At 39.3% G+C, this 237,618-nt stretch overlaps 5 protein-coding genes and 1 pseudogene across 28 annotated transcripts; 3 read left to right on the top strand and 3 right to left on the bottom strand.

Annotated features, from left to right (window-relative positions):
- Positions 1–5,280: 5,280 nt before the first annotated feature.
- LOC134736571 (uncharacterized) lies at positions 5,281–12,329 on the top strand. Its single transcript, XM_063638510.1, has 3 exons — positions 5,281–5,362; positions 8,184–8,520; positions 8,632–12,329. Exons 1-3 carry the CDS (start codon positions 5,281–5,283, stop codon positions 9,035–9,037), a joined length of 825 nt encoding a protein of 274 aa, XP_063494580.1. The 3' UTR covers positions 9,038–12,329.
- Positions 12,330–14,975: 2,646 nt separating this feature from the next.
- Positions 14,976–54,674, bottom strand: MRPL39 (mitochondrial ribosomal protein L39). Of its 7 annotated transcripts, none has more exons than XM_055279365.2 (10): positions 51,044–54,524; positions 50,113–50,319; positions 47,463–47,602; positions 45,048–45,147; positions 43,461–43,528; positions 40,985–41,097; positions 37,584–37,649; positions 36,507–36,660; positions 32,515–32,562; positions 14,976–19,812 (listed from the first exon to the last, which is right to left on the bottom strand). In XM_055279365.2, the coding sequence occupies exons 1-10, from the start codon at positions 51,114–51,116 to the stop codon at positions 19,804–19,806; spliced, it is 978 nt and encodes a 325-aa protein (XP_055135340.2). In that variant the 5' UTR covers positions 51,117–54,524; the 3' UTR covers positions 14,976–19,803. The 7 variants fall into 7 exon arrangements, with proteins under 7 accessions (XP_055135340.2, XP_055135339.2, XP_063495439.1 ...); XM_055279364.2 differs by lacking the exon at positions 14,976–19,812 and adding an exon at positions 29,321–29,419; XM_055279362.2 differs by lacking the exon at positions 14,976–19,812 and adding an exon at positions 29,743–31,974 and having other exon boundaries at positions 51,044–54,674.
- Positions 54,675–89,140: 34,466 nt separating this feature from the next.
- On the top strand, positions 89,141–169,985 carry JAM2 (junctional adhesion molecule 2). Of its 6 annotated transcripts, none has more exons than XM_055279366.2 (10): positions 89,141–89,768; positions 133,617–133,682; positions 139,912–140,019; positions 146,827–146,979; positions 150,211–150,413; positions 153,826–153,925; positions 157,622–157,729; positions 161,089–161,104; positions 164,258–164,300; positions 166,146–166,490. In XM_055279366.2, exons 1-10 carry the CDS (start codon positions 89,702–89,704, stop codon positions 166,218–166,220), a joined length of 939 nt encoding a protein of 312 aa, XP_055135341.1. In that variant the 5' UTR covers positions 89,141–89,701; the 3' UTR covers positions 166,221–166,490. The 6 variants fall into 6 exon arrangements, 5 of the variants coding, with proteins under 5 accessions (XP_055135341.1, XP_055135342.1, XP_055135343.1 ...); XR_008657835.2 differs by lacking the exons at positions 161,089–161,104; positions 166,146–166,490 and adding exons at positions 163,611–163,692; positions 166,552–166,652 and having other exon boundaries at positions 89,145–89,768; XM_055279367.2 differs by lacking the exon at positions 166,146–166,490 and adding an exon at positions 166,552–169,985 and having other exon boundaries at positions 89,146–89,768.
- A 6,716-nt stretch (positions 169,986–176,701) lies between these two features.
- On the bottom strand, positions 176,702–187,602 carry ATP5PF (ATP synthase peripheral stalk subunit F6). 5 transcript variants are annotated; one of them, XM_055279380.2, is made up of 4 exons: positions 187,412–187,548; positions 181,831–181,998; positions 177,428–177,552; positions 176,702–176,879 (listed from the first exon to the last, which is right to left on the bottom strand). In XM_055279380.2, exons 1-4 carry the CDS (start codon positions 187,426–187,428, stop codon positions 176,842–176,844), a joined length of 348 nt encoding a protein of 115 aa, XP_055135355.1. In that variant the 5' UTR covers positions 187,429–187,548; the 3' UTR covers positions 176,702–176,841. The 5 variants fall into 5 exon arrangements, with proteins under 5 accessions (XP_055135355.1, XP_055135356.1, XP_063495453.1 ...); XM_055279381.2 differs by lacking the exon at positions 187,412–187,548 and adding an exon at positions 187,320–187,398; XM_063639383.1 differs by having other exon boundaries at positions 176,702–177,552; positions 187,462–187,602.
- GABPA (GA binding protein transcription factor subunit alpha) lies at positions 187,432–225,414 on the top strand. 9 transcript variants are annotated; one of them, XM_063639363.1, is made up of 12 exons: positions 187,642–187,857; positions 192,316–192,436; positions 192,561–192,712; positions 194,259–194,361; positions 197,907–198,051; positions 201,732–201,816; positions 204,655–204,900; positions 210,803–210,997; positions 215,258–215,311; positions 217,167–217,307; positions 217,552–217,744; positions 221,949–225,414. In XM_063639363.1, exons 4-12 carry the CDS (start codon positions 194,285–194,287, stop codon positions 222,175–222,177), a joined length of 1,365 nt encoding a protein of 454 aa, XP_063495433.1. In that variant the 5' UTR covers positions 187,642–187,857; positions 192,316–192,436; positions 192,561–192,712; positions 194,259–194,284; the 3' UTR covers positions 222,178–225,414. The 9 variants fall into 9 exon arrangements, with proteins under 9 accessions (XP_055135330.1, XP_063495432.1, XP_055135334.1 ...); XM_063639364.1 differs by lacking the exon at positions 192,316–192,436 and adding an exon at positions 193,847–193,967 and having other exon boundaries at positions 187,653–187,857; XM_063639366.1 differs by lacking the exon at positions 187,642–187,857 and adding an exon at positions 193,847–193,967 and having other exon boundaries at positions 188,709–192,436.
- On the bottom strand, positions 215,744–216,552 carry LOC129481949 (protein LLP homolog; annotated as a pseudogene).
- Positions 225,415–237,618: the final 12,204 nt, after the last annotated feature.

Raw genomic sequence — 237,618 nt, 5'->3', positions numbered from 1 at the left:
GAAAAAGAAGAATACAAAAAGAAAGCCAAACACCATTTTTGTAGTCAGTGAGTGTTGTGGACTGAATTGTGCCTCCCCTCACATAATTCATATGTTGAAGCCCTAACCCCCAGTATGATTGTATTTGGAGATAGGGCTTTTAGAATTAAGGTTAAAATGAGGTCAGAAGGATGGTGTTCTAATCCAATAGGACTGGTGCCCTCATAGGAGGAGGAAGGGAGAGATCTCTCTCTCTCTACATGCACACACTGAGGAAATTCCACATGAGCCCATAATGAGAAGGTGGCCATCTGCAAACCAGGAACAAAGCATTTCCTAGGCATCTAACCAGCTGGCACTTTAGTCTTAGACTTCCCAGCCAACAGAACTGTGAGAAGTAAATTTCTGTCTTTTAACCACTCAATCTATCATATTTTGTTATGGAAACCCTAACAGGTTAATACAGGTTTTTATGCCAAGAAATGGAATGCTGCTATAACAAATACCTAAAAATGTTGAAGCAGCTTTGGAATTGAGTAATGTGTAGGGGCTAGAAGAGTGTTGAGGTCCATGCTAGAAATACAGACATTAAAAGCAATTTCTGGTAGGTTTCATATGGAAATAGAGAGTTGGAAAGAAAGCTTCAATCTTCTCAGTGAAAAGGTAAATACACATAAAGAGAATGTTGGCAGAAATATAGATGTTAATAGATATTCTGGTGAGGTCTCAAATGAAAATGGGGAACATTTTATTGGAAACTGAAGAAAAAGTTACTCTTGTTACATAGTGGCAAGGAACTTGGCTGAATTGTGCTCATGTTCTAGTGTTTTGTGGAAGACAGAACTTGAAAGCAATGAAACTGGATAGTTAACACAGAATATTTCTAAGTAGGGTGTTGAAGAAGTGGCTTTGTTCCTCCTGGCTGGTTTTAGGAATATATGAAAGGAGAGAGATTAATTGAAGAAGAGATTGTTGAGAAAAAAAGAACCAGGACTTGAATATTAGGAAAATTCTCAGCCTACCCATATTGCAAAAAATGAGAAAGCATGCTCTGAAGAGAACATCAAAGTGTAGCTGGATTATTGCCTCATAAAGAGCTAATGAGATTATATGACTAAAAATATTTTCATTTTTAACTGAAGGGAACAGAGATGGAACAAAATGAAGGAAAGCTATTGAACTTCTCAGATCTGACAAGACAATAGAGCTATTTGGCTGCACACATACGCTGTTCTTAAAGAAGAGGGGAAAATGACCCTGCAGGGAATCCAGAGGTCATCAGGGCTGCCACCTTGGTTTCTAAAGGTCAGATGGTCTCCACTTGAAGTCTTGGAGGCGAGACGTCCAACTAGAGCCATTGGGGTGATGCTGCCATCCCATTGGGTCTGAAGGACAGAGCATCAAACCAAAGAGGATTGTTCTTGAGCCTTTGGACCTAATGGAATTTGACTCACTAGATTTTTGGACTTGCTTGGAACCTATCACCTCTTCCTTCTTTTCTATTTCTCTTTTTTGAAATGGAAATGTTTACCCTATTCCTGTCTTACCATTGTATTTTGGAAGCACATAACTTATCTGACTTGCCCAGGTTCACAGCTGGAAAGGAATTTTGCCTCATGATGAATCACAGCTGGAGTCTTATCCATATCGGATTTGTAGGACATTTAGATGAGACTTTGGACTTTATGTTGGACTTTTGTGGGCTATTGAGTTAAAATACATATTTTTTGCATGTGAGAAGGAAGTAAATTTGGGGGGCTAGAGGCAATATGCTATGATCTAAATTGTGTTGCCCCACAACGTTGTTGTTCCTATCATCAACGGTGGATTGGATAAAGAAAATAAGATATATATATATATATACCATGGAATACTATGCAGCTATAAAAAGAAAACAAAATCATATCTATTGCACAACATGGATGCAACTGGAGGCCACTATCTTAAGCAATCACCAATAAAGCCCTAATCACCAATAAAAATTTGGGGATGGGGCTTTTAGGGGTAATTAATGAGGTTACAAGGCTAGGGCCCTAATCTAAACAGGAGTAGTGGCATTATAAAGATAGGGAGAGAGGTGGGTATATCTCTCCACATGCACCCACCAAGGAAAGGTCATATGAGAACATAGCAAGAAGGTGATTGTCTGCAGGAAGAAAGTGCTCACCTAGAACTAAATCAGTTTAGCACCTTGATCTCAGGCTTCCTGCCTCCAGAATTGTGGGCAATAAATTTATGTTAAGTCATAGTATTTTGTGACAGTCCTAGGACTAATTCAATGAGCAATATGAGAGCATCACTGAGTTCTCAGCTTGGTTCCAGGTGCCTGATTTATACATGTTGGTCTTCAGGCAGAAAAAGAACACAAGAATAGACATTGCTGTCTCAAACTGTAAAAATTTTAGAAGTAAACCTAGATATGAAATTGGCAAAGAATTTGTGGCAAAGTCCTCAAAAGCAGTTGCAACAAAAGCAAAAATTGACAAATGGGACATAACTAAATTAAAGAGCTTCTGCACAGCAAAAGAAACTATCAACAGAGTAAACAGATGATAGAATGGGAGAAAATATCTGCAAACTATGCTTCTGACAAAGATCTAATATCCATAATCTATACGGAACTTAAACAAGTCAACAAGCAAAAACAACCCCATTAAAAAGTGTGTAAAGGACATGAACAGACACTTCTCAAAAGAAGTCATACAAGCAGACAACAAACATATGAAAAAATGTTAATCACCACTCATCATCAGAGAATGCAACTCAAAGCCCCAATGAGATACCATATCACACCAGTCAGAATGGCTATTATTATAAAGCCCCAAAATAATAGATGTTGGTGAGGCTGGAGAAAACATGGGATGACTATACACTGTTTATGGGGATGTAAATTAGTTCAGCCACTGTAGAAAGCAGTTTGGATATCTCTTAAAGAACTAAAAATAGAACTATCATTCAACCCAGCAATCCCATTCTGGGTATATACCCAAAGGGAAATAAATTGTTCTACCAAAAAGGCAGATGCACTTGTATGTTCACTCCAGCACTATTCACAATAACAAAGACATGAAATCAATCTAGATGTCCATCAATGGTGGATTGGATAAAGAAAATATGATATATACACACCATGGAATACTATGCAGCTGTTTAAAAAACCAAAATCATATCCTTTGCACAACATGGATGCAGCTGGAGGCCACTATCTTAAGCAAATTAATGCAGAAACAGAAAATCAACTACTACATGTTCTCACTTATAAGTGGGAAATAAACATTAAGTACACAGGGCCGGGCATGGTGGCTTATGCCTGTAATCCTAGCACTTAGAGAGGCCGAGGTGGGTGGGTCACTTGAGGCCAGGAGTTCAAGACCAGCCTGGCCAACATGGAGAAACCCTGCCTCTACTTAAAAATACAAAAATTAGCCTGGCGTGGTGGTGCACACCTGTAGTCTCAGCTACTTGGGAGGCTGAGGCATGAGAATTGCTTGAGCCTGGGAGGCAGAGGTTGCAGTGAGCACTCCAGTCTGGGCAACAGAGCAAGACTTTGTCTCAAAAAAAAGCGGGGGGTACACATGGACATAAAAATGGGAATAATATAGACTGGAGACTACAAGATAGGGGAGGGAGGGAGCACAGCAAGGGATGAAAAATTGCTTAGTAGGTATTATGCTCACTTCCTGGGTGATGGGTTTAATTGTACCCCAAACCTCAGCATCACACAATATACCCTTATAACAAATCTGCACATGTACTCCCTGAATATAAAAGTTGAAAAAAATAATAACAGACACTGTTGGTGCTCAGAGAAGTCACCCAGTTATTTCAGAGAGGAAGGAGGGGGGGAAAAAAAGACAGCGTAGAGTAATTTACTACAGGTGACTCATCAATTCACAAACTGAAGCTTAAGACACTGAGCCAGGCCAGTTGAGATAAGAATATGGTTGAGGTCAGATATTGAGAGAAGTGAGTGCTATGGGGGGGCAGGTGGAGGAATTTTCTATATACGTGATGTGATGATGATGACATCTATATGGAAGCAGAATGGTTCCCTTCCAAGGCTGTTCATGAACCAAAATATTTTGAGAATCTTGGTCCTTTCCCCAGAACCTAACTTTTCCTCCACTATATGAAAATTTTCAAAAGACTGTGAAAACCTGCCTTCTCAAAATGTTCAAATGAAGAAAATGAGCCAAGAGCAAACTCTCTGCCTTACCAAAAACTTTAAACTTTATGAAAAAAGTTATCTATGGAAGGCAGTGTATGTATAGACAAAAGAATTCTTAAGAGGCATTTGATGGGTACAAATGACTAAACAATTAGAGCATAGCTAAAAAGAGTCTGTAACTCACTGCAGAAAACACTAGTCTCCTTTGCAGAGGTTTGACTTTATTCCAGTGTTCCTTATGAAGGGGTGAATGGGAAAGATAAGGTTGAAAGGTTAATTCTCTCTAATTTGTAAATTTCATCTATTTGATGGAGAGAGAGAGAAAAAAAAAAGCCACTCCTTTGCCCTCTGAAGGGAAAGGCATCCCAGCATTTAAGAGTATCACATAACACTCCAAAGCAGCAACCCATTTACAGAGGAAACATGAGTGAAAACAACATAGACCAGAATCGGGCTTCCAAATGTTATAAACAGTGAAAGGAATAAAAATTAAATTATGATAGGAAAAAACTCTCTGATGCTTTGTGAAAAATAAAAACAAACACCATGAAATCTGAACATCTTATGAAGGCTACATTTTTCTAGCCTCAGGCATTTATTATGGTTGCACCACTGATGGAGTCCAAAGGAAGCCAGTTCAACCCGCTTCATCCTGAGGGATGGAGAGCAACCACAAGTTTACAAAATAATTAATTATCTCCATGTTATTGTACAATAGGATAAACAGTGAACTGAAACACTGCACCACAATAAATAAGTTGGTCAAGCCTGAAATGTGGGTCTATTTCTTCAGTCACCATCTCTGTCTTACATTCTTCCAAAGGGCTGAGCTTCAAAATCGTTGAGTACTAAACCTCCAGAAACTATTTTTATTTTTTTCTACCACTTTTTTTTTTTTTTTTAAGGAGAGAGATTGGAGGCTGGTTCCTAACCATTCCCTGTGATTATTGTAGGTTTCTGTAGAATTTCATGAAACTATGATGTTTTTAGCAAGACTTTGTCATTGATCTGCAGCTGTGCCAGTTGTCACAATCTATTCATCGTTATTGATATTAAGTAATATCAAGAAGTACCACTCTTATCTGGAAGGTCATTGATGTGAGCTGCTTGGTCTCTGGAGGGTAAGATGAGGGATGAGAACACCAGCCCCATCAGCCCTGGAGACACATCCGTATTACTTTGCGAGGGCTGCTGTGACAGAGTACCACAAACTGGGTAGTTTAAACAACAGAAATTTATTGTCTTTCAGTTCTGTGAGCTGAAGTCCAAGATCAAGATGTCAGCAGGATTGGTTCCTTCTGAGAGCTGTGAGGGAAGGATCTATTCCAAGCCCCTCTCTTTGGCTGGTAGATGGCCATCTTTTCCCAATGTTTCTTCACACTGTCTTCCTTCTATATGTGTTTCTTTCTCTACACATCATGTTCTTTTTCTAAGGACACCAGTCATATTGGATTAGGAGCCAACTCTATTTTAATAAGACCTCATCTTGATTAATTACATCCACAAAGGCCCTGTTTCCACATAAGGTTATATTCTGAAGTACTGGGTGGTCTACAGCCATACCACCCCACACACACCCGATCTCATCTGAAGTACTGGGTGTTAGGACATCAATATATGAATTTGGGAGGTGGGGGGAGGGGGACACAATTCAGCCCACAACAACATCCATGGGATACTTGTCCCGGCAGGTGGCCAGCTCTTACTTTCTCAAGCTATCCATTTGGAGCAGGTCCTTTTTTTTTTTTTTTTTTTTTTTTTTTCAGACAGTCTCGCTCTGTCGCCCAGGCTGGAATGCAGTGGTGCGATCTTGGCTCACCGCAAACTCTGCCTCCCGGGTTCATGCCATCCTCCTGCCTCAGCCTCCAGAGTAGCTGGGACTACAGGTGCCCGCCATCATGCCCAGCTAATTTTTTTTTTTTTTGTATTGTTAGTAGATTCGGGGTTTCACTGTGTTAGCCAGGATGGTCTTGATCTCCTGACCTCATGATCCAGTCACCTCAGCCTCCCAAAGTGCTGGGATTACAGGCATGAGCCATCGCGCCTGGCCTCGAGCAGGTACTTTTCATCCATTACCTTATTTAATCATCATATCCCTCTTAGTCTGCTAGGGTTGCCATAAGAAAATACCATAGACTGGGTGGCTGATACAACAACTATTTATTTTCTCACATTCTGGAGGCTAGAAAGTTCCAGATCAAGGTCCTGCAGGGTTTGGTTTCTGGTGAGGACTCTCTTCCTGGCTTATAAGAAACCACCATCCCATTGTGTGCTCACATGACCTCTGCTTTGACTGATCTCTGAGAGAAAGGGAATTCTGGTGTCTCTTCCTCTTCTCATAAGGGCACTAGCTCTATGGGATTAGGAATCCACCCTTTTGACCTCGTTTAACCTTTATCACCTCCTCACAGGCCCTATCTCCAAATGGGGATAACATTGGAGGTCAGGGCTTCAACATATAAAGTTGAGGAGAACATGATTCAGTCTATAGTAATCCCTGATGGGAGACATCATTATTGTCATTTATAGGAAGCTGAGACATAAAAAGTTTAACCTTCAGATTCCACAGCTAGAATTAGTGTAAAATGCAGGTGTATTTGACTCCTAAAACCCATTTCTCCATCCACTATTCTGGGTGTCTCAAACTGGGACCTAAAATGCGGAGGTTTGCACATGACCTGAAATTACTTCCATCACTGGGAGAAGGGAGGATTGAGCAATTTCCTGTTTCTATTGAAGTGAATTATACAAACTTGTCATTCTAGGGATGAAAGGTCACCCTAGAATTGCCTATGGGCAATTTCTTATAGTTCAACCTAGAATGAGAAATGGGAAATTCAGAAAGGCATTGCAGGCATCTGTAACCAGCAGCGGGACGTGCCCCACCTGGGTGGGGACCATGCATCCTTGCCACATGCCCCACTGCACAACTTCCCCAGCTCCTCGATGTCACATGCATCTGGAAAGCAGGGAGACTGGACTACAGAGCCAGCCCTCCAGGGTTAGAATTGAGTTTGAATCTCAGCTTGACTACTTACTAGGACCTAAGGTAACATGTTTAATCTCTCTGTGCTCAGTTTCCTCATCTGGAAATATAGATTATAATCCTCCTCCCTCATACGATCGTAGTGAGGACTGAAAGAGTTAATGCACATAAGGAATGTTAGGACAGGATCTGGCACAGGATCTGGTAAATGCGTTATAAGTGGTAGTTGTTATCATCATGATTATTCTTCTTTGAATTATAAGGAAAGAAAAAGTATGTATCTTAAGAATAGAGGGTTTTAAAATGCTCCCAGGTTCCTCAACCAACCTGAGCCATCTGTAAATTAAGTACTATGGGACTTCCAGCTCTGACATGTAACTGACATCGGTTTAATACAAACTATTCTAAAATGTCTTGTGCCCTTGACAGGGAGGTCCAAGTACTGGATACTTGCAATGCAATCCAGCAGTGGCCCCCTCTTGCTTACAAAAAGGCCCCAGTCACATGATGATGAAGCTAGATCTATTCCTGTCCTCCTTCTCTTCCTCATATTTCCTTCTTCTTCTTCAAGGTCTAAACGTTTATTGAACTGAGACCCATGAATGAGTTACTCGACTAGGCTTGTAGGATAAACTTGCCAGGCTTTAGATCTATTTGTTCCTTTCCATCCCCCAAAATCAAATGGCTGCTCCAGGAAAATGTTCCCCTTGTGGCAGGGTCCGGGAGAAAAGAGAGAGGCGACAAAAAACCAAAAATTAAAATGACTGAAGTCCCATATGCTCCAGGAATATGTCCGGGAGATGGGAGTGGAAGGCAGGGGGAGAATGCTGTTGAGGTCAAAATTTTTGAAGTTTTAAGTCCTATATCTTGACATCCCGTGTATAAATGCAGGTACCAGAAACAGTACAAATGTTCTCAAAGCCCAGTTACATATTCCAAACCAAACGCGGGCTCTTGAAGGGTGATGAGGTAGGGATGAAATACAGGATCGCCTGAAGACCATTTCTTCCTCTCTTAGGGACCTGCTTGGCTCCAGTTGATTCGGTCCAGGAGGAAAAACCTCCCACTTGCTCCTCTCGGGCTCCCTGCAAGGAGAGAGTAGAGACACTCCTGCCACCCAGTTGCAAGAAGTCGCCACTTCCCCCTCCAGCCGACTGAAAGTTCGGGCGACGTCTGGGCCGTCATTTGAAGGCGTTTCCTTTTCTTCAAGAACAAAGGTTGGAGCCCGAGCCTTGCGGCGCGGGTGCAGGAAAGTACATGGCGTGTGTCGAGAGAAAAAAATACACACACGCAATGACCCACGAGAAAGGGAAAGGGGAAAACACCAACTACCAGGGCGCTGGGCTTTTTCGACTTTTCCTTTAAAAAGAAAAAAGTTTTTCAAGCTGTAGGTTCCAAGAACAGGCAGGAGGGGGGAGAAGCGGGGTGGGGGTTGCAGAAAAGGCGCCTGGTCGGTTATGAGTCACAAGTGAGTTATAAAAGGGTCGCACGTTCGCAGGCGCGGGCTTCCTGTGCGCGGCCGAGCCCGGGCCCAGCGCCGCCTGCAGCCTCGGGAAGGGAGCGGATCGCGGAGCCCCGAGCCGCCCGCAGAGCAAGCGCGGGGAACCAAGGGACGCTCCTGGCACTGCAGGTACGCCGACTTCAGTCTCGCGCTCCCGCCCGCCTTTCCTCTCTTGAACGTGGCAGGGACGCCGGGGGACCTCGGTGTGAGGGTCACCGCCGGGTTGACTGGCGAGGCAAGGCGGGGGCAGCGCGCACGTGGCCGTGGAGCCCGGCTCGGTCCCGCGCGCGCCTGCGGGTGCCCCCTGGGGACTCAGGGGTGTCGCCTCGCCCGGGACCAGAGATTGCGCTGGATGGATTCCCGCGGGCAGAGGCAGGGGGAAGGAGGGGTGTTCGAAACCTAACACTTGAGCTTCTTTGCAAGTTTCCTTGGATGGTTGGGGAGGTACCTGTATAATGGCCCTGGACCAGCTTCCCTGTTGGAGCGGCCAGAGAAGTGTGTAAAACACACTAAAGGGGCAGGGTGGAAAAACAGACTGCCTTCAAAACTTGTATCTTTTCTATTTCATTTTGAAAAATAACTACAAATCTATTTTAATTTTACAAAGTTAGACTCATAGCATTTTAGATATCAATGCCTTCATTTAACAGAAGTGAAGATGGAGCAAACGCTCAATCAGCGTCTGTATTTATTCGCTCCTGTTGTGCCAGGGTGCGTTTTTGCCGAGCGGTTGCCTTTCTTTACTCTCACAAAACCCCCTTGGTGTCTGTCCTCCACGTTTGACGAGGGAGAGCCGGATCTTTTGAAGTTTGTATCATCTAAAGCAGGTATATTGGGATGACTACAGATAGAATTTAACCTGAAAATACTGAAGTCGACAGCTGACAAAGATATAAGAATCCAAAGTATGTTAAAAATTAAGGAGCCGAGGCCCAGAGAAGTGAAGTTACTTCTCCAGCATCACACAGCAGATCCAGGACCCTGTGTGATTTGAAAAGGCCAAGGTATCTAATGATGCTCATAATTTAGTTTACATTTTGTGTCAAATAGATGAGGTCAAGTGGACATTATGTGTATATTCCAAAGCCAAAATTACTGCTTGTAATATCCATTCATCTCTCCAAAGAAGTAGTGCCTCTTTTATATGGCTTTAACCTAATGTATAATCGAAGTGAATTAGGGCAGCCGAACTTTTAATCACAGGACTGATCTTTTAAAAATGGGTATATGTAAAGTTAATTGCTTATCTATGTGAACAGTAATATATGCTATAAAAAGTTTTCAAGGCAACTTCCTGCCTGTGGTTTAATTTCATAGTCACAATGATAGGAAATTGGCAGGGTTAGGTGGTGGTATCCACATTTTGCCCATGAGGACTTGTGGCTCAGAGAATTTGAGTTTTTTCTAGTAAGGTCACTAGGTCCCTAGTGCACAGCCTGCTTTTAGGTACGGATGTGGGATGGGGGTGTCGGCAGACCACAGGGTTTTGACTCTCAGTTTGGGCTCATTTCCATGACTCCTTGCTGCCTCCCTGATTTCTGTCAAATGACCAAAGCACATTTAGTAATTACTTCTGCTGCAAGGACTACTCCTTATTAGGCTGTGATAAGCAAGTTTCCTCACATAGTGGGTCAGCTCACTCTGGCCACAGGACCCAGCTTCCTAACCACACACATTAAGAAAGAGAAAAATTAGCACTGTCTGAGACCTACAACCACTTCAAGGGAGAACAGTGGTGTCTGCACAAATGTCTACTTTTGCTTTAACCTAGTCATGTGTAAAAAGTGTAATTTACTGGTCTTTACCAAAAAAAAAAAAAAGTCATCATAGTCTGCCTGTGCTGGACGCTATGCTAGACACTGGAGAGACAAAGGTGAGCAGGATAGGCACAACCCTACCCTTACAAACCCAGAAAGTTAGAGGAAAGGCCATCAGGACGTTGCTGTGCAATTTGATATCATTTCAATTTTGGTAACATAGATACTTGAACTAATTAGAATGTGCTACAAATTTTGCCATTCTTTACTTTCCATGTGCCAACATGGAAAATTTGTAACCTTCATCTTTAAATACCTCATCTTACCAGTCCTCTATAAATCAAAAAATCTACCCCAAAAAGCCCTAGGTTTTAACTTTGGAAAGTTTTTTTTTTATCAGCTTTTCATGTCATGACTAAGATCTGCCATTCAATTTAAAGGAATTCTTTCATTTTAGAGTAATAGTTATTAAAATCCTTTATTCCTACCTCCTTGAGAATCTAATGGAAATTTTATATGCTCTTCCCAGAAAATTTTTTTTAATGTGCATCCTCGCACACCATTTTGCATTCGATGTCAGCAGGCTAGAGGCTTCCTTGAAACTCAGCCATGACCCTCTTCGGGGGTCCACTTTCATAATCAGTATTCTAAACCTAGTGGGCATAAATAGCTTGAATAGAGGAAAGTGGTATGTAGACTCTTGCCCTTCACTTGGACTGGGCACCTCTATCCTTAACTAGCTGGTGTCTCCATTTTTGTTAGTCATTGGCTATTGCTTAACTGAAGCTATTGATTTTCACAGCCTTATTGTTTTGATATCAGGCTGTCACTCTGCAGAAGCCTAATACTGGGGAAGGAGCACCAGCCTGAGAACCATGGTTTGTTTCTAGGACCAACTCTGCAGATTTCTGTGCCTCATTTTGCTCATCTCTAAGATGGGTGGTTGATGGGTGGCAGGGACTGAACCATTTCTAAAATCCCTTACACTGATGAAATTTTGTGATTCCAGTGTAACTACCAAGCTCACTTTCATATACCTCCTGAGACACAGCTGGTCTTAGTGAATTTATATCCTCTATGTCCAAAGTAAGTCAAAGTAAGTACCACTATAATTCACTATAGAATGTATTTTTGTCTTTCACTGATCTTACTGGACTCAAAACTGTTAGATGTTTCCTCAAATTAGATAGAATAAAAACATTGTGAAACACTACTTTTCAAGGAAAAATATTACAATCTTAAAAGCCTCTTTTTATCCTACCTCTCAGTAGCTTCAACTTTCATATGAGTTATATATATATATATATATATATATATATGAAAAAATTTTTCTTATCTCAGACTCTTAAAGAAATGCAATGCTTTTAGTATGATCACTGCTGTGTAATTCTCATCTGCCCTGAAACACTTAAGTTCTGTCCATCAATCAATCTATTTGGGCTTACAATATTCACAGCCTCAAGCAAAACCAGCGCAAAAGCACATCTATCCTCAAATAAGCACATCATATGTCTGAGCAGTTCAGCATCCTCACTCACAAGTCCAAGGCTCTCAGCAATGTGGAAGATATGATTCCTAAAATTACCACCCTTACACACAGTGACACACTCACCAGAAAATGAGGCTTAACATAGCTTAAGTGGCCATAGTTTAAAACAGATTGTGAATATCTGTGCTAATTCTGAGAAAAATTAGCAGAGATATTAATCAATTAGCACAGATCACTAATATCTGTGCTAATTGTTAGGACGGATTAGCACAGATATTGCTACCTTGTGTGGGTAGACAGGGTTAAGGCACTGGCAGAAGGAAAGATTAGTGAAGAATATCAAATAGCTGATTTAATGAAATTGTGAGGCCGATGTTCGGATAAGGTGAAACAGTGCCCTACAATGACATTTATGCCAGTTCTCCATAAACAAGAGTGTTCTACACAAATTATAAGTTCCTGGCTGTCTTAACAAAATGCTATGGTCCTTAATATGCTCACACAAATAATGGTTCCAAGCATGGGAAACAGGTGCCAGATTGCCCAGGTAGGCATCCCAGCAGCATGCTCCTTAGCCACTGATTAACCTTGCGCAAGTTACTTCACCTGCCGGTGCCTCAAGGCCCCTGTGTTTCAATGGGGAGAATGTGAATACTCATTCCTAAGGTTGTGAGGAGGAATAACTGAGTTAGTATACATCAAACACTTAGGTGCTTGGCACAGAGGGAGTTCTGTGTAAGTGTTTGCTATTATTTTGTTTCCGTAGATGATCTTGTGTATTATAAGAAATCAGTTTGGAAGGTGAGATACAAATGCAGTCTGAGAAAGTAAAGAAGTTTTAAAGACATTTTACTGTGTCATGAATTTTCAGAGACAACACTGACACGGTAAAAAGTTGTTTGGTTTTTAGAATTTTTGTTTCAGAATGCATACCCTTCTCCTTAACCAAAAGAAAAACTACTAAAATACTTCTGAAAATTATTTCCAAGAAAACATTTTGGTGTACCTTTTAGCAGTTACTTTATGACTTACAGATTAGGATAAGCCAAATAATTATTTTAACTTGGCTTTTACCTGCTTGTAGATAACCTCTAATTTATATAATGGTTCAATTATACAGTGGTAAATGTATCTGGGCTTGTTCTTTTAAAATAGCAAGTGTAACGTGATAGATGTAGGGTACTTACAAAGTACTCACTAAACATTGATGACTGATGTCATTAGTATCACGGCTAACATTCATTGAGCCCTGAGTATGAGGCTAGCACCCAACTAAATGTTTTGCATTGTCACTTCATCTTCACAAAGATTTTTTGAGTAGGTTATATCTTTATCTCCATTTTCAGAGAAGCAACTAAGCCTTAAAGAGGTTTATTAACTTGCCAAATACCACACAGCTAGTAACACTGGTGGGGTCTGGAATGGAACCCAGGCAAGCTGAAAACGACAGAACAATGAACACTCCTACTTTTCCATTAGATTTGCTAATTGTTAATATTTGCCACATTGGCTTATCTCTCTGTATCCCTACCCATCTCTCTCTCTCTCTGTCTATATCTATATGCAAACCTGGCATCTAACTTCTAAATGCTTGAGCACGGATCTCCTAGGAACAAGTACATGGTTCTATGCAATGAAAACACACGATTATGGCATCCAAGAGTGATTTTAAAAATCAAGGATGAAACTTAATTTTTACCCACAAGTCCAGATGATGATTTCTACCAGTATTCTCCAGCTTTACTCTGTTTCTTATACTTGACAGACTGAGATCCAAGCCTGGAATCTTCTAAAAAGGGTCCATTGCCAATCTGCAATGCCAACAAATCTTATTAATATATCTCCACATTTGTAAGCTTCTACTAAATTCTCCAAGAACCTGCATATCAGTTAAGTCCTGAAATGCTCCAGTGCCAAATAAAAGCCCACTGTGCAGACAGAAATGCCTTTGGAGACTCTCAAACATTTATTCAAAAGTATTTAGTGAGTATCTGTCAGCTGTATATCCAGCACTGAGGGAAGACTCAGTCTCTGCCATCACATACACCTCAGCACTAAGAAGAGACACATGAAATAATTACCATCCAGTGTGATAAGTGCTCTGACAGAGGATGGAGAGAGGACTAGCCACCATGGGGAAGACAGAGAAGCAGGGTCCCACCAGGAGATGAGGAGAAACCAGCCCCCAGGAGTGCGCTATCTGAGAGGGCAAGAGAAGGAAGGCAAAGAGGACAGGTCCATACTTGAACAACTTGAAGTAGGTGTATCTAGTGCCTAAGAGTGTGTATGGTGACATCTTGTGGAGCAGCGAACATGATTCTCGTTTGGTTTGTTAAAGCATTGGGTCAAATGCCATGGGAATGTAACAGGTAAATGGTTTTTGCCTTATAACACAGGGTATCCCATCCGTGTAAGACAATGAATTTTTTAAAAGGCAAAACCAAACCTTTTGTTTACCTCATTTGCCTTAAATAGTTCTTAGTACACAAATTCTTCCTTGCTTGGGGCCATTATGGTGTGTGGAAGTAGAAAAAGATAAACTGTAGCTTACAGAAATAGAAAAGCAATTTTTTCCTATGATAGAGACATATGGATACAAAAAACAAACAGGTAACACATAATAAGTTCCAAATGAGGCATTTTGTTGAAATTCAGTGTTGAGCATAAACAGTGAACTCAAATGCACAGAGGAGGCCTCATGGAAGGGTGACAAAACACTCCAGAGCAATAACAGCCACCCTATATTCTGTTCCCTGGGAGTAGGGAGAAAAGACATCAAAATCAAATTATACATTTTAAAAAGTATTAAAATTCTCTTATGGAAATATGATATTAAGAAGTTTGTTAGGCAAATGGAAAACGTTTTGTGAAAACAAGAAATAAGAAAGAACGGCCACCACTTAAAGCAACAGAATGCATCTCTCCCACTAGCTCTCCCCTCCCTATCCACAGCTTTATTCATATTTGTTCTATAACATTTCAGCACAGTTCAGACCTTCCGCTGAGCCAGTGTGAGGTCAGGCTGTTGAGGAAGCGAGTCCCTGCAGTCAGACTCCAGCTGGCTGTCATCCTGCTTCTGCTTATTCCACAGAATGAGTCTGGTGGGGGAGAGGAAATTCCTAACCTGTTTTTTTTTTTACACATCTTCATCAGAAAAGTGAAAGCACTAATTACTGTCCATAATAAAACTATTGGGAAGGTTTCTTAGCTTGTAAGTAAGTTCCACAAAGCCATTTCAGTAAAAGCTTCCTTGTTCTAAAATTGGGAAAAGCAGGATAATCCTCTAAGGCTGACATTCTTTCTCTTTTGTGCATTTACAACTAAACAGCCACAGATACACATTTCCACAGTGACCCTGCAATATCCACATTGGCTTTCTTCTAAGACACTTCAAAAATACATCACACCTTTATGTGTTAAATATCACTATTGGCATATATCTTTAAAAACATTTATTTTCTTAATTCTCAAAATACAGAAAAGAATGTTATCCTATTGTGTGTGCAAACTGCTATTTTCAATAAGGAGCTCTTAATTTAGAAATAGTTGCTATTTTTCAATAAAGAGCTCTCAATTAGAAATATCAAGAAGTGATGTTAAGTTTCTATGGAAGTAAATAAAATATCATGACATGAAAAGTTTATAATTTTTCCCCCACCAATGGCTTACTCAGGGAATTTTTCTTATATCTAAAGTTAATGATCTGAAAAGTGGTAATCTTATCATTCACCAAGATTTCAGGATATAAGTTATTCCTACAGAACAATCCATTTTTACCTTTAAAGATGAGTTTGTGTACTTCAGAAGACGTGACGCCAGTTGGCCACCATCTCAGTCAGTAGTAAGTCACGCCATCAATCCCTTGTTAATGATGGAACTCATGTGAAGTCAAGAGGAAACATAATACTCTTTACCTCATTCCCTGGTAGCAGAAAAGTTGACTCATCTTTAATGTCAGTTATTGAGATGTAACACAGAATCATATTCTACAGAAAATATGTGATAAACTTTACACAAATGAATACACTTTAGAAAGGCAGTCATTTGGATTTTCTTTTTGTCAGAGAACACTGCCAGTCTTCATGAAGAATTTCTGAGAAATTAAACACTTTATATGGCATTTTATAGCATGTAGAGAGGTTGAAACTCAGAGAACTAAAACTCAGATAATAGTCTAAATACTTAATTTGTTGCTACTTTATGCTGGACATGAAAAGTGTGAGCTTAAATTATAAATAAAAAACTACTGAACTACCAAACTATTTGGGGTACATCCTTATCTTTCCTCTAAATTACTCTTTATTCCCATTAAAATCCACCTATCCCGGGTCCTCTCTCCTCAGCCCTTGATCTCTGCTTTCAAAGATGACGAACTAACCTAATAAACACATCTAAGGTGATGTGTCAACTTCAACCCCAACCCTCTTTCCCCAGATAACCTGTCTGCATTTCAAGAACAACCTACCAGAGACCTTACCTGTCACCTTGGCTCTCCCACCCAATGGAGATGGCTCTAATGGTAAGGAATTCTGTCTTAAGTAAAATGGAAGGGAAACACTCTGACAGATGCAGTTTTTATAGAGGCAGGCCGTTGGGGCATCAAGTTGGCAGCCACTTTCAACTTTTGATCCTACCTCAAAAGGTAACCAAGAAATCGTTGTTATTCTAAAGATTATGACAAGTCCAAAGTTTCACAGAATACTGATTTTTATATACTTGCATTAATCACTGCTTACTTCCATGACATAAACCAAAACTGCAGCGGCAGAATATAGAGAACCAGAATAAATTCTGATAGAAAAGCCAGATACTGCTTCCACATATACAAGTATATGCTAATTGCTTTTAGCAAATTGATCCAAATAGGAATCAACATTATTCCATCTTAATGATTATGTTTTTGATTGGTACACATAAATGTTAAAGTGGGAAAATATGCAGAGGAAGTTACCTAAACTAAATCACTTTAATTTTCAACAACATAATTACATTCCATTTCACCTACTAAAATGGCTTTCGACCTAGAATTTGTATTGCTACATCAATATAAGATGACCTTCAGTAAAAATAGATGTACAGTTGATTTGTAACAACAAATTAATAGTTTTAAATTATTTGCATATTTCAGGATAAATAAAATTAGAGCTATCCCACAATCGCTTTGGTTACGAAATTCGACCACTGTAACTTTTTTTAAAGAAAACTTTATGGTGTGCAGTTCCTTTGGTATGCAAATATTAAATGGTTGGTGCTGAGAATAAGCAGCATACAGAAATATATATAATTGTAGAAGAATATAACCTATGATTTAGACATAAAACGAGATCCTTACAAGATAAAGAGTTATGGAGATGGATGATAATGATAGTTGTAGAACATTATGACTAAGTGTTTAATATAGCTGAACTGTACACTTAAAAATGGCTAAGATGTTAAACTTACATTATGTTTACATTACATATTTCACCACAATAAAAAATTTTTGAAGGAAAACCAGAACTTTAATGACAAACTTAGGACATATTATGCTCTGAATATATAGTTTTGATAACGTCTTTCCTGGCAAATCAACAAGGTAAGAATAAAAGGATATTCTGAAATCTTTTTTTTTCTTTGGAGACAGAGTCTCGCTGTGTTGCCCAGGCTGGAGTGCAGTGGCACAATCTCGGCTCACTGCAACCTTCTGCCTCCGGGTTCAAGTGATTCTCCTGCCTCAGCCTCCTGATTAGCTGGGATTATAGGCGCACGCCACCACGCCTAGCTAATTTTTTTGTATTTTTAGTAGAGACGGGGTTTTACCATGTTGGTCAGGCTGGTCTCGAACTCCTGAACTCATGATCCGCCCACCTCGACCTCCCAAAATGCTAGGATTACAGGCATGAGCCACCGCACCCAGCCAGATATTCTTAAATCTTATGCTCACACTCCAGCCCCCCCCCCAAAAAATTGTCCTTCAGGAAAGCATAATTTAAGGAAAAATTTCCCAAAGTGCCACCTTCAGCTTCATTCTTACTACGAGAGGAAGAATTGCCTGTCATATAATGAAAGATACTTGGTGTTATCATTAATCTAGAACACATAGTGCTTCCTCTTGGTAGATTTTTACCCACTGTGAGAAGGAATGATTTTGATAGACAGTGTGTAGTAATTGGTTAAGAACATTTAACTTGGAACCTATGCTACACAGTAAAACTTATACTGACAATGGATATTTCATGTGGTAGGCATAAGGAGTATTGTGGAGTGAGGGGACTGGAAGTATATCTGCAGAACTACCTAGTCAAAGACCCCAATCTAATTTCTAATGTATAATTCATATAAATTCCTCTTGCATTGCTATACATTAAACATCATGCTTGTCACGTTCTTACTTGGTTAGCACTGTCACTATTTATTGTCATGCCTATAATTGTGTATAATTCTTCCCCTGCCACTTTACCAGCTGGTGGCCACACCGATTCCAGAAAGAACTACTTCATTTCTTATTACCTCATGAAAGCACCCTCTGCCCAATGCCTTGGCTAATAGACTGGCCTTTGTTGTCTATGACCACAAATTCCCACTCAGGCATACAGCAATTCTGTTGTTGGTTGCTTAGCCCAGTCAAAAACACTGGAAGTGGACATAGACTCCACACTGATGGATGACCTTCTAGTCATTCTAATGTCCTTAAAAGTCTACTATTTTTAAATTGAAAATATATATATATATATATTCTGGGATATTTTCTCCTTTATTCTGTTCATTAATGTTTTTCATCTATCATTGTGTTTTAAATATGACCTAAGGTTCTATAGTATATTTAGACAAACTTCTCATTTCTCTGCAGTGTTAGGAATTCATCACGCCTGTATGATAAGGTTGTGTTTGAGAACAAAAGGGGACCTGTGTGACATGTTTTATTTCAATATACATCTAGAGTTTGAACAAATAAAAAAAGCTATTAGAATTTTTAATATATATTACACATTATCAAAAACACCGTCACTTTTCTGAGGGCTCTAATCAGGCAATTCATATGTATATTTAAAAAGAGGGAAAAAGCTAATTAGTATACTAAATATATTTATTTTAATACCTGTGCTCATATGTTATCTTTAAAGAACAGGAATAAAATTTATGGGTAGAATAGTATGCCAGCAATTTACCTTCAATACAAATTAAACACATCTTTTAAGAAAAGGGTGAGTTATATTGGCTGGGGTGGCACTAACACTAGATTATTAATATGTATTTATTGAGCATTTACTGTGTCCAGGACCCTGTAAGGGGGAAAAAAAGTCCTCATTTTTAGTCTTTATGGACTGAAATTCTGTAAAATGAATTGAGTTCCTGAAGTGACATCATTTAATCCAAATTTTTTCATCATCAACTAATTCATCTCAGAAAACAGTAAAGTTTAAAAAAAAATACTATCAGTAAGAATGATATATTTCCTTGGTTTGGAAATTTCCAAACCACGATATTCTGCCCCGTCAAAATATATTCACTGGGGAATTTTTTACTTCATACGTTTCTTTTGAACTTAGTCACATTTTTATATCTAGCTGGTTTCATTATTAAATGAAAGGAAAGGTGATTCCCCTCTTGTACTGCAGGAGACCACATACTTGAATGATACTCTAACTTCTAGGTTCTGCTATAGTAACACTGAAATCAGAAACCTGTGGGAGAAATGTCACTTTATCTGAGAGAGTAAAATCAGACTCTAAAAGGAAGTAGCAAATTCGTCTTGTTCTTTTTTTTAATCAACCCTCTGCCTAAGACAAGTAGTTTGAAACACAGAGGACTCTTTAAGTCATACTTCCTTTATGTAGTCAAAACCAAAGCCACTGGGTAGTGCTTTCCGCAAAGGAATCTCTAAATAGTAGACGGGGACATTTTCAGATAGATTCGTTGGTAGGCAAACCTCCATTGCTTGTATCATATTTCCTGAAAGAATAAAGGTAAAACTATGTATTACAGAATGAAAAATTCAGCCTGAACCCTACCTTTATAAAACAGGTTAATTGGGTTTTAATTTTCATAAATCATAAAGGACTATTTTGAACATTTGGGCCTTTAATTGTCTAGCTCCCAGATGAAGTACAAATCAGAAAAAAAAAACAAAACTGTACTGTGTCAGAATGCAAGCTTCTCTCTTTGCATTTTGGCATTTGAAAACTCTGAAGAGTGGTTTTTGTTTTTTTATTTAAGGAAGATGATACATATGTGTACCCGATTCAAAACTAGAGAATAGAATTTAAAACATAATTTTCAAAAAGTCTTCAAATATGCCTAAAGGTAACAATGTCATCTTTTAATTGCCAATTTCTCTACCACTTTCGACAAATTACTTCCAAGGATTTAATGAGCTCCTTCCTTTCAACAGAAAATGGACTATTTTCCTTTCAGATTTACTATATTCTGTCACTCCAGCTTTACAACCACATGTGCATACACAAACATTTCTTTCTCTCTTGCAGGTGGCACAAACCAGGAAGGGGAAATCTGTGGTTTAAATTCTTTATGCCTCCTCCTCTGAGTGCTGAAGGCTTGCTGTAGGCTGTATGCTGTTAATGCTAATCGTGATAGGGGTTTTTACCTCCAACTGACTCCTACATGTTAGCATTAACAGGGTATGATGCCTGTTACTAGCATTCACATGGAACAAATTGCTGCCGTGGGAGGATGACAAAGAAGCATGAGTCACCCTGCTGGATAAACTTAGACTTCAGGCTTTATCATTTTTCAATCTGTTAATCATAATCTGGTCACTGGGATGTTCAACCTTAAACTAAGTTTTAAAAGTAAGGTTATTTAAAAGATTTATCAGTAGTATCCTAAATGCAAACATTTTCATTTAAATGTCAAGCCCATGTTTGTTTTTATCATTAACAGAAAACATATTAATGTCATTCTTAATTGCAGGTTTTGGCTTGTTCATTATAATGTTCATAAACACCTTTGATTCAACTGTTAGAAATGTGGGCTAAACACAAATTTCTATAATATTTTTGTAGTTAAAAAGTAGAAGGACTACTAACCTCCAGTTATATCATGGATTGTCTGGCAACATTTTTTAAAAGATTTAGAAACTGGTACTTTCGCCCAGGTAACGATTTTCTGTTTAGGCAACTTCAGTTTAAAATTAATACTTTAATTTGACTCTTAAAGGGAAATTGAAAGGCTATGAAGCTGAATTTTTTAAATGAAATATTTTTAACAATTAGCAGGGTAAATAACATCTGACAGCTAATGTGATATTTTTCCATACAGATACAAAGATTTAATCAAAAAATGTCATATTTGAAATGAAGTCCCAAATCTAGGTTCAAGTTCAATAGCTTAGCCACATAATACGGTTGCGCGAGCAAAGAATCTACCTTTGCACTTCTAAGCCTGTTTCTTTCTCCATAAAATGGGGATAATACTTTACAAGGTTGTTGTGAGGCTTAGGTGAGATAGAGAATTATTCCATAAGATAATCAAGTGCTACATTAATGTTATAGTTAGATTAATCCAAGAACTAGTCACCCTACTTTATTAGAGAAAAGCTAATGATTTGATTTGCAGAATTTTTAAGGTTTGGATTTCTATGCAGTTTTTCTAAATAACCATCACTTACAAATATGTAACCAAATGTAATTGTTAGTATATTTAATGTATACTTGTTTTAACAACTCTTCTCAACATTTTGTCAAGGTTATTCACTGTAACCAAATAAATCTCATGAGTCTTTAGTTGATTTAAAATAATTTTTATGGCCCATTTTCTTTTGCCAAGTACAAATTATAATTTCAGAAGCTATCTGCCAAAAAAAGACAATGGAAGAAAATTATGAGGATACTAAAGGGAACATTCCTGACTCCTAGGACACAGTATTCTCATGTAAGAATACCCATTTGGCTTTGCCCCACTTTCTGTTCAAGTTGTATGTGCTGCCAAGACAAATTTCTTCTCCTCACTTTCTGTTCAAGTTGTATGTGCTGCCAAGACAAATTTCTTCTCCTAACCCCTGGAATGAGCTTGTGGCTCCACGGAGCTCCCATGTAGGTAGAACACATTCAAGAGTGTTTCTTCAGGCCAGGCACAGTGGCTCATGCCTATAATTCCAACACTTTGGGAGGCCAAGGCGGGTGCATCACTTGAGGTCAGGAGTTCTAGACTACCCTGGCCAACACAGTGAAACCTCATCTCTACTAAAAATACAAAAATTAGCTAGGCATGGTGGTGCGTGCCTGTAATCCCAGATACTCAGGAGGCTGAGGCAGGAGAATCACTTGAACCCAGGAGGTGGAGTTCACAGTGAACGAAGATCGTGCCACTATCCTCCAGCCTGGGTGACAGAGTGAGACTCCCTCTCAAAAAAAAAAAAAAAAAAGTGTTTCTTCAATTCATTTTATCTGCCACTGTATATCTATAAGAGTACTCCTTGCTTTGAGTCCCAGTTCTTCAAAATCCTGCTTGCTGCCTAAAGACACAAAGTCATAGAACATTAGGACTGGAATAAACTATTGTAGTATAACCTTCCTGCTGTTACAACAAAAAGCTATGAAAGTTACAAAGGCACTTAAAGAAAAGCTGTACTGGGAAATGCCTTATTTGAAGAGCATTTGAGTACACTCACATGAAGCTTAGGAAAGTTACTGAATCTTCCTCTAAGCCTCAATTTCTTCATCAATAAAATGATGAATATATTTCATATTTCATAGGATGTAGGCTTCAATGAAATCATGCATGTGAAAAAGCACAATGTCTATTATGCATTAAGTGTTAAACACAAACTTTCAAACTTTTACATTTCAGTCATTTGAATCAAATGATCTACCACAACAGATCTCCCCAAGGACACTCTAGCTCCAAACTAACTATAATCCCGTGGTGACGACCCAAAGAACCAGGGTTCCTGGGTTTTCTCTCACGCCAAGCCCACCTAGGCTTCTGACTGCCTATCTCCTCATCTTAGAGGGATTCCTCCTGACCAGCCATTACAAAAATTCTTGGAGCATGAGTAAGACTGAGTCTGTGTTTGGATTGGAGGAAGGGGTAAGTAACAAGGTACATATATATATATATATATATATATGTGTGTGTGTGTGTGTGTGTGTGTGTGTGTGTGTTTGTGTGTGTAAGTTACAAACTAAGGATGGTTTTTAAAAATTGCAAAATGTTACAAGATTTATCTAGGATCTGACCCACTTCCCCAGAAATTTACGGAATTCAAAACCAAGCCCTTCATATTCACTGTCATCAGTTAGATGGACCCAGTAGCTAAAAAATTAAGGAGAAAAAAAATAGAGGAATATGAGAAAAAAAGTCAAGTCAGAGGACTGAAGAATATATACAGAACAAGAATATCAGAAATTTTCTGAAAATAGATGATAGCAAATACCTCAAGAAAGTGAGGAAACGTGAAGAGAAAAGCGAGCTTAAAGAAAAATAATAGAGTCCATAGATGAGACACAAGCATAAAAAGCTGACTGAGCATGTGGTTCTCTACTAATAATAACTGGAAAACAGTGAAACTAGCAGGAAAGACTTGCACATAAGAGTTTAACTTTCCACTTTGGGTTTCAAATTCTCCCACAGCAATAAGAGTAAGTGAAATAATGTTCACATAAGGATTTTTTTTTCTATTACTGTAGTGTTTTGGTAATTTTTTTTTTTTTTTTTTTTGGTTTTTGGTTTTTTTTTTTTGAGATGAAGTCTTACTCTTGTCCCCCAGTCTGGAGTGCAATGGCACAATCTTGGCTCACTGCAACCTCGGCCACCCGGGTTCAAGTGATTCTCCTGCCTCAGCCTCCCAAGTGGCTGGGATTACAGGTGTGTACCACCACGCCCAGCTGATTTTTTGTATTTTAAGTAGAGATGGGGTTTCACCACGTTGGCCAGGCTGGTCTCGAACTCCTGACCTCAGGTGATCCACCCGTCTCGGCCTCCCAAAGTGCTGGGATTACAGGTGTGAGCCACCACGCCCGGCCTGTTACTGTAGTGTTTTAACAAATCTAAGCATACTAGTATTAGTCTTCATTCATCTAAGACATACGAGTACTGGAATTTTTTAGGTGGGTTCCTCAAATGTCATCACAATGGTGTCTTCTCTATATTCAGTCACTCTTCCGCCCTTCTCTGTAATGCTCAGGGATTTCCCAGTTCACTAACACTTAACGTAGTATATCCTTATTTACTTTGGGGTGTAAATGATTGCGATAGAAGAAGTGATATCCTTGAGGGATGAAACACCATCTTGCATATTCATATCCCTTTCAAATGTTTACTGACTTAATCACACCATTAATTTTCTAAGTCCATGTCTAAAAACAGAAATGAGTTTAAATACAGTGAACATTTCATTTTCACTATACCGCTAAGCTGAAAGAAATGATTTTTGGTAAATAAAAGTTCATCACAGCAGACAATTAAGTGAAAAGTTCTACATATAAGTGAAGATCAAGGGATTCTCACCTGGGAAGCTTGTGAAGATGCATGTTCCCAAGCTCCCAGGCTCCCACTCCCAGAGATTCTAATACTGTAATGGAGCTGAGGACACTACATTTTTACCAGGCTGACCAGGTAGCTCAGATTCAGGTGGTTCCTAAACCAACTCTGAGGAAATAGTGGTTTTATATACGATGCTACTGTTGATGTGGCTACTAGGAATGGTGCTCAGCAGAAATCCTGCAACATATGGATCTGTTTACACACTATTCACCATGTAATGAGAGTCTGCAACATAGGCTAAGTGATAAGAGATGTCTTGTGGTTGACCTCTCTGGAGATAAGCAGCAATGAAATTCCAATGAAGTTTCATCATCTCTCATCACCAAAACCATCCTAACCACCTCAATAAAATACACCTGACTTCCCCCACTCCCCCCATCCACCACCCCGAAACCAGCTGCCCTATGTTCTACCACCAGCTGCAACCAACCAATGACCTGATACTAACTAACCCCAATCTATCAGCTGCTGCCTAGTGCAACAGAGAGGGAAAGTCAGTGAGAAGGAATTGGGTGCCAGTTCTTGCTTTGCAAGGAGTGGGTTGACTAATGAGACAGTCACAAATGTCACTGCCATCCCATCTCACCCTCTCACCTATGCTGCAAGGCTTCAACAATCATACCCAGTCTCCACTTAGGAAAATTCTGTCCTTTCTCAACTGCTAGCAGCTCAGCAATGTGCTCCCTTAACCCAGGCCAAGCACATAGTAAAAGAACTCCAAAAAGGGTTACAGCCAGAAGTGATCTTTCTCCTCCATACTCCCAAAGCAGATTATAGCTCCTCCATAAACGTGCTTCGCATTGTGCCCCACGTTTGGTTTGTTATTTGTGTATACATTATCCTCTCTTCTAGATTGAGCTTCTGTAGGAAAGGAGAATCCTTTTTAATTTTTTGGTATTACACCCAGCTCAGGACCTTGCTCAGTTGCTTAAATTGAATGAGAAAATGTATCCAAGTACCCACTGATGTTGGAAATTCAACTTGTTCTAATATTGAGCACTGTCTATACCTGGCATATGTGTGTCCCAATTTGAGGAACTGTTTTTCAAGTTGACTTGTATGGATTCCTTACAGACGCTCAAGCATCAATTTGGTTTTCCCTAAATCCTGCAAATTAAGAAGGCAGTATCCATGTTTGCTTTAAGAAATTTCATTACAAATATATGAAATATTATATACGAAAATTTCACATATTATAAATATATGAAATATTATATACAAAAATTTCATATATTATAAATATATGAAATTTTGTCTGCGGAATTTTTTTCTCAACAGGCAATCCTGACATAATAACCAATTTTGAGATGCTTCAAAAATAACACTGCAGTAGTAGCCACTCCTAAAACAAAATATTTCCCCTTTCCTTCAATATATGTAATCACATATGACATATAAAATCTGCTTATTGGATAAATTTATCTTTAAAAGATTATCTATATTTTTTAAAAGTTAAAATACATATACTCTTTGACCTGGAATCAGGTACAACAATGTATTTTACAGAGCTACTAGCACATGTGTGGAATCATATATATACAAGGCTACTAATTGAAGTATTAGTATAGTAACAAAAATTAAAAATCAACCATAAATAGGGAATAGATTAAATAATGGTACACCTATGAATGAAATACTAACTTCTAAAACAGAAAGTAAAAAGAAAGGGAAAATAAGGAAAACTGGATTAATCCAACATATGACAGGAAAGGAGAAAAAGTAATGCAAAGAAATGATAATCACAGTAAAGTGAATACAAATTAAAATTTATCTACTAAAAGACAGTAATTCAAAGACTAGATTTAAAAGGAAAATAACAGTTTTATGCTATTTACAAAAGACAGACTTAAAACCTAACAACATAAAAACGTTGAAAGTAATACACCAGGTAAATACTAAAAAAACAAACAAACAAACAAAAAAAAACAAAACAAAAAACTAGTATTAACAATAGAACCTGATTTTCTAAAAAATAGATTAAGAAAACTAGATTAAAGGAGAAAATAAATATTACTGAGATAGAAAGGATCATTACTTAAATGATAAAAAGAAGCAATTTATCAGCACGTTTAAAAATCCCAAACCAGAATACACGGTGCTAACAAAACCATCTTAAAATAAAATAAGGAAATGCTGATTTAGCCATAAGGAGAAACCGCCAAATCCACAATCATTTTAGAATGGGTTTAAGAAAGGAAAAAAAAAAAAAAAAAAGATTTCTGTATGTTCTTGAGAAAATCTAAAAAATAATGACATGAAAAAGTGTACCATTAAAAGGAAACCCGACGTATGAATGTCATTATCAGACAAAACAGATTTTTTTTTTTTTTTTCTGAGACAGTCTCACTCTGTCACCCAGGCTGGACTGCAGTGGAGCGATCTCTCCTCACAGCAAGCTCCGCCTCCCAGGTTCCTGCCATTCTCCTGCCTCAGCCTCCCAAGTAGCTGGGACTACAGGCGCCCACCACCAGGCCAGGCTAATTTTTGTATTTTTAGTAGAGACGGGTTTCATCGTGTTAGCCAGGATGGTCTCGATCTCCTGACCTCGTAATCTGACCACCTCAGCCTCCCAAAGTGTTGGGATTACAGGCATGAGCCACTGCGCCCGGCCAGGCAAAACAGATTTTAAGACAACTAAGAAGTTAACAAGCTGACCCTACAATAAGCATGAAAATTTCGAAAAAGAATAGGAAAGGAGAACCCACCATAAGAGAAACTGAAACTTGTTATAAAGCTATAGTTGTTAAAACGGTGTTACAGTGGTACATGGACAGATAAATGGACCAATGAAGCAGACCCAGGCACTGAAAGGAACCTTTTACATGAAAGCATGGCACAATCAGTAAGAGTAGAGAGGAAATAGGCCAAGCACAGTGGCTCACGCCTATAATCCCAGCACTTTGGGAGGCCAAGGTGAGCGGATCACCTGAGGTCAGGAGTTCGAGACCAGCCTGGCCAACATGGTGAAACCCGTCTCTACTAAAAATACAAAAATTAGCTGGTCGGGTGGCAGGCACCACTACCCCATCTTCAAATACAGAAGGGCCTAAATCCAGGAAGTGCCCCATGCAAAATATCAAAGGGATCTTTTATAAAGTAAGTGAAAGAACAGTCTGGGTAAAACTAGGATAGTCAATTTAGAAATCGGTAGCCAAGACAAGACCTCTTCATTCTAGCATTTTAAAAACCCTCATCCTACCAGCCAGATTTACCTACTCATCCTTGGTGATGCTTACGAGAAGGCAAACCTTGCTCAAACCACAGAGCTGCCACTCAGCCTCCCTACATCCACATCTTCAACTACAAACTGACAGCCAACAAACATAAGACATTTGAAAAAAGCCTGAAACATGTAAATGAAAGACTAAGAAAAAAATCTGTCACCAGAGAAAAGAGATGATTCAGGGACTAGAAAGTGAATGAACAAATGAGTAACAATTATATTGATATCTTCAGAGAGCTTCATGAAAATACATCACATCCAGAAAACATGGAAAGTATTCTATGAAACAGAAGCAAAAGAGAGCTTTCAGACATTAAAATATGCTTGACATAATGTGAGTAAAATATAAATGCAGGAAAAATAATCGAGAAAGGGAAAAAAATACAGAGGACCAATACAGAAGATGCAAATACTGCTGAAAGGTATTAGGGAAACAAAGAACCTCCAGAGAAAAGAAAGAACAAATAAAGTAAAAAAACATAAAAGAGAGATGTCAAAAATTGAAAGGATCGCCTATGTACCAAGCAGAATAACTGACTGAAGACCTAGATACAGGTACAGGATTGTCGAATTTTACAACACCAAGAATAATAAGATCCTAAGTGTCCAGAGTGTTGAGAGAAAGGAATGAAGAGAACAGGTTATATAAAAAGGAACAAGAATCAGACTGGCATCAGACCTTTTATTAGCAAAATCAGATGCCAGAAAATAACTGAGCTGCTTTCAAAGTTCTAAGAGAAAACTACTTTTCAATCTAGAATTCTGTATCTAGCTAAATAGTTCATCAAATATAAGTGCATAACCCACTTTAGACATGCAATGGCTCACCTCTTAGACATTTTTTCCTATAAAGGAGCTTAGAGACAAATGCTAGCAAAATGAGAAAGTTAATCAAGAAACAGGAAGATATGGACTCTAAGAAAAAGTTGACCTCACCCAGAAAAAAAAAAAAATAATACGGCCTTCAGAGGAAGCCTGTGCACAAGACGCAGAAAACTTGCTGACAAAGAAGAAGAAAGTTTTTGGCAAAATATTTTTGTAAGACTGATAACCAAGGCTTACTCAAGGTGTGGGGAAACAGGCACTCTTAGACACTGTTATTGGGAGTAACATTTGGCAAAACCTTTGGGAAGCCAGCATCTGGTAGCACCTGTCAATAATTCCACTGCCAGAAATCTATTTCTACAAAATTATTTATACGTGAGGCAACGTAGAGTAGAACATAAGAGCATGTGAGTGAAACTGCCTCCATTCAAATTCCCGCTTTACCACTTTCAAGCTCTATACTGTTTCCTCATTTAAAAAATAGAAACATCTTCTCAACATGTCACTGTGAGGATTATACAAAAGGTTCCACATGTGATGAGCTTAGCACAAGGCCCAGCACATGATAAATACCCAGTCAATATTATTTATCTACAAACATTTGCCATTTTTGCACAAGGATGTTTACTATGCCACTGTTTGGCAAAAAACGCAAGCAAGTATAGTATGATCCTATTTATGTTTTTTAGAAATTACCTTTATATTTTTATGTATCTGCCTAGATCTGTAGGAAAAAAAAGAGAAAACATGCTAAAGTATTGCATCCATGGAGCAGGAAGGGAGTGACCTGTTTTTGTACAGTTTTTATTTGAGCAACATGAAGTGTTTCATACTTTAGAGAAAAGAAAAAGTAAAGATCACTATCAATCTTGGGGAGAAAGGGTTAATCTGTATAAGCACACACAAACATTCTATTTAAAACATTTATTTTATTATACATATTTAAATTTTAGAAAGTTATTAGGTAGATGTACATTCCTCTGTTCGTTTACTTTGATCTTCAGTTACCTGCAAAAACATGAATAGCTTTACTTTCCTAATAAACACTTTCAGTTTTACCCTTCACCCACCATTTTAAATCATTCCACAGCCCTCTTATAATGACCCTTTATCTTTCCCCTTCAATCGTAATTATTACAGAAAGTTAGGTAAGAAGAAAGATTTAAAGGCCAAGTAACCAATACAAATTATCAGGTAAAGAATAATAATTCCATTCAAAAATATAATCTAAGGCATATTACACCTAGGCTTCTCAAGTTGGCCATTTTACTTTTCAGCCATAAAACAAAATCATTAGTGTAAGAAAAAACACCTGAAGTGCTGTAACAAGCTATTTTAAATCAGTTTATTTTCTTTTGGAATATAATTCCATTTAGAATAGAGCATATTACAGATTTAGTCTAAATAGATATCTCTATGTCCCTATTTCTACTCTATGTCACTCAGACTCATCAAACAGACACAGCTAAATCTGAATTCAACACCCCAAAACCTGTCCTGCCTGCATCATCTATCTTGGTAAAGGGCTCCACCCAGCTACCTAAGGACAGCATTCAAGAATTCACTCTTCTTCCTACCTGCATATTCCATCAACAGTCCTACTAATTCAGCCTAAGTTAACTCTCACAGTCATTCTCCCTATCGTGGCTGAACTTTAGGACCTCTCCTCTTCTATCCCCCTAACAGAACTCTTGGCTTAAGTCACAGCTATATCCCATGCTACCCCTAGAATGAGCTTTTAAACAAGAATAGCTGATCAATAGGTCACTTCCCTACTCAAAATTCTCCAGTTACTCTCTAGCATCTCAGTGGGGTGGAGGAGGAAAGTCAGGTATGCAAGTTCCACAACACGGAACACAAGCCCCTCATATTCTGTTTTTGGACTGACTCTTTACCTACCCTACATGTGATCTGTACTTTCAAATTCATCTTACATTCATCATGTTCTCTATGTAGGCAAGTGACTTCCTCTGAGATAACCTCCAACCCATTCTCCAACAGATTATCTGCATGGTCCACTTTTATTTACCCTTTAAAATCAGCTTAAGAGACTCCAATTCCTGGAAGCCTTCCTTAAGCAACTCCCCAGCTTGGTCTGAGTCCTCTTCTTTATGCCGGAGCCCCACATGTACACCTGAACTGTCTGCTTATAAGCCTAATTATCCAACCAACATTACTTCCCTGAGGCAGCAAGTATATTTTGTTCATTTTTTTGTACCTCCAGACCGTAACAGTACCTGGCACACAATAAACAATCAGTAAGTCTGTGTTGCATCAATGAACCACGTTTAATCTAATCCCTTCAGAAAAGCAAAATGGACAGTAGGAAAAAGCAACTAAACCACAATAAATGTTTGAAAAAATATGTATTGACTAACATCACTAGATATTCTAGGTAAGACACTGTCTCTGCCATTTTTCTACATTTTTCATTCCTTTAAAGTGTTCAGTTACTATTGCTTCTTTAGTTTCCCAAACTATTTCTTTAATATTCTTTAGCTTTTTAAATTTTTTTTAATTTTACTTAACTCCAAGTAAACATGCTGAACATTTTTTCTTTAGTTTCTTAATCTAAAATGATCATTGTGACCAACTAAAAAGAGAAAATTACTCCATCCATTCAAAGGTAATTTCTTCTCATGAGAAAAAAAATTATATAACCCTTACTCAAGAACATTATGGTGAAGTCCCTAAACAATAATTCCTATCTATATAGTCATTAATAAAGACTAGGTTTATATATCATTATGAAAAATTGTCAATAAATATTTCTTGGGTAACCCCTTCATGTGCTAATGTTGTGTTCAAAATTTGGGCTTACACAAATATAACAAATCCTGAAAGGCTTAACAGACAGCAGATAAATGTACTGGCAAAGAAAACAATCAAAAAACAGTATGTGGACATATACAATCAAGCACAAACTTATATGAATGAGTAATTATTTGTTAGAGATTACTCTGAGACTGTTCCATGGAGGAGGTACGACTCAGGCGAGGTAGTGAAGAATGACTGCGTGGTAAATAGAAAGAGAATGGGAAATGGCGTCTAGAAAGAAAAACTATCATGAAGAAATAAGCAAACGTGAAAATAAGTTTAATGTGTGATGCTTAATGTGCTTGCAAGCTTAACCAGTGTTTGTGGCATTGTGGGAAATTAGGATAAGGAGGAAGGCCTAATGAGGCCAGATTACACAGGACAGCTATCAGATAACCTAAGTAAAAGAGGCACACTTAGCCTATGAAACAGGTAACAGGAATAGTTGTGATCAAGAAATACAATCACTTGGGCCAGGCGCGGTGGCTCACGCCTGTAATCCCAGCACTTTGGGAGGCCGAGGGGGGTGGATCACGAGGTCAGGAGATCGAGACCATCCTGGCTAACACGGTAAATCCCTGTCTATACTAAAAATACAAAAAAATTAGTTGGACGTAGTGGTGGGCACCTGTAGTCCCAGCTACTTGGGAGGCTGAGGCATGAGAATCGCTTGAACCTGGGAGGCAGAGGTTGCAGTGAGCCGAGATCACGCCACTGCACTCCAGCCTGGGAGACAGAACAAGACTCTGTCTCAAAAAAAAAAAAAAAAAAAAAAAAAGAAATACTATCATTCCTACTCATTAAGTCTAAATGCTAATGACAAAGAATAAACTACAAAAACACAAACATTCAAATCTGGTTTTTCAGGACATTAGGACATTTGCACATTTACTGTTAATGGCTAAAGGCGGCTTTAAAATACACCTGACAAATCTTAATCCTTTAAATATTCATTAAGTTTACAAAAAAAAATCCTAAGACCTAACTGATACCATTACAACTATTAAGAACTATTACTATTACATAGTAATATTCTTATTTCTCTTCAAGTTCTACAATATCATTTTCATGATATTAACAAATAAAATCAAAAGAGAGCTGCCAAGTTACAACTTTACCCTTACCAACACACTAGTGAACAATCACAACACTGCTTTGACTGTTGAGACAACTTACTTTTTTCCTTTCTCTTTGTTTCTTTCATTTTTCCCGCCTTTGGTTGTTATTGGTTAATTTTGATGAATTTCTTTATAGAAGAGTACTCATTAGCTGTCAAAAACACTTACCATTTTCCAAGATCTTTCCAATAGCTTATCCCATATTGTAAAATGTGCCTTGAAAAGAAAAGATTTGCGATGAACTAAATAAAGCAGTAATGTCAAAGTAAAAGGGACAGAGTCTTTATATAGCTTTTAGAACAAAATAAATAAAAAGCTAGGCAGTACTAATATAGATAAATGGTTATAAAAGTGGATCATAGTAGCGAAAAAAGGTGCTACATGGAGATAGCTGCTTTGTTTTTTGCTTTCTTCAATCACTTGAACCCGGGAGGCAGAGGTTGCAGTGAGCATTTAAGAAAAAAACGCTTAAGGATTGAATGTGCCCTTCTTTCACTTTTGCCCGTCTTAATCATTTCCATCATAGAAACCATTTCTTCTAATAGGAAGCAAAAACCTGCCCTACTTTCCCATAGACTGTGGTTCAATCCTTAAATAGCCAGTTTCAACATTCTAGAAGTTATTCTTCAAATCATAAGCAACCACAAGAAGACAGTCATTAAAAACCAACTGTGACATCTTCACATTGAAATGGCAGAACCAGAGGATTCATCAAGTTACCCTAAAGAGTAAGTAAAACCAACAAAGACAATAGCAAATTTTTTTTTTTTTTTTTTTTTTTTGAAATGGAGTTTCACTCTGTCGCCCGGGCTGGAGTGCAGTGGTATGATCTCGGCTCACTGCAACCTCCGCCTCCCAGGTTCAAGCAATTCTCCTGCCTCAGCCTCCCAAGACAATAGTAAAACTTAAACTCAATTTCCTTAGTCCATAACAACCTCCTGTAGCAGAGGATTATCAGAATGCATTAAAGAAAACTGTGCAAAGTGTATCATGACCACATCAATTCTATTAGGTCAACTAAAAGTGGTAACAAGACATATGGGCAGGCCAGTGACTATTTCACCCTGAATGAGCTCATAAAATCTATACTAAAAGGTAAAATTAATAAATGTCGACATACGAACCCTTCTAGGGAAAGAGCTGACTGGTATGTTTAAAGGGAAAACCATGCCTGACTCAGGCGGAATAAACTGCTGGTGCAGAGACCTTAAGCTGTGGCTGGAATATAGTGAGTGAGGAAAGGAGTGGTGTTAGATAAAGTCAGAGAAGCGGGCAGGGACCAGATAATGCAGGGCTTTGTGAGACAGGGTAGAGAGTTGGGATTTGTTCAAGGGAAGCCATTGGAAAGTTTGGGGCCGAGGAAGTACATAACAGATTGTGTATTAAAAAGATCACTTTGGCTACTAAGTGGAAAATGCACTGTAGAGGGCAAGAGTGAAAGCAAGGAAGGTGAGTGAAAACAAAGAGGAACTTGGATAAGGGAAGTAGTAGCAGATGAGATGCTATAAGGTGCATAGATTCAGAATATGTTTCAGAGTTAAAAGTTGAAAGGACTTGCGGATGGATGGGCTGGGGCATGGCTACGAGGGGAAAAGAGAATCAAGGATTACCTTAAACAACTAAGGAAACCAGGGGTATCCAATCTTTTGGCTTCCCTGGGCCACACTGGAAGAATTGTCTTGGACCACACATAAAATATACTAACACTAATGACAGCTAATGAGCTAAAAAAAAAAAAAAAAAAAAAAAATCGCAAAAAAACCTCATAATGTTTTAAGAAAGTTTACAAATTTGTGTCTCATTCAAAGCCGTCCTGGACCGCATGCAGCCCATGGGCTGTGAGTTGGAAAAACTTGAGTTAAAGGATGATCTCATTTTCTGAAATTGGGAAGGCTAGGAAAGGAAGCAGGTATGTGGAGAAAAGTCAAAGTCAAATGTACAGGAGAGGTGTGCTAAATTTTACAAAATGAGAGAGATGAAAGAAAACATAAATAAGAAGATCCAGTAAGTTCATAGACTGGAAACCTCGACATATTAAAGATGTCATTTCTCCCCAAACTGCTATATAGGTCTAATGGACTTCTTATTAGAATCTCAGGAAGACTCTGTTGACATTGAAAATATTATCCTAACATTAAATGGAAATTCAAAGAAACTAGAAGAGTTAAAACAATTTTGATTAAAAAATAGTAACAAGGGAGGAATTACTCTACCTGATTTCACAGCCTATTTAGAGCTACAGTAATCAAGACTGTGTGGTACCGGTAGAGAGCTAAACATATGTGATCAATGGAACAGAACAGAGGACCCAAAAATAGACCTACATAAATATGCTCAGCTAATTTTTAACAAAGATGCAAAAGTAACTCAGTGGAGGAAGAGTGGCCTTTTCAACGAATGGTGTTGGAGCAATCTGACATCTACAGACCACAAAAAAAAAAAAAACCTAAACCTAAATCTCACACTCATAGAAAAATTAACTCAAAATGGACCACAGATTTAAACAAATGTAAAACTCTAAAACTTTTAGGAAGGAAAAAAAAGGAGAAAATCTTTGGGATCTAGGGCTGGTCAAAGAGTTCTTAGAATTAACCCCAAAAACATAATCTATAAAAACAAAAATTTTATCAAATTTTGACAAACTAGTTTCATCAAAATTAAAAACTTCTTCTCTGCAAAAGGCTGCTCAGAGAATGAGAAAACAAGCCACACATACAAACACAAGGTACAGACAGAAAAAGAGAGAAATCTGAAAACTACATATCTAACAAAAAACTAGTATCTACAACATATAAAGAACTCTCAAAACTCAACTGTTAAAAAGTAAAACAATCTAATTAGAACACTAGCAAAAGACATAAACAGACATTGCACCAATGAAGATACATAGATGGCAAATAAGTACATGAAAAGATGATCAATACCATTGTCAACAGAGAAATTCAAATTAAAACTACAATGAGAAATCACTACAAACATACCAGAATGACTAAAACAAAAAAAAAAGTAGTGACAGCATCAAATGCTAGTGAGGATGTGGAAAAACTGATCACTCACACATTGCCAGTGGGAATGTAAAATGGTACAGTCACTCTGGAACACTTTGGTTGTTTCTTAAAAAACTAAACATACACTTATCATATGACCCAGCAATTGCACTCCTGGGTATTTATCCCAGAGAAATATTCACAAAAACCTGCACGCAATGTCACAGCAGCTTTATTTGTAATAGCCAAAAACTGAAAACAACTCAGATGGCCTTTGATGGATGAATGGTTAAACAAACCGTGATACATCCAGACCAAGTAATGCTACTTAGCAATAAGAATGAATGAACTACTGATACACTCAATGTACTCGGATGAATCTCTGGAGAATTATACTGAGTGAACAGTGCCAATCCCAAAAAAATTACATACTGTTTGATCTCATTCATATAATATTCTTGAAGTGACAAAATTATAGAAAAGGAAAACAGATAAGTAGTTGGCAGGGGTAAGCAGGCAGGGTAACGGGGGCAACAGAGGGAAGTGGCTGTAAATGCGTGTGTCTATAAAAGGCCAACATGAGGGATCCCCGTAGTGAAGGAATTGTTCTGTATCTTCATTGTATCGCTGTCCATACCCTGGTGGTGATACTGTATTTTAGTACTCCAAGATGCTACCATTGAGGAAACCAAGTAAAGGTACATGGGATCTCTCTATGTCTTATAACCGTAATTATCTCAAAATAAAAAATTTAAATAAAAAGATTAGCAAGGGGTAGGAGCAATGTGGAAAATGTCAGGCTTCGGGTCATGAACGGATCATTAAAATTAGAGGGAAGAGCATGCCAAATTTAAGCTTAAAAGGCATTCCAGAAAGTCTTACCAATACGCACTCTAATACCCCCTCTGTCAATGTACCCTCACCTATGCTAACTTGAAATTTTTAAATGCTATATCAATTTGATTTAATTTTTTCAACTACTGTTTCTTTTGTAATTGTATATTTACAGCCTGGGCAACTTTGTTTTTAATCATAAACCTGAGTTTATAAAATATTAGTGTCATATATCTTAAGAAAAATTAAAAGTTTATATTCTTCAAACTGGTATAAAATCAAGTCCGGAATTATATCTATACCCAAATTGGAAGACCTGGAACTTTAAGCTTTACTTACTCTTAAGTGAACAGGTAAAGACACACCCTGGAATCTTCGTATGAGACTTGGCTGGGTGGGTTGAAGATTGTGAACTGCTGACACTTCATACTGGAAACAAATACTTGTTCTTGGAATAAGAGGGCCCTCACTCACATCAATGAAGTCACCTATTCTGATTGATTTAAAAATAAATAAACAAAACTGCAACATCAAATAATTTGTAAGAGCTTGAAAAAGAAATCTCTTCCTTCTCTTTGCTAATATCCCTAATCAAGAACATTATATATGGTTCAATTCAGTTTCTAATGACCCCTGACATAATGATCTCAAGTAAAGAGGCTAAAACTTTGAAAATTAAATCAAATGAACCATTTTCTTAATTAGCATTGATATAAATTTTAAGGTCTTTAAGAGTCACACAACACATCATGCTATCAAGCTGATCCAATTGCCTAAAACCGATCATCTACAACCTTACAATAACCCATGTAACGAAGCTGAGAATTCAGTGTGTAGGACAGATTGTGTTCAGAAACAAAGGGCAGTTTCTAGAGAAAAAAGTGAAGTCCAATTCATAAAAACAGGAGGTTGAGAAAATGGATCCAGGTCATGAAGTCATTTCTGCAGAATACATTGTCTTGGGACTTGCTCCCCATGGGAGAACGTCATCATAAGCAGTGGACCTTTCTCATCCATGCATCAGAAAGCACATTCTGGCTTAACTTACAAGTATCATAAGTAATTACTAGTTAGTCAGTATTCATATGAATTACCATGTTCAACTCATCACAACGACTATCTTGCCCAGTTTCAAAACTCCTAAAAATTACATTCTTAAACAGTGGTTTTCAACTCAAAATTAAATAAAAATAGCAAACAATAAAATGAGGATTATAGAAACCACAAGTGTTCCTGAAGATAATTTCAAGCTTCCATTTACCACCATATCAAAACAATGAATGATGCAACAAAAAATAAGGTAATAAGAACAAAATAAGATACAAATTCATCTTTTTTGGTCATATGCTTCATTCAGATAACAATAAAGCTAAGCCTTACTCTAACATAGCAGCCAGTTTTTAGAATTTTACTTACCTGTGTAGCTTGATTATTCTCCCAGAGTTCTGAGATGCCTTCTCTTCTATGAAATCTATTTTGTACCTGAAAAGCAGCAAAGAAAAAAACATTTTTTTAACTCAAAATATGTAAAAAGGTGTTTAAAGATACCTCCCTTTCTCTTCCTCTTCAGCCACACTTTCTGAGAGTAGGTTACACTTGGAACCTCCCTTTAATCTGGCCACAGCCCCATGACTCTGCCAAACTGTTCTCAACAAAGTCACAGACCTGCTTGGTGTCAACCCAGTGGACATTTTTTGGTCCTCATTTTCTTAATACTAATGCTCACCTCCACTTCTCAAAGTGTTCTTTCTTTCCATTTTTATTTCCTTTCTTTTTTTTTTTTGAGACAGGGTCTTACTCTATCACCCACCCTGGAATGCAGTGGCATAATTATAGCTCACTGCAGCCTCAAACTTCTGGGCTCAAACGACCCTCCTGCCTCAGCCACCCAAGTAGCTGGGACTACAGGTGTGAGCCACCATGCAGGGCTAATTTTTTTTTGGTAAAGATAGGGTCTTGCCATGTTCCTCAGGCTGGTCTCAAACTCCTGGTGTCAAACAATCCTCCTGCCTCAGTCTCCCAAAGTGCTGGGATTATAGCGATGAACCACCACACCCAGCCTCAAAGTGCTCTTTCCATGGGTATCAGTGGCATTCCTTACTGCTTGTTATTTTACATCTCTGGTCACTCTTGTCTTTCTCTACCCTTTGAGAACTCTATCCTACACCCTCTTTTCACTCTAAGCATCCTCCCTAGGTCAGCCCCTTGAGCTACAACTTATGTAGTTATATCTCCTATATCTCTGCTTCTAATCTACCTACCTCTTCTGACCACCAAACTGTATATCCAAGACCCATTTGGACATCCTCTAGAATGTTCCACAAGCACCTTACCCTGAAATTTGCAAACTGCACAAATTACCACCTCTTTCCCCGCCCAAATTTGTTCTTCCTCCTGAATTTCCTGTCTTAGTACGATACCACCAACCACCCAGGTGTCCATGTGAAAAACCTGGGAGATTTCCTTGATTCCTTTCTCCTACCATATCTCCTTTATTCAATTCATTATCAAGTTGTCAATTTGACTGCCCAGTGTCTCTCAAATCTACCCAATTCTGTCAGTATAGCTAAAGGCACAGATGAAACTGCACAGCCCAGGTTCAAATCATGACTTTACCATTTACTATTGAGAGCTTTGTCTGTTTACCTCAGGGTGCTAAACAAGTAATATGTGTATGTGCACCACAGGTGTATGCACAATTATGTAGCAAAGTTAGGGAACACTGGTTTATGCAAAACCACCCACTGACTGCTACAGTCCCCCAGGCACTAATAAGGGTGCCAATTCCCTTGAATACTTGTCCCTCCTGACCCACCTCCAAGAGATGCTCCTGTCCCGAGAGTCAAAGCCACAAAAAGGTCCCACCCTTACTCCTGCAGCAGAAAGACTCAATCACTGACCCACCTTCAATGAACCAACTCTTCTGTCCTATCAAGCTTCCTCCAGAATTATCCCCTTCCTCCTACCACACACTCAACCAAGTTACAAAAGTCCCAGAAGCTGCTACCGGTCCTTGACAGTTAGAGGAATGGGAAATCTCAATGTATACTGAATGGAAGTCAAAAGTACACTGTCCAGTAAAGTACCATGGTGCACTTAAATGTGATTAGTACTAGTTAAAATGTGCCTTCAGTGTAAAACACATACCAGGTTCTGAAGATTTTGTGAAAAAGAATATAAAATAATATCAATATTTTAATATTGATTACATTGAGTAACATTTTAGATGTATCATTTAAATAAAATCATTAAAATTAACTTCAACTTTTGTTTTGACTTTTTTTCAATGTAACTACTAGAAAATTTCAAATTATACAGATGTCTCATATTATATTTCTTTTGGGCAGCATGTGCCTAGACTTTTGGCACAGAGAGTGACTTGACGTGTTCAGATAGTCCAAAGAATTTTCTTGTCAAATTAATGCTATAAATGGTGGTTTGGTTCTACAATACTATCTGTACTCTAGTTAAAACAGCACATTACAACTGGTTTCTAAGTCCACTGGTTCCAGGACATGCTAAAAATGTTTCAAGAAAAAGTATTCCATGGGCAGATATATTTGGGAAATTTTCAATGTCCACTTTGGGAGACCCTTGAGTGCGATGAGTAAAATTTTTTAAGCCACTGTTCTTCAAACTCAGCTTAACACAGTACATGGTTTCACATGTCAATTAACATCCTATAGAAGAATATTATAAGACAGACTGCTTTGAGAAATGCCAAGCTATAAAGTATGTGTCTAAAACACACTCATAACTAAGCCAATATATTTATGATAACCTATCCCTATGAGAATTTGTATTTCAACTTCTATATACCTAAAGAAATTCTAATCTGTAACCTTTAACAATTTGTAGGTGCATATTTTGGCTTCGGCGTCTGTTATTTTTTTTTACAGCACAGGTTTCTCTTTCTAGTTAGTTCTAATATTCTATTAGATTAATGTTAAAATTTAGCTCATGTTCTTATAACTGGTAGTCGAAGGTGAACTGAAAGTTTTCTGAGAACTGAGAAGCCAGGCAGGAATTAAAATGTTAAAGAAAATCCATCAAATGAATAATTCACATGCAGAAGATTAAGACCTGGCTGTGTAAACATTTTACTTCAGCTGTTAGCCCCCTCCCAAACTGCTTGCCTTTTCAATCTTATCAGTGTCATTTTAAGTGTGGAGGGGTAGGAGAGAAACACTGCCAAATACACACAATTATATAGTCGCTTAACGTACGTTATCACTTCACACTAGAAAGAAAAAAAGGAAACACCACTATGTTGATATAATGAGAAAGGCTAGTCCAAGAACAGAGAAGTAAAACAAAGTGAGAAAATTATCAAGGGAGATGGGGAACATTTTCCTCAGCGAAATAAATGAGATCAGAGAGGTCTCAGAGTGGCCGGGCGCGGTGGCTCACGCTTGTAATCCCAGCACTTTGGGAGGCCGAGGCGGGCGGATCACGAGGTCAGGAGATCGAGACCACGGTGAAACCCCGTCTCTACTAAAAATACAAAAAAATAGCCGGGCGTGGTGGCGGGCGCCTGTAGTCCCAGCTACTCGGAAAGGCTGAGGCAGGAGAATGGTGTGAACCCGGGAGGCGGAGCTTGCAGTGAGCCGAGATTGCGCCACTGTACTCCAGCCTGGGCGACAGAGCGAGACTCCGTCTCAAAAAAAAAAAAAAAAAAAAAAAAAGAGAGGTCTCAGAGTGGAAAATAATACACTGTCATATGTATATCAAATATAAAAATTCTTAAGACCTGAATTTTCTTTATTACATATAATACTGGGAGAGTTAGCCTTGATTTAAAGAAAGCCAACACTTACTTGTTGTGTTGAAATATTTCCAATGCTACTTTTGCTTCAACTTCCAGAGTTTCAAATGGAAGATCTTTATAAATTAAAGCATGAGCATCCTTTGTGAAGGAACGTAAGTTCTCCTTAAAAATGAAAGTAATAACCTTTAGTAACAATTTACTGAAAAGTGTTTCTCCATAAGCCAGTTGAGACAAAACTCTATGCTTAGTACTGCAAATCCAACTAAAATAAAAGACAAAATCAAATTTGTTAGAACAGAAAGTTATTAATTTGCAACAACTGAAGTTTTGGACCATAAACTATAAAACTTCTTATTTACCTGTAATTAAGGTGTCAGCCTTCATTAATACTAATTATTAAAGATAAAACTATAAAGAAATTTTATCCAAATTATATTATAATTTCATCCAAATTATACAACCTTAAAATGTTTATTAAGACTATGATGCAGCAAGTAAAAATGCCAATAAATAAATAGCAAGACATAAAAATGTGTTTACAGTATGAATAAAACTGTTTATTAAATGTATGGGGAAAAAGTTATTGTTTTCATAATTAAGAAAGTTTCACTAGAAATGTAGCATCATCACCCACCCTGTACAAAGTATAGCATGTCCAATATTAAAAGTTTCTGCTTAATAAAAATGTCAATTTTACACAATTAAAATGATGAAGAATACACATTAAGAATGTTTTTAAGATTTTTAATAAAAATTCTAATTGAGCTTTCATACAATAAATCATTACTAATAATACAGAAAAGACCAAGCACTATTACACAAGTAATTTTTATAATAAAATTATTTCCATAAAAATCCTATTAGACTTTTTTGCATGAAATGACTTCTCTATAAAGAATAACTTACTATATAAAAAAATCAACATTCATGGTTTTATACAACTATTCCTTCAATGTAACTCTCCCCTATTTTCTTTAAGCTGTCTACTCAACCCAACTCCATACAGTCAGCTCGCATATTTCTTTTGTAAGGTTTTATCTTTTAAAAAAGAAAAATGCAAAAGCCAAGCACAGTGGCATACACCTGCAGTCCCAGCTACTAGAAAGGCTGAGGCAGGAAGATTGCTTGGGCCCAGAAGTTCAAGGCCAGCCTGGGCAACATAGTGAGACCCCTATCTCTTAAAAAAAAAAAAAAAAAAAAAGAAAGAGAAAGAAAGAAAAAAGCAGTTATGTTTCACAGATAATGAAAATTAAATCTTGACCTCAGTTTTTACCTAACTTGCCCCGTAAAGAAAATCTTAAATTTGGAGACATACGTGAAAAGGAAGAAGCTACACTGACAGGAGCCCAGAGGTCATGAAGAAACAGTTCCAATCTCTTCCCTCCCCTCCTTCCATCCTCTTCTCTCTCTCTTCCCTCTCCTTTTTTGTCATTCTTTCTTGATTCCTTCTTCTCTCCCTCTCAATATTATGTAATATGCGCAGGATTATACAAAAAGTAATTTCCAAGGCCAAATTTAAAGCTGGATCTGCCCTTACTCCAAAATCCTTGCTTTTAAGAACCACTACAGTATTTCACTAAATCTAAGATGTATTACTAACGGGAAAAAAAAAAAAAAAACACTACAAATTCTAATTGCAAGATACCATCTAACATAAGGCTTATATATTTTCAGAGATATTAAATATAAAAAGAATGTACACAGTGGAAATGATAAAATGATGTGCTATACTGCTTCCCCTTTTCAGATCTCCAGACTCCCAACACATAGGACATATAGTTTTGTTTAATTAAGAATTAGGTATTTGCCTATTCTCCCCAATCAGAACTACATCTCCAGGCTTGATCTTTGATAACCATCAGCACTCCTTACCTACTGGGAACCTGAGCTAGACTGTCCTTGTTAGGTTCTGTTGCTACCCAAGTCCCAGACCAACAAGGATCATCCTCATTACAAAGGCAAACCATTCACAAAGAGTTTAGTTTGTTAGTATTTCATTTGTTGATGCTTGAGTTAGCTTTGTCAAAGTCTGATTCTTTAATTCACCCAGCTCTCAATGTGACCCTTGTACATACAGGGACCTCACTGTATGCAACAAGTTAAAATGGTTTAGGGGAGTGGTTTTCAAATTGTGCTCCAGCGATCCAAACAGGTATGGCTCCAGGCCCCCTACTACCACATGGGTCAAGATAGTTAAGTTTTTATATTTCATATTCTGGGCCTCTTGAAAACCACTACCTTAAAACCACTTAGAAGGAACATCAAGAAAAGGTCAAGCAGAACATAAAGTTTCAAGACAACTGACCATGTTGATGTAAATACTCTCATTCACATACCTCTAGCTTAAATAGGCTGAAAAAGCAACACCACCAATAGATAGATAGACAGACAGATACATAGATACATAGATAGATTCTTTTAAATGTTCTCAACATGCAGTACCATTCAACAATACTAACATAGGAATCATTCTAACAAAGAAAGGCAGACACTTTAAAATTAATATTCCAGAATAATACACTTACTTTTGTTGGCATCCACTCATCAAGTTTGCTATCCAAAACTACGTCATAACAGAAGGCACCAGAAATTACTGTAAATCCAACCAAAATAAAAAGCAAAGTCAAACCTGCCCCAACAGAAAGTTACTAATTTGCAACAACTGAATATTTAGACCATGAAAAGAAGGATTAGCACTCTCTCCCAACTCTACAAATTATAAAATGGTTGCCATTCTTCCAGCTGCTTGCCAGAACTCTGTCAAATTTCCCTTAGCCAAAAGATTGTTAACCCCAAATCACTAATATTTTTTAAACATTCAAGTTTTCTTCAAAAATGCTATTACTGTACAGATTTCATACAGTTACCAGATGTAAAAATTCTGGGAAGCCGAGGCAGGTGGCTCACCTGAGGTCAAGAATTTGAGACCAGCCTGGCCAACACAGTAAAACTCCATCTCTACCAGAAATACAAAAATTAGCTGGGCTTGGTGGCAGGCACCTGTAATCCCAGCTACTTGGGAGTCTGAGGCAGGAGAATCGCTTGAATCTGGGAGGTGCAGGTTGCAGTGAGCCAAGATTGCACCACTGCACTCCAGCCTTGGCGACACAGCAAGACTCCGTCTTAAAAAAAAAAAAAAAAAAAAAAAAAAAAAAAATCCAAAAGAACAAGATATTTAGTAAGTAGATAAATAACTTAATGGGTACGAAATGCTAAATTTCTTTTATATCCCCTAAATATCTTCTTTTTGGTGTTTTGTTCTTAGAATCATTTCTTGAGCTTCTTTCAAATATTTTAGGTATATCTATTTCTTTAAAAAAAAAAAATTAGACATGTGATCCTACCATATTTACTATTCCAAAATCCTAGTTTTAGCAAAATTACAGTCCACATCTTTTCATTTCACCAAAGTGCTGTCACTCTCCAAAGTAATGGTCATGTCTGGTGAAATATTACCACCTAAGCACAGCTCTTTCCAGTAGTCTACTTATACTCATATTTCCTCCTCCTCTACACATCCAATTTGGAAATATATGCTTAAAGTTGTAAAAAATAAACGCTGAGGGCCGGGCACGGTGGCTCACGCCTGTAATCCCAGCACTTTGGGAGACCGAGGCAGGCGGATCACGAGGTCAGGAGATCGAGACCATCCTAGCTAACATGGTGAAACCCCATCTCTACTAAAAATACAGAAAAATCAGCCAGCCGTGGTGGCGGGCTCCTGTAGACCCAGCTACTAGGGAGGCTGAGGCAGGAGAATGGTGTGAACCCCAGAGACGGAGCTTGCAGTGAGCCAAGATCACGCCACTGCACTCCAGCCTGGGCAACAGAGCGAAACTCCATCTCAAATAAATAAATAAACGCTGAGATAGTGGAATTCCATGAAATTCATATTCAAGACAAACACTTTCCAGTAATTCTATGATGTTAATTATTAACCTGCAAAGACTACTTCATGTTTCATCATAGTAAGAAAGATTTTGTTACCCATGATAAATGAAACATATGTATAATGGTAATTTATATTAGTACTAAACTCTATACGTCATCAAAAATAGGTACCAAAATATTTAAGGATCACAAAAAGACATATATTTATATATATACACTACCAGGAACTTCTGGAGCTCTGACCAAATTGACCACATATTCATCTTTGAATGCCCTCTCTATCACACAGCCCATCATCATAGCACAGGAACGCCAATAAGCCTAGAAAAAAAAAACATATATAAAATATATATAAACACACTGAGATTCACTAAAGTTTTGACAATATTAAATTTTAAGTGAACCTCTGACTTAGAAAATATTTCTCATATATCTCTGTTCACACAATGTAGCAACAGTTACCATCAGGCCATGACATTACCTCGACCAAGCAAAAATCAAAAAAGAATGAAGCATGAACCTCAGGTTCTTAGCAATGTTTCTGTGCAAGATATCAAACACCATAATGGTTATCAACCCCGACAGATAGTTTTATTATCTGAAAGTGTTTATTTTTAACCCACAATAAAGTTAACTTGTTAACAAACTTGTGCTAAAGTAAAATAATCAATTATGTAACTGTTTATACCATTTATAAATACGGAGAAAAACTCAACTTTTATGAATTATTAGTGACTCTTATCCTATACCTAACACCCTAACACATCGTTCAAAGTACTCATATTTATAGCAGAGCAGCAGGAACTGGGCTTTCATCTTACCAGCACATTTTGATTCATGGACATGCTTGAGATGGTATCAGAGCAATGACCTGATCAGAGTCACAAGGAGAAACCTGCACCATACCTGTCCATTGTGTTCCCCTCCTGCTGACACTACTCTGCATACTTTTCAGAAGCTCTTCTTAACATTTGAGGACTAAAAAAGTGGGATCACTTCTCCATTATAAATTCTATGCAACCATATTACACTAAAAATAAGTACAGACCCAGGCCTTGAAGGCAAGTAGCAACATGTACTTCTTCTTCTATCCTACCTAAATGTCTTTAAATCTCTGTTGAACTCCAGTCAGAATACCTAGGTTCAAATCTGGGCTCCACTATTTCCTAAATCAGTAACCTTGGTCAAGCTGCTGAACTTCTCTTTGTCTCAGTTTATTCATCGGGAAAATGGGGAGAATAGCACGAACTCACAGTTTGTATGAAGGTTAAATGAGTTAATACCTGTAAATCACCTAGAACACTGCCTGATACATAATACATACATACTCATTGTTGGCTATTACTTTCATTTCTATCATTTTCTTGTTCAACTATTTCAACAAATATTTATTAAACACCTACTGTATGTATATCAAGAACTAGGTCCAATCAGGGAAATGGTCCCTATCTTCACATTCAACCGTTTATGTTACAAGACAAAATTAAAACATCGTATCTAGAGACTAGCCAAGTTGTGTGAGACCTTAGAGAAAAGAGGATTAATTTTGACAAGGAGAAACTTAGAAGGTTCCACAAAGCAGATGGCCTTTTAACTGAACTGTAAAAAATAAATAGGTTTTAATAGAGAGAAAAGAAAATGCTCACATTTGACGAAAGCATCAACAAAAGCAAGGTGGATAACACAGCATAAACCATTAGTGACTGATATGGTTTAGCTCTGTGTTCCCATCCAAATCTCATCTCGAACGAAGGAGAGACCTGGTAGGAGGTGACTGGATCATGGGGCAGTTTCCCCCAGACTGTTCTCGCAATAGTGAGTGAGTTCTCATGAGATCTAATGGTTTAAAGGTGTTTAGCAGTCCCCCCCCACCCACACTCTCTCTTGCCTCCATGTAAGATGTTCCTGCCTCCCCTTCTACTATGATTGTTTCGTGAAGCCTCTCCAGCTATGAAAAATTGAGTCAATTAAACTTCTTTTCTTTATAAATTACCCAGTCTCAGGGAGTTCTTTATAGCCACGTGAAAACGGACTAATACAGTGACCAAGTACTCTAATGAGGCCAGAGCAAGGAGGAAGTGGAAAGAAGCAGGGGGAGGCCAAGCTGGAAAGGCAGGCTGGGAACAGATTATACAGGGCCTGGAAAGCTATGTGAATGTTAACAGGTAGGCAAGTTCTTTAGGTGTAAGTGACATGATCCTTAGACAAGTCACTTAATAAAGCTGTTATATGCCTGTAAAAGAACAACTTTTAAGTACCGGAAAAAAAAGTGGGGGGATGGGTAAGCAGAAAGAGTTAAAAAGTTATTGAAATTATCTAGATAAGATAGTCAAAGGCTGAATTCAAGCAGTAGCAGTGGAAATGGAATCACCCACAATATAGAGAGTGATTAATGAATGTAAGTTGAACAAAGATACGAATATAAAAGACACAGCATACCAAAAATACCCACAAATGGATGCCACTGATATTTTTTGAACTACAAAAGTGACTAATCTAACAGGTAAAACATTGACTAAAGAGTACAATACAACATTTGAACTTGGCCATATTTTTACGTTACACCCCATAAACAGGTCTTAATAAAAAGGTGAAGATACTGGGGAAATAGAAAAAGAATGTAGAGATAGAAATACCTTATTCACTTCTCCTGGATCACGATCTTTGAAAGTCAGAAATTTAATTTCACAGGACTTTGTTAAAGGCTTATACATGTCCCAAGGCTGTCCATCCACCAGAGCCAGAATGGACTTCCTGCAATACCACTCACTTAAATCTAGAAATTTAAAACAGACTGATTATCTAACAAAATCCAGACTGAAAAGTTACGTGTTTAAGTGCTATATTTAGAAATAAAACAATGGAAAGGCAAGATTCTGCAGACTGTCCTTTTAAGAGAAAAAAAGTATATTACGTCTATAATCAATTAAAAAAAAAAACCCTACAAAAATTAGCCAAGTGTGGGGGCACGTGCCTGTAATCCCAGTTATTTGGGAGGCTGAAACAGGAGAATCGCTTGAACCAAGATGGCAGAGGTTGCAGTGAGCCGAGATCACGCCACTGCACTCCAGCCCGGGTGACAGAGCGAGACTCTGTCTCAAAAATAAATAAATAAATAAAAAATAGCCAATATACTCAAGGTCTTATTGGTTATTAACAAAATTACCCAAACCATTTACAAAATTCATTCAGGCTACATCTAGTTTGAAATTAATTTGCTAATTATTAATGAAAAAAGTTACACTTGAATATTCAGAGAACGGCATCATGGATATATTTGGATAGGTACACACACAACTCAAAAGAAAAGGGAAATATATTAATACACACCTACAAAAATCAGTTCTAGATTGGTTTTGGGTCTTGCTCCCAAACCATCTCTTATTTCTGTGACATAGACGCTTCAAGTTAAATACAGTAGTTACCATTTTTTAATAATTAGTATCAATTCCCAGATAAGCCAATCAGCTGTGGTCTGTTTCATCATCCCAGAATGCAATGCCAACTGTTAATGCCAATTAGATGTTCTGCAATTACACAGCTATTCACAAAAGTAGTCAAACTACAGGGTCTAAATTATCAACCACTATATAAATCCCGTAAAGTCAGGGATCATGTCTACTTTTGCTCACTCATCAGTATATCCAGAGCCTAGCACCAGGCCTGGAATACAGCAGGTATTCAATAACAGTTTACTGATTGACTGCAAGCATGAATGACAAGAACGTCTCAGTGCAGGGGTCATGCTGAGGATGCTTCAGAAGCTTCATCACTACATGTGATGTGTATAAAGCTCCTTAAGGGCCTGAGTTTTGTCTTATCCTCCTCTGTAGTCCTAATGCCTATCATATCGCAGAGGTTCCAGAAATACTTGAAAACCAAATGAGTAAATATTTATAAGTACTAATTCAAATGCCAGAGTGAAGGAAGATTAAGAGTGAGCGTACACTCTCTAGGCCAGTTTAAGCTGATAACTAAAGTTGTTAATTTCTTAAATGGAATCATTACTGAGTTTTCCAAAAGTTTAAGCAATGCAGCTAGTCATGCCTGTATCTGTTCTGGGGCTTCTTTAATTTAAATATTACCAGTTCTATCAAAGGTACTATCAAAACATTTTGATCAAAAATAAAATATAGAAGTTCTCATTCCCTTCATTTCCACACCAAATCACACATGGGGCATGGCTGTCTCCTTTAAGATATAAATAAATACTTTTACCCCAATCACATTCACCCCATGCCCATTCCCACTCACACATTTACCACATGTACGTATAAACGTAAACAAAAATACAACACCGAGAGAGCCAAGTGGAAAGCAGACGATAGATGTAAGTTAGGCTATACAATGAAGAGGAGAGAAAGAAAAAGACGGCAAAAAAAAGCTGATCATCTGCGGCCACAGCAATCCCTTTACACCAAAATCCTTTCTTGAGACCTGCACGGTGACTGCTCCCACCACATCACAGCCCTAGCTAAAAGGAGCAAGCAAATCCCAGCTATTTGGGAGGCTGAAGCAGGAGGAGAGCTTGAGGTCAGAAGTTCAAGACCAACCGGGGCACCACGGCCACCCTATCTCTCAAAAATAAAAATAAATGAGCCAGATGTGGTGGGCGCCTGTAGTCCCAGCTACTTGGTAGGCTGAGGCTAGAAGTTTCAGTGAGCTATGATAGTACCACTACACTCCAGCCTGGGAAAAGAGCCAGACCCTCATCTCTAAAATTAAATTAAATTAAAGGAGAAAGCACACTAGTAACAATGCACTCAGGTCTGGCCACTTTCTGCCAGAAAATTATCTAGTACCGTAAACAAAGCCACATTCAAACAAGCGCCAGGCAGGACAATCTGTGCACTACAGTGCCAACCTTGCAATACTCAGAGTACCCTCCAGAGCTACAGGGACAGTGAATAGACAATAAGGTGCCAGATAAAGAACCTCTGGGAAGTCCAGGGACTTCTGCGCCCACCACATCTGGCTAACTTATTTTTATTTTTATTTTTTGAGAGACAGGGTGGCTATGGTGCCCAGGCTGGTCTTGAACTTCTGGCCTCAAGCTATCCTCCTGCTTCAGCCTCCTAAGTAGCTGGGATTTGCTTGCTCTTTTTAGCTAGGGCTGTGATGTGGTGGGAGCAGTCACCATGCAGGTCTCAAGAAAGGATTTTGGTATAAAGGGATTGCCACGGCCGCAGATGACCAGAAGTAATTACAACATCCTGTCTCCTGCACCAGTTCTTCCACACAGCTTAAGTAAAAGGGTCAAAACTATAACCTGATTCTGTTACTTACGCATGGCACAACTGTAGGGAGTTGAAATGTTTTTATTCATCACGAAGACAGTACCAGGGTCAGTTTTCCCAACATGCTTAACTTCTATCTTCTCAGTTCGGGGAGTTAATGATAACTGCCTGGCTTTCTCTTTATTAAAGAAATCATTCCGCATTTCTGTCAATTCTGTCGGTGACAGCCGAGAAGCTGGCGATGTTGCTATAAATCCTGTGGAGAAGTTACAATAAATATGAAGACTGAAGAAATGACTAACGTACTGCCTGCAAAAGTGCGCTCAGAGGTAAAATTAAACCAATTTGTAATATTAACAAACACCAGCGGAAGAAACAGAGCTGACCTCTACTTTTAAATTTGGCTCTTTCACATCAGATCGCTATTTCCCACCAATTTCCTGTGTCGTGTTTCCAATCAGTGCTTTACAATAAGGGGCAAAAAGTAACCAGGAAACGGAGTCAAAACTGGACTAGAGTCATTGGGAAGGTGAACAAAGTGGTCGGTTTGACAGGGTCTGAAGAAAAACAAGAAAATTTCAGGAAACTAAAGGTCCCACACCAAAACTATCAATATCCAGAATGAGAAATGCTGAGTTTATTTCCCAAAGGCCAAATCAGGGAACCTGCCAAGGCAAGTACGAGTATTCCTTGGGAAGACATGGACAGACGTGCACGGAACGTGCGCTGCTTCCCAGACGCGGCCCAAGCTCCTCCCGCGGCCTGGCTCCGACCCCTGCCCTTGCCTCTGCCCTCAGTCAGCCCCTCGTTCCCATAAATTTGTCCTCCCAAGCTGTGCAAGGGCGACCGCCGCTGAGGGACTAAGAAACCCTCCTCCTTCCTCTGCCCCGCGGGACCTCCCCGGCCCCGCCTCAGGCCCAATCCAGACAGACACCACTTTCTAGGCCTCGCTCCCTGTCCCCACGGCCTCTGAAACTCACTCCAGCTGATCCCGCCACCGGGTGCGACCCTCCAGAGCCGCAGCGCCCGGGCACCCATGGCCAGCGCCTCCATAGCAGCGGTGAGAACCGTCGCGCGCAAGTCCTTCTCCGCCCTCCTCCCCCGGAAACCGAGCGCGCACTCGGAGTTCCGCAAGACAGTTCTGTTCCGGAGCCAGCACTCAGACTGCTCGCCTCCACCGGAAGGCGTCAGGCCTCGCTGGGGATTCAGTGGCTGAGACCCGGGACGCGTTACCTGTGCTCGATACCTGGGCGCGGTCACCTACCCAGAGGTGCAGGGCCCCCAGGGCGGTCGGCCTGCCTGCCACCCACCACGTAGGCTATGCAGGGAAACAGAAACAGTTCCACAGGCGTCGTTGCCCTCCGCCTTCCGCCCTCCGCGGGTTCGATCCCGGCCACCCGGGTGAAGCGCTTGCTTCCCTAAAAGAATATATGGATTTCTTCTTGGGGGTGGGGGCGGGGAATGGGGAAGGCGTCTTCTATTTTGTCAGCGATGACATCTTCTAGCGCGTGGCTTAACTTTCAATTGTGCCTGGTAGGTTCTTAGTTCGGCTGGAGTGGGTCTGCACCCCGGTTCTCCACTTAGCTGTGGTAACAGAGGCCTCGGAACACGTCCCCTTGACTTTGGAGAGGACGTTGTAATTCGTAAGAGCTCTTTACAAATTTTCTAGTTTAGTTTATATAGTACAGGATGTATAGGAGAAGGCATCCCGGGGCAGAATTTTTGTCTCTAGTCCACTGATGTATCCCAAGCGCCCAGAACAGAGCGCAGCGCACAGTCAGCGCTCAACAGGTGTTTCTTGAATGAATGAATGAATGAATGCCCTTGCAGGCAAACCTCAGCTCATTGTCTAATTTTACTGTCCTACCAGGACGTGAGTGTTATTTGAAGTAAGCACTCCGTAGGTACAGGATGGAAATATTTTCATTTACAGTAGTTTAATTCTGTGGCTTAAGAGTGTCGAATTCAGCCTTTCCCCCACTCTGTCCTTTGCCTTGCAATTGGAATGCGCCGCCACCAGGTGGAAGTGCTGCCTAAGGTACAAATATGACCCCGCGCCACGGTAGATTGACCGTCTCCTTGGCCCAAATGTTGCAACCACGGCGCCAGGAAAGTGTAAGTATCTTCACTTTTTAAAATGGCAAACGTAAGTGACGGAGCTTGGATTTACATCCAGTCTACATTTTACCAGGCTACATTTCATTTAAGATCCTAATTCAAACCACGAAATGTACATATATACATATAGTGTTGGAGGGCGGGTGTATCTTTTGCTTCCTCAAATTTGCATACCGTTCCCATGAAAGCTGTCTGTTTCATCGGCCTTTTAGAGCCTGTACCCATTTAACCTTACCTAGAAACACTCTAGTGCCCTTGGAACATCTTAGAGCCACATTTAAGCAAAGCCTGTGAACATAAACTTCAGCACGTTTGATCATAAACCCAAGCAAGTCTGATCATAAAACCCATTGGAGGCAGGTAATTGGAGTTCACCAGCATGAGAAATTAACCTAATTGAAAGGTTGTCACTACTGACAATGGCCAAAAAATACTATGTGCCAATCATAGGGCTGGGTTTATTAATTTTCACAACCTACCTGAGCAATTGGCATAATAATCTTCATTTTCCAGGAAAAGAAATTCAGGTTTTAAGAGCTTGAGAGACATACCCAAGGTAAATCTTTGGCCAAGAATTCCCCCCCAAATATTTTCTTACTCTGAATCCCCTCTCTTGCCTTATCAATCAGCTCCCCAAATCTTAGTCTCTCTGTGTCAATGTCTCTGCCAAATAAAAAGAATTAAGTCTATAAAAGTAAATATCTAAGATAAGCCTGGATCATTACTGTGCCAGAAAGCCTATAACTAACTATAAAATACAGACAAACAGAAACATGTTAAAAAAGGACGGGGGACCAAGCTCAAAGGGGCTCCCGTTGTCCAAATTTGGGAGAGTTTGCATAACAAAAAGAATAATGCTGAAATATTATGACATGTATACTAAAAATTCATGAATCCATAATAATACTCAAGAATAAATGAATGTGGAAAGAGTGAAGGGAATTTTCCATACAAAAGAATGCCAGATAATAAAAGTCGTAGGAATAATAGAATAGGGAAAATCACCATTCTGCATCTACCAATGTAACCGCTGGTATAGGAAGGGATCGTCAATAGATGCTAAAACCAATAGAGAAAGTTTGTTGAGGCTCAATGTATTCACGTAGTCTCTAAGTATCCTCACAAATTACTGACAAAATACAAATGGATAAATGAAACTTTTCAATGGAGAAATCTAGTGGATATCATCGTCAAGTGGTCAAACTTATCATCACCCAAAATGAGACAATCTGACATTATTTGTGCTTCTTGGTTGTGATATAAACAGTATAATCTATGTAGTATTCCTAACATAAATATTTAACCTGAATCTAAAGAATTATGAGGAAATCAGGTATATCCAAAAAGTGATATATTCTACAAAACAACTGACCTAAACTCTTCAAAAATGTAATTTTTATGAAAGATAAACCCCCAAAAAGTTAATAAACTGTCCTAAACTAAAGGAGACTAAAGAGATATACAGTTATTATCAATGCATGATCCTTGCTTGGATTTTGGTTCAGGAAAAAAAAATTTACAAACAATGTTATTGTGACAGAGAAACTTGAACTGTATACTAAATAATATTATATCAATGTCATACATCTTGGATATGATAATAGTGTCATGGTCATATAGTAAATAATCCTTATTCTTAAGATATGTATATTAAAATATTTAGGAACCAAATATCACTATGCCTATAACTCTCAAATGTTTCAGCAAAAACAGGGAGCTCTATATTGAGGGAGGGAACAAGGCAAATTTAGCAAATCTGGCAAAATGTTAACAATTAGAGAATCTAAGTGAGGATTTTAGTTGAACTACTCCTTCAACTTTATTCTGAAATGTTTCAACATCAAAACTTTGGAGAATAACTTCAGTAGTTTTCAACCACGAAAAGTTTATTTTGCTTATGTTGACTGTCAGTGATGGCAGCTACCAGCCAATTGCAGCTCTGCAACTTTATCCCAGAATCCAGGCTGTAGAAGCAGTCCCTTCTTGGTCTTGTGCTTCTTGTGGCAGAGGGAAAAGAAAGCAGTTAACCACCTTGTGCACTGGCTCTTAAAAGCTTCTGTTCAGACTCACCTGTGTCTCAGCCACACAGTCCCCTGGCCCCAGCAAGTTCCCTGGTCAAGACCAATGTCAATCAAGTAGGATGCCTCCTGCAGGGAGCCAGTAAATGAGGTTATATACTTCACATTCAAGGAGGAATACAAATCACTGGAATCAAGATTCAATAACAAGGCCAGGTTTGATGGCTCACTCTTGTAATCCCAGCACTGTGGAGTGGCTGAAGTGAGTGGATCCTTTGAGTTCAGGAGTTGCAGACCAGTCTGGATAACGTGGCAAAATCCTGTCTCTACAAAAAAAAAAAAATACAAAAAATCAGCTGGGTGTGGTGGTACTTGGGAGGCTGAGGCAGGAGAATCACGTGAGCCCGGGAAGTCAAAGCTGTAGTGAGCTGTGATTGCACCACTGCACTCCAGCCTAAATGACAGAATGAGATCCTGTTCCAAAAGAAAAAAAAAATCCAATGACACAGTAATTTTCCCAAGATCGCAAAGATGATCTGAGGCTCAAACTCAAATCTGGCTGTCTCCAAACCCTATACTTTCTTTGTTCTCAAATTTATATGCTTTTTAAATCCAAATATTTGAGTTTACATTTTCAAATCATTATACATTTACTTGTTGGGAAATTTTGTCTTTTAATTTAAAGCTGCCTAATGAAAAGTTTCACTCTCACTTCTTTTCTTGATTCACAAGTTCTTACCAAAACCCCACACAGGATACCACTGTTGAGAGTTCTCGATGCCTCTATCAGCTACCCCATTATATATCCTTTATGTTCCTCCTACTGACCCAACATGCAAGATACCAAACATATGGTTCTATGCCTCGCAAAGCTGTACTTTTTAATCAGTTTGTGTTAGTCCAGATACTCTGAAGAACAGATGCCAAGACAGAGGTAAGTATGCAAGGAATTTGTTAGGAGAAATGTTTGTAAGGGAAAAGGGGAAGGTGGCCAGGTAAGGTTGACTCCATGTGAAGAAGAGAAGGAAGGAGAATTGAATGAACACATTCTTGACCACCAGTGCAGTCTAATGAAGTTTCAGCAAGATCATCAGGTGAATCCCCAAAGCCAAAGTGGGCATGCCTCAGAGTCCACACTGTGCTCAGTCTTTGGCTGGGGGCAGCCCCTGGGAAGTAGGAAGCACCTTTGCCTCAAAGCAAACATGTTATTTCAGAGCCCAGCAGCTGGGGCCCTGGGTCAGTTACACTGCCTGTAATTGAAGGTCTATGAAGCATATAAACTAAGCTGTATTTCGGGAATCAAATAATTGCAGAAGCATTTGACATGCATTTGACATGTCTACATAATAAAAACACATTTGTATCAATTTTATCAGGGCTCAAAACCCTCTACTTCCACCTGAGGACAAATTGCTGTGAAATAAGAAGAGATGAATAGGCAGGTGCAACACATGGCTTTTTTTTTTCTCTTGGTATGTGATGTCATGAGGCTAAATGGTACTTTTATTTCTTTTTTTTAATATATACTTTAAGTTCTGGGGTACATGTGCACAATGTGCAGGTTTGTTACATAGGTATACGTGTGTCATGTTGGTTTGCTGTGCCCATCAACTCGTCATTTACATTAGGTATTTCTCCTAATGCTATCCATCCCCCAGCCCCCTACACCCTAACAGACCCCCGTGTGTGATATTCCCCTCCCTGCGTCCATGTGTTCTCATTGTTCAGCTCCCACTTATGAGTGAGAACATAGTGTTTAGTTTTCTGTCCTTGTGATATTTTGTTGAGAATGATGGTTTCCAGCTTCATCCATGTCCCTGCAAAGGACATGAACTCATCCTTTTTTATGGCTGCATAGTATTCCATGGTGTATACATGCCACATTTTCTTTATCCAGTCTATTATTGATGGACATTTGGGTTGGTTCCAAGTCTTTGCTATAGTGAATAGTCCTGCAATTAACATACGTGTGCATGTGTCTTTATAGTAAAATGATTTATAATCCTTTGGGTATATACCCAGTAATGGGACTGCTGGGTCAAATGGTATTTAAAGTTCTAGATCCTTGAGGAATCGCCACACTGTCTTCCACAATGGTTGAACTAATTTACACTCCCACCAACAGTATAGAAGCGTTCCTATTTCTCCACATCCTCTCCAGCACCTGTTGTTCCCTGACTTTTTAATGATCGCCATTCTAACTGGCATGAGATAGTATCTCATAGTGCTTTTGATTTGCATTTCTCTGATGGCCAGTGATGATGAGCATTTTTTCATATGTCTGTTGGCTGCATAAATGTCTTCTTTTGAGAAGTATCTGTTCATATCATTTGCCCACTTTTTGATGGGGTTTTTTCTTGTAAATTTGTTTAAGTTCTTTGTAGATTCTGGATCTTAGCCTTTTGTCAGATGGGTAGATTGTGAAAATTTCTGCCGTTCTGTAGGTTGCCTGTTCACTCTGATGATAGTTTCTTTTGCTGTGCAGAAGCTCTTTAGTTTAATTGGATCCCATTTGTCAATTTTGGCTTTTGTTGCCATTGCTTTTGGTGTTTTAGTCATGAAGTCTTTGCCATGCCTATGTCCTGAATGTTATTGCCTAGGTTTTCTTCTAGTGTTTTTATGGTTTTAGGTCTTACATTTAAGTCGTTAATCCATCCTGAGTTAATTTTTGTCTAAGGTGTAAGGAAGGGATCCAGTTTCAGCTTCCTACATCCAGTTTTCCCAGCACCATTTATTAAATAGGGAATCATTTCCCCATTGCTTGTTTTTGTCAGGTTTGTCAAAGATGAGATGGTTGTAGAAGTGTAGTGTTATTCTGAGGCCTCCATTCTGTTCCATTGGTCTACATATCTGTTTTGGTAGCAGTACTTTTATTTCAACATTATTCCTTATCAACTCTGTTGTGAGCTGAGGGGGCAATGGAGTGTGTGTGTGTGTGTGTGTGTGTGTGTGTGCGCACGCACGCACGCACATAGGGTGGAGGGGGTGAGAGGGTTCTGGAAAAATGAAAGGCAGATGAATACAAAGATATATACATAGTCCACTCCTTCAGCTATCATTTATCATTTCTCCTCAAACCATCTCTTTCTTATCAAAAATTTCCTAATAGTAAGGGGAGAACCAAGGATACAGATCACAGATAGACTTTCTTGTACAAAATATTTTTGTTTCATTCATAGAAAACTATAATGTGTGTACATATATGTATATATATGAACTGTGTTAATTTTTATGTTTCCAACCCTCATTAATAAGTACTAAATAATGTTTATTTAAAATGTTGATGATATGGTAAGTGTTGAAAATTATAAATATCACAACTCGAAGAGATAGTACAGATCATAATTCCACTCCCTTCTTTTAATAGGTAGAGAAGATGAATCACAGAAAGGCTAGTATTTGGCTCAAGGTCATACAAAATGCTAGTATAGCATCTGGGGTCGTTGGAAACGCCAGAGAATGCAGAAAATGCCAGGACTCCTGAAATTGGCATGTGGTCCTTAAAACGCTCTGAATCGGCCGGGAGCAGTGGCTTACGCCTATAATCCCAGCACTTTGGGAGGCCGAGACGGGTGGATCATGAGGTCAGGAAATCGAGATCATCCTGGCTAACACGGTGAATCCCCATCTCTACTAAAAATACAAAATAAATAAATAACTAAATAAGCCGGGCGTGGTGGCGGGCGCCTGTAGTCCCAGTTACTCTGGGAGGCTGAGGCAGGAGAACGGCGTGAACCCAGGAAGCGGAGCTTGCAGTGAGCCAAGATCACGCCACTGCACTCCAGCCTGGGCAACAGAGTGAGACTCTGTCTAAAAAAAAAAAAAACACACACACACACAAAGAAAAAAAGAAAAAGAAAAAAAAAAACTCTCTGAATCATCCCACCCTGCAGCAGTCATACCAAATCCTTCATTTCATAGCTTTGTGAACACTGCAAGAATTCGGCTCCCATTCTTAGAAAGTCAAAGATGTACTAATCCCTGAAACACATGTTAATATGGATTTTCTTTGATGAAAAGAAACAAATACATTCTTCAAAAGTAAACTTCTCCCTGTTCCCTCATCCTATTTCAGAGCAAGAAAGCCTATTAGATTAACAGCAAGCTCATTCAGAGTCTTTTAGAGGTAGGGGTGCTCATGGTTCCTTGGGAGTAGAGTTAGAGTTGATTAAGGTATCGTCTTTTGGTCAAACAAGATACTTTCCTTCAGAACCCCTTCCCCTTAATTATATGTAATTTTTTTCCTATTCCTTCATTGTTGTTTGAAATTCCCAACCTGGTCTGCCTTATTCCTCGTCTCTTAGCTTTGACACTTGCCTGCCTTCCCTCCCCTCCCCACCATCCAATCTTGACCTATCCTGGGAAGAAGACACAGGTGGGTCCTGATTACCCAAAAGCCACCTGCACCCACTGACTAACTCCTGAAATGTGGTATAGTGAGGGCGAAAAGCCTAGGTTTGATCCCAGCTCCCCCCTTTGTAGCCCTATGACCTAAATCAAGTTGAATTATAATTTACTTAACCATACTCTCTCTCTCTCTCTCTCTCTGATGTAATCAGAGAAATATCTCTTAGGATATTTAAAGTATTTTGCTGCAGTGAGCATCTGTCTATGTAATATCTGTGCACTGGTGTAAGTATTTCTTCAGAAGAGGTTCCTAGCAATGGAACTGCTTGGTCAAGGTTACATGCATATGACATTTTGATAGAGACTGCCAAGTGTCCATCAAAGCCATTATCATACAAGACACCGCAGAAATATGTTTCCTTTAGATAGCAGTTGTGAATATTATCCTGGTGATAAAAGGCGACACCTTCATGCATCTTTGCGTTTGTGACTGAAGTCCAGAGTCACACCCTCTAATCTTCCACCTTTTCTGTTTCATATTCAAGACCTTGTCAAACCTAGCCTGGCACTTATCTACTGGGGTCATCACAGAAAATGCAAACCCAGAGCCCGTAATTTCAACTTCTTGTCAATCTCTCATCCAAAGGGCTGGATTTTTATCTCTAAATCCTGTTAATTACCTTTTCTACCACACAATTGCATATCTTTAATTAGAATGAGTTTATCTAGCTGGACTTTTCTTAGTACTTTCCTCTTGATTCCCTGTCTCCTAATTGTTTTTACATTTTTTTTTGTTGTTTTACATTCCACAAGCAATGTAGTCTCCCTATCAAAATTCAAACTAAGAATATTTAGGGAGTAAAGCATAGAAGTCTTCCTTCTTAATCTTTTTGTACTATCTATATGTCTGTAGCTATATCTCAAATATTATTTTGTAATCCATTATTTAATATCTAACTGTTCCATACTGATGGTATTTGGATTGCTCAAATAAATCCCCAAATAGAAGTGGTAAGGCAATGAAATATAAGGACAAGAAGAATAAAGAAAAAATAACTCCCTGAACAATTCTCTCTGTGACAACTGTGGGAGTATTTTGATAACTGTTGGCAACAGGACACTGCATGTGACGTGGGGAAGGAAACCTTGGCATTCAAACAAGCAAATGGTTTGGCGACAGTTTATTAAATTTCTGCCATGCTTGCAAATGCCAGTAGCAATTTCTCAGACTGCAGAATTGCTACACGTGTCAGGTTTGAGACTGTTTCACAATCGTCATCAAATAATTCATCCTTCAAAATTAAAAATTATATGAACTCTTTGAATAATCGTCACTTCTAAAACAAATGTTCTACTGGAGTTTATGGATTTCACTTGTGCATTTTGAACGCTTCTCTGCCACAGAATGAGGATAAGCAAAGCATCCAGGTAACACTATATGTAATTTAGTCTTGCCAGGAGATTTCTATCAGACTATTAAATCTTCTTCAGACAAAAATAGTCCCCGTTTCTTCTTACATTTATAGCTACAAACGCCCACCTTTTAAAAGACTTCAGCATTACACTTTAAGGAGATAGAATAAGAAGAGCAAACTAAACCCAAAGCTAGTGGAAGGAAGGAAATTATGTAGATTCAAGCACAAACCAATGAAATAGAGACTAGGGGAACAATACAGAAAATCCAAACAAAAAGTTGATTTTTTTGAGAAGTTGAACAAAATTGACAACCCATTAGCTACTGACAAAAGAGAAAAGATAAATTATTAAAAATCAGGAATGAAAGAGGACACATCAGTACTAATCTTACAGAAATAAAAGGATTATAAGGAAAACTATGAACAACTGTATGCCAACAAATTAGATAGCTTAGATGAAATGGGCAAATTCCTAGAAAGATGCAATTACCAAAAATGTAGTGGGAGAAATAGAAAATCTGAATAGGCCTACACGAAATAAAGAGCACAAATTAGTCATTTCAAACTGTTCCATCAGTAAAAGACGGGGCCAGATGGCTTTACTGATAAGTTCTGCAAAACATTCAAAGGAGAATTAATAACAATTCTTTACAAACTCTTTCAAAAGGTAGAATAAGGGGGAACACTTTCTAACTCACTTTATGATGCCAGAATTAGAATTACCCTGACGCCAAAACCAAAGAAATAACAAGAAAACAGAACAAAGTAAAACTACAGACCAGTAGTCCTTAGCAATGTAGAAGCAAAAATTCCTCAACGAAATTCTAGCAAACTTAACCCAGCAACATATAAAAATGTTTTAACATATCAATATAATCAATGTATAATATACCATATAACAGGATAAAGAACAAAACTACATGATCATCTAAATAGATACAAAAAAGGTATTTTACAACATCCAACACTGTTTCATGATTAAAAAAACGCTCAGTAAATTACGAATAGAAGAGAAATTGCTCAACCTAATAAACATTCAACAAACTAGGAAGAGGCATGAAAAGCAGTAAGATGCCCAACATCATTAACCTCAGGAAAATGTACATAAAAGCAAAATGAGATACTACTTTATACCCACTAGAATGGCTATAATTAAAGAGGCCAATATTCACAAGTATTAGTGAGGAGGTAGATATATTGGAGACCTCACACGCTGCCTGTGGGAATGTAAAGTAGTACAGCTGATTTAGAAAACAGGCTGGCATTTCCTCAAAATGTTGAACGTGGAGTTATTGTGTAACCCAGCAATTCAATTTCTACATAAATACCAAGAGAGTCTAGGAAGAGTGGCTCATACCTGTAGTTCCAGCACTTTGGGAGGCTGAGGCAGGAGGATCACTTGAGCCCAGAAGTTTGAGACCAGCCTGGGCAACATGGTGAGACTCCGTCTCTCAAAAAAGAAAAAAAGAAACAGAGAAATGAAAATGTATGTCCATACTAAAAATGGTACATGCATATTCATAGTAGTATTATTCACAGTAGCCAAAAAGTGGAAATCAACCAACTGTCCCTCAACTGATGGATGGGAAACAAAATGTGGTATATCCATACAATGGAATATTACTCACAAAAAGGAATGAAGTACTGATATATGCTACAACATGGATGAATCTAGAAAATATTATGTTAAATGAAAGAAGTCTATCACAAAAAATCATGTGTTGTATAATTTCATTTCCATTAATAGGGAAAGCTACAGAGACAGAAAGTAGATATGTAATTGATTAGGACTGGAGAAGTAGGCTGGGAAATGGGGAGTGACTGCTAGTGGGTGCTAGGTTTCTTCTAGGAGGGACTAAAATGTTCTAAAACTAGATGCAGTGATGGTTGCACATCCCTGTAAATATATTAAACAATATTGAATTTACACTTTAAATGGGTGAATTGTATGGTATGTGAATTATATCTCCATAAAGCTGTTAAGAAAATTTCTGACCTGTCTGGCTGGCCTTCTGAGAGGATGCCTAATTCCTAGTCCGTTAATCATGACGCTTGCCTCTTCCCATCAATCTTGACATGCCTGGGGAGAAGACATAGCTGGGTTCTGACCACCCAAAACTAGCTGAATGCAACCATCATGAACTGCCTCTGAGTGTCTAATATAACATAGGCTGCAGAGCCAGGCTGCCTACATGCAAATCCCTGCTCTCCACTTCTTGGCCTTGTAACTTTGGGCAAGTTTATTTCCACTTCATGCTTCCAATTAATCATATGGAAAACTGCATTAATAATAATATCTGCTTCATAGCATTTGGGGATGACTAAAGCACTTAATGCATAGAAGGCATTTAGCACACTGTCAGGTCGTTAAATAAAGCAGGTTATTGCTACTGAAACTAGCCTCTTCATACCCTGGAGGCTGATTCTAGCCCAGATTTTGGGGTGACTTTTTACTCTCTCTGCTTCACATGGGAATGGCAGAAGTCACCTTCACTAGACTCCCTAATGCAGCAACAGGCACGAGACTTCTTTGCTATGCCATGAATTGGCAGCACAGCCATCTGGGCATGGGAAGCAGGTTAGCACATAACCATAGTTAAATGCAATTATATGTGTTTTTTAATCTTACAATTTTCTGAATCAAGTATGTATCAACTAAAGGGACTGTTATTACCTCCTTCTTAGAAAAACAACTGTATTATGGTTTACCAGAGAAACAAACCAATAGATCATATGGATTTAGATGATATAAATGAAATAAATCTGTAACAGAGAGATTTATTATAAGGAATTGGCTCATGCAAGTATAGAGTCTGAGAAGTCCTATAATCTGCAGTTGGCAAGCTGGAGACCCAGCAAAGGAGTTGGTATAGCTCCAGTCTAAATCTGAAGACTGACAACCAGGGGACTGATGGTGTAAGTCCCCGTCTGAGGGAAGAAAACCAATGTCTGTGCTCAAGCAGTCAGGCAGACAGAGTGACTTGTCCCTTCCTCTAATTTCGTTCTAGTCATGACCTCAATGGATTGGATGATGCCCACCCACACTGGGGAAAGCAATCTGTTTTACTCAGTCAACTGATTCAAATATTCATCTCTTCCAGAAACAGCCTCACAGACACACCCAGAAATAATGTTTAATCAGATATCTGGGCACCCGTGACCCAGTCAAATTGACACATAAAATTAACTATCACAAGTCTACCCCTTGTCAACCTGGCATCCATACACTTCTCCTTAACCCATACTTAATCTTCAAACAAAAACATTAACAAGATTATAATTCCACCTAACATGATTCAACTGTTCTGTGTACAATTGAAAATGCACTAACTCCTTCCACAGAAGAGATGACGTCGTTGAGTGGTGCTTATTCTTCTTGATATCCCAAAACTTAAATACTAAGATGTAGAAGTAACAGTACTTAAGTACTAGGAAGTCAAGTCATTATTCTTATGTTACATGATAAGGGAATGAGAGGAAAGCAAACAATGATATTTGATATGTACATGTACACATACACATATAGATATGGATATGTATGTGTATATATACAACAAAATATTTACAATAAAATAAGGAGGAAATACTCATGATAATCATGGTCCTCATTTCTGTAATGGTCACATAGCCATAGTTGGTATTTATAACTACCTTCCTCCACAACCCCATCTATATTCTCGTGCCTTCAGCAATCACCTCAGCTGGTTCTTTACCTAGTAGAGTGACTCAAAACTTCATTCCTAAAGGGTCTAGGCCAGTAGTTGTCCTGCACGGGTTGGATTATTATCGTTTTCTTTTTTTATAATTTTTATTTTTTCGTAGAGATGGGGTCTAGCTATGTTGCCCAGGCTGGTCTTGAACTCCTGGCCTCCAGTGATCCTCCCACCTTGGCCTCCTAAAGTGCTGGGATTACAGACATGAGTCACTGCTCCTGGCCTGTTGTTGCAGTTTTCCGTTGGCTATAATCACAAGGCATGGTAATACTAAGAGACACTCTGAGGGATCTCCTTTATTCCAGAGATGCTCTTTCTTACCTTCATTGTGGAGTAGTAGTCCAATTTCCCCTTGGTAGTCAGAACCAGTCACCCTGGCCAGCATGGTAGTTCCCTTCTTTGCCTGTTGATTCAGAGTATGAGGAGCCCGAAGTGGCCAAGTGGCAATCTTAACTTCCAATTCAATGGAATTGTGTCTCCTGGTGGAAGCATTCTTCCCTCTGGAACTAAGACCTTTAGGCCAGAAGGCCACGTGGTTGCAGGAACAGGAAGCAAACAATTTGCTAGTGGGTCACTAAGGATAATAGTGAGAGGTGCCAATTCTATTTCCACCCCTTGATTCTTGAACTCATGAATCTTAACTATGGGAGAAGCAGCACAATATATTGGACACCAATTCAGAGGATATACAGCCTTCTAGGAAGCCTTGCCCAAGCCCTGCAAGGTATTATTACCTATCATCACTGATGCTGTAACTGAGTCTTCAAAAGGCACTGTTCTATTTAGCCAGCTACTTCAGGCTAGTAGGGAACGTGGTAAGACCAGCAAGGTCCATATACCTGGGCCCATTGCTGCATGTCTCTTGCTATGAAGTGAGTTCCTTAATCAGAAGCAATGCTGTATGGAATACCATGATGGTGCATAAGGCATTCTATAAATCTATGGATAGTCGTTTTGGCAGAAGCATTGCAAGCACTGAAGGCAAGTCTGTGTCTAAAATAAGTATCTATTCTGGGAAGAAAAAATGGTCCTCCTTCCACGATAGAAGCAGTCCAATGTAATCAATCTGCACCAGGTAGCTGGCTGATCACCCCAGGGAATGGTAGACTCAGTGTTGATCTCTGCTGCAGGCAGATTAAGCAGTCAGTAGTGGCTGTAGCCAGGTTGGCCTTGGTGACTGGAAATCTATGTTTCTGAGCCCCTGCATGACCTCCATCCCTGCCACCATGGCCACTTTATTCATGAGCCTCTTGAGTGATAACATGGGTGGCAGGGAAAAGAGGCCAACCTGATATCCACAGAATAGGTCATTCTATCCCCTTGGTTATTAAAATCCTCTTCTTCTGAAGTCACCCTCTGGTGAGTGTTCACATGAAACACACATATCTTCACAATTTTTGCCCATTCAGAGAGGTCTCTCCATATGCCTCTTTTTCAAATGACCTGGTCACCAATTTTCTAATCACATTGCTTCCAAGTCCCTAACCATCCAGACAAACCATTGGCCACAGACCATGAATCAGTACATAATCCCATGTCTGGCCATTTCTCTTTCCAAGTAAAGTGAACAACCAGTGCACTGTTCAAAGCTATGCCTACTGGGGTTACTGGGATGATTTCTTTTCACCATTGTCCTTGAGGGATGGCCCAGAGAGGGGCTGTGGCGCTGCAGCGCTTTTTTTTTTTTTTTTTTTTTTTTGAGACAGGGTCTTGCTTTGGCACATGGGCTGGAGTGCAGTGGAGCAATCCTACCTCACTGCATCCTCGACCTTCTGAGTTCAAGCAATCCTCCCACCTCAGCCTCCTGAGTAGCTGGGACTACAGGTGTGTGCCATCATGCCAAGATGTAGAGATGGGGTCTTTTTATTTTTGTAGAGATGGGGTCTTGCTATGTTGCCCAGGCTGGTCTCCAACTTCCGGGCTCAAGCAATCCTCACATCTTGGCCTCCTGAAGTGCTGGGCCCCTGCCATTTTTAGGTGGTGCTTGCATATCATGCAGAATCCTTTGTAAACCAGGCCTTAGTTTTCTCTTCCTTCGTCAACTGATCATGGGGGAACTCTCAATGAGACCACAGGTGCAGGCTGGGAGAGAGAAGGCAATGTACCAGGAGTGGGGACCACGCACATTTGGGCCACGTCTTCACGTGACTTGCTTGTACCTTCAAATCCTGCACAGGCCTGATCATGTGTATACCACTTCCATTTAACAACTGAGTGCTGCTCTGCACACCCAACATTATTGCTTTGTGGGTCAGATAACACTCAGCTTATAATGGGCAGCTCAGGTCACAGGGTAACAATGGCCCATGGTTAAGCATTCGGTCTCTACTGAGGGCCAATAGCAGGCCAAAAGCTGTTTCTCAAAAGGAAATTAGTTATCTGTGAAGGATGACAGAGCTTTGCATTAAAATCCTAAGGGCCTTCCCTTTGATTCACCTCTAAGGGTCTGAAAAGGCTCCAAAGAGCATCTCTATCTGCCTCTGACACTTCAAGTACCATTGGATCTGCTGGATCATAGGGTCTATGTGGCAGAGAAGCTTGCAGGGAGCCTGGACCTGCTGCAGAGCCTTTTCTCATTCTAGGCCCCACTCAAAAACCAGCAGCTTTTTGGGGTGGTGGGGTGGGTCCTGAGGAGAATCAGCATTGTCTTACCTGGCAACAGCCTCGGTGGGGATGCGGGGTGGGGCATTCTAGTTTTCTCGGGAAGTGTAGATTTAATGCCCTCAGAAGGGGATATAAAGAAATGCATTTAGAAGGCAGTGAACATTATAAACATTGAAAAAAAAAAGGCAGGGAGTGTGTTTGCAATTCCAGTTTTCAACTTTTCACTTACTTACAATCTGATTGCTGTTTGTGCGATTTGGGTGAATTTCCCTGTTAGTAGAAATCATCTGTGATAACCATGGTGGATTTTATTCTCATCCCTTTCCTCTGCAATCTAAAATATTTTGACACCAGAAGGCCCTGAAGGTACAAGTAAGTTGCATGAAAATCAATCCAGTGTGCTCTTACATGAATAAAAAATTTCCATCATTCTGTCAATGAGAATTTGAGAATCTAGGTGGTGATATATAACACATGGCCCAAATGTTGATAACTGATTATTTAATTTACAAACAGGCCGGCTGGCTAATTTTTACTTGCCTCAGTTTCATGACACTCTGTAATAGTTTAGAGCAGTGGTTCTCAAGCTTTTTTCATTATATCCCCCACCCAAGTAACTTTTTTAGACCTTTTCCTAATTTCCCCCATGACATTTTAATGCAGTTGATCAATGATATATCTGTTTATGTACTGTATGTGTATCTGTGTTTTAAAGATTAAAAGAGTAAGCTTTTTCTTCAACCCTCAACAGAATAATTTTCTTTCCCTTGGGAAAATATTGCCCCCGCTTGAGAATGCATGGCCCAAAATAGGTATTCAGATTTGATACAGTAAGAAAACGTAGGATGAACAATCTTCCTCAAATGTGGCTCTTCTTTGCAGCTTGTTATTTTCAGTAGCAGAAAAGGAGGTAGCTATTTTATTACATTTGAATATTGCCTTGCTGTTCCGTGTGGTCCATGAATCACCAGCACCTGGGAGATTGCTAGAAATGCAGGATCCCAGCCTCACCTTGTCCTGCTGAATCCGAATCTGCATTTTAACAAGACTCTTTGTTGATTCCGATGCATGTTGGAGCCTGAGAAGCACTGGTTGAGAGTTCAGTCCCCTACTCAGTTGGGAAACATTAAGTGTAACTTAGTGTGAATAGAAAAAAATAGGCATAGGCCCTAAAACCAATGTTTAAGTCCCCCCATCCCTTTCTCTCAAGTCCTCACTAATACCCCAAGTTTCTTTCTTAAAAGTCATCAATATTACTTTTCCAACTTAGACCTGAGTGTATTTTGTTTGTGTGTGTGAGAAAGGTTAATTTTACTTACTTCTCCTAAGCAAGCAAGGGAAAGGCCCCATGGAGTTCCACCCTGCTAGCTCCTCTGCTTCTTTCCTTGTGCTCTTCTATTCTAAAAATCAGGGACCTTAGATTCAGTTGGACAGAGTAAGATAAAAACAAGAAAGAACACAAATTTCTGTTTTTCTCCCCAATAAATTGGACTTTCAACTCTCAGTCAAGACCTCTTTAAACTTATTTTAATAGTGATCATTTCTCTTGGATCAAGTGAATAAGTGGACCCAGGAACACAATAAAGAGATTTTCTTTATTTTGCTATTTTGAAGAGCCAGCAAGTTAGTGAAGGGGAGGGGGTATAGAATTAACTCAATATACTTGGGCCCCTTATTTATAAAGATGAGGTTAACTTCTTAATTTTTTTAAGTATGTGAAATTTTGAAATATGTGTAAAATATGTGTGAAACATTTCAACCATACAGAAAAGCAGAAAAAATAGTGTAACAAATTCTAGATACTCATACCTAGTACTATGGTCTGAATATTTGTGTTTCCCCAAAATTCAGATGTTGAAACCTAATCTCCAATGTGCTGGTACCAGGAGATGGGACCTCAGGGAGGTGATTAGGTCATGAGGGTAGAACTCTCATAAATGGGATTAGAGCTCATATAAAAGAGCCAGAGGGCACCCTCTCCCCTTCCACGGTGTAAGGACTCAATGGGAGTCATTATCCATGAATCAGAAAATGGGCCCTCGCCAGACACTGCATCTGCTGGCAACCCTTTGATCTTGCATTTCCCAACCTCTAGAACTGTGAGAAATACATTCCTGTTGTTTATAAGCCACCCAGTTTATGGTATTTCCTTATAGCAACCTGAACAAACTACAGCACATAGGTTAGCAATTTGCCACATTTTGCTGCTTCTTTATTTTTCTGAAGTATTTTGATATAAATTATGGATAGTATGACATTTCACCTCTAATTCTACAGTGTGTATGTTTTTTTTTTAAGTCACTTTTTTAATAAAAGATGAGTTTTAATTAACTAAAACTGTTGAGTTTAAAACTACAGGGATTTCCAGTAGCAAAAAGCTTCCATTATTCTTCCTATTGCTTTTTCTCCTACTAGCAAAGGTCAAGAAAAGAACTTGAACCTGCTAGAATTGTTCCAAGTATCAGCTGAGGCTTTATTCTTTGGTGTTTCCAAAAAAGCCTTGACAGCAGAAAGCTAAATTCTCTTTCATCTTAAACCATTGATAAACTGTGGTCAAGTTGGGCCAAAAGCCAAATCCTTCCTCACTGAAAAAAATGCTGTGGAAAGATTTCGCTAAATAACAGTAGCTCTTTCTTAACTAAGAATCTCAGTTAATATTTTGGTGCTTTTAAATGCAGAAAGAGGGAAGGGAGGGTAGAAAAAAGTGATAAAAGGAGAATCAGAAGAGAGAAGAGAAAAGAAACAGATGATCTTATGAATCCCCAATTTATATCCCCCAATTAAGACATCTCTTTCTTCTGTCTCCCTATATCCCTTTCTATTCTAACATTATTGACCCACTAAAATAAAATTAAGTAACTTTAGGCCGGGCATGGTGGCTCATGCCTGTAATCCCAACACTTTGGGAGGCTGAGGCGGGTGGATCACTTGAGGTCAGGAGTTTGAGACCAGCCTGGGCAACCTGGTGAAACCCCATCTCTACTAAAAATACAAAAAAAGTAGCCAGACATGGTGGTGCACGCCTGTAAACCCAGCTACTCAGGAGGCTGAGGCACGAGAATCGCTTGAACCTGGGAGGCGGAGGCTGCAGTGAGCCAAGATCACGCCACTGCACTCCAGCCTAGGCCACAGAGCAAGACTCTGTCTCAAAATAATAATAATAATTATTATTATACTTTAAACAGAGAGAGAAAATGTGTTTCAGTTCAGTGGCCGGGGGCAGTAGAGAAAAAAATATCTGTAGTAGCTGAGTCCAGGTCGCTTATCATTTTGACATCTTTCCAGCCCTAATATATGGTATTGCTATTAGGAGAATTGCTTAATCTGGCTGGGTGCGGTGACTCATGCCTGTAATCCCAGCACTTTGGGAGGCCAAGATGGGCAAATCACTTAAGGCCAGGAATTCGAGACTAGTCTGGCCAACATGGTGAAACCCCGTCTTTACTAAAAATACAAAAATTAGCTGGGTGTGGTGGCACATGCCTGTAATCCCAGCTATTCAGGAGGCTGAGGCAGAAGAATCACTTGAATCAGAAGGTGGAGGTTGCAGTGAGCCGAGACTGCGCCACTGCACTGCAGCCTGGGAGACAGAGGGAGACTCCATCTCAAAAAAAAAAAAAAAAAAATTGCTTAATCCGACTGGGTGCAGGTGCAGTGACTCATGCTTGTAATACCAGCACTTTGGGAGGCCAAGGTGGGCAGATCACTTAAGGCCAGGAATTTGAGACTAGTCTGGCCAACATAGTGAAACCCTGTCTCTACTAAAAGTACAAAAATTTGTCAGGCATGGTGGTGCACGCCTGTAATCCCAGCTACTCAGGAGGCTGAGGCATGAGAATCGCTTGAACCTGGGAGGTGGAGGTTGCAGTGAGCTGAGATCCTGCCACTGCACTCCAGCCTGGGAGACAGAGTGAGATTCTGTCCCCCCAAAAAAATTTTTTTTAATTGCTTAATCTTTGTTTCTGAATTTGCAGACTCAAACATAAAAGCAGCGTAGTTTTCTATTTGAAAATGCCTTTAAGATCACATATCTCAATCCCATTTTCTGTATACAAGGAACCAAAGTTCCAGAGGTGCTAGGTGGCTTCTCAGAGACTGGATCTGAGGCACAAGCTCTTTGCTTCTGGAATGGCCAGTATATCTCTACCTTTGATTTTTAGTGCTCCAGGATGTTGAGTCCCTATCCTAGGAAGGAATGACAAGGATGGTCACTTCCGCCACAGGCCCTCACCCTGCATCCTGCTTGTTAAACATCATCCACCCCAAGGGGCATTTTCAAAGCCTCTGCTGTTCCTTGCCATTGTGTGCCCTGGCTCCAAGCCAACAGACAAGCATTTGAACTTCTGTCTCTGTGTTGACGTCTAGCTTCAGGGAATCAACAGCCTGGCCTTCTTTATAATGCTAAGCTTCAAGGAAGAAAATATCTTGCAAAACTGGTCCCATTCCCAGGAGCACTCCCATCTATAAGGTGCATGGCCAGCCTTATCATTCTGTGAAACAAGGAAGCATTTTAAGGGCCGTGATAGGAGAAAATATCTCCTTTTTTGACTTCTCCCAAGAAACAGAAATCTTGGCTAGTGGGGTAGACAGAATGTTGTCACTTAACAGAATATCAGTTATGAAACTAAACATTAATCTGCTGCTGTTCCAGTAAGCTACTTTTCATTAGGGCCTAAAAGAGCATTCCAGAAAGACTAAAACCATCCACCTGGCTTAAAGGGGGCAGATCCAAGAACACAGCGGAATTTCTAAATCTTTGGAAGTGAAAATGCATTATTCTGTTTCTTGTACATCCAATTTTCATTGTAGCAAGGGAGATCAAGTTTATCCATGGTCTTTGACATCTTCTCAAAGATTTCTAAAGATGAAAGAATGCAGCTGATGCTGTTATTTTAGGTATAGAATTCCATCATCATTAAGAATTTGATTAACAAATACATATATAAATATTTACAGCTATTCATTAGAGAAAAAATGTGTTCAGGATACATAGTAAACACCAAATAAATCATAAGCAGCCTGTTGTTGCTACACGCACTCTTATTTATCTATCTTAACTTGGAGTACCTAATAAATTCTGTACTTCAAAAGAATGTCCTAAGGTCTAGATCCAAAAAAGGGCTACAATGGATTTAATCTTTTTTTTTTTTTCTGTACTCCAGGACAAATTCACAAAAATGCAAAGGATTATTTTGAAGTTGTGTTTTTCCTTGTTGGCACAGTGGGAGAAATATTCTCTTGGCGAATAGGCAAAGTAACAGAATCAGCTACTAAAAACTCAAGTATTACTGTTGCCAATTTGGCCCCGTGAATGAAACACTTTAAAAACTGCCTGACTTTTTTACTAAGTACCCTGAAGAAATAATTAGACAAGGGTATAAATGTATAAGAATGTGCATCACAGCTTTAAAATGTTTAAAAAAATCAAAATGACCTAAAAGTAAATAAAATACGGTTTGTTCAACAAGTTATTATATCCCTACTGTCAACACAATGGTGCCATCAGGACTGACGTTGCAGTAGATTGGTTAACTTGGAAAGATGGTTGTAAGAATAAAGGTAACATGGCAGAGCTGTAGAGTAAAGCCTTCAGATATAGATAAGACTTGGAATCATCTCCTTGTTCTGCTGTTGGCCAACTGGATGATCTGGAAATTTATCTCACTCTGACCTTCATTTCTTTCATGTGAAGAATCAAAGTTGATAATGAAAATAGAACACTTGGCACTGAGATTGGCATATTGAGATACTGAAGCTTAAAGTTACCCTTGGCTTAAAAAACATATTGTTAAGTTTTAAAAACTTATGTATATTATATAATCATACTCCTGTCAAAATGACATAAGGATTTATATATTCATCCAGTAGCCAAATATTTATTGAGCATTTATTAACAGACAAGCACTTTGTTAGGCAAAGAGACTATATAATAACAATAAGCCAAAAATGACACAGACTTTGCCTTCAAAGAGTCCTGCTCATGACTGATTGTGATCAATTAAGTGTAAAACCCCAGCTATAATGCAAGAGTGGAGTTGGATCCAGTTGGGAAGAGCAGGGAAGTTCCCTAAAGAAATGGCAGCTGAGCAGAGGCAGAAGGATGAGTAGGCTTTGACTAGATGAGATGGATATAAATGAGGAGCAGTGCACATAACAGTTAGGCACATTAAGTCTAGAGTCAGCCAGGTGTGCTTCCAAAGCTTGCTTCACCACTGTCTTGGTTAGTTCAGGCTGCTATAACAGAATACCATAGATTGAGTGGCTTAAACAACAAACATTTATTTCTCACAGGTGTGGGGGCTGGGAAGTCCAAGATGATACCATAGATATAATACAATAGATTGAGTGGCTTAAACAACAAACATTTATTTCTCACAGTTGTGGGACTGGGAAGTCCAAAATTAATGTACTGGCAACTTTGGTGCCTGTGAGGGTCTGTTCTCTGGTTGATAGATAGCCATCTTCTCATTGTATCCTTTTTTTTTCCCCTTGAGATAAGGTCTCGCTCTGTTGGCCAGGCTGGAATGCAGTGGCATACTCACAGCTCACTGCAGCCTCAACCTTCCAGGCTCAACACATCCTCCCACCCCAGCCTCCCTAATAGCTATAACTACAGGCACGCACCACCATGCCTGACTAATTTTTTGTAGAGAGGGCATCTCACCATGTTGCCCAAGCTGGTTTCCAACTCCTGGGCTCAAGCCATCTGCCTTCCTTGGCCTCCCAAAGTATTGGGGTTACAGGCGTGAGCCACGGTGCCTGGCATGTAAGCAGAGACAAGAAGCAAGCTCTGTGTCTCTTCTCATAAGGGCTCTAATCCCATTCATAAATGCTCCACCATCATGACCTAATCACCTTTCAAAGGCCCCACATCTTACTACCATCACTTTGGGGGTTAGGATTTCAACACATCAATTTTGGGGGGACACATTCAGTCGATAACAGCCACCCACAAGCTGTCACAACTCTGGGCCTGTTGCTCAACTTCTCTGTCCCTATGTCCTCACCTGCAAAATAGAAATAATAGTTTCCCCTATTGAATATTATTATATTCAATATGATTATATTCAATATGATTATGAGGATTAAATTCTTAAAAGACACTATGAAAAAAAGCTGAGCCTAGTGCCTAACGCATAGCAATTGTTTAGTGAATGTTAGATAATACTAAAGAAATAAAAGAATGAAGAACCAAATCAACTTCATAGCAGAAGCAGCATATGCCAAGGCTCTGTGGAAGCTCAGTGAGAAAAAAAGATGAAGCCCTGTTGTCTGTTCTGCTTTTATTCTAAACACTGCTGGAAACCATTGAGGATTTTAAGCAGGGACACTCTGTGGGCTCCATCCTCTTCCTCTCAACCTTTATGCTACAGCCACACCTTCTGACTCTCTTTCTCTAGTACCTGTGACAAGGCCTTTGCCCCTGATGTCCCCTTTTCACAGACTCTTCTACCTGCCTTCTCCTACCTCCTTCAGACTCCAGCCTTCAGATTCCCCTGGGAAGTCTTCCATGACCTCCCTGATAGCAAGTTCTTTTTTAATAGCACCCTCAGTGATCGCTTTCCCTGATTTATCTCTCTCTCTCCCACCTACATCTTCACAAGATGAGACACTGTCTGTTATTGCATGCAGTTGTGTCCCCATCCACTAGCAGAGTGGCTGGCCTATTGTAGGCTCTTATTTCACACTGGATAATGGAAGATGGAAAGAATAGAAAAGAAAGAGGGAGGAGGAAAAGTAGAGGAAAATAAGGTGGGGTGGGGAGGCATTGAGGCCAGCTCAATTTCAGACATTGATTTTGAGTGGCACATCTAGGTAGGCATTTCTGAAAACAGATATGGAGGTCAAGAGAGGTAGACTAAGGAGTCCTTAGAACATGGGAACTCACTTAAGCAAGTGAATGAAGAAGAGCAGAGTCTTTGGATACAAGGCTTGGGGTCACTAACTGTCAATATGGACAAGTTACGAAGTCACTGAATTCTCTTTACGAGCCACACAGGGACAGAACTTGATCCCAGCCACACAGACTCCCGACAGCATGCTTCCCATATCCCCAGGCTAGTCACTTGGAGCACCCTGAATATTGATCATACATAAATGGGACACTCCTAATGGTTTGGCTTCTGAAGTTTATTAGGTACTTACTGATATCCGTCAGTTATAGATAGGGTTGTTGAAATATGCATAATCATACCTTTCCCCCAGCTCCCTCTAAGGTGTTGCAGAGATCTAAAGAGAAAATGCACACGAAAATACTTTCCAAATATCAAGTGTCAAACATGTGAAGATGACATTGTCATTACAGAGATCAAGTGACAATATTAAGGATGGTTTTTCTTCCTAGAAGGGAGAAATACATTGCATTAGAGTCCATCTTTTTAGATACTTTCATGGTTGCCTCAGTCTATTCAAGGTTTTTTGTTTTTGTTTTTGTTTTTTTAATTTTTACTACTCAATCTCTTTTAAGAAAATACCTTAGACTGGGTAATGTATAACAAAAACGTATTGTTCACACATCTGGAAGCGAGGAATTCCAAGATCAAAGCACTGACTGAATCAATATCTGCTGAGGGCTCACTCTCTGCTTCAAAAATGGCACCTTATGGCTGTGTGCTCACATAGCTGAAGGGCAAAGTAGGTCCATCAAGCCTCTTTTTCTTTTGTCTTTTTTTTTTTTTTTTTTTTTTTGAGACAGAGTCTCACTCTGTCACCCAGGCTGGAGTGCAGTGGCGCGAACTTGGCTCACTGCAACCTCCACCTCCCAAATTCAAGCAATTCTTATGCCTCAGCCTCCCAAGTAGCTGGGACTACAGGCACACATCACCACACCTAGATAATTTTTCTATTTTTAGTACAGGCAGGGTTTTGCCATGTTGGCTGGGCTGGTCGCGAACTCCTGGCCTCAGGTGACCTGCCCGCTTCAGCCTCACAAAGTGCTGGGATTACAGGTGTGAGCCATGGCGCCCGGCCAAGCCTTTTTTATAAGGGCATTAACCCTACACATGAGGACTTCACCTTCGTGACCTAATCATCTCCCAAAGGTCCTACCTCTTAATATCATTACCTCAGGGGTTAGAGTTCAACATATGAATTTTGAGGGGACACAGTCATTCACACCATAGCAGTGGTTAGAAGCATTGGTCTTGAAGTCAGACACATCTGGTTTAAATCTGGCTCAATTATTCCTAGTTGCCTGGTCCTGAGTTAGGGACTTTTCTAAGCTTTTGTTTCTGCATCTGTAAGATGGAAATAATAATAGTACCTCCTCACAAAGCTGCTTGATGTTGCCTATAAAGTGCTTTGCACAATGCCAACCAAATAGGCCTTAATAAATGTTAACAATTAATATCATCATCTTCTTTTTATTTATTTATTTTTAAGACTGGGTCTCGCTCTATTGCCCAGACTGGAGTGCAGTGGCACGATCTTGGCTCACTGCAACCTCTGCTTTCCGGGTTCAAGCGATTCTCCTGCCTCAGCCTCCTGAGTAGCTGGGATTACGGGCACACACCACCGCGCTCAGCTAACTTTTGTATGTTTAGTAGAGATGGGGTTCACCATATTGGCCAAGCTGGTTTCAAACTCCTGACCTCAAGTGATCCGCCTGCCTCAGCCTCCCGAAGTGCTAGGATTACATGTGTGAGCCACTGTGCCTGGCTATCATCATTGTCTTTAAGAGTGCTCTGGAGAGCAGGGACCAAAGGAAAGAATTACTGAATCTATCTCAATTCCTTTCAGCATCCTCTCATCTGGATTATATTACCCAAGGTACAAGATGTTGCATTAGACTGCATAGCTCCCCGCAACAGAATGGAGAGTTCCTACTGTCCCCACTTGCTGTTTAATTAAGGACATATATTAAGCATAGCTGTCCTAAACAAGGACTCTCGGGGGAAATAAAGTATAACTTAGGTCATGTTATATGCAGAAAGACAAATCTCTTCCCTGCCCATATAGAGGGATCTATGCTGGTTTGGAGACTGCACAGGAAAGACCTAATGTGTTTATTCCAGGTGTGGCTCTTTTCTTATCTTGGAGAATGATCTTGAGTAAACCATTTCACCATTATAGGCCTCATTTTCCTTAACTGTGAAATGAATAAGGGAGAAATGGTGGGGAGTGAAGTTGGAAAGTATCTGTACATTCTCCCCAAAGGTTTTCATTGTTATGGTTTCATGCTTGTAGACTAACGGATGCCTGTCCATCCTTTGTTTGATCCTGGCAAGTGTTTGTTAAATGTTATTTTCTCCCCCAAGAAAATTCCATTAAAAATCATTTTCATATCACCTAATTTCTTATAAAATTGCTAATTAACATTCAGTAAAGCACGAACTACTGAGTTGATAATAAATATGTTTTATAAAAGAAAGATGCACCTGTAATCCCAGCATTTTGGGAGGCCTAGGTGGGCGAATCACTTGAGGTCAGGAGTTCGAGACCAGCCTGGCCAACATGGAGAAACCCCATCTCTACTAAAAATACAAAAGTTAGCCAAGTGTGGTTGTGCATGCCTGTAATCCCAGCTACTCCAGAGGCTGAGACAGGAGAATCGCTTGAACCTGGGAGGCGGAGGTTGCAGTGAGCCGAGATTGTGCCACTGCACTTCAGCCTGGGCAACAGAGCAAGACTCTGTCTCAAAAAAAAAAAAAAAATAGCACTATAAAAGAAAGAACCGGGGGGGTGGAGCCAAGATGGCCGAATAGGAACAGCTCTGGTCTCCTGCTCCCAGCCCCAGCGACACAGAAGACGGGTGATTTCTGCATTTCTGCTTGAGGTACCGGTTTCATCTCACTAGGGAGTGCCTAACAGTGGGTTCAGGACAGTCGGTGAAGCGCACTGTGCGCGAGCCGAAGCAGGGCGAGGCATTGCCTCACTCGGGAAGCGCAAGGGGTCAGGGAGTTCCCTTTCCTAGTCAAAGAAAGGGGAAACAGACGGCACCTGGAATATCGGGTCAGTCCCGTCCTAATACTGCGCTTTTCCAATGGGCCTGGAAAACGGCTCACTAGGAGATTGTGTCCCGCACCTGGCTCGGAGGGTCCTATGCCCACAGAGTCTTGCTGATTGCTAGCACAGCAGTCTGAGATCAAGCTGCAAGGCGGCAACGAGGCTGGGGGAGGGGCGCCCGCCATTGCCCAGGCTTGCTTAGGTAAACAAAGCAGCCAGGAAGCTCGAACTGGGTGGAGCCCACCACAGCTCAAGGAGGCCTGCCTGCCTCTGTAGGCTCCACCTCTGGGGGCAGGGCACAGACAACCAAAAGCTCAGCGAGAACCTCCACAGCCTTAAATGTCCTTGTCTGACTGACAGCTTTGAAGAGAGTAGTGGTTCTCCCAGCACACAGCTGGAGATCTGAGAACGGACAGACTGCCTCCTAAAGTGGGTCCCTCACCCCTGAGCAGCCTAACTGGGAGGCACCCCCACAGTAGGGACAGACTGACACCTCATTCAACCGGGTACTCCCCTGAGACAAAACTTTCAGAGGAACTATCAGACAGCTGAATTTGTGGTCTCACGAAAATCCGCTGTTCTGCAGCCACCGGTGCTGACACCCAGCCAAACAGGGTCTGGAGTGGACCTCTAGCAAACTCCAACAGACCTGCAGCTGAGGGTCTTGTCTGGTAGAAGGAAAATTAACAAACAGAAAGGACATCCACACCAAAAACCCATCTGTACATCACCATCATCGAAGACAAAAAGTAGACAAAACCACAAAGATGGGGAAAAAACAGACCAAAAAAACTGGAAACTCTAAAAAACAGAGCACCTCTCCTCCTCCAAAGGAACGCAGTTCCTCACCAGCAACGGAACAAAGCTGGATGGAGGATGACTTTGATGAGTTGAGAGAAGAAGGCTTCAGACGATCAAACTACTCTGAGCTACGAGAGGAAATTCAAAACAATAGCAAAGAAGTTAAAAACTTTGAAAAAAAATTAGAAGAATGGATAACTAGAATAACCAATGGAGAGAAGGGCTTAAAGGAGATGATGGAGCTGAAAGCCAAGTTTCGAGAACTACGCGAAGAATGCAGAAGCCTCAGTAGCAGATGCGATCAACTGGAAGAAAGGGTATCGCTGATAGAAGATGAAATGAATGAAATGAAGAGAGAAGGGAAGTTTAGAGAAAAAAGAATAAAAAGAAATGAACAAAGCCTCCAAGAAATTTGGGACTATGTGAAAAGACCAAACCTACGTCTGATTGGTGTACCTGAAAATGATGGGGAGAATGGAACCAAGTTGGAAAACACTCTGCAAGATATTATCCAGGAGAACTTCCCCAATCTAGCAAGGCAGGCCAGCATTCAGATTCAGGAAATACAGAGAACGCCACAAAGATACTCCTCGAGAAGGGCAACTCCAAAACACATAATTGTCAGATTCACCAAAGTTGAAATGAAGGAAAAAATGTTAAGGGCAGCCAGAGAGAAAGGTCGGGTTACCCACAAAGGGAAGCCCATCAGACTAACAGCTGATCTCTCGGCAGAAACTCTACAAGCCAGAAGAGAGTGGGGGCCGATATTCAACATTCTTAAAGGGAAGAATTTTCAACCCAGAATTTCCTATCCCGCCAAACTAAGCTTCATAAGTGAAGGAGAAATAAAATACTTTACAGACAAGCAAACGCTGAGTGATTTTGTCACCACCAGGCCTGCCCTAAAAGAGCTCCTGAAGGAAGCACTAAACATGGAAAGGAACAACCGGTACCAGCCCCTGCAAAAACATGCCAAATTGTAAAGACCATCGAGGCTAGGAAGAAACTATAGCAACTAACGAGCAAAATAACCAACTAACATCATAATGACAGGATCAGATTCACACATAACAATATTCACGTTAAATGTAAATGGGCTAAATGCTCCAATCAAAAGACACAGACTGGCAAACTGGATAAGGAGTCAGGACCCATCAGTGTGCTGTATTCAGGAAACCCATCTCACGTGCAGAGACACACATAGACTCAAAATAAAGGGATGGAGGAAGATCTATCAAGCAACTGGAAATCAAAAAAAGGCAGGGGTTGCAATCCTAGTCTCTGATAAAATAGACTTTAAACCAACAAAGATCAAAAGAGACAAAGAAGGCCATTACATAATGGTAAAGGGATCAATTCAACAAGAAGAGCTAACTATCCTAAATATATATGCACCCAACACAGGAGCACCCAGATTCATAAAGCAAGTCCTCAGTGACCTACAAAGGGACTTAAACTCCCACACAATAATAATGGGAGATTTTAACACCCCACTGTCAGCATTAGACAGATCAACGAGACAGAAAGTTAACAAGGATATCCAGGAATTGAACTCAGCTCTACATAAAGTGGACCTAATAGACATCTACAGAACTCTCCACTCCAAATCAACAGAATATACATTTTTTTCAGCACCACACCACACCTATTCCAAAATTGACCACATAGTTGGAAGTAAAGCTCTTCTCAGCAAATGTAAAAGAACAGAGATTATAACAAACTGTCTCTCAGACCACAGTGCAATCAAACTAGAACTCAGGATTAAGAAACTCAGTCAAAACTGCTCAACTACATGGAAACTGAACAACCTGCTCCTGAATGACTATTGGGTACATAATGAAATGAAGGCAGAAATAAAGATGTTCTTTGAAACCAACGAGAACAAAAACACAACATACCAGAATCTCTGGGACACGTTCAAAGCAGTGTGTAGAGGGAAATTTATAGCGCTAAATGCCCACAAGAGAAAGCAGGAAAGATCCAAAATTGACACCCTAACATCACAATTAAAAGAACTAGAAAAGCAAGAGCAAACACATTCAAAAGCTAGCAGAAGGCTAGAAATAACTAAAATCAGAGCAGAACTGAAGGAAATAGAGACACAAAAAACCCTTCAAAAAATTAATGAATCCAGGAGCTGGTTTTTTGAAAAGATCAACAAAATTGATGGACCGCTAGCAAGACTAATAAAGAAGAAAAGAGAGAAGAATCAAATAGATGCAATAAAAAACAAAAAAGGGGATATCACCACCGATCCCACAGAAATACAATCTACCATCAGAGAATACTACAAACACCTCTATGCAAATAAACTAGAAAATCTAGAAGAAATGGATAAATTCCTCGACAAATACACCCTCCCAAGACTAAACCAGGAAGAAGTTGAATCTCTGAATAGACCAATAACAGGTTCTGAAATTGTGGCAACAATCAATAGCTTACCAACCAAAAAGAGTCCAGGACCTGATGGATTCACAGCTGAATTCTACCAGAGGTACAAGGAGGAACTGGTACCATTCCTTCTGAAACTATTCCAATCGATAGAAAAAGAGGGAATCCTCCCTAACACATTTTACGAAGCCAGCATTGTCCTGATACCAAAACTTGGCAGAGACATAACCAAAAAAGAGAATTTCAGACCAATATCCTTGATGAACATTGATGCAAAAATCCTCAATAAAATACTGGCAAACCAAATCCAGCAGCACATCAAAAAGCTTATCCACCATGATCAAGTGGGCTTCATCCCTGGGATGCAAGGCTGGTTCAACATATGCAAATCAATAAATGTAATCCAGCATATAAACAGAACCAAAGACAAAAACCACATGATTATCTCAATAGATGCAGAAAAGGCCTTTGACAAAATTCAACAACCCTTCATGCTAAAAACTCTCAATAAATTAGGTATTGATGGGACGTATCTCAAAATAATAAGAGCTATCTACAACAAACCCACAGCCAATATCATACTGAATGGGCAAAAACTGGAAGCATTCCCTCTGAAAACTGGCACAAGACAGGGATGCCCTCTCTCACCGCTCCTATTCAACATAGTGCTGGAAGTTCTGGCCAGAGCAATCAGGCAGGAGAAGGAAATAAAGGGTATTCAATTAGGAAAAGAGGAAGTCAAATTGTCCCTGTTTGCAGATGACATGATTGTATATCTAGAAAACCCCATTGTCTCAGCCCAAAATCTCCTTAAGCTGATTAGCAACTTCAGCAAAGTCTCAGGATACAAAATTAATGTACAAAAATCACAAGCATTCTTGTATACCAATAACAGACAAACAGAGAGCCAAATCATGAGTGAACTCCCATTCACAATTGCTTCAAAGAGAATAAAATACCTAGGAATCCAACTTACAAGGGATGTGAAGGACCTCTTCAAGGAGAACTATAAACCACTGCTCAATGAAATAAAAGAGGATACAAACAAATGGAAGAACATTCCATGCTCATGGGTTGGAAGAATCAATATCGTGAAAATGGCCATACTGCCCAAGGTAATTTATAGATTCAATGCCATCCCCATCAAGCTACCAATGACTTTCTTCACAGAATTGGAAAAAACTACTTTAAAGTTCATATGGAACCAAAAAAGAGCCCGCATCGCCAAGTCAATCCTAAGCCAAAAGAACAAAGCTGGAGGCATCACGCTACCTGACTTTAAACTCTACTACAAGGCTACAGTAACCAAAACAGCATGGTACTGGTACCACAACAGAGACATAGATCAATGGAACAGAACAGAGCCTTCAGAAATGATGCCGCATAGCTACAACTATCTGATCTTTGACAAACCTGACAAAAACAAGCAATGGGGAAAGGATTCCCTATTTAATAAATGGTGCTGGGAAAACTGGCTAGCCATATGTAGAAAGCTGCAACTGGATCCCTTCCTTACACCTTATACAAAAATTAATTCAAGATGGATTAAAGACTTATATGTTAGACCTAAAACCATTAAAATCCTAGAAGAAAACCTAGGCAATACCATTCAGGACATAGGCGTGGGCAAGGACTTCATGTCTAAAACACCAAAAGCAATGGCAACAAAAGCCAAAATCGACAAATGGGATCTCATTAAACTAAAGAGCTTCTGCACAGCAAAAGAAACTATCATCAGAGTGAACAGGCAGCCTACACAATGGGAGAAAATTTTTGCAACCTACTCATCTGACAAAGGGCTAATATCCAGAATCTACAATGAACTCAAACAAATTTACAAGAAAAAAACAAACAACCCCATCAAAAAGTGGGCAGAGGACATGAACAGACACTTCTCAAAAGAAGACATTTATGCAGCCAAAAAACACATGAAGAAATGCTCCTCATCACTGGCCATCAGAGAAATGCAAATCAAAACCACAGTGAGATTGCATCTCACACCAGTTAGAATGGCCATCATTAAAAAATCAGGAAACAACAGGTGCTGGAGAGGATGTGGAGAAATAGGAACACTTTTACACTGTTGGTGGGACTGTAAACTAGTTCAACCATTGTGGAAGTCAGTGTGGCGATTGCTCAGGGATCTCGAACTAGAAATACCATTTGACCCAGCCATCCCATTACTGGGTATATACCCAAAGGACTATAAATCATGCTGCTATAAAGACACATGCACACGTATGTTTATTGCGGCACTATTCACAATAGCAAAGAGTTGGAACCAACCCAAATGTCCAACAACGATAGACTGGATTAAGAAAATGTGGCACATATACACCATGGAATACTATGCAGCCATAAAAAATGATGAGTTCGTGTCCTTTGTAGGGACATGGATGAAACTGGAAAACATCATTCTCAGTAAACTATCGCAAGGACAAAAAACCAAACACCGCATGTTCTCACTCATAGGTGGGAATTGAACAATGAGAACTCATGGACACAGGAAGGGGAACATCACACTCCGGGGACTGTTGTGGGGTGGGGGGAGGGGGGAGGGACAGCATTAGGAGATACACCTAATGCTAAATGACGAGTTAATGGGTGCAGGAAATCAACATGGCACATGGATACATATGTAACAAACCTGCACATTGTGCACATGTACCCTAAAACCCTAAAGTATAATTAAAAAAAAAAAAAAAAAAAAAAGAAAGAACCACTAATAAGTGCTTCTTTTACTGATTTTAATTGGCAGGTAAAACTAATCTAATGATGTAATTTAGAAGCAGACAATGTGAAAGAGAATGTTCCTGCTTGTAGTAATTAAAACCAGGTGAGGCTAGTGAGTTGTTAATTTTTCTTGAAGGTACGTTTTGAGTACTGTATTGTTATAAAGTACCTGAAGGAAAGTGTCACTTTGGGAGAGTAAGGTAAGCTACATGTTGGAGACACCGTGGGCTTCCCTGAATAGGTTGATTTGGCTAGAAAAGAGGGTGGGAGGGGCACAGCATGAGTGTGCTTGTGGGCTCATCAGGACACAATGTTGAAGTCAGGCTTATTTCAAAAAGTGATCTGGGCCAGGCACGGTGGCTCACACCTGTAATCTCAGCACTTTGGGAGGCCCAGGCAGGTGGATCACTTGAGGTCAGGAGTTCCAGACCAGCCTGGCCAACATGGTGAAACCCTGTGTCTACTGAAAATACAAAAATTAGCTGGCTGCTGTGGCGGCACCTGTAATCTCAGCTACTTAGGAGGCTGAGGCAGGAGAATCATTTGAACCTGGGAGGCGAAGGTTGCAGTGAGCTGAGATTGTGCCACTGCACTCCAGCTTGGGTGACAGAGGGGGACTCTGTCTCAAAAAAAAAAAAAAGTGATCTGAGGAGATAACGGTGAGGGATAAAAAAGTTAGGTAATCGGGAACCCGTTAAAGACCTTACATTCTATCCATAAGAGCTTAAACTTATATGAGAGACACTTGGGAATGTATGTGGTTCTGGAAATAGGAGTATATTTTTCTCTAAATTTCAGAGTGTGGGCACACTTTCCAGCACCTTCTCCACACCCATGGGGAAAAATAAACCATCCAACACAGAAATACCAAATCTGAGATGTGAGAAGTCACTCCATTTAAACCCAGCCCTTTCCTTCATTGCTTGTTTTAGGAAATGTGCCTCAACAGATCAGTGTTACTTTGAACTCAGAATTAGAATGGGTGGAAAGAATGAAAAATGGTAAGCTGTCCCAAAACAGCAAGTCCTCATTTCTATTTACCTGACAAAACTGCTTATAGAGTCAGAGTGAAAGTGATTGTGACAGGTGGGGGCAAGTAGTATAATCATGGAGAAGAGAACAGAACTTAGAGGAACTCTGACAATATTTCCTCCCCATTCCTCCCAACAAGTTGCCCCATGCTCCCTGGTGCAGTGATTCCTACAAGGAGAACCACAACGAAACCAGTTCCCAAACACTTGTTAATGAAGCAGTATTACCTACCGCCATTTCTTTTGCCATCCTGTTGCTGATGTTTTTTAAGTTAGGAATTTATTATTTGTTCTTATGTAAAAAAAAAACACACTCTCCTTTGAACAAAACTTTAGTCAGGGCCCCCTGAGTCCTCTTCTTACTAGACCCAACCTTAGGCTTCCCTCTCTGTCTTTGTAGAATCCAGTTTGAGCAAGAATCCTGCTAAGTCAGTTTATCGAAAATTTCCCCTCCTTGGTATCTGACCTTCAATATCTTGTCACCCTGGCCTGCTTTCAGCAAGAACCCTATCAAGTCAGTTTAGCTAGAAACTCCTTATCCTTGATGTTTCTTCTTAGTACTTTTTCATCCACTGACACTCCCCCCCCTAAACCCTGCTACTGAGTTAGAAGTCCACTTGTCCTTGTTGTTGGAATTGAGTCCAATTTTCCTCCCCCACTGCAAGACCCCACTGCTCCTCCACTGAAAAATTGTGTCCAATTTTTCTCCCCCACTGCTGCAGTGGTTCCCATACCTATCTCCATGGCCTCCCCCTTTGAATAAAGTCTGCCTTACCATCTTTAACAAGCGTCATGAATAGTTTTTTTCTTGGAATGTTCCTGAAACCACCATTGCAAAATTATAACTGAGACAGTGAAAGAGACCTGACCTAACCAGCTCCATCTTCTAACCTCCAAGCTGGTCTTGTTTATTCCTGGGCGTAGGCTGAACTAACTTTGGGAGGAACTTAGTTTATTGTTTATAGTTTGACACAAAGATGGTGACAATGTTTTCCCAAAACAAACCCCCTTCTTGCCTGGGGACTAGACTGCCTTTGTAGGACTAACAAATTAGCCACGAGATTAGAAATTATGGTTTAAGAGTCATTCAAGCGGAGGCTATAAGATTCTGACCCTCCATAAACTGCTCCTAAAATCAGTGCTTGAGATATTTCGCACACCCTGCACTTGATGGATCAGCTGTTGGATGCCACCCAGATGGAGAAACTGGCTCATCTGATCTTGTGGCCCCCACCCAGGAACTGACTCAGCACAAGAGGACAGTTTCAACTTCCTATGATTTCATCTCCAACCCAACCAATCAGCACTCTCAACTCACTGGTCTTTCCCCCACCTACCACAAATTATCCTTAAACACTCTGATCCCTGAATGCAGAGAGACTGATATGAGTAATAATAAAACTCCATCTTCCACACAGCCAGCTCTGTGTGAATGACTCTTTCTCCATTACAATTGCCCTGTCTTGATAAATCAGCTCTATCCGGGCATTGGGCAAGGTGAACCCATTGGGCGGTTATATTCCTAACACAAAGAAATGATAAATGCTTGAGGAGATGGATATTCCAATTACCCTGCTTACTACACTGTATGCTTGTATCAAATCATTACCTGTACCCCATAACGATATAAAATTATTATGTACCCATAATAATTAAAAATTTTAAAAAATATTTTTAATATATCTCATGCATTATTTGCTTTACTAAGTATAAAACACAAATCTGCAAATTTTTTCTACATGTTTTTTGGAGGCTTGCTTTCTCTATTATCCATGTGGGCAATACCCTCATAAACACTAAATACAAGAGACAATTCTCAACCCTCTTTTTAGCATTGGACTGTACAAATGCCTCCACCTTTAGCTCCTGATTCTCTCCCAGTTCCTTTTGTACTTCTTGAACTTGTGTTCTTGAACTTGTACTTCTTGAACTTCTTGTAATTGTGTTCTTTCTCTGGGTTCTTTCTCTTCCTACCTCTTATTGCAGTTATTTCCTTAGATTTATCCATAAACATTCACTTCTTTGTCTGATTGATCTCATTCACTGCTCCTGCCTTCTAGAAAGGTCCTCAAACAATAATCCATAGATTAGTTGCATCAGAATTAATCAAGGTATTTGTTAATAATACAGCTTCCTGGGGCCGCTGAGATTAAAACTTCTGAAACTCAGAATTTTAACATAATTTTAAGGAAAGAATAATGAAGGAGATCTAAAGGATTCTGGGGAGAAGATAGTCCAGTGATCACTGTTCTAGAAGATGCTGCTAATATTTATATTTCTTTCTTTAGTCAATCCTGAGGGTTTCCTGAGCTCTAGAGCACTCATTCTAACAGTTTACTGGTCACCCCAGCTATATTTCCCTCCCTCAACTCATCCCAAACCTGCAGGAATTATGTATGCCCTCTATGTTTCTTATTCCTTTAATGACACTATTTATAACCCCCACATACAGCCACCCATGCTAGAAATCTGATACCTACATGTTCTCTTTCTCACCCCTACATCTAGCTGATAACATAATCCTGCTGACCATGTTTGTGAAATATCATCTGAATCCACCTGGTTTTTCATTTATCACACAGTGACCATTTACTTCACAACTTCGTCTCTTTCTCAGGATATTGTAATAGTTTAGACTTGACTAACACCCTGATTCTCTTATCTGTAATCCATCCTGCACATTTCAATATGAATCATCATTCTAGGGCAGCACTCTCTTGTAGAACTTCCCGCAATGATGGAAATGCATTTTCCAGTATGGTAGCCCCTACCCTCATGTGACTATTGAGAAATTCATATGTGATCAGTGTCAGTGGAGAACTGCATTTTAAATATAATTGAATTCAAATTTATACAGCCAGCCAGGCATGGTGGCTCACACCTGTAATCCCAGCACTTTGGGAGGCCAAGGCAGGCGGATCACCTGAGGTCAGAAGTTCGAGGCCAGCCTGGCCAACATGGTGAAACCCCATCTCTACTAAAAATACAAAAATTAGCCTGCATGGTGGCACATGCCTGTAGTCCCATCTACTGGACTGAGGAGGATGAGGCAGGAGAATCACTTGAACCTGGGAGGCGGAGGGTGCAGTGAGCTGAGATTGCACCACTGAACTCCAGCCTGTGTGACAAAGTGAGACTCTGTCTCAAATTAAAAACAAAACAAAAAATGTATACAGCCACTTGGATCTAGAGGCTACCATATTGGACACCACAGTTCTAAAATATGAGTCTTTTCCTATCTCATTGCTTTCAAAAAGCTCATTAGCTGTAGGATGAGGTCTAGACAGTAGCGTGAATGCTCTTCATACACTAACCTCCCCTTCAGTTTCTACCACCACCACCTACCTCACTATCCAGATCCCACATACACTTTAGTACTGTAGAACCTTGCTTTTTCTAAATAAACCATTTTTCGATTTCCTAGCTCTGGATCCTGCTGTTTCCTCTACGTAGAATGCCTTTCCTTTATGTCCTTCCTTTCAGAATTTGACCCATTTTTCAAGGTTTAATAAAGAAAGCCCTGGCCCCACTCCCAACAAAAGGAACATCCCCTTATCATGGACTTTGGACAAGCCATTTAGTATCTCTCAGCCCAGTTTTCTCATCTGCGAAGTGGGGATGATAACATTTCCTCTTTTATGGAGTTGTTGGGGGATTAGATATTGCGTTATTCAGACTCCATCACTGAGAAAGCATGCAATAAAAATAGCTGTTATTATTTTCTGTCCTCCTGTAACATTTATCATATGGTATCAGGCATCTTTCCAGATAAGACTCTCTCTCCCCTCAAGACTGTGAGCTTGTTAGCAAGAAAGCCTCTATCTTGTTCATGGTTGTCCTTCAGCATCCAGCACATTGTTGCCATTTGACAAATGCCTTGGCTGGGCAGCAAATAAATAACTTAGTTACTCACATAGGATTGCATAGAATTTTTTTAAGTATGACATTTTTGTGTATATTTTTAGAGAGGAGTAAAAGACATATAGTTGTAGCAAGAATTAGAAAGCAGATGCCAACAACTTTTCTTTTCAAGCATCAAATCTTTCTCATTACTGCCCAGAAAAACTGGCATAAGCTGTTGTTAAATCTGTGCCCCTTCTCCTAGCTTGACTGGAGTACGAGTTTTAACGTTTTGCCATTTTGACTTTCCTTTCTGGGCCCCCTCGGTCCTCTCCTCCCACTCCCTCCCTGGGTACTAAGTTTTCATCACTGTCACCACGGCAACAGCAAGGATGCCTCATTCCTCACAGTTCCGCACAGCTAAACTCTGGTCGCCTTTGTCCACTGAGCTAGCTGAATTCTTTATAAATACACCACGAAATCAACTATCTTCTATACATAACTTCATCCATTATTCAACCTTTAAAAAAAACAAAAACACAAAACAAAAAAACTGATGCATACTAATTTCTTCTCCTGGGAATGGCCTTTTTCCAGACCTGCCAATACTGTTGAATACACCATACATTTTTGGTCCCTAGGAACAAATATAAAAATTGCCAGTGTACGTGCGTCCAATGTAAGTGCGGTGCAATTTTAAAGCACGCAACCGAGCATTCATAATGGGTTTCCCTTTTAAAAGCACAGTAGACCAAAAATAAACCTGACAAAGGGCAGCTGTAGAGTTTTAACACGTGGAAAACTCCACAAGCAGCAGTTATGTAACTTGAAAGAAACATGATAAATATTTCACACCATTAGATGAACTTCCAACTCTGACACTGAAAAAAAAGCAAAGAACAATAACACGAAACGAATGCACCTCAAATCTCCAAGGAGCAAAAAGCTTAAACTGAGAAGGGACCAAGGCTATGCTAGAATCTGAGACCTGACTTCCAGCACGAGTCTTGATTGCTTTTTTTATTTTCTCGAGTTCGAGGCGGAGCCCGCGAACCCCATCTCCTCAGAGCGCCACCCCCTCAGCTTCGCCCGTTGGGCAGAAATTTTCCAAATATCTCCACCCCTAGGCTGAAAAGCCAGAAAGAAGTTTTGAGCCAAGGAGGGGAAGAAAGGAGTTGGGGCAAAACAGGAGGCGTTTCCCTACCCGCATACATCCCCGTCCCCGAGACACCCAATCCCCCCACCCCCCAGCCTGCCAGCGCCTCCCGCCCCCGGCTCCTCGCCCTGGGGACAGCTGGCAGCCCCGCGCGGACCAGACACAAAGCCGATCAATCCCGGAGGCGTGGGGGCGGAGGGACGACCCGCCGGGGCTTTCCCGGGCGCTGCTCTAGGACCCGGCGGACGCCTCGCCTGGTTTTCACGCCCTCTAGCCCCCACCCCCACACCCCCAAAAAAGAACAGACCCCCATCCCTGGGCTGGAGGACCCGCCTCTTGGCAGCCAGCTGAGAAGGCGCCCCGGGGAGGGGGAAACTGACATCCCATCTAGAGCCGTCCCTCCTCTTCCTCCCCTCCCGACTCTCTGCTCCTCTCCCGCCCCAGAAGTTCAAGGGCCCCCGGCCTCCTGCGCTCCTGCCGCCGGGACCCTCGACCTCCTCAGAGCAGCCGGCTGCCGCCCCGGGAAGATGGCGAGGAGGAGCCGCCACCGCCTCCTCCTGCTGCTGCTGCGCTACCTGGTGGTCGCCCTGGGCTGTAAGTTGCTCGGGTTCCTCTACCCTTCCTGCCTGGACCAGCCTGCCCCCACCTTCCAGCCCCCCACGGGGCGCTCGCGGACGGTGTCTGGGCGGCTCTGGGCCGAGGTCGCCGCGGGGCGTCTGACCTTGCGCCCAGGCGAGCGGGAAACCCAGGGTGCCCGCGGGCGGACGCTGGGAGCAAGGGAGCGCGACGTCGTGGGTTTCTTGTAAATTGAGTCTGATTTTGTGAGTTCTAGATACAGAAAATTAAAGGTTCCCACTAGCAGGTTCTCATCTGTTTGCAAAGTTGGGGTAAGTTTTCAGACAGAGGGACGTGATTCGAATGCAAAAAACTCACTACCCACTGGTAAGATGCTAAGACCCCAAGAAAGATGGCATCACTGGGAGGCGGGCGCCGGCCACACTTTGAGTCCCCAGGGAGGGGGCAGCGTCCGCGTGGTCTGGGCTCTGTAGCGCCCCAGCTGAGCCGGCGATATGCAGAGCACTTGTGGGGCGGAGGTGGGGGGAATTCGTGGCTGCTGAGCCAGAATTACTTTTATCCTCTCCACCTGCACATCTACATTCACTTAGAGAAGTCTGGTCTGGGGACTCTAGCCAGCTGCTGTGTCCTCAGGGGACATCCAACGGGACGATTGTTAGAAAGATTCAGAAGCCACATGATCCAGTAGCTGGGGAGACGTCCCAAAGCCAATTTCACCGGATGATTTTAAACAGGATTTTCACGGATTCTGGGCTCATGAGATTTAAAATCCTGGGAACGTTGCCGTTATTTTGTTTTCTTCGCGTTAACTTTTTAGGAAAATGGAGGAACTTGCAATAGACTTTAAGCAATGCAATTCTACTTTTGCTTTTGCTTTTTTCTCCCACCTTTTTTGTTTTGCTTTTTTTCCTTCCTTTCTTCCTTCCTTCCTTCCCTCCTTCCTCCCTTCCTTTCTCTTTCTTCTCTCTCTCTCTCTTTCTATCTCTCTTTCTTTCTGTCTCTCTTTCTCTCTTTTGTAAAATGAGTTATTGTTGCTATTCACGTTCTGGTAAAGTAATACTTATAACACTTAACCTGCGGGACAAGTGTCTAATACCACAATACAATGATATTTTCTCACGCCCTCACTGCCCAAGTGATCTTCGCACAGCTCAAGTGATGTGAGCCACGTCCCTTTGTGGAGGAGGAAGGTGCACATTGTCTCAGGGAAGGGACATGTGCTGACCAATATTATATAAAGTCAAACCAGAAAGCCAAAGTTTCACAATGAAACCCTTGTGCAATTCTGAAATATCAATTAGTATCATACGGAACACACAGAAGAAAAAAAATGCACTCATGCTAAAAGGCAACAGAGAGGTAGGCTGGAGAAATTGTAACAGAACAACTGAGAAAGTTACGTATTCTGCTGAAATTCTAAATTTCAAATAGAAAAGAGTGTGCCTTTTAGTGTAGAATTGTCACTAATTAAAAACAGAAAATCGTTCTGCTGTGCTATTCCTATTGAATCACCAACATAGAAACAATACACTCCAAGTCTGAAATTGTAGTGGAGAAACAACCAAGAGGCAAACAAAAGCATAAATGAATGGGGCTGAGTGACTTCTTCAAGCTTTAGGTAAATATAACACATTGGCTCTGCTAAGCTTGATTCCTATAGGGGATGTATTCGGAATGCTGTGGGGACTTTTCTATATTGTTCCTGGGATACTAAAAGATCTGGCATTGCAAGAGTGTTTTCTTTGTATGTGGGTGGTTTTTTTTTATGTTTAAAACAATTTTAGAACAGTTTGGATTTAAATAAAAATTCCAAAGCTAGTGTAGAGAGTTCTCATATACTCCACACCCAGTTTCCCATATTGTTAATATCTAGTACCATACTAATGTATGGTACACTTGATTCAAATTTCCTTCATTCTTACCTAATGCCTTTTCTATCCCAGGATGCCATCCAGGCTACCATATTACATTTAGTTGTCCTGATTCCTTAGGTTCTTCTTGGTTGTAACAGTTTCTCAGGCTTCCCTTGCTTTCTTTTACTATAATGGGTTTGAGGAGTTCTGGTCAAGTATCTGGTAGAATGACCACGAACTGGTGTTTCTCTGACATTTTTCTGATAACTAGACTGGGGTTATAGGTTTTTTGGAGGAAGATCAGAAAGTGGTAAGCAGCCTAGGTAAAGTGACATTTTCATCACATTATCTCCAGGGAACATACTGTACACATGACTTATTGCTGTTGATGGGAACATACTGTACACATGACTTACTGCTGTTGATGGGAACATACTGTACACATGGCTTATTGCTGTTGATGTGAACCTTGATCACCTATAATCATACTCCTAATGTAGAGCATACCAGTTTTCTCCACAGATTACCTACCCTTTTTTCTTCATTTCCATACTAGACTTTTTTGGAAGGAAGTCACTACACGCAACCCACACTTCTTCAGGAAGGAGAGTTATGCTCCATCTCCTTGAAGGCGGAGTATCTTCATAAATTATTTGGAGCTCTTCTGCATGGGAGATATGTCTCTCCCTTCCCTTCATTTATTTATTTAATCATTTATTTTTCTATCAGTATGGGCTGATAAATATTCATTTTATACTTTGGGTTATAATCCAATACTATTTTATTTATTAAAGACTTAGTGGATTTCTTATGCTGTTATTACATATTCATCTTTTTAATATTCTTCCCAGATGTAACTGTGCCACTCTTTTGGCCACTCCTCTCATGTACAATATCATGCTTACTCCCTTCTTTCCTCTTGTTCCTGCTGTGTATCAACATTCTTTATATCTTTCTTAGTAGTCTGGAGGATTGCTTTTTTGTTGTTGTTCTTGTTATTTAAACGATGATGTCAGTATCCCTGTTGATATATGGACATTTTTGTGTGTGTTTAGTTGAATTACATTTTTCTTTCCCACTCCATTAGGAAAGGAATTTCTTGATGTTTGCTCACCACTATATGTCCAGTGCTGAGCAAAGTTCCTGGTTAATAGTAGGTATAAATATATGACTGTTGATTCTATGGTGCCTTAGTCCATTCAGGCTGCTGTAACAAAATACCATAAACTGAGTAGCTTATAAACAACGTTTATTTCTCACAGCTCTGGAGGCTGAGAAGTTCACAATCAAGATACCAGCAAATTCAGTGTCAGGCAAGGGCCCACTTCCTGGTTCATAGATGGAGCCTTCTCAGGGTGACCTCCCATGGTGGAAGAGGCAAGGCAGTTCTAAGGTCTCTTTGTAAGCGCACTGTTCTCATGACCAGATCACAGTCCAAAGCCTTCAACTCCTAATACCATCACATTAGTGATTAGATTTCAACATATGAATGTGGGGGGACATAAACCACAGCAGATGGAATGGGGATGAGGTAGGGTAGGTAAAAGAAGTGTATAGATTGAACTGATTGCAATATAAATCATGAAGCTCTAACTTCATGTTAAGTAGGTGGGGTGTCAGATTTCTCTGAGGCATCATTTAAGCTGATATCTCAAAAAATAATAGGAATGAGTATTCTGTGTTTGGTGGGGTGTTGTCATGCCTTTTGGGGTCTCTCAGAGCCAAGGAGCTGATCATGAATCAGTTCCTGATTCTACCTAGCCAGTAGCAGCTGGTCCTCAGGGCTGGACTGGAACCTGATCCAGGTGCTTAGCCTGAGTCTGATCTCTCATCAACTGATAAAGATTGTGGTAGGGGAGAGAGGTCTGAATCTTTTGTAAAATCACAAGGTTCTGCGTTTTTGCCAGAAGTGACCCAAAACAGCACTCCAGGGAAAAGGTGCTAGGAAAATGCTGCCCTCTCTATCTATTGTTAAGAAGCAACTGTCATAATCAATTTGCTGGAGAGAAGTGGTTCCATGCTGGCATAGTCTCAATTATCTGATGAACAGAAATGTTAAAATGGGCTTGTAGGTGGATTTAACAACCATTTCAAGACTAGGAAAGAAATTATATTAGAAAGAATGAAGTCAAAAACAAAAATTTCAGCCTGAGCACAGTGAGTTCCCTATGACCGAGGACACTCATTTATCCTCCCACGTGAGCAGTTTAATGAGAGGGGCCCGCGGGAGCTTACGGATGTTCACCACCCACGGTTTCCATTGCATTGGTTTCCTCCCGTGGGCCTTCTCCATAGAGAAGATGTATTGGAATATGGAGGTAAGAGCTGCTAGCTTTATTGAAGTCAGAACACCAGGAAGCTATAAAGGCCATTCTTAAAATAATATTTTTTCATCCCATAGCAATATAGTAGTAACACTGCTGAGTCAATACTCCAGTATACCCCTCTTGCTAGATTGATGTTTTGAGGAAGATGATGGTGAGGATGGAAAAGGGGAATCAGAACCTGGGTCAGGTGCTTCCTTTGGCAAAAGCAGCAAAAGAAAACTTAAAACCAGGGATTGTTTTCTTGGACGGTGTTACTGTTAACGAGGCTAGAACTCAGAAAAAATAACCCAACTGTATTACTTTTCTATTTCTGTGAAACACATGACCAAAAACAAAACAATACAAATTTATTGTCTTAAACTTCTAGAAGTCAGAAGGCTGAAACAGGTCTCACTGGGCTAAAATCAAGGTATCAGCATGAAGCATTCCTTCTGGAGGTTCCAGGGCAGAATCTGTTTCCATGGCTTTTCCAGCTTCTGGAGGCTCCCCACTCATGGCCCTGTCCTGCCAGCTTCTAAGCCTGCGACGCCAGGCTGCCGCCTCTCTAGTTCCCTCTCTTCTGCTTCCTTCTTCCACTCATCAGGACCCTTGTCATTACCTTGGGCTCACCTGAGTAACTCTGAATAATTTATCCATTTCAAAGTCAGCTGGTTAGCAACTTTCATCCATCTACAACTTCAATTCCTATTTACCATGTAAAGTAAGATGTTTATAGGCTCTGGGGAGTAGGATGTGGACATCTTTGTGGGGCTATGATTCTGTCTGTCACAGCAGCCAAAATGAGGTTATGCCCAGCCACAGTGTTTTCAGTGCTATAGCCAAGAATATTCCAGATTCCATGAAGCCACCATAACTTTTACCTTTAAAGTATAACTCATGGTGATATAAAGCTTGTTGGTTTTTTGGTTTTGTTTGTTTGTTTGTTTTATTTGAGATGGAATCTCGCTCTGTCACCCAGGCTGGAATGCAGTGGTGCAATCTCAGCTCACCACAACCTCCATCTCCCGGGTTCGAGCAATTCTCCTGCCTCAGCCTCCTGAGTAGCTGGGATTACAGGCTCCCACCACCATGCCCAGCTAACTTTTGTATTTTTAGTAGAGACTGGGTTTTGTCATGTTGGCCAGGCTGGTCTTGATCTCCTGACCTCAGATGATCTGCCTGCCTCGGCCTCCCAAAGTGTTGGGATTACAGGCGTGAGCCACCGCGCCTGGCCTAAAGCTGTATTTTTTATGAGTTGTATTTCAAATTGTATAGTATGGTGGTAAAGAACATGCACTCCAATGCTGCACTCTGTGCTCTTACCAGCTGTGTGATCTTATACATTAACACCTGTGTATATGTCAGTTTACTCATCAGTGTTGGTGATAATCCCAGTAAGAGTGCTTACCTCATAGAGGTTTAGGGAGAATTACATGTATAACACACTTAGTAAACTGAAGAAGCCATTGAAGCATTTTGACACTGAATATCAGTTTGATTTGCATTTTAAAGAGAATGCATTGGATGGAGTATGGTGAATGGAAGGATTGGGGTGGGGGGAGTCAAACTGGGGAGACCAGTTAGAAGTTATTGGAGTAGTCCAGTCAATTGCTTGTATAAGTACTTATTTTATATAGTTTATTGATAAATATACTCACATAATTACACATACACATATAACCACTGACAATTGCTTTTTACACTTGTCACCTAATGATGTGATATGTTCTGAGAAATGTGTTGTTAGGCGATTTTGTTATTGCGTGAATATCATAGAGTGTACTTACAGAAAACTAGATGGTTGAGCCTGCTGCACACCAAGGCTATGTGGTGTAGCCTGTTGCTCCTAGGCTACAAACCTATAGAGCATGTTACAGTACTGGATACCATAGGCAATGGTAAACAGTTGTAAGTATTTGTGTACCTAAACATATCTAAACATGGAAAAGGTACAGTAAAAACAGCACAAAAGATAAATGGTACACCTGTATAGAAATGTATCATGAATGGAGCTTGCAGGACTGGAGGTTGCTCTGAGCGAGTCAGTGAGTGAGTGGTGAGTGAATGTGAACGCCTGGGACATTACTGTATGCTACTGTAGACTTTATCAACACTGTACACTTAGGCTGCACTAAATTTATAAAACAATAAAGTTCTTGTGTTACAGCAGTACAGGCTTTATAGCATCACTAGATGATAAGAATTTTTCAGCTCCATTATAATATGTGGGACCACTGATATGGTTCATTGTTGACCAAAATGTCATTATGCAGTGCATGACTGCATTTGAAATGTAGTTAATTAAATCTGATCAGGAATTTAAGAAAAATGGCTCTTTGGTTTTTAAGGAAAATTTTTTTTAATCACATATGCTGCGTTTTCAATTTTCTGTTCAGTTCCCACCCTATAAACATGAAACAGTAGCTCTTTTGGTTACTATGTATACTTCTTTCAATGTTATTCTCTCTCCCATACGTAAGTTTATTTTCAGTATTTGTTTCCAGTGTTTCCAGAGTTTCCGTGAGTTGTCACCCTTGGAATGGTCATTTTACTTGATCTGATGTTCAGAAAAGTGGCCTTCTATGTTCCAAAGTGTGTGAGTGTATGCATGCATGGGGTGTGGGGGGAAAGAGAGAGAGAGAGAGAGAAGGAGAGAGAGAGAGGATGGATGGATGTGTGCTCAGATAAATGCCTGCTGACAGCAACACAAAACCCTACTCTATGAATCTTCAGGCCAGTGAATGGGTAGGAAATGCTCTCCAGTTTGAATTGTTTCTACATTTTATGAGCAGAGAAGCAAATCCTGTGAAAGTATTTCAAGAGCTGCCCTCTTAGCTGTTCATTGTCTTGGCTCAGAAAGCCCTAAGGAAGAATCCTTGTAAACTTAACAGACAGGAATTTTGGTTTTTACTGGAGAGCTCTGCTTTTCTTTATCGCATGTCATCAGCATCAAATTTTTATTTGTTTTGCTGGGTGTTCTGTTTTGTTGTAGTTGTCGAAATTTTCTACTGGGATAATTTAGGACGGGCTTGTCTTTATATTTGTAAGGAGTAAAAATGCATAATCTGGTCTATCTTCTTTATGCTAGGTTTGTCCAATTTGCTTGCTTTCATTTTGTCAATGCAGTCACCTGCTGTTTTTACTCTTCGCTTTCTTCACATTGTGAAACTTGCTAAATCCATACTATAGACAAAACCAAAGATAAAAATGAATTAATTGTTAAACACATTTTCTTATGTGTCTAACTAAAAATAATATATGCTTAGGGCAAATTCAAACAGAGCAGCAAGTTTACAAAACAAGAAATAAGTCTCCTTTCCAGCCTTCCTGATTCCTGTACCTCTCAGATAGCCCATCCTTAAGTTTCCTGCAAATGGTTTCAGGAAATTAGAAAAGAAATAGTTCCAGCATATATAAGCATACTCTTATAATTTATTTAGAAATAAAGATCACAATTTATTATGCTTACTGCTGTATAGCTTCCAGAAAATCAAATCATATTATATATAGTATTGTGCACCTTGCTCCAAAAGGTTATTTATGTTAGTAATTAAGCTACAACCTAAAGCTCAGTCTACAAGCAGGACTCAAGATAACGTCTTATAGAGGCCTTTAAAATTGTTGTGCCAAAATGCAATGGGAGCTATTTTCTAACTAAAAACACCAAAAATAATGAAACAAAGTGATTAGTAAAACAGAGGGAAATAAACTTCCAAACCAGCAACCAAATATGGAAAGGGAAAAATTCCAAGCAAGATCCATTTAAAAAGTCCAAAGGAGAACATGTGTGCACCCAGAGAGGACAGAGACACTAGCACCAGCTAAGATTCACAGACAAGTGCAAAGGGGTGCTATTTTTAAAGGAGACCAAAGAAGAAATAATGACCACAAATAAAAAGGGAACATGTGAAACTTCTGGGCAAGTGCTAAATTTGAAAAGAGAGAACGGTGTTTATGTTTTTTTTTAAATGCACTAGAGGGCTGGGCGCCGTGGCTCATGCCTGTAATCCCAGCACTTTGGGAGGCCAAGGCAGGTGGATCACCTGAGGTCAGGAGTTTGAAACCAGCCTAGCCAACATGGTGAAACCCTGTCTCTACTAAAAGCACAAAAATTAGCTGGGTGTGGTGGCATGCACCTGTAGTCCCAGCATGAGAATCACTTGAATGTGGGAGGCAGAGGTTGCAATGAGCCGAGATTGCGCCATTGCACTCCAGCCTGGACAACACAGCAAGATTCTGTCTCAAAAAAAAAAATTCACTAGATGTATTTTCAAATAGGAATGGATTTTGATCAGAAGCAGAACTGACACAATGGAATAAACAACAACTCAAGTATCCATTTGTCCAATAACCGAAACATGCAGCCATCTATGTCATAAAACATTAAAACTGTACCTAAGCATATTGGAGACATGAGATTATTGTACGGTCCATATAGTGCTTTTGGATCCAGAACAAGCCAGGTTCTTTTGTGCTGTGTGTGTGTGTGTGTGTGTGTGTGTGTGTGTGTAAACGAGTGAACATCTATGCCATTTTATCTAGATACAGTACTTCTTCCCAACCTCCATTCATCTCTGTTGTTGTTGCTATTGTTCCTCATGTGGCCAAATGCAATTTCTCCCTGAAGGTCTAACTCCAAAATTCCTTGCGCCTTCTCTTAATTCTTTCCAACTCATCAATTCCTCAAAGCTGATGTCTACTGTATATTATACTCTAGTGCTTTTGGTATATTCTTTATTCTCTTATGGCACTTACTGAGCTGTACTGTTATAATTTTTCCATGTATATCTCTCTGTATTGTGAGCTTATTGGGGGCAGAGACAACACATCTTTAGGTCCTTAGAACCTAGAGTACTGCCTGGCACATTTAATACTTGATTAAGTAGAATTACATAAGCTGGAATTTAATATTTATTTGTTTTGTAGCTTCATAAAATTATATAACTTTTTAGTAACAAAAACCTCAAGACATATGTAAAATTAATAGTCTCAAATGAATGCATAATATTTCTGCTCCTAAAACTCCCTCCTTCTCTTTTTAATAGTGGCCTCCCTAAGATACAAGGAAATATAGAGACTGGTCTGCCTTATAGGATTTTAAGAAATTCTCCAGATTTCCTGATGCCTCCTTATATCCTAAAAGCACATAAGTTCCTCTTGAATTAGTAAGCATTGATTAAAAACTCAGATGAGTCAAACAATACACCCCTCAAAAGTTGCTTAATCTAGACTAGAACAAAGCACGTATTAGTGTGTTCTCATGCTGCTATAAAGGACTGCCCAAGACTGGGTAATTTACAAAGGAAAGAGGTTTAATTGACTCACAGTTCCGCATGGCTGGGGAGGCCTCAGGAAACTTACAATCATGGCAAAACGGGAAGCAAACACATCCTTCTTCACTTGATGGCCGGAAGCAGAAGTGCTGAGCAAAAGGGGGAAAAGCCCTTTATAAAATCATCAGATCTCATAAGAGATCATTCACTATCACGAGAAAAGCATGGACGTAACCACCTCCATGATTCAGTTACCTCCCACCAGGTCTCTCCCATAACATGGGATTATGGGAACTACAATTCAAGATGAGATTTGGGTGGGGACACAACCAAACCGTATCAGCATGTTAGTTGTAAAAGTTCTACTCTCTGGAGCAGGGGATCTCCAGACTTTCCCCTCATGGCCTAATCTCTTTGTTACTCAATTGATATAATAGTAATCTATATCCCACAATGAACAAAAGTTTATTAAGAGAGATGAGACAATAGAGACTGTTTTAGTCTATTTCTGTTGCTGTAACAGAACACCTGAGACTGGGTAATTTGTAAACAAAAGAGGTTTACTTGGCTCACGGTTCTGGATCCTGGGAAGTTCAACATTGGGCAGCCACCTCTGGCAAGGGCCTCATGCTACATCAGAGCATAGTGAATGGCATCACATGTGGAAGCACCTGCAGGAGCAGCAAGCAAGCTTGTGCAAAAGAGACAAAACACAAGTGATGGCCTCACTTTTTAACAACCTGCTCTTGCAGTTACTGAGGTAGTCCCATGAGAACAAGAACTCATTCGCTTCTGTGAGAATTAACCCAGTCCTATGAGAATGGGACTAATATCTTCATGAGGGAGGCGGAGTCTTCATGACCCAAACACCTCTTAAAGGTCCTACCACCTCTCAACACCATTACACTGGGAGCTCAATTTCCTATACATGAATTCAAAGGGACACACTTAAACCATTGTAGAGCCTGATAAAGTGATCTTCATTTCCAAATCAAAGATGATTTTCCTAGGCATTCTTGTCCAGTATTTATATAGGTTTGTGAAAAAGTAACTGCAGTTTTAGCCATTACTTTTAATGATTTTGTGGGATCTTGACACCTGCTCATTAGCACTTAAAAAATTACCCCTGGATCCAGGTGAGTCATCATCTCAGCCAAGAGTTTCGTTCAGCATTAGGCAAAGCCAAAATCAGATACACGTAAGACTCTCAGCTCCATTGTGCTACTCCCACCCAGGACAGCTATCTGAAGATATTGGCATGTTCAAAAAACATCAGATCAGTGACCTTCAAACTTTTTTATATTACATATCCTACTTAATTTTTTAAAAGAGCATATGTCCTGACATGTTTTATTTATAAATTATAATATGTGTTTCTGTATCAACATATTAATCATAAAACATATAATACATAGAATAATTATCAACTGAATGAGATAGTTGAGAATTAAACAATAATACACTAACAGGGCAGAAACGAGGTGGTTATAGCCCTATATTATAGTGTTCTATAAAGCTTCTATAAGTAAAATAATGTGAGCTTGGTACATGAATAGACAGACAAACCAAAGGAAGAGTATATAAAGTCCAGAAATTATGCCAACTTCATTTAGAAATTGTGTGTGTATGTGTATGTGTGTGTAAAATGGTAGCCTTTGAAACCATGGAGAATGCTTAATATTGTTACAACTGAGAAGCCATTTGAGGGAGAAATGGATCAGAACCTGATATTCTCCATGATGATTAACTTCAAATGGATCAGAGATCTAAATGTAAGTAGGTAAATAAATAAATAAAACCATAACTGCCCCCACCAAAAACATAAAATAAAATAAAGCATGGGTCTGTTCTTCTATAAACTGGACTATATATCGAATGAGTGTCTGCATGGGAAAAATAAAACACCCTAAATAAATCCAAAGATAAATGAGTGGCCGGGCACGGTGGCTCACACCTGTAATCCCAGCACTTTGGGAGGCCGAGGTGGGCGGATCATGAGGTCAGGAGATCGAGACCATCCTGGCTAACACGGTGAAACCCCGTCTCTACTAAAAATACAAAAAAAAAAAAAAAAATTAGCCGGGCGTGGTGGCAGGTGCCTGTAGTCCCAGCTAATCAGGAGGCTGAGGCAGGAGAATGGCGTGAACCCGGGAGGCGGAGCTTGCAGTGAGCCCAGACCGCACCACTGCACTCCACTCCAGCCTGGGCGACACAGCGAGACTCCGTCTCAAAAAAAAAAAAAAAAGATAATAATTGGGAAAGGATATTTGTAAGTTACGTCTCTAACAGAGTATTATCACTGACATAAAAGGAGCCCCTAAAAATTAAATACAGAAATCAAAATTTTATAAATGGCACACAAAAATACCCAGAGTTCCCAGAAGAAAAATTTAAATGGTTCTTCAAATATGAAGCTTTTCTCAGTATAACTTAAAATGCAAATTAGATTGTCCCAAAGATAGCACTTCTTCCCTTAGCGAAATCATATAAACTCATCCACATACTGTTATTGAAGTTGTATGGAAATAGGCCTTCTACATACTGCTGATGGAGCTGTGAGATGATACAACTGCTATGGAGCAGCAATATGTACAAAAATTCTACATCTACCCTTTAACCCATCATATTCAGCAATATGTAGAAAAATTCTCTATCTGCCCTTTGACCCATCAACCCCATTACTGGGAAGCTATTTTAAAGCTGTAGTTGCAAAAACAGGACATGCTTTATGCATGTTGTTATTTCTTTTTTATGCATTGTATTATTTATTTCACAACTATTATAAAAAAGATTGATTGAAAACAAATGCCCATTTATAGGGGATTGGCTAAATAAATAACACAATGGTAGGCACTGTAGCGATATAAAGGAATGATGGTGATCTCTCTGTACTGTTATCTCCAAAATATAGTAAGTGAAAGAAGTCAGATGCAGAACAATCTAATGCAACATGCTACATTTTGTGTATGACAGAAACACTGGCAGGTTAAACTGTTAACTAATGAAACTATTAACGATAGGCAGAACAGGAATGGAACAGATTTCTTTTACTATATGTAGCTTATTACATAGATTTCATTTTGAAATTTTAAATGTTTTATTTCAAAAGATAAAATTCACTAAAATAGCCATCCCTAAAAATGGAAAACAAATGGAAATAAATGAACTTACTGAGCTGGGCATGGTGGTTTACACTTGTAATCCCCATACTTTGGGAGGCCCAGGCAGGAAGATTGCTTAAGACCAGGAGTTCAAGACCAGCCTAGGCCACATAGGAAGGCCACACCTCTACAAAAAAGAAAAATAAATAAAAATTAGCTGGGCATGGTGGCATGCCTGTAGTCTCAGCTACTCAGGAGGCTGAGGTGGGAGGTTTGCTTGGTCCTGGGGGATTGAGGCTGTAGTGAGCTGTGATTGTGCTACTGCACTCCAGCATGGGCAACAGAGCAAGATGCTGTCTCTAAAAGAAAAAAAAAGAAATAAGGAAATGAACCTACTGTATATCAAATTAGTGATATAACCACAAAAAGGAAATAATTATTTCAATCTGAACCCAAAAACATAATATTCCACCAAATAGTAGAATATATCTTAAGGACAAAAATACCTGCAAATATGTTTTAAACTTTAGTACTTTAAAATAATGATTTTGTTATTTTGACACTACATTATATCATAGGAAATACAAATCAGTACTTATACTAATGTAAATAGAAATTAAGATTTTTAGTGTAGGAAAAAAGAGATATATGTATGAAGTTTTTAAAAATTAAGTACAGGTCCTATAATGTTCTATCTGATTTGGAAATGTTCTATTTGAATTGAGTTTGAACTCATGATGCTTTCCTGTTTTCAAAGCTGCTTTTCCTATCTGTCTACTAAAAAGGCCCAGAAGACATCACAGCCTGTATCAATCAGCTTTGAAGAAGTAACGAATAACCTCAAAAACCTCAGTAGTTTGCCACCATATGCATTATATATTTGCCTTGTATTCCATTTTGGTGGCTCCAGGTCAGCTGCTGAGTCTTTTCTCTACAATCTGCTTTTTCCAGGACTCAAGCTGAAGGAATTGGCCCTTTTTGGAATAGACTGTCCTTGTGGCCTAAGGAAAAGCAAAGGACAAAGCTTAGCTCTGTCCTTAAAGGCTCTAAAAGCTTCTACTTAACATGATATGTGCCCATTGGTCAAAGCACATCATGTGGCCAAACATGTGGGATGGAGAATTGTGTTCTGCCTGCTGGGAGGCCCTAGAAATCATACAATAATAAATGAGAAGGGAGTTAGGAGTTGAGGATAATAATATAAACTATTCTACAACCCCTTGAAAACGAGCATACTTAGCATATAGACTATAATCCCTAAATACCATTCCACACTAACAATGACTAGGAAACTTTGGAGGGACACCTGATTCCAGTTTTAAGGTTAGGCGATTTAAGATGAGCCTGGGATGGTTTGCTGCCCTCATGTATTTGTCTGTTTTCACATTGCTATAAGGAACTGCCAGAAACTGGGTAATTTATGAAGGAAAGAGTTTTAACTAACTCACAGTTCAGTGTGGCTGGGGAGGCCTCAGGAACCTTAAAATCATGGTGGAAGGCAAAGGGGAAGCAAGGCACCTTCTTCACAAAGTGGCAAGAAGGACAATGCCAAGTGAAGGGGGAAGAGCTCCTTATAAAACCATCAGATCTTGTGAGAACTCACTATCATGAGAACAGCATGAGAGAAACTGCCACCATGATTGTTACCTCTATCTGGTCTCTCCCTTTACACGGGGGGATGATGGGGATTATGGGGATTACAATTTAAGATGCGATTTGGGTAGGGACACAAAGCCTAACCATATCACTTAGAAAGCAAGGTAGCTGTCAAAAGACTAATGAGATTGTGCCCAAAGGACAAAGGAATCAACCTAAAAATCCTTTCTTTGGCCAAACTGGAGGCAAGATGAGAATCAAAAGAGAAAACATATACTGAATGCAATTGATTTAAATATGTTGAATTTATTTTAAAATGCATTAATTATAAAGATACAAAAAAGAAAATAAATAAAATGTTTAAAAGTCTTCACTCTTTGGTCACCATTAGAATTGACTAGGTCAGTTACTCCTTACCCTGATATTTGGCAATCAAAATAAATAATTATCTCTATTCTGCTTTCTTTTAGGCATGTATGTGTAACCACATAGCCTTAACTTAGAAGGAAAAGTTCTTTATAGAATTCAAGTGAATGAATGTCAAAGAAAATAGATAATGAAAAAAATAGAATCTAATCATCATTTTGCAGCATGTAATTGACTTAGGGTATGATTATTAATGGGTAAAATCATTAGACAAAGTGTTGATGGGAGCTTTACAATGGAAGGATCAGTCTGTTATCACCTGAAACACTGATTAATCTTAGCATCATTGAAAGTAGGACGACCAGGGCAGGTGCTATGGCTCACGCCTGTAATCCCAGCACTTTGGGAGGCTGAGGTGGGTGGATTACTTGAGGTCAGGAGTTGAGACCAGCCTGGCCAACATGGTGAAACCCCCTCTCTACTAAAAATACAAAAATTCGCCAGGTGTGGTGGCTCGTGCCTGTAATCCCAACTACTTGGGAGGCTGAGACACAAGAATCGCTTGAACCTGGGAGGCAGAGGTTGCAGTGAGCCAAGATTGTACCACTGCACTCTAACCTGGGCAACAGAGTGAGACTTTCTCTCAAAAAAGAAAAAAAGTTGGAAGCACATAGCACTCCCTGTGTAATATTCTTGCCCATCCCTCCAAAAAAAGAAAATGACCTTCACTTGAATGAAGCCTCTCAGCAAGTGAACTTTCATTACAGAAGGATAGATGTACAAATTAAATGACACCACAAGGTAGCACATGCATGAACTCAGAAAATGGGTTTTTCTGCAGAATAACTGACCAGGTTTCTGCAACAAGTCAGTGGCATGAAAGGTAAAAACAAAGGGGGAGAGAGGAAAGAGCAGGTCGGTGCTAGATTAAACACATGCATCAAAAGGCCTAAGAAGCAAATGTAATGCTGACATGTAGTATGTATCCAGATTCAAATAAGACATCAGGGAAATGTGGCTAGATATTAAATTATAACAAGGAATTATTTTTGTTAGTTGTTCAAATGGTGTTATAGTTATATGTCTTTAATCTTTAGTGGTGCTTGCTAAAGTAATAAAGACAATTATTTGGTATATATGATATGCTTTAATATTCTTCAATAAAGTAAATGTAGTAAATATGATAAAATCTTTATAACTTTAATCTGGATGATGACTATATGGTGTTTATTGTTTGTCGTCTCTATTTTTGTATATATTTGAAAATTTTCTTAATAAAAAACTATTTAAATCCATAAAATAGAAAAAAAGATAATAATATGATAAATATACTGAAATTCTATTTTTTTTTGTCATTGAAGCCCTCTGGTCTTTTTTGTATGCTCCACTTTTCACTCTATAGATTTAAAGAGAAAATAAATAGAACAAAGTGAATTTACTTGAAATATTTGAAACACCAGCTCTTTTTTTTTTTTTTTTTGAGACGGAGTCTTGCTCTGTCACCCAGGCTGGAGTGCAGTGGCGCCATCTCAGCTCAGTGCAATCTCTGCTTCCCGGGCTCAAGTAATTCTGCCTCAGCCTCCCGAGTAGCTGGGATTATAGGCATCTGCCACTACACCCGGCTAATTTTTTTTTTTTTTTTTTTTTTTAGTAGAGATGGGGTTTCACCCTGTTGGCCAGGCTGGTCTCGAACTCTTGACCTCAGGTGATCCGCCCGCCTCGGCCTCCCAAATTGCTGGGATTACAGGTGTGAGCCACCGTGCCCAGTTGAAACACCAGCTCTCTTAAATGCTGTGCCTTAACCAGGGTAGTCAGTATAAGAAATGCAAATTATGTTTGAATAGTCCCTTTTAAAAAGCTATTTAGTTAGTCTATTTCCCACTAATAGTTTTTTTTTTTTTTAATGCCTTTAAAAAAAAGAGAAAACCAATTCAACCCTGTCATCAGCTAGAACTCCAAGATTCTGGGTTATACAGCAAAGTCTGTTAGTAAATCCACTGCATAGGAGCTACATTTTTTTTTTTAATGATGTAGCGTGGACCTTTCAGTGCATTTCTTTTGAAAGAGACTTTAATATTTTATTCCCTAAAATGTAAAAATACTCATCAGATGAATGCATGCCACATTCATAGACTGATGGCAAGAAAAAGTGAATATAAAAAAAGAGTTGATTAAATTCCTAAAAATTTAAAATGTTTGTCTTGCATTTGTTTAGTGGAGACTGGTTCCATCAAGGCCCTCTTGTCCACCCCCAGGCTCCTTCTAAACAAGTAAAGAGAATACCTGCAGATGTCTTACATTCAACACATCAACTCAAGCACATTTCAAAATTGGCCATAGTTTCTGAAATATTCATTTAATGTTAAAGTTCTTGTCACTAATAACTTAGTATCAAGCTTCCTGTGAGTTCTTCATATGATTTAATTTCTCATAGTTCCTTTAGCCCTGAAGACCCCAAATCTATAAGGATTCTCTAGAGAAGATATCGGTTATGGGAAAAGAATGGAAGAAGTAGAGGCATTTAGCAGCCACATTAGAATAGCCTGGAGCCTGTGTCAGCAGCATATGCACACTGTCATTGTAGTCATTTGTGTCAGAAGCTATTTCTGTGCTGGATAACACTTTCTCCAAATACACTAAGAATTTATGAGCAAGGGAATGTAGATGTTAATGGAGGAAGAAGTTTCACTTCACCTCCCACTCCTTTGCGTCTTAATTTTAGAGTGGAAGCAAGATTGCATCACAGCCCTCCATGGGATATATATTCAGAGTCCTAATAATTTGAACAATCACATATTACTTGCTTGTACAATTATATATAAGTTCAACTGTTTATATTTGGCCACAAGTTACCAAAATTTGCTGAGTAATGATGAGACCAATCAAGACCAGCCTTTTTCATTATGTGGGCTAGAATGTTTAAGGAGATTTATTTCTAATTATTAGAAAATGAAAGGACAAAACATTTTGGAAGTGAGCTATTGCAACACTTCTTTTATAGAGCAGTTATCCCACTTATATGTATATTGAATACAAATATTTCTTTTCAGAGAACAATGGACTTAGATCTATTTTTTTTTTCTTTTTTGAGATGGGATCTCTCTCTGTCACCCAGGCTAGCATGCAGTGGTGCAGTAATAGCTTGTGCTAATTTATTTATTTTTTTTGTAGAGATGAGGTCTCACTATGTTGCCCAGGTTGGTCTTGAACTCCTGGGCTCAAGTGATGCTTCTGCCTCCACCTCCCAAAGTGCTGGGATTACAGGCCTAAGCCACTGCAACCAACCTTTCATCTTTTACCTGAAAGAGTATTAGTCACATCTTCTCTTACAAGGTGACTCATGGCAGGTTCAAAAGGACAGGGTTGGTGGACAGAATCACCTTCACTTTTTAAGCTGATTAATTTTATGAATTATATTTGTAATATGTATTTGCCAGTGGTACATTATTGAATTCATAAGTTAAATATCCATGTGAAATGTCTCTACTATATGTTCAAAGGACCTCCTTATATCTAACCACAAATGTCAAATTTTGTTCACAAAGAAGCAAAAAGTATAATTTAAATAAAATGGAACTAGAGTTCCAATGGGCTAGATTGAGTCAGTTCTGCCCTTAGTAATCATATGGTTTTAGAAAAGCTACTTTATTGTATTTGAGTCTTTTTTCCCTCATTTGTTAAATGAAAGGGTTTGATTTAATGATTATTTGTATTGTTTATAATTTAACATTTTATGTTTTTAAATGGGAAAACGTACCATATTTTAGCCTGTTATAATAAAATTATGTTATATGTAGCTGAGAACATGTTTTAAAGTTCTAAACTGCCTCCTTTAGAATTCTCATTGGTTAGAACAGAGCCTATTTTGGAAGAAAGCAAGAAAATAGGCTCCAAAAATGCTGGATATTCATAACGTTGACTGTATAGCATGCTATAAACTTTTTGTTTGATGCAGTAGGCAACAGGAAGTTGTTGAAGGTTTTGAAGAGTGGAATAATATATCAAAAAATAATATTGGAGATAAACAATCATTTTGCCCCTTACATATAGACTAGACTTGGGAAGAAAGGGTAACTGTAAGGCAGGCCTTAGGTAATGAGATCCAGGATTAAACTGGAGGCTGTCAAAATTGTTTAGGTAAAGTTGAATCCAGAAGACATTGAAAATAGAAATTGATAAAATGCAGTGATTTATTAAATATAGGGGACATCAAAGGAATCAAAACAGTAACTCCAAGGTCGTAACCTTGTAGAACCAGAGAAATCATGGTATTTAATTGAGAAGGAATCATTTTTTTATATATATATTTCAGGAAGCAATAAAATAGCCAACTAAATGTGTCTCTAAAGACCATTGGAGAGTGGATGATCATGATCTGTACCTATCCCCTATATTTAAGTGGTAAAATGGAAACAGAAATGTAAAACCACTCTGGGAAAAACATGGAGAAGATTAGTAGGAGGCAAAAAACTGAACTCTGGAAAACATGCTTGGTTAAAGAACATAAAAGAGCAGAGACAATAACAAAATAACAAAACAAGTGCGCAGAGTAATAATGGACAACCAACAGAACCAGTGTCATGGAAGCTGGGGAGGAATTTTGCAATGTCAGTTGTTATCTAGAGGTCAGGAAGAATGAAGGGAAAAGATCAGGGTGAAGTGTTGGGTAACCTGAGGGGATTAAAAAGTAAAGAAAAAACAAAATTAGCATTTGAATGGAACTTTACAATTGACAAAACACTTTCAGAGGAATTATTTTACTTAATTCTCATGTTAACATTACTGTGAGACCCATAGGACTATTTTTTTTACCACAGTTTCATAAATGAGAAACACGGGAGCTTAGAGTACTTTTAGGACTTATTCCAAGGCAGGGCTTAGAGTTACTGGCTCACAATCCCACATTCTTTGCTATCTGGAAGACAAGGATACAAAGAATATGCTGGAAAGTACCAACCAACAGTATATTTGCAGTGTCCCTGTCTCTCACTACATATAAATGCCTTCCATATTCACAACTCAAATCAAATTCAAAGCAATGTTAACCTGAAGGGTAAGCCATAAGCCTGTAATAAATATTTCATGTTCTGAAAATATTATTTAACTAAATGGGAGAAATATCCAAAAATGAACACATTCCCTACTGGAAGGGGTTTATTATCCAATTTAGTCATCCTAACAGCATCACAGCAGATCATTTAAAAGGGAAATAGAAAACATCCTCATAATTTTCTAGCCTTTTTTTTTGCTGTAAGTTCATATTAAAAGAATAACATTAATATTGTCTTAAGCAAAGATAAGTATTATTATACGTCATGCATTTCCTAAATTTCAATTATGTGTTATTTTTAAAATTGCTATGTGTGTCTGATGATAGGACACAAGGCTGTGTTTTTCCTTCCTTTTAAAATAAAAAATAACTCTTTCAGCTGATTTCTTTGGTGCCATTTTGTAATTTCTTTTGTCTTTCACTACTTCCCAACTTTAGTTTCCATAGGAACAGGATCAATCAGAAAGCATTTGAGATTCTTTCAAAATGTTGAGTCCAAGATTTCTAATTAGGGTTCAGGCACTTATAGTTTAATTAATATGAGACTTTTTCTGTGTTTTATCTTTGAAGGTGGAAAAAACTGGGTTATGATTTCATAATATGTTTGCCTTTTCAAAGATTTTTATTAGAGATTTGGATCAAAGAGCTTTAAGATCATTTAAAAATGTGTTAATACATACCTGAAAAAATTAAATATATTATGCATACTATTCTTGACAGCTAAGAAGACTTAAAACAATAATTATCCCAGTTATATGCATCAAAATTAGTTGAACTTTCCTTAGCTGAAAATTGATTCTTTGAAATATAACATAAACCTAGCGTCTTCTCCTATACCTCTTTTATAGTTTGTTGTTGTTGTTTTTCTGAGATGGAATCTCGCTCTGTCACCCAGAGTGCGGTGGTGCGATCTCGATCTCGGCTCACTGCAACCTCTGCCTCCTGGGTTCAAGCAACTCTCCTGCCTCAGCCTTCTGAGTAGCTGGGACTACAGGCCACCCCCCACCAATGCTCAGCTAATTTTTTTGTATTTTTAGTAGAGACAGGGTTTCACTATGTTGGCCAGGCTGGTCTCAAACTCCTGACCTCAAGTGATCCACCCGCCTCAGCCTCCCAAAGGCTGGGATTACAGGCCTGAGCCACTGCACCCAGCCCCTCTTACAGTTTTATTGTGAGAACAAGTATGGTCAATGGAAAATAATGTAGATGATAGATTTTACTTTTAAAAAATTACCGTCATGGTCACATTACGTTAGCTGTATAAGACAGAAACATCCTCAGTTTATAAAACAAAGCATTCAACTTTCTATTAACAGAGAGTGTGCTCAAGGAATTAAATCAGGAACTATCAACAGGAAGGGGATTACTGCCCCCAGGGGATACTGTGAAATTTTATGGGACTTATTCCATTGTCACAATGATGAGTGGTTGCTATACATTTGCTGAGCAGGGACCAGGCCTGTTAAATAGCTTGCTGTGTGCCAGACAGTCCTGCAAAATAAAGAATTTTCCTGAGTCCCTCATTTTTCATAACTCTCCAAAGTCCTGCTGCATATTCATATAAGTGAAAACTTCGTAATTATCTGGGCTTATACTGTAACTTACACTTTTACCTATAAACACAAATATTCTTTTGGACAGTCTTATCATATAACTAAATATACAAATTTGTATTCTAATGCTCACAATAACCATATATATATATATATATTTTTTTTTTTTTTTTGAGACAGAATCTCGCTCTGTTGCCCAGGCTGGAGTGCGATGGCACAATCTCGGCTCACTGCAACCTCCACCTCCTGGGTTCAAGTGATTCTCCTGCCTCAGCCTCCTTAGTAACTGGGATTATAGAAACTTGCCACCACGCACAGCTGATTTTTGTACTTTTAGTAGAGACAGGAGTTTCACCATGTTGGCCAGCCTGGAACTCCTGACCTTAGGTGATCCGCCCACCTCGGCCTCCCAAAATGCTGGGATTACAGGCGTGAGCCACTGCGTCTGGCCAATAACCCTATTCTTATATTCCTATACTATTTGGAATGGTTTCTGATCTTACTTAAATCCCACTTAACATTATAAGTGTACATCAGGCATGGTGGCTAATGCCTGTAATACCAGCACTTTGGGAGGTGGAGGCAGAGGATCTCTTGAGGCCAAGAGTTTGAGACTAGCTCTGGATTGGGCAACATGGCAAGATTCCATCTCTATGAGAGTAAACATTTAAGAAAATTTGCTAGGCATGGTGGTGCATGCCTATAGTCCTAGCTACCTGGAAGGCTGAAGCAGGAGGATCCCTTGAGCCCAGAGGTTCAGTGTTAGTGAGCTATGATCATGCCACTGCACACCAGCCTGGGTGACAGAGCAAGACATTATCTCTAAAAAAAGAAAAATAAATAAAAATAAGTGTAGACTTCATTGTGTCTTCTAGTGTACTCATGTATAAGCATTTATGAATTAAAATATATATTATTTTGTTTTTTCATTTCTCTTTAACATTAAAGGGACATTACATTATTTCCCAAATTTTACATATACATAAATTTTATGTATATAAATTATATGTTTGTATATGTAATGTTATATTATCTATAAATTTCATTTCAAGATAATAAAGGAGGCATCAAAATTTATTATAAAATGAAGGTCTGATAGTGTTAAGAACCAATGAATTAAAATAAATGAATGCAAATTACATGTATTTCATCGCTGCACTAAATTCTTAGGTTTGTGGTGGTTGAAAACAAAATTATATACTCTATTTTTAGGGAAACAGTTTTTCCCTTCCCAAGATTCATTTTTAGCTAACATGAGCAAAAAAATTAAATGGGGGAAAAATGTTAAAAAATAATTGCAGAACATGCTGCAGAATAACCATGGATATGTGTAGATGTGGGTGTGTTTCATTAAAATCTATTTAAGTATTTTTTTCTTTTATATGTAGTTAAGGTAAGGATAGTTTTTGAATTATTCAGTGTCAGAATTACTTTTGGATTTTTGTGCAAACAGGCTATAAACCTGTAACATTATCAAAAATGTCAACATATAGATAAAATTTTTGTTTTATTTATATATTTTGAGAAGAGGCCTCACTCCTGTCACGCCAGCTGGAGTGCAGTGATACGGTAAAATTCACCGCAGCCTCAACCTCCTTGGCTCAAGCCATCCCTCCCACCTCAGCCTCCCAAGTAGCTGAGACTATAGGCTCATGCTACCATGCCTGCTAGTTTTTGTTTTTGTTGTGTGGAGACAGGGTCTTGCTATGTTGCCCAAAAAGCCACTCTTGAAGCCCTGGGCTCAAACAGCCCTCCAGCCTCAGCCTCCCAAAGTGCTAGGATTACAGGCGTGAGCCACTGTGACCGGCCTTATTTTTATGTTTTATTTTTTTGAGACAGGGTCTCACTCTGTCACCCAGGCTAGAGTGCAGTGACGTGATCATAGCTCACTGTAGCCTCAACCTCCTGGGTTTAAGTGATTCTCCTGTCTCAGCCTCTTGAGTATCTGGGATAGGAGGTGTGAGCCACTGCACCTGGCTATACTTAGTTTTTAATTTAACTGGTATTGTTTGTAGGTCTCATAGCCTAAGTATTGCAATACATTAAACAATAGACAGTTAATACTATATTTAAGTATATTTTATATTATATGTAAATATAGCTTATACTATTCTTAAGATACAGTACAAGAAGTTTATACGTTTGATTTGAAGACAAAAGATGTCCACTTTTGTTTATGACAGACATTTAATTACTTCCTATTGTGGGTTAAGTATGATGCAGACACCATCTTGTATCAAATAGTTCCAGCATCAAGTTCCTAACACTATCCAATGGGAGGATCAGACATGTAAAACATCCTAATTTTTTAAAAGTCTTATAAAAAGTACTACGTCAGATAGAGGAAGGGTTGACTATGTATGGGAGGACAGAAGGGGCCAGTGAAAGCTTTACTTTTCTTGACATTTAAGTCAGGTGTTAAATAACATAGAAGTTCATCATTCGGCAGGAGAGAGGGGATTCCAGGCAGAGGGCTTGGAGAATGCAGAGAGCCAGAGGGTCTGGGAACTCCACCATGGGTGCCTTGAACATAGGGTTTGTAGGGGGCAGTGGTCAAAGGGAGGCTGGAAAGATGGGAGCCAGTTCTGAAAGGCCATTTGAAGGAATCTGGAATTCATCTTGAAGGTAACAGGAGGCCTCTGAAGGAAGCTAAATAGCAGATAGTGTTTTAAGGCCCTAACTCATGTAAGAGTAAGGAGGATGAACTGCAAACTTGTCCACATCTATTTTCATCCTTGTCAATTTCCCTCCTGAATCAAAGGAAGAGGGGTGCTATGGTTTGAATATTTGTTCCCTTCAAGACTCATGTTGAAACATAATCCCTAATGTAGCAGTATTGAGAGGTAGGGCCTTTAAGAAGTGATTGATTCATAAGGACTCTGTCTTCATGAATGGATTAACCCATTCATAGATTAACAATTTAAGGAATTAATGAGTTATCATAGGAGCAGGACTGGTGGCTTTATAAGGAAAGGAAGAAAGAACTGAGCTAGCACTCTTGCACACTGAGCCCACTCACCCTGTGATGCCCTGTACCACCTAGGGACTCTTCAGAGAGTCCCCACCAGCAAGAAGACCCTCATCAGGTGTGTCCCCTCTACCTTGGACTTCTCAGCCTTCATAACTGTAAGAAATAAATTCCTTTTCTTTATAAATTACCCCGTTTCAGGTATTCCATTATAAGCAACAGAAAACAGATGAAGACAAGGGGTCTCTCCTACCCAAAGCTAATTTCACATCTGTGTGCATGATCCTATTTTTCCAGTCTCTTGTGTTCTTTGTTGCAGCAATTAATCTCCTCTCTCTGTCATGTATCTTCAACTTATCTTTGTTACTAGTTCTCTTACCACAGGCTATATGCTCAAACCTCTACAACTTAATGTAGGAAAGAACCCTGCTATGATTCTCCAAGGAAACTTCTTGAAACAGTGATATATATTTATTATCTAAATTTTCTTACAGACCGTTCAGCTCACTGCACATTGCCTGTTTCCCATGCCATTGAAATTGCTATCATTGTATCACCAATAATTTACTAGTTCCTAAGTCCATGGCTTGCTTTTTTTAATTATTTTTTATTTTATTTATTTATTTATTTTTTGAGACAGAGTCTTTCTCTGTTTCCCAGGCAGGAGTGCAGTGGCGTGATCTCCGCTCACCACAACCTCCACTTCCTGAGTTCAAGTGATTCCCCTGCCTCAGCCTCCCGAGTAGCTGAGGCTACAGGCGCGTGCCATCATGCCCAGCTAATTTTTGTATTTTTAGTAGAAACGGGGTTTCACTATGTTGGCCAGGCTGGTCTCGAACTCCTGACCTTGTGATCTGCCCACCTCGGCCTCCCAAAAGTGCTGGGATTACAGGCGTCAGCCACTGCGCCCAGCCCATGGCTTGCTTTTTAAGTCAAAACCTTACTTGACCTTTCTAGAACATCAAACATTGTTGACACTCCCTCTTTGAAAGCCTGCCATTCCGTGATATCCATGACATCATTCTGTCCTAGTTTCTCTGATTTCTCCAATTGCCTCTTCTCAATCTCTTACGTGGTTTCCTCTTGAACTTTTTCTCTCTTATTCTACTCCAGTGTTTCCTGCTCTAAATTATATTCCTCCCTAGAGAGTCGCAATGCTCCTTAGCATGTTAGAGGCTCCAATAAGTCCTTTTATACAATAGAGAACTTTGTGTAACTTGTTAACCCAGTGTTTCTCAACCCAGTGTTTCTTTATCACCATGGAATCCGTATCCCTTTGTAAAACGCTAAATGCCAATGGCCAGTCTGAGGGGAGAAGATGCAGGAAAGGAACCTCAAAGAAGAGAATAGTGTCACAATAGCCACCAAATGTGACAAATCATAAAATGCTACTTAATTTCATCAACATAGATTGGAGAGAAAAGTTCTATGGGTTGTCTAGAGTGTTGCCTAGGGCTTTAACAGTAAAACTTCCTAGGGGTGGTGAGACTTAAGAGGGGTCTTGAGGGTTGGAGAAAATTGTAATAGAGAGGAGACAGCACTCCCACCCATGCCTGTACCTCCTCTCTGAGTGAAGGCTGTGCAAGGGATAAGAAAGGCTACATGAGCATGTCCTTTGTCCTTGACATGCCTCTGAAGATGGTATTAAGGTTTAAAGGCAAGTGCTTGATTATGTAAGGTTGTTTTAGATCAGCATTCTCAGAACAAAATAGACTATGGAACACTTTTTAAATGACTGTGTTGCCAGACCTCCAAAGGAACTCCTAAGGTACAAGGCTCACTAGTTTTAAGTAGGCACTCAAATTAATTTACTACTATAATTCATTATGATGCTTGTATTACGGTTGTCCAGACAAGTAGAACCAACAAGATATGTGTGTATGTGTGTGCATGTATGTACATATGTGTATATAAAGAGACTTGTTTTAAGGAATTGGTTCATGTGATTATGGAGGCAAGCAAGCTACAGACCCAGGAATTGCCAAGGCTGCAGTTCAAGTCCAAAGGCTATCTGCTGGCAGAATTCCCTCCTGCTTGAGAGAAGTCAGCCTTTTGTTCAATTTAGGCCGTCAATTGATTGGATGAGACCCACCAACATTACGGAGGGCAACATGCTTTACCGATTTAAATGTTAATCTCAGGCCACACACAGTGGCTCACGTCTGTAATCCCAGCACTTTGGGAGGCCGAGGCAGGTGGATTACTTGAGGTCAGGAGTTTGAGAGCAGCTTGGCAAACATGGCAAAACCCCATCTCTACTAAAATACAAAAATGAGCCAGGCATGGTGGTGCACGTCTGTGGTTGCAGCTACTCAGGAGGCTGAGGCAGAGGAATCGCTTGAACCCAGGAGGTTGAGGTTGCAGTTTGCTGAGATTGTGCCATTGCACTCCAGCCCAGGTGACAGAGTGAGACACCATCTCAAAAATAATAATAATAAAATGTTAATCTCATCCAACAACACCCTCACAGAAACATCCAGAATGTTTGACCACATATCTGAGCATCATTGCCTAGCCAAGTTGACAGGTAAAATTAACTATCACAATGCTATTTTCAGTTGTATATCAACATTTTAAAAAAGCAAATAATTTAAGAAAATTGCTCCCCTTGTGTTATTAAATTTAGAATGCTTTATTAAGCTTATTTTGATTTTATAGTAATAGAGATTTTTAAAAATTACATTGTTATGGCTTTTATTATTTTTATTATTATCATTATTTGAGAAGGAGACTCGCTCAGTCACCCAGGCTGGAGTGCAATGGCGCGATCTCTGCTCACTGCAACCTCTGCCTCCCAGGTTCAAGCTATTCTCCTGCCTCAGCCTCCTGAGTTGCTGGGATTACAGGCACCCACCACCACACCCAGCTAATTTTTGTATTTTTAGTAGAGACAGGGTTTCGCCATGTTGGCCAGGCTATTTTTTTATTTTTTTGAGACAAGATCTTGCTCTGTCTCCCAGGCTGGAATGCAGTCGCGAGATCACAGCTCACTGCAGCCTTGACCTCTTGGGCTCAAGTGATCCTCCCACCTCATCCTCCTGAGGAGCTGGGACAACAGGAGCACACACCATGCCCAGCTAACTTGTTTATTTTTTGTAAAGATAGGATCTCACTGTGTTGCCCAGACTGGTCTCCAACTCCTCAAGTGATCCTCCCACCTCCATCTCTCAAAATACTGGGATTACAGGCATGAGCCATCGCACCTGGTAGTTGTGGCTTTTAAAATCACCTTCTAAGTTACTATCTAGAAAAATATTTTAGGAATTGACTCTATCATTTTAAGCATCAAATATATTCATTTAATTTTTTGTCACAGCATAATGTGAAAATTGTTTCTGCACAGTAATGTCTTTTGTGTCAGAATTGGCTACTTCAAAATCTTTTGTTCTTTAATCCCGGGCAGTTCATCTGTTAATTTAAAAAATTAAAGTGGTATATTCATTATTTCATAGTCCCCCCTTATCCACAGTTTTGCTTTTTGCAGTTTTACCCGTGGCCAACCACAGTCGAAAAATACTAAATGAAAAGTTCAAGAAATAAACAATTCACCTGGGATGGGACTCATCCCGTTGTCCGGTGTATTCATGCTGTAGAAGCTACCCACCTGTTAGTCACTGATATTGCCTGTTCCTGTCATCCAACCAGTGACATTGTTGTGGCTGAATGATTCAGGATCACTTGAAGCAGATGATTCTCCTTCTGATGTATTGTCAGAAGGTCAATAGTAGCCTAATGCTACCTCACGATGCCTGTTACCCACCTCATTTTATCTAATCACATCGGCATTTTATCTCTTAACATTATTACAAGAAGGGTGAATACAGTACAATAAGATATTTTGAGAGAGACGTCATTCACATAATTTTTATTACAGCATATTGTTATAATTGTTCTATTATTCTTGTTATTAATCTTTTACTGTGCCTGACTCATAAACTTTATCATAAGTATGTTTGTATAGGGAAAAGCAGAGTGTATATAGGGTTTGGTACTATCCATGGTTTCAGACATCCACTGGGGGTCTTGGAACGTATCTCTCATGAATTAGGGGGGACTAGTGTTTTCCATTCCATCTTCTCCATAATTCACTTCCATTCATTCAGCAAATATTTACTGAGTACCATATGGCAAGCATTGTTCTTTGCCCTTGGGATTATTAACAAAAATTAGTAGCCAAAATAAAGGGCCCCACCTTCAGTACATAAACACACATATAATGCATTAGAAGATAATAATGCTACTTTCAATTGTATATCGTTTGAAAATATGAAAAAAGAAAAGCAGGATCAAAGGAATCAGGAATGTGAAGGGGAAAGGTGAGATGAAGGTGAGCTGAAATATTTAATAGAGAGATCACAGGAGATTTTATTAAGAGGTGTCCTTTGAGCAAAGACGTGAAGAAGTGAGGGAGTTAATAGACATCTAAAGGAAGAGTCTTTCAGATGGAGGAAACAGCCAGAGTCTGGCCTGATTGAGGATGAACAAGGAAGCCAGTGTCCCTGGAGCAGAGGGAGGGAAGAGTCAAGAAAAGGAGGTCCGAAAGCAATGGGCCACTTTGCATAGGACCTTCTATGCCAATGAAAGAACTTCTCCTTCTACTCTGGGGAAATGAAAAACCAGTCCAAGGTTTTGAGCAGAAGAGTGCCATGATCTGACTTAGCATTTTAAAGGGTCACTCTAGTGGATGTGTTGAGATTAGATTCCAGAAAGGCAGGACAGAAGCAGGACAGTCAGGAGGCTATTGCAGCAATCCAAGAAAGAGATGTTAGTGCTCAGACCTCAGTAGTAGCTATGGGAGGAGTGAGAAGTGGTCAGATTCTGAATGCATTTTGAAGGTAAAGCCAGTAGGTTTTGCTAATGAATAGGAGATGGGCTGTGATACATGGGATCACTAAAGATAAATGCCAGATTTTTTTCAACCAGAGCAGTAGAATAATTGAGTTGCCATCATCTGGGGTGGAGAAGGTGGAACAGGTTTAGAAAGAAAGATGATATTTGGATGTAGAGTTTGAAATGTCTCATAAACTTTCAGGTGATAGGCATTTGGATCTGAAGTTCAGCAAAGATGTCCAGAATGGAAATATGTATTTGGGAGTGTTTAGCATGTCAGAGTGTTTAATGCCAGGAATCTGGATCACATCATTAAAGAAGGAAATACAGATACAAAAGTAGATTTGACCAAGGATGGGAGCCACGAGAAGAAAAACTAGGAAAGTGTGTTGTCCTGGACGTTAAGTGTAGAAAGTGTGTTAAGAAGAAGGGTGTGATGGGTTGTGTCAATTGAGGTAGTTATGGAAGGCATCATCATAAATTATGTTTTACAGAGGATGAGACACAGCCAAAGAGGTTTTAAATATCCAAAACATATCATAGCAAGGACAAAAAAGGAGGAAGAATTTAAACCCAGGGCTTTTCCACTGTAATGAAATAGTCATTACATTTAAAAAGGTAGGGGAGGCCAGGTGTGGTGGCTTACACCTATAATCCCAGCATTTTGGGAGGCTGAAGCAAGCACATCACTTGAGCCCACAAGTTTGAGACCAGCTTGGGCAATATGGTGGAACCCCATTTCTACAAAAAATAGAAAAATTATCCAGACATGTTGGCTAACAGCTGTGGTCCAGCTACTCGGAAGGCTGAGGTGGGAGGTCACCTGAGCCCAGGAAGGTTGAGGCTGCAGTGACCCGTGATTGTGTGCCTGCACTCCAGCCTGGGCAACAGAGTGAAACCCTGTCTAAAAAAGTAAATAAATAAATAAATTTTAAAAAGATGGGGGAAAAGTATAATCCTAACAATTCATTTTTCATAGAACATCCTCATACACTATTATTGTAGAATCATTTGTGAAATGCTCTATCTGCGTCACCACATTGGATAAAAAGCAATGTGAAGTGAGGGGAGAGGGATGAGAAGCGAGTATTTATAGAGAATCTACTGTGTGCCAAGATGTAGGCTAAGCAATTATGTACATGATTTTATTTAATCTTTACAACCAACTAGGGGAGGCATTACTAGCTGCATTTTACTTAAACGAAACTGAGGCTGTAGCTTGTCCAAGGTGACGTGGCTAGTAATTCACAGCACTGGGTTTCAAATACTGGATTATGACTTCCTAAAGACAGAATGATTCTGTTTCCATCTATAATGAAGACTAAGACTTAAGTTGCATTTCTCTAATAGACTACCCTTTTCTTACCTTGCTAGACTCTAATGTTGCCTTTCATTTAATTTTAGATGATACTTACTCAAAAAGCCAAGCTGTTGAAAATAATAGTGTTAGAATACAATTTAGTTCTTTATCCCAATGGGAGTAAAGTCAGTTCTGATACCACCTTATTAAGACTAAGTGCTAAGATTATGTGCTAAGGCTGACTCTAAATAATTTCAAAACTTTTGGTAGATTCTGTCATAAATCCAGTTCTCTTCATGCTATGACAAACATCAAACAGCCATTTCACTTGAGTTATATTATGACAATTAGACTTTTGTATACCATATCTGGACACAAATACCCTTGTTCCTCTTTCCAATACTCAATTTGAAAGAGTTTCAAAAATTTGACCTTGGCTGCACATGTTGGCTCATGCTTATAATCCCAGCACTTTGAGAGGCCAAGGTAGGTGGATCACTTGAGCCCAGAGTTTCGAGACCAGCCTGGGCAACGTAAAGAGACCCTGTCTCTACAAAAAACACAAAAATTAGCCAGGCATGGTGGTATGTGCCCAAAGTCCCAGCTACTCAGGACTGCTGAGGTGCAGTGATTGCTGGAGCCCCGGGAGATCAAGGCTGCAGTGAAATATGATCACGCCACTGCACTCCAGCCTGGGTGGCAGAGCAAGACCCTGTGTCAAAATTTAAAAAAAAAAATTGACCTTTATCCAATAGCACAAAAACTCATTTCCTGACCATTCTAGGAGGCAGCTCCAAAGGTCCCACTGATTTTAATGTGTGCAGATATTCACTAAATGATTTATTTTATTGGTCTAGTTCACTGACCCTAAAAAAGTGTGTGTTGGTGTTAGCTCACAGTTGGATGTGTGGGACTAGTTTTGAAATAAAAAACTCAAAGAACTGTTTTTACCAAAAGAAAAGGGAAATTATGGTCCCTGGATTTACAGGACCCAAGAAATCAGGGTAGCTAATTCTTAGGAATCTTGCCTGACAATTGTGAATATGATAGTTAAGCGATGCCAAACCATTGTTTCCATGTTCTGCACTTCAAAATAAATGGTTCTTGTTCTTTTGGCTTCCTGAGGACTAATCAAAGGAAGCATGAAGCAACAATGGCTGGGAAGTTTCCCTTGGTTTTCAAGTTTCTTCTGTAAGCACTTGTGGTAATAGAATTTAATTAATAACACTTGTATGTAATGTAAGGGCCAAGATTTTATGAGTCATCTTCCATCAGGAAAGCTGAAAAATAAAATTCACACAACTCTCATATTTTAAGAAATGAAGTTTGATAGAGAGTGTGCATGCTAAATCATTGGCCATATAAAATCTTTAGTATTTTAAAGGCTGAATATCAGATCATGGTCTGTGGAGACCATTTCTTTCTCCCAGCTTTGTGGGTGGTAAAGTTGAGAAAGCTAAGTAAACTCATTAATAAGGAGAAGCCCAAAATTATGTGGAGTGGGTTATTAGTTCCCTGTGTAAGAAACATAATACAAAAAAAAAAAACCCTTATTCTTGCAAATTTTACAAAATGTGCATGCATTGCCAAGCCTTCCCCACCCACCCTCACTTGGGCCTTGGTAGGTACTCTTGTAAGGGTTGATCCCAAAACTTAAGCCTTATTAAACTCATGGTCAACCTGTATTCCTTTATGTGCCTATTTATTATATATAACCTATTTTAGAAAAAGATTATCTTTTTCTTTATTTTTTTTTCTTTGAGACAGAGTCTTGCTCTGTCACCCAGGCTGGAGTGCAGTGGCACAGTCTCAGCCCACTGCAACCTCCACCTCCCAGGTTCAAGTGATTCTCCTGCCTCATCTTGCTGTGTTGCCCAAGCTGGTCTCAAACTCCTGAGCTCAAGCAATACTCCCAAATCAGCCTCCCAAGTAACTGGGAGTACAGGGACATGCCACCACATCCAGGTGGTTAGTAAGTAACAAATACTTGTGGAATAATTATTTCTCTACCCCCTGACCCAAACAGCCCCTGAGAAATCTGGATGTGTATCAGCTGTTAGGGTGTTTTGTGCAGAGATGCACAGATTCTCACAGAATTTCAGAACCAGAGTTCAAATCCAGGTTCAGAAACTCAGTTTTAACCACTTGCCCAGAGCTGATCAAACTCTGGAGAAATGATTTACAATACCTAATCTTAAAAATGATTTATCTGACAATTAAATTAGTAAGTATATTTCTAGTGAGAAATAGAACTGTCAAATGCTGGCAGTGGTTCTGTACTTTCAATCTTTAAAAGCTGTATCTAGGTCTAGGAGTTAGGTAACTACAATTTCAGATTAAAGAGCAATGAATAATCCTAATTAATATAGCTCTCAAAGTCTGATGCACCATCTCTGCTGTAGAGGTGCGCCTATACACAACCCAGACCATGTCTCATTAGTAAGGAGGGCACCCAGGCTTCTTGTTCTTTCTCTCTTTGCCATTACTCCAAGTGTCTGTTTTGATGTCTGACGTCTTTCATATTTTTCTACTATCCACTAATGAAGTTTTAGGGCCATCGTTTTGTTTTCTGGTAACTTACTCTTAAGGAGAAGCAATTAGAACACAGAATGGCCAATAACCATGGCTTCCGCTGAGTATGTGGCTCTTACTGGCATCCATTTTGGAAGGGGTATTTCTTCATTTTGTCTTGATAGTCTACTAGATTTGAGTTGACTGTTGCCATCTATCTAAAATCTATAGTTAATGTCACAGGTAAATGAATTGTGTTTGGCTGAGATTGTCACTTGGGGAAAATCAAAGACTACAGAATCCTAAAATGGCTTCTTCATGTCTGATGAGAAGTACCTGGTGAGATATTCAGGTTTTCCTGTGCCACTGGCTACCATTACACGATTGAACATGTGAAGGACAATTTTTTTTGAAATTTTTGAGAATTTATTTTACTTTGAGAAGTTAATTTAATTACTTCATCTCTTTCTAATATCACTGAAAAATTTTAATCTAGTTATTTGTGCAATGGAATGCCCTGGAAGTTTTCCTGAACTTAGTAATGCATGTAACTTATATGAAAATAACTTTATCCTCAATTCTGAATCATCAGTAGTCACTCTTAAGTTGTTGAAGAACCAGAAAAGGGAGAGAGCATAAAACTTTTGTGCATAAATATACATGGTTTATTCAAATTAGTTCATTCACCATAAACGTTTACTCATTAACACTGTCTCTGTTAAGATGGAAAGTTGTAGTATACTCTCTGAATAATATCTTTACAACCCTAAAGGTTGAAAATGGCTATGAAGCCATTACAGTGTGTCTGGCGGTCTTATGTTTGGAGCTACTTTCTCATAATGCCTTGTACTGATTTGAGGGCAGGGAGAGAGGAAAGGGGACTGTGGGGCAGACTAAGCAGATGGACATCTTGGCTTCCCTGCTTTCTAAAACATTGTGACCCCGAGCAACTTATCTAACTACTCTCAATTGTCATATCTGTTGATATGGTTTGGCTGTGTCCCCACCCAAATCTCATCTGGAATTGTAGCTCCTATAATTCCCACGTGTTGTCGGAGGGACCTGATGGGAGATAAGTGAATCATGAGGGCAGTTTCCCCCATACTGTTTTCATGGTAGTGAATAAGTGTCATGCGATCTGATGGTTTTATAAGGGGTTTCCCCTTTTGCTTGGCTCTCATTCTCTTGACTGCTGCCATGTAAGATGTGCCTTTTGCCTTCCACCATAATTGTGAGGCCTCCTCAGCCACATGGAACTGTGAGTCCATTAAACCTCTTTCCTTTATAAATTACCCAGTCTTGGCCAGGCACAGTGGCTCATGCCTATAATCCCAGCACTTTGGGAGGCCTAAGTAGGTGGATCACCTGAAGTCAGGAGTTCAAGACCAGCCTGGCCAACATCATGAAACCCCATCTCTACTAAAAAATACAAACATTAGCCAGGTGCGGTGGCAGGTGCCTGTGATCCCAGCTACTCGGGAGGCTGGGGCATGAGAATCACTTGAACCTGGGAGGTGGAGGTTGCAGTGAGCTGAGATCGTGCTACTACACTCTACCCTCAGTGACAGAGTGAGACTCTGCCTCAAAAAAATAAAATAAAATAAAAAATAAAAAATAAATAAATTACCCAGTCTCAGCAGTGTGAGAACAGACTAATATATCTGTCAAATGAGGATTTTAGCGCAGTGGAGTCATATCTTACTTAGGAGTTAGGTTCTTAAGGGGAGAATTTATTCATAGTGAAAATTATCCTTAAATTCCTAAGATGATCATAAACTGACCAGGCCATTAGCCACCAGTAACTCTAAAATCAAGTGCGTCTTTTCTTTCTCCTTGCATTTTGGTGTGGCTTCCCTTTCTCTGAAAATAGGATACCAATGTCTCATTAAGAGGAAGGGCCAGATTGTCTGGTTCGAGAGACTATAAAGACATGTGTCTGCTTCGCTTTTTCTTTCTCCCCTACTCTCTAAATCTAGTATGGTTAGACGATAATGAGATAGATGACCACAATATCTAGCTCCAAATTAGTTCCTACCTCATTGGGTTACTTTCTGTTAATATACATATTTATCCATAATAAATACTGGGTGGCATTATTTTATTTGTCAATGCTAACCCTGTGCAACTTTTTATATTTGTTAGTATATGTGCTAATCTGTTCTCCCATTGCTATAAATAAATAAATAAATAAATACCTGAAACTGTGTAATTTACAAAGAAAAGAGGTTGAATTGGCTCACGGTTCTGCAAGCTGTATAGGAAGCATAGTGGCTTCTGCTTCTGGGGAGGCCTCAGGAAGCTTCCAATCATGGAGGAAGGCAAAGGGGGCACAGGCATCTCACATGGTGTGAGCCAGAGCAAGAGAGAAAGGGGGGAGGTGCTACACACTTTTTGGCCAGGTGCAGTGGCTCACGCCTGTAATCCTAGCACTTTGAGAAGCTGAGGTGGGCAGATCACTCGAGACCAGCAGTTTGAGACCACCCTGGCCAACATGGCGAAACCCCATCTCCACTATTAGTACAAAAATTCGCAGGACATGGTGGGTCATGCCTGTAGTCCAGCTACTCGGGAGACTGAGGCACGAAAACCAGTTGAGCCCGGGAAGCAGAGGTTGCAGTGAGCCAAGATGGCGCCATTGCACTCCAGCCTTGGTGACAGAGGGAAGCTCTGTCTCAGAAAAAGAAAGAGAGAGGGGAGAGAGAGAGAGAGGAAGGAGGGGAAGGAAGGAAGGAGGGAAGGAAGGAAGGAAGGAAGGAAGGAAGGAAGGAAGGAAGGAAGGAAGGAAGGAGGGAAGGAGGGGAGGAGGGAGGGGAGGAAGGGAGGAAGGGTACACACTTTTAAACAACCAGATCTCAGGAGAGCTCGCTCACTATCATGACAACAGTACCAAGGGGATTGTGTTAAGCCATTCATGAGAAACTGCTCCCATGATCCCATCAGCCCCCACCAGCCTGACTTCCAGCATTAGGAATTACAAATCAACATGAGATTTGGGTGGGACACAGATCTAAACCATATCAGTATAATAATTGTCTTTCAGTAACTATCAAAACCACATGGCCATAAATTTTTATTTTTATGAAACATAATTGATATCCATACTTTTTATAACTTGCTTTTATACGTGATACTGTGGTACTATACATTTAAAACAAACAAAAAACTTCCGGCCAGGCACAGTGGCTCATGACTGTAAGCCTACCACTTTGAGAGGCCGAGGTGGGCAGATCACTTGAGATCAGGAGTTTGAGACCAGCCTGGCCAACATGGTGAAACCCCGTCTCTACTAAAAATACAAAAATTAGCCAGGTGTGGTGGCACATGCCTGTAATCCCAGTTACTTGGGAGGCTGAGGCAGGAGAATCACTTGAACCCAGGAGGTAGAGGTTGCAGTAAGCCAAGATCACGCCACTGCACTCCAGCTTGGGTGACACAGAGAGACTCTGTCTCAAAAAAAAAAAAAAGAAAAAAGAAAAAGAAAAAGAAACCCAACTTATGTAACACTTCTCCAGTTTTTCCTAGTCATGTTTTCAATTAAAAGTGTTAATTTAAATGACACCTTTATAGTAATTTTAAAATTGTAGTAATGTAAAGTAAATATTCTTCATCAAACCAGACTATCTTAGATAAGTAATAGAGAATACAAAAACTTTTGTTCTTAAAGTTGGGAGGAAAAGAAACACAAAAGGTTTCATTTGACTGGGAATTATTTGACTTGGAGTTGTTAGCAGTTATGAAAATAATCATATCTTCACCTTATTTTATGAACTTCTGCCAGTGCTTTTGGAACATGTTCATAACTATTAAAGATGTTCTGAGGCTAACTTTAAGACAATCGTTGACCTCAACCAGCAGGCCTACATGACCATTCTCTTTTGTTTATTTTCCTATTTAATTTATTCTGGAAAAGTGAAGAAAAAACAAAAATCACTTCAAGAAAGCAGCCAACAGGGGCTGTACCTAACATCTGCTAGTGATATGTTGATATAAAATACAACATTTTGTTTTAGAAAGAGTTATTAGGTACAAGTTTTTTAAAAAGGAACTCTAAGACTAGAAAGGCTAAAACAAGGTAGAAATCTTATGATAAATTTTTTTAATTTAAAGATTCAGAGCTTTCTGTTCAAATAAGTTCCACATAAGTGACCATACATTTTAAATATTTTTACTTAATTTGTTGGTAAACCCTGAAGTAAATAGAATTAGAGGGAGAAAGGTAGCTAGAAGGAGAAGATACTTAAAATCACAAAAATAGGTACAATGTATGTTTGGATGATGGCTACACTAAAAGCACAGACTTCACCACTACACAATATACCCATGTAACAAAATTGTACTTGTGCCCCTTAAATTTATACACACAAAAAGAAAAAAAATGGAAACAAATATTCAGCTACTAAGAAATACTACTGATAATTAATTTGTTAAAGCTAATTCCCTTTATAATTTTTTGCCTACATAATTTTGCCAATTCAACTAATCCTCTTTTTTAACATCTGTGATATATCGTTTTTCTGTTCAAATATTAATATACACATAAAAAATGTACAAGGGAATTAACAAAATTCCTGAAGCTAACAGCTGTTATTTTTCACAGAACTTTTATAGTAATTTTTGACAATTTAAGAAATGTTTCTTAAAGGAAATTTTAACAAGTAGAAAACTGGAATTGAGAAAGAGAAAATGATTTTCTTTCTCAATGATTCCTGAAACCCAGTTCCTAAATCTTATAATCTCAGATTGTACTGAAGTTTGCCTGAAATGAAGGAAGGCCAGAACCTACTGAAGAAAATAAACATTCCCAGTAGGCAGTGTGGTGTTTGAAAAGTTCAAAGGTATGATGATACGGAGGGAACAAAGATTATCTTTTCCTATTTTGCCCCGAGGTTTTCCTCGACTGATTTCCAGGGAATTTGAGTCTTCATTGTTTTGTCTAAAAAGTGTACTAAAATACTTCAGAAATCACAAGAATTGGCGATCATAAGTAGAGTTTCTCCGAGGGCATTAATTCACACATTGCTAAAGGAGACAAAGAGACCTTTTCAAAGTATACTTTGAAAGTTTCACAGAACAATGGTTTGGCATTGGAATCACTGGCAAAAATGTTCAGAGATTTTGTCATCAAAAGTAGGAGTAGGCCGGGCGCGGTGGCTCACGCCTATAATCCCAGCACTTTGGGAGGCCGAGGCAGGCTGATCACTTGAGGTCAGGAGTTTGAGAACAGCCATGGTGAAACCCCGACTCTACTAAAAATACAAAAATTAGCCTGGTGTAGTGACGCATGCCTGTAATCCCAGCTACTCAGGAGGCTGAGGCATGAGAATCACTTGAACTCAGGAGGTGGAGGTTGCAGTGAGCTGAGATTGCACCACTGCACTCCAGCCTGGGCAATAGAGCGAGACTCAGTCTCAAAAATTAAAAAAATCAAAAATAAATAAAAGTAGGAGTAAAGCAACAAGAGTATTTAAGATCCTGTCTTCACTACCTCACTGAAGAGGATTCTGGCTTGGTCTCCTGTCTCTCCTTCCTCTGCTCTCTGAAGATTCAGACTCTATCTTTGGAGTCTATAAAATAACGTGGGAAGCAGAAGAGAAGCTAGGAAATAAAGGAATGCAGGAGAAGAAAGGGATATGGGGGAAGAGAAAAGAAAGAACAGCTGCTATGTGACCAAAGTGTATGGAAAAGGATATTTAAAAAGATTGCATGGACCCCTTTCATGGTTCTTGAAATATACCAGCAAAAGAGTTCTTTTGAAATTTCTCCCTGGTGGACCTGACACCTCTCTAAGATTGAGCCACATGGGTCACTGCTTTCTACAGACATATTTACAGCTGTCAATAGAAAGGATCAGTTCAGTCCTGTACTCTTCACATAGACACCATGTTTGCCAGTTTCCCTATTGAATATGTTTGCCATTTAGAGCTATTGAAACTGCATATCACTGGTTTTCCTGTTATACTAGAAATCTAGTAATTTGTGTCCCATAGACTTTTGCAAATTAAAAAATATATATATTTTGAGTCACTGTGTTGCCCAGGCTGGAGTGCAGTGGTGCGATCATAGCTCACTATAGCTTCAAACTCCTGCGCCCAAGTGATCCTCCTGCCTTAGCCTCCCAAGTAGCTGGGACTACAGGCAGGTGCTACCACACCCAGATAATTTTTAAAAATTTTTTGTAGAGATGGGGGATATTACTATGTTGCCCAGGCTGGTCTTAAACTCCTGGCCTCAAGTGATCCTCCTTCTTTGGCCTCTCAAAGTAGTTTTGCAAATTTTAACTTCACAATTAGATTTGCTGTCCAGGCCTTTAAGGGTAAAAAAAAAATTCTCCAGAATAGCATGTGCTCCTTAGGAGTGATAAAATCTAGCACAATGGAAGACTAATTTACATGTTGATATATAGAGATGAATAAATCAAAGAAGAGTTGTCATGTCATATGAAAGATTTCTCTCTCCTTTCCAGGAGTATAATCAATTCTCTTTCACAGTTATACAATTCTGATTTCATACAAACTTTTCAAAATCCTAGAATTCATGGTTCTTTGCCATTCTTTATAGTCTCTTGGTTTATTCCTGTTCCTGGTTGTTCAAACTGGTCTAACTCTAAGTCTAGAGCAGTGGTTCTCAACCAGGAGTGAGTTCTTTACACCCATCTCTCAGGGGACATTTGCTAATGTTTAGGGACATTTTTAGTTGTTATCACTTGGGGGCGTGGTGATACCGGCATCTAGTGGGTAGAAGCCAGGGATATTGCAAAACATCCTACAGTGCACAGGACAGCCCCCTACAACAAAGAATGATTGGGTGCCAGATATCAATAGTGTCAAGATGAAGAAACCCTCACCTAGACCTCCTCTCTGGGATTACCTTGGTGTCCTACTTTCCTACTTTGGCCTCTTAGCTTCCACCTTCCTGTTGTGCTTCAGAGCCAGTCTTTTGCCTTCATTCTAACCACCAATTTCTCAAACTCTCCTGTCTTCATTAGACCAATGAAGCTTTCCATCTGGCATCTTTGTTAATCTGCAATCCTTGCTAGTGTTCATCTTGAGGGACAACAGGTGTGGGCCTAGTATAGCACAGTAATTGACTATGTGGGCTTTAGGTACTGACTGAGTGCAAAGCCAAACTCCACCACTTACTTCTTGTATGATCATGGCCAAACTTCTTACTCTCTTTGTGCCTCAGTTTTCCCACCCTCAAAACTGTGAGTACAAATGGTACCCTGCCACAGAGAATTGTAAGAGTCAAATGAGTTAATACTTGTAAAGTGCCAAGTGCTTAATAAATGTTAGCTATTATTATCCTTTCTCAAGAGTCCATCAAGGTCCTTGTCCTCTAAGTTACTTCCTTCTCTGTACTCCAAGTTTGGAAAGCAGGTGTAATTTGCTCATGATGGTTTCTCTTAAATGTTTGCCTAAATTGTGAATGTTTTCCATTAATCTAATGGCTAGGACTTTTGATGTGGAAAGGCAGAAAAGACCCTATTTTTCTCTCTCAGGTTTGGCTGTCCATATCCCTTCCCTGAGCACTTTGTGGCATAAAGGTGAGAGATGGGAAAGAGATGGAAGGAAAAATACTTCAGAACATTTTCATGGAGGACTCACAATTCTTAGTCTATAGATGGAAGCTGATGAATGAAGGGATGAGATAATGGATGCATCATGGGCAGCACCTAAGTTTCTGGTGTGAGTGGCCACATGGAATGTGATGCTTTACACAGAGATGGGATTTGTCGAAATAAGACGAAGTTTGGGGGCAAGCTGATGAGTTTTGCCTATGAGTTTGTGGTAATTGTGGGAAATGGAAATACAGATGTCCAGCAGAAAGCTGGGCTTACAAATTTAATTTCAAGAGACAGATTGGAGCTGGAGATGTGGAGTTGTGACTTTTTAGCAAATAAATGCTAGTTGGGTCAATGAGAGTATAAAATACTCTATAAAAAGGAGGTAGTTTAGTCAGAAAAGCAGCTTCTGGATGGATGGATGGTTGGATGGATGGATGGATGGATGGATGGATGGATGAATGGTTGGAGGGATGGATGGATGGATGACGATGGATGGATGGATGGGCAGAACAAGGAGGAAGAAGAACTCACAAAGCAGACAGAATGAAGCACCAGGATCAGAACAGAAGGATGAAGACTAGGAGAGAATCAAGTTAAAGAATACAAGGGAGTCAACAGAGTCACATGTCATAGAGAGGTCAGGTAAGATATAGACTGAAAAGTGTCCATTAGATATGCCAACAGATAGGTCATTTTTGTCTTGGTGAAAACAGGGTCAGTAGACCACAGGAAGACAGAGAACAGATGGTAGCATGAGTGGAGAAATAGCATTTCAAGTAAATTATAGAAATATATAGTCAAGAAATAACCTTCTTTAGATTTTCATTATAGGCTTAATTCAGTCTTACCTTATATCATGTGTAATTTTTTGGGTGAATAACAAAGGACAGCAGTTGGATTGTTTTGCCTAAATTGTCTACTTGAGATGACCAATGTATTAGTCTGTTCTCACTCTGCTAATAAAGACATACCCCAGACTGGGTAATTTATAAAGGAAAGAGGTTTAATTGACTCACAGTTCAGCATGGCTGGGGAGGCCTCAGGAAACTTACAATCATGGCAGAAGGGGAAGCAGATACATCCTTTTTCACATGGCAGCAGCAAGAAGTGCAGAGTGAAGGCGGGGAAAAGCCCCTTGTAAAACCATCAGATCTCGTGAGAACTCACTCACTATCATGAGAACAGTATGGTTCAATTACCTCCCACCAGGTTCCTCCCACAACACATGGGGATTATGGAAACTACAGTTCAAGATGAGATTTGAGTGGGGACACAGCCAAACCATATCAACCAACAATAACGCTTTGCATTATTCCGAGTTTGAAACAATGAATACCAATCCAATATTGTATACTTACAATACTTTCCCCAAAGAATTGCTTGCCTGGCTGGGCACAGTGGCTCACACCTGGAATCCCAGCACTTTGGGAGGCTGAGGTGGGCGGATCATGAGGTCAGGAGATCCAGACCATCCTGGCCAACAGGGTGAAACCCTGTCTCCACTAAAAATACAAAAAATTAGCCAGGCGTGGTGGCGGGTGCCTGTAGTCCCAGCTACTCTGAAGGCTGAGGCAGGAGAATGGTGTGAACCCGGGAGGTGGAGCTTGTAGTGAGCCGAGATTGTGCCACTGCACTCCAGACTGGGCGACAGAGCGAGACTCCGTCTCAAAAAAAAACAAAAACAAAAAACAAAAACAACAACAACAAAAAGGAATTGCTTGCCTTCAGGAACTCTTCCTTAGTATCAGTTTGATCTGACCTCATTTACTGGACTTTTCCCATTCGTATACAATAAGGAATGGGCTCATTTATTCAACAAACATTTATTGTGTCTTGCTTTATGCCAGGCACTGTTCTGAGTGTTTGGGTTAATTTCAGAGACTATAACAGGCTACAGACTTGCACTTGTAGCATTTATATTTTAGAGATGTATACTTATAGGGAAGTATTTAAATTATTTTTAAACGTGGTCATTACACTGGAGTATAGAATGACATCCATAAAGAAAGTGATACAGATCAAAGACGGAATTAGAAAGTTTTATTGATACTTTCTGATACTTTCTTCTTTAGTACTAATAATGCCTACCACACCAGGTTATTTTGAATATTGAATTTTACAGCATAAAAGCAAGTATGTGAAGGTGAAATGGGAGAGTTCCCTGATCCCCCTCACAGGACGTGTGACGGGTGTGGCTCACCTGTTCTGTCGCCACCCCTGCTTGAATCCCTGAGGGGAGGGGCAGCATGCAGACAGACAGGTGCAGGAGCCCATGTGGGTGTGTGTTACAATGTGCCCTTTTAGCCTTGCCATCCACAGATGGCCTGAGTGTTAACCAGCTAAACGGACCCTCTGCCTTTTCACATGGGCCGAGGGCCAATGTGACAGCTTTCTGTATCCTGAGCTCTTGCCCAGCATCCCAGAAAAATCGGGTCACACACGGGGTTGAAGGATGAAGGCAGGGTTTTATTGAGTGGTGGAGGTAGCTTTCAGCAGGATGGATGGGGAGCTGGAAGAAGGGATGGAGTGGGAAGATGGTCTTTTCCTGGAGTTTGGCCATCCAGAGGCCAAACACTTCTCTGACCACCCCCAGCCGAACTCCTCTTGGTGTTCAGACGTCTCTCCTCATCTGTCTTTCTTTGCCTTGTTGTTCCGCCATTTGTCTGCTTGTCTACTCGTCTCCTCGCCTGCTCATCTGCTTCTGGAACCTGGGGTTTGGGGTTTATATAGGTACAGGACAGGGGCATGGTGGGACAAAAGGCAACTTTTCGGGCATGAAAACAGGAATGCCTGTCCCCTTTCAGGGTGACGGGTCTCCAGGCCTGAGGGTGGGGCCTTTGCCAGGGAGCTGCTTCTTCTACCCAGTACTTCCCTGTCTCCTATCTGTATCAAAGGTGCCTTTTTAAATGAAAATTTCTGTGTTAGTTTAAGGGAGTGATAATAAGCAACAGCAGCATCATGTAACTATTAGATCACAGTAGCGGTAGCCACCATAGTCAGTTACTTCAGTCTATAGACGAGTTCTCAAAAATCATTGAAATGTTTTGGGGAAAAAAATAAAGATGTTCTGCCTGAATTTTTCATCATAATTTCATATGCAGCTTATATACATTTATTATATATATATACAAATTTCATCAAAAGTATGTAAAATGACTCATTTCTATATGACATAGGTATTGTCAAGGATAAATTCATAAAGCTATTTATACTTTTAAATAAGCACTAAAAAGAATTAGCTTTTATTTGTGGGGCAATACCATGTGACACTAGATTGCATATTAAGCTGAATTAAAGATGTAAGTTATTTTTCAATGATCGGGCTGGCAAGAGTCTGTTGTCTGGAGTGGGGTCCAAATAGATGCATGGAATCTACTTTGGAAAATGCTTAAAGGCCAAAGCTACAATCTAGAAAAGAAACATGTATAGTTTCGTTTGCTTTTTCCTACTTTGATACTTTAAAACTATGTGTTATGAATTGGGTAAACTTGTCACCAAACTTTAGGACAGTTTTCTTGACTATTGCATCCCATTCAGACATTTGAAAATGAATTTTTGTATAATTTTAATTATCCTATCTGTTTTAATCTTTCAGATCATAAGGCCTATGGGTTTTCTGCCCCAAAAGACCAACAAGTAGTCACAGCAGTAGAGTACCAAGGTACAGTATCTTACTGATTTTCACAGGCTGTATTGTTTAAATAACTCACGAGAGTGACTCGTGTGATGTTATTTTCTATTTGTTGGGATTCTCTGCCTTACCTTCTACTAATTCCTCTGCCTGAAATGCTGCTTTATGCTGACTCCACCTCAAGAACATTTACTCCACCTCCTCAGTGGAAATTTTTGACATTCAGTAAAAGACTGGATGTGCAAAGAAGGTCTCCTATAACTTAAATTATCTGCAACAAAGCAAATCTAATTTGTGAAACTGGGAGATGGAGAGCTTGGAAAGTTTCTAGCCAGCTAGATATAATACATAGAAATGAACACTTCAAACCCTACTCTGTGTATTTAAGATGATATTAATATAGCTTACTTTGGGGTACCACGTTCTTATCTATTTTAGCTTCTTAAAAATGTTTATAAGGAGGAGTTAATTTAAGAGCATAAAGTTTCTGTTTTGCAAGATAAAATAGTTCTGGAGATTGTTATATGCACAACAGTATACTTAATACTACTGAACTATACAGTTAAAAATGGTCAAGATGGTGAATTTTATGTTTATTTTGCCACAGTTAAAAAATTATCAAAAGAAACTAGTAACCTACATATGGGCTTTTTAATAAGCTTTCGTTGTTGTTGTTGTTGTTGTTTTGTTTTGCTTTATTTGGTTTGAGACAGGATCTCTGTCTGTCACCCATGCTGGAGTGCAGTGTGGCATGATCTCGGCTCATCGCAACCTCCACCTCCGGGGTCAAGTGATCCTTCTACCTCAGCCACCCAAGTAGCTGGGATTACAGGCACAGGCCACCATGTCTGGCTAATTTTTTGTATTTTTTTGTAGAAACAGGGTTTCGCCACATTGCCCAAGCTGGTCTTGTACTCCTGGGCTCAAGCAGTCTGCCCACCTTGGCCTCCCAAACTACTGGGATTACAAGCATGAACCACCACACCTGCCCTATAAGTTTATTTCAAATATTGATCACCTACTACTTTTCCAAAGGATCCTTTATCTTTTATACAATTAATAATATTGGGCAATCAGAAGAATTACTATTTCTTAAATTTAATACTTGTTTAGGCCAGAGCTTATGAACATTTAAGAAACAGGTCCTACATGTCTGATCTGTCATCATCAGGTATGTCTTAGGTTCCCGGAGCTGGAGAAAGATAGGTTTGAAGGAAAGAGACAAAGATTGAAGTAAAGGCCTGGAGTGAGGGGAATTAAATGAGTTAATATTTACATAGTGCTTTCAATAGTGCCTAACACATAATACAAATTATATGTGTTTGTTAAGTAAAAACATGCTGTAGTAAGAATCAGTCCTGGCTGGGAGTGGGGGCTCATGCCTGTAATCTCAAACTCCTAAGGCCAGGAGTTTGAGATAAGCCTGGAAAACATGAAGACCCTGTTTCTATAAAAAAACAAACAAATTAGCCAGACATGTGGTGCACACCTGTTGTCCCAGCTACTCAGGAGGCTGAGGCAGGTGGATGGATCACTTGAGTGCAGGAGTTTGTGGCTGCAGTGAGCCACGATCATGCCAGTGCACTCCAGCCTGGGCAACAAAGTGAGAGAATGTCTCAAAAAATAAAATAAAATAAAATGGCCAGGCACGGTGGCTCGCGCCTGTAATCTCAAAACTTTGGGAGGCTGAGGCAGGTGTATTACCTGAGGTCAGGAGTTCCAGACCAGCCTGGCCAACATGGTGAAACCCTGTCTCTACTAAAAAAATTAGCCAGGCCTAGTGGTGGGCACCTGTAATCTCAGTTACTTGGGAAGCTGAGGCAGGAGATAGCTTGAACCTAGGAGGCGGAGGTTGCAGTGAGCCAAGATTACACTACTGCACTCCAGGCCTGGGTGACAGACTGAGACTCTGTCTCAGGAAAAATTAAAAAAAAAAAAAGCTCATCATTAAAAAAAATGAGTAACTTAATAACAAATTACTTAAAAATTATTGGGTTAACTAGGTTCTCTTAAGTTCTAACATTTTATATGCTTAAGCTATAGAACACTCTGGTATGAGTTAGTTTTAAACGGAGAGAGGTGGGAAGAGGAAATTAATGATTGAGGGAATTTGGGACTATGGAACACCTCCAGGATGGATAAACAGGGCTGGGTGAGGTGCCAGAATGGAAGCTGGAAAGGCCACAAGGGTGAGCACAGAGTGAGAGAGGGGAAAATGGACCAGGATGTCCCTGAGGGACAAAGGAAGTGAAGTTCAGTTCCACTTCTCACTTTCTCGGAGGCTCTTAATGCTGGGTCCAACTGGGTACAGTGGATTTATATCCTCTCCCATCATATCTGAGTTAGGACATCAACATTATATTCTTTAACCTTACATTATTTTTTAAAAAATGTATCAAGGTGAATTTCACATAACCTGAAATTTGTAGCTTTTAAGTGAACAATTTAGTGGCATTTGATACATTCACAGTTTTGTGCAACCACCACCTCTACCTAGTTCCAAAATATTTTCATCACTCCATAACAAAACCCTGTACCCATTTGCATTACTTTTTAATGCATGTTTTATTTTTAATATAGAAACTCCTTCCATAAAGTATTGCAATCAAATGTTAATCTCACTCCAGAATAAGTGTTTTCTATTTTCTTGTTTCATCTCACCTCTTTTTAATTAAGAATTTCATTTTAATTCTATTGTATATGTGTCCCCATCATTCCAGCTTTGGCTCTTCATAAGGCATAAATACATTTCTGTTTCTTCTACATTTTAGTCTTAGGACTAAATGCAGTAACTTAATTTTGCTGTAAGTCTATAATATTTTATGATTTGTATATATGTGTATGTGTGTTTCACCCTATTTGTTCATTTGTTATGCCTCGTTTCTCTGAGATCAAGAAATAATGAATTAATTCCTTCTTTCCAGCGCCGCCGCGCTGTATCACTTCCCATGATAGTGCCAAGAGCAGAAGGAGACTGAAATCAGGGCAGCTCTGCTAGGCTTGTAAATTACATGAGCAGCCCTCTGCAAGGGGAGTCTAAACCTGAAAGCTATAAATTAGAGTTTAATAGCAAGCATTTCTTCACAGAAGTAATTTCTGCTAAGTCAGAGCTATTTTGGTAGTATCAATTCTCTTTTTGTGTTATGTAAGATTTTGGTGATTTTTAACTTGAGCCCTGAGAATGAAATCAAAGGATAATTAGCAGTACAGAATCCAGGAAAGTTAAAATTCATAATGATTCTATGTGATTCCTAAATGTGATTATTTTGCCACATGTTGTTGCTAATGCTTTTTATAAACAAAGAATTCTCTTTTCTTGATCCAAATGAAATAGATATTTTGGCAATGAAATAATCACCTTAATAGAAAAGACTTGGCATATTTTCCTGTTTTTAATATGCCTTAGGTTGAGAAAATATGATTTATATCTATATTTTTTGCTATCTCCTACAGAGATAACATTTTATTTCAAATTGGAGTGATTTATAGGTAAATTTGTGATGGTATAAAGTATATATTTCTACGTCAATGCAAGCTTGCAACTATAACTAAGAGAAATTCCTCAAGGGTGAAAACAATAGTGACCATTTACAGAGCACGTACTACACGTAAGGTGGTGCCAAGTGCATCACACATGTAATTATAGTGTCTCATTTAGTCTTATGACAACTTTGTAAGATGAGTACTGTTCTTTTTATCATTTTACAGACGTGGATATAATGTTCAAAAAAAGTAATTCTCCCAATATCACATACGGAGTACATGGTAGAAGTCTTAACTCCGAAGCCCCTGCTATAACCTACCATGTTATGGCGCAATAACCCTAAAGCCTGATACAGAAAATTATGCTGGCATCAGTATTGAATTTTGGCTGAAGAGAGAGAAGAGAGTTCATGAGAGTTAGGTTGTAAGTTCATTTACTTCCTTATCCTCAGGTATTGACCTCATGATTCCAGTATTTTTATTCTCTGCATTTGTTTCCTATGGCTGCCATTAAAAAATACTACAAACCAGGTGACTTAAAACAATAGAAATTTACTCTCTCATGGTTCTGGAGGCTAGGAGTTCAAAATCAAGGCATTAGTACCCAAGGGCCTAGGCACTGGCGCTCTCCTTGCTTGGGATCTTCTTTCTCAAAGAATCATGTAATGAATTCTCTCCCTCTTTTAAACCTTTGGTCAAATATTACCTTCTAAATGAGGTGAACTCTGGCTACCGTCTTTCAAAAATTGTAGCTCTGTCCCTAGCACTTCCAAACCTCCTGTACTCTGCTCTGCTCTCTTTTGTCTTCATAACCCTCATCATCTGCTAACGTACTAGGTAATTCACTTTATTACGTTTCTTGTTTATCTGACTTCCCCTGCTAAATTGTAAGATTCCAAAGGGCAAGGATCTTTGTTTCATTCACTGATATAGCTCAAGAACAATGCATGGCAGACAGTAAGTACTCCACATATTTTGGATGAATTGGATAAACCGTTTCTCCACATTTTACACGGCTAGCGAGGGAGAGGCTGGAGTGAAGTAACTGGACTTAGGAAAATTGTTGCTATATTTTCTAATATAAGTTTCATAGAGGTTTTTTCACAGTGCAATAAGGACAGAAATTAGGAAGAATTCACCAGGAGAGGTGTGTGTATGTGTGTGTGTGTGTGCACGTGCACTCACACGCACACGCACACGCACATGCATGAGTATCTAAATATGTAAAACAGTGCAATTATTTAAGTGTAAAATTATTCTTAAGACACAGAAGACATGAGGAATAGGCTAAAAATGAGTGTGGGTGTGTGTTTAATTGTTGGAAACTCACAAAATACCGGAAGGAAACCTATCTACAACTCAAGACTCCGGAAGGTCACCACCCATTCTCCTTAATCAAGAGAACAGAACTGTGTTTCCTCAGCCAGGTCCCTTAGCACACATTTGTCTTTGTAGCATAATTGTAAACATGTCTGTAAAATGATGTCTCTTTGTAATGTAAAACCTGCTTTAAAAACTTTAGACATCCTTGAAAACAACTTTTGCCTCTTTTCTTCCTTGCCTTTCTTTTCTCTGCCCTACTTTCTATTTTCCATTACCTTTTATTCCATTTTTGTATGTCCAGCAATATGTGTGGAATGAAAAAACTTAGAAACTAAATATTCTGCATTCTTTTTTAACATTCATTTGCTTAACATTAAAATCAAAGGTATGAAAAGGATTTTAAAATAATTTCTGGTCAAAGATACTGTGCTTTTTTAGGTCAAACCATATGCCTTGTGGGAAAAAAGTATTTCAGAAACATGGAGTTGACATTCTAGAGAGCCTGGTTAAAAAAATACTTTAAAAAATATTTATAACTGGAGGTTTCCATTTGGCAACTCGAAGCAGTTCCCAGACGGGCACTGGGTTTTTTTTTTCTCTCAGACATCTCGTTTGGACAGTGAAAAGAAGGGGGTTCCTTTGGAGGCTCCAAGTATTAATGACACAATTGCAGTGAATTTCTTTTAATAAAAGAACTTAGCTACATTGAGGCAGTTACACTTGATGCTAAGATTTAATACTTTAATAATTATCTGGACTGAGGCAAGATTATATAGGCCGTTGTTTGGGGGTAAAAATCAATGATTTATTAGGAGACCATATTGCATATGTATTAATGTATTTGTAGAGAAGGTTGACAAAGAAGGGATCTGAGTGAGAATATAGCATGTTGTGGAAACTTTTTTGGGTTTCCCAGCATGTCCCGGGCTGGATTAAGTGCCTTTCTTGGGTACTAAGCATGAATCACCATCTGCATAGCTGGTATTCAGCAACACTGGGCTGAAATGCCCAGTTATTATCGTAGTTGCCTCTTCTACCAGATGGTAGACTCCTTCAAGACTGACACTGGGAATAAGAAGATACATAATTAATCATAGCTGCCATTTGTTAAGTCCTTACTATGTCCAAGCCTGTGTGCTTTGCATATCTTATTGCATTTGAAGACTCACAACAACTCTGTGAAATACTAGCTCATTTACAGATGAAAACTCAAACTTGATAACCAGGGAAATAAGCGTAGTGTCATACAGTTATTATGTGGAAGAGCTAGAAGGCTTCCAATTCATCTCTGGGTTGAGCCAACATGGGACCTGTTGATGTAATTTATGGATGAATGAATGAATAAAACTATAAAGGAGTAATTTAGAGATGTTTAAAATTGTGTTACCTAGTTAAGTAAAATATAAATTCATGGGGACAATTAGAAAACAAGTATTTTTATTGTTGTTCCTAGAGGCTATTTTAGCCTGCAAAACCCCAAAGAAGACTGTTTCCTCCAGATTAGAGTGGAAGAAACTGGGTCGGAGTGTCTCCTTTGTCTACTATCAACAGACTCTTCAAGGTAAGAAGCTGTAGGCTTGAAGAGGTGTAAGCAAGAGAATGCCAAGTACAACCAGGATCCTTTAATTGGCAAATGAGATCAGGACATGACTGATTGCTGAAAATGTGTTTTTGTAAGTGTGAGATGAAAGCAACCATGTCTGAGACATAAAACACAATAGCCACAAAAGCAGAGAACAATGGGAGGTGAAGCCCACTGAATCCCTAGATTCTTCTTTCTCAACTCAGGCATAAAGGATGCAAAATGCAATTGCTCTTATTGGCTCAGTAGATTAAACTCCCTCCCTCCCTTCCTTCCTTCCTCTCTTCTTTCTTTCTTTCTTTCTTTCTTTCTTTCTTTCTTTCTTTCTTTCTTTCTTTCTTTCTTCTTTCTTTCTCTTTCTTTTTCTTTCCCTCCCTCCCTCCCTTCCTTCCTTCCTCTCTTCTTTCTTTTTTTTTCTTCTTTCTTTATTTCTTTCTTTCTTTTTCTTTCCCTCCCTTCCTTCCTTCCTTCCTCTCTTCTTTCTCTTTCTTTCTTTCCTTTCTTTTTCTTTCCCTCCCTTCCTTCCTTCTTTCCTTCCTTCCTTCCTTCCTTCCTTCCTTCCTTCCTTCCTTCCTTCCTTCCTTCCTTCCTTTCCTTTCCTTTCCTTTCCTTTCTTTCCTTCCTTTCCTTCCTTTCCTTTCCTTTCTTCTTCTTCTTCCTTTCTTTCTTTTTTCAAGGTCTTGTTCTCTTGCCCAGTCTGGAGCACAGTGCTATGATCATGGCTCACTGCAGCCTCCACCTCCAGGGCTCAAGTTATCCTCCCATCTCAGTCCCCAAGTAGGTGGGACTACAGGTGCACACCAATATGCTCAGCTAATTTAATTTTGTTTATTTATTTATTTTTTGTAGAGATGAGGTGAGGTCTCCCTATGTTGCCCAGTCTGGTCTTGAACTCCTGGGCTCAACCCATCCTCCTGCCTCAGACTCCAAAAGTACTGGAATTACAGGTGTGAGCCACTTGCCTGGCTATAGATAAATTCCTGAGAGAAAGGAATTAAAAAATGGTGTGGTTTGGAAATGGAAGGTTGCTTCTCAGTCATAATGCTGTCACCCTATTTCCTTAACTCCATTTGAAAGGTAGGCCACCACTGAGAAGCTCAGGGAGTTAAGACTTATGGGTGGGTTATGACAGCAACCATTATCAAGTGCTTTATTTTCTTTTTTTTCTTTTGTTTTACATTTCTTTCTACTACCTACTGTTGCCATTGAATATGTGATGAACTTATAATTTAAAATATTGATAATGACGGATGAACTGTTATAATGTCCATTTGCTTCAAAATAAACCAGTGGTTAATGATGCAGATGAAACAAGATAAACCATGCATTGATTACTATTATAGCTGGTCAATGATACATTGAGGTACAATTCACTCTACTTTCTAATGTTGTATATGCTTGAATCTTTCCATTATAAATATTTCTAAAGGTGGAAATACAATTTTACAAGTGTAATAAACATGTTATTATTTTAAAATACTATGTATTTCTTTAATGTTAAAGAATTAAGTGAAAATGTTTGAAGTTTATAGAAAATTTAAAATATCCCCTCGAGTTCTTATCTGTCAAGATAAGACTACTGGCTGTAAGGTGTTAATAGCACAGCTGTCTTCACTTGAATTTTCTGTAGTTGCCATTTCTGGCATGTGCAGAAATGCAAAACTATTATTTTATGCAAAACTATTTATTTGAGCCACTGTACCTGCCTAATTTTTACATTTTTTTAAAGAGATGAGATCTGGCCATGTTCCAAGGCTGGCCTCAAACTTCTGTCCTCAAGCGATCTTCCCACCTCAGCCTTCCAATTGGCTGGGACTACAGGTGCAAGCCACCACACTGGGTGCAAAACATTATTTTAATTCTGAATATGTTACTATCAAAAAATAAAATAATGTTTTTAACCATCTTTTCTTGTGCCGCAGTGTTACGTGGGCCACCACACATAAAGTTACTGTTCCAGTCAATTAAACCAGACTCCCTGGTTTTCTGAAGACATGAATATTTTTACAAGGGAACTAGAAAGGGAATGAGGCAAGCATTTGAGCTGAATTCTTTAAAATATAACATGGGGCTGGGCACGGTGGCTCATGTCTGTAATCCCAGCATTTTGGGAGGCCAATGCATGAGGATCACTTGAGGCCAGGAGTTCAAGACCAGCCTGGCCAACATGGTGAAATCCCATCTCTACTAACAGGTTCTGAAATTGTGGCAATAATCAATAGCTTACCAACCAAAAAGAGTCCAGGACCTGATGGATTCACAGCTGAATTCTACCAGAGGTACAAGGAGGAACTGGTACCATTCCTTCTGAAACTATTCCAATCGATAGAAAAAGAGGGAATCCTCCCTAATACATTTTACGAAGCCAGCATCGTCCTGATACCAAAACCTGGCAGAGACTTAACCAAAAAAGAGAATTTCAGACCAATATCCTTGCTGAACATTGATGCGAAAATCCTCAATAAAATACTGGCAACCCGAATCCAGCAGCACATCAAAAAGCTTATCCACCATGATCAAGTGGGCTTCATCCCTGGGATGCAAGGCTGGTTCAACATACACAAATCAATAAATGTAATCCAGCATATAAACAGAACCAAAGACAAAAACCACATGATTATCTCAATAGATGCAGAAAAGGCCTTTGACAAAATTCAACAACCCTTCATGCTAAAAACTCTCGATAAATTAGGTATTGATGGGACATATCTCAAAATAATAACAGCTATCTATGACAAACCCACAGCCAATATCATACTGAATGGGCAAAAACTGGAAGCATTCCCTTTGAAAACTGGCACAAGACAGGGATGCCCTCTCTCACCACTCCTATTCAACATAGTGCTGGAAGTTCTGGCCAGAGCAATCAGGCAGGAGAAGGAAATAAAGGGTATTCAATTAGGAAAAGAGGAAGTCAAATTGTCCCTGTTTGCAGATGACATGATTGTATATCTAGAAAACCCCATTGTCTCAGCCCAAAATCTCCTTAAGCTGATTAGCAACTTCAGCAAAGTCTCAGGATACAAAATTAATGTACAAAAATCACAAGTATTCTTGTACACCAATAACAGACAAACAGAGAGCCAAATCATGAGTGAACTCCCATTCACAATTGCTTCAAAGAGAATAAAATACCTAGGAATCCAACTTACAAGGGATGTGAAAGACCTCTTCAAGGAGAACTACAAACCACTGCTCAATGAAATAAAAGAGGATACAAACAAATGGAAGAACATTCCATGCTCATGGGTTGGAAGAATCAATATCGTGAAAATGGCCATACTGCCCAAGGTAATTTATAGATTCAATGCCATCCCCATCAAGCTACCAATGACTTTCTTCACAGAATTGGAAAAAACTACTTTAAAGTTCATATGGAACCAAAAAAGAGCCCGCATCGCCAAGTTAATCCTAAGCCAAAGGAACAAAGCTGGAGGCATCACGCTACCTGACTTTAAACTCTACTACAAGGCTACAGTAACCAAAACAGCATGGTACTGGTACCACAACAGAGACATAGATCAATGGAACAGAACAGAGCCCTCAGAAATGATGCCGCATAGCTACAACTATCTGATCTTTGACAAACCTGACAAAAACAAGAAATGGGGAAAGGATTCCCTATTTAATAAATGGTGCTGGGAAAACTGGCTAGCCATATGTAGAAAGCTGCAACTGGATCCCTTCCTTACACCTTATACAAAAATTAATTCAAGATGGATTAAAGACTTATATGTTAGACCTAAAACCATTAAAATCCTACAAGAAAACCTAGGCAATACCATTCAGGACATAGGCGTGGGCAAGGACTTCATGTCTAAAACACCAAAAGCAATGGCAACAAAAGCCAAAATCGACAAATGGGATCTCATTAAACTAAAGAGCTTCTGCACAGCAAAAGAAACTATCATCAGAGTGAACAGGCAACCTACACAATGGGAGAAAATTTTTGCAACCTACTCATCTGACAAAGGGCTAATATCCAGAATCTACAATGAACTCAAACAAATTTACAAGAAAAAAAACAAACAACCCCATCAAAAAGTGGGCAGAGGACATGAACAGACACTTCTCAAAAGAAGACATTTATGCAGCCAAAAAACACATGAAGAAATGCTCCTCATCACTGGCCATCAGAGAAATGCAAATCAAAACCACAATGAGATACCATCTCACACCAGTTAGAATGGCCATCATTAAAAAATCAGCAAACAACAGGTGCTGGAGAGGATGTGGAGAAATAGGAACACTTTTACACTGTTGGTGGGACTGTAAACTAGTTCAACCATTGTGGAAGTCAGTGTGGCGATTCCTCAGGGATCTCGAACTAGAAATACCATTTGACCCAGCCATCCCATTACTGGGTATATACCCAAAGGACTATAAATCATGCTGCTATAAAGACACATGCACACGTATGTTTATTGTGGCACTATTCACAATAGCAAAGAGTTGGAACCAACCCAAATGTCCAACAACGATAGACTGGATTAAGAAAATGTGGCACATATACACCATGGAATACTATGCAGCCATAAAAAATGATGAGTTCGTGTCCTTTGTAGGGACATGGATGAAACTGGAAAACATCATTCTCAGTAAACTATCGCAAGGACAAAAAACCAAACACCGCATGTTCTCACTCATAGGTGGGAATTGAACAATGAGAACTCATGGACACAGGAAGGGGAACATCACGCTCCGGGGACTGTTGTGGGGCGGGGGGAGGGGGGAGGGACAGCATTAGGAGATACACCTAATGCTAAATGACGAGTTAATGGGTACAGGAAATCAACATGGCACATGGATACATATGTAACAAACCTGCACATTGTGCACATGTACCCTAAAACCCTAAAGTATAATAAAAAATAAAAAATAAAAAAAATAAAAAAATACAAAATACAAAAATTAGCCAGAGTGGTGGTGTACATCTGTAATCCCAGATTCTCGGGAGGCTGAGGCATGAGAATGGCTTGCAGTGAGCCAAGATCACACCACTGCACTCCAGCCTGGGCAACAGAGCAAGACTCTGTCTCAAAAAAAAAAATTTATATACATAATATAGAAGGGCCTCAGTGGCCAGGCCTGCTGGCAGCTTCTCCTCACAGGGCCCATGCTGGAGCTGACAGCCTGCCAGGGAGCTGGGCACCTGGAGACGGGGTGAGAGCACTGGGGTCAGCCAGAGATCAAACACGTCAGTGAAGGCCCAGAGCAGCTCACAAGATAAAATAACAGTCCACTTCGTAAACCAACAGTGAAACATTAACAAACAAAGGACAAGTTGATGACTCTCTGCTAGATGTTGTGGTTGAAAATAATGTAGATATTGATGGGTTTGTTGCATGGCAGGGAACCTTGGCTTGCTCTGTCACCTCATTTTTGAAAAGCACATATTTGAGAAGTTAGACACAATTACTGACAAGGAGATTGGCATGCTTGATCTGGCATATGGACTGACGGACAGGTCAGAGTTGTATTGCCAAATCTGTTTGACAAAATCTATGGGCCATATGACTGTCTGAGTACCTGATGGAGTGGCCAGTGCCAGACAATCCACTGATACGGGCAAGACCACCTAAGCAGAATAAATAGCAATGATTTCACTAAATTTTACCTATTTTATAATTATTTCTTAATATAATTAAATAAAAACATACATGAATGAACTTATTATTATGACCAACTTTACTATTTTAATTCACCTTGTATAACTACTGAATTTTGTAGTTCTGAAAATATGCAATTTTTATATTTGTTAAATTAGAAAAAGGTCAGTTAAATATTAGAAAATAACTAATATGACAATACCTTACAAATTTTGCCTTACGTTTGTTTAGCAACTTTTAGCAAAATGTTTTCACGTGGCCTTATGTCTGCTTACCTAGAAAGTAAATTTTTTAAAAAAGATATTATTATCCCTGTTTTATGTGAGTGAAGGCAAAGACCTAAAATGGCTTGTTAAGGGCCACCCAACTAATTAGAAAATTTGTACACACCTGCATCTTGTTACTATGAGGTATATGTTAGACTGAAACTGGAGAAATTATGACTATCTTACAGCAGCAATTAATTCTGACTGCATATGGACAAAAACATTTAATTGCTCAGTGAACTGCTTAACTGACAGTTATTAACCTTATACATAAAGATTTCAAAATTTTCATTCAGTGAGAAGTATAAGGTTGAACATAGGCATTACAACACTGCCAAAAAAGTTAGCTAGTAGAATAAACTAAAATTAGATGTCAAAATGAAATAAAATATGAGAATATAAAACTAAATGTGCTTTTTTGAATTTTTTTTTTTTTTTTGAGACTGAGTCTCGCTCTGTCGCCCAGGCTGGAGTGCAGTGACACAATCTCGGCTCACTGCAGCCTCTGCCTCCTGGGTTCAAGCAATTCTCCTGCCTCAGCCTCCCGAGTAGCTGGGATTACAGGCGCCCGCCACCACACTCAGCTAATTTTTTGTATTTTTAGTAGAGACGGGGTTTCACCATGTTGGCCAGGCTGGTCTTGAACTCCTGACTTAGTGATCCACCCGCCTTGGCCTCCTAAAGTGCTGGGATTACAGGCATGAGCCATTACGCCTGGCCTTTTGAACATTTTAAAAACTGTCCTTTCCAAAATGAAAATTTTAAATAACAGCATCCATATACAGCTTTAAACTTGAGTTTATTAAAAGGGAAATAAATGCTTTGGTTACTAAATGAACTGACTAGAGGAAGGTATTACACAGAAAGCTACTTGGATTATTACTAACATCAATGTCTTCTTTTTCTAAAAGGTGATTTTAAAAATCGAGCTGAGATGATAGATTTCAATATCCGGATCAAAAATGTGACAAGAAGTGATGCGGGGAAATATCGTTGTGAAGTTAGTGCCCCATCTGAGCAAGGCCAAAACCTGGAAGAGGATACAGTCACTCTGGAAGTATTAGGTGATGTGCATGTATATGTGTGACTACGTCTCCCACCCTTCTCCACCACCCAGCCCTGGGGGCATCCAAGCATTGGTCCATGAACATGCCAGCATCAACTGGGAGCCTCAACCAGTCAAGTTACAGAGACCATAAGCATCACCTTCCTGGCAAGCTCTTGGCCATTTCTCCCCCTCTCCTCATTGGCTGCTGAAATTTTAGTAATGCGTTATCACAAAGTATCTCTTTGTTAAAGATGGAGGCAATTCCTAATGATCCTACAATGTACATAGGAGTATCTTTCCTGAGAGTTTATTTTTCAATAGTTTTCAGCATATACACAATTTCTCCAACCATTTAAAGTAGTATCACATGAGATGGTAGGGAAGCAATAACACACAAAAAAGTAGACCGAAGGTAGGATTAGAAGTCATTTGGTAAATAAAGGAAATTGACATTGATTATGTACCTGATATGTTAGCCCTTTTCACATAAGTAAGTTTACTTCATCTTCATTAATATGATTTTTATAGATGACCAAATGGAAGTTAAATTATTTAACAAGGCCATACAGCTAGAAAGTGTCTGGACTAAGATTTGAATCCAGATGGGGTTAACTCCAAAACCAGTATGTTTAGTTTCTATAAGAATTATGGATAGACTAGATACAGGGGCTCATGCCTCTAATCCCACCACTTTGGGAGGTTGAAGTGAGAGGACCCTTTGAGGTCAGGGAGATTGAGACCAGCCTGGGCAGCATAGTGAGTCCCCTATATCACTCTCTCTAAAAAAAAATAAATAAAAAGCCATTTGTGTTGTTATGCACCTGTAGTCTCAGCTACTTGGGAGGCTGAGGCTGGAGGATTACTTGAGCCCGGGAGTTCAAGGCTGCAATGAGCTATGATTGTGCCACTGCACTTTAACCTGGGAGACAGCAGGACTTTCTCAAAAAAAAAGAATCATTGATAGATAGTAACAGCTCATGATGGTAGTTTGTGGAGGAACACGATCTCTTCTCTTTCAGTGGTGGTGTATAATCTACCAAGTTACAAGACTAAAACAGCTCTCCTTCCTTTTTCATGTTGTTCATGCTCTTTCTGAAATACTAGTGATGCACTAGTATAGGAGAAATTTAAATCAGAAAACCTTGCAGCAGATCCGGCCAGTTTATTCATTTTCTAGTGTTATATAACAACTAAATAGTTCTGTAGAGCAGAAGTCCAACAAGAAGACTGGATATCTGCCCAAAGTATCACAAGGCTGAAATCAAGGTGTTGACAAGGCTGAGTTCTCATCTACAGGCTATGAGGAAAATCTGTTTCCAGGCTCATTCTTGGTGTTGGCAGATTTTGGTTCCTTGTGGTTGTAGGACCGAGGTCCCTGTTCCATGCTGGCTATCAGTTGGTGGGCCACACTCAACTCCTAGAGGCCACCACATTCCCTGTAACATGGTCCCTTCCATCTTCAATGAAAGAAAAGCATATCAAATTCTTGTACTTCATTTTTGTTGTTGTTTTGAGACAAGATTTTGCTCTGTCTTCCAGATCATGGCTTACTACAACCTCAACCTCCTTGGCTTAAGTGATTCTCCCATCTCAGCCTCCCATCTCAGCTGAGACAACAGGCACACACCCATTTTTTTTTTTTTTTTGTAGAAACATGATCTCACTATGTTTCCCAGGCTGGTCTCAAACTCCCAGCCTCAAGCGATCCTCCTGCCTTGGCCTCCAAAAATGCTGGGATTACAGGCATGAGCCACTACACCTAGCCTTCTCCTTGTGCCTTGAGTATGTGACTTTCCCTTCTGTAATCAGCCAGAGAAAACTCTCTGCTTTTAAAGGTTCATGTGATTAGGTCAAACCCATTCATGAAATCATTCTATCTTAGAGACAATGGTTTTGGGACCTCAGTTACATTTCCAAAATCTTTCTACTATAGTACCTAGATTAGTGTTTGATTGAATAATTGGAAAAAAAAAGTGTATTTATACCAAGGACTGCAATCTTGGGAGACCACCTTGGAATTCTGCAGTAGAAATACTGCAATCTTGGGAGACTACCTTAGAATACGGCCAGTTCTGGGTTTTGCTGGATAATAAATAGGTCACCTAATGAAGTTTGGTTTACTTTCCAATCCCTGAGACCAGAATAACCCTAATACCTGGACCAGGTATTTTCTAACTTGGCCAGTTCTAGACAGAATGAGATTTATAGTTGAGTACTGGGCCTGAAAAAAATACTCAGGTTTGGCCAGGCATGGTGGCTCATGCCTGTAATCCCAGCACTGTGGGAGGCCAAAGCAGGAGGATTGCTTAAGCCTAGGAGTTCAAGACTAGCCTGGGCAACATAGTGAGACCCTGTCTATACAAAAACATTTTTAAAAATTAGCTGGTCATGGTGGCTCGAGCCTATATTCCAGCTACTTGGGAGGTTGAGGTGGAAGGATCAATCGCTTGAGCTTGGGAGGTTGAGGCTACAGTAAACCATGATCACGCCACTGTACTCCAGCCTGGGTTATAGGGTGAGATTCTGCCTCAAAAAAAAAAATCTATCTGCACACACACGCACACACACTCTCTCTCTCTCTCTCGTTAGGCTTCTTTTAAATATAAGTGGTAATAAACCAATTGAAGAAAACAGTAGAGACTGTTTATCTAATAAAGAATAGCTGTTGTATAAGCTAAAGTAATGCTTATTATTATAACAGATAAACCCTTAACTCTCAGTGAGTTGCTTAACATAGTAAGTTTCTTTCTCACTTAAGTAAAGCCTAAATAGTTGGGACAGTGGTGGAGGAGCCATATTACTTTATTTCATGAAATCATTAGAGACTCAACCTAATATAGGTCTGACATCTTCAATACATGACGTTCCAAGGTCACCATTGTTGTTGACACGTACTTGGTAGTAGGAGGGGGTGGAGGATATGAATGGACATGTGGGAGGTTTTTAATTAGTCTGGCCCAGAAATGGGATATATCACTTTTTCCCACATTCCATTGGCCAGAACTCATGTATATGACCCCATCTGGCAACAAGAGTGCTGGGAAACATGGTCAACTGTGTGCCCATGAAGAAAGAAGATGGGTTTGTTGGACAAGTAAGGAGTCTCTATCACAGGGTCCAGTAAGCACACCTCTTTACCTGGCTATTAAAACCCTTGATTGTAGAGACAAAGTCAACAGCTTTGAAGAAAACAAACAATCTTGATTAGCTTATAAATAACCAATATCATTTGACTTTCATTGTTCAGTGGCTCCAGCAGTTCCATCATGTGAAGTACCCTCTTCTGCTCTGAGTGGAACTGTGGTAGAGCTACGATGTCAAGACAAAGAAGGGAATCCAGCTCCTGAATACACATGGTTTAAGGATGGCATCCGTTTGCTAGAAAATCCCAGACTTGGCTCCCAAAGCACCAACAGCTCATACACAATGAATACAAAAACTGGAACTCTGGTAAGGTCATTTGGAACTCTGGTAAGGTCAAGAATTGACTTGATAACTGTCTTGCATTTGGATAAAAAAAATTATTAGAACTTAAGATGATGTTGAATAGAGAACTGATACCATTGCTTGCTAAGTGGAGAGAGGCAGGGGCAGCAGAAAAGATGGCAGCACTTGTACCAAGAAGTGATGGAAAGAGCTACTACAAGATATGGGAAGAGAAAACAGAGACTGAGGGAGCTAAGTGTGCAAGGACCAGTAAAAGAGCAAAGGGGCAAAGGCTCCTGAAACAAAGGAGCAAAGGCTGTGTGTTTATCTTTTCAGAATTTAAAAAGATTCTAGAATTGATAATCCTATAAATGATACCAATTAAGATTTTCCTAGACCCTAAGCTACTTCCTGGTAGTAACTCTGGCTCTTTAAAGGAAATGTTTATTATTTGCTGCTGCAGCGAACTCGCTTGTGACTTAGGAAAGTGCATTAACCCTTTTACCAGGGAGGCCTTCATATATATAGGTGGTGTTTCCTAGGAATTAGAAATACCTAGACTACCGAGTACTACCATGTGCTATAAACTTCAAAAATTGCGCAGCCGGGCGCAGTGGCTCACGCCTGTAATCCCAGCACTTTGGGAGGCCGAGGCGGGCGGATCACAGGTCAGGAGATCAAGACCATCCTGGCTAACACGGTGAAACCCTGTCTCTACTAAAAATACAAAAAGCTTAGCCGGGCGTGGTGGCGGGCGCCTGCAGTCCCAGCTACTCGAGAGGTTGAGCCAGGAGAATGGCGGAAACCCGGGAGGCGGAGCTTGCAGTGAGCAGAGATCACGCCACTGCCCTGTAGCCTGGGTGACAGAGCCAGACTCTGTCTCAAAAAGAAAAAAAAAAAAAAAATGCATGCTGCCTTCTTAAGTAACAGTGCCCCCAAAGCCCACTAAGCCTGATTCATGATGATGAATCAGGCAGTTATCTACAGCTGTCTTCTGGCCTGGAAAATTACTAAGTGCAGCCTCAATTTACAACATCAGGCAAATGCATGAAAACTTGCTTGGGGATACCCTGACCATGTGAAAATAGTAACTGTAGTCAATCATGGTAGGATTCCTATATCATTAAATATTTCCATGACTGTAGATCACCAACAATTGACTCTGTGACTTTAGTATCTATTACTTTAGATTGAGTCCAGATATTCTGTTTCCTCTAGTAAAATATTCTTATTGAAAGACTTTCTAGGAATACTGATGACAATCTATAAGCAAGCTCTGTGAAGCTAATTACATTTGAAAAAAGTATTTTACTTTTTCATCTTTGATTATAGGAATAGAAGTGGAAGTTTAAAAAAGGGTCATTAAGCTTGAAGCTTTTTAAAAAAAATTCAGTCAATGTAATATTCTATGTCAGTTTAAAATTGTCTGCCTTCCAGCAATGCAGAATCACTATGACAGCCATTAGCAAAAAAACTTAAAGGCGTGGTGATAATAACAATTTTAATAATTTTTTTAATGGTTTTGAGACAGAGTCTTGCTCTATTGCCCTGGCTGGAGTGCATTGATGCAGTCTTGGCTCACTGCAACCTCTGCCTCCTAGGTTCAAGCAATTCTCCTGCCTCAGCCTCCAGCGTAGCTGGGACTACAAGCACCTGCCACCATGCCTGGCAAATTTTTGTATATTTAGTAGAGACGGGGTTTCTCCATGTTGGCCAGGCTGGTCTCGCGCTCCTCACCTCAAGTGATCTGCTCGCCTTGGCCTCCCAAGGTGCTGGGATTACAGCTGTGAGTCACCGTACCCAGCCAATTTTAATGAATTTTGAAAGGAGGATATAATGCTTCATTCCTTTCATCTACAAGTGCACAATAACATTTACAAACCAGATCTTCTGATAAACAAAAAAGCAAATTGCTAAAGTGGCTGAATAATAAAGCCTATTGGATGCAGTTACTTCTTAAGCACGGCCACGCTCTGGCCTCTCAGCAGTCAGCAGGCGCAGTCAGCAGGTCTGAGTGATTTTACACTGAGCAATTGGGCAGAAAAACCTGCTGTCACACTTTGCTATATTTACTTTTCAAATTTATTTTTTCTCAGGGCAGTTGGTAAAAGCCCCAAGGCAAGTCTGAAAGGATACAGATTCACTTTCCTCAGCTAACCTCAACCCTTGAAATAGCTTGTGATGTCAAAGGAATGCACCTGGGTTGAACTAGGATGGGTTCTTACGTGAGAAATGAACAACAAAGACTCCAGTGTATGGAAGCCAATGACTTCCTTTTAATTACCAGCTATAATATGCTGGAAGATCATTTTGGGTTTTAGTCTAACATATTATTTATATGTAACCTTGGCCCTGAGTTCATGGTGAATATTCTAAAAGCATTCTGGCTTTGAGGAGAGTGACAGATGATTCCATAGGGTGGAAAATTAAAAAAAGAAAAACAGGAAAACTTTCTCTCCCTCCATTTAGGAGGATCTAAGACAATGACCCTTCAAGGTGACCGGGATTACACTCCCTTTCTTCCCTCCCTCCAGCCCTTTCTTCTTTCCTTCCTTCCTTTCTCCCTCTCTCCCTCCCTCTCTTCCTTCCTTTCTCCCTCCCTCCCTCCCTCCCTCCCTTCTTTCTTTCTCCCTCCCTCCCTCCCTCCCTCCCTTCTTTCTTTCTCCCTCCCTCCCTCCCTCCCTCCCTTCTTTCTTTCTCCCTCCCTCCCTCCCTCCCTTCTTTCTTTTATCCTCTTCTTCCTTTTTGTCTGCCTTCATTCCTTCCAAATATCCTCCAAGGGGATAAAACTACTGATAAAAATAACAAAGCCTATTATATCAGTCTTAGCTTTTGGTTGCTTTGACAGGGATGGGAAGGAGCAAGGGCTGGCTTTTCTTTTCAAATTAAAAAAAATTCTAGAACTGATAGAATCCACAATCCTATAAACCGATACCAATTAAGATTTTCCTAGGCCCTAAGCTACTTCCTGGTAGTAACTGGCTCTTTAAAGGAAGTGTTTATTGTTGGCTGCTGCAGTGAACTCGCTTGTCACTTAGGAAAGTGCATTAACCCTTTTACCAGGGAGGCCTGCCCTTCATTTATAAATGATGTTTCCTAGGAATTAGAAATACCTAGACTACTTAATACTACCATGTGTTATGAACTTTAAAAAACGTTCACTGCCTTCCTCACTGTACTGCTTTCACGGTTAAAAAAAAAAAAAGGAACTTCCCTGTATGTATTTTATCTTTGTTCTTCTCGTCAAATTAAGCAAAAGTCTAGCTTAAACTCCTTGAAGTCATGGTAGATTTTAAAATTCATAGTAAAGACAGAAAGTCCCAAATTTTTAAAAAGGAAAGACAAACTTAATGCTAAAATTTGAGGGACAGGTTTATTTAAAAAGTCTACTTATAGATCTATGGCTTAAAAAATATATTTTTGCATCCACAAATAGCAATTTAATACTGTTTCCAAACTGGACACTGGAGAATATTCCTGTGAAGCCCGCAATTCTGTTGGATATCGCAGGTGTCCTGGGAAACGAATGCAAGTAGGTAAGCATGAAATACTGGGAGGAACAAATGGTTTGCAATTAGACTGTGAAGTACAGCATTTGGGGGTACAAGGAGCAAGGAGCAGGAAATGTCTGAGTGACTTGAAGAATAAACAGGAGAGAAAGATTAAAATTAACTTGATATGGTGTGTTGCAAAGAAGCAAAGATGCTGTTTTTAAGCCATCTCCCAAATAAGCTAAAAATACTTAGTATTGTATTTAACAACTTTTTTTATTTTTTTAAATAATCGTTTTTAAAATACATTCTTCTAAGTAATCTTTCTCTCAAATAAAAGCTAAGTATCTTGTAGTCTAAATTGTTGAAGGTCCAGAAGTTTGAATTTCTGATATTTTTAAAATTCAGGAATGTATATCAGTGATATTATCCACCATATTAATTCAGGTGTTGACATTTATAGTCAATGTAGCAGTTATTTAAGTAATCAGAAAGTATCCCTTTCATGCTGCTTTGAAATTATCATTTAAAAAAAATTCATCACAACATGTTTAAAAATTAAGGCATTGTTTTCTTAGTTTCATTTATTAACATACGTCCTCATGGGTTTTTTTTGTTGTTGTTTTGTTTTTGTTTTTGCTTTTTGGAGACAGGGTCTTTATCTGTTGCCCAGGCTGGAGGGCAGTGTCGCGATCTCGGCTCACTGCAACCTCTGCCTCCCAGGTTCAAGCAATTCTCCTGTCTCAGCCTCCCAAGTAGCTGGGATTACAGGCATGCCCACCGTACCCAGCTAATTTTGGTATTTTTAGTAGAGACAGGGTTTCACCATGTTGGTCAGGCTGGTCTCGAACTCCTGATCTCAGGTGATCTGCCCACCTCGGCCTCCCAAAGTGCTGGGATTACAGGTGTGAGCCACTGTACCCGGCCTGTCCTCATGGTTTTTACCATTACCTTGTCTACCAGCACTATTTCTGTTTATTTTTCCTTCCATTTAAATGGTCCTGTTGAATTTAAACGTCTACCTTTGCCTTCTCTGAAGGAATCATATCCAGGAAGTCATGGTTTTGATGTATTAGTTACTTTTCCTTAGCACACAATAAATACATAACGAATACAATTTAAATGTTTGTTTCTCCACTAGGACCACTTTAATTTGAATACGATTCTCACATATCTACTCTTTCTAAGTACAAGTTAGCTTAAAAGTTAAAATTAATTTGTTTAATGCTCATCCATTGATCCGAGGTGTTTTGTGTCCTTGGTTGGGACTTACATCTTTTGAAATACATACAAATTCATAAATTCTTTTTTTTGGTTTTCTTTGTGAATTATAACTATATTCACATGTAACCAAAATTAGAATATGTTAACTGTCCTAAAGAAATTTTTTCAAAGTGCAGAAAGTAAAGCATGGATTTGTTGGTTGTTTATGGCTGCCTCCCTATAAAACTGCAGCAGACTCCACTCACACTGAGCCTTTCAGCAATTTAGTTCCTTTTCTTTCAGTCAGAAAAATGGTACCTTCCTTTTTATAGAGACTTTTTTTCAAAAAAAAAAAAAAACCACAAAATATTTTCATACTTAATGTTACATTTTCTCTTCACTGAGGCATAATATGGCTGTACGACTTGCTCAACATCACAGAAAATGGTGAACAGGATGTAAGAAGTTAACTTACTCCTTATCTATTACTCTTCTGTCTCCCATTTCATTGAAGAAAAATAACATAAAATTCATACTACGACTCAGCACTTACAGAACAAGACAATTTTTTGTCAGTATTTTCTTTTAGGGTGAATCCTTCCTTCATAGATGTCAAATTCATTGACAAACTACAAGACAGTTTTTTTTTTGTTGTTAGATAATAGCCCTTACTTTGAATGCTTCATAGATGTCAGATTTAATGACTACTACAAAGTAAATAGAAGGCACACTTTGGTTCTCAGGAATTTCACTTATTGATTTGACTTTGCCTAAGATTATGATTACTGTAGATTTTTTTCTCTCTGCTCTTTTTAATCCAAGTAAATAAAAAGCTGAATCTTATTGACCTCTCAATACCCAAGCAAACTGAGTTTATACCAAGCAATAATTAATGTTTTCTACTCTAGTCAAATTACTAAATCTTTCAAGAGATTTATCAAGTTTTCTTTTTTAAAAATATCGATTAATATTTTGGAGGTATTTAAGAAAATTAATAACACACTTGGCATTAGGAAAGAAGTTCGAGACCAGAAGGTTTTATGATAAACAGATTCACTTAAACAGTATCTCTAAAAAGTTCATTTCCAAAATGTACATTGCTTTAAGATATTTAAGTTATTTTTAAGAAAATGCTACATAATGTTTTCTCTAGGTTATTTAATCATAGGCTAATTAAAACTTGCTTTGTAAAATGGGAACTCTTTGAAGAGTTGCTCCTTTAATAAATACATGGGAAGTATCTAAATGGCAGAAGAGTGTGGCTCATAAAATCCTCATGGACAAGATGGAGAAATATGGTCCAAACAATGTTTTGGTGGATCCACACATAGTTGAATCCCATGCTCAGAGAATGTTAATAAATTGTGTTGTATGACAGGAGGTGTCTACTAGCCTGTTACATAGTTCTTTCCTAAACAAATCCATATTCATGTTATTAATGACTTGAATTAGAGTATTTTTAATAAAATTCTCAATTTGCAGAAATGTTAAGCTTGGAAGGTTAATAATGTAATTATTAGGCAACAGAATCAATCTGAGAAGAAGAAAAAAACCTCACAGTACTTATTTCCAAACTTGGGTTCAAAAAATCCAGTTGCATTACATTAGAGGATGGATGCCTTAACAGCCACAGGAAAAGCCTCAGAGAATTTAATTCATTTTTCATAAATGGGATGACAGTTTAGTTGCATATATGTATATGGCTGTGTATGTGTGTATACACACATACACACACACCCCCATATAATTCAAGAAGGAACGTATTTCTTACACTTAGTTTTACAGAATAACAATGACATGTGCTTTTTTTTTAAGAGTCTCGCTCTGTCACCCAGACTGGAGAGAAGTAGTGCAATCATAGTTCACTATAATCTCAAACTCCTAGGCTCAAGTGATCCTCCAGCCTCAGCCTCCTGAGTAGCTGGGACTCCAGGAATGCACCACCATACCCGGATAATTTTTTTTATTTTTTTATTTTTTAGAGATGGATTCTTGCTATGTTGCCTAGGCTGGTCTCAAATTCCTAGCCTCAAGCAGTCCTCCCACCTCAGCCTCCTGAGTAGCTAGGATTACAGGCATGAGCCAACGTGCCCGGCACCGCATGCTTTCTTTGATGTTGAGTTTTTCATTATTTGTGAAATTGACATAGATGATGATGTAGAAGAATTTTAAGTAAGATGTAGGGTAGGGAGTGGCAGTAGAATACTTGAACTCATTGAACTTCAAAGATTGCTTCCAGTCTTTTAATCCTGTGAATTATTATACATCTCCAAATGAATGCAAAAGAATACATTTTATTTTTTAATCTGAGAAGTTTTTAAAATTTAGTATTTTTCCAAAGCTTAAGTTCTGTTAATATTTTTAATCAATTTTGAACTATGTCTTAGAATTGAGTTAGTTGAACAGGCTTCACAATCATTAAAGTATGCTTTATGATATAGCTGCAAAGGGGACCTTTTTTTGAAACTTTTCAATTTAATGACTGCATTTGTCCGTGTAATCCACATATACGTATGCGTAATTTATTTTGCATTCCAGATGATCTCAACATAAGTGGCATCATAGCAGCCGTAGTAGTTGTGGCTTTAGTGATTTCCGTTTGTGGCCTTGGTGTGTGCTATGCTCAGAGGAAAGGCTACTTTTCAAGTAAGTGAATTTCACCCTTCTTTGGCAGATAACTTTGTATGGCTATGGAGTTTATTTATGAGATACTGTTTCTCCTAGAAAGTTGCTTTTTTGTTTTGTTTTGTTTTGTTTGTTTGTTTTTCAGACAGAGTCTTGCTCTGTCGCCCAGGCTGGAGTGCAGTGGTGGCAAAATCTCCACTTAATACAACCTCCACCTCCCAGGTTCAAGTGATTCTCATGTCTCAACCTCCCAAATAGCTGGGATTACAAGTGTGCACCAACACACCCAGCTCATTTTTGTATTTTTAGTACAGATGGGGTTTCGCTATGTTGGCCAGGCTGGTCTCGAACTCCTGGCCTCAAGTGATCTGCCCGCCTTGGCCTTCCAAAATGCTGGGATTACAGGCGTGAGCTTTTGTGCCTGGCCCTCTCCTAGCAAGTTCTAACAAACTCTGGAGAATATTGTTCATTTATTTTCTGCTATAGAAAATGTTCAGGATGACATGCAGGTGGTTTATGAAACACCTTGGCAAACCTAGGGAGAAAAGGCAGAACTGCCTAGTTGCACATTTCAGGGAGCACCACAGAATATGCAAGAGGCATCCTTGGAGTGGTGCAGTGCAGTGAAACAGAGATATTCAATGTGAACGGATATTTATAGTATCTTTGCCTGTCTTTAAGATCTTTTTTTGAGATGGAGTCTCACTCTGCCGCCCAGGCTGGAGGGCAGTGGCGCAATTTTGGCTCACTGCAAGCTCCACCTCCCAGGTTCACACCATTCTCCTGCCTCAGCCTCCCGAGTAGCTGGGACTACAGGCACCTGCCACCACACCCGGCTAATTTTTGTATTTTTAGTAGAGACGGGGTTTCATCGTGTTAGCCAGGATGGTCTCAATCTCCTGACCTCGTGATCCGCCCGCCTCGGCCTCCCAAAGTGCTGGGATAACAGGTGTGAGCCACCGCACCCGGCCAAGATCTTTTTATTTTAAGTTAGGAATTGTATATCTCAAGATATAAGTTGATTTCAATTTTTTTAAGAAATTTCATTGAAATAAATAAGTGAAATATTTCATCAGTGTAGACAGTGAAATGTTGAATGTTAAATTTAGGACAACTGTATTTAGAAGAGAATTGTTCAGCTGGGTGTGGTGGCTCACGCCTGTAATCCTACCACTTTGGGAGGCTGAGGCGGGCGGATCACTTGAGGTCAGGAGTTCGAGACCAGCCTGGCCAACGTGGTGAAACCCCGTCTCTACTAAAAATACAAAAATTAGCCAGCAGTGGTGGTGTGCACCTGTAGTCCCAGCTACTGAGGAGGCTGAAGCAGAAGGATAACTTGAACCTGGGAGGTGGAGGTTTCAGTGAGCCAAGATTGTGTCACTCCACTCCAGCCTGGGTGACAGAGCAAGACTCCATCTCAAAAAAACAACAAAAATAGAGAATTGTTCAGTCAAAACTAGAAACCTATTGTATTTATGAGAGCTACTTCTGTACACAGTTTTGAATTCTTCAAATTTAGACCTCTTGTAACTTCACATCTCCATTTGATAATGCAATAGGTTTGAGGTAAATGGGTGAGATTTAAAAATGTTTTATTCTCGATGCATTTCTTCACTCCCTCTTTAATATTATTGGAGAGCTCAGAAGCTGCAGCATTCTATCAGGTCCACTGGTAATAGTGTATAAAATAAAATTTTTAATTTATACACTATTTAATTTATAGCATATACAATTCTAGACCCATTGTTTTACAGCAAACATTAATTTCAGAATTTAGATTTTTAAAACCATTTTTTTTCTTTTTTTGAGACAGGGTCTCACTCTGTCACCCATGCTGAGTGCAGTGGTGTGATCATGGCTCACTGCAGCCTTGACTTTCCGGGCTCAAGCAGTCCTCCCACCTCAGCCTTCTCAAGTAGCTGGGACTACAGGCACATACCACCACACCTGGCTAATTTTCTTTTATTTTTTGTGGACACAGGTTCTTGCTCTGTTGTTCAGGCTGGTATTGAACTCCTGGGATCAAGCAATCTTCCCATCCCAACCTCCCAAAATGCTAGGATTACAGGTGTGAGCCACCACTCCTGGTCTTAAAATATGTATTTTATGCCAAAACAAAACTTAAATATAAAATGTGTTCCTAATAATACGTACAACTAGGTATTATGTCTCATAAAATGTTTCTGTGGACATGGATTCAAAGAGATGCCCTATAATTAAGAATAACTGGCCTGGGTGTGGTGGCTCACACTTGCATTCCCAACACTTTGGGAGGCTGAGGCAGGAGGATCACTTGAGTCCAGGACTTCAAGACCAGCCTGGGAAACATAGGGAGACCGTTTCTTTACAAAAAATAAAAAATAAGCCAGGCATAGTTGCACACACCTTTAGTCCCAGCTACTCAGGAGGCTAAAGTAGGAGGATCGCTTGAGCGCAGAAGGTCGAGGCTGCAGTGAGTTGTAATCTCACCACTGCACTCCAAGCTGGATAACAGAGCAAGACACTGACCAAACAAACAAACAAAAAGAGCAGCTCTGTCAATTAATACTTGTTCAGTGCTTCAATTTAGGCCACTGTAATGTAACTTTATGAATTGAATCCAGCTGTGTCCCCCTGCTGGTCATCAGTGAAAGTACAGACAAATAAGATTACTCTTTCAAAACTCTTGTCATCTTTATCTATACCCTAAAATAATACCGGTCTGAGTTTTTTAATGAGGAGCTAGTAAAAAAAATTTCATAAAATACTGAATTAATTAAAAGTTGACTTGAATATTAGGAGTTCGTTACCTAAGAATGTTACTCTCATTTTCATCTAGCAGAAAAATCTATCCAAGAGCAGCATATTCTTGAATATATGTTTAGGACAGAGGTTGGCAGACTATCTGTGGACCAAATCTGCCCTCCCCGCCTATTTTTCTATGGCCTATGAACAAAAATGGCTTTACAGATGAACATTTACAATCTATTTGATGATAGGGACTACTGACTTTGAACCCCAATTAAGAGAAATGTTATCTTCCCCAAAAGATTTCCATTTCTCTAACTAGTAGGCCTGTTTTTCAAGACTTTTATTATTATTATTATTATTATTATTATTATTATTATATTTTTATTTTATCCATAAAAATGTTTGGAAATTTGTTTTCTCTCTCGTTACTTAAGTACCTATATAGTATCCTCTTGGCCCCAAAGCCTAAAATGGTTGCTGTATGGCTCTTTACCAAAAAAGTTTGCCAACTCTTAATTTAGAAGGTATAAACGTCAGCAAGTGAAGATTAAAATTAATAAAAATAAATTCAACCCAAACTCATTTTTATATGAATCTGTATCATGCCATAATAACCCTTGCATTAATGATATATACTTATTCTTTTGTAGAAGAAACCTCCTTCCAGTAAGTATACTTTCCTACAATGCATGTCTTTCTCCTATGTCAACTAATTTTCTATTAATCATCTGTTTAAAGTCAAAAGAGAGAAGTTGGGTTATTTGTGTAGGTTTACTCTCCCAAGAAGTTACTCAAGTTTATCAAGAAATACATCTGTATTAGGCTGTTCTTGCATTGCTTTAAGAAAATACCTGGGACTGGGTAGTTTATTTTAAAAAGAGGTTTAATTGGCTCACGGTTCTGCAAGCTGTACAATCCTGGCACCAACACTGCTTGGCTTTTGGGGAGGCCTCAAGAGGCTTTTACTCATGGCTGAAGGCAAAGCGGGAGCAGGCACGTCACATGGCAAAAGCAGGAGCAAGGTTGGGGAGGTGCTACATACTTTTAAACAACCAGACCTCAAGAAAACTCAGTCACTATTCTGAGGACAGCATCAAGGGGGTGGTACCAAACCATTCGTGAGAAATCCGCCCCCATGATCTAATCAGCTCCGACAAGCCCCACCTCCAACGATGGGGATTACAATTCAACATAAGATTTGGGCGAGGCAAATATCCAGACTCTATCAACATCCCACTTCACACTTCATACCTACTTGTAAATGACAGTACAGAGAGAATGATTACCCAGACAAGAAATATGGTCACTAATTGGATTTCATAGGCATTTCCATGAACTAATTAAAAAAAACATATTTACTGTATTCTGCTAAATTGAAAATTTTCAAATAAAATTTTAGTTAACAGTCATTTTTTATATTAATTGAATACCAATTTTGTGCCTAACACTGTTCTAAGGACTGGGGATACAGCAGTGAACAAAACAGGCCAAAAACCCCACAAAACTCTGCCTTATGGAGCTTACATTCTAGTAGAGAAAGGCAGAAAATAAACAGTTAATACTATATAGTATATCAGATAGGGATATTATGGAGAAAAATAAAACAAATAAGATAATATACAATACAAAGGGTAGGAGTGGAGATTCTAATTTCAAATAGGGTGGTCAGAAAGGATCTCACTAATAAGTGATTTTTGAGAAAGGCCTGAAGAGGGCGAGGAAGCGACTGGCCGGGCGCGGTGGCTCACGCTTGTAATCCCAGCACTTTGGGAGGCCGAGGCGGGCGGATCACGAGGTCAGGAGATCGAGACCACGGTGAAACCCCGTCTCTACTAAAAATACAAAAAATTAGCCAGGCGTGGTGGCGGGCGCCTGTAGTCCCAGCTACTCGGAGAGGCTGAGGCAGGAGAATGGCTTGAACCCGGGAGGCGGAGCTTGCAGTGAGCCGAGATTGCTCCACTGCACTCCAGCCTGGGTGACAGAGCGAGACTCCGTCTCCAAAAAAAAAAAAAAAAAAAAAAGAGGGTGAGGAAGCAAGTTGTGCAAATAACCATGAGAAGAGCGTTCAGGCAGAGGGGAGACAGCAAATTGAAAGATCCTGAGGCCAGGCAAGCCTAGAGTATCTGAGGGATGTCAGCGGGACCAGGGTGGCTGGAACAGAGTGAAACAGAGATGAGTGTACAAAAGTAGCAGTGGGGGCATATTGTATGGAGTCCCTTTTACACAGTTGTGAGGAGTCTGACTTTGGTCTGAGTAAGACAGAAAGTCACTGGAGGGCTTTAAGCAGAGGAGTGGTGTCATCTTAATTTTTCAAAACTCACACTGGCTTCTCTGTTAAGAATAAACTATGAGATGACAAAAGGTGGAAGCAGGGAGATCAGGTAGCAAACTACCACACTAAGTAAGGCAAGAGAAAATGGCGGCTGGTACCAAAGCAGTGTTGGGAGATGCTGAGAAGTGACAGTGTTTTGGATATCATGTTTTAATAACTTGCTGATCTGTTGGATGTGGGCTGTGAGAGAAACAGAGAAATCGAAGATGGCTTCGAGGTTATGAGAAGGATGGAATTACCATTTACGGAAGTGTGGAAGATTTTAAGAGGAGAGAGTTTGGGAGTGGTGATGGGGATAAGTGGAGAGGTTGGAGTGTTTGGAATTTTAATATTTGATATGTTTATTTGATTCCAAGTAGAGGTAATCAGTAACTGAATATTCAAAATCTAGAGTTTGGGGAAATAACTGGAAATAGAATTGTAGGAGTCATTGGTACATGAAATATGGATGAGCTCCCCAAAGCCCTGTAGTTTGTGTGTACTTGTTTTATGACTGTCCTTCTTGTATGTATGGATGTGGCAGACCCAACTTTGGCTCTATGGGCGTAGAGAGAAGATGGATGACAAACTATCTGAGGCCATGGCAGCTGGGAGTGGAGAAGCTATACTGAAGCCATGGCTTCAGACAGTTTGTCATCTCTTAATTCCTTTGAAGAATCAGCTGCTGTTGACTTCCTGTTCCCAGATTTCTGGTTCAATCCTGGTCTCTCAGTCTTGTAAGATCCTAATACAAGTCTAGGTTGAAGTTCAAATTATCAAGAACTAGCAGTAATAAAGCTAGTGAGTTCAGAAGGGCAGGGTAGCCTGAAAGTGTTGCTACTTCCCACCTCTAACCTCCAGGTGATTGTGAGGACTTCTGCTTTTATTGAGTGACATGAAAAGTAATTGGAAGGTTTTGAACCGAGGGGAGACATCATCTTACGTAAGTGGGAAGGGTGACATAGCTGCAGTGAGGGAGGTTATTCTTCCTTCAGTATCTCAGCAAATCAAGTAGTAATCTGGTGGGGAGTAACTTCATTCCTAGACATATGCCCTCACATTCATTAAATCTGTGGCCTTCAAAATATGTTGAATGACGAAATGGATGACTGGAACCCTAGTCACCATGTAAAACTTTTCCCATGGAAAAATAAATAAATTTTGAGATTATAATAGTCAAGCTTTCAAAATGTTAAATGTTAATATATTAAATTAAAAGTTAGTAAGTCTCTGGTTTGTGTATTCCACAAAAATCTTTAGTATACTAGCCACAAGATTTACATGCACAAGGCTTCACAAACACTGATGTTTTGTTGCATGACTTTCTCTGTGAATATTGTCTGTAAATGTAAGAAATTCAGTAAGAATTGTCTTTTTTTTCTACCTAAGATATATGTTCATGTTCTTGCTGAGAAAATGTATGGAAGTAAAATTAACTAAAAGAGCATATGTGTTCCAGATTGGAAGTGATAATGTAGTAAACATTGTCTTTTATATTCCACAAACAGGAAGAGTAATTCTTCATCTAAAGCCACGACAATGAGTGAAAATGTGAGTATCTTTAAAGCATATTTATAGAATGAATATGTTTGGGGAATAGGGCAGGGAAATGAAGTAATTATATGGACTTTGTGAATTTTCACTTTTAATACACTTCGCACCATTGTCTATCAATCACTGGTGTTTAAAAGGAGCTAAGTAGATGTTAGCTTCCGTACCCTGTCTAGGATGGCATGATAAAGATACCTGGCATTTCCAATTGCAGAAGTGATCTTTAATCATATCATTATTTGTTTCATGGTATTTTCTATAATTAGTCTGCCTTCTTAGTATCATTAGGTCTGGCATTATCAGCTCTCTTTGACAGATGAGTAAATTAAAACACAGGTTCTTATAGGATAACAGTGGTGGAGCTGGGACCCAGGCCCTCTTCTTCCCTGTAGCTTGACCAAGCAGAGTGGTTCCAGCAGAGCTGTGGTTCTAGGACTCACCTTTGGTTATGTGAAGCACTTGGAACATTTTAGGGCTACACAATGTCTTAGTCATGTGAGCTGCTATAATAAAAATACCATACACTGGGTAATTTACAAACAACAAATTTATTTTCAGTTTTGGCGGCCAGGAAGTCCACAATCAAGGCACCAGTAGATTCAATGTCTAGTGAGAGCCTGTTCCTCATAGATGGAGCCTTCCTGCTGTGTCCTCACATAGTAGCAGGAGCAAAACAAGCACCTTCTGGCCTCTTTGGTAAGGGCACTAGCTCCATTCATGAAGGTCCTGCTTCATCACCTAATCACCTCCTAAAGGCCCCACCTCTTAATATTATCACATTAGGGATTAGGTTTCAACATACGAATTTTGGGTGACACAAACATTCAGACCAGAGCACAGAATATCCTTTATAATTGAAAGGAACATTTCAGAAGTGTTTGAAAAGACGCAGTAATTACCTAACTCAGAGGGTTTAAGGAACATAATTTAGACATTTGGACCCTTTGTAAACACTACATTGACGCAGCAAATACCATCGTTACTCAGATTTTGTAGCTCTTTGGATGGATATTCAGCCTTCTGGATGATTTTCTCAGGAATATAGTGGGTTGGGGTGGGGGGAGTTCCTATGGTTTTAGAGGCCTAAGTCGTTTCTTAAGAAACAAAGCATGGATTCTCAGAAACGCTCTACTCGTCTATGGCAGGAAGTCTCTCAGATTTCTTCTCAGTAGAATCTGGGGGGTGGGGGTGGGGGAGCCTGGACATCAGTATTTTAAGTGCTTACCCACTTTTCTGTAAAAATTTGATTTTTAAAAATTGTTCCAGAAACTATTACAGAATTCACCTTATTTTGTGGTTTACTACACTGAAAGCGTACTGATGTTTAATTAGGGGACAAGAAACTTTGTTCCTACCATTTTTGTGCCTACAATTTATGGAACGTCTTTGTTCCTGCAATTTACAGAAAATACTCTTGGAGTGTGGAATCGAATACTCCCATCCCTCCAAACAGCATGAAGCACATTGTGGCTAAACTGAATGAACAAAAGTCATTTATTTTTTCTTTGCCTTCCTCTCAGTTGCCCTCATCAGCTAAGAGCTAGAGTCCCCTTCAGTTCTCTTGTGCCCTACCACAGGGTTTCTCAACCTCAGCACTACTGATATTTTGGGCCACATCATTCTTTGGTGTAAGGTGCTGTCCTGTACATCATAGGATGCGTAGCAACAGGCCTGGCCTCCAACACCAGATGCCAGGGCATCTTCCTAACAGGATTTATCTGCCTCTGCCTTCCAGTCCTACCTCTTTACTCTCTAGGCAAAGCTTCAGAGTACCTTGTCTGCTAGGAGTTAGTTAATTAATTCCCCATAAAACAAGTTTAATTAAATATCTACTGGTTTGGCCAGGTGCAGTGGCTCACACCTGTAATCCCAGCACTTTGGAAGGCCACGGCGAGTGGATCACGAGGTCAGGAGTTCTAGACCAGTCTGGCCAATATGGTGAAACCCTGTCTCTACTAAAATACAAAAATTAGCTGGGCACGGTGGCATGTGCCTGTAGTTCCAGCTGCTTGGGAGACAGGAGAATCACTTGAACCCAGGAGGCGAAGGTTGCAGTGAGCTGAGATCAAGCCACTGCACTCCAGCCTGGGTAACAGAGCAAGACTCCATCTCAAAAAATAAAAATAAATAAATAAATAAATACTGGTTTTTACCTGTAAGATTCTTACAATAAATATAGCTTGATATTCATAAGATTTATGTTTCTTTAAATATGAATTAATATATTTAAACTTGTTTTTTCTTTTCCTAGGATTTCAAGCACACAAAATCCTTTATAATTTAAAGACTCCACTTTTGAGATACACCAAAGCCACTGTTGTTACACAAGTTATTAAACTATTATAAAACTCTGCTTTGTCTGACATTTGCAAAGAGGTACACGAGGAAATGGAATTGGTATTTCATTTTAATTTTAATGACTACTAACTCACCTGAACTTGTTATTTTAAACAAATAGTTCTGTCCACACCTAAAATACAATCTGGCTTCTTGTGTCTGGACTAAGTTAAAAGAATCAAAATACTTTGTAATGTTCTGGGCTTTGGGAAATGTTAACCACCTCCTAACTTCTAGAGAACGTTACTAAAATGTAACATACTGATTGTGAAGTTAATCTACAGGTCATGAAAATATAAATCAGACTCTGCGCAAGAGTCTGATGTAGGGGGTCCACCAAATACTCTGACAGATGCAAAAGGAACCTCTGGTCTCATTTCTGCCAGAATCCTCTTTTCTCCCCTAATATCATCGTTATTCTGATGCTCGTTCATCACTAACACATCCATAGAAAGGAGGAAGCAGGATGGGTCTTATGCCCAAGGATTTGCACTTTGTGTTTACTTCCATTCCTGGGAACTAAAAGCAACATCAAAAGAAATGCCTAATGGTTGGAGCTCACAGGTGTGCACCACAGGATTTGCCTGGTATGTGTCACTGATTTCTTCATTAAACGTAATTTTGATGGTCAAACACAAACCCAAGTGGCTTATTTCACCCCTACTGCTGCTTGCCACTGCTTCCTTCTTGTAAGATTTCTTTGAAGAGGATCAGTGACCTTGGCATCGGAACTCACCACTGGAGCCTACACAAGTTTGCAGATACCTTTCCCTGCAGGAGTGGTGACTTCACATCATCTTTCTGTCTCTAAAAATTGTGCAGTGACATTCCGGGCCAAGTCCCTTGGTCAGGGGTTGACAATTCTGCTTTTGGACAAGGAGGGATGTGGAGGGAAGAAGTAATAGTCTACCAGGAAAATGAGATGAAAAAGCTCAGTATGACTCCCTGCATCTGGTACCCCTCTTGATACCTAGTGGGCACATGAGCAATGGCTCAAATGAAAAGTGGATCTAGGCCGGGCGCGGTGGCTCACGCTTGTAATCCCAGCACTTTGGGAGGCCGAGGCGGGCGGATCATGAGGTCAGGAGATCGAGACCATGGTGAAACCCCGTCTCTACTAAAAAAATAGAAAAAATTAGCCAGGCGTGGTGGCGGGCGCCTGTAGTCCCAGCTACTCGGAGAGGCTGAGTCAGGAGAATGGCGTGAACCCGGGAGGGGGAGCTTGCAGTGAGCCGAGATTGCGCCACTGCACTCCAGCCTGGGCGACAGAGCGAGACTCCGTCTCAAAAAAAAAAAAAAAGAAAAGTGGATCTAATGTGGGTTTCTCAACTGATGAACCACAAAAGCCTCCAGCTACTATTACAATGTGAAAATTCCAATGATCCATTTACCAGAGCAATTAGACTATGTTAAAAATGCATATCATTTGTAACTTCTTTTAATTACTGAATTGATATTAAAAACAAAATATGGCTAGGGCATGTCCTGTTCTGGGCAAATCTGGATGAAAAGGTCACTTGCTACCTTTGACAACTATGAACATGGTTAATCTTTCTTTCTCTTTTTTCTTTTTTTTGAGACGGAGTCTCACTGTGTTGCCCAGGCTGGAGTACAGTGGCACAATCTTGGCTCACTGCAAGCTCCGAAACCCCTCCGCCTCCCAGATTCGAGCAATTCTCCTGCCTCAGCCTCCCAAGTAGCTGAGATTACAGGTGTGTACCACCACACCTGGCTAATTTTTGTATTTTAGTAGAGAACGGTTTCACCATGTTGGCCAGGCTGATCTCAAACTTCTGACCTCGAATGATCCACCCCCCTCAGCCTCCCAAAGTGCTGGGATTATAGGCGTGAGCCACCGCACTGGGCAGGTTAATCTTCTTTCAAAAGAGTCTGCTCTTTCTACCCAATTGGCGAAGCAAATCCCCAGGATTCACCGAACAAATGGATTAAGCACCCACTGAGTGCCTAGCATGTGCCTGGACACCAGGCCACCAGGAAGATGCTCCCCCTTTGACTTGTCTATGACATTCTATGTTGCTCACCAGATCCCTTCCTGGAGGTTGGGCTTCTGTAACATGGCTCTGCCCCCAAAATCATATTTTCACCACATGAGTCAGGGATCGGCAAACATTTTCTGTAAAGAGCCAGAAAGTAGATATTTTAAGTCATAAGGTCCCTGTTAACAACTACTTGACTCTGCCATTGTAGCACAAAGGCAGCCATAGACAAAACAAGCAACTGGTCATGTCTGTGTTCCAATAAGACTTTATTTACAAAAACAGCAGGCACAGACAAGATTTGGCCCACAGGCATAGATTCCCAACTCATGGTGGTGACGGACAGAAAAAAACACCTGTCTACAAGCTTTTGTAAGAAATCAGGCTAAATGTTACCTATGTTTTGGTTGGAAGATTTCTTTGGTTTGAGGAATGCTTTCCTCTTGCATTGGCATGCCAAGAGGCTAGATGACTCTGAAAGACGCCTCTTCAGACATACCTGTCATCACACAAGATCAACTTCTTCAGTTTAAATGACACAAATCCATATTGTGGAGGGAAAATATGTAGTGCCTTAGCTTCACTAATAGTTGTAAAACTTCTTTCTAAGACATCAAAGGCTAGAGGATTCATTTTATGAAGTGCGAACATCTAATAACACTCTCTGTGTCAAATATATATTGTACATTACCTTAAACTATTGTAATAGCTAGGTAAAAATTCTTGTATAAAAGAATGTTTTCCCCCACACAAAGGGCAGCGTATTGAGCACTAATTTCCTATTAAAAGGATATATATGTATCTGTGGGTCACTGGTGTCCAGACTTGTATTTCCATTTGTGTTTACTTGAGGAACTTGAACACTAACAATTGGTAAAATCCCACTGTAATTCTTACAGCATTTTGACTTTATTTTCCTGCAGTGAATTGTGTTGTGTAAAGATTAGGGCTTTAAAATCTTATTAGCAAGCTTTGTTTTAATTATTGTTGCTGTTGTAACTAGATTTAATTTATTTTTCGTTGGAGGTTTGACCTAACTAAATCTGGACCAATTGATTGCTTTTCAATACAGCTTTGCAAAGAACTTCCTTTATCCACAGGTGGCTTTGTTTGATTAAAGAATACACTAATAAAAATAGCTGAACTTGTTAAACTTTTTAGCCCCATGTAACAGTGCAGGGAAAGAGTCATCCACCTATTGTTATTCATAAAACCCAGGAAACTACACCCTCTTACCTTCTGTAGCTACAAGGCTAGCTGCTTAAGATTAGAATCTCATCATCTCTGTTTGGATGGCTGCCAACTTCTCAAATGCTGAGAAAAATGCTCTGAAAATAAAAAGCAAAAACTATTTATTGAACACTTTATATATGTCAGAGGTGGGGATGGATGGTGGGGATGTTGAGGATGTATAAAATCTCATTCATCTCAACGATACTATAAAGTGGGTAATGTCATCATTTTGCAGATGAGGAAACAAGTTACTGACTTGCCAAGTTCACGGAGCTGAGGAGTGAGGAATCAGGGTCTGTGGGGACCCAGATCAGTCTGATCCAGGATGTTTCACACACCATGTTTTTCTCTACCCCCAGCAGGACTTCCTTTTAAATTCTTTGTTGTTATTGTTGAGATGGGGTTTTGCTCTGTCACCCAGGCTGGAGTGCAGTGCCGCGATCATGGCTTACTGCAGCTTCGACTTCCCAGGCTTAAATGATTCCCCCAGCTCAGCCTCCCAAATAGGTGACACCACAGGTGTGTGCCATGCCCAGGTAATTGTTTATTATATTTTATTTTTGTAGAAGGGGGGTCTTGCCATGTCGCCACGCTGGTCTCAAAACTCCTTGACTCAAGCGCTCCTCCCTCTTCGGCCTCCGAAACTGCTGGCATTACTGTAGGCCTGAGACCGGTCCTTTTATTTATCTATTTATTTTTTAATTTTATTTATTTTTTGAGACGGAGTCTCGCTCTGTCGTCGGGCTGGAGTGCAGTGGCACGATCTCAGCTCATTGCAACCTCAAGGGTTCAAGCAATTCTCCTGCCTCAGCCTCCCGAGTAGCTGGGAGTATAGGCGCGCTCCACCATGCTTAGCTAATTTTTGTGGTTTTAGTAGAGACAGGGTTTCACCATGTTGGCCAGGATGGTCTTGATCTCTTGACCTCATGATCTGCTCACCTCGGCCTCCCAAAGTGATGGGATTACAGGCGTGAGCCACTGTGCCCAGCCGAGTCCAGTCCTTTAAATTCTTGTGTTCTTCTCTGTCACACTTTCCTTTCACCCTCAGTTATCTCTGGCCCCTCCATGGCCTTCCTAGTCTCACTGCCAGACAAAATAACTTTTTGTTGTGCCTTCCCCCTAACCCAGTCTAAATATCACAGTGGGCCATTCCATTCTCTTCCACTCTCCTCTCATTCTCCGAAGACGCCCAAATCTCTAATATTATTTTGAAAAATATTGAGGCTAACCAGGATTTAAATCCTATCACCACCACTGCCCCCTCCTATCTCTAAATCTCTCCATCTTTAGCCTCTCATTTATTCATTGACTACATCATTCATTGTCTTATTTGATTCTTCAGTCACTACTTTCATCCTTTTATCTCAGGCTTTCACTACTATCTCAACTTTTGTCTCCTGGGAACTTCCACCCTCAAGTACCCTCTCAGTCACAATGTCAATCTCTCCAGTTCCAAAGGCTCCTTTTCCCTCTCATCTCTTCTTCCCCCCACCCCATCCATCGATTTGCCCCATTTCTCTTCAACCATGTCAACTCCCTTCTCCCTTCCCCTGGCTAAACCCTTTCACTCTTCCTTTACCTAGTCTATCACAAAATCTAAACTCAGCCTGGAATTCAAGGTTTCGCACCCATCACAGACATATCCCATCATACTGCCAAAGCCTACGTATTCAGCTATATGTTCTACTAACTTCTTCGGCTGCCTTATGTACCCATTAAACTGAGCTATGGTCATTTTATCTTAACCCATTTTTCCCCCTCCTCTATACATTTACTTATAATATCCTATCCACCTGGAATGTTAATTCTCCTAGCCACAAGACTTGTATATTCTATCTACTCATTAAGAGACAGGTCAAATTCCACCCCCTCTAGGACAGCCTTCTCTCATTTCCCCTGCTGGAAATTCTTTCTTCTCTGAATTTCCGTAACCCTTGATTCACTTACTGGTTTCTACCCCATAATAGGAATGAACATGTTTGACACCCCTACCAATCTGGAAGCATTTTGAGAAAAGAACCATGTTTTACACAACTTTATAAGACCCAAAGAATTTAACAGCATCTAACATGTGGTTGGCATTTAATAAGTGATAAATGAATTTTTAAAAATCAAAGGAACACTTGTCAATGAGCAAATTTAGTATTTATAAAATTTCCCCATAAATTTAGTTCAAATATTAATAAATGATTGTATTCTGAGATATGTAATTATAATAGTTATCTAATATGTGACGTTACAAAGTTGTTCCATGAATGAAGGCTGGATGGAAACTATTTTTCTCATACCAGTCTTTTAGCAATTAGACATGAATTTCCACACAGTTCTTAAGAAGCTCTTCAAATATTTTTCCAACTTTCAAATTTTAAAATTTAATTTTTCATCTTTTGTTTTCTCTTTCTGTAACACTTTTAGTGTTAACAACTGGCTAAAAAATTCAAGGTAAACTAAAAGCTTTCATTTGTGATACTTTCAATATTTGTTACTTTTCAATATATGCCAAGTTTTTACTTGACCAGGTTTGAAAAAATGTACTAATTAGGACAAACTAGAGTGTAAAATGTCTTTTTACTTTCTACCAAGAAAATGCTCTCAAAACAAGTGAAGTGTGTGTCAACAAAGGACCTGTTTACCTTCTTTGAGACGGAAAGCAGGGTGTTTCAAAGCTCCATTTCATGATCCTTTATTTTCAACTTCAAGTGTGCTATTTATAAAGTTTCTTAAAGATGGTATAAAAATAGAGATTTACCAAGAGCTATAGTTGGAGTCCTCAAGTTGCTTATGCTTTTTTTTTTTTTTTTTTTTGAGATACAGTCTCGCTCTGTCACCCAGGCTGGAGTGCAGTGGCGCAAATTTGGTTCACTGCAGCCTCCTGGGTTCACGCAAGTCTTGTGCCTCAGCCTCCCGAGTAGCTAGGATTGCCGGCACCGGCCAACATGCCTGGCTAATTTTTGTATTTTTAGTAGAGACAGGGTTTCACCATGTTGGCCAAGCTGATCTTGAACTCCCGACCTCAGTGATCTGCCTACCTCGGCCTCCCAAAGTGCTGGGATTACAGGCGTGAGCCACTGTGCCCAGCCAACTTCTTAATTTTTCATTCTCAAACTTTCTTTCCAAATATTTACTATGGAAATTAACTACTGCTGAATTGAAGTTACTGTAGGTTAAGAAACATTGTCTAAATTTTAGGATAACATATACCAAGGAGAATGAATAAAAGTTTTACAAAGATGCTATATTCATGTAACAGGATGTTAACTGGGACTTTCTCTGTTGCCCAAAGACTAGAAACAAGTATCTCACTTTCTAGGGAAAATGAAGGCTGGACGCAGTGGCTCACACCTGTAATCCCAGCACTTTGGGAGGCTGAGGTGGGAGGACCATTTGAATCTAGAAGTTCGAGAACAGCATGGGCAACACAGTGGGACTGTCTCAAAAAACTGAAAAACTAGCTGGGTGTGGTGACATGCACCTGTAGTCCCAGCTACTCGGGAGGCTGAGACAGGAGGATCACTTGAGCCCAGGAGGTTGAGGCTGCAGTGAGCTGTGATCACACCACTGCAACTCTAGCCTGGGCAAAAGAGTGACACTTTGTTTCAAGAAAAGAAAAAAAAAAAAGAAAAGAAAAAATACATTGGGTATAAATACCCCTTCACTGTTGATGAAGAGACAGCCACCCTGAAATAATTACTCCAGTCCACCACTACTCTTTACCCTTCACCTCATCACACAGTCCATATAAGCTGAAATGTGTATGGATGGATTTGGGATGGGAAGGAACGAGGGGACAGAAAGAGACAGAGAATGAGTTTGCCAAAGTCAGAAGGAGTACTATTCCCCCAAGTCACCCCCAAAGGAAGTAAAGAGACTGTTTTAAGAGATCACTTGCAAAAACCGAAGGCACCTGCCAAGGAAATAGGAGCTATTTGAGCCGGTGGAAAGGGAGCTGGAAAAAAATATCAAGAAGAGGGGGAGGGCCAGGCGTGGTAGTACGTGCCTGTAGCCTGTAGCTACTCTAGAGGCTGAACTGGGGGGATTGCTTAAGCCCAGGAGTTCAAGGCTACAGTGAGCTATGACCAAGCCACTGCCTGGGCAACAGAACAAAAGCCCATCTCTTAAAAAAAAGGAGAGTGAAAAAAATTAGCTGGGCATGGTGGCGGGCGCCTGTAGTCCCAGCTACTCGGGAGGCTGAAGCAGGAGAATGGCGTGAACCCGGGAGGCAGAGCTTGTAGTGAGCCGAGATGGTGCCACTGCACTCCAGCCTGGGCAACAGAGCAAGCCTCCGTTTCAAAAAAAAAAAAAAAAAGAGCGAAGTAGGGGACGATGGTGAAATATACCTGTTTTCCTAAGATTTCTTAGGTCAAGGACATGAGTGTACTGTGGGTCCAGTAGGCATCATCGCAAGTAGTTGGCGTTCAGCCTTCTTGCCAGTGTCTCACCAGAACAAACATCGGAAATGGTGTGTACTTACCGTTCCAGTGGGAGCTAAGGGGAGTTTGGAAGGGAGTTGGCATGAACCTGCCATTTAAGGGAATGGAATCTGTATGACTGGGAAGACCTCCTCAGCCACAGGGCCCTGCAAGAACTCATACATGCACCTTACTAGAGAGCTAGCATTTGGAAGGCTACTACTACACCAGGAGCAGCAACAATCAGAGAAACAGTAAAAAACAAACAAAAAAGCCCACACTAAATGTTAAATAAGTAAAAATTGCCTAGCCTTCTTGGGTTACTATTAAAGGTAGTGCTATGTAAGTAACAGACACATGTCCCTTTCTAGTTCCCCTTACCTCTCCTCAACTCAAATTTCCTCTTCGTATAAGGACACCAGTCAGATAGGACTAAGACCTATCCTAAAGGTCTCATCTTAACTTAAAGTCCCTATCTCCAAAGTCACATTATGAGGTATTGGAGGCTGGGCTTCAATTCAATCAAAGTATGAATTTTGGGGAAACACAATTCTTCATGACACCAGGCAAGGGGTAAAATAGCCATTTTAAATAACCACAAGGCTGAGATCATTTGTCATAATCACATAAGGTGGTTCTGAATGGTTAAGTGCAGGACAAGGAGTTGCCTGGCAGGCTGAAGTGCTGCACAAAGGCCAGCGTTTGCAGGGTTGGAGCAGCCTAGCCAAAAAGAGGAAGGGGCTCTGAGGAAGACAAAGCTTTGGTTAAGATCTGTGACTCATAGCACCACGAGAGGTTCAGTTGGAAAACAAGGAGTGCTTGCCTGACCAAAATTTAAATGTAAATGCACAGCCCTGTAATATAGGGCACGAGAATAGGATGCTTCTTACAGTCAAACAGAACACTGTTTCGATAATGAACAAAGAGACTGGGACATTCAGGCAATTCCACAGTTGTGAGACAAGTAAAAAATGTGTTATGGGATACATATGTGTTAGCTGATAAAAGGTAAAATTCAACTAAACTTTGAATGAAGAAAGAGGTAAAGAGACAGGGAGAGGAAGCATATGCAGAAAAGGTCAGTTTGTTCCCTACTGACTGGCAGTTCCAGCTGACACAAGACGGCTTTGCAGCCACAGGTGGGTGGAGGAGAGCTGTTTCAGGGGAGGTTATAGGAAGACCCTGGGACAACTAGACTTCCTCAATTACCTTTAGATACTGCCCTAATTAGACACCCGATTCTCTGTTCCAAAGCCTGCAATTATTTAAATAAAAGTAGTTCAACTGTTCTGTCACTGCTTAGCCACATTTGAAGAAAAGTGGGCTGTTTCTTCCTACTGTACTGCCCTCCCCAATTCTGTCTCTACACATCATATTAATCATATCTATGTCATTAGGAAATATTTGTAGATCTTTCAGAAAGGTATTCCCTAGCAGGTTTTGCCTTCAGCTACAGTATGCCATAATAAAAATCTATTCCCTTTGGCCCAGGCGCAGTGGCTCAAGCCTGTAATCCCAACACTTTGGGAGGCCGAGGCAGGTGGATGACCTGAGGTTAGGAGTTTGAGACTAGCCTGGCCAACATGGTGAAACCTTGTCTCTACTAAAAATACAAAAATTAGCCGGGCGTGGTGGCACACACCTGTAATCCCAGCTACCCAGGAGGCTGAGGCAGGAGAATTGCTTGAACCTGGGCAACAGAGCGAGACTCCATCTCCAAAAACAAAAAAGAACACTGTTGGCTTCACACTTTTACACTTTTACAGAAAATCTTAAAGATCTATTAAAGACCTATATTTATTAACACATATCAGAGATATTGTCAAATACTAAAAAGACATGGCTGTTTTTCCTTTAAAATTTACTTTTTTGTAAGCCTGATTTTGACCATTAAAATATTTTTTAAAATAACTTCCTTGAGAGCCAGTTATAGTCACTAAAATTTTGACCATGTCTGATATGCCACTTATCTAGAATGTATCTGCTAGAACTCTTCTTATTAGGACAAAACGACACCATAAAGTTTACTCTTTTAAAGTAAGTTCCTTTATAGAACCTCCTTCATCCCTACCTTTCCCTCATCAATCTGAACAGAACTGTAACAGACTCTGTGATCTGCAAGCAAAGATGAGGGACCTGGGTTACTGGGAGAAAATTATTTAACATTTGAGGAGATCAAAGTTAAACACAATAGATGTTCCAGGACATATAAAAAATTACACTCAGGTTTCTCAGAAAGCTATGACAAAGAATTTATAAACCATTTCTTCACGTTCTAAAGGAAGGGTAACATCCCTCCACAACAAGCAGGGTTATGGGCAAGTTGTGTCCAATTTATCCAAGGTCTCCATCTGCTTTATTATAACCAAATGAAAGGATCTAAAAACAACTCTAACACACAGAACTCAATTCATCAAGAACACACTCAACATCACCAAATAATTTATTTGGACTCAGAATTAAAAGAACATTTGACAGTTATGAAATGCTTGTTTATTCTGAAACTTCTAACTAGTTGTACAACTAACCCGTGACAAATTACCAGATTAATTTTACTTTATTTCTTCAGGCCTGGGGTTTTTCGAGGACTTCAAATTTGGGATCTAAGAAGAGGGGGAAAAAAGGGTCAAGCTTAGCCAAATTGCAATAAAATGGATTATGTAGAATGCTCAAGATTTAACTCATCAATCTTCTGATTTTTTTAGTAAATACTGTTTGTAATCATTTACATAGAAATATAGCTAAACATTTATGCAACACTTTCTATGAGCCACGCATTCCATTAATTGACTTTGCATATATTATGTCATTTAACTACATATGTGGAAGATACTATAATTCTCTCCAAATGTCAGATGAGGAAACATGCACCAGTTAATTACTCAAGATTACACAGCTGAAAGTGATTGTCAGGATTCAAGACCAGGCAGTTCGATTTCAGATCCCCACCATTTAATCACTATGTTATGTGATCTCCTATACTGCTCTTGTTCTAACAGCAAACATTTAGCCGGCAGCTTCTCAGGCACACGTCATGGTCCTAATAAATTCACATGTCAACACTGTCATTCAATTCTCTAAAAATCCAGGTAAGTGTAAATATTCTTCACTTATCCCCCACAAGAATGAATCTGTGATTTACAAGACGTACCTTCAAATTTGAAGGTGGGAAATGTATTCATGTCTGCTTTACCAAACATTTGCTTGAGCTTAAAAAGCTCCCTCTCTACATCTTGCTGATATTCTGGACCAGCATCAACAGGTCCTCCAGATGTCCTGTTAAGTAAATGAGCAAACAAAAATTAATTTTATGTACAAGCTTACAAAAAATTACTTTTCACCACCACATTTCAATAGATCTTTTTTTTTTTTCTTTTTTGAGATGGAGTCTTGCTCGGTCGCCAGGCTGGAGTGCAGTGGCATGATCTTGGCTCACTGCAACCTCCGACTCCCTGGTTCAAGCGATTCTCCTGTCTCAGGCTCCCAAGTAACTGGGATTACAGGCACACACCACCACGCCCAGCTAATTTTTATATTTTTAGTAGAGGGGGGTTTCACCATGTTGACCAGGATGGTCTCGATCTCCTGACCTCATGATCCGCCCGCCTCGGCCTCCCAAAGTGCTGGGATTACAGGCATGAGCCACCACACCCAACCAATAGACCTTTTTAAAGCATTCATGTAGTCAAAGAAAAGACTTCAGAAAGAAAATAAGTATTTCCACTTCAATTTCAATTCAAACTATTTTATTACGATGAGGTTTCACATAAATGAGGTATCCTCAAACCAATCTCTAACATTCAAGGTTTCTCAGAATCACAGACACTCATTAAGTCAGAATTTCTCAGGGTCTAAGTTGCAATAAGGTGTATCGTTAAGTCTACAGGCTCTGGAGTCAAAGACTGGTCCTGTTTGAGTGTAAGTTCAACTATTCAGCAACTGCGTAAACCTGAGTAAGGCACAAAGCACTCTAAATTTTAGTTTCCACAACTAAATATGAAGGTTCTACCAAACAAGGGTGTAAATGTACACGTACCTCTAAGCACAGTGCCTGGCACACAGTGAGTACTCAATTATTATCTACTATTATCATCTGCTTTAAGTCAGCCATCACTAAATGGCTTTTAAAGACCTTAGACTTTTAAGTTTCTACAATAGGGGTCCTATTAAAGAAGCAAATTATTTCCTACCCTCAGAGATTTTGCAATTTGGAAGAAAAAAATTACATGTTTACAAACATTTATGCTGTAAAGGAGTGATGTGATGAGCTTCAAAGACATGGTTTAACAAAAAGCTATTTAAGTTGAGGAAGAGATCACTTTTGCTAAGCTAATCAGGGAAAATTTCATTTTAAAAAGGTGGCATTTGAGAAACATCAGGCATCTGGGGCCAGGGTTTATTTTGAGACCTTCTAAGATGGAAAAAGCAAAGACACAGAGGTGGTAAAGGATTGGCTATATGTGGGGAATGCTAAGGAATCTAGACGAAAAAACCAGCAGACCCCAGATCATGGGAGGCCTGGAACGTTAAGCCTGGGACTTTGTATTTTATTTGTCAAGCAATAAAATGACAAAATTAGACTTGTGCATTTTGGGAAAATAAATATAGCATTATGGACCAGTGGCAGGGCCAACTGGTTCTAATTAATTCTTTGAAGAAATTCTTCAGTTTTTGTCATAAATACTACTGCCTACCTAGCAATGAACAATATTCTAAATGTAAAAAAATGTACACGTGAAAATTCCTTCAAGGGTAGTAACATTTTTACACATGCCTATGATCAAAGTATAGAGTCTTATTTAAGTTAAAGAAGGTGCACAAAAAATACATAGGTGGCTCCAATTTAAGAACTTGTTAACAATGTTTCTTGTTAGAGACCCAATTTTCTTTTAGATTAACACTGTCCAATAGACCTTTTTGTGATGTTAGAAATGCTCTCTGTCTGTGCTGTCCAATGTGGTAGCCACTAGCCATATCTGGCTATTGAGCACTAGAAATATAGCTAACATGAATGAGAAAATGAGGAAGTGAATTTATATATACACTTAATTGTAATTAGAATTTGACTAGTCTCATGGATATGGCAACCAAAATGGACACTGCGGTTCTAAACAGATCCTTCAACTAGATACTCCAATACTAGTTACTGATGGATGATGGCTATTTTAACTTTAATATGAACTCTTGTGATAAAAAGAGGCCAGAAATCATCTGCCTCCTCAACTGAATGTAAGTCTTGCTGCTTATCTTGTTTATTACTATATTCCTAGGCTCTCACATGATGCCTAGGACAAAGCACTCACTCAGAAGATACTTGTTCATTTCACTAGCAAATACTAGGCATGCTAATGTATTGAATCATTTAAATTTTATAATATCCTATGAAATGGGTAAGTACTATCATCATCCCCATTTTATGTATGAGAAAACTGTCCTACAGAAGTTAAACCTGCCCAAGGTTATAGAGCTAATTAGTGGCAGTGCTGGATGCCAGCCCAGGGTCTACTCTCAGAACTCTCCATGTGTTTGTTTGCACAAATGAATGAATGACCCACAAACAAGACTCCTTAGATATAGGGTACACCTAAGAATTCACTTCTTACTAGATAGGCTTTTAAAGACAGTTAAAATGATGCAAACAGCATCAATACTATAATATAACACCACATTTGGACAGAAGACACTCAAAATTCCCTGACGAGTCCCGCACATCTGGTTACTTAACAGTATGATTTTTGGCAAATTCTAACTTTCAGCCTTAGTTTTCTCATATATAAAATTGGGGTAACATCTATAGGGTTGTTGTCAGAGTTTCATTACCATGTCTACAAAGCACAGAGTAACTTACTACATTTTAATCCCTTCACTATTTCTCCTCCTCAGTTTTGGCAATGGTAACACTTTTGTTAGTTACTTCGCCTCACAAGTCAGTTTTCTTTTATTGTTCCCTCTTCTTCCTCTCCAGCAGCTCACCAAAACCAGTCATCAGTGTTTCAATGTCTTGACTCTGTCACTTTTACATTACCACTGCTATAAAGTCAAGGTTCTCATCAACTAATGCTTAGGTTACATTTTGCTAACATGTCTGTCTTTGCTCTCTTCTCATTTCAATCCTTCCAATACCTTGGTTAAAATTATCCTCCTAATCCAGAGTAATCTTCTTCCATTCCCACAGTCATGTTCAAAAAGCTATAATTTCTCACAAATGCCTACCACATATCTTACTTGCTCAGTCTACAATCAAGGCCTTCCATAATCCCTCATTCTAACCCCATACCATCCTTATACTCTTCATATACCCTATACTCCAGGGAAACAAAATTATACCATTCACCAAATATATTTTGTGCTTTCTAGCACAAACTAAGGCATTTTCATGCCTTAGTTCACACCATTCTTTCCTCCTAAAAGATACTCTCCTCTTACCCTCATTTATCTGTCCAACCTTCATACACTGATCTTTAAAACCTAGAGTAAATCCCTGGGCGTACAGGTCTACTGAAGGTCTCCTGTGGGTTTGAGAACTATTTCATGCTATAAGGAAAATCATGTGAGTACATTCTTCATGCTTTTTTCTTTAAACTGGGAAGATGATCCACAGTTGTCCATGAGATTCTCAAGAGGGATGAATACCCAAACACTGCCTTCCAAGAAGCCTCTAAAATGCCTCTAGCTGGAAAGGAGTATTCTTTCCTATGAACTCCCCAAGCACGCTTTTCCCTATCTTAGCACCTAACTCATTTTACCTTATATTGTATTTATTTGCTTACAAGCTTTCTACTCCTATCAGACTTTAAGAATATTGTAAAAATGCCCTGTGGCCCATCACAGTTAGTAGCCAAGTGCTTTACACACAGTAGAGAACTATATGAAAGAAAATGGAACTACGAATTCATGTACCTCACTCTTCCTAAGATTTGGGCTTTGGACCTGATGACGGCTAAGCTGGTCATTCCTTTCCAAAACAATGGTTCTACAGTTGTTTTTCTTGGACTTATATTATGTCATTTCAGAGTCTTTTGTCCTTTAATATACATTCTCAGAGATCTAAAACTATGGAAATAGCCTTTTAAAAAAAAGAGCTGTGTTTATACATTTCCCCCAAATTACAATGTCACAGAAAGGCCACTAAATTGAGGCTAAAATATACTTTGATAATACATTTTTCCCCAATTAGTTTTATGATCTTTGGCTAATCAATGTCTAAGGGAGTTACTTTTTTCAAACTTAGTTGCTAAATGATTTCCAAGACCCTATGTATTTCTATAAATTGATGTGGTTTATAATACGTGACATGACAGTAAGGATATATTTTAAACAGCAATAAATTTAGTAGGATTTTCCCTTGTAACTCATATAAAGAAGATACAGTTTATGACTTAAAAAAATCAAGATCCTTATCTTCTTTTTTGAGGGCACCTAATGAACCTCTATGTCAGAGATGAGCTCAGTGAAGGTCTAATACTTTCAAATACCAAGTCATTTTTTATTACCACCTTGGAACTTACATACTTTGAATATTTATATTTACACTGTAGTTATTTATTCACTTACTGTCGCTTAGATTTGTATTCTCTAATCTTGTCCACAAAGAGTTTCTGTATAGGATCAAGTTCCTTATTAAATGCCACTGCTGTAACACCAATGTTCCTCCGCAAATGGACTGAGACTGCTGACCGAATGACAGAGGAGAACCTGAAGAGCCTCTGAAGAATCATGATTCTGTTACAGAAAACAAGCATCAGATATGTTAACATACTTATTATAAATCACCTCTACATATATCATGAGAATCGAAATCTACTAATTGCTACAGAATTACATCATATCGGATCTCAGTCTATAACTGACCACAGTTCCCTTCTCCTCCTTATTCCCCATTGCAAGTTTTTTAGGTTTTTTTTTTTTTTTTTTTTGAGAAGGAGTCTCGCTCTGTCACCCAGGCTGGAGTGCAGTGGCACGATCTCCGCTCACTGCAAGCTCCGCCTCCCGGGTTCACGCCATTCTCCTGCCTCAGCCTCTCCGAGTAGCTGGGACTACAGGCGCCCGCCACCACGCCCGGCTAATTTTTTTGTATTTTTAGTAGAGACGGGGTTTCACCGTGGTCTCGATCTCCTGAGCTCGTGATCCGCCCGCCTTGGCCTCCCAAAGTGCTGGGATTACAAGCGTGAGCCACTGTGCCCGGCCCAAGGCCCTGGGATAATGGAACAGTCAGAAACTCAGGCCTGAAGCTTCATCAGGGTTAGAGCACAAAATGTGAGGTGAGGTATTTCTTCTCCCTTGAACTTAGGAGATCAAGAGAAAACAGTAGAGGTAGACTGTTCCAACACTGTCCACTCCTAACAGGAAAAGCACACTGGCCCCCAAACTAATGTACAAGGTTTCCCATGCCTCAGTCAGGCATGATAACCTGAAAATGTGTACTTCACAGGCCCATAGAGGGAGAAACTGCTCTGCCTGTTACAACAGGATTCCAGCCATTTAAGAATACTGTAACAACTAAATCAAAGTCCAGAAGAACCAGCAAAGAAAAACAGCAGCCAGTCCAAATGAGCTGTGCATGACAGTGGGGAGGATCCGGCAGTCCGACTTTATCAGTGAAATAAATTGGTGAAGGAGATGGAAGTCTGAATTTTAAAAATAAGGACTTATGGCTGGGTGCAGTGGCTCACGCCTGTAATCCCAGCACTTTGGGAGGCCGAGGCTGGTGGATCACCTGAGGTTGAGAGTTTGAGACCAGCCTGACCAACAAAGAGAAACCCTGTCTCTACTAAAAATACAAAAATTAGCTGGGCGTGGTGGCGCATGCCTGTAATCCCAGCTACTCAGGAGGCTGAGGCAGGAGAATCGCTGGAACCCAGGAGACAGAGGATGCAGTGAGCCGAGATCGTGCCATTGCACTCCAGCCTGGGCAACAAGAGCAAGACTCCGTCTCGCAAAAAAAAAAAAAAAAAGGACTTAAAGACTTTCAAATCCCTAGACTTCCTTAAGCTAAAATATACTACTTTCTAACTAAAACATTTCAGTAGAGGACAATCCCTGTTGAGATTTACTTTAGTGATTTAAAGATCAAATGCAAAAAATAATCCAAATTACAACAAATAGGTACAAACAGGAATTCTAGAAGAAAAGGAATAAAGAGGGCCAGGCACGGTGGCTCATCTGTGTAATCCCAGCACTTCAGGAGGCTGAGGCAGGTGGATCACTTGAGGTCGGAGGTTCGAGATCAGCCTGCCCAAAATGGTGAAACCCCGTCTCCACTAAAGATACAAAAATAAGTCAGGCGTGCTAGCGCGTGCCTGTAATCCCAGTTATTTGGGAGGCTGAGGCAGGAGAATCACTTGAACTCAGGAGGTGGAGGATGCAGTGAGCCCAGATCACACCACTGCACTCCAGCCTGGATGACAGAGCACGACTGTCTCAAAAAGAAAAAAAAGAAAAGGATTAAAAGAGACCATAAATAATTAGTAGAAGAATACATTTTTCTCAGATTAAGGCCGAGCCGATAAACTGACAGGGCTTGCCAAACCCCATATTGGAATGGTGACAAAAGGCTCACAGTGCACCACAGCCTGGTAAAATTTCTGAATCTTTTTTCTTTTTTTCAGATAGGGTCTCACTCTGTTGCCCAGGATGAACACAGCTCACTACAGCCTCTGCCTCCTGGACTCATGCAATCCTCCCACCTTAGCCTCCCAAGTAGATGGGAGCACAGTTGCGTGCCATCACACTAGGCTAATTTTTACTTTTATTTTTTTGTAGGGACGAGGTCTTGCCATATTGCCCTGGCTGGTAAAATTTCTGAATCTTCAAGTGAAAACCTGATATGCTAACACGTTTCCCAAGCCCTCCCCAAATTTCCTAGTAACAATACTGTCATCATCACATTGACACTGGACTTCTACTAAGTTATAATAGGACTAGTGGAAGTATACAAACTATGTTATTGGTCTAAAGTAATACAGAAATTAGATATAAGTATTTAGAGGCCAGGCGAAGTGGCTCATGCCTGTAATCCCAGCACTTTGGGAGGCCAAGGAGGGGGAGGATTGTTTGAACTCAGGAGTTCAAGACCAGCCTGGGAAACATGGAGAGAACCTGTTTCTAAAAAATTAGAGCTTGTATTTTAAGTGACTTCATTGTTTTGTTTTTTAAATTTCATTTCTTTTGTAATTCATTTTCACTGTATTCAAAAGTGTCCACAAGAGTGGGTGTGAGAATGGCCCTTTACCACTGAGAGTGTGAGCAGCACTGGCTAGAAAGCTGTACAGCAGCACAATAGTTCTCAAAATAGGGTTGGGGGTGGGGGAAGAGGTGAGATTTTTCTCTCCAAGGAGACATCTGGCTACATCTTTAGACATTTTTGGTTGTTCTCACCAAGCTGAGTGCTACTGGCTTATAATGAGTACAAAGCCAGGAATGCTGCCAAACACTCTATAACGACAATAACAGCCCTCCCACCCCCAAGAATTATCTGGTCAAAATGCCAATAATGCCAAGGTTGACAAACTCTGGAATGGCATGTAAAAATTTTCAAAAGAAATCTACAATGAGCCAGGTGCAGTGGCTCATGCCTGTAATCCCAGCACTTTGGAAGAACAAGGCAGGAGGATCACTTGAGCCCAGGAATTCAAGACCAGCCTGGGCAACATAGTATGACCCCGTCTCTACAGAAAAAAAAAAAAAAAAAAAATAGCCAAGTGCGGTGGTGGGTGCCTGTAGTCCCAGGCACTTGGGAGGCTGAGGCCGGAGGAGGATCACTTGAGCTTGGGAGGTAGAAGCTGCAGTGAGCTGTGATTGCACCACTGCATTCCAGCCTGTGTTACAGAGTGAAACCCTGTCTCAAAAAAAAAAAAAAAAAGAAAGAAAGAAAGAAATCCTACAATCAGGCCAGGCGCGATGGCTCACACCTGTAATCCCAGCACTTTGTTGTAATCCCAGCACTTTGGGAGGCCAAGGTGGGTGGATCACCTGAGGTAGGGAGTTCAAGATCAGCCTGACCAACATGGAGAAACCCCGTCTCTACCAAAAATACAAAATTAGCCGGGAGTGGTGGCACATGCCTGTAATCCCAGCTACTCCTGAACCCAGGAGGCGGAGGTTGCGGTGAGCTGAGATCGCACCACTGCACTCCTCCAGCCTGGGCAACAAGTGCGAAACTCTGTCTCAAAAAAAAAAGAAAAAAAAGAAATCCTACAATCAATACAATCAACAAAATATGCTTCACCTGACAATGAAAGCAAACTATTTGAAGAAATTAAAGAATTCATAACATATCACTTTTATACCCCATCAGGGAAAAGTACTTGAGAAAAGGCTACAATCAAACAACAAATGACCTCACAAGGTTATGTGCCACTTATTATCATGCCTATGTTTAAACACACAGAAACTGAGGATTAGAAGTATCTGGTCAAAGTGGTCGGGTGCGGTGGCTCACGCTTGTAATCCTAGCACTTTGGGAGGCTGAGGCGGGCGGATCACGAGGTCAGGAGATCGAGACCATCCTGGCTAACATGGTGAAACCCCGTCTCTACTGAAAAATACAAAAAATTAGCCAGGCGTGGTGGCAGGCACCTGTAGTCCCAGCTACTCCGGAGGCTGAGGCAGGAGAAGGGCGTCAACCTGGAAAGCGGAGCTTGCAGTGAGCTGAGGAGCCCAGATCGTGCCACTGCACTCCAGCCTGGGCGACAGAGCGAGACTCCGTCTCAAAAAAAAAAAAGAAGTATCTGGTCAAAGTTACACAGCAAAATGTAACTTAACACATACGAAAAAAAAAATTGTGCAATTCAATGCCACTTTCCCTTCTGGCAAACTAAGGACATGCTTAACATTCAGCAATAAGTTCAACCGACATTTGCTTAGCCCTAGATACTGTCAAAGTACTTCCATATATATGCTCTCCTTGTACCCTTACAGCAATACGCTGAAAGAGTTAAAGGAAAGTGTTCTTACCCCTGCTTTACAGATGATAAAACTGTATCTAAGAAAGGTTAAGCTGCACATATTCACCCAGTTAATTTGCTCTAAGTCTGACCGCATAGATGTTATTCCTGCTGCAACACGGGTAAAATCCACTTTCATTGTTTCAATTATCTACCATCTAAGTGCCTATGATTCCCCAATCGCATTTCTAATTTTAGTATTCATCCTGAGCCCCAAATCTATCCACAGTATTCAACAGTTCTCATCTCCCTTGTAAGTCCTACGAACTCATCCAAAAAACGAACACATAATCCCATATCAAAACTTGTTCCTTCTCTTTTAATCCCTTCCATTTTTTTTCACTGATTAGTGAATGCGTATTGTCCACTGAAACGCAGAAGATAGTCATTACACAAATAGCTGTGAAATACCACCTGACATAAATTCTCTATTCCAGTACCATCGGGTGCCACAAGAGCATATGATAGCGTCTGACATGATCAGAAAGACTGGGGAAGGCAACAGTAAGAAAACACTAGTCTGAGCAGAGGCCTGGTTGTGGGTGGGAGCATGGTTCTCCCATTTATAGTGATGACTGCCCGGCCAAAGATTGGTAGGTTCGCTGCCTCTTCAGTGCACATTCCTAAGAACAATCCATAAAGTCGCCTAAAGAAGTGTTAGCACCATCGTTTTTAGGTGGGATGCAAACTTACAAGATTATGACTATTTTTTCCCTCTTATGGTGCACGTTCTGCCTAAGTAGCCTACACAGTCCCGTGCGCCCGGGGCGGGTAGGCCTGGCCGAAAATCTCTCCCGCGCGCCTGACCTTGGGTTGCCCCAGCCAGGCTGCGGGCCCGAGACCCCCGGGCCTCCGTGCCCCCCGCGCCGCCCCGATTTGCCCTCAGAGAGGGTATCGATCTTATTTCTGGGTCTACGGCAAACTCCAAGGTCTACAAACGTAGAGGTCAGCTGTGACCCAGGGCCAGACCGTGAAGGTCCCCAGGACACAGAGCTGCTCTCTCCTCCTAGTAAAGGTGAGAGGCAACCCAGGCCTCGTGAAGAAACCCAGAACTGGAGTCCCAAGAGGCCACGCTGATCTAGCTACCCTCCCAGTCACCTTGCACTCAGTCCCGAGCTGCCAAAGCCTCCGCCGCCACCACCACCACCACCGCTCTACTTCCGGCCCTGGCTCCGCCCCCACACGCCTACCCGCCATCGCAATGCATTATGGGCCGCCGTTTCAGTCGGTCGGCGCTCACCGGACAGGAAGCGTCTAGGAGACAGTCTGCGACCGGACGGGTCTAGGTGAGACAGAAGCCAAACAGGAGGAGGAAGTGAAGGGTAAGTGCTTCCGGGTCCCCTGGCAAAGCCTCCGCCATCTTTTCTTCGCCTAATTTGACCCGTTCTTTTTCCCCTCCTTGAAACCTTGCTTTGTACGCATGCGTCCTTTGACTGGCCTTTCCCCTAGTTGAAGCTCCCCTCCGAGTCAGCGTCCGTTCGTTAGGGTTATCGACGTGTATAATGGTGCAGGGAAAGTGAGACTGTGTAAAACAAAGCAGATTGGGCCGTTGTGCTTCCTTTTGCCTCGTGAGCCTCCGTTGCCTTGGGCGGTCGTTTTGCGCACCCTGCTGGGAGTTGTAGTCCTGGACCCGAAGGTGCCTGGGAGGCGGGAGGGGGGTTGGGGCTTCTCAGCGCCGATTCCGCGGGAAGGGCCCTGGGGCCTCACACTTCTAGTCGCGGGAGCTGCAGGTCTTACCCGGAGAGACGCTGCACGTGGAGCCCGCGCCGCTGCCGTTCTCAGCCGGCTCTGGAGTGCGGGCGGGGGCGACAGGGCCGATTCCGGAGCGGGTGAGTGCGGCCGCTGGGGAGGGGGGGAACGCGGGCCCGCGCGGGCCGGCCTCGTTCCGGGGCCTTTTCCCCCACAAGGGCCCCCCCGCGGCCGCCTCTGTGTTTTGTTTCCGCTGGTCCCCGGCGCTGTGACTCCCATTTCCGTTCGTGGAGACTTGAGGGAGCCGGGTGGGGAGGGGCGGGAGAGGCTGTGCGGGGAGCGAAGGGGAGGGGCGGGGGGCGAGCGGCCTGGAGCCCGGGGGGACGGGGCACCGTCGGGACCCGCGCCGGACGGGTCTCCTGTCGCCGCTCCCTCCCTTCCTTGTCCCCTCCTCGCCCGTCCGCACTCCTCAGCGGTCTCAGCCTGCTCAGCTGGGATGTGGTCCTGACGCCCCCGAGATTTTAAGAGCAACATGCAGACCCTGTCTCATCGCGGGACTCAGCGATTCACTCACTTCAAATCCGCTCTCTTTATAGAACAACACACTTACACCAGAATCATTTATCAGCGTATATGGTAGCCATCTGAGTTTTTTTTTGTTTTGTTTTTAAGCGAGGAAGTAAACCAAGGAGATAACATGGGTTGTCTACTTTGAGATTTTTTTGTGTGCTACAAGACACGCTGTGTGTGCGTGTTTGGATTTAGGGACCCCAGTTTGATCAGGTTAGCGGACCGAGAGGACAGTGCCTAATATTGCATTGCAAGATGATTAGAAATTTAGAAATAAAATTCATTTCATAAGTAGTTTCCACTAATAGCAGTAGGTCTGACTCGTGAGAAGAGCAAAGAGTTAGCAGGATTCACTTGAGCGAATTGTAGAACGAGGCGGTGATAACATTCTTCTGTAGTGTTATCTTGAACTTAAGAAGAAACCGCTCAACTCTTTAGCAACTGCTTGAGGGACTAGCCTGTCTCTCAGGGTTCCATCCAGGCTTTCCAAGCTTCTTTATTTTTAGACATACAGTGACGCTGGGTGGACTTAAGTCAATTTTACCTGAATTGTGTATACAAGAGCATCTGTCATGAGGCATGTATAGTAATGAAGTAATTAAATCATGAGCTAGATGTTAGGTTGAAGCAAGTCATCAGACCGAGTACTAAATTAAAACTGTTGACTTTAGCCTTCCCTCAACTCTTTATATATAAAACTCCAAACCTACAGAAAAATTGGGGAAAAAATCATGCAGTGAACACCCAGATACCCTTCACCTGAGGGTCCCAACTGTTAATCTTTCACTGTATGTGCTTTCTCTCTTTATATTACATAGATATGCATGCTTTGCTTTTTCTTAACTGCTACCTTTATTTTTGAAAATAAAAATGTCTTTTAATTTCCTCAGACACTGAAAAGCATTTGATAACTTAGGAAAATACGCAGTTAATCTCGCAGGTACCCCCACACTCCACTTATAATATATTGGGAAAAAAATGTTCTAAGCTCTGTAATAATGCTCTCCAATGAAGGACAATTCTCAAATTTATCTGTAGTTTCAAAAGGGAATGTTACACGTATCTGTATTTTAAAACACACTAGCCGTTCCCAGAATTTTTCGTTAAACTCAAGTTTAGTTTGTATCCCATCTTGTGAAACATTCCGAACCCCAGGTTGGATTTAATCCAGCAGAACCAGAGTGTTAAAGTATATGAAATTGTTCTGTGCAGTTCTGGCGGGGGCAGCCCTTAGATGGAGAAACTGCAAGTAATTTTCTCTCAGTTTTCCAAAGTATTGACATAGAAGTCTGAGGAACTGGTTTCAGAAAAAGAGATAAGACTCACTCAAAAACTGATATGAAAGATTTGGACTATTTCTCAAATCTCTGTTTTGCTTCTCTGGACTAAGCATAGAGAACCAGGAGAGAAAGATTTAAGAGACTGAGTAATATTTTTTGAAAGATCATTTAAGAAACTGAGTAATTTCTTTTTTCTCCAAAAGGGCATGGGTTTTTGTTTTGTTTTGTTTTTTCTCTATTTGGCACTTTCTAGGGATTGGTCTATAAATTTTTTGAAAGATCATAGGATAAATTTCTTTGTAGCAACTTCCTATTTTAGTGTTTATATTAGGGGAGCCCCAGGTGTCCCTGCTGATAAGCCATTAGAGCCACTTCTCAGCCTCTGGCTACATCATATGCTTTTTTTTCTATTTTGCCAAAGTTTCCAGAAAATTTATGTTTTCTAATTTTAAAAAAATTGGTTGTGGAGATGGGAGCGGACCTCTTTATAAGCCCTGAAAATAAGTGATTTTTTTAAAGTGCTATTCTGCTATAAACCTGATTCTCACTTTTTTCTGTAGACAACAGTTTTTTATAATTTATCTATTTTGTGTGGACATTATTTCCTTTTAACCAATACTAAAATTCCATAGTGTATACTTTCTCTACATTTTCTTTGCTTAATACTTTCTTAAAATAGACACTTGGATTGGCACCAGCTGTCACCAATAAAGCTGCCCTGAACATTATCAATCAATCCTGTTAACCAATTTGAGAATTTTTCTGGAATGCTTAGTTAGAGATGAAATTGCTGGGTTATAGGTATAAGTATGCTTGATATACTTTTCTCCAGAATATCTATACCTGTGTGTACACCACATCTACAGAGACAGAGGAATCTTATGTCCCTGGTAACTGCTCTCGTTATTTAACTTTCTGGCATTTGCCGCCGCCGCCCCCCTGCCCCCTCAACACACACATGGTATAAAGTGGTAGTTTCTTGTTTTAAATTGAACTTTTGAATGATTTGAATTTGGGCATTTCTTTGTATCCTGAGTTATTTTGGTTTCCCTTTATGTGAATATCCTTTTCCTATGCTTTAACTGCTTTTCTAATTTGTCCCTTTTTTTGGTTATCAAATTCCAGGCCATTGTCTACTCCATTGTCACTTTTGGGTATTGGAAATATTTTTCCATTCTGTAGCCTGTCTCTTGAACATAAATCTTGATTTTTATGTAATCAGATTTTTCTCCTCAGGGTTATGTTCTTGGAATTTTATTTAAGAAATCCTTTTCTATCCTGAGACCACAAAAATGTCCCTGCCATTTTCTTCTGTTTTATAGTTTTGCCTTTTATGTTTAATCCTTTAAGGCATGTGTAGTTCATTTTATATGGTGTGAAATAGTTCTTACTAATTTATTCAACACATATTGGTGGAGTGCCTGCTGAAGGTAGTACTCTTCAGAGTACTTTGTATATATCTGTGAACACATATTCTTGCCCTGTGAAGCTTATGTTGTCCTTCAAGGTAGATCCCTATTCGGTTTCCACCTGTTTTCTTTAGCACTCAGGATGAATTCCACAATTTTACACATAGCACCAGTTGAGGAATAGGCTTTATTGGAGAAAAAGAAGGCTTATTAGACCAGCATCAGCAAGAAAAAACAACAACAACAGAGGGTCTTCGTTTTTTCATCATCCCCAAAAGAAGCCTGCTGGAGCCTGCGCATTCTGCTATATATGCTTGTGAACAGAACCTGTGCAGTCGGCTTGATATGCTTGTGAACGGAGCCTGCGCAGTCTGCTAGATATGCTTGTGAATGGAGCCTGCGCAGTCTGTTTGATATGCTTGTGAACGGAGCCTGCGCAGTCTGCTAGATATGCTTGTGAACGGAGCCTGCGCAGTCTGCTAGATATGCTTGTGAACGGAGCCTGCGCAGTCTGCTAGATATGCTTGTGAACGGAGCCTGCGCAGTCTGCTAGATATGCCTGTGAACGGAGCCTGCGCAGTCTGCTCCATATGCATGTGTCCATCCCAGTGGAGAACCTTACCCTTTTATTGTTTGTCCTTAAAGGGCAAGCCTGAGAGCAACCTTAATTATGTGGGAAAAATTAGATCATTTTGTGTCAGGCAGTCTAGATTTAGGTGCCAGCTATTTGTCAGAAAACCAGCTACCCCATAGTTGGAGATACTGAGAACTTACAGTTATAGCCCTTTCTAAAGTGGGAAGGGAGACTCAGTTTCTTAATGCTAGTGTAACAAATTATGCAAATTTAGTGGCTTAAAAACACCACCGGTTTATTATCGTACAGTTTTGGAGTCAGAAATATGAAGTAGGTCTCTGGGCTAAAATGAGGTGTTGCCTGTGCTGTTTTTCTAGAGCCTTCGAGGGAGAATCTGTTCCTTGTCTAGCTTTCAGAAGCTACCTGCATTTCTTGGGTCATAGCTCCTTTCCTCCATCTTCAAAGCCAGTCACACCTAAGCGGCAAGTCTTCACATTGAATCACTCTGGCTCTCTCTTCCAATTTCCTCTTCTATTTTTAAGGACTTTCTACTTTTATTTATTTATTTAAAGAGACAGGGTCTCGCTGTTGCCCAGGAGGGAGTGCAGTGGCACGATCATCATTCACTGCAGCGTCAACTCCTGCTCTCAAGCGATCTTCCCACTTCAGCCTCCCGAGTAGCTAGGACAACAGGTGCACACCACCATGCCTGGCTAATTTTAAAAATGTTTTTATAGGAGACAGGTTCTTTTTATGTTGCCCAGGCCGGTCTTGAACTCATGGGTTCAAACAGTCCTCTCTCCTCGATCTCCCAAAGTGTTAGGATTACAGGCATGAGGCACCGTATCTGGCCCTAGCTGCGTTTTAAAAACGATCACACCTCTGGCTGTTGTGTTGACTGAGAATAGACTGTGGGGGGACAAGAGTGGACACAAGGACCCCCTTTAGGAGAGTGTTGCAGTACTCCAGGTAAGGGGTGGTGGTGGCTGTTGTACTGATATACGCAATACAGAGCCTATATTTGGACAATCATGGTTCATCCCCATCTGGAATGATACCTACTTAGGTTGATACACCAAAACTGTGACGTGGAGCCACAGGTGGTTTAGCCTCACCTCTGAATAACGTTTGTATGAGATGGGGCTCAAAATAAGATTGCTGTATGCAAAGCATTTGAATGCAGTACCTGATGCTCAACGAGTAATGGTTATTAATACAAATGAATATTTAAATTCTTCATTTAGTCAAACCTTGTAAGTGGGAGCACAACTCTTTTGTAAATGTCGGAATACCAAATTTAGTGGAGCGTTCCTTTTAAAGGTACGTCTCTTTTTAGATGTGGTAGTACATCTACTGAGTAGTTATTCTAACTACTCAGAGGTGCTGTGGACTGAAAGTGCGTATGGAGTTCAAAGACAAATTCATTGACCTATTGCGAGATAGTTAATAACAGAACCTGGTACTTAACAGTGTTAACACCTCAGAAATGTCCACAAAGAAATATCTATGTATATCAGCTATTTGTGTATTACTTAGCATTTTTAAAATTCTAATGTTTTTGTATCAGTGGTTTTAAGCAATAGATAAAAATTTTACATGGGATAATTAAAAACTGAAGTAGTGGTTTAAAATAAAACCACATCTGAAAAAATCATTAGAAATTTTCTACTGTGTGTAATCAGGGAAATAATGTGCATATCTATAATTTGTTACTTTGTTTTGCTGTTTTATAATATTCTTGCATTTAAAAGAGACATCATCTGTACCAAATCCTAGCTGATTAATTTGCTTATCATTGTATCAGTGTGATACTTTGCGGTAAATTCTGCTACTAAGGTACGACTTTTAGCTGAATAAACATAGTTAATCTCCACGTTAAGCTTCAGGTTTGAATCTGTTATTGAGACTGAGTTGCTTTAATATAGTTAACAGACCCTTAACTTAATTTTGAGGTAACTTATTGATTGCGATTGGTCCCAAAAACATCCCAGTAAATCCAGTAGATTGATGAAGTTGTCATGTCAGGTTAATAAATGCCAGTTTTTAAAAAAATTAGTTTATAAATGTCATTTGTGGATTTTCTTTATTTTATTTTTCAAACAGGGTCTCTTGTCGCCCATGCTGGAGTGCAGTGATGCGATCATGGCTCACTGCAGCCTCAGCCTCCTGGGCTCAGGTGATCCTCCCATCTCAGCCTCCGAAGTATTAATAGCTGGAACTACAGGTGTGTGCCACCACGCCCTGCTAATTTTTGTATTTTTAGTAGAGACAGGATTTCGCCAAGTTACCCAGGCTGATTTCAAACTCCTGGGCTCAAGCAATCTGCCTGCCTTGGCCCCCCGAAGTGCTGGGATTAGAGACGAGCCACCACGCCCAGCTGATTTTCTTCTATATGTAAAGACTACTTCCCCCTCTTCTGCTTGCCGTTTGCCTTTTATTTGGATTGGGTCTCTACTTCTTGTCATTTCTGTTTATGTGGATAGTTTTAAAATATCTTAAAAAGTCACTCTTGCAGGACTGATCCTTTGAAATACTCCAGCCATGACTAAAAGAGAAGCAGAGGAGCTGATAGAAATTGAGATTGATGGAACAGAGAAAGCAGAGTGCACAGAAGAAAGGTTGGTGTTTCTGAATTTATCATTTTTTTTCAAAATATCAATATACCTAATTAAAACCAGGAAACAAGTCATAGTTCTTTTGGACTTTCTTTTTTTTAACTGTTCTCAGCATTTTAGGGGATAATATATTGTTTTATTTCCTCTGACTTAGTGTGCTTGTAGCTGAGAGGGAAAGACAGTTTTAAACTAATGGTAATAAAAGGATAAATGAAATCAGAAGCAATTGATTTCAATAGTTTTCTCCTTTAGGGCATTTGATTCTTTATTCTTTTCCTCAGCACTGGTTGCTTTAATTTCAGAAATAGTTTAATTCAACCTGAACTCATTTAACAAATATTTATGAGTAACTGTTGTAAACAACTAATTGACAAGAATATGTGAATAAATAAGATGCTAATCTGCCCTTATAAAGGCCACATTGTATTTGAGGAGACATACAGGTATATGAGTAATTATGGGACCAGTACTACGTATAAAGTGTAGGGAAAATTGTTAATTCTTGGAATAATAATGGAATCATACTTATTTGAAAGGAGGACAGTAGTAATGAGTTCAGAATCCAAGGAGAGAACATGGGTAGAAATAGACATTTGGGAGTCAACAAGAAGATTGAGGAAAGTAGTAGTTAATGGTCTCCATTTTACTCCATGAAGTAGGAGGTGAGATAATAAGCCGAAAGTAAAAGGGATTGAAAAGTAGTAGAGAATCTCCGTGGAGTAACAAAGGTTTAGAAATCTCTGCAGTGGAACTGGACAAGATAATTAAGGAGGATACTGAATGTTGAGAGTACAGTTGAGATTTAAAAATCTTAAATTTTTAATAGAGCTTTTCAACTTGTTTATCCCAGTTTTTCCAGCATAAGAAAGAGGGAATGCATGCTTCTGTGGAATTTCGTGTATAGATATTTGTGTAACAAATTATCCCAAAATTCAGAAACTAAAAATGCCCAACATTTGGCCAGATGCAGTGGCTCATGCCTGTAATCCCAACACTTTGGGAGGCTAAGGTGGGCAGATCACTTGAGCCCAGGAGTTCAAGACCAGCCTCGGCAGCATGGCAAAACCTTGTCTCTACAAAACATACAAAAAAAAAAAATTAGCCTGGCCTGATGACATGTGCCTAAGTCCCAGCTACTCTGGAGGCTGAGGTGGGAGGATTGCGTGAGCCCAGGAGTTCAAGGCTGCAGTGAGCCATGATTGTGCCACCGCATTCCAGGTTTAGTGACAGGACAAGGTGCTGTCTCAAAAAAAAAAAAAAAGCCCAACATTTTTTATTGCACATTGTTTCTCAGAGGAACCTGGGAGCAACTTACCTGGGAGGATCTGTCTCTGGGGTATTTCATGAGTTTGCAATGAAGCTGTCAGCCCAGGCTGCAGTCTTCTGAAGATTTGACTAGGGCTAGAGTGTCTGCGTCCAAAGTCATGCTTGAGACTCTTAGCAGGATGCCTCAGTTCCTCATCACATGACTCTCTCTAGGGCTGCTCATGGGATGGCAGCTGGCTTCCCTTAAAGCAAATGGTCTGAGAGACATAGAATGGCAAGGTAGAAAGCCCCAGTGTCTTTTTTAAGTAATCTAAGAAGTGACACATCACTTTGTCTTAGTCTTATGGTCACACAGTCCGACACTGGTACAGTGTGGAAGGGAACTTTAAAAGGGCATGAATTTAAGAATCATTAGGAGCCCTCTTGGAGCCTAGCATACATAAGTTTATGTTTATACATGCATGCACACAGATGGTCCACAAAGTCTAAAGTATGTACTATCTGACCTTTTGTGGATAGTCTAGGTTAGGTGAAAGATTGGTGATTAATGTGTATGACCTATGTGAAGGAGGCAGTAATTGTTGTTCACCTAACGTAGATTTTTGCTGTGCAGGAATTTAGGTGTAGTAGTGTGAGATAATCTACTTTTTTTTTTTAAGAGAGAAATTGGTACTTTAGATATTTGTATGAGGTCTTCCAAGGTTTAAATGATAGCAATAAAAACTTTTTTAAAATGTTTAACGTTCAGCTAGTATAAAATAGTTCTTTAAAAATTTGTTTTAAAGTGACATTTGAATCTTAAGAATAATTGTTACAAAAAAAGAAAAAGCTGGCCTGGCACAGTGGCTCATTCCTGTAATCCCAGCACTTTGGGAGGCCAAGGCAGGTGGATCACGAGGTCGAGAGATCGAGACCATCCTGGCCAAAATGGTGAAACCCCCGTCTCTACTAAAAATAAAAAAAAATTAGCTAGGCATGGTGGTGCACGCCTGTAGTCCCAGCTACTCGGGAGGCTGAGGCAGGAGAATTGCTTGGACCCGGGAGGCAGAGGTTGTAGTCAGCTGAGCGCACCACTCTACTCCAGCCTAGAGACAGAGCGAGACTCCATCTCAAAAAAAAAAAAGAAAAAAAAAAAAACCTACCATGGCTATAGCTGAAAAGTTTGGTAAAAAGGCTTACTTAAGGGTTTTTTTTACCTTAACAAATAACAATAGTATACTAGTATTTTTAAATAAACTTGTTTTTAATCATAAGGGGTCTATTTTATAAATTTTAAATGTTTTAAGTCAGGTGCAATGGCACACACTTGTAGTCCCAGCTACTTGGGAGGCTGAGGCAGGAAGATCAGTTGAGCTCGGGAGTTTGAGGCCGGCCTGGTGTGAACATAGGGAGACGCTCTCTAAAAATATAAATAAATGTTTTAGAAAAAATTTTAACCTATATATGTTCATTGAATATCATGTATATATCTCATTTTACTTGTAATTTATGTGAAAAGTCGACAGATTTTTAATGCATACTGTTTTTGCCAATCAAAATAAGATTTAAATCATATTTAAATTAAACATGTTGGAATACTTAATTGAATTCCACATTCACCAATTCAGCAAATATTACTTAGTGTTTGTCTTCTATTTGGCCCTATATAAGGATTAGTAAGAGATATGTAGGATTACTTACCAAAGATTTTAACCCTTTTGAATTCAAAGTGTGAAATAATATGAAAGAGCACTAAGACAGTTTTTAGGAAGAATATAAATTTTTTTTTTAAACATGGAGCTGTCCTGATTATAACCAGTTGTGTTCATATTAAATTAAAGGGAAAGTCTTTTATTTAACTTATTCTGTTTTTATGTCTTTACATTTTTATTTATGTGGGGAAGGGAAATTGACTAGTAGAGATGGCATACAGATTTTGAGGAGACAATGTGTCTTTCTTTCTGGGTCTAAAATTCTTCAGAATAACTTGAAAATGTAATGCAAATGCAGACATAACGTATGTGCAATATTTATATGTGTACACATACACACATATGTACATACATGCATAATGAGGCATATTTACAAGAATGCTTTAAATTTCAAGCTAGCATTTCTCTATGAAATTCAGTGTTCATTTTGACAACACTGGTTGATGACGAGCCTACCACAGTATCTATGTAGAAATGACTTTTCAAAGACCAGAAATGTGTTTTGGTTTGGGATTATGTTTTTAGCATGTTGTTACTTTGAAATCCAGGGTAAAAAATGTAACTGTTAGCACTTACATCTTTAACATTTAGCATCGTAGAACAAACCTACGCGCCAGCTGAATGTGTAAGCCAGGCCATAGACATCAATGAACCAATAGGCAATTTAAAGAAACTGCTAGAACCGAGACTACAGTGTTCTTTGGATGCTCATGAAATTTGCCTGCAAGATATCCAGGTAATTTTTATTTTTGTAAATTTCTATTGCAACATTTTAGTCTACGTAGGAATATTTTTTGTTAGCCTTTTCTTTATAGCTGTAGACTTTATCTCTGTAAGAAGATTTGACCTGTATTACTGTAAAATTTAAGTGTTTAGAAATAAAAAGGTTTTTAAGCAAAATTTTCTCCATTTAAAATTATATTTTAAATATTTAGTACTAAAACAAATGAAATGTTTTTTACTTTCACAAATATAAAATAAGAAGTTTAAATAAATTAGAATCAAAGCTTAAATATAAGTAGTAACAGTAGGAAGCACATTGACTTTTGAAGCTGAAGTGTATTTCTAGCCAGCTTTTAACTTCTCAAACGTATCATTTAACTAAATGATTTCTACATTTCCCTTTTACCTTTACTTTCTCTAACAGTAAGTTTTGGATAAGAATTTAAATATCAACTGATAGGTCCTGGAATTTATTGGAAAAGGATTTTACCCATGGTAGTATTATAATATGTTATGTCTGAAACATAGTCTGAGTCATATTTTACAGTACGTTTTAAAGATAGGTAGTACTTCTATGTATAAAAGGTAGCAGCCTAAATAGGATTGCCCATACAGTTTTCCATGACCTTCCTTAAACATATGATTAAATACTAGAGTTTTATACTTTTTTTTTCTTTTTTTTGAAATGGAGCCTCGTTCTGTCACCCAGGCTTTAGTGCAGTGGTGCGATGTCGGGTCACTGCACCCTCCACCTCCCAGGTTCAAACGATTCTCCTGCCTCAGCCTCCTGAGTAGCTGGGACTACAGGCCGATGCCTCCACACCTTGGCTAATTTTTTGTATTTTTAGTAGACATGGGGTTTTGCCGTGTTGGCCAGGCTGGTCTTGAACTCCTGATCTCAAGTGATCCACCCGCCTCGGCCTCCCAAAGTGCTGGGATTACAGGTGTGAGCCAGTGCGCCTGGCTGAGTTTTATACTATTTTTATATTAACTTAGATTAATGTATATTGTGTCATCTTTTGGATTGTTTGATTTATTTTATTCTTTACTCCTTCCCCTGCCTGGCTTGTGATATGAGTATTCCTTATATTACAGAACTTTTGTATTAGTTTTTTAAAAATTCAAATCATCATATGCTGCTACTATTTTTAATAAGATACTGTTGTACAATAAGTTGAAATGTTTTAACAAAGTTTGTGCATTTTATTTGCCTTTTAACCATACTTTAATCTTTTCATTTCAATATAAATCTAGTAATTGGTGGTGGGTAGGGATGATAGAGTGCCTCTAAAACTAGGGCATGTGGGAAGGTCTAGTAATGTTACAATTTTAGGATTTAAAGTTTTTTTCTCTTAACAATGAGAGGATGAATTAGCTTAGTCTTCTTGGAAGACCACCTCCCACTTAATATCTGTTAATGTTAAATGTGAAATACCTAACAGTTCCACTTAAGCAAATTATTCCTACAGAAATGCTCACTTGGTTAGGTAAAGGTATATGCATGAAAATGTTCATGGCTTTGCAAAAACTGAAAACACCTCAAATGTTCCAAAAATGAGATTTGATAAATTAGTTCCATAGAATAGAATTTGAGGTAGCCATTAAAAACTGGTGAACTTGAGCTATATGGGCAAGGTACGTTGAGTGAAAAAAATACTTGCAAAACACTCTAATTCTCTCATGTAATCTTCACATCAGTCTTTGAAATCAGCATATTCTTAGTCACATTCTGCAGATGTAGAAACAGATTTAAAGAGGTTAAATAATTTGCCCAATGTGTGGCTACAAAGGGGTATACTGGAATTTGAACCCAGACCTCTGTGGCTCCAGAACTCTCTTCACTTGTTTGAGTCAAAAAAACAAAAAACTTTTTTAAAGGTTTGTAGTGAATATAACTCAGTCACTGGACTTTGCCTGGTTTTGCTCATATGTAAAATAAAGGGGAATCTGGACTTGATCTCTTAGTTGTCTTTCAGCTGTAACATTTATTGCTTTCTTTAGAATACTTGACCTATCCAATATGAAAGTATGGCCTGCAGATTACCCAGCCTCTTCCAAGTTCTCAGTAAATATTAGTTGGATAAATGGTAATATTTATAATTCATATTGTCATAGAATTCAGGGCTAGCTTTGGATCTAAGGGCATTTTGCATTACTCCTTGTCCCTGTTTCCGCCTTAAAAAGGATATGAGGACCACACTTCTGTTCTCCATGTCAATGCGAACATACATTTCAATCAGAAGTCTTGCTGCTTACGGTAATGCTGTGGGCTGACTTGAAAGCTGAGGCAACAATGGCTAAGTTGCACTTTTTTGAAGAATGTTAAACACAAGATCAAATACCAGGCTTGAGTTTTGTCCTTGTGCTGGCTTTTAGTGAACTTACTATTATGTTCAGTACCTGAGAGCTTATACTTTCAGAGTTACATTTGCCATAGCTTCTAGTGAATAATACCAGTGTCCACCAGACAAGGAGAAAAAACTTGACATTAAGACAATTTTTAATGAAATGTATATTAATGGATGAAACTGTCATATTTAATCTAAATCTATCTGTCTACAAGGTTACACAGTCTTTTTTTTGTTTGTTTTTTTGGTGACAGAGTCTTGCTGTATTGCCCAGGCTGTGTGCAGTGGCGCTCACTGCGACCTCTGCCTACCAGCTCTAAGTGATCCTCATGCCTCAGCCTCCCAAGTAGCTGGGATTACAGGCATACGCCACCACTCCTGCCTAATTTTTGTATTTGTGTATAGACAGGGTTCCTCCGTGTTGCCCAGGCTGGTCTCGAACTTCAGACCTCAGGTGATCCACCTGCCTTGGACTCCCAAAGTGCTGGGATTACAAGTGTGAGCCACCATGCCCAGCCCTACACAGTTTGTCTAGTCCCCTGTTCAAGTTAGATTCATAGTCATTTGTCATGTGTTTGTGCCATGATGACAGCATCAGTTGAATTCTTGGGAATGAGAGTAGGACATGCAGCTTTATGACATGTAGACACAGTTATAAATTATGCAAGATGATTCTAATGGAAGCCTGTCTTTAAGCTGATGACAGAAAGTGTCTGGAAGTCAGAATTAACGTTTTATCATCAATTTGCCATAGTGTGAAATGCATTCATTATAAGGATATATGAAGGAAAAAACACTAATACTGAAATGATATGGAATTAGGATTCAAGATATTCATAGCTAGGTTAGGTAGTAAGGTCATAAGTGCTTTAATTTTATTAACTTTATGATGAGAGATTTAGAGTAAACCCTTCAATATGTAGCGTTGGTTACAAGGCAGATATGACAAGAATATGTTAATATATTTAGGTAAGTTATCACCACTAATTAAACACTTTTACTTATTCATGACAGATATAGCATTACCTTCTACTTTAAATACATTTCAGAATGAATAATTGCCTTTTGGAATTATTTAAAATCCCAAACTAGACTCCAGAGGTAGAGAAAACTAACACAACAAATTTGGTGGTGTGCTATCCTGAATTACTTCCTCAGTGGTGAAAATATTTTAAATTTTGGCAAAGAATTAAATATGATAAGCTAAATAATGTGTTCTTATAATTTAATTAGTATGTTTAGTAATTAAGTTCTGTTTGGTACATCCATTTATTCTAAACCAAAGGCAAGGGACTTAATCTAATGATTGCACTAAAATAATCTTACTCATTTTATCCATGGTTAGCTGGATCCAGAACGAAGTTTATTTGACCAAGGAGTAAAAACCGATGGAACTGTACAGCTTAGTGTACAGGTAATTTCTTACCAAGGTAAGTTACTTTTCATGATAGTTATTTAAAATTTTAGCTCATGTTTTTCTGATATAATTTATAAGTTTTAGGTGTTTTAGATGGTTGTCTAAATTACTTGATATAATAGCCAAATATTCATGCTTTGGGTTTAGTAGTTGTATTTGACAGGGTGAAACAGATAGTATAACATATTCTACCTAGTTCAATCATAAAAGGATATATTTTATGGTAGTAAATAGCAGAATCACAGAGAGTGCTGGCAGCAGGATCCAGCTGACTTCCTAAGAGTACCTCAGCCACACTGCAGAACTGGACTGCTAAGGAAGCTGCCGCCCTGCCATGATCTGGAAAATACAACACCTGGAAGCTACCATGGTAGCTGTCACTTTAACCATGTTGCCTTTACAGTGATCCATACTAGTCAAAAAAATAGATGTCTGCTGGCTGCGGGGGCTCACGCCTGTAGTCCTACCACTTTGGGAGGCCGAGGTGGGCAGATCATTTGAGGTCAAGAGTTAGAGAACAGCCTGGCCAACATGGTGAAACCCCGTCTCTACTAAAAATACAAAATAAGCTGGGCATGGTGGCACATGCTTGTAATCCCAACTACTTGGGAGGCTAAGATAGGAAAATCACTTGAACCCATAAAGTGGAGGTTGCAGTGAGCAGAGATTGTGTCGCTACACTGCATCTTGGGCAACAAAAGGAAAACTCTGTCTCAATCAATCAATAAAAAAAATAGATGTCATCTGCCACAATGGTCCCCAGCCTTTTTTGGCACCAGGGACCAGTTTCACAGAAGACAATTTTTCCGTGGATTGGGGCAGGGGAATTGAAGCACATTACATTATCGTGGGCTTTGTATCTATTATTACTACATTGTAGTGTATAATGAAATAATTATACAACTCACCATAATGTAGAATCAGTGGAAGCCTTGAGTTTGTTTCCCTGCAACTAGACAGTTTCATCTGGAGGTGGTGGGAGACAGTGACAGAGTATCAGGCATTAAATTCTCAGAAGGAGCACGCAACCTAGATACTTCGCATGTGCAGCTCACAATAGGGTTTGCGCTCCTATGAGAATCTAATGCTACCACTAATCTGACAGGAAGTGAAGCTGAGGCGGTAATGTGAGCAATAGGGAGCGACTGTAAATACAGATGAAACTTCATCCACTCGCCTGCCAATCACCTCCTGTTGTGTGGTCTGTGGCCTGGGGTTTGGGGACCTCTGATCTGCCTGCTTGTCCCCTCTTAACCCATTTCCAAATAGAAGGGCTTATACCAGTGATTCTAAAGCATAAATCACACCTGGAACCCTAGCTTCAAAGAAATCCAGTCAGTACAGTTTAGAACAGAGAGAAGAGTTTGTAATAGACAAAGAGTCATCCAGTCAACCTTATTCATTACAGTATTTTACTAAACTTGTATAAGTACCCGAGTTAGAAAAGAAAATTAGGAAACTGTTTTTGGTAGGTTGAATTTTAGCTTTTTAAAATTTAGAATAATTTCATCTCTGAACATATATTGTTCACAATTATGTTTCACAAACCACATTTTTCTTCAGACTCTGAAAATGGTAGTTACATACTTCTGATCCTTAATTCCCTCAGGATTGATTATTGGGAATAGGAAATAAATTAGTAGTTTTTATCTTTAAAAGCCTAGTGACCTCTTGATGCAAGTGTGTTTAAGAAGAGTTTGCTTAAAGCCATTAAAGTATGAAATTTAGATGAAGGATTAGGAAATAGATTTTAAGAAAAAATATTTTTGATTCTGATTATTTTTATCATGTATATTTGAAAAGCGATTCTCTTTAAACCACCTGAGAATGATAGTAGTAGTTTCTTGCAATACTGGTTTTCACAGAAGATCGAAGTTGAGTTGTGCTTTTTCTTTAAGCTGTACTTTGATTGAATTTTGATATAGATTGTAATAGATTCAGTAAGGAACAGAAGCAGTTATGTAATATGACAGTGTTTTAGAGCTGTCATTTTAGTCTGAGGTTATTTCATAAAGGGCTAATTCCATTTTGAATAGATAAATAAAAGTATATCTTATAGAGAGTACTGCACACGTAATGAAATAACTGCTTTTATGGCATAATTTCTTGGCTTAATTATAATTTCTGAAACACAGGTTTAAATGTGTTTTAAACTATCCAGAATTAAATCAAAATCAGAATTTTGATTTAATTCTGGGTAGTTGAGGAACCTTTGTGTCAATAAATTATTTATCTTTATTTTTATCTTTTCCGTAGGAATTACAGTTCTTAACACCTGTATACTAGGAGCTTAAAATATTCAGGATTTGGGTTTTTCTTCAGCTAATTTAAAATGAAATTTAGAATTTAATGGTAAATTTAATTTAGTAAATTTGGCATAATTTTTAACACATCTATTTTGTCCTTTAAAAAGAAAAACTGAGTCAGTAAATAATAATTTTAATTTGCTTAGAAGGATTTTTTTAAAATTCCAAGGATAGGTAGCTGCTCATTTATACTCTGCCTAGTCTAATTTTTATTTTGTTTCATATTCGTAATTTTTATTTTTATTTATTTATTTGTTTTATTGTGGTAAGAACTGGTACTTCTTTTTTTCTAGTGATGTTTATAGGTAGGGTTTGTGTGTGTGTCTTATTTTTTATAGAATTATTTTAAACTTGTAGAAAAGTTGCAAGGCTAGTAAAAGAATTATTGAATATCCTTCACCCAGATTCCCCAAATGTTAACTTTTACTACATTTGTTTTATTCGATGTGGTTTTTCTCTACCATTTGGGAACATCTAAATTATTTTTTGGTGACTTCTGTGTTTTCATGTAGATTTATCTTTTTTTTTTTTTATCCACTGTTAAGGAATTGAACCAAAGTTAAACATCCTTGAAATTGTTAAACCTGCGGACACTGTTGAGGTTGTTATTGATCCAGATGCCCACCATGCTGAATCAGAAGCACATCTTGTTGAAGAAGCTCAAGTGATAACTCTTGATGGCACAAAACACATCACAACCATTTCAGATGAAACTTCAGAACAAGTGACAAGATGGGCTGCTGCACTGGAAGGCTATAGGAAAGAACAAGAACGCCTTGGGATACCCTATGGTAATGAAATATATAATTCCATGCTGGGTAGAATAGTAGAAATTAAGCTTGACATAGAAGACACTAGGGTAAGTTATAATCTGTTTTACATGTAGAGTTATTAGGATGAATGTTGATTTTGTGTATCTCTCTTTTAATTGTAACGCACATTTAAACTCATGTGGTGGACAAATTCTGTCCTGCGTGCCGGAAATACAAAGAAGTCTAAAAAATTTCTGCTCTTAGGGTGTTGAGAGTGTAGTTGAAGAGAGAGAAGATAGATAAAAAGAGATAATTGCCATAAAAGGTAACAAGTTTTTAAACTGTCAGTAACTCTTGTAGAAGAAGCATGCTATTGGAATCTCAAAGGGATCGTAGTTGCCCTGAGGGAAAGCTGAAAAGAGTTTATTATAAATAAGATACTATTGGGCAGAGAAAGACATTTAAGACAGGAAATGTTATGTGCAAAGCTTAGACCTGGTGGTATGCATGAGTAGTGAGAAAATGGAGTGGTTAAGGAGTTATTCTGTAGCATTACAGAACTGTTTTTGATTGATGAAAATGATAATTGAAAAATGAATATGGTGGTAGTATATGCCATAAGTTGGAACAGGTAGAGACTGAGTGAAGGGAAAACAGGAGCATATTATTATAGTTGTGACTAGATGATAATGTCTACATTAGCCCAGACTCTAGGTGATTTCTTTGGGAGTAGCAAGGAAAAAGTGGATGAAAACAGTGATAGGACTGAGCAGATTGACAGATTTTATGAGGGTAGAGAGGGAAGATACAAGTATTGATCTAACTTCTCAAGCTTCATCTTGGTGACTAAAACAGTAATTTGATAAAAATTGGTTCCATCATCATTACATATGTAGTGAACACTACCGTACGCCAGGCACCATGTTAAATGCTGGGCTTAATTAAGATGGTGCACTAGGAAGAGCATGCCTTCAAAAGCCCAGTTGGGGAAGTAGAGAAGTCTGGTATAGGAAGTGTTTTTTCAAGAGAAGGTGGATAGCACTTGATTTTGATGTGGAAGTTTATATTCAGCTGGAGGTTAGCCAGAAAATGGTGTCAGTTATGTAAGATTTGGGCTGGAGACAAAGATGTTATATGAGACTCATTCCCATTGAATTTATATTTGAAGCTATAAAAGTCTACGTAGTCCCTGATGGAAAGCAAAAAATGGAAAAGAACACACAACTAAAGGCATATGCCCTAGACCCTATAAACATTTAGGGTTGGAGAAAAGGGAGACATAAATAACTGAAGAGACAGAAAGAAAGTAAGAACTTAGATGTATAGTGTCACTGAAATTGAGGGGAGAGTTTGGATGGTCAAGACTCTCAGATGCTGCCAAGAAAGTCAAAGAATGCTGACTGCTATCTATTAAATTTGATGATCAGAGGATCATTCTTAAATTTAGACAAAAGTAGAATTTTTGTAATTTTTGTGTTTTTAGTAGAAACAGGTTTTACCATGTTGGCCAGGCTGGTCTCAAACTCCTGGCCTCAAGTGACCCACCTGCCTCAGCCTCCCAAAGTGCTGAGATTACAGGCGTGAGCTGTAATTGTCTCACTTTAGGCCAGACAAAACAGAATTATAAGAAATAGATATCTTAGAAATGGGGGCAGATGAGGAAGAATGCTGGGGTAACAAATAATAATATTGATCATCCAAGAGTTGGTGGGGACCTGAGCATATTTGTGAATGAAACAGTATTGTCGGGTTTTTGTCCTTTTTTTATTTTTGATTTTTAGAGACAAGGTTGTACCTGGGGAGCAGGGCTGATGACAGAAAGGCTGTATTGTGGAACCGCTGTTTCCCTGGGACACTGTTTTCTCTCTTTAAACCAAACCTAAAAGATACACAATAAATGAGAGAGCTTACCCACGGAACTGAAAGAGAGCTATGGAACCAGACAGCTAATGTAGCATTTCAGTCTGTCCCTCCACTGCCCAGTACTGTAGCCACTAATCACATGTGAGCACTTGAAGTGTCTCTGGTCAAAATTAAGATGGGTTGTAAATGTAAAATACCCATTAAAAGAAAAAGTATAAAATCTTTTCTAATTTTTTATATTAATTACCGGTTGAAATAACATTTGGAACATTAAGTTAAAATAAATTCATTATTAAGATGTATTTGACCAACTTTTTAAATGTAACTATTAGAAAATTTAAAATTACATACTGGTCTGCATTATATTTCTGTTGGACAGCCCTGATCTTGATAATTGTAGCCTTCAGTTCTGGATGTTCTTACTGCATTATTTGGATAAATACCTGTATTCTTTTTGCTGGAACTCCTGTTGAATCTCTTGAGTTGATCTGCTGCATCATTTTTCGTGTTTATTTTTCATCTTACCTGTCTGCACTACTTTCTGCCAGATTTTCTTGTCTTTATGATATAACCTATCTGATTTTTAATTTACAAGGGCTCTTCATTTTTGTTTGTTCCTTTCTGTAGCATTCTGATCTTATATTGCCAATATCGTGTTTTCTCCTACTTCTCTTGAGTATATTGATTATAGTTTTTTTTTTTAACTTTTAGAAAGCTTTATCGTGGTATTTCTGTTTCCTGTGGATTCTGTTTTTCTTGTGGTTTTTGTTTGTGTTGTTTTTAACCTCTCCCAAATATCTAATTATTTTTGCCCATCTTTTCACATTTAAGAATTAATCACTTTAGGCCAGGCACAGTGGCTCACGCCTGTAATCTCAGCGCTTTGGGAGGCTGAGGCAGGTGGGTCACTTGAGGCCAGGAGTTTGAGACCAGCCTGGCCAACATGGTAAAACCTGTTTCTACTAAAAACACAAAAATTAGCTGGGCGTGATGATACATGCCTGTAATCCCAGCTACCTGGGAGGCTGAGGCACAAGAATCTCTTGAACCTGGGAGGCGGACGTTGCAGTAAGCCGAAATTGCACCACTGCATTCCAGCCTGGGCAACACAGTGGGACTCCATCTTGAAAGAAAAAAAATAAGAGTAGATAACTTTAAAACTAATTAATCCGAAGTTCTGAAGGATTTGATAACTGTATGCTGATAAAATGAGGCATTGACTATTTCATTAAAAGAATTTCAGGCCAGGTGTGGTGGCTCATGCCTATAATCCCAGCAGGTTGGGAGGCTGAGGTGGGAGGGTTTCTTGAGGCCAGGAGTTTGAGACCAGCCTGGGCCATCTATATAGCCAGACTGTCTCCAAAAAAAAAAGAGCTGGGCATAGTGGCATACACCAATATCCTAGGAGGCTAAGTTGGGAAAATTGCTTGAGCTCTGGAGTTTGAGGCTATAGAGAGCTTTGATGGCACCACTATACTCCAGCCTGGGTGGCAAAGCAAGACTGTCTTTAAAAAAAAAAAAAAAAAAACAGGCAAAGAAAAGAGTTTCAAACGTATCAATATTTATAGATCTTTTTGCAGATACCTGTCAGCAGTAGAAGATGGGGTGAGCATTTGGGATAGGTGTGTATGTGAATACTGTGTTCTGGAACTGGAAAAGGAAGTGGAGCAGGGAGGAGGTAGAGACGGTCTCACTCTTCAGTTTATAGGGTTTTATTACTGGGAATTGTTCTCTCGGTGTCTGTTCATTTCGTGTCTCTCCCCATCTATTAATAAATGTTTTCCCGGTTTCCACATGTGTGGGGTGCACTCATTTGACTGGCCCCCCAAATGAAAGAGAGACCCTGGAGGTTCTAACCACACCATCTACTTTAAATCAGTCTCCTCATTTTCAGCTTTAAGCCTCTGTTGCTACTCAGAACCACCATGACTTGAACCAGTGAAGGGGGTTCTGCAGGCAGGAATTCTCTCACTTCTTACTGGCATCCTCCTTGGCAAACATTTTAGGTCATAGTTTTCCCCTCCTCTGCCAAATCGATTACCACTCTGCTTATTGTCTTCAAAACATTAGATTAAATCTTTCATCCATGCCTGTCACTTTGTACTCAGGTTCCTATGATTTTGCATCTTTTAAAAATTCCTTTACTGTTGTTTTACAACAGTTGTTTTACAACAGTAAAGGAATTTTTAGAGTCTTAGAGAAAGGAGGCAGAACATGGGTGGACAATTAGTTATGTTAAACCAGAAATACTGATATTTGAGAAAACAAATCAGACAAATTATATTTTTCCCTGAGTTTTTTTTTAATTTTTATGTAAAATTAGCTTTCTTTTTCTTTTAAAAGAGGTGTGATTCAGGATAGCTTTTCTATTTAACTCTGCTTCTGTTGTTTTCAAGTAGTATAGTACTCACAGATAAGGCAACTTTCTTTTTCAGTTCTTGTCGACTTTTACCTGGGCCTTCTCCTGTTTCCTTTTCCTTGGTGTCCCTCTGCTGCTCACTTCTAGTTCCACTCTGCCAGTTTCTCCTTACTGTGGGCCATTCTCCTGAAAGTGATTCTTGGCTCAGTTTAAAAAATAGCCAGGTGCTACATTGCTTCAGCCCTTTAAATCTTAACACACACTGCGGCCATTGGATTGAGCAAATCTGCTTTTTAGCGTTGCTTTCATCTTGTCCTGTTGTACTTCGAATGCATGCTTCTTGGCTGTGCTCAGGTTTTCCCCTGATCAGAGTGGGTCACCTTTACCTTGCTTCCCTTTGCTTTCTCCTGCACACAAGCTAAGACCATGGAAGTCTTATAGCCGTTATTGCTTTGTCTTTACCCTCTTGTATCTTGAGGTCCATGAAGATATCTTGTCACCTGGTTTTATGTAAATGTTCGTGGGTTTTTGGTTTTGTTCTCCAGTCACTTTTTTATGTTTATGTGTACATTCAGAAAAATTAAAAAACTTTGCCACCATCTTCCTAGAATCCTCCCTTCTTTGTGGAAAAATTTAAAAATATATATTCTGTGGCTATTAATCCTGTATTCTTAGAATGCTTGCTTTTGCCTTTTGAGGCTAGGGCACCTCTGTTCCTTTAGTCTCAAATGGAATAGTTTCAGTTTCAATAGCACTTTGCCTCTTTGAAGAACTTTTATAAAATTCTTATGTTTGATTTATTTTCACTATAATTTGCCCTGGATACCTAAATGTTATTTTTTTTCTACTTTTCTTATTGAATAGCATTTGTTTATTGGGTATATAACCAATATTATTTGAATAGATCATCTTCTTAAAGCGGGAGTACCAGAACCAAAACTAAAACTTACACAGATAGAATGCTCTATTAGGTGCAGGTAATACAGCAATGTAATATTTATAGATATTGGCCATATTTTTTTATTTATGAATTCAATTAGATAATAAATGATAGGGAAAAGGAAATTCTTTGGATATACTCTTTAAGATTAAACAAGTGTATGAGCAAGGCACTGTTAGGTTCTAAAGACAGAATGGTTTACAAGACACATTTCGTGTATTTCTTAGTGTGTTGTGAGGGGACAGCTGAGTAAAACAGGTAATTACCATGTTTATTTATTTATTGGAAATGCATCATAAGGGTAAATGCAGGAGCAGCCAGCTTTTTACAGGAAGGAAAAGGGAGGAAAAAGGATATGGTTCATATTTTGGAGAATAAAGCTAGCTTCCTAGAATCCCCTTTTGATTTTTTTTCAATGCAGCTGCAAATTTTTTTAAACTTGGATAATTTACTTTATTCTCTCCAGAATAATCTCATATTTCATTCTTTCATTTGGCCCACTGGAGAGCAGTTTTGCATTTTGTTTTTCTTGATAGAGTTCCAACTGAGGTTGAACCAAGTGACTGCATCAGAAATTTAGATTAAGAAATTGGAAAGGAGCTGAGGAGAAAATTACAGCATAATTTTTTTTGTTTTTTTTTTGCTTCATATAATAAGTTTACCTCACATACTTGGGGAAAGAAAACATCTGTGTGTATGTGTGTTTTTTGACAAGTTAACTGTAAATTTACACAGTATCTAAAATGGAACTAGGCTAAAGTGAATATTTTTCTTTCTAGATCCCATACAGTGGTCCACAGACCAAGTCCTGCATTGGGTGGTTTGGGTAATGAAGGAATTCAGCATGACCGATATAGACCTCACCACACTCAACATTTCGGGGAGAGAATTATGTAGTCTCAACCAAGAAGATTTTTTTCAGCGGGTTCCTCGGGGAGAAATTCTCTGGAGTCATCTGGAACTTCTCCGAAAATGTATAAAATTACATTATTTCTTTACATTGTAATTTAAACATAATTTTATTTCCTTATAACTTTGTTTTCATCTTGTTTATTGATAATGATAAGTAATAAGCAATAATAATTAACATTTATTTACTGTATAATGCTATGCTGAAAGCTCTGTATGTTATTTAATTCCTATAGTAACACCACAAGTCATTACTTTGCTTATTTTTTAGATAGGAAAGTGAGGCTTTGAGGGCCCCATAAAGTCACAGCTAGGAAGTGGTAGAGCCAGGATTCAAGCCCAGGCTAACATTAGAATCCAAGTTCTTAAATCAGATGCTGTGCCCTACACTTAGCCCTCTTCATGTATTCCATTTGTTGCCTTCTGTTTGATCAGCTTTTACATTTACTACTCATCTAGAAACGGAAGAGATCATTTGTTTACAGGTGGCTTCCTTCCCATTCTCTTTATTATTGATGAGATTAAATCTTTTTTCAAGTCTTTACTATTAATTGAATAGAATCTTAAGAGGCAAGGAAGTGTATGTAGCCACCTTTTGGAATTGGAAGCCACTAGTTATAAGTTTTTCCACTTGTAACTTATAAGGCTTCAGACATTATTATGATTAAGTGACCATATAAAGAAATTGGATGAGGCGGGCAGATCACTTGAGGTTAGAAGTTCGAAACCAGCCTGGCCAACATGGTGAAACCCCATCTCCACTAAAAATACAAAAAATAGGCGGACAAGGTGGTGTGTGCCTGTAGTCCCACCTACGTGGGAGGTTGAGGCGAGAGGATAGCCTGAACCTGAAAGGCGGAGGTCGCGGTGAGCTGAGACTGCACCACTACACTCCAGCATGGGTGACAGAGCAAGAGTCTCAGTTGGGAAAAAAAAAAAAGAGAGAGAAGTTTGGAAACTACTTGGCTGTCCAAGAAAACAAGGCACAAATGTAAATTATTTTTGCTTGAATTTTAATCCATCTTATATTTCAGTCACTGTTAAGACACCGAAAGCAACACATTCCTTGACAGTTTTGCATATCAGAAATGCTAGCCAGACCCACATATTTTTCAGAACACATGAATACAACATACTCTGACTTTGCTTTTGTATCAGTTATGGATGAAAATGTTAATGATAGCATTTTGTTCTATTATATACCCAATAAGGGGAGAGCTCTGGTGGAGGGATTTTCCACCTTAATTCAGTGCTTGCAGTTTTCATTCAAGGTGCTTTCTCTGGCCAGGTGCAGTGGCTCACTCCTGTAAGCCCAGCACTTTGGGAGTCTGGGGTGGGCGGATCACTTGAGATCAGGAGTTGAAAGTGCTTTCTCTGCTGGTGAATAAGAAATGAGCTCTGGAGAGAGGCATTTCTTAATTGTTTATAATTTTATTCTTGTAAGGATTCTCCTAGATGTTTTTTTTTAAGTATCTATGATACTAAAAGACTTAGTACATTCATTGTATTTGCAGCATTTATTTCCAGTTTCCATTCTTACTAGATAAGTAAGTTAAATGTCCTGGTTGAAGCTTTGTCCATGGTTTCACAGATTTCCTTCCCTGCAGAGGTTTTGAAATGAGTAAGGTAAATTCTGAATTGTGAAACATGTGAGTCATGTTTATTGAAACACTTTCTTGTAAGAAATCTCAAGAACACAACAAAGATAGTGCATAGATGATAGTTTCATTTTTCCCAAATCCGCATTTTTTCCAGTCTCTCCCAGGTCAGCTGTTTGTTGTGGCTGTCTGTTTCTGGTTCTCTTACTGCTTCTCAAACTTTAAAGCTTATTCATAGGCTTTTCCCAAGAACAGAAGTCAAAGGTGTCTTGTATATCTTTCCATTTCCATGCAGTTGAATGAGTCTTCCTCAGAAAAGCTCTGCTCTGGAACCATTGCTTTGTCTTTTAAAGCAACAAAGTCCCACAGCCTAGATGAGTGTCTCACGGAATTTCTTGGTGATCCAGCCATGGTTCTTCACTCTGCCCGGGTAGGGAAATCCCATCTGCCTTGGAAATCTAGTGCTCAGTTCAGAATTGGAAGATGGGCAGGATGATGTGTAAGGGTATTTCTAACAGACTTTCTAGAATTCACAAGTCTTACTTCTCAGAACAGGGTTTTTTGAGTGCAGTGCAGTACTCTGGTCCCTTCTGTAGAGAGAAGTCTGCAGCCTATCTGTGAAGGGCACTGATTCTGGGACAGAACTGTTAATAACCCAGCCTCTATTATCCATCCTCAGTGATCTCCCAAGAAGCAGCAGTATTGAAGAGGTAGAGCTCCTTCTTCAGATATTTGTATGAGATTATTCACCTGAGCCGCCACCTGCCTGCAGTCCCCCCTATGTTGAAACTTCATCCAAGTCCTACTATACATGGGAGGATAATTAGGAAATGTTCCAGTACTACCAGTTCCATGATGTCCTTCTCAGTGTGAATCTCTGTCTTCTGTCACCAAAGGCAAAGGAAGTTCTCAGTTTGCTAAGGGTTTTCTTTAGGAAAAATAATTGTTTTATTCCTGTAGTGTCTAATGTTTCTTCATAAAATGGCTCCATATCCCCCAGGGCTTTGCCTCTCAAGACTGCTTCCTTTGTGCATAGCAAGGATTTGGGAGTTTCAGGGAGGAATATGATATTCAGAGTGCCTGTACTCTGAAGAGATTGGTCTTGGACCAGTCTTTCAAAAACTTTTTTTTTTTTTCCCCTGTGGTCTGCCTTCTATCTTGAGAGTTTCCAGGAAACAGACCAAACTCCAATCTGAGAATTAGGACTTAGAAGGTGATTTTACAAGTCGATGACGCCTGTGCTGTGTGATGGTGACACTTTCGTTTGCCTCTTTTGAGGCTAGGTTCCTTTAGTCTCAAACGGTTCCTCTTTGAGGAACTTTTATAAAATTCTGAGGAAAATTTACTACAAACATAAGGTACGCATTTTTTTTTATCAAGAGAGACCACAGTTCTGGAGGAGAATGCTCAGGAGTCTGGATAAAACAGTGAGGTTATCAGTTGACTGAAAAAGTAACTGTTTTGTGCACATGTTTCTTTAATCCTCACAATAACCTCATGAGGCAGTAAGTATAGGTGTCTAATTTAAACATGAAGAAGTTAATGTTGAAAGAGGTTGGTAATTTTACCAAAGTCATATAGTCAGTAAGAGCTAAGAACTGAATCCAGATCTGTCTGAAGCCAGCCCCATGTAATTGTTAAGTCCTCAGTCTTAGGACCCTCAAAGCTCCCATCTGATAGGATTCTGACCTCTTTTTACTTCCCCAACCTTTTCCAGCTCTGCTGGAAGGGTTTTCTTTAGGAAAAATAATTGTTTTATTCCTGTAGTGTCTAATGTTTCTTCATAAAATGGCTCCATATCCCCCAGGGCTTTGCCTCTCAAGACTGCTTCCTTTGTGCGTAGCAAGGATTTGGGGGTTTCAGGGAGGAATATGATATTCAGAGTGCCTGTACTCTGAAGAAGTGTCTGGAACTGGATTCTGGCAAGGCACCCTTAGCAGAGTCTTCTTGGGAGCCCAGGCCTCAGTATCCAGAATGATTGCTGGAGGGTATAGTTTCAATTTCGAGAGAGGCATGCAATTTGTGATGGGCACAAAGTAGGCTGAAGTAATAGAGACTGGGATGTGCAGTACTTGTGAGAGGTAAAGAATAACATCTAAGTAGGGAATAGCAACAGATAAGTAATGAATGGTTCTGTAAAGGCTTATCTTAGGACCTTTATAGTATTTTTATTTTGGGAACTATATTTTTGAATGTGAAATTATTTAGTTTAATTGAGACATTTAGGACTGCTACAATTGTATTGAAAATCTGCTGTCTTTAAGTAGAAGCATTATAAAGCTTAAGCAGCTTTAGTCAAAAGTGGATGTTATAACAGATAATGGGAAGGAGGTCTTTTTGGTGGAGGTATGTACCTAAATAATTTTATTTTGGTGTATATTTTATCTTTGATCTGATCTTGAAGATTTCCATATTTTTACATGGCTTTATGTGGATTTCAATACAAATATTTACATTTAGAAAACCATAGTTCTCTGCAGAACTTTACTGAACACTAAAAGACATTGGAGCTTTTCCCTGTGTTACTTCTCTTAAAGATATCTTTTCCTTTCAAAGTGACTATCAAATATTTTTAAGGTTTTTATGCCAGTAAGTTTCAGTTCAGTGTTTTGGTTTTAATTGTAGAGTTATTTTTAAAAGAACCATGTTTATTAAGTTGAGTTTTATTGGATTGGGGTTTTTATATTTTTGGTTTTAAATAAAAACAAAAAATTTTTGTTTTTTCAGATGTATTGGCAAGTCAAGAACAACAGATGAATGAAATAGTTACAATTGATCAACGTGAGTATTTGTACCTATATTTGCCCTTTTATTAATAAGAAATGTTTATTTGATACTGCAAGGTAATAAAAAGGAAAATTATTTAAAAAAAATTTTTTTCTACACACAAAATATCTTGTTTTGTGGAATGAAAGCTTGACACAAGTACTTTATAAGATCCACTCGTGTTTTTAAATGATACGATTAACATAACAGCTTGCTTTGTATCTCAGTTCACTAAAATTTGTTAGGACATCATTTGTTTCATCTTTCCTGACTATTAATTACCAAGTTGTAAGAACAATTCCAACCACATTCATACCTGACAGAACTTTTATGCCTGATAATAACTGGATGTTAGGTAGCATACAATTGAAATATCAGTATAGCTTGGATACAGCAGAGAAAATATTCAAGTGTCCAAAACAAACTTGAGGAGTTACTCTGGGTTTGAAATGAAGAAAAAAGGCCAAGTTAAAATAGGAAAACAAATAGTTTTCATTTGGTGGGAGTTGCAATCGAAGTATACAGTTGTATGCATTCTAATGGATCATCTGTCCCATGTGGCATTTTCCAAGGTTTGAAGAGTCTACCAGGCCAAACCTTTCACTGCCTCCACTACTTTTGCTTGGCTTTTCCCCTTTCTTTTCTCTGGCTTTGTCTTCAGCTTTATTCTTTACCTTTGATTCATCCATATTGGGTACTGTACTTGCTAGAAGTACAGTCTAGAAGAGTCTTTTTGTCTCTCTTAATATCCATCTCCATTTTCATGTCATCTTTTCTGTCTTTTACCTCATGTTGCATTTTCTCTTGGCATGTTTGGGTTTGGGTACCACCACAGTTGCTATCTCTTAAACATCTTTCATTAAAACATTACTGTCTAGTTTGAGAATATTTTAAAGCCTGCTGAGCTCTTTTGGGGCATTTTTTTCCCCTTTTCAGCACGCATCTTTCTTTTCCACTTATGCCATAAGCTTTTAGCTATGTTTTACCTGAGATACGAACACACACGTCACAAGATCATCGCAAGCGGCTAAAATTTTTAATGAGGAATTTGAGATACACGAAGAAAGTATAACTAACACCTGTGTACATCATAAGAAGTAAAATTTTATACACCAAGTTTACCTGTTGTAGATTTCATTTTCCTCTCTCCTACCAGAGAATTGACTATCTTGAATTTTATGTTTATTACCGTCTGCATATTTTATATTTTTACCAACTACGTAACCATAAACACTGTACAGCATTGTTTTCCACATGTTTAAACATTTTCTGTAAAATGATAATACATTGTACATATTCTTTTATAACTTTTTTATCATTTGAGAATTACTCATGTTGATACTTGCAGCTGTTTCATTCATTTTCACTGCTATATTTTTTAAATGCTGCGAACAACATTGAATGAATATTTGTAAGAACATGTGTGAGATGTTCGTGTCATAGGATTTCTATCCTTTCAGCCTTACTCCAGATATTGCCAGAGTCTCAAAGTGGTGGTGTGAATTCTCATTTGTCCACATTTTCTACAATATATTTGACAGACTGTTTTTATGAACAAATGTTTTAAAAACAAACATGTTTAAATACTCTCTTTGTCTAATGTGTATGCATCACTAAGTTATTTCCAAACAAGAATACTAGCTCTTACTAAGATGCACAAACTATAATGCAAGCATTATACTTTACCATCTGAACTTTTTTGTTATTTTGTTTGAAATTGTGGATTGAGGCTTTCTGTAGTGAAGTACTTTCTTGGGGTAATTCATAGGGCATTAGTTAAATTCATAGGGCATTAGTTAATGTCTTTCAGTAATTTTTTTTTTTCTGCTTGTATTGGAAGAAAAAAAATTTCCCCTTGTCTATCTTTCAGCTGTGCAAATTATTCCAGCATCAGTGCAATCTGCTACGCCTACTACCATTAAAGTTATAAATAGTAGTGCAAAGGCAGCCAAAGTACAAAGAGCGCCGAGGATTTCAGGAGAAGACAGAAGCTCACCTGGGAACAGAACAGGTATTTTTGTATTTTCTTGTATTTATAAAATATATCTATCTAATTAGGTATATTCTGTTGTATTTTACTGTATGAAAAATGTGAATTTGGACTATCCCTCTGGCAGTATTTAGACAGCATTTCTAGAAAAACAAAAATTGTTTTTGCCATGGCTGAGATTTGAACCACGGGCCCAGTTTGTTGCCTTTGCCTTGGGCTAATCTGTAACACTATAGGTAATGCTTTGTTCCTCTTATCAATTTAGGAAACAATGGCCAAATCCAACTATGGCAGTTTTTGCTAGAACTTCTTACTGATAAGGACGCTCGAGACTGTATTTCTTGGGTTGGTGATGAAGGTGAATTTAAGCTAAATCAGCCTGAACTGGTTGCACAAAAATGGGGACAGCGTAAAAATAAGCCTACGATGAACTATGAGAAACTCAGTCGTGCATTAAGGTAAGCATTTCTTTTTTTTCTGTTATCAAGCCTTTCAAAAAAATAGTTTCTTATTCTAGATGTAAGCACTGATATGTAATGATATTAAAAACTTGTTTACGTTTTCTTTACATATTAAAAAACCTTTTTAAAAATATCTTAATAATTTTGAGGTACAGTTTTTTTACAAAATTACTCTAAGATTGTTTGTTTTTATCTGATTTGAAAGCTATAATACTCTGTCCAAAACAAAATTAATTTTTGAGGTTTTTATTATTTGCATAGGTGAATTGAGTGTTAGTTTTTAATGAGTAAGCAGAAACAGTCCTCTGTTTTTACAATTACATGCAGAATATTGACCCATTTTCTGCACAATCTGCCTAAATCTGGATATCCAATCTTTACATTGATACAAACTCTCCTTAAGTAGTGTAAGGTTTTTTGACAGAAATTAGTATCAGAAATTATGCCTACTACAGTGATGGAAATTCAACAGGTACATTTAAGTATCTGAGAAGAAGGATATGTAAGAATATCACGGAATTATGTCTGATTTTTTGGGAGATTGAATATAGTAAAGTAGTTCTGCAATTCACAAGTTTTTCTAAATAGCATGCTTTTACTGCTTCTTCATGTTTCACTTGGCCATTTTCACACTGAAAGATTATAATTTAGCTCACACACACACTCTCCCTTCGCCTTTCCATCCCCTCATCTCAATATCCCAATATAATTATATGGAAATTTTGGTTCAGCGAGTATTCATTGTTACCGTATTATGGCCATGTAATTATTATTACATAGTTGACCATGATTATTTTTCTTTTCCTGAATGACCTTTTGTTTCTCAGAGTTCATGAGTACCTAAAATGTTTAGTTTTCAATATGCTTATCCTTTATCATTCAGTCTCAAACACATTGCCAACTGTCTAAAGATTCTTTGTGTATAATCATAATTAAAGCTACCATTTTTGAGAGTTGATACAGATTGTATACATACAAGTCCCCTCAAAATTACAGGTAAATTGTTAGAGTTAATAATTAAGATGTCAGTTCCCCCCCAGATTGATCTAAGTTTCAGTGCAGCTACTTAGTTTGATTTGAAAAATCAAACTAAGTTTTTCATAGAACTTGAAAAGATAATTGTAAAATTTACATGGGACTATAAAGTACCATTGTAGTCAGGACACCTGAAGATTAGTAAAATGGAAAGACTTGTCCCACAGGATATTGAGACTGACTCTAAAGTTACAGTAATAAGACAGTTATGCTATTTGCTCAAGACAGATAGGCCATACAGTAGAATAGGGAGCCAAAATAGAACCAGGAATACGTATGCATTTGATTTAAAGAAATGGCAGTGGGGAGAAAACATGAGGAAACGACCTGCTTTTCAATCGTCAGTGCTGGGATAATTTAGTCTCCATGTCGGGAAAAGTAGAAGTTGACCTCTTCCTTATGCCGTACCAAAAATCAATTCCTTGTAGCTTGTAGCTCTACATGTAAAAAGTAAAATAGAAAAGGATCTAGAAATACTTTCATAACTTCTGGTGGTAGGGAGACATTTAAACAGAATCAAAAGGACTAATTCTAAAGGGAAAGATCAATAAATTGGACTATATTTAAATTAGGAGCTTCTGTTCGTTGAAAGCCTTATTAAGAGAGCCACACATGTCTGACAGAAGTATCTAGAATATCTAACCAATTCTTACGAATCAATTTTTTAATGAGCAAGAGACTTGAATAGACACCTCAGGCTAGAGATTATCCAAATGGCCAATGAATATATGCAAAGGTGTACAGCCTCATTAGTATTCAGAGTAATGCAATTGAAAACCATAATTAAATGGTACAACACACACCCTAGAGTGGCTACAATTTAAAAGATTGCCAGAACTAAGCTCTGTTGAGGATATGGAGCAATGGGAATGCTTCTACCCTTTTGATAGGAATGTAAATTGTAACAGTTGCTCCCCTAAGCAACTGTTTCGTATATATCAAACAGAAGTGTACTTGTATGCCCATACACATGTTCGTAGCAGATTATTTATAACATCCAAACTCCAGAAACAACCAGATATCTATCAACAGTAGAGTGAATAAATCATTTATGGTATATTCATACAAGAATACCTTGCATTCTTGAAAACTAAGCTCCTGCTACAAACCATGACCAGTGAACCTCACAAACATAATGTTCAGTGACGGAATCCAGACCCAGAAGACCAAATCCTGTATGATTACATTTATTAAGTTCAAAAAACAGGAAAATTAAATTTCAGTATTTAGGGATGCATGTTTGGGTGATAAAAATATAAAGAAAAAGCAGTGAAATTACTGTGATGATACAGGCTTGTGTTTACCTTTTACAGCCAGGATTTGGGGAATGATTGTGGGGGGACTTAAAGGGGATTCTAGATGCTGGCAGTGTTCTGTTTCTTGACTTGAGTGATACTTAACAGGTGAATGAATGTTCACTTTGTAATAAATCACTGAACTGTTCAATTCTGTGTCCTTTTGTTTGTGTGATATATTTGCAATTAAAAAGCTTAAAAAAATACAAGTTTAAAAAAAAAGAGGGAAGAAATCATATCCATGAAATACAGGTATCGTGTATCTTTCTAGTTTCTTCATTTTAGGGAGGGAACAAGTGGAATAAATGCTACTATATACAGTTGTGTGATGCATCTGCTAGATCAAAAGAAGTATTCAGTAAAATTCAAATTTATGTGTGTATATTCTGTCACCTCTTACCAAGAAATATGATTATGCCAACTCCGTTTTCCTCCTAGAATTATAAAACCTCTTTCCTTTTCCATTTTCCTTTTTTCCCCACGTATAGTCTTACATATTAATACAGAAATTTTTTAAAGCAATTGAAATGCCTACAGCATTTTTAACTGGATGGCAAGGAATTGTTGGTTTGTGAGCTGAAATCCAAATTCTGTACTAATGTAATTGACATAAATGGAAACTACAAGACTGCCCAATGTGTTATATCTCTCACTGGGAAATCAAACATAACTATTTTTCTTTTGCTATTCTGGAATTAGGGAAAGATGACAATTTCCTGTATATAGGTCAGTCCTTTCATTAATAGACTCCTGATTAAGCCAGGTGACTTTTATCCTGCTAAATGTGATAGGTTATATCACTGGTACTTTTGCAAATAGTTGTTTCTTTTGTAATAGCCCTTTGTCAGTGGGCAGTGCAATTGTAAAATAAGGGCTTTGCAATCTGCCAGTCGTGGAAAGAGCTTGACTTGCCTCTTTTTCCTGTTGTTGGAATTAGCAGTACATAGTGTTTGTTTAAATAAAGTCTGTTTTCCAAAGGAAACATAAATCCAGCTCCGTTTGCCTCTCTATAGAATGCAGCAGTAAACTAGATTTCTAGAATGATTGCTGGAACTCTGCTTGTGTACGTTTAGAAACATTGTCTCTTTACAATGTCCTTTACCTGTTTTTCTGTATCCTCTGTTTCTTTTAGACCTTTTCCTTAGACTTAAAGCTCCCTATTGGGCTTGGATAATTTGTCTGAAATTTAGAAAGCGTTTACATAGTGAAATAATAAAGATGAAGACATGACTTCATCATATAGGATTCTTTACAAGACAGAAAAGAAGTGGAATATATGTATTAATTTTTTTCATATTATTGATTTTTATTAACATAGCTTATATTTTGTAGAGGGCTGTGTGCCAGTCATTGTATACTAAGCACTTTACAAAGATTATCCCTTTAATCCTCAACAATGATATGAGGGTATAAGCACTGTTAACCTCACTTTATAGATGAGGAATAAAAGCTTTGAGAAAATATGACTCCTGTGGTCTCAAAAATGTTAGGTTTTGAATCTTGGCTTTTTGACTCCAGAGCTTTTGTTCTTAGGCTCTTCTACTGCTCTCAAGGTTTTTTGTTTTGTTTAATAATTATTTTTAAACAAAGTTTTATCCTAATTGTTGAAAATATGTTTTGAAAGTTTCATGTATAGAGTTTTGGAGTAGTGAGCATTGAAATTTGGAGTAGTGAGCAGTGAAGCAGTAAATAATGTGTGGATGTCTCATTTGATAGTAGCATTAAGTAGTCTATATAGCTTCAATATTAATTGCTATTGTGGTGGATGCAGTACTCTACTAGGCTTCTGCTTACGGAATAGTCTGTAAATTATTGTAAGAAGTCTCATTTATTTTTTCTGAAGTCTCTAATTTTTTTTTCTCTTTTTAAAGATATTATTATGATGGGGACATGATTTGTAAAGTTCAAGGCAAGAGATTTGTGTACAAGTTTGTCTGTGACTTGAAGACTCTTATTGGATACAGTGCAGCAGAGTTGAACCGTTTGGTCACAGAATGTGAACAGAAGAAACTTGCAAAGATGCAGCTCCATGGAATTGCCCAGCCAGTCACAGCAGTAGCTCTGGCTACTGCTTCTCTGCAAACAGAAAAGGATAATTGAGCCCCAGGACATTCTGGGACTCCAGAGTCTTTCTTAAAATGTTTAGAGCAAGTATAGCTCTTACCTTTATTACCGAATTTGAATCTTCTTTTATTTCTAGGCTGTACAGTCTGATGCATGATTTTTTTATAAATATTTCATACTCTTGTGAATTTGGATCTTTTTACTTTGAGCATATATTTTAGAATATGTGTATGTTAAAGGATCTCCACAATGTCTGCAGTGTGAAGGCAGGTTCATTGTGGAATAGTTTGTTAACAGTCAGGAAAGCTAAACTGGTCAGTATTAATGTGTAGCCCTATGAAAAATAGCCAGTAGTATCTGAAAATGAAAAATAAATGAAGTATCTCTAGGAAACAGTCTGGCTTAACTATTTTTGAAAATATAACTGTTTCCCCTCTCTGCTGCTTTAGATGTTGCTTTACATAGATCCAGAAAATGGAATTTCTCAGCTAAAGCATGTGTGCCTGTTTCATCTAATCAAGCAGAGCTAAAATGTTCATACCGAATAAATTTATATTAATAAATTACTAAACTAAGAATATCAGGTTATTTATATATTTGCAAGCAAAGGACAGTAAGAAGTTGACTGGCAAAAGAGCAGTGCTGAGGGAGGAGATCCAGGTTTAAATCTGGCTTATTAACTCAAGCCAATTTTAAGGATTTTCTGTATAGATTATTCATGTCAGACCAAGAATTTAAATTATTTTGAGAGAGGCATTTAATTCTAATAAACCAGCTGTTACAAAAATTATAAAATGATCTCTGTTTTTCCTGTCAGAGATTTTAAAAACTGAAAAGGTATACCTCAACCCAAAAATAAAGGTTTGGTTTGGTTTGTTATGGCTTCCTTTTTTAAAAAATTACCCTGTAGTGCCAGTTTATTATGCAAAGCAGCTTATATTCCTCTGTTTCTGATAAAATGAAGACTTTAAATCAGTCAGCAGTACTTTACCTTTCAAGGCATTAGTAAATTACTTGCAAATAGTTTTAAAAGGAAAATTCGACCTCTGTTGTAGGCAGTCTTCTCTTTAAGACAATACTTTTCCACCTTTTTTTCCTTTTCCATATTATATATGTGTATTCATATATCTATATACATATTCAGTTGATCATTTTATAAACATATATGAAGGCATAAAGATATACAGAAGAAAAATTAACTCATTTTAAGATTCAAATTAAATAATTGCTGCATATATGACATTCCTTACATAAGCGAACACTAAACAAAAATGGCTAGAAATGTCTTTTTCTTTCTTTTCTCTTTTTGTTGTTTTAAGGTATTAAGCACGAATTATTACATGAGACTGGCAGATAGCTATTAATCCTCTTACAGATTTGAGAAAGTTGATTCTCACATATTTATGCACCTTCTCCTTCATTGTTTTCTTTAAATCTGTCCCCTTAAAAAGCTTCTTAAGAGCTCAGTTAATGCTTTTGACTTAACTAGGAGAAAAAGGCATGATAATACAGGCAAGATGGCATTGTTAGCAATTCTGGTAGTGGTTTGGAATGAATCATAAGAGGCAGGGATCTTAAAGACAAGGAAGAGAGGAGAGAGAGGAGGGATCTTTGATCTCTTTGGTAATCTTAACGCATAATTTTACTACAACATGTTCTCTTAATTCATTTAGATTATTATATTAAGCTCTTTCTACAGTTGATATCTGAGCAGAGTAAGATTCGTATTTCCATTTTTACTGTTTTGAAAGAGAATATATGGACAGATTATTAGTACAATTTGGGCACTGTGGTTGTAAGAGTATCTGAGTACAATAACAATATGAAATAATATACAGAAGCTCTAGCATCAGATAACAAATAGAAAGTTTTTGCACCATCCTCTTACGGCCTAGGGAGTTGACAAGTTGCTTGTACTTTTTAAAAAATAATAAAGTATACCCTTCTGGTATATCATCAAGAGCTTAAGAATCTTGGCTTTCATATTTAAAATGCTTTTGGGGAGACATAGATTAAAATTTTAGCCAAGATGACAGACATGTCTCAATTGTATATGTGTGTGTATGTTTTTAAAGCTAGAAACATAAGTTTTAGATCCCTAGAATGAAAATTTTTTTCTCATCTATGCAATTCCCATATGGTTTTTTAAAAAATCATATTTTATTCATTTTCTCCCTTTAGCAATTTTCATTTTATTTCTCATAATTTGAACAGAGACAGTTCTCATACATGATCAGATGCTTTTTTTTTCTTCTTGCCATCATTTATGTATGACATAGGTAAAGTAATATGACTAATTTCTCCAGTTGATTCAAGAAACTCATTACTTTGCCTCAAATTATATGTAAAATATTTGTTTTACTTAGGTTACAGTTATCAGAAAGCCAGGTAGTTTTTTTCTTCTATTAAAATATATTGTGAAAGAAAATAAAATTTATGCTATTCATTCTTTGCTTTGTTTTTATAAATGAATTTTTCATAGAATTTACAGTATATTCAAAGGAAGAAAGATAAAATTATTGGTCATTTGTACCTTAGAAGTACAAGAATTTAAGTAAAAGAAATGTTCATTTTTGTTTTAAAACTTGTTTTCCATGTGAAGTTTTCATTGAGCCAACTTTCATACATATCTCGCTAGCCTAAAGTCTAAATATTTGTGTTGGCATCAGAAAAACAAATTAGGCAGAATTGCTGTGTGTGGTTGTTCTTCAGATAAATTGACTGATCACATTTATTTTTGTATCAGTCTATGTCATTTAATTAGGAAAAATTGTTTAGTTGTTTTCTCCCCTGATTAATGGTGATACTCAAATATGATACAAAAAGAATTGTACCACCAAATATTTTTGTGAGGTCTGCTGTTTTCCATATTCATTTTATGCTACTGCCTTTAAGAAAGAACCAGTGTATCCTTGAAATAGCACAAAAATGTTTTAAAATTCATAATTGCAAAACAAATCTGTGACTAACTTAATGTCTTCAGATCTAAAGGGTATAAAAATATTGATACTTCAATATTTCACTTGCTGCCAGAAAAAACAAAATTCTCAATCTTTTGTAAATGGGAGGAGGACTTTTGCATACATTTTTACTCTTTAAATAACGACAACAACACTTATACTGTCATAATAACAATTATGTATTTCTTTGTGGTTTTAATTTTTTTTGTAATTTTACATAAAACAGTTATTTTCTATTTTTACGCAGATAAAAAATATTTGTGCATAAAATGTAAAAATAGTAAAATGAGAAAAATAAAACTATTATACAGTATGTTTCTGTGTTGCTTAAAAGTTTTTTTTCCTAAAAACAAAATCTTAAATCCCCAGGATATTTTGTTGGATAGTAATCTGACAGTCCACTTATGATACGTTGTACATAGGATTCCTATGCATTTTTTAACTTAAAAGCTGTCAATTTGGGAAGAACATATTTCACTTAACTAAAATTAGTAGGTTGATCTCTTTAAGGAAATTAATGAAATTCCATCTACAAAGCCAAATTGTTTTAGAATAGTAACAGATGAAGCTGTCAGAAGGCAAGCTGATGATTGCTAAATTGTAAACCTTTTGTAAAGCCTTTTTTTTTTTAACAAACAAAAAATCACCTGTTCATGTTGGCTATCAGTAGGTTGCTTCAGCCAGAATCAGAATATAGAAGAAGGGAAGGGGTTAGGAAAAAGTGATTCATGCCTGCTTTTATGGTGAAGCAATGATGAAAGTTTGATTGACATGCTTAAATAGGAAGTTATGGTTAGAAATAAATGGCTTTAAAAATACACAGTGTAATTGTATCTAGTTTGAAGCAATGAAAAACCATCAGCCAGGATGCTAGTGAGGTATGTTTGTTCTCCCAGGACTTCAGTTTTTTGTGTGTACAGCTTTAGAGTTTGCATCCAAGTATGTGTTTAAAATGCTTTTTACTAATAAACTGACAGCTTTAGAACACTGCTTTTAAAAATTTCTGTAGTCAAGGACCACTTTCTTATTTCCAATTTGTCACAGACAAACATTTGTAAAATAAAAACTGAATTAGTACAGGGAGGGGGAAATGGGAAGTTACTATTTAATGGGCATAGAATTTCAGTTTTGCAAGATGAAAAACGAGATGGTTGCACAACTATGAGTATGCTTAACAATACCAAACTGTATTAAAGATGGTTAAGATGGTAAATTTCATGTTATGTATATTTTATCACAGTTGAGTTTTTTTTTAAAGAATGAATTACTACAAGAATTTTAAAAATCAGTATTTACCAAATTAACAATACAATGGGGTAGGAACATGTTCAACTCAATAAATGCAGAAAAGTGTACAATTTAACATCCATTCATGATTAAAACTCTCAGCAAACTAGAAGAGAACTTCTTTAACCTGGTAAAAAGGTATCTGGAAAAACCTACAACTAACATCACATGTTGCCCCTCACCACTCCGCCTCCCTCCCCGCAAGACTTGGGAAACGCAAAGAGGTACCTGCTTTTATCATTTTTATTCAGAATTGTATCCTAGTCTGTGAAATAAGGTAAGAAAAATAAAAAGCATACATACTGCAAAAAATAAAACTGCAGAAGGCATCAGACATGTTAAACGCCCTCAAGAATCCAAAAGTTATGAGAATAAGTAGCAAGGTAAGGTACAAGGTCAATATGCGAAGTTCAATTTTATTTCTGCATGCTAGAAACTAATGGAAATTAACATTTAAAAACCACCATTTACAATAATATTAACGTGAAATAGGGACAAATAGAGCAAAATTTGTGCAAGACCTATCAATGAAAACTATAGAACTTGCAAAGAAATGAAAGAATGTCTAAGTAGGTGGAGATATAACACCATAATTCTGGATTGGAAGACTCAATTTTGGGTTTTCTTGTTTCTTTTTGAGACAGTCTCACTCACTGTGTCACCCAAGCTGGAGTACAGTAGCGTGATCTCAGCCCACTACAACCTCCGCCTCCTGGGTTCAAGCGATTCTCATGCTTCAGCCTCCCAAATAACTGGGATTACAGGCGTGTCCCATGACACCTGGCTGATTTTTTGTATTTTTAGTAGAGATGGGGGCTTCACTATGTTGGGCAGGCTGGTCTCGAACTCCTGGCCTCAAGTGATCTGCCTGGCTCGGCCTCCCAAAGTGCTGGGATTACAGGCGTGAGCCACCGTGCCTGGCCTAAGACCCAATTGGGTAAATGTAAATCTTGTAAATGTTAGTTATTCCTAAATTGACCTATAAATTCAATTACAACAAAAATTCTGCCAGTCTTTTTTTGTAGACAAGCTAATTATAAAATTTTTACGTAAATACAAATGACACATAATAGCCAAAATATTTTGGAAAAAGAATTAGAGAACTTGCACTGTGCTATATAAAGCTTTGCTATATAAAGCTACAGCAATCAAGAGGTATTTAGGTAAGGATAAATATATAGGTCAATGAACAGAATAGAATCCAGAAATGGACCCACATATATGGCTCATTGATTTTTGGTGCCAAAATCAAAGATGCCAAGGTAATTCAATAGGGAATGGGTAGTTATTTCAACAAATGTTAGAACAACTGCATATATTCATGGAGAAAAATGAACTTCAACCCTTGCCTCATACCACACATAAAACCACAATGGATTATAGACCTAAATATAAGATCTAAAACTTATTAAAAAATTTTCACAACCTTGGGGTAGACAAAGATTTCTTAGATATTAAAGAAGCAAAACTAGGCTGGATGTAGTGGCTCATGCCTGTAAATACAGTGCTTTGGAAGGCTGAGGCAGGAAGATTATTTGAGGCCATGAGTTTTGAGACCAGCCTGGGCAACATAGCAAGACCCTATCTCCACAAAAATATAGAAATTAAAATAAAATTGGCTGGGCATGGTTGTGTACGGCTGTAGTTCTAGCTACTCAGAAGGCTGAGGAGGGAGGATTGCTTGAGCCCAGGTTCAAATTCAAGGTTCAAGCGCAGGTTGAGTTTGAGGTTACAGTGAGGTATGGTATGATTCTGCCGCTACAGCACTCCAGTCTGGGGGTGACAGAGTGAGACGCTGTCTCTAATAAAAAAAAAAGACAGGCCGGGCACGGTGGCTCACGCTTGTAATCCCAGCACTTTGGGAGGCCGAGGCGGGCGGATCACGAGTCAGGAAATCGAGACCACGGTGAAACCCCGTCTCTACTAAAAAATACAAAAAATTAGCCGGGCGTGGTGGCGGGCGCCTGTAGTCCCAGCTACTCGGAGAGGCTGAGGCAGGAGAATGGCGTGAACCCGGGAGGCGGAGCTTGCAGTGAGCCGAGATTGCGCCACTGCATTCCAGCCTGGGCGACAGAGCGAGACTCCGTCTCACAAAAAAAAAAAAAAAAAAAAAAAGACAGTAAATTGGGCTTCATCAAAAATTTTTAAAACACCTGTTGTTTGAAAGATACTATTAAAATAAAAGGCAAGGCTGGGCGTAGTGACACACGCCTGTAATTTCAATGCTTTGGGAGGCTGACTGGGGAGGATTGCTTGAACCCAGGAGTTTGAGACCAGCCTGGGCAACATCGTGAGACCCCCCCACCTCTCTACGAAAAAAAAAATTTAATTAGCCAACCACAGTAGCATGCACCTGTAGTTCTGGCTACTCAGAAGCCTGAGGCAGGAACATTGTTTGAGTCCGGGAGTTTGAGGTTATAATGAGCTATAATCATACCAGTGCACTCTAGCCTAGGTGAGAGAGCAAGACCCTGTCTCAAAAAAAAAAAAAAAAAAATTAAGTTAAATAAAAGACAAGGTACAGATTGGGAGAAAATATTTGCAATACACTTATCTTACGAAGGTAAGATAAGTGTATTGACCACACTGATTTATAATATTTTGTCATTAAGCGATGAGCATCAGTTTTAACTGAATGATTATGGCAACATTAATATCTTACAAAGGTAAGATATTTAATATCAAAAATATATGAAAAATTCTTTTAACTCCCTAAGATAATCAAATAATTTATGGTCAAAGGATTTGTACAGACACTTCATAAAGAAAGATATACATATGGCCAGTAAGCATATGAAAAGCTATTTGGCATTATTAGTTATCAGGAAACACCAGGTCACAATCCAGTACCACTAAAAACACATTACAACTGCTAAAAGTTGAAAGACTCACAATACCAACTGTCCTCAATGACATGGACCAAATGAAGTCCCACACATTGCTAGTGGAAATGTAAAATGGCACACTACTTTGCAAAAGTTAAACACTTTTGTCACGACACAGCAATTCTAATCCTAGGCATTTATTTTATGTATTTATTTTTTTGAGACAGAGCTTCACTCTTGCCACCCAGGCTAGAGTGCAATGGTGCGATCTCGGCTCACTGCAACCTCCACCTCCCAGGTTCAAGTGATTCTCCTGTCTCAGCCTCCCAAGTACCTGGGATTACAGGCACCAGCCACCACGTCTGGGTAATTTTTGTATTTTTAGTAGAGACGGAGTTTTGCCATGTTGGCTGTGCTAGTCTCGAACTCCCGACCTCAGGTGATCTGCCCGCCTAGGCCTCCCAAAGTGCTGGCATTACAGATATGAGCCACCGTGGCCGGCCCAATCCTAGACACTTAAGAGAAATAAAATATGTTCACTGAAAGACTTGTACACGAATGTTTATAACAGCTTTATTCATAATGTCCCCAAACTGTTAACAACACAAATATCCATCAGCAGGTGACTGAATAAACAAATTATGAATACCCATAGAACAGAAGTATGACTCAGCAATAAAGAGAGTGAACAACTGCCTCATCAACAACTCTGGAAAAGGCAAATCTCATTGTAAGGATAGAAAGCAGATCATTGGTTGCCTAGGGCTAGGGATAATGGTTGATTTCTTGGATTAGGCATAAAGAAATTTGGGAGGATGACAAGCATAGCCTATATTACGCTTTGTTGACGATTACATGGATGAACAGATTTGCCAAAACTCATCTAAATGTATACTTAAAATAGGGGCATGGGGTTATGTAAATTACACCTCAAGTTTAAAAACTGAATTACTAGAGAAATGAAATTTAAAAGACAAAAATACATAACCACTTTTTAAAAATTATTAGGTTCCACAGGCATAAGATTGCTCTATCAAATTACCAAAATTGTTTTAATGCTTGCGTTTATCTCCCTGTGGACTGATAACAAACAGTTCACAGACTGACCACACTGATCTACATTTCATCATCAACTGATGAGCATCAGTTTTAACTAAACGATTATGGCAACGTTAATGGTATTTGAAAATTTCTCTGTAAACCTTTTTTTTTTTTTTTTTTTTTTTGGGACTGAGAGTCTCACTCTGTCACCCAGGTTGGAGCACGGTGGCTTGATCTTGGCTCACTGCAACCTCCACTTACTGAGTTTAAGCGATTCTCCCGCCTCAGCCTCCCCAGTAGCGGAGATTACAGGCCTGCATCACCACGCCCAGCTAATTTTTGTATTTTTAGTAGAGACAGGGTTTCACCATGTTGGCCAGGCTAGTCTTGAACTCCTGAGCTCAAGTGATCTACCTGCCTCAGCCTCCCAAAGTGCTGGGATTACAGGCATGAGCCACCGTGCCTGGCTGTAATCTGAGAAAAGAATTTTCTCATGTCTGCTAACAAGATAGCTGATTTGGGAATCTTATTTCCATGATACTAGTAACACCCAGTTACCACCTATGCTATTTTTATAGGTAACACCACAGTAACTAGATATGAATGAAATAGAACACTGAAGAAAAAGTTATTTATCATATCTATGAGCAACTCTTTAATTCACTTCCTTAGAAAACTATGCAAAAAGGTTTGCTCCAATACTTACCTTACGAATAGAGAAAGTAAGCTTCCTATCTCTAATGTTGGTTTTACTTTGTGAATGAGAGGGCATATTGCATATTAATACACTGATAAACATCACTGAATAGTTGAACTAGAATGTTCATTTGACTTAATGATTAAAGGAAAAAGCTATGCATTAAGAACTCCATACTAGGATTCTTTTCTCCAGCTCTCAAATCATAAAAATAGAGGATTTTTGTTTGTTTTTGAGACTGAGTCACTGTTGCCCAGGCTGCAGTGCAGTGGCACGATCTTGGCTCACTGCAACCTTCACCTTCCAGGTTCAAGCAATTCTCCTGCCTCAGTCTTCCATGTAGCTGGGATTACAGGTGTGAGCTACCACATCTGGCTAATTTTTGTATTTTTATAGAGACGAGGTTTCACCATGTTGGCCAGGCTGGTCTCGAACTCCTGACCTCAAGTGATCTGGCCACCTTGGCCTCCCAAAGTGCTGGTGAGAGGTAACATCCTGCTGGCAGCCCTCGCAGCCCCCGCTCGCTCTAGGGGCCTCCTCGGCATTGGCGCCCACTCTGGCCGTGCTTGAGGAGACCTTCAGCCCACTGCTGCACTGTGGGAGCCCCTTTCTGGGCTGGCCAAGGCCGGAGCCGGCTCCCTCAGCTTGCGGGGAGGCGTGGAGGGAGAGGCGAGGGCGGGAACCCGGGCTGCCGGCGGCGCTTGTGGCCAGCGCGAGTTCCAGGTGGGCGTGGGCTTGGCGGGCCCCGCACTCAGACCCACCCACCAGCCCCGGGCAGTGAGGGGCTTAGCACCTGGGCCAGCAGCTGCTGTGCTCGATTTCTCGCCGGGCCTTAGCTGCCTCCCCCGGGGCAGGGCTCAGGACCTGCAGCCCACCATGCCCGAGCCTCCCCCCCTCTCGCCCTGGGCTCCTGCGCGGCCTCCCCGGTGAGCACCGCCCCCTACTCCACCGCGCCCAGTCCCATCGACCGCCCAAGGGCTGAGGAGTGCGTGCACGCAGGGCGTGGGACTGGCAGGCAGCTCCACCTGCGGCCCAGTGCGGGATCCACTGGGTGAAGCCAGCTGGGCTCCTGAGTCTGGTGGGGACTTGGAGAATCTTTATGTCTAGCTAAGGGATTGTAAATACACCAGTCAGCACTCTGTATCTTGCTCAAGGCTTGTAAACACACCAATCAGTACCCTGTGTCTAGCTAAGGGTTTGTGAATGCACCAATTGGCACTCTGTATCTAGTTAATCTGGTGGGGACTTGGAGAACCTTTATGCCTAGCTAAGGGATTGTAAATACACCAATCAGCACTCTGTATCTAGCTCAAGGTTTGTAAATGCACCAATCAGCACTCTGTGTCTAGCTCAGGATTTGTAAATATACCAATCCACACTCTGTATCTAGCTAATCTAGTGGGGAGGTGGAGAACTTTTGTGTCTAGCTCAGGGTTTGTAAACGCACCAATCAGCACCCTGTCAAAATGGACCAATCTGCTCTCTGTAAAATGGACCAATTAGCAGGATGTGGGTGGGGCCAGATAAGAGAATAAAAGCAGGCTCCCAGAGCCAGCAGTAGCAACGTGCTTGGGTCCCCTTCCGTGCTGTAGAAGGTTTGTTCTACAAACCTGCGTTTTCACATTCCTCAGCCCTTGGGCGGTCGAACAAACAAACAAAAGTGTGTTCTTTTGGTCTCTGAAATAAATTTTGCTGCTGCTCACTCTGGGTCCACAGTGCTTTTATGAGCTGTAACACTCACCGCCAAGGTCGGCAGCTTCACTCCTGAAGCCAGTGAGACCACGAACCCACCGGGAGGAACAAACAACTCTAGACGCGCCACCTTAAGAGCTGTAACACTCGCTGAAGGTCTGCAGCTTCACTTCTGAGCCAGTGTAGACCACGAACCCACCAGAAGGAAGAAACTCTGAACACATCCGAACATCAGAAGGAGCAAACTCCGGACACGTCGCCTTTAAGAACTGTAACCCTCACCGCAAGGGTCCGCGGCTTCATTCTTGAAGTCGCTGAGACCAAGAACCCACCAATTCCAGACAGATTTTGGCGACCACGAAGGGACTTTTGCCTATCGCCCAGCGGTGAGACCATCGCTTATCGCCTGTCGCCAAGCAGTGAGTACCATTGGACCCCTTTCGCTTGCTATTCTGTCCTATTTTTCCTTAGAATTTCAGGAGCTAAATACCGGGCACCTGTCGGCCAGTTAAAAGCAACCAGCAAGTGATCTGGCCACCTTGACCTTCCACAGTGCTGAGATTGATTACAGGCGTGAGCCACCACACCAGGCCTAAATGTAGAGGATATTTTAAATAGAATTAAGTGTGATAATCTGCCATGTTGGCCTAAAATTTATTAGCTAATGGATTAAACAAATACCTAGAATAAAGGTATAAACAAATAAAGAACCTTTATTGTAGAGGATATGTAAAGTGGCCTGCCAAAGGAAAGAACTAGAAGAAACAGATTATGGTCCTTGTTTTCCCACTAATCAGATATGAAACTTAGAGCAAGTTGTTGCACCTTTCTCCACGTCCATTTTCTTCTGTGCTGGGGTCGTTGAGACATTTGCCTGCAGTGCAGGGCCATTAGAAGGGTTAAATGAACTCACGTATGTAATTCATCTTACAACTACAGACTCCTAAATAAGTGTAAAGGTCTAGGAAAGAAAAGCTTCCCTCCAAAGAATCCAGTGTTCTAGGTTGAAATTGGTGCTCATCTCGCATAATGGTGAAAATCATAAAATAGCGTAAAAAATGTGTTGAATGACTGAATACGAGTAAGGAGTAAGAGCTAATTCTGATCTCTTATATGTCAAGTCCTTCATTTGCCTTCACTTATTTCTCACAACCCATTGAAGTAGATAAGAGAACTATCCATTTTATAAATGGAGAAATCGAGGCATAGAGGGATTAGTCAACTTGGCTGAAGTCACCTTGCATAAGGGCCAACCCAGGCTTGAAGCCCTGCCTGGGGCTTTTCATTAGGATAAAGTCTGTCTCAACAGAAGATTGCTGTTAATGCCTACAGTCAATGAGAGGGAGGTGTGTTTAACACGTCTAAAAAATGAGAATTGCAAACATTGGGTATTTTTCTCATTTCTCCTGGCTTGTACTTGTCTTATCGAAAGTGAGAAGCTTATACTAAATTTTTCTTTAAGTAGTATTCATCTCTAATAAGTCAACGGAGTTTTATTAAATATTATCATACAACCACCCCTTAGTAAAATAGGCAATCATCACCAACAGCTGCTAAAACCACTAGGTGAAAAGTTCGTTAAGACACTTTGTAAAGGTGGGATTTGCCTCACAATCCCTGAATACATCTATCAATCTTAATATCACAAAAAGAGACAACCAGGGCTGGGCGCGGTGGCTCTGTAATCCCAGCACTTTAGGAGGCTGAGGTGGGCAGATCACAAGGTCAGGAGATCGAGACCATCCTGGCTAACACGGCGAAACCCCGTCTCTATTAAAAATACAAAAAAATTACCCGGGAGTGGTGGCAGGCGCCTCTAGTCCCAGCTACTGGGGAGACTGAGGCAGGAGAATGGCGTGAACCCGGGAGGTGGAGCTTGCAGTGAGCCAAGACGGAGTTACTGCACTCCAGCCTGGGGGACAGAGCGAGACTCCGTCTCAAAAAAGAAAAAAAAGACAACCAGATAACCATATGCCTCCTAATATGACACATTGTGACAACTCTTGCCAAAACGTAAACTGAACCTAAATCTGATAAATTCCTCAGATATAAGTACCAGTTCATAGGAAATACAGGAGACAGAGACTGTCATTTACATGGATACAATCAGCAAAAATACAAATGAAAATAACACAGATAAAATTACAAGAAAGGGAAATGTATAGATTAAAAGAGAAGCGTCTCACTCAACCAAATGCATTGTGTGGTTTTGTTTGTATCCTGATTATAATAAAAAGTAAACTATAAAAGAAATTGAGGCAATCAAGGAAACTTGAACGCTGTATTTTAAATATTAAGGAATTGCTGTTCTTTTTTTAGGTGTGATAATAGTGTTGTGGTTATAAGGAGGAAAGGAAGGAAAGAGAAGAGAAATGGAGGAAAGGGATTTTAATCTTTCAAAAATGCACACTGAAGTACTTAGAGATGAAATAGTGTGATGTCTAGCATTTGCTTCAAAATATTTCAGTGGGTGAACTATAGATTAAAACACACACACACAGAAAGGCCATGTGCTGAAAACTGTTGAGACTGGGTGATAGATACATATGGATACATCAGGGTTTATTATCCTGTGCTCTCTATTGAGTATGTGTGAAATTTTCCATAAAATAGAGCATTTTTAAAGAACACTATCATAAAGAAGCTTACCTGAAAGAATACCACAGATGTGGCAATGTCACCTACAAAATCATATCAGGTTTTTAAAACTGCATCACTAGGTAAAGAATACATATTTCTTTTCTTGAAATGGGGGGCACTTTATGTAACAAATGTTTCTGAAAAGTTGTACCTAAATAAAATATTATAAGCATAATTGTTAGCTGTATTATATATACTGTTTGGCCCCCCCAAAAAAGGTGCATTTATAATTTTTTTTTTCTTTTTGAGACAAGGTCTTGCTCTGTCACTCAGGCTACGTATAGTGGCACAACACAGCTCACTGCAGCCTCAACCTCCCAGGCTCAAGCGATCCTCCCACCTCAGCCTTTTGCTGGGACCGCAGGAGTATGCTACAACTCTTGGCTAATTTTTAAATTTTTGGTAGATGCAGATTCTCCCTTTGTTGCCCAGCCTGGTCTCACACTCCTGGGCTCAAGTGATCCTCCCGCCTTGGCCTCCCAAAGTGCTAGTATTAAGGCATGAGCCAATGTGCCTAGCCCATAGTTCTTGAATACCAAGGAAGAAAAGAGATGTATAATTAAGCTCTAAATTAGAGGAGTGGTATTCCTGAAAAACATTTAGTAAGTGGAAACTCTGCAACCGTAATGCATATATGTAGAAACCCAAGACTTACAATGACTTCACAAGAAACATTAGGCACAAATTACCACAAGGTAACACAGCTTACTGACATGGAAATTCGATTCCATCAGGCTTATTTCTAAAACTCCTTCATAGTTTCTTATTGCCCCCTGGAAAAAAAGTCCAATTTCCTTAGCATGGTGTGAAAGCATGGAGCCGGTTTTTGTCTTTACTTAGCTTCCAGTTTCCATGTTCCTTCCTCCTGGAAGCATTATTTATCAACCATAATTAGCCCAGGTCAGATTTGTGCATTAGAAATACGGTCACTTCGCTGTCTCTCCTCCACTGGACTAACAGCCATTACGTTCAGGACCTGATATTGTCCTTGTTTACTGTAGCTGCATCTTCAAACCTTCGTTGTGTCCGGGCCCGTTGTGTACAGGCTCACACCTGTAATCTCAGGACTTTGAGAGGCCGAGGTGGGTGGATCATGAAGTCAGGAGTTTGAGACCAGTCTGGCCAACATGGTGAAACTTTGTCTCTACTAAAAATACAAAAGTTAGCCAGGTGTGGTGGTGCATGCCTGTAATCCCAGCTACTCAGGAGGCTGAGGCAGGAGAATCGCTTTTCATTACTTTAGTAATGAAAATCACCTTTTCATTACTTTAGTAATGAAAATCACCTTTTCATTACTTTAGTAATGAAAATCACCTTTTCATTACTTTAGTAATGAAAATCACCTTTTCATTACTTTAGTGCTTGTTTGCCGTAATATATTTGATTTGTATATGACTTTGTAGAAACTATTTTGTGCTCAAGAATATTTCTCTAAATAGAACCTTATATTTCTTAATTGGCCAGCTTGTTGCACTGATCTGTCCCAAGTCTCATTATGAAATCTCAAAATCTCATTTTGGTTTGAAAAAGTGAAGGGAATCAGACCATTTCTGATTTTTGTTTTTGTTTTTTTGGTTTTTTTTTTTTTTGGACAAGATTTTTGGTGCACAGTTTGGAGGCGGAGGTTGCAGTGGGCCAAGATTGTGCCACTGCCCTCCAGTCTGAAAGACAGAGGGAGACTCCGTCCCCCTCCCCCTCAAAGTAAAAATCCTTAGCTGTTACAATGGATACAGCACTGTAGTTGGGTCATTAGTCCTCAAAATTCATGGCGTTGGCATCTTATATCACTTATATTTTATAGACAAAGGAAAATTATACTAGAGAATTGCATTTTTTTCCTACAGTTTTTTAGATATAATTCCATGGAAACTTGGATCTGCTAAAACAATTGTTGGCAGCATCAGTATAGCATTGGGAAATGATAACAGGAAATCTGTTAAAACTATCAGAAATCTTATTAATCACATGTTTATCCATTTGATAGATAAATCATGTCTTTGTCAATTTAAAAATAAATTTATATTAAGATATTTTATCTTTCTGACAGTTTTTGTGACCTTTTTTTTTTTGGAGAAGCATGCTTTGGTACTATAGAGTATCTTCAGCACAGTGATTCATATTTGGATAGCAAGAGTCACAAAAGGAAAAATCACCTTTTCATTACTTTAGTGCTCGTTTGCCATAATATATTTGATTTGTATATGACTTTGTAGAAACTATTTTGTGCTCAAGAATATTCCTCTAAATAGAACTTTATATTTCTTAATTGGCCAGCTTGTTGCACTGATCTGTCCCAAGTCTCATTATGAAATCTCAAAATCTCATTTTGGTTTGA

This window comes from Symphalangus syndactylus, chromosome 5 (genome assembly GCF_028878055.3).
Source record: "Symphalangus syndactylus isolate Jambi chromosome 5, NHGRI_mSymSyn1-v2.1_pri, whole genome shotgun sequence".
NCBI lineage: Eukaryota > Metazoa > Chordata > Mammalia > Primates > Hylobatidae > Symphalangus > Symphalangus syndactylus.
Note: the sequence above shows the minus strand (reverse complement) of the source record. Positions and strands in the feature narration are given on the sequence as shown.

What these genes read in the sequence shown, in the direction of transcription:
- JAM2 (XM_055279366.2), top strand. Translation starts at nt 89,702, where the DNA reads ATGGCGAGGAGGAGCCGCCACCGCCTCCTCCTGCTGCTGCTGCGCTAC. An exon ending in AGTCACTCTGGAAGTATTAG is followed by an intron (nt 146,980 to 150,210) that starts GTGATGTGCATG and finishes TTCATTGTTCAG; the next exon opens with TGGCTCCAGCAGTTCCATCA. An exon ending in ATACAAAAACTGGAACTCTG is followed by an intron (nt 150,414 to 153,825) that starts GTAAGGTCATTT and finishes ATCCACAAATAG; the next exon opens with CAATTTAATACTGTTTCCAA.
- LOC134736571 (XM_063638510.1), top strand. Translation starts at nt 5,281, where the DNA reads ATGAGAACACCAGCCCCATCAGCCCTGGAGACACATCCGTATTACTTT. An exon ending in GACAGAGTACCACAAACTGG is followed by an intron (nt 5,363 to 8,183) that starts GTAGTTTAAACA and finishes GATTCGGTCCAG; the next exon opens with GAGGAAAAACCTCCCACTTG. An exon ending in AGAAAAAAGTTTTTCAAGCT is followed by an intron (nt 8,521 to 8,631) that starts GTAGGTTCCAAG and finishes GCACGTTCGCAG; the next exon opens with GCGCGGGCTTCCTGTGCGCG.
- MRPL39 (XM_055279362.2), bottom strand. Translation starts at nt 51,116, where the DNA reads ATGGAGGCGCTGGCCATGGGTGCCCGGGCGCTGCGGCTCTGGAGGGTC. An exon ending in CGGTGGCGGGATCAGCTGGA is followed by an intron (nt 50,320 to 51,043) that starts GTGAGTTTCAGA and finishes ACTTCTCCACAG; the next exon opens with GATTTATAGCAACATCGCCA. An exon ending in CTTTACCTGTTCACTTAAGA is followed by an intron (nt 32,563 to 36,506) that starts GTAAGTAAAGCT and finishes TTTCTTTTCAAG; the next exon opens with GCACATTTTACAATATGGGA.
- GABPA (XM_055279355.2), top strand. Translation starts at nt 194,285, where the DNA reads ATGACTAAAAGAGAAGCAGAGGAGCTGATAGAAATTGAGATTGATGGA. An exon ending in TTTGCCTGCAAGATATCCAG is followed by an intron (nt 198,052 to 201,731) that starts GTAATTTTTATT and finishes ATCCATGGTTAG; the next exon opens with CTGGATCCAGAACGAAGTTT. An exon ending in AAACTCAGTCGTGCATTAAG is followed by an intron (nt 217,745 to 221,948) that starts GTAAGCATTTCT and finishes CTCTTTTTAAAG; the next exon opens with ATATTATTATGATGGGGACA.
- ATP5PF (XM_063639381.1), bottom strand. An exon ending in GAATACAAATCTAAGCGACA is followed by an intron (nt 177,553 to 181,830) that starts GTAAGTGAATAA and finishes TTTACTTAACAG; the next exon opens with GACATCTGGAGGACCTGTTG.